General features: G+C 48.4%; 1 protein-coding gene across 3 annotated transcripts; it reads left to right on the top strand.

The window, feature by feature from the left end:
• The first annotated feature begins 3,262 nt into the window (after positions 1-3,262).
• Positions 3,263-240,720, top strand: LOC123831221 (BEN domain-containing protein 5). Of its 3 annotated transcripts, none has more exons than XM_045858033.1 (10): positions 3,263-3,588; positions 18,430-18,563; positions 20,590-20,974; positions 115,035-115,124; positions 125,438-125,552; positions 142,463-142,574; positions 182,711-182,863; positions 186,353-186,515; positions 225,791-225,887; positions 240,583-240,720. In XM_045858033.1, the coding sequence occupies exons 1-10, from the start codon at positions 3,363-3,365 to the stop codon at positions 240,689-240,691; spliced, it is 1,584 nt and encodes a 527-aa protein (XP_045713989.1). In that variant the 5' UTR covers positions 3,263-3,362; the 3' UTR covers positions 240,692-240,720. The 3 variants fall into 3 exon arrangements, with proteins under 3 accessions (XP_045713989.1, XP_045713980.1, XP_045713996.1); XM_045858024.1 differs by lacking the exon at positions 240,583-240,720 and adding an exon at positions 231,951-233,266; XM_045858040.1 differs by lacking the exons at positions 115,035-115,124; positions 125,438-125,552; positions 142,463-142,574; ... (2 more) ...; positions 225,791-225,887; positions 240,583-240,720 and adding exons at positions 37,112-37,260; positions 42,929-43,142; positions 50,417-50,593 and having other exon boundaries at positions 3,265-3,588.
• The last annotated feature ends 25,847 nt before the right edge of the window (positions 240,721-266,567 follow it).

Consider the following 266,567-nt stretch of genomic DNA (forward strand, 5'->3'; position numbering starts at 1 on the left):
CTTGATGTTTTTAACCACCACTGAAATCTGGACTTTTGAACTGCCTTTCCTTGCCAATCAATGAATCATCAACATCTTGAGTTCCCAGTATGTGTAAAGCCTGGGGCCATGGTCTCTGATCAATGAGGTACTCTGCCAGTTTCCACTAGAGCAGAAGCACTTAGTAGGTTCTCCATGAAGCTCTGTTCAAATACTGTAAGAGTCACACAGGAAGCAGAAACTCTGGGTGTCTTTTGGTTGCCCTGAGGTTGCTGAAGAGTTTCTTTGAGTATCCTGTACCTGTCATTCCTTCCCAAAAATCCATTCTGCGAACCTCCCTGCAAAATGTATTGAGTCTGTGTTTACTCTGTTGGCATTCGTTTCATTGTTTGTTCTTTTCTTCTTTCTGGGTTCTTGGGAAATGGAACTGCCCTCTTATAAGAATTATTTACAGTGACTTGGGTGGGGAATTTGTTTGAACTTCAGGACGCATGGTATTTATTACATTCACGAATGTGTGTCTGTCTTACAAGGAGTAGTCAGCATTCTGCCCTTTGGCCCCTGGGAGTGGGAAAGACAGAGTTGGTATTCAGCTCAACCCTGAAAAGAAAAAGCAGAGTTTTGGGGGCAGGGGGAAGCATGCAAAAAGGTTTGCTGTTTATGCTTTCTGTGTCTTTCTTTAATGCATCTGGTCTATAAGCCTCTACTCCCCCCAGTCCTGTGCTAGGAACCTGGGATGTTGAAGTTACTCAGCCTTTATGTCATCCCTCAAAGAGCTCATTCTAATAAGGGAAGATAAAAGGTTTGGGGACAAAATAGTAGAAAGAGACTGCCTGTGCTTGAGGAGAGTTGGTTGTTAAAGAAGACTTCACAAAGGAGATGGCATTTAAGCTGGTCTTCAGGGAAAGTTGAGGTCACCATGCACCCCAGGAGGAAATACTTCCCAAGATGAGGACAGAGCAAACACAAAGGCTTGGGACCTCATAAAACATGCTATCTTGGGAAATATCAAATAGTTTAATGCATCTGAAGTGTACAGTGTCCAGGAAGGTGGTAAGAGACGGGTAACATAGTATATTTTAGGTTCACCCTCATTTAGATGGGATAGGTGGTTGGTGCCATTTCAAGATGGTGCTACTTGAAATTATTTTGCAAACATAGTTTTGAGCTTCTTGGACTTACGTTAAATATGGCCAACTCTGCATACTCACATCCTTCTTGTGAGTTATCAGAAGTCTTGCTACACATTACTTTCCCTTAATGACCACAGCAATGTATCCTTAAAATAAACTCACTTAAGATCAGTCCAAAGAAACCATAATTATGAAGGTAAATCTGCTGGAACAACAGAGTGGTTCCTCTTTTTTCCACAAGTATGTGGGGCAATGTAGGACCCGTACCTGCATCAGGACAACTCATGGTCATGTCCGACTGTCACTGCATCTATACCAGAGGCCTGGTTTAAGGGGACTTGACCTGACCTGTACATTTAGATCAGGGAGGTGTATGTTGATGTGGTTCATCTGTATAACTCATTTCCTAAAGCACAGTAAAATAACTTGGGGGTTTTGGTTTATCTACTTCATCATTAGTGTAGCTGATCTGAAATGTAAGCCTAGTGCTTTTAAAAGAGAATAATGTGTAATGCTTTCTGATTATAAAGTCATACCTGCTTACTGTGGAAAATAGTTACATATAAATCTATAAATATAAAACACAATGGTAAACAAAATCACCCACCACTCTTACTATTAATGAACAACATTTTGGTGCATTTATTTTGATTTTTCTTACAGATTGAGTTCATTAACATGAATTAAAAAATATAAATAACACTTAGTTGAGACTGCCACTTCCATTAAGCATTCCTGTATGAGAATATTTTCTCACTATTACATAAATACTTTTTTAATATTCCAAGACCAGATTACAAGGGTTTTTAGGGCAGGGAAGGTGTATTATTCATATAGTGACCTAATTTTGGTGCAGAGATCCAACATGGAAGCTCGGGTTCTGCCACAGTAACATTTGAAGGAATCCATGTGCTTGTCCTGTCCATTGGCACTACTAGCACCTACCCCAGACTCTGGCGTGTGGTACACATCCAGTGAATCTTGGTTGCCTGAATAAATGAGTGAATGACTGGATGGCTGGATGAATGTGGAATTTTATTTATTATTCTTCACCTAAAATTTATTGATTCTCTTAAGTGCCAGGTCGGAGCTAGGCACTCCTTATTTCTGGGGATATAAGTAGCCATATTTGAATCAAAGTCTACCCACCCTCCCAGAGGCGTCCCTGTGAAGGTGCTGCCCCCCCCCCCCCCGTGATGTGAGGTGGCCTTCCCACGAATGTGGCGCCCAGTCGCCCTCTTTCTGGGAACACCTAAATCCTTCCCGGACCTCTCCTGTCTGTGATGTTAGGAACAGAGCAAAGATTGCTATTTCACAGTCTCACTCTTGAACTCTCTAAGGGGCTCCAGAAATGGCCAGCTAGTCCCGGTCTTGCCTTCTACGGAACACTCCTCCAACTTCCCATTTCATTCCAAGTGATCCCAATTCAGAGACAGAAAGGTTGTGGAGGGATACTCACTCCAGGACAGAGGGGCGCCACTGCTGCCCTGGCGGCGAGCAGCCCTCCACTATCCTTCCGCCACCCCAGCCACCTGGTCCAACTGGAAATCCCAGATAAGCCCCAGTACTGGTCAGAACTAGTTTGGCAGTTCTGTGGAAACAGCCCCCAGAACTGGCAGCGGGAGCTGGCAGTTTTGCAGAAGACGGGGGAAAAAAAGAACTGTAAGGGCCGACAGGAGTGGCTAAAATATTTGAAACACTCCAAAATTCTGCTCCCTTGCAAGTACAAGTTTAAAGTTAGGGATCGAAACAAGATTGCCTCCCCCCACACACATCATTTTCCCACAGTGCCTCTTCTCCTTTGCAATGCCCTTTTCTGTTGCAATGCAATTTGTTTTGCCATGCGATTGTTGAAGCAATATAATCCTGCCCGCAGCGACTTTCAGTCAAAGTACTCTTTTCAGCAATGCTATTATTATTAGTAGTATTAGTATTGCAATTCAATCTCTCTGCCCTCTCCCCTCCCTACTCAAAATGCGCTCCGGCTGTGATTGCTCGGGTCTGACTTTGCGAGTGGCAGTGCGCTTCCAAACCCCCCTCGTCTGCCCCCCACCCCCCATTCCCCTCCCTCTCTTTTCCGCGCCCAGGCCAGAGCAGCCGATTGGCAGAGCGGCGCTTTCGGGAACAATAACAGTGGGGGGACTCGGGGGTTGGGGAGCCGCCCCCCCCCCCCGGCCCGGCGGCGCAGCTCGTGTCCCCAGCCGTGTCCCCACCTCAGTGCCCGCCCCGGGCCCGCCCCCGGCGCCCACCATGTACGCCTTTGTGCGGTTCCTGGAGGACAACGTCTGCTACGCGCTGCCCGTGTCGTGCGTGCGCGACTTCAGCCCCCGCTCACGGCTGGATTTTGACAACCAGAAGGTGTACGCCGTGTACCGGGGCCCAGAGGAGCTGGGTGCCGGGCCCGAGAGCCCCCCGCGCGCCCCACGCGACTGGGGTGCACTGCTGCTCCACAAGGCCCAGATCCTGGCGCTGGCAGGTGAGCGAATGGGCCGGGAGGGATGGTGGGACCGGGCGGGGGCCAGGACCCAGGGAGGGGGCCGGGCGCTGGGGCGGAGGGGCGGAGGGGGCCGGCGTGAGCCACTGCTTGCTCAGGCCTCCTCCTCCCGCCCCCTAGGCTTTTCTTTGGGGTACTGGGTGTCTCTGAAAGGCCAGACCAGTTAAAAATACCGGATGGTCCCCTTTGTCTTCCCTGCCTCCTGACACAGCGCTGTCAGTCTGTCTTCCTCTCTCTGTGTGTCTGTCTACTCTTCTGTCTCTGTTCCTGGGGCTCTTTACCTTTCTCTCTCTGCCTGTTTGTACCTTCATTTCTCTGGCTCCCACCTCTCTCAGTTCCTTCTCTCCCGGCTCCTTTGGTCCCCTTAAGTTTCTCTAGTTAGCTGTCTCTCTCAGGTTAAGGCCCTTGGTACTTCCTGGGAGTGAGGAAGCAAGGTGGATATTGTCAGACTCATCAAGGTGGGAGTTCCTCTCAACAGGGGACAGCTGTGACATCCTTGTCCCGTCCAGGCCATCACTGGACGGGATGAAGAGGCCTTGAACCACTGGGCACCACTCCCTCCCGCCTCTCCTTGGCCAGGTGGTGGAGGTAAGGAGGTGGTGGCTCTCAGCTTCCCTCAGCCTCCACACCCCTCTTGAATCTCCCAGAAGGCTCCCTAATGAGAGTCCAGGGCCCAGAAAGGGTTGTTTCTAGATCACAGACCTCCCATGCCTGCTTTCTCAGGGCCCTGAAAAATAGACAATGCAGGTGGTCTCAGATGAGAATACTGAGATTCAGTAGGGATAGGACAAGCAACTGCCCCATCAACCTCCTACAGCAAGTTATTTCTGCCATGCTGAGCAACCTTTTCTTTTGTGAAGAGAAAGCAGTGGACCCTCTTCCCCAGCTAGTTGTAGGAGGCTTGGGTATAGACGGGAGAGGAAGAGGGAAGTAGCACTTCCGTTTTGGGGTACAACCATTTAGTTGCTGGTGGTAAGGAGGGTGTACCTTAGAGTGGGCAGAGACAGTAAGCCACCCTGCCCCCCACCTTGGAGGGGAAAACAAGGCGTTAGGAACTGAATGAAGGTATTGCTAGTATTGTGTAGTTTTGAGACCTTTCCTATGTTTTCCAACTTCCTTTGCCTTCTCACATTTAGCCTATCAGATGAACCCAGCATGTATTATATTTAAATTTGGCAGATAAGGAAACTGTGGCTCAAAATTAAGAAGTGACTTGTTCAGGGTCCCATGGCAAAATAGCAGTAGATTCGAGCTCTGGGTCATGAGTTGTTCCTTTCCACCACCTCCTGTTGCCTCTGGAAAGCAGGTTTGCGGGTGTTGAGGGGTGGCAGCAGCACTGGCACCTGGAGCCCTTTTTGTATCCTCACGACCTCTCACACAAACCTGGGGTCAGGGGTGTAGATCTGCTCACAACACCTGGGCCACCTGGGGCCACCTGGGGCCACCTGTGGCCAGAAAAGCAGAATGAGGGAAAGTCTGTAGAAAAGGGAAACCTTTGTGGCTGATTAGGTTTTATTTTGTTTGCTTGCTTGCTTTTAATTACCTGAGGGAAGGGATTAGGAGTTAATTCCCCAGGAATACAAACCCCAGGAAGTTTTAAGTGGATTGTAACCTTAGCTTCCCTTTGGCTAAAAGAAAAGAAAGTTTGCTTCTTGAGGATTGCATTAGACTCCTATACCTGGAAGAGTCTTAGAAGAGGGGAAGTGATGTGGGTCAGGAGTCCGTGGTATGTGTGCGTCTTCGAGTGAAATAGCTGTTTTCCTCTTTCAGAGAACGATCATTCATCCATTTATTCATTCAGCAAGTGTAAACACTGCACTTGGCTCTTGAAGAACTGCTCAGAGGCTTGCTTAGGCCAAGGGCAGCCCCACAGACTGATTTTAAAAATCAGTGGAAGTCCACATAAGTAAGACACATGTAGTCATTGGTCTGAGGACTATGAATCTTGAATCTATAGACAATTCACTCTCCAAGTTGGAACGCTGATGAATCTCTGGGTTTCTTCAAACAAACAAACCTAGGCAACACCTGGAAATTGTCAGAGTAGGTCCAGAGAAGAAGTGTGGCGCCAGTCTGAGCAAAATGAGTCACAAAGCCTTTCCCCGGCCTCGCTTCGATTTTCTCCTTGAGAGGAGAAAGGGGAAAGAGAAGAAGAGAAGAAACAAACAAACAACTGGAGGCTGGCAGGCCACATTTCGAATTCCAAACAGCTGGTTAATTTTTACATGGGAGCCGCTGCCCTGGCTGCAGACCCGATCGGAAGAGCCAGGGTGGGTGTAGGGGTTCGCTCATCCAGGAGGTACGCTCCCGTGTGTCTTGAGAGCCCATCTCCACTCGAAAGGGGTGGCTCTGAGAACTGCTTGCAGGGACATCATCTTAGAGAGCTCATCTTCTGCCATCTCCTAGTTGTGAATACCTCTGTGTTGTGGCACCAGATGCGAGGAGGGGAGCCCTCAAGGGGACGCAGAGATGGCTTTGGTTTGAGTTAGCCAGGAGCAATTAAACCCTGTCTGGCACCTACAGCATGGCTTTAGAGCCAGGTTCAGAGCCACTTTATAGCCTTTCGTGAGAAGTGTGTTACTTTCCTGAGTATTTGCCCAGGCCAACCCAGAGCTACCTGCAAACGTACCTCTTCTTGTTCTCAGGAAATGTCAAAGCCAACTGCCATGGAACTTTGCATTTTTCCAGCTCATGGCAGTTTACACTGTGGTTTTGGTGTGTGTCAGACCCTGGGGTATAATCCCTCTCCCACTATGTCTGTTCAAGAGAAAAAAAAAAAAACACCTTGATTGACAGTCTTACTGTGTCGCTGTTCATTATCCCTGTTAGTTCTCCCCGTGACCCTGTGGGTAGAGATGGCTATTGCTATTATTTCCATTTTATGGGAGGGGACACTGAGGATCAGAGGCTTGCCTGTAGCATGAAGTTAATAAATGATAAAGCCGGGCTTGGTGGCCAGGTCTTCCAGTGCCAGGCCCCCACATGGCAGTCTCCTGGGTAGAATACCTGATGTTCCCATTCGCCACAGCAGGCAGAAAAGAATGAAAGGAAATGGAAGAACTCTCCATGAAGCTTGCAGTTCAAGACAGGTTTTGAGCCAGAGGAACTTTACTTTCTGAGCTTTCAAGTCCAATCTGCTCTTCCTCTTCTCCTCTTACCCGCCTCCCTCCTACAGCTCACACACACCTGGCCCTCCCCCTCTAGTCGCATTTTCTTGAGGAAATCTCAAAGGAGCTCTCGTTCTCCATGGAGGGTCCACATAGCTCAAGACTTGGCTTACCCTTGGACTGTGGTCTCTCCTGACTCACTCTCATTTATTTGCCAAACAGGTTGTGAAAGTGAGTGCTGCCCATTTGGAGAGCACACCATTATCTACCTGCAGTTTAGCCTGCTACTGGGGCTGAGGGTATTGAATTCTGTGTTTTTTATGGGGCCAAAACTGGTTTCTCCAGACCCAGAATCTTAAAATTTGATGCTGTTCTGTCCAGGCACCTGTGCTGTGCTGTTGTTGTTTGGGTGTGCTCAACTCCTCTTGCTGTAGAGTTCCCCCCATTTCTTCCTGTCTGGGCCCAGGGATGTTATAAGCTGATGCACCACCCTGTCTGAGGTACTGGGGTTGAACTGAAAGTTTGATGGAGGGGAAACAAAAGCCAACTTTTCTGGGCCTGCTCTGTAGGGTTCTGTCGGGGCAGAGGGATGAAGAAGAAATGGGCACCACCTGCAGGGAGCGTGCAGTCTGAGGTCGAGCCAGGCACTCGGGAAGCCATGCTCCATGGGCTTTGCAGTTTATCTTTTAGGTCTTTGCTTTACAGCTGCACTCCCACTGCCTGCGTTCAGGCCTGTGCCGGCTTTTACTCATCTAAACCAGTGTAGCCGCCTTCAGTTGATCGCTCTGGCTCCAGTGTGTTTTCTAAATTGCTGTCAGAATAATGTAAAACACATTCTTAGTCCATTCATGGGTCTCCCTAGAACCCCCTGCAGCTCCCTGTTGCCTACTGAGTACAACTTCAGCTTCCTGCCCTGGCCTTCACAGCGCCCAGCCTCACCGCACTGCTCCAGCTCTGCCTACCCGTCCCACTTCCCCTAGATCCGCAGTATTCTGTGCCACCTTGAGAACATACCTGCAGGCACTCCTCTGAGCCAACCGGGATGGATTAATCATTGTCTGACATGGGGCCTCTGCCCGTGGAGCTCACCTTCCAGTGAGGAGGGCAGGTATGTGACGTGTTTCTGGTCCAGTGAGTTGAGGGCTGTGATAGAGGAATGGACAAAACACTTTGCTCAGGGTGTTTCCTGCTCTATCCTGTGCCCCAGGGAGGCTCTCGCTCCTCCTTGAAGTGCTCCTTTTACTTTACTTGTTCCTCGCTTGTGGATCTTAGCATTTTGTGTCTTATTTTGGTTGGTCATGAATGTGCCTGTCTTCCTACCAAACAGTGACCTCCTGCAGGACTGGGGCCTGCCTGCCTTGTCTCCGTATCCGCAGTGCCCGGCACGTTGCACACACATGTCACCCCACGTCGGAATCATGGACTTTGGGAAGACAGGTGCAATTTTTATGCTTGGGAAGAGGAAGTAGGGGGGACAGAAACCTCTGTAGCAGCAACATGTTTTTCAGAACGGAAACTTGCAGTGGGATTTTGAGGTTTCATTCAACTTCGTTCATCTGGAAAAAGTCAACATTCTTTATCACTCCCTTGCCTAGAAGAAACCCCACGCTTGGGGAAAATAGCTTCCAAAGCCACGTTCTTCTTGATTTGGTAGTTTTAGCTCATTCAGGGCTCAGGTCCCAGCTTGGCATCGTTGGTCCAAATAGATCACTTGCTCCAGAAATGCTTTGGAACATCTACAAAGTTAGCAGCGAAGCAGGGGATGAGCCGATTTCATATGCAAAGATTGTTGCATGTCATCAGTGGGAGACTGCCAGCAAAAGGATTTATTTCTTTTTTTAAAAAAAAGCAAGTGAAACTTTTAATTTAGGTTTTGACATGTTCTACTGATGTATATTGGAGCAAAGATTGGAACTTGCCTGCTGTCATCTGTTGCAGATTCTCTGAAATGTTAACCGTTGAAGGTTCAGTCTGATGTGATTTATCCTATTCGAAAACTACATATTTTTTACAATTAAATAGTATGTGTTACAGAGTACTTCAGAGCTCTGGTTCACAGGAGGAAAGAAAAAAAATGCCCTAGGCAAGTTGAGGTCTTGCTCTTTTTCTTTTTTTGGGGGGGGTGGGGGGGGTGGGGAGGGTGTTTTGTTGTTCAAAAGCACACTAGTTTTTATTTTTAAAGACACACCAGAAAAGGGGAATTCAAATTTAGATCTTTGACTCCAAGATTAATTCCCTTTCCACTGTGCCTGCCTGCTTTGTCTTATGAGCTCCTTGGCGAGAGATGTTTATACTTTTCATTTTCCAGTGCTTACCAGAACAGCACACCTAACCCTGAAGAGGTTCTCTCTGGTTCCTTTAAGTCACCTTTGTACCGAATAGAAGCACCGGAGGGAAAGTAGGCCTTGGTTTTCACCTTCAGTGACTAATTTACCATATATTTGTTACCTGCTCACCAGGTTCTGGGTTCAGTGCTGGGAGTTCCCACCAGCTCTGTCTACATCCATGTGGGATGGAGCTTCCTGCTATCCCTAGAGAAGAGAGCTACTCAAACAAGTGTTCAGTGGGCGCTATAGGTTCCAGGCAGCGGGCTAAGTCTTCCCACATTCGTAAGGCCTGTGGAGAGGTGTGAGCCAGTTGAGTTAGAAAGGATGATACCTAAACCAAGGTGGCCGTGGCTGTGGTGGGTCTGTGACATATTAAGGAAGGTGAATCCATGGGACTTGGGAACTGACCAGTTGTGGTGATGTGTGTGTTGACAACATAGCGATTTGGGCTGCCCTCTCTCTGTGGGGAGCTCTAGAAGAGTAGTCATTTAGAAGGGGGTGTGATGAGTTTGGTTGGAGACATGAATCTTAGGGACCCACAAGACATCTGGGCAGATACTCTAGGAGAGCACTTCGGCGTGTGGGAAGGTTCAGGACAGCACCGTGAAACTGGGCTGAGATCCCAGGGTGGAAGCCGTTAGCCACGGACGGTGAGGTCACAGCTGAAGAGGGTGCAGAGAGAGAAGCGCACAGGGCAGAATGCTTAAGAACACCAGCCTTTAAGAGCTCAGCAAAGAGGAGCTCAGAGAAGGTGACAGGGCATCAGGTGATGATAAACAAACGAGATGGGTGTCCTGGAAATCAAATGAAGAGGGAGGCCTTTGGGTCCCAGATCTAGGCTTGTTTTCATTTCTTTTTACTATACAACAACTACTTTTTCCTCTGAGTTCACTGGTGAGACATAGGATAGGACATCTACACATCTAAACAAGACAATAAAAGATTTGCATGGGATTATATTTTGGGAGGTTTTGATATCTGAGTTTTGCCCCAATGGAGGAATGATAAGAATCTCTCTTCAAGGAGTTCTTCAGGAAAGCAAAGTTAGGTCGAGAGAATGGAATTCATAGGGATCAGTGGAAACAATATAATAACAGCAGAGACAGGGCAGATGGGCAAGGGAAGGGAGTCCAGCATGGTGATGAGCTCCCTGTCCCCAGGGGCAGCCAGCAAGTCAGGCATGTCCTGGAGTAGAATCCTGCTCTATGAGAGGCTTTGGTTATATGACCTCTAGGTCACTTCCTTACATGTCAAGGAGGAAGTGTTAGAGAGCTGAAATAAGATAGGCTTTGGAGTCAGACATCTGGGTTCAAATCGTGACTTTACTTTTTATAAGTTGCTGTGTGACTGTTGGGAAATCACTTCTCTGAGTTTCAGGTGCTTGTCTGTATCATGGAGATAGTACTCACCTTGCCCACTGTGTTATTTAGCAAGCTAGTATGGAAAAGTGCCTAGTACATAGTAGGCACTCATTAAACATTGGCAGCTGTTAAGGAGAACAGTGGCTAAGAGTTGCCAAGAGAACAGCTTGCTTAGTTGTGGGTGACCACCCTTTGTGGAAAGGAGTGGTCTGGAGGGACAAGCACATGTACAGAGCAGACAAGTTTAAAGTTTAACTTCTGTGTATTTTCATGAAAGACTTACCATCTCCCCCCATGTTTTGCCTCTCTGAGATTCTGTGCTGGCACCACTTACTACCCTGGCAACAGCCTGGTGAAGCACATGATGGGAGCTAGAAAAAGTGAGCCAGCCGGATGAGGCTCCTAGTTTCGTCTGTGCCCCAGCCCCGTGCCAGGGCCAGTGAGGCCGGGCGAGTGAGAGCAAGGTGACCTGCTGAAACCTGGTCAGCATTTCCTTCGTTCCCTTTCTGGACGGCTCAGCAGGGCAGTTCTTCTTCAGAGGTGCCTACCTGGAGGGATTAGATCATTTAGATCTTACCCTGTACTGCGCAGAAGAGAGAGAGACCCGGAAGTCCCTGTGGCTGGCCAGTGGTCACACAGCTCGGAGGACTTGCTGAGGTTCTAGTCTAGTCCTTGTGTCTTACAGAAACGGAGACAGAGACATGCTCGGTCACCCAGAGTAGCAGAGCCAGTCCTCGAGTCAGTGTCTCCTGCGTTCTTTCTGCCACGCCACAGCAGGGGACTCTTCTTTTTGTTGTCCTGGCAGGATACAGTCCTTGAGACTTGAGAATTTGGTCTGCCTTGCATTTCAAAAAAAGCAAACAATATAGGCCAGATAATGCAATGTGCATGCCTTCTCTGTGGCTTGTCTGTTTTTAATGCAAACATGAGACTTTACAGAATTTTTGAACAGATGAAACACTTTAAACTCGCATCTAGATATTTTTAAAACAAGACTAAACCTTTGTAAAATATGGCATGTTTAGCCTTTCAGAATTTCATCCTAACTAACCCACACCACATTAAACTGTCTGCTGCTGGACTCTTTTAATTATCCAGCATGATTATATGTAAAATGGGAGTCAAGACAGTGACTCTTCCGTTTTAACTGTACACTGCAGATTCTTTAGGGCTGCCTTCAATAGTAAAGACAGGCTTGCACAGGGCTTTTCATTCACCAGCCTGTTTTGTAAAACACTATTTGCTTATTACCATGTCTTCTTTCTTCCCCCCACCCAATGTAATGGGGTGTTTGTCCCTCTCAGGTCGATAACAAACACCAAGTTCTTCTCTATTTTTGAAGAGCAGCTTTTACCATATTTTATGGCTTCGAATAGGGACTCCCTTGGGCTTATTGAGAGCTTAGTGGCCTTGATCAGCTTGTGTAGTTCAGGAGTTTGGCATCAAGTCATATTTGTATAGTGCTTAGTTCAATCTGGGAATATATCACGGCATTCTAGAATATAGGCAAGGTCTTAGAAGAAAGGCAGGCACTTTGGAAGTTATGTTGACGTACTCACCATTATCTATTGCCTTTTACTTCAGTTGAGGAAGTTACAGCAACTTGGTAATTTTTCTCCTGCGCCTGTAGGACAATTAGCTGATAAGAACAGGGCCTGAGTGTCGTGCAGATGTGACTTGAAATTCTGGCTCTGCTAATTAATAGCTTCATGTCTTCGATTAGCCACCCTACTTTCTGAGCCTTGATTTCTTCATCAATAGAATTGTTATAGGGATTAAAATACTGATGTTAATAAAGAATTTGGCACAGGGCCTGGACACATAGTAGGTACTTACTTAATATTTGTTGAATGGATGAATGCAGTTAGCTGACTCCTTGGTAGCTCAAAAGGAGGAGAAAACTGATGCCCAAATCCTTGGTGGTTTTCTTTGCCTTGGCACAAAACAATTGGAAAGTCAGAACTAGTGAAGACTCACTCTTCAGAGGCCACACCTTTATTTCTGTTTACAGCGAAATATTAGTTGGTCTTAAGCTTGGAGCAATTGCAAAGGCATGTTGACTAGAGAGTTTTCCTCATCCTTCTGAGCCAACTGCTAGTTTCTTGTGTGGTTTCCTGGAATTCAAAGCCGGGACCACACTCCAAAGCCACATTGAGATGCTACATGAAGCCACTTGCTGTCTTAGGTGATCCACACCATCATTCACCTTCATTAATATGACCAGTTAAGAGTTATAGCTTCTTGTCACCCTATGTTCAGTCTCCTCCTAACACCTCATCCATCTCGCTTACCACTGCCACATGAATCTCCCTGTAACATCTCTTTCATCAAGTCTCAGTGTGTCAGATACCCTCAGTGGTTCTCTCTGCCATGGGATGAGAGCCAGGCACGTAGCCCACAGGGGCAGCCTGACGGCCGCTATTTATCAAACACTTACAACAAGAGACTTTACAGATAATGAGACTGAGATTCGGACAGGTTAAGTAGCTTGCCCATATCCCCACAGTTAGTATGAAGCACAGCTAGAATTCCAAACCAGAACCCCCTGGATCCAAAGACTGTGCTGTTTTTATCAGGTCCTGGGCCTTTCTCTCCCAATCACTTCTTTCACTTTTTATGATGATTCTGAATGAGCAGTCATCTTCTGTGGACTCGATATGGATGTGAGGCATCACCTTCAACTCAGGAATAGTTAGGAAGGCCTGGAGGCTAGGGATTAGCCCCACGTGAGCCAGTGTCCCTCAGGAACTCGAAGTTTGCATTCTGGCAAAGGTTCCTAGTACATACTGGTTGTCGTGGACCAAAAGACAAGGACCTCTTGCCATAGTGCTCAACCTGGAACAGGGGCTCAGTAAGTGCACTGAATGCAGAAAAGGATGAATGGAGGCCCCAGGTCTTCCTGAGCCCTCATCCAGGGAGCCCTGGGCAGGGAGGAGACCGGTGAGCAGTGGGATGGAGCCAGGGGCTAGTGAGCTCTAGAGGAGCCTCAAGATCCCCTGGTCAAGTGTTGGGCAGCCAGGATCCAGGCCAGGAGGTGTGTGATGAGAGGTACCATCTGCTTCTGCTCCTTTCTGGATCTTACTCCTGTCACTTGAGACTTTCTGTACAACGCAGCCTACCTTTTCAAGGATCCATTCAAGCCCCAGGACCTGGCTATAGTCCGTTTCTGTTGTGCCTGGGGGTGGTTACTGCTGTGTGGCTGCTTCCCCGGGGCAGCCGTGCCTGGCAGGAATGCTAGGGTAGAGTGCTCTTCTGCTTTGAACTTTAGTCTGGGGGTTTGGATGTCCTTATCTATAGCCTCCATTCATTCATTCAGCATTTTTGCTGACTCGACTATGTTCCAGGCATGTGTTTAGAGAGAGTAGAGCTTAGGCTGGGAAGGCAGAGAGACCTAGAGCAAATCGTGACTCTGTACCTTTCCATCGGGGTGGCTGAAAGGCCTTATGGAAAAAAAAAAACAAAACAGCAAAAAACTCTGGCTAGTAATACTTAATGGCAGGGTTGGTGTGAGGTGTAATAACATGTGAAGAGCCTTATGGTGGTGTCTGCTAGGTAGCAGACATTTCACCAGTGGTAGCCTATTGTTTAATTAAAATATGATTCATGTAATATAAAATCCACCATTTTAAAGAACGTACAATCCATCGGTTCTTAGTGTATTCACACCATTCTGCAGCCATCTTCACTGTGTAATCCAGAACTGTCAACTGCTTCCCACAGTGGCTGCCCTGTTTTACAGTCCCACCAGGAATATGTGAGAGTTCCAATTTCTTCTCATGTCCCCAACACTTGTCATTTTTTCTCTTCCTTTCTTTTCACTTTTCTGATTGTAGCCATCCAAGGTGAGTGTGAAAGGGGTATCTCATTTCACTTTTGATTTGCATTTCCTTGATGCCTGATGATTTGAACATCTTTTTATGAGTATTGGTGCAGCCTCTTTTTTATTATTGTTCCCTAATATTTTTGTTTGATGAGTCCCTCTTGTATGGCCAAGCCTCTGATATGGGCCTTGCCCTGAGGTTACTCACAATCCATTGCGGACTGTAAAACAGGGCAGCCACTGTGGGAAGCAGTTGACAGTTCTGGATTACACAGTGAAGATGGCTGCAGAATGGTGTGAATACGCTAAGAACCGATGGATTGTACGTTCTTTAAAATGGTGGATTTTATATTACATGAATCATATTTTAATTAAACAATAGGCTACTACTGGTGAAATGTCTGCTACCTAGCAGACACCACCATTGGGGAAGGTACACACCAAAGCAGATAGTTGCAACATAATTAAAAAAAAAAAGGCTACAGAGAAGATACTTATAGTAAGTCCTCACTTAATATCCTTGACAGGGTCTTGGAACTGTGGTGAAATAGTATATAACAAAACCAATTTTACCAGGGACTAATTGATATAAACAAGAGTTAAGTTCTTATGGCATCTCATCAACGTTATAAGGAAACTTGTATGAAATGACATTAGTGAAGGACCTGCTGTATAATGTGCAGTGGGACCTTTGAGGAGGAAGGAGAAGAGTGGAGTTTGTCAAGCACACAAGGAAGGAGGGAGGCTTTCCAGTTAGGTGGAAGAGCAGGCAGCCTTGGGTACAGCCGGTAGGAGGGGGGCCTCCTGTGATCAGGTGGGGAGTGCTGCCCTGCCCGAGTGGTGCCTTTCCCGAACCAGGACGCTGGGCAGGTCACCCCCTCAAGAAGCAAGTTTCATGCAGCAGGCCCTGCTGAGCTTCGTTATCCACCCTCGGCTTGTCTGCACAGGCTCTCGTGTTTTCAATGCGCATTAACTCAGCTGGTTTGATCTTCACTTGAGGCAAATGTATCTCCTTTTCCAAGAAAAGGAGAAATGACACTCACTGCCCCCGCAGCTTGCCTGACTTCTCTCCCACCTAGTGGCAGACCTGGGCTTGGAATCCAGGCTGCCTGGCTCCTAGTTTTTCCATACCTGCCGGTCGAACCTCAGCTCTTCCTATCTTGGCCTTCAAGGCCTTTTTCTATACACTCCGACTTCCTTCCTCACCTCTCTTTCCTGCTTATAACGGAACCATCTTTTGTAACCATTCCAGTTGAAGTGTCTTCCCAACTTTCCCCTTTTTGGCTTTAGTTCTCTGCCCCTGCTGTGTGGTCCAGATACTCACTGTCTTTAATGGCTGTTCTTTAGTGAGCACTGACTGTCCAAGCGCCATTCACTCCGCTCAAGTCCTTAACATAGAGATTTGATCATCTTCCCAGCATTCTGGCACTATGAATAGAAAGGATTTGCATCAAGTCACAGATGAGGAAACAGGCTCAGAGAAGTAATGTAACTTACCCACGATCACCCAGCAAGTGAGGAGGCTGCCTGAAAGGCTGCCTCTTCTCAAAAGCCTGCCGTGGTTGCACTGACAGAAGTGACCTCCTCCCTTGCCCCCAAGGGCCTATAGTAGTTACTGTCCCCTTGTTCCTGCTCAGTATTTGAGATCCTAGATTATCTCTTCCATGGCTTTTTATCCTGTGTCCCCCATCTGGATGCTTACTCTCCGTGTCCCCAGGCACCAAGCTAGATCCTGCAAGTGTAAATCTTCAGTAAGTGTTAAGCTTAGGCATAGGAGGAAGAGCTCCAGACCCTGGTTATAGGGTCCTGGTTCGTGGTCACACTGTTCATGTGCACTATGACCATGCCCAGTGCTGAGCTCCTCAAGATGGGAACCCTGCCTGTCCTGCTCCGCCTGTATTTCTGGGCTGATTGCTGCGTGGACGTATTCATGGACTTCACCATTTGGAAGCCCAGCTTCCTCATCTGCATTTGAAAGGGTCAAATGGGACACTCCAAGGACCGTCCTCAGTTTAGAGATTAGTTTTGTGAGTTGGACTGATTGCTTCTGTCTGCATCAGCATGATCCTGAGCAACAGAGTTTCCGCTCAGGGACACAGCGCAGCTCATCATTTCCAGTTTGGTGGCTGCATCTCAAAAATTGCCCTTGAACTTGTCAAACTGAAAACTAGCCCAGGAGCTTTGCCTGGGCTAAGAACACATTCAGAAATCCTAACACCATCCTCTCATCTCTTCTCTCTCTCTCTCTTTATCTTTTTTTCATCTGTGAAAACATCTACCCAACCCATTTCAGGATAGCTTCATTTGCGGTACCTTCTTTAGGTTTTACATTTTAGTAGCTTCTTGGCTTAGGAAGAGTCACAATGATCTGTTGTAAGGAAGCTCTTACTCTTTTAGAAAGACCATCTATCTAATGGGTTGTTGTTCGTGTCTAACCCCTTGGATATATTTTATGGACACAAAGAGAACAAGAACAGGCTTTGCCCGTGAAAGTAGAACCCAGGCTCACCCAGGCGGTGGGAAGGGCTGTTTTCGTCTCTGATCAGGAGGAAGTTGTTAACGTAGACCACTTCTTTGTTTTCTTGGGCAGGCCCCTTATACTCTGTTTCTTTCATAAGCCATTCCTTTGTTTTTTAAACTGTATCTTTATTAACCTTATGCTTAGGGAATTAAAAGATTCCTAGCATGTTGATAATAGCAATTACAACATCCCATTCATTGGGCGCCTGCTGCGCACCAGGCACTGTGCAGTAAGTTCTGTGAATTATTGCTGTGATCCACCCATGACAGAGGAGACACCTGAGCTCTGTCAGACTAAGGCCATGCCCTTCCTTCCTCACTCTGTCGCAGAAGAGCTGAGGGTCACACCGAGGTTCCTCTTCTACCAGAGTCCCATCTCTGATCAGCTGGGGTTGCATTCCTAAGGCCATTTAGAAAGATTTGGCATTTGGCTGTATTCTGGAATAGATAGGAGCTTATAAGCTTCCTTCTCAGCTTTACTAACAAGTTGTGAGGAGAGAAGCCTGTCTCGGGGAAAGTGTAAGCGCATGTTTAGCACAATCACATATGTGTGCACACACACTCACACATAAAGACCCTCAGAGATTCGATTTAACCACCTCCATGTGCCACCTCCAGCACTGGACAACATGCCGGCAGCAGCATTTAGGATACTACAGTGGGAGCCTTGGAAGAACGTAAGGAACAGTAATTCTCAGAGTCTCAGTTCAGTCCCAGTAAACAGACACCAGTGTTTTTACCATAAGCGGCCAGTTCTGGAGCATTTTCAAGGTCTTACCTGTGGAACTCTCCTGTTTGAACTTTTCCTTTTGACAGGCGCTGTGAGAGACAGATTTGGAAAGTCAGGTTTGAAATCAGGGCAGGAGAAAAAAAATCCTTTTAGATTATGTGAAGTTATATGGGAAAGTAGAGAGAAAAAGTGCTCCCCTGGAGTTGTGCAGCACTTCCCAGTGTGCAGCGCCCTTCGGGGTGTGCTCTCTCTGCACACAGTCCTGGGCGAGACCCCAGAGGCCTGTTTCCCGTTCCTGGGCCTGAGTTCCCTCCTCTGCAGAATGAGAGAGTTGGACCAGTCGGTCGCTAGAGCCCATAAAACTCTGTCCTATGATCTGATACCAGTAAAAAGGCAGTAAATGTTACTCGTTGCTCTTTTTATATCTGTCTTACCTCAGCCTGTCCTCTAGCTGGGAGGTCCCTGTCCTTCCAGCTCTGGCTTTACCTCCATAGGAGCTGTCATCCCCTTCATGGCTCTTGGTACCTGAACTGGTGGAAACCCACCAACTTCTTCTGGGAAGTCACTTGGCTTAGAAAGATCTCTGTTGTTGAGAGATTCATGTGCTAGTTAAGTTCAGACCAGATAGCAATCTGAGGACCACTTTAGTTCCCAGATTCTAGAATTCCATAAAAGGCCACCCTTCAAGAGGCACTTAGAGAAACCTGTAAGCGAATTCATTGGACACCATTTCAATGCTTTGTAAGGCAGTGCTTTTAGCAGCTACTCCAGATCCTAGAGTTCACTGTGCGCTGCTGCTGTGGGGCCCCTACAGGCAGGAGGGGACAGGCCCCCCCAGGTTGGTTTGCTTTTCCTTTTTAACTGGTCTGGCCTCTGTCATTCTCCAGCTTTTAAGGATATGGGCATCTTTTAGCATTTTGAGTCATAATGAACCTTGTTCTCTTGATATACATTTTAGAAGACAAATCTGACCTTGAAAACAGTGTGATGCAGAAGAAAATAAAAATCCCCAAACTTTCTCTCAATCACGTAGAAGAAGATGGGGAGGTTAAAGATTATGGGGAAGAAGATTTACAGCTTAGACACATCAAGGTAACAAAGTCTTTCCTTTTGTTGGAAGTATGTGGGAGCGCTTTCAGATTTTGGTAGCTAAAGGATTCTAGCCTGGCCTCCTCTCACCATATAAGTGTCCCCTGATGTCACAGGTTAGGAGAGGGCTGGGACAGCCAGCATGCTTGCTGGCCAACCTTCCAGGGAGCCTTGGCTCACGCTGTGCCGCAAGCACAGTCCTGTTTGCACCGTGTACCCAGAGTCATGGCCCCTGAAGGTTTGGAAAGTGTGTTGCTGTCTGGCCCACAGTCCTGGAGAGATCTCTGCTGAGCTCCAGGATGATTAAGCAAGCTGTCCTTGGACAGCAGTTCTAAGCCAGTCGCTGTCCTCTTGCCCCAAACAGCTAAGGGTGGAATCCCTAGGAAAGGGGTGAGCCAGGTTCACAGAAGAGGGCTTATGGGCTAGAAGAGAACTTTTACATGAGGTTACATTTCCTTTGGTGGGCACCCCAGTTGGTCTATCCAGTTTGGTGGGTTGGTTGGTTGGCTGGTTTTTGTGTGTGTGCATTGGGTACCACAGAGGAAAGGAGGAAAAAGAAGGGTGCCTTCTGCATTGACCATGGTCTGACTTTGGACACAAGGTCAAGAATATTCCCAAGGTATAATCCAAACATTCCAGTTGAGTTTATTAGTCCATGCATCCATTGCACCCTTTCTATGGGTCTGGCCCTGCGCCAGTCCTTGTGGTCATGGAGATTAGGCAGATATGGTCACGCCCTTGGTGGTCTCACAGTGTTGTGGTGCGGACAGATATCTAAAGTGATCATTACAATTTTAGCTGATGAGTTCATCTAGACTAGCAGCACCTATCACAGTGAATAAAATGACAGGATAGGATTTTGTTATGGAACTCAATTTCAGAGTCATGTTTTTTTCTTCTTTAAATTTACAGAAACTTAGTGAGAAATTCAGGCAGGCTTGAACTGACACAGTTAAGTTGTTTGGAATCTTGTGTCCTCGGCAGTCTGTGCCTCCCACAAGTGCCCCCAGTCAGGAGAGCCCCTGGCCCTCCTGCCCTGGGTGAAGAATTCCACTGGTCCTATCACTCCCATGCCCCCTCAATGGAAGCTTTGTCCACTGGAGCTGGAATTTCCTCCAGCTGCTAAAGCCCCTGGGTAGTCCTGGATAATTTCTCTTCTCAATGAACTATCTTCTCTGTATCCGCTGTCTTGCCGAGCTTCAGCTTGGCCAGTGTCCAAGGAGAGGCTGACAGACATGGGAGAAGGAGCCTAGAGTTGGAAGTCAGCCTCCAAGCTCAGGGTCTCGCTCTGTCTGTAGCTCACCACATGACTCTGAATATAGTCCTTCCCCTCCCTGAGCCCTGATTTTCTTGCCCATAAAATGAGGGAGTTAAACTGCAGAACCTTTCAACACTAGCATATTCTTTGAACTTTTCATTAACATTTATCAAGCCCCTGCCAAGTGCCAGTCTGGGTAGGAGTGGAGACACAGAGAAAATAAGACAGGGTTGCCGCCCTAGATGAGAGTGGAGGAGAGTTCTTTGCATCCTTCCCAACTAAAGCATAGCCTTTTTACTCACTTTTATGTTTGTGTTGAAGAGATTTTCATGCTAACTCCCTTAGGATGACTTGGGTTGCCCTGATTTCTCCCTTATTCTTCGCAAATACACGTTGAGTGCCCCCTGTGAGGAAGTCCCTGTCTGGGTACTAGGGGTGGGGCCGTGGCCAGGGAGTTGGGGAGGACCGTTACAGTGTGAGTGGCATGGAAGAGGCAGAGTGGTGGAATGGAAAAAGTGCTGGCCTGGGAAACCAGAGTCCGGGTTCTGCCACCACCTGACTGTGTGACTTTGGGCAGGACCCGTCCCTACTCTGTGCCTCTGTTTCCCCATTTGTAAAATGAAGGGCTTTGATTAAGTGTTCGCACAGGTTCCTCTAAGCACTGATGTTCTGTGGTTCTGTGATTCTAGGATTGTCTGGGGAAATATTGAGCCGCAGCCCAAGGAAAGTCCCAGCTGCCCTTGCTGAATTGATTCTCGTTGTCCTACACAGAGACCCGAGGGGCGGAAGCCGAGCGAAGTGGCGCACAAGAGCATCGAGGCCGTGGTGGCCCGACTAGAGAAGCAGAACGGCCTGAGCCTGGGCCACAGCACGTGTCCAGAAGAGGTCTTTGTGGCGGCCTCACCGGGCACAGAGGACATGGACAGTCTGGAGGAGGCCGCTGTGCCCCGGGCTCTGTATGAGGAGCTGCTGCGCACCTACCAGCAGCAGCAGGAGGAGATGCGCCACCTGCAGCAGGAGCTGGAGCGGACGCGGAGGCAGCTAGTGCAACAGGCCAAGAAGCTCAAGGAGTGCGGGGCGCTTGTGTCCGAGATGAAGGAGCTCCGTGACCTCAACCGCAGGCTGCAGGACGTGCTGCTCCTAAGGCTCGGCAGCGGTGAGTGCCCCGCGGGCTGCCCGCCACTGCATACAGGTGGGATGTGTGGGGCAGCCCCTCCGCCAGGAGGGCACAGGGGAGAGCAGGCCAGGTGCCACTGAGGCCAGGGAAGGGCAGAGGCTCGGCTCAGCAATTACCTTAAGGAAAAGCCGCTCCCCGCCCAGTAAACCTGACAGGAGCTCATGAATGCAGCAGCCTCAGCAATCTAGAGAATCTGCAACATGATGGGAAACACTGAGAAGTGTGGCTCAGAGAACAAGAGCTCAGAGAGTGTTTGCCACCACTCACTTAGGCATACAGTCAGCAAGACGCAATGCCAGGGCTTACAGGAAACCTCTCCAAGGTGGTTTTAGGATACAGTAAAGAGATCTAGATGTGGTCCTAAAAAAGTCATTTCTTTAAGTCAGAAAGTGATAAATGCCATGGGAGTGATGAAGATAAAATGTTAGGAGAGTTCAAAGGATAGGGAGGGGTTATTTTTAACTGAGGGAGTCTGCAGGAAGAAGGGAGGCCTTGAACTGGGCCTTGAAGGCGGGGGGTTGTTTTAAGGCACCAGAGGAGGCCGCGGACTCGGTCCCGGAGTACGGGAAACACCTGGAGCGCACTGAGAAGCTAGACTGCGAACGTGGTCTGAGGGCAGATAACTGAAGGCTTTGAAAAGAGCACCCGCCTGTGGTGTCTGGACTTGTTTTGGTAGGAATGAGAAGCATTAAAAAGCTTTTGAGTAGAGAGGCACATGACCTGAGGAAGATTACTATAAAGAAGTATAAAACTCCTTTGGTTTGCTCATAGAACTCAGACTGCACCCAGTTTTAACAAACAAGGTTTTTATGTTTTCTCCTCTAACATAGTTTTGAAGCAGAAATAAGGGGAATTCTGAAAGACATCGAGCTTGACAGCAGGAAGAAATGACTGTTTACCGTAGACAAAAGACAGAAACACTTTCAGAACACAGGAGCTCAGAATTATAGAAGGTAGAGGCCAGTCAGTTTTGAGGAAATCAGTATAACACACGTCTATAGCCTCCACAGCCCTGAAGACAGTCACAGATAACCCTGCATCAGTGTGCCTTGCTTAAAAAAGGGAGTCATCTAGTGTAGAAACACAAGCTCTGTCCCTAGAGTTTAAATCAAATACAATCTTGTATTCAAGAAGGAAGTTTCCATTATCTCAATCACAGATTTATACATAAAGCCCCATTCCTCTTTGAAGTTTAGATACATGTGCTCTTACCCTACCTTACTTACATTTATAGGTGCCCTTTACTTTTTTTTAAATCCTCACCTGAGGATATGTTTATTGGTTTTAAAGAAAAAGAAAGAGAGAGAAACATCAATGTGAGAGAGAAACACCAATCAGTTGCCTCCTGTACCTACCCCAACTGGGGGTTGAACCTGCAACCTAGGTGTGTGCCCTGACCGGGAATCAAATCCACAGCTGTTTGGTGTTTGAGACAACGCTCCAACCAACTGAACCACCCGGCCAGGGCAAGGCGCCCTTTACTCCTTTAAGTATATCCCAAGGAAGTAGGTTCTCAGTAGATCATCAGGATGGCCCAGGGAGTCAGCCAAGAGGCCTTTCCATGCCCCCCTCACAGAGAAGGAACCTGAGGTCGGGTCGCACCCAGAGTCCCTAGGGAGGCAGACGCTGGAGCAGGAGCGCGTCTCAAACCAAGTCTCCTGATTCCTACTCGGGTAGTTTCCTCACTCCCCGACTCTGCCTTGGCTGTGGTCGTTCTCCCAGATCAGAGCCTTTCAGAGGTGCACAGTGACACTAAAGGTCACATGTGGCATTCGACTTAAGAGGTTATTAAAACTCTTTATCAAAATGAAATCCCAGAGAGAAACCCTAACTGCAAATTTGTGAAAGCTGTGTCAGTCTTGGAGTGGGAGTGGCGGGTGAGGACAGAGCTGGAATTTTCAAAGAGAAAAAGTGTGTCCTGGTCTTTAGGTGAATAACTCGTTTTCACTGCATTATGTATACCATGCCTGTTGTAAACTCCTTGAGAGGAAGCACGGTAAACCAGCTCCCCACAGTGTTCTTCCCACTCCCAGGGAGACCGCCTGTCTTACCCTCTTTTGTCTTAAAACACTTAGACAGACTTGACCTTGATGTTTCCGTGCTCTCCCATCCACAGGCCTTGAGTGCCGTCATGAGAGCCAGTGGCTGGCTCGTCCCTGCCCTGAGTCACTGTCATCACCACAGTGGGATGGACTGATTGAAATCAGCTCAAACCACAGGTGTGCACGCAGTGCCCATCATTTGCAGTGTCTGTGTTGGGGGCTGCACAGCACCCCAGAAAATCACACCCTGTCCTGACCTGTGAAAGCTTACAGTCCATCGATTCACACTTACAGCTAATTGGAGACTGAGGATGTGCTGAGTTCTAAAACAAATCTGCAAAAATATAATGAAAGGGTCTCTACTGTAGGGGAAGGTCATTGTCCATGGAACTAGTCTAGTCCCTGGGACCAGGCTTGATTCAAACCCCAGCTTCCTCACTTTCCAATTCTGCGGCTTTGGGAGCCTTCTTTTCTTTCTTCCACAAATATTTACTAATCTGCTGCTGTGTGCCAGGCTTTTTGCCTGAAGTTAAAATTTCAATTTAAGATTCAGCCCTTGGCCTCTGCCCTTGAAGGGCTCAAAGTGTCACACATGTAATCCATGGTGGCACAGTGCATGAATGTCAACATAGGACAGACGCACATGGGGCTGTGGGACAGCAGAAGAGGGCACCTGCTGAATGTGGGGGGTCAGGGAAGAAAAGCTTCCAGAAGGAAATGACTTCTGAGCTGGATCCTGAGGGAAGAGTGGGCAGGAAGCGTGAGGAGCAATCTAGGCAGAGAACACCTCTCTGAGCCTTGATGTTCTCATCTGTAAAATGGAAATAATAATGCCCTTCTCACAGCCTTGTGACACACTGCACAGGGAGTGCCTGGCATTCTGTCAGTGCTTCATGGCTGTTAGCTCCTTTTCCATACTATTTAGTGAAGGGGCAAAGACAGTTTGGTTTTTAACTCTGGTTCTCTAACCAGTAATTGGCTATATGACTTTGAACGAGTTAACTAACTTCTCTGTCTCTGGATCTTTTATTATAGAAGGCAAAAGGAACAATTCTTCTAATATAGAAGACAATGAACAAATATATATGAACCTGCATATATATATGCAGTTCACTCACTCAGTTCATTCAGTCTCAGCCTAGAAACTTGGGGGTATAAAAAGAAGACTAAGACATTGGAAGTTGGGCAGGGGGTAGTGATGTAAACACATAAGTAAAATTCTAGGGGTGGGACTAGCATTTGAAGTAGATCTATCTTTTGGTGAGTTTGGAAAGAAACCCCCCTGTTGTAACAGCTCCTGATCCATACATAACAATGGGAAACCTAGAATAAGGTAAAGAACAGCCAGAAAGTGGCTGAAAGACCATCTCTGATTCTGGGCTTGACGTGCCCTCTAAGGGGCACATTCTGGCCTGGGGTTGATGTGTGGCCTGGGCTGTGCTGTGCTCTGTCTCCTGGGCCTGGCTTGAGTGTTGTTCTTGGAGGCCTGTGCTTGTGTATTTTTACATGTTCATCCTGCCCATGGACTTAGTTTGACGGCCTTTGTCTACCTTGAGTGCTGAATCATTCCTACTGCGACAGGCATTCAGAGATAAGGAAGCCCGCCAGAAGGTCAGGAGATGCTCAGTTTTAAAAGGAAGGCTCCCCACTGAAAAGAATTGCTGCTGACTCTGCTAGGAGTTGGAGCCCTTCAGGCAGTGGGTGGGAGGGGGCAGAGCGCAGGAGCCTTGCCTCTTGAGCCTAAGGGGACTTCAGGGTGGCAAGCAGGTCGCCTCGCAACCAGGAGTACCTGGTGGGGATGGCAGCAAAATGGTATAAGATGTTTTAGAGATGTCACTGGATGGCACCCTTTCGTTTGTGCATTTATTCACTCTCATTCATTCCACAAATAAACTCAAAATGAATTTAACAGGAAAAGATTCTCTAGAATATGGCATCATGGAGTTGTGGAAAACCGTAGAGAGGATATAGGCTATTACCCTCCTCTTGCTGATGAGGAAACAAGCCCAGAAAGTGTCATGGGCCTATTTTCAGGGGTCTCCTAACACCTGGTCCTGTGTCCTCTCTCTCTGGGCCCTCATCCCACCTGGCCTTCTTTTGTTCTTGGGACATCATTATCCCTGACATGGAGGTGACCCCTCTGCACCACCCTCCACCCCCAAGGACATCTCTCTGGAAAACAGAGCTTCCCTTTTCTGCACTCTTAGCATGGAAAGCAGCCCTCTCCCATGGAAGGAACCTCATTCTCCTGCCCTTTGCTCAGACCTCTGTGGCAGTGTTAAAATTAAGTGAGGAAGCATATGTAAAGAACACAGCAGTCCCTCCCCATCTGTAGCTTTGCTTTCTTCGGTTTCAGTTACCTGCAGTCAACTGAGGTCCAAAATTATTACCTGGAAAATTTCATAAATAATTCATAACTTTATACCGCATGCCATTCTGAGTAGCAAGATGAACTCTGGCTCTATTCTGCCCTGTCCCACCCTGGAGGGGATCAGCCCTGAGTCCAGAGCGTCCACGCTGCACGCAATACCACCCACTAGTTACTCAGCTGTCTCAGCTATTAGGCTGCTGCAGTAGCACAGCACTGTGTTAGTAACCCTTACTTTACTTAATAATGGCCCCAAAATGCAAGGGTTAGTGATGCTGGCAAAAGCCACGCAGTGCTTCCTTAAGAGAAGACGTGTACATGCAGGGAAAAATCATAGTATACATAGGGTTTGGTACCATCTGCAGTTTTAAGCATCCACCGGGATCTTGGAACGTGCCCCTGTGCGTAAGAGGACACCACAGTACAGCCCTGGGACCAGCGTGTTGTAGATGTTCAGTAAGTGTCAGTCCCTTCCTCTCCCCTCCCCCGCCTCCCCTCCCTTCTCCTCAGAAGTAAGTACTGGGGATGCAAAAAACATGGAGATATTCTAATTTATAAAGTACAGATTTACTTGTGTATATATCCACTTCTTCATTCACTCGTTCATTCATTCATTCAACTGACATTTATTGAGGATATGCTTTATGCCAGGACTATGTTAGTTCCTGAATATAGGCATGAATAAGACAGTCTTTTTAAAAATTCCCCAGCTTGGGGTAGGTAGACTAGTGTTTATTAAACTGGGGCTTGGCAGACTACCCAGAATTCCAAGGGAATGAGGGGAAAAAGAACAGTGGAGAGCCTGTTGCAAGGGTGAGCTCTGGTGTATGTGAAGGATTAAACTCCTGGGTCTCTCTCGGTTTCTCCTCAGCTAGATTCTTTGTTCTTAGAGGTCAAAAACAAGGCTTAGATATCCTTCTCTGTTTTTAGCACTGTATGTACCTCTTAGGTGGTTAAATTTATTTTGGTGTAATTCAGGTACTATTAGTTCAACAAAGGCTCAAAAGGGCTGTGTGAGGAATATAGGGAGGAGGAGATAAAATACATGCCTTTAAGATGCTCATACGGCCTGGCCAGGTACACAGATTGTGAGAGCATCGTCCCGATATACCAGGGTTGCAGGTTCCATCCCTGGTCGGGGCACATACAAGAATCAACCAATGAGTGCATAACTAAGTGTAACAACAAATCGATATTACTCTCTCTGTCTCTCTTTCCCTCAAAAAATTAATTTAAAAAAAAAACAGATGCACACACGGTCCAGTGGGCAGCACAGACATGCACACAACAGGAGCTCGGCAGAACAAAGCAGGTGGAACTGAGGAGGGGCATGTGATGGTTCGGAGTGTGTGCGCTTTGTCCGGGACGGCAGGTGGAAACGATGAATTCTCACCAGAAGCGGCAGAGACCATAATAATAACGGTGATGCACACACCCACGGCACTTTACAGGTTTCAAAGCACCTTGATATTTTTATATCATTGGACTGTTCCGATAACCTCATTGCAAGGCCAGGTATAAATTATTTTCTCCATCTGAGAGAAGAGAATGCAAAAAGAAAAGACAATATCCCTGTTGGCCAGATCACAAGCTGGTGGAAATTTTTGAAGAAGGAGAAAGCCACTGTGGCGTGCAAATCTGTCTTGGCTCTTTGGAGCTGGCTTTCTATCACCTCTGTTCCCCTCTGGGCTCTTGCCTTGTGTTCTGCCCAAGGTCTGTGAAAATACCAGCTTTGATCTTTAAAATCCTTTGTGGTCTAAGCTGGATTCTTTAAGCACAGGTCTCTGATGGTGTCTTTGAAAAGACAACTAACATCAGCCAAATGCCTCCTGTTGGCTGCCCCTGTACTGGAGGCGACCAGGGCTTTGGCAACAGATATTGCTCGGGTTTGAATCCCAGCCCTTTAATGCATTGCCTGTGTAACTTCAAGCAAATGGTTCAACCCTTCTCAGCCTCCACGTTCTCCTCTGTAAAATGGATATCTTCATGTCTTCGTGGTACGGGCAGGGGAGCCCGCTCAGAGATGAAGAGCCTGCATGGGTCCTGAGATCAGAAATACTGGAGCTCTGAATCCCGGCTTCTTCACAAGCTAATCTTGTTACTTTGGGAAAGTTACTTACCTTCCTGGGCCTTAGTTTCCTTATCCTTGGAGCAAAGTCAATGACTGCACCAACTTATGGTTCGTAAGAGATTTAAATGAGCAAATGCTTATAAAGACCTCTGCCCAGGGGCCGGCACACACAGTGAGTGCTCTGCGGGTCCCACATTAATGATGTGAGATCATTTGAGGATGCACATGGAAGTGTGAGTGCAGTGCTTGGCACATCAGAAGCACTCATTGTCCTATATAAGAGCACGGGTGTGGTTGTCCGGCGTATCTTAATCTTTGGTCGAATCCTGTGTCTGCTGGAGATTGTCGCCTTCCCTTATAAGTTCTCAGAAATCATATTTGAGTAGTCTACTTTACAGCTATGCCTAGACTTGATTTCAAGTTCACTGGTCTGCAGTTCATAGACTGCTTCCCCAGGCCCACATTCCCTGGGCATGTTTTCATCTTCCCAGCTCAGGTCCTGGGCCACTCCTTTGAGCCCCTTGATTCTTCAGACATCACTTGTTATGGCTCAGCTTCCCATAGCCCTGTCCTGTTTATCTCAGAGCTCTTTTCCATCTGCTTCATCCTTCAGTTCATTCTCACCAACAAGCAGGAGTGCTCACAAAAGCTGGGCTTTGAGAGAGAGCTGAAAAGGGTGGGTGAGACATCCAGTCAGGTCAGGTTTTCTTATCCCCCTTAGCGAGGGGAGCCCAGGAGGCCCCCAGCCTGCACCCGCCTCCATCAGTGGTGGAACCGGGCCAGAAACCACAGTGCCCTGCACCTCCTTCACTTTCCTGGGTCCAGGGCAGGAAAAGATCTAGCGGGGAGTCCCGGGATTGTTTCTCTTAAACATATGGGTCATCTTCCACTTGCAAGGACTCATTGCCCTGTGGACTGAATCAGGAGTAGCCACAGTCCATACCAGACTATTTTAAGAACTGCTTTCAGAGTGCAGGGCAGTGTAAGACTCTTCTTGCTCCCTAGAGCTCCTTGTTCCGGGGCAGTGGGGCTAAGGGACAACCCTGCACTGCCCCTTTGCTACCCGCTCAGGCAGCAGGAACAGGCAGGGGAGTGTTTCAGCACTGCCCACATAGGAATGTGCCTGCGGGTCTTCGGCTGGGGCATGGCCGTGTAACAGGCCTGTTTGCTGCTGGATTGGCCAGTCAGAGGGACTGAAGTGGGAAAGGTGGGCAAGTGTGCCTTCTGGGCAAGGACTGGCCTCTTTGAACACCTGCTTGGGGCCTGAGGGTAGGTGCTTTTCATACATAAAACAACCTTAGCAGTAGATAGATCATCAGATAAAGCTCAGAGGTTATCTTGCCTGAGGCCCCACTGCCGGGACTGGTAGAGCCAGGTTTCAGCCTGATCGGGTCTCACTTTTCCAGGCATCAGGTGGGCCCATCACACAGGCTCTCGTACCCTGTGCTTGGGCGGCAGCCTGTCTCCTGCCCGCCCTCTTGATTACACCCCCTTCATATATTGTACTGCATTCTGGGGTGGCTGGACTGTGGAGCCATTCGATAGGATGTTTCCTGCCTAATCTAAGAGCCCACCACTTCTTCACAGTTTTAACCTTGCCAAGTTCTGTGTCCTCAAGATGCCAACCAGAACATTCCAATTTTTTTAATAGAAATTATCTCTTTGAAGAGAACCTAATCCCACCTCTCATCCCCATCTTTTAGATGGGACCACTGAGGACCAGAGAGGAAATAGGACATGCTTATGCCATGTGGACTCTGAACAAATCAGTCATCAAGAATCAGTGAAGATTAATGTTCACCCGGGATGGATGGATGGAATCAGTCTAGCCACCAGGGTTCAGCAAGTCCCAGAGGACCCTCTCTTGCTGTTCCAGGTGGCTCTGAGTTTGTTTGGAGGTAATTCTTAGAGTCCCAGCACCTTAGTCCTGTAAGGAGGCCCAAAGTCCCAGAGTCCGCACAGTCCAGCCTCCTACACAGGACAGAAAGCGGCTCCCTGCCAAGTGATCACACAACCTCCGGTAACATTCCCCTAGAGGCAGGAAGTTCACTCACTGCCTTCCAGTGTAGCCCATTCCACTATTGATGCCTCTGCCTTTAGGGAAATGTTCTGATGCAGTAGCATTTATTGGACTCTCCACTGTTCCAGGCCCTGTGCTGGGCACAGGGAAATCAAATCATTAAGACCCGCTTCCTGCCTCAAAGAAGTCACAACTTCGTCAGCTGACAGTGGGGACATAGTGTGAGCCTTGCTGTGCGCCTGGGCTCTCAGGGAGTAGGGAGAGGAGCTACAGGAAGGCTCCTTACTTGGTGGGCAGGTGTGCTGAAGGTGGCTAGAAAAGGCACCCAAATGAGGAACTAGTCAGATTTATCCCAATAAAGAGGAAGTGAAGGGTATCTCAGGCAACAGGAGACCCTGAACAGACTTGGAACAGTGAGAGAGGCTGGCGTATTCAGGCACTTAAGGTCATTTCTGGGAGGACTGCGCAGTGGAGAGGTAGGTGGAAGGGAGAGACAAGGCTGCAGTGGTAGATGGCAGCACAAGAAACTGTGCTAGCCCCTCCTGCAGGTGGTGCACAGGGGATCCTACCCACTGGAGTGACCTGGTGTAGGGTCCCTCAACCACTCCGTGTTAGCATTGCTTCTGAATCAGGCAAGTCAGTCAACGACCACTAAGCAAAGATGAATCCCAGAAGATCCCTGCTCTGGAAAGGTTCATGGCCTAAAGGGTAGATTAAATAAGGCCAGTGTCAGGGATTGATTTGGTTGGCAGCCATCAGCCACTCAGTGGAACTGCCTCTCCACAACTTCTGTCCTCAGGCACTCCCTGTGCCTCACAGCAGCCCCTCAGCGATCAGTCTTCCTCCCCCTTATTCCCACCACAGCCCCTCAGCCACCCAGCCCAGCCTGTTCCGGTCCAGGACCGAAGGCCAATCCTCATGAGTTCAGTGCCTGGGCAGGGCCTTCAGGGCTCAGGGCAGGGCAGACCCGTGCTGATCGGCATGTCCCTACTGTTTAGACTCAGTCTGGGCCCAGATTGTTGGGTGGGGAGGGGGTAGAAGAGCCAGAGTTGAAAAACCAGCCCCATTTTCTCTGGTCACCAGCTGGCAAAGGACAGGCTCAGAGCTCCTAGAGCTGAGATGAATCCTAGTGATACTCCCTCCTCCTTGCCACCGCCCTGCACCATTATGGAGTTCTTCATGGACTCCCTGGGAAGGTCAGGGAAGATTAGAGGTGAGCTGAGGGCCCACAGGTTGGACGTTATGTGAAAGGTGGTGAGAGCTGAAAATTGCAGTTAGCTAAGGAGGTATAGGGTAGTGGAAAGAGCAAGTCTTTGGAATGCAATCTACACCCCTCAATTTGAGAGCTCACCATCTGTCTGACTTTAAACAAATTTCTTTACCTCTCTGAGCCTCTACAGAGATTATAAGATCTATTTTGCAGGACATCCATGAGGATTAACTTCTTTCATTCAGCATGTTAAACGAGTGTTGATGTGCGCCAGGAACATTGTGCTGGGTGCTGGGGATAGAGCAGTGAACCAGACCATGACTGCCCTTGGAGTTTCACTTCCAGCCAGGGGGATGTTAAATAATCTCAGGACAGTGGGGTGAAAAGACCTACAAAGATAAAAGGTATTTTGATGGAAGATACCGAACAAAGATGTTTAATCAGTGCCAGTCACCTGTCCTTCTCAGGGAAAAGCACATATGTCATTTTAAATGGGCATCTGTAATTCCTCAAAGTTGGGAAATTACCTTGACGCCCCCACCATGACTGGGGACCTGGGCCCACTTCCATCACCCCTTTCTGCTGTTCTGTGGTTCTGAGTCTCCAAGGGTCTGGCCGCACTGTGGGGGCACCTACCAAGCCCAGGACCTCAGGCTAAAACTATTTCTCATGCCTCTGCCCAGCCAAGCCTACTCCAGCCCTCTCTGACGAGGGCGCTCAGAGAATGGACAGGGAAGGGAGAAGGTCCTGAAGAGTCACTGCTTACTGATCCCACCCCCCTGCCTGCCTGACCACCCCTCTACCTCCCCCAGATCTTACTCACCCTTCAAAGCTCCTATAAGAGTTCACCTCTCCCCTGAAGCCTTCCAGGATCACTGATGCAGTGGTGATCTCTCCCTCCCCAAGTCTGGGCAGATCATCATATTGCTCACTTCCTGGTCAGTGAGGGTCAGTTACGTGCCACTTGCTTTAACTCCATGATGATAGCTACCCCAGCCCTGCCCTTCACACCCAACAAGCTCCTGCCCATCCATCCATCCTTGTGAAGACTTCCTAGTCTCCTCCAGATGTAGTACCTCCTCCTTTGCTTCTGCTCCCAAGTCCGTATCCTCACCCTTGTTAGCAACACAGGGTGGTGATGACCTGTTGCCTGTCTCTTTCCACTGCTGGACTGTGAATCAAGGCCTAGCCCAGGACTGGCACTTAGTAGACTTTCACTGAAGGAATGAGACCACGTTTGTCCCCACCCTCACTGGGAGCATAATGGGACTGAGAAGCAGGTATGTAGCTATAGCAGCAGGTGAGAGTGGCTGCTGCCTTTTGAGAACGGGGGTGGGGTTCACAGAGGGAGGTCTGAGCCAGCTCCTGTCTCTTCCCAAGACCCTGGTGTGCCTCCTTCACTGTTATGTAGCTGTCCCCAGGCTCAGGTCCTTCTCAATGAAGGGGAATCACCTTTTCTTTTTTTCTTTTTTACCATCTCTGGGGTACCTCTGCTGCACAGTAGGTATTCTATGTGCATTTAAGAATTTTGACTTAATTCATTTTGCATTTATAAAGAAACTAGAATTACACTGATAGCATAGAAATTTCCTACTCCCAGAAGTAAATGGCAGGATTTGGTACTTCTTTAGAAAAGTATAGTATTATTATCTTTTCTATTTCAGCAGAAATCAGAAATGGTATTCAATGTCCAAACATATCTACTTTGAAGACGATTGATTTCTAAACATTCTGGAAGTAACACAAGCATTAACTTACAAGGAAGGTTTTCAGAAAGAATAACATTAGTCCAATTGAAGATAAACAAGAACAAAGAAAGGTGTAACTTATTTATTTGTTGTGCCAACAAGCATTTGCCAAGCCCCTTACTCTGTGCCGTGATTCCCATTCTTTGAAAGAAGCCACTGCGGCTTGAGGTGGTGAAATAAATAACGGAGCCAGGATTTGCACCCTGTAGTCTCACAAGCCCAGCACCTGTCCACCAATCCCCACTCTCTGTATGCGACATAACAGTGCATCACGTGTGCACTTCCTGTCTTCCCCAGGACTGAGCTGTGCCTCGTTTGTCCCTGGGTCCCCGGTGCCTCTTCCAGGGCCTAGATCTCCATGTGCGGTGGGGGACTGCGCGATCACCGGCGTCGGGAGTGACTGAATGGAAAGACAAGCACTACCTTTTGTGCTTTTATAAAGAGCTTCCTTCATCCAGCTGAGAGATTTCTTTCCATGGGAGCTATATTGCCCCCAAAATAAACCTGAAGTGGATCAAAAGGCTCTTTTTTTATATTCCTACTCTTTCCACAAGTGAAAAAAGTGCCTTTGTTACTTAAAATATCTGCACCAGATCGTACGATGCTGTCTCCTAGTGCAAGTGCTTATTATTGTGGCTAATTTGGTCACATGTGTTTGAAGAAGAACAATGCCTCAGAAATTTTTAAAAGCAAAACAGCAATCTGCAGCGTTTGTTGTAATGAGATGTAAATTGCCAACATCGGGAGTAGAGCCGACCAAAATTTGCAATGAAGTGTTTTTCTCCCCCTCTTAAATTAAAAGCACTAGAGGCCCTTCCCTCTCTCCCCAAAGAAACCATGTGCTTTTTTGCTCCATTGCTTTCTGTAATACCGAACATGCAGCTTTTCCGACTGGTTCATTCCTTTATTTCTCTGCCATTTCTGAGCGTCTCTCTGCCTGAGCCTCTGTTCCGTGCCTGCCTCAGCGCTAGGCTCCTCCAGAGGCATTATCCGCCTGCAGGGTGGCTATTGGTATCCCCGTTTTGCAGGCAGCAAAATGAGGCACGGAGAGGTCAGGCAGCTGGGATTCACACCCAAGTCTCCTGACAAACCCCTTCCAAGATGTGCCTGTGGCTGGCCCCCCTCCTTGCTGGAGCTGAGGCTCCAGGCACCTTCTGTACAATGCCAGAGAAGGAGGCAGGTGCAGAGAGCAGTGCTAACACTTGTGCTAAACTGTACTGAGCAAGAGTGTTAGGAAGAAGTTTTCCTTCCGAGCCAGAAGATCCCAGTACAATAGCCTCAATATTTGACAGAACTTCTCCAGCTCCTGGGGAGACCAGTGTGAGCACAGGGGAGCGTGGGTTTGCTGGGAGCATAAGGACCTGCACTGAGCTGGACCTTGTGCGGGGCACTCAGGGCAAAAGAAGACCAGCAGGCCCCTGGCTCACAGCAGCTGCAGTGGGGCACTGGCCTAACTAGAGCCCTCAAGTATAATGCGTGTGCTGGGGGCAGGTGGGGGCTGAGCCACAGTTTACAAAGCAGCCACTCTGCCTGATTCTGGATTAATCATTTCATATTTTCGGTTAAGTCATTTAATCTTCAGTCTTGACAAGTTGGTGTTGTCATCCCTTCTTCCAGGTGGGGCAACAGGGTCAAAGAGGTTAATTATTCGTGTGTAAAATACCTGTTGAGGATAGAATTTGAACTGGGCTCTGTGCTCAGCCCTGGACTTGGACAGAAAAAGACAGAGTCCCTGCCTACCCTCGGGCCTCGCAGTCTAGCCAGGGAGACGGGCACAGAAACAAATGGGTGCATCTGATTATCACGGGGAGGATAAAGCTTGGCTACCTGAGGAAGCTCACCACTCGCCTTAGCAGTAGGTGGCAAATCCAGAATTTAAACTCCAAAATCCAAGCCCCAGGGGTGGAGAGATTGACTTATCTCTATTTGAAGGGATGGGGCAGCCTCATGGAAGAGGTAGCAGTTGAATCAGGCCTTGAATCCCTGGTGGAGTTTGGAGAAGGGGAAATTATTGGGGGTGGAATGATCCAGACAGAGGGAATGGCACAAGCTAAGACTGGGAAGCAAGAAGAAAAGGGGTGTGTGTGTGTGTGTGTGTGTGTGTGTGTGTGTGTGTGCGCGCGCACACGTGCAGAGGGTTGGGAAGGCCACTGCGAGTGGAGCCTGACTATGGGGAGGGGCCTGCAGTGGGTGGAATTCACTCCTCCTGATGCCCCATGGATGTCCCTCCACAGGCATCTGAGTTGTCCCTTCTCCTGGCTCCAGGATTCCAATTCCCACCTAACAACCTAATTTCTACTCCGTTGGTTACAGAAGAGGTTACAGACATTTGAGAACAGCGTTCCACCCATCCCTACTTCCACCCCCAAGTCCCTCACCTCAGCAGCAGGCTTTATTTTGGAATCTTTGCCCTGGCCCACTTGAACCCTTTCCTCCCCCACAACTCTCTCCCTGTTTTCATGTCATGAAGAATTTGCTGAGAGCCTACAGTGTGCTGGGCACTGTCCTAGAGGCCTAAATTGCAAAGAGACAAACACCTTTGCCTTGAAGAGCTTCATAGTCTGACCTGGACAATGGATTGGCCAGTGACTGCAAACATAATTAGCTGTGAGTATTTGTAATGCAAAGACCTCCGACCTGGCAGTAATAAGAGTGAGAGGTCTCACAAAGGAAGCATCTAAGCTTCACTCTGAAGTCTGGCCGGGGGCTTGGTAGGCAGGTAAGGTGGCATTCAAGGCTGAGACAGGAATATAGCCAGAGGTGCAGAGGCCTGGGACAGCACAGCATGGCAGTCGTGGTGGAGACAGATGGGAAAAAACCAGGCTGAAGGCAGAACTGAACTGGATTCATTCTCTTGTCCCACATCTTCCTCTCATAGAAGGAAAAGGAGACTTTAGGGAAAGGATGTGATCTTGCCAAAGATGACCTGTGAGTCAGCGGCTGCGTGAACCTCCCCCTCAGCCTATTTCTTTTTCCTGTGACTGAATGTCAAAGCAGGAAGAGACCTAAGATGCCAGCTCAGCCATGCCTTTTAGGGGAAACGGAAGCAATTACTTCTTCCTTGCTCTAAGAAAAGAACAAACAGCAACTCAACCTGAGATCTCTCCCAGAGAGGGGATAAACTTTGGCATCTGCTTCTGAAACGTTGGAATTATTCATTCATTCTTTTATCCATTTAGCAAACATTCAGAGAGCACCTACTCAGTGCCAGGTGTTGGGGGCAAAGAAAAGAATAAGACGGAGGCCCAGCCCTTGAATAGGGAGTCCACTGTTGGGAGATGCTACCAGAACTATTAGGATGCTGCCAGCCCTTCGCTCTGCCAGCTTCAGTCTGCATATACAATTCACTCACCTGGGGGTGCACAATTAAGATGGCAGAGACAGGAATGGGGTCTAAATTCTATCAAGATGAGCCATGCTTTGTTCTCCCCAGCCATCTTGCACTGAGCTTTGTGCATGGCTCACGCTTAAATCGTGGAGACTACAGAATTCTGTCTTGCGGATGGCAGCTGCCCGCAATTCAGGAATGAATTCTTGTTATGGGAAACCCTGTCATGAGGAATATTGGTAATAAAATTACCAGTGCCTTCCTACCACCAGCCAAAGTCTAGGATGTGGCGATTGAACTTGGAACCACCACCAGATTGTTGGTCAGGTCTTTAGTATATAAAGAGCTCTGTACGAAGTTGTCCCCCTGGTTAGGGTAAGATGAGGTTGGACCATGAAATCATCTGTTACTGAAGTTATATGCACAGCATGGGACTTGCTGTGGAAGTAGCTAATCTCTGACCCCAGTCCACTCCTGAAATTTTTGCATAGGGTGAATTTCCAGGATGCTCAGCTCTCTGTCAGCCTTCGGAGTTGCTCTCCTGCAAAAGTTAATCAACTCATTTGGCCTTATTTACTCATTTTCCTCCTGTTTCTCTGCCCTTTGGTAATCAAGACACAATAGGTGATTTAAAAAATAGTCCATCATTTTTACAAACTAATGGAGGAAAAATTATCCCCCATAGAAACCACCACCATTTATCTAGCTTTCTTTCACTGTTTAATCTGCACATAATTTGTGTTGATTGCATTAAAATAAGAATCAAGGTAGCTGCTGGATCAGGCAATCAGAGGCCTAGTCTGTATTGTGCTGTAATTTCTTGGTTGAAATGCTTCTGTCTAGATACTAGGTCTTGGGGAATGGGAGACCTTTGCATTTTGGCATTTTCCTTAACCTCTGTTTATCTGTTGTGGTCTGTTCGTTCCACTGTAGGCTGAAGCGGGGTGGGGTGGCAAATACACAATTTGCATATCACAGTTATCGCACGTCTTCTCCACCCAGTCTTCACAGGACCTCTTTCCTGTGCAGGAAGCTGAGTCCCCAGCATTTCCATTCAGACAGTGACACCCTAGAAGAGAGCTTCTTGTTCATACTTAGAGTCTCGTCCATTCTTGTCTTCCAGTTTTCCTGCTTTTTGCTTGTGACATTCACACTTCACCTTATTTCCAGGCCTGGGGTTAAGTGTAATCCAATGGACACAAATAAGTCAGTATATATATATATATATATAATTTTTGTGCCACTATGTATTGATAGATGCATAGTTTAAAATATTTGCATTTTATTTTCCTTGGAGTTCTAGACAGATCTCTTTTCTTAACTGCCTAGGTCCCGCCATTGACTTGGAAAAAGTAAAGTCAGAATGTCTCGAGCCCGAGCCGGAGTTGCGGAGCACTTTCAGTGAGGAAGCAAATACGTCGTCCTATTACCCTGCTCCTGCACCTGTCATGGACAAGTATATCCTAGACAATGGCAAGGTAGTGTTTCAAGCTCAATGTCGATTCCCTGCAAGTATTTTTAGTCAGAGTAAAGATGCAGAGTATGGTGGGGCTTCCGAGACACAGCTTGACGGGGCGGCCTCCTGGCCCGGCCCTAGGCGACTATTTCCGGAATCCGCGTATTGTAACTAGTGGACCTTTACTGGGACTTTTTCTTTGTCTCTCTCTCTTTTTTTTGCTATTGGGCCAAAACAACTGTAAAACTCAACTGACATTTAAAAATAGTTTATTATTGAGAAAAATTTAAAAAATGATGTTTTGATGAAAACTGCCCTACCCATCTGAAAGCAGATGCATAAAATTTCTAAGGTGAGCGACAGAGGAGCTGATTACAGATAGCAAGTCAATGCGTATCCGCTCACCACGTATGAGTTATCTGTGTGTTCTAAGCCCTGTGTTACCTACCAGGGAAACAGAGGGTAATGAGACTTTCTCCTTGTTCCACGGGCACATTCAAGCTGAATATGCAGCGGTGGTTGGCCCACAGTTCCAGGGCTACATATAACTTTTCTTTTAGACTCTTGTTGGGGGTTGGGGGGAACATCATGAAAGAAAACCCAAGCACTATTAGTAATTAAAAGCAATGGAATAGCCTTTGGAAGTCTCAAAGTCACATGATGAGATAGCAGCAGGGCCAGAAGAAGACTGTCCACCATCCAGATGCTTCGTCTTGGAAGCAGTATGCTGGACCGCTTGGTCTAGGCACTGCTCAAGTTCAGTGTTAGCGTTCTATTCCCTGCCACCATAGTGTGCATTCCAGACATCCCCCGTCCTTCTCCCCAAAGAATCATCTGAGTCAGGGCATTTTTCTTGCCTAATGCTTCAGAAGGTCTCTCTTTATCCACTTTTGTTTCCCAGTGGGTTGATGAGAAAGAAAAGGTTATATATTTGGGTTCGTCCAGAGATATCCCTGGAACTGGCCAGAGTGAGCCAGAGTAAATATTGTCAAGCCGAGGAAATGAAGCCCGTTGGTCTTCAGGGCTCTCTTGGGTATGCTGCCATTCCCTCATCTCCCGCCGGGCGCTCCTCCCCTGCAGAGGCAGAACTGATGGGCCAGGCCTGTAGGCCCCTTCTGTGTTGCCCTCTTTCAGCCAATAGCCTTTAAAAGTCTGCTTTGCAGGGGAGAGGTAGCATGACAGAGGGGCCGCAGGAAGCCTGGAGCCTGACATCTAAGCATAGCTCTGTCTCTGACCTATTTGTGTGGCCGTGGGTAGGTTCCTCCCTTCTCTAGGCCTCAGCTCCCCCGCCTGGAAGTGGCCAATGCTCCCTTAGGACATTAGTGACTCCATTACGTTTGGTAAACCCTTCCCAACTAAAGGTGAATGAAACAAAGGACTATTCTTTCTTCCTTGATTTCTTTTTCATCTTGATCATGTGGTGGAATGACTAGAGGCATTTTCCTAAAGTAGCTTCCAAGAGAAATCTGTCTGTGTCTTGCTTCAAAAACTGGATAATTTCTGAGAATTACAGGGGCTTCTTTTGCAAAGGTGTCGCTTTCCCTCAAAAAAAAAAAAACGCGTCTCTTAAATCTCATTTAATTTTTTCAAACATCACTTGCACAACAAATCTGCAGAATGCCAATTTTGTTTTTTCTTTGGTTGTTGCCAGTGTATTACTAACCTGACTTTTGTTTGCAACTAATCCGTAGTCAGGCAGGGAAAAGTGCTAAGGGAGAGCAAAGGAAGAGAACTTACTGGAAATGGATGGCAGCTTCCCAGAGCAGCGTCCCCCTGTCCCACAAGTGGCCCTCATTGTTCTCGGCTCGGCTGTCATTTCTGACTCTTCCCTCTCTTGCCTGCAAGAGCAAAAGCCCTAATCTCTGCAAAGCCTGTGGCATTGGAATGGGGTCTGTTTCCTGGTAGGAAACTACTTTTGTCCTACAAAACATTTTACAAAGACATTTTTTGATCAAGCCCCATCCTACCACATGTCATGTTTTTAATAACCTCTCTTGACACATCTTGGTCCAAAAGCGAATTGCGGTTTATGTGAATAGGGCTTGCCACAAAAGTTACTTTCTGATTTTGATGAAGTACATTGCTTTCCTTTTTCTAACATATTTTATTTCAAAAACTCATTGACTCATAAAGCCACAAAGACCAATAAAGTTTAAATAGTCTAATTTATACATAGTACGCACGGGGAAACACATCCAGAGAAGAGATTTGTATACAGTTGTACAGCAGGTTAGAGACAAGCAAGCGGGAACCGGAAGCCAGGCATTTTGGTCCCCCAGTGCTCTTCCCAGTCTATTCTGTGGCTCCCCTGCAGACTGGGCATTGCTCTAGGTGACCCTGAGCTTTGCTGGCCTTGGGAGCCCTTGCCCCAAATGCCCAGCGTATACCTGTGATTTGTCTTCCCTAGGATGCTTTCTGTGCTATAAAGTTGGCCTTGTACTTGAGAGAATGGCAGAAAAGATTTTCTTCTCCAAGACACAGCAGCTCATCAGAACTGAAAGCCAGTGCCCTTAGAGCATATTAAATATACCATCGCTTTCTTACTTTGTGTCCAGACTAGTCCTGATCACTTTGTAGGGGACGGGAGAGGCAAAGCCTTGACCCCTCCCCAAGGACACAAACCTTGAAGGCCTGGTTTAGGTAAAGGGTTTCGTTAAGCTAGAAGTTTGGAGGAGATAGAACTTAGCCCTGGAGTTGTTAGGAGTGTTTTCTGGACTTTGGACTGGGGCTGGAAGGATCAGCAGTTTGAAGAAGACATACTCCTTTCATTCATTCCTGGACAGGGGAGAGGCAAGAGGAGAGACATGGGCGGGGAAAGACGGCAAAGAAAGTAACAGTTATTGGAAGTGTGCTGTCCTGATGTTCTACTTAAGCTATCTCGTTGAATTCTTAAAACACCTCCACAGATCAGGTGATGTTTGGCCTATACAGCTGAGAAAAGGAAGGCTCGGAGAGGGGGAGTGACTTGCCCAAGATACTCAACCAGTGAAGTGGAAGAGCCAGGATTCACACCCAGGCATGAAGATTCCAGAGCCCATCCTCTTTCTGTTTCCACACACTGGAAATAGGAATGGAAGCATTCAGGAGCTTCCTGGAGTGGTGGACATACTAGAGAAAGGAAAGTTAGTCGGCTGGTTGGAAACAGGATTCTCAAGGGCCTTTCAAGCCAGCGGAGGAGGTGGGATTTGACGTGACAGGAAATGGAGTCGTTCAGGATTCCAGGGGTCAACATGAAACTCTGTGTCTTTTTCACAGACCACCGGGTTCATCCAGTCAAAGAAGGGGGGCCGTGTTTCAGGGAAATCAGCCTGGCACTTCACAGGGTGGGTTGGAGGCTGCGGGGTCTGGAGGCAGGAAAGCTAGCATGTGGCTTTTTTCCTGGGGTCCCTGTCTGCAGGGGTGAACCCCCCCAGTGCTGGCCAGGGAGGTGACCCGGCAGGTACAGAGGAAAACTGCCTGGATGGATCTGCCGTGACACTGGCCACAGCAGGAAGGTGGGAGGGCGTGGGTTTTGCGGGCATCCAGATTTGGGTTGGAACCTTGATTCGAAACTTTAGTGATAGTATGTCTTAGGAAAAATCATTTAGTCCCTGAATCTCTGTCCATGCCTATGAAATGGGAACAAATGTTACCTATCTTTGTCTCTCAAGTTCATTATGAGGATAAGTAACTGAAGCTACAATACCTGGTTAATTATAGGTGCTCAAAAAATATTAGTGCCCCCCTTCTCTGGTAGAACTTTGTCTAAAATGACTCATCTTTGTTTTAACAACAACAAATTTTTAAATTATAAGAAAGCAAAGCCTGGGGTAGAACAGAACAGAGACCTTTGAAAAACCGAAGTTATCTTCCATCGCTACGGTTTTCTGATTCTGAATTTAATCTGGTTCACATCCCTTGTTTACCCCCTGTCTCTGGAGGCTTGTGTGGGTAGCTGCAGCATATATCACCAGGGGAACAGGGAGCAGCAGGGAACTTGTCCTCAGCATGCCTGATCTGGCACACAGACTGCCCACCTGCAGCTTAGACTGCAGAGAAAAGGCCAGACTTGACCTTGGGCTGGTGTTGCCCAGGCAGCACATCTCACTCCAGGGCTGTGCATCTTCCTGAGCCATACAAACAGGTCTGCAGTCCTGCCGTTTGCCACACAGGCGCAGGGAGGCCGGCAGGTCTGGTTATCTGATAGCAGGCCTGCAGGGGTCTGAGCATCTTTGAGTAAAAAGGAAGTCAGAGGTGGCAGGTGGATTGTTTACTTACTGACAGCCATGGGCGAGTGTGTTCCTTTTGTGTTTTTTTTTAATGGTTGAAAAACCTCAGTAATTGGTAAAGGAAGAAGTATTGTTGGCTGACCTGTCTGCTCACCGTGTAGTGCCCACCTTCCTTTCCAAGCCAAGCTTCAGTAGAAAGGTCTTTAATCATCTTTGAACACTGGGCGTGTGTATGTGTGTCTGTCAGACCAGAACTTCTCCCGAGACACCTCCTGGCCCTCCGTGCTGACGGCCTCGGGTCTTTCTGAAGACAAGGACCTTTGGCAGAGCCTTTCCATTCCTCTTAGAAAGTTTAGCTTATTAGCAGCTGTCTCGCCTCCACCCCCACAGAGGCCTTTTCGCCCTCCATAGACTCAGCAGAAACATGATGTAAGTGACAATGTCAGAGTCAAACTCTATTTTTTGATGATTAATGTTAGCATATGTTTTCCGAGTTGTCGAAAGAGCCAGGAAGGAGAAAAAGTTTCGGAGCTTGTAGCTCCCTGCTCGAGCATGCTGGGCCTCCAGCACTTACTGACCCCGCACCGAGACTTTGAGTGCTGCCTCAGCCGGAAGCCTAAGACCGTGTCTGTTCTCTGTGCCCAGAATCGGACCGGGACACTGTGGTTGCATTTAATTTAGAATCCTTGGTGTTCTGAGCCAGAGGGAAGTTAAAAATGAAATCTAACTCTTCCAGTTCAAGTTCACAGAAAACTGAAGCCAGAGATGGGAGAGGACCTGCACAAATATGTTCCAGTTAGTGGCAGAGCCTGGCCAGCTGTCCTCCCCGCCCCAACTGGCAGGGTTTTCAACTTGGCTGTGCACTGGGATCCACTAGGGAGCTTTCAACCATCCTGGTGCCTGGCCCTACCCAGATGAAACAGATGAGACTCCCAGGGAGCGGGGTCCTGGCACCAGGCATTTTTATAGCCAGCCAGGTGATCCTGTGTGCAACCATGTAGAGAGCCATTGCACTAGGAGGGTATTCGTCCCAGGGTTTTTGCATGAAAAGCAGAGAGGTCTCTTTGAAGTATAGCAGAGAAGAGACTCACACAGATGTGCTCCTGCCATTTGGTCAGGCTCTGAGCGGCCTGTGACGACATGAGTGGAGTGTAGAGTTCAGGGTCTGCCACTTCATAGCTGAGTGACTTCTGACAAGTTGCTTCCCCTTTCTCAGCCTGATTTTTCCATCTGAAATGGAAATAGTGTCCTAATACCTTCCTCCAGGGTTGCCACGGAGATTTGAGGAAGTGGGTATAAAACACTAGAATAAGACCTAGTTTTCAGTAAATGAGTGTTATTATTTCCCTTAAAGAAAGTTAATTCAGCATTTATGGAAGAAATCTTGTATAGTTATGCAGGTGTGTCTTTTAAAGGACAAGAAGGGTTTCTAGCTGCCATCCTGTCCGACTAAACAGGTGCCCGCATCCTTACCCCTTTCAGGTCCATCTGGGAAGCGGGATTTGGGTTGATGAGGAGAAGTGGCACCAGCTACAAGTAACCCAAGGAGATTCCAAGTACACAAAGAACTTGGCAGTCATGATCTGGGGGACAGATGTTCTGAAGAACAGAAGTGTTACAGGAGTTGCCACAAAAAAAAAGAAAGACGCCGTCCCCAAGCCACCCCTCTCGCCTCACAAACTAAGCATCGTCAGAGGTATGTCACTGCAGCGGAAACACAAGGGCTGAGCTGCTGTCCCTAACCCCGGAAGGATGCATCAGGCACAATTCAGCTCAGCAAACCCTACTGAGGCCTGTTTACACCAGGCTCCAGGCTGGGCACAGGGACAGTTCACCTTTAACAGAGACAATGAGCTGTGGACATAAGACAGTGCAGGGAGCTAGCATGGGAGAGGGACATTGTGTCAAGGGAGTTAGTTCTCGGGGGAGGAGACCCCTAGCTGGAAAATCGGGGAAGGATTCCTGGCAAAGAGGTCACTGAATTGGGCCTTGAAGGATGCATCAGACATGGAGATACACGTGTGTAAAGAGAGATTCCTCCCGAGGCAGAAGCACCTGGAACAAAGGCATGGGGATGGGGAAGGAGCACTGCTGTGTCCAGAGAGAGCAGAGGTCAAGACGGGGTGACGCAGTTTGTGGAGCCCCAGCATCCTGCCCGCAGCAGTTAACGAGACAAAGACCCACTGAGGGGCACTGTTCTCAGTGTCTGTTCTGGTGTTTGGGGGAGGCTGTGGGGAGGCAAAGAGACATGGTATCATTCATCTCCCTAAAGACATGGCTACATCCTGGACGCTTTGATTTTCTTTTCCTTCCTTCCTTCCTCCCTTCCTTCCTTTCTCCCTCCTTCCATCCCTCCCTCCCCTATCTTCCCTTTTTTTTTTGTCTCTCCCACCCTCTCTCCCTTCAGTCACTGAGCTCATATCCTTTGCCAGGCCCTCTACTGGGTATTGAGGACACAAAGAGGGATAAGGCACAGCTTCCATCTGTAGGGAGCTCCCAGTCTCATGGGGAAGATGAGCACGCGAACAGCTAGTTACTGTACAGATAGTTCAACATGCAGAGGCGGGCAGGGAGTACCCAGGAGCAGAGAGGATCCTGTGGTACTTGCTGAGTTTTCTGAGCACTCACTATGTTTCAGGTTCTGGGTTTTGTTCTTACGGTTCTGTTTTAAAAATACTTTTACATGTGTTAACTCATTTAATCCTCATAATAGTAGCCCACAGTAGGAGTCTCCTACTGTGGGCTACTATTGTGATCCATTTTACAGATGAGGAAACGGAGACACAGAGATATTAAGTGACTTGCCTAGATCGTATGGCTTGTAGGGGTAGAGCCGGGGTCCCAGCCAGAAAGGCCGGCTGCAGAAGCTGTGTTTCTAGCCGCCTGTCTCTAAGTGTCCAGTTTTGATGAAGAAAGTAAGGCACAATCAGTCACAACATGGATTTTGAGCAGGCCCTGTGCCAGGTTTTGGGACCGATGACAAATATGTCCAGGAACAAGTCAGGTGATTTCAGGTACTGATGAGGGCTGTGGAGATCATCCCATGACATGGAAGGACGCAGAGGCCTGTGTCAGTGGGGCAGCTGGGCGAAGGCCCGTTTGAGGAGGTGCATGCGAGCTGGGTGTGGAGGAGGCAGCCCCGGGAAGGCCTGAAGGTCGCTGAGCAAGCGGGACAAACAGCAGGTGCAAAGGTGCCCTGAAGGGATGCAGAAGCCCAGCGACTACAGTCATGAGTGAGGGGAGAGTGAGGTCAGGGCGGTGGGCGAGAGCCAGTCTGGGAGGCCTATGCGGGACGCAGAAAGCAGCCTGCATTTTCTCCACTTGCAGGAGAAAGGCAGTGGAGGTCTTCCCATCAGGCAGTAGCCAAATGGGAGATCAGTTAGGAGGCTGGTGCGGTGGCTTTGGGGAGAGATGGTGGTACTGTGGACCAAGATTATAGCAGAGGGAGAAGGGGGGTCAGATCTGGGTGTATTTTGGAGGTCAAGGTGGCAGGACACAGAAGATTAGCTGACCAGCCTGAGGCCACAGCTACAAGGTTTAGAGCCTGGATTCTAACCCACACCCTAGATGCTGGTCTGGGGCTTGTGCCACTGTAACAAGCTGCCTCCCTTGCCTGGCTGACTCATGGTTAATTGATTTAGGCAGCCACTTATTTTTTAGACAATCAGAGGTAACCTTTAGTTGGTCTGCTGCCTGAACTGGTAGAGCTTAATTTGGCAGGTCACCCTGAGATAAAGGCTCTCTGGGAGGGGTAGCCCTGGCCCGCCTGGTAGGTGGCTGACCTCTGACTCTGTGATATAAGTCGGACTGTGACTCAGCAGGACCCAGGTGCCCTCGAGTGACTGGCTGCCCTTCCACTGCCATGTGGTGTGAGTCATCTGCGGTGTGTCTGCCTCGGGGGCCAGTCTGGCCGGGTGGGATTCATCTGCACGTCCTCGTGGCCTCGCACCGGGCCTGGTCACAGGAGGAGCTCAGCAAACGAGGACTGAACAAGTGACTCTGAGACCTGCCCACACGCTGATCCCCCGACAGACCCTTGGTGTGATTTTCTTGTAAATCTCTTTCCCTCCGTGTCTCAGTTTTCTCAGCTGAACACTTGCCTCTTAAAACAGTTGAGAGGGCTGTCTCAGATTATGGTTTGCCAATGGTTGTTCGAGGTGTGAAAAGAAGTTATCAACCTTTTTGACAGGTGAGCTGACTCTGTGGAGCCAGTGTGACCGCTGGGTGGTCACAGCACTGAAGTTCATGGTTGTTCAGTGCTTTTCAGCTTCCAGGCCCTCCCCTGTCAGCTCCCAGTGCAGTGTGATGGAAAATAGGAAGTGGAACCAGGTGTCCAGCGCCTGGTGTTGAGCCCCGGCTCTGCACTGGTTTAACTTTGAGCTTACCCTGGGTCGTGTCATGGTTTCGTTTCCCCCAGCCCAGTGCAGCGTCAGCACCCAGTAGATGCCTGGTGTCCCCATCACACTCCCAGTTCTGGCTTCCCAGTGGACCAAATAGGCATCTTTACTGTTCTGCAAACCCCATGCAGATGATGTTCTATGCGGCTAACCTAGTCCCCAGTGCTACAGAACAATATGGAAGAAAACACCCCAGCTTTGTGGCTTGGGGCCATTGCAGATTCGCTGTCTTCAAGCCTTCAAGCTCCTCCAGGTTTCCCTCACTGGTCCGCCCTGCCACTTTCCAAGCTCTTTCCAAGCCTTCTCTACTTGCCTCAAACACAGCCGTCCACGCCTCTCTCGAAAGATGGCCTTGTCTCTTCCTTCACCAGGAAAAGAAATGGAACTCCCACAGCTTTGAACCCCCACATCCACAGACCTAACTGTGTCCCCCATTCTTCTGCCTCGTGCCTCCAAAGGAGTGTCCTCGTTTGGGGCTGGCTGTTCTTTTCCTCGGGATCCCCGCCCACCTGCCTTCCCGAGGACCTGTTCCTCCAGTGACATTCCTGTTCTCCTGTTCCTTCCCGGCCTCACTGAAATGTGTTCTGACTACTCATTCCTTAAAAAACAAAGCCACTAGAGGCCACCGCCACCCCCCAGTTGCTGCCGTGTCTCTCTTTTCCTTTTCATCTCTGGGTTTCTTGCAAAAGTCACCCACACTCATCGCCTCTGTTCACAGGTAACTGCCCAGCCCTCCACTTAACCTGTTCTCACCTCCCTACATCCAGGGCCCGTCTCACCTCCTGCCCGTCACGGGGGGACATGACTACTGCTCCTTCACTGAGAAGCCCGTGCTGCACACTCTGGATTTCCTCCTGCCCGCCTGGCCTCCTGTCCACCAGTGGGCTCCTCTTCCACTGCCCTCTGCTCTGTCTCCAGCCCTCTTCTCTGCAAAGCTTTCCTCAGCTGACCTCGTGGCCCATGGTCCCCATTGCCCTTAGTGTGCCCATGGCCCTGGGGTGAAACCCACGCTTCCCGTACTGGCTGATGTCTGGTGACCTGGCCTCTGGTGACCCCTCTGACCTTGTCTCTCACCACCCGTCCCATTTCTTTCTGGGCATGAACCGTAGAGGCTTTCTTCCAGGTCCTTCCTGATCCTGCTGCCTCGAGAACCTCCCTTCAGAAAGCCTCCCCTGCCCTCTTAGCCCCGAGTGCCTTGTGCCTCTGTTCTCTTCTCACTGCGTCTTTGTCTCCTGGAGGCCCAGTCCAGCTGCAGCCTTTGAGCACGCACGTGCTTGGCTGCCATGCAAGTGAAGGAGAAGGAAACTGACTTGCCCAAGGCCTTACAACTGGCGAGATCAGAGCCAGCGGGAGTGAGCTGGCAGGTGCCCCTGGTCTCCAGAGGTCCCCTGTCGTGCAGTGTTTATTTACTTATTCACTACAGCCACTCTGGCTTGAAGTCTGTCTCCCACCCCCCAGAAACCCCCATTTGGGGCTTCATTATTTGAGCTCTCCCAGATTGCGTTTGACTGGCTTTTCCCATGCAAGCCGTCTGCTGGGTTGAGACTGTTTGTATTTATTTTGTACGATTTTATCACATTCAGCCACATTTGCCGTGTACAAATGGCAGAAGCCTTGATGCTCGCAGGGCTGGTGAGAATTTTCTGTTCTCTGATTTTAAAATCGCAGCTTACCGGCTAGCAGGGGGGTGGGGTGAACATGGACGCTGCTGGAGGAGGGAACGCAGGAGGGCTGGCGGACAGGCTCGCTTTGGTGTCGGGCTCCAGAATGACAGCTAAACCTTATTAAAGGTCAGATGACCTTTTGCAACGTGTCTGAGTTTTCCAAATGAGCCCCAACGTTGAGTTCTGGTTAATTTTAATAACTTTTTTTAATAGGACACATTAGCGCCATTATAAACCTTGTTAATTAAGCAATAATCTCAAATGCTCCCTCACAGAGGGAGACATTCCTGGCAACTGCAGATGATTGATATCTAGAGTGTCACGAAAGCCTCTTCATCACCCCGAGGCGCCGCTCGGCGCCCTCACCCCGGGAGGGGAGTGACTGGAGTGCCGGGGAGGCCTCTCTGGAAACCGCCCTCCACACGCTGCTTTCTCTTCCCGCGTCTTCTCCAACTCACACCAGGGGCTCTGGGGGCCATGCACCCACTCCCCTCCCTCCCCCGTCCCTCTCCTCTGCCTCTTTACCACATCACTACCTTCCGGGGACTCAGAGCTGGAGGAAGGTCCCTAGGGTGTCTGGTTTGACATCCTGCTTTCCTAGCTCACGAAACTGAGACCCAGGGAGGTTCCCAGGAGCAGTGGCGCAGCCGCTAGGTTTAGAGCCAGACACCTGAACTTCAGAACAGGTCTCAGCACAGGTGTCTCCCTCGTGTGCTTCGGGTTCGAGCAAGGTCACTGTGAGTGTTCACCTTCTTCTTGTCCTGGGCTGGAGGGGCCGGGGGTGCCCAAGTGTTCCATTCCGTAGGGAAGACAGCGTGGTTGCAGTTTTATTAGACTCTGACGAGTGCTTTGACAGAGAAAGAGCCAGGCAAGTGTGCGAGCACAGAGCTGTAAGCAGAGTGGTGTCTCCTAACTCAGTCCGGTAGGTTCCAAGAAGGTGGTGTGGGGAAGAATGACTAGGAGTCAGGCAGGTGGAGGATGGGGCCAGGGTAATCTGAGAAGAGAAGAGCAAAGGCCCTGACTTGTGGGACAGTCTGGAATGAGGAGGTGGATAAAGCTGGTGGATGAAAGCAGAGTGACTGGGGATAGACAGAGCTCCTCCCTTCTTGTCTGGGTCCCTATGGAAAGGCCAAGACACGTGAAGATTAGTGGGGCTTGGGAGTGGTCAGGAAGTAGTGGAGTCAATAAAGGCTTTCAAGGCTTCTCTGTGCAAAAGCCCTCTGGGTGGGGAGGAGAGGGTGGGTGCCTTGGAGAAAGAATGCCTGTAGCACGCCCCCTTGCAGCAGGAATGGCCCCAGGAGGCAGGCTGGCCACATGCCCGGGGAAAGGTTCAGAGTAAGGGGAAGCCACAGTGGATTCTGCCCGTACCCCCTCCCTCTGTCCAGGCCTCAGGCTCCTCGCATGTAAGTGCGGGTTAGCTCAAGTCAGTCGCTGAGATCCCCTCTAGCGCTGATGTTCTGCCTCTGTCGGAGGATTACCTGCCACGGGCTGGCCTGGTACACCGGATTTTGTTCATCTTCTGTAGCAATTCCTTAAGACTGGGTTGTCATTCCTTTTTCACAGGTGAGGAAGCTTAGGTTCCAGGAAGTTAAAAGTCTTGCTGGTGAAGACGAACCCTCGTGGTGCATTCCCAGCCCTCTTAAGTCCAGGATGTTTATGTCCCCTCAGGTTTTGCTGGAAAAACGTTAATGGATTCATTCATTTAACAGATATTTATTTAACTTGCCCTCTTCCCCGCACTATTCTGGGTGCTGGGAGTGAACCGTTGTATATACATTAAAGAATCGTAAAACCCATTTAGGTGTAGTGTTCCTCTCAGTTTCAAGAAGGCTTGCAGAAAGTTTACCTCAGATGCCTCAGGCAGCCTTAAAAAGATGCACTTTGATTTGTCATCCCCATTCCTGGGGTGAGGAATCGGGGTAACGATGTGCCCCAGGTCCCAGGCCAGGGAGTGGGCTGCAGCCGGGCCCCGGCTCCGGGCAGGCCCGCATCCCAGCATGCGGCAGACTCCGTGCAAGCGACTGTCCTCTGCCTCATCAGCAGTCGCCACAACAGGGCCCCACTTCACACCCACCAAGCGGATTGTCAGAGTCTTGCTTACCTGATAAGGCCGAGCACTGTCCTTGAGGACCCTGCTCTCGGGAACGCCAGGCAGCAGGACCACTTTGTGAAGTGGTTCTAGGCCCCACCTCATGAAGTCGAACATGCACCTACCCTGACATCAGCAGCACCCCTCCTGGGCCAGTGCTGGGGCATTGCCTGACCAGGTGCCCAGGGGACATACGCCCAGGTGCTTGTGATCACAGAACACTGGCAGTGACCCAGGTGTCCATTGACAGTACAATGGACCAGCAGATTGTGGAACAGACTTACAATAAAACACTGCCTGCCGGTGAAAATGAATGACATGCAGCTATACACTTGAACATGGGTAAATTTCAAAACTGTAATATTGAGTGAAAAAAAAGAAAGAGATGTATATACAATATGGGCACACTTATAAAAAAGTAAAAAAAATACAGGGAAAAACACAGATGTATGCATCTGTGTTATCATTAAAAGGGATAGAAAAGCAAAACTTGAGGAGAGTGGTTACTTCCAGTGAGGGTGAGGAGAGGGTGGAGCGGGGGTGGGGCAGCCTGGGGCTCCAGAGCCACCATCAGTGTCTTGTTAAGCTGGGTGGTGGGCACATGGCTGTTTTATCATTATTTGAAGGGGTAAACTCACAGTATACATGTATTCTTTTCTATGTACATTCTGTGATGAAAATTTGAAAATACCATGCCAGATAAGTGAATTGGTACTTGGGAAGTGTGTCGGGAGGCACACTTTCTACCCACCCCCGAAAAAACGATTTGTACTCCACTGACCATTAATCCCTGGCCTTCTTGTTTCTCTTCCCTGTCCAGAGTGTTTATATGACAGAATAGCACAAGAAACTGTGGACGAAACTGAAATTGCACAGAGACTCTCCAAAGTCAACAAGTACATCTGTGAAAAAATCATGGATATCAATAAATCTTGTAAAAATGAAGAACGAAGGGAAGCAAAATACAATTTGCAATAAACTTTGGATTTTTCATAAAGCCGTCTCGTTTTCCTTGCGCGGTGTGTGGTTTGTGGGTGAGGGTGCCGTCTGGCTCAGACCGAGCATGCATGGTGGGGAACGGGCCGTGAGCCGTAGGACGCCTGGGTCGGCGGCGTGCTCTGAACTTGGACTTCCCACTGCAAAGAATGCAGGTGGATCTGCTGAGACGCAAGCAGCAGCCCGGCACCCGTGTCGTTCTGGGGACGGGGAAAGCGTGATCACTATGGCGGGGCGTAAAGTGTCTCTGCCTCCCCTGTCACTTGGCCCAGAATTTGAACTGACATTTTTACCACTCAAGGACTTCTCTCTCTGTTCCTCTATTTTGTTCTACAATAAAGCTCCATTAATTCTTTGATATAGGCAATCATTTTCCTCATTTATTTAAGGGTATTAAGTGCACAGTGGAGGTGGCCAGTGTCCTTTGAGGGGCGGAACATTCAGGCTGAAGGAGGCAAAATTCCTACGTGACGTGGTTGCTGACTGCAGATGTGAAGGGCTGTCTCGGCAGCAGGTCGCTTTCTCCTACTTCACAGGACGGATCTAGGACCAGTCGCCCTTCTCACTCAAGGCGATCGGAGATTCAACTTCCCGGATAATTCGAGTCGATCTTTGTGCAGGGGTGGGTGGGGGCCGGGGATGTTAGATGTGGCCCAGGGTTACCGTCAGGAAGCTGGGGGCAGGCCACCTGCTGTCAGCTTGTTCCCTTATCTTGTAGTATCTCAGATGATCTTTCGAGTTACGCGATTTTTTATCTCATTCAGTAACTGAGTCTCAAAGTGCCTGGTGTGCAGCCTGGCAAACCACATGTGATCTTCCTGTTGATTTGCACTTTCTTTTCCGTAATGCCTGTGAAGTAGCATGGTATATTGGAAATAGCAAGGGTACGGGGCTGAGCACCTGGGTTTCAGGCCTTGCTGCCCTGCTTGCCCTGGGCTTAACCTAAGATTTTCCGTTCCGTAAGAAGGAGATAATATCTACCTTTCAGAGTTGCCGTAAGGATGGATATGTATATATGTATATGTGTATACACACACACACATACACACACACATATATATATGGCTCAATAAATGTTGACAATCATTATTTTCTTAATTTCTGGTTATCAGCCTTCAGGCATTGACTGGAAGACGCTGGCCTCTCGTTTCTCTGATGGGTTACCTCTAGACCATGAAACCGTTGGTGGCCTGTAAGCCACAGCTCTGGGTCACGGGGGCAGGGCAGGGAGGCAGCTGCCTCTGTGAGGAATTTTATCCTAGTAAATTAAATGATTCTCTATAGTGTGAAATACTATATGCTCACTAATAAGTTGTGTAGATGTGAATTTCCTTTTATGGTATTTTCCCAGCTCTTCTCCAAACTAGCGGTGTGATCTTGGACCAATCACTTAACTTCTCAGAGTCCCTATCAGTGTAATGAGGAGAATAATGCCTGTGGCATGGGCTGTGTGGGTGATTAAATGATGACAGTGGCTGCAACAACAGATACTTAAAATGTGCCAGGGCTTTTCTAAGTGTTTAACATGGGTTAGCCCACTTCATGAGGTCAGTAAGGTCAGTGACACTGGTGCTCAGTCAGTTCTTGTTGTTGAGGTGTGTTCCCTGTAGTAGTGTGGTGGTGTGGGGCAGCGAGGGCCTGGGCAGGATGGAAGGCAGGAGAGACTAGGAAGAAGGATGGACCTCATCTCTACTCCCTGAGCATGGCAAAAATACAGACACCCAGAGGCAGGAAAATCTCTACTTAAAAAATGCTGTGACATGTGCAGTATATAAGGCGTATGTTAGGGAAAAAATGGAGTTGTGACAGATGTTGAGATCTGAGTTCAAATTCTGACATTATCACTTCTGGGAAGGTTCCCTGGGCTCTCTGGGACTCATTTCTTCTAAATTGGAAACAGTGAACCATAGCTTGGGGTTGTGGAGAAGAATCCAGCCAGGCGACACCTGGAGAAAGGGCTCTGTAAGTCTCGAAGAGCCACAGGTCTGTTAGTTATCCTTAGCTTACAAGGCAGAGTAAAGTCAGAAGTGGGTGTGACAAGGGAGGACCTAAGAGCTGATTCTGATGGGGAATTTTGCACACTAATTAGACTGAGAGGTTTTTTAACACCTGCTGTGTACCTGGTGCCCCGTTCCTGTTATACAAGGGCAAGGCCACCATTCTTATACCCACACAAATGAGGACAAGGGCCCAGAAAAGGCTAAATAACTTCTTGGCCAAGGTCCCAAGAGTTGTCAGCATAGGAGCAGGGGTAGAATTCAAGTCTGTGCAAAATCTGCCCTTTTTGCTCTTCCTGACACAACCACTGGCCTGCAGTGACTGAGGAACGCTTTGGATGGCTCGTCAAAACACGAGAAAAACATACACAGAGACAGCCAGGTCCTGTGGGGAAATAAGGACGGAACAGCCACTGTCTCTAGTGGGCAGTGCCTCGGCCACCATCCCTGGGGGAGAGTGCCTCATTCTCCTGCCTGAGCAGGCTTTTATTGGGTTCGTTTACACAGGAACTCAGGTAAAGCTCATTACTCATTGCCAGGAAGTAAGGATCAAATAACAAGGAAGTCTGAGGGCCTATTTTGAGTCAGGGTCAGATAGCTAAAGAGCTGTAAAAGACTTTAAGGAACAAACTTACTTCTTCCTTGGACCCTTATCATCTAATTGAGAGCATTCTAAACAAAGCAGGTTTCACAGGATTTTACATATTCTTTCTTAGACCTGATCACCTGGGGAACCCGCCCTTTCCAGCACAGGGTGGCACCACCCTCTGCCATTGTTTCAGGCTTAGGTGGAACAAGGGAACTAAGGCAGCCAAGAGATTAGGAGATTTTCTCACAGACAATGAGGACTCAGGCTTTGTCAAAGCCAAGGGATGGGGGTCCATCACCCCCTTTTGCTGTAGCCCACAAAGTCCTTCCTTGGGGGCCTCCCATGTGATCATACCTGTCTTAGGTAGTTCCCCCCTTGGGGAATCTTACCCATCATTGGCTAACCGACCGAGCATTGGGGACCAGCAGGGTGAAGTAAAAGGAGCAGAAGTGGTGCTCCTGCCAGGGAGATAAGTTTTTGTCTCCTTGGTGGCTTATGGTCCAAGGTCATTCCCTCAGCCTTAGCCTTGGTGGGGGTTACAGCTTCTGATACCAGGCATGGTGGTTCCCAACATCTTCCCAGGAAGATGAATGGGATATTGTGGTCTGGGCTGAGAACCTAGCCGTGTAATCTCAGGGTACATGAAGGAGAGACCCAACCTAAGAAATTAGTCAATGGAAATCATTCTCATTAACTGAAGCCATTTGGAGGCCCTGGGAATAATTGTACTATTTATGAGACTTCACAGTTTCATTACGTTCAAATATGCGCAAGTTCATTTTGTGTTAGAAGAAGATTTTCTAAACCTGTCCAATCCTAAAAATGTGCTGAGGTACTTGAAATACAGATTCCTGGGCTTTGGCTTGAAGAGCTCAATTCAGTAGGTCTGAGACAGATCCAGGAACATGTATTTTAACAATAGTGCCACTTCTGGGTAATACCAGTCTAGTAGAAGTCCTGCTTCAATGAAGAAAAAAGAGTGTTTCTGAACTAAAAAAGTCCTGCTCCTTCTGAAGTGCCTGAGGATATTTGAAATTGAGAATACATTTTCTCTTAAGTAGCTGAGGATCCGCTCAAACCCCTTGTTTAGAGTTACTCTCCCATGCTCACCAAATGCTGTTTAGTTGGACATGAGATGCTGAAGCTGGCTGCAGTCTAGGTACCAATGATTTTCCCCTCCCGGTTACACATCAGTTCTTCCTTTCGATCCCTTTCCTTCGATGCCAGTGAGCTGTGTAGGACGGGTGGGTCAATACTGACTGGGCAGGGCCTGGACTCGTGAGGTTTGGGCACTGCCACCAGAGCTCTGGCGACACGTCCTTTGTGCCAGGCAAAATGCAAAAATGTGGCTTGTTTTTATTTTCTGGCTGAGGAAAGTGTGTTAGTGGCTGTTATATGCCCAAGGGTTTCTTGGCTGTATTTCTAAATTATGCCTTTTTTTAGTAATTATGAAGAAAAAACACTTTGTAGAAATTTTTGGGAAAGTAGGGGAATCATTCCAAATCACACTGCTGCAAGCATTGTGATCTCTCTCTCCTGGTCTTTTGCTCAAGGGCGCAGATATGTTTGACGTGCCTGTGATCATAGCATACGGCAGGTCTGTGCCCTTCCCTTTCTATTTAACATGGTTTCCTGTTGCTCTGTGAAACTCACAGCCATCAACTCTAACACCCGCCCGGTGGACGGACATCGCACTACAGTCTGGTAGACAACTGTCCAGCTGTGCACTGACCCTCAGAGCTGCCAGTTCATGAAAGTCCTGTGCTTTGGTCCAGCGCAGGTGGTACAGTGAGCTTGAATTTAGAAGTTCATTGCATTCGAGTCCATTTCCCAACTCTAGCACCCACTGCCTCACATAGGGTGAGTTCCTTTACCTTTCGGAACACCGGCTTCTTCACCTGCAGCACAGAGAAAATGCCATCTAGTTATGGGGGACTGCGAATGTGATTAAAGTGTCCCAGTGAGAGTGGGTAAATGGCCACCAATGTTAATGTTAGCATTCTTCCCCAGCCCTCCCTTCCATTCTCTTCATGCCTATTCAGTGTTCACCTGAGTGTGCTCCTATCTTGTCTCTGACCTGCTCTGACCTTGGCTTTCATACCTGCCTTTGGCCCTCCAGACACCCAGTGCTCATTGCTCAGCACCCAGTACTCATGGGTGTTCCCTGTACACCGACCTCAGCCCCCACCCTCCGCCACTCAGCTGGCCCATTTTTTCCTTCCTGGGATTTTTAGGTTGTTGATAAATATATTTTGTGTGCAGTTTTTTTTCTTTTATACTTTTATCATTTTCTTGGGGTCATTTTATTTGGGTCAAGAGGAATAACAAATTTAACAATGTTGATGCACATAATGGGTGTGACCATGACTTAAATTATTTTTCCAGTTTAGGTGAAAACCAGTACCTCATTATATTTTCTCTGATTATTTCTGAGACTGCACATCTCTCCAGGGTTTGGTTTCTTGGTAACAGAAAACAATAGCTTAACCTATAAGCATTTCCAGTAGAATCAATTTCATTTTCCATGTTTAGTTTTCTCGACCAATGTGCTTACTAGGGGCATAGAATTTTTATTCTTATATCTGCAAATACACACACCAACAGATATTGTCGTTACTTCTTTCAGTGGGTTGATCAGTTTCTGCCAAGCAGCTTCATAGGCTCATGGAAGTTAAGGGTCAAAAGCGAACTTCCATGTCCTCTGCCCCGATCTCCTCCCCACTGGGAGCAATGCCCTGCCGCACCATGCTTGTGTAACTTCCGGGTGTGGGATTCATCTTCCTACCTAAGAGCCCACCAGCGTCTGCCATCACTGAGATGTTTTCTTGTTGAGCTAAAAATTCACAGCGCTGAGACTTCTTAAGTCACTCAGATGCTCTCCCCTGAAGTCACGTAGAATGCTTCTACATAGAGCTCTTTGCACAGTTGAAGGCGACACTCAGGTCTCTTCACAGACTAACCAGTAGCTCAAATTCTCTCCCACCGTTTCTCACATGAGGGGCGCTGCCCAGGAGAGAATGGAGACTCTGGATTTAGACAGCTATGTGTTTCAGTGCCGTGGCCACTTACTAATGTGTGACTTTGAACAAGTTCTTAACCGCTCAGCTTTATTTTTCTCATTTTAAAAGGAGGAATATATTACTTCCTCACAGGGTAGCATCAAGAGCTATAGAAGATACAGTGGGTAGGGCACCTAGGCATTCGGTATGTCTTAATCCCCTGACCCTAAGACTCTTACTACCCTGGTTGCTCTTTTACAGCTGCGTCTCTAAAAGCTGGAGTTCGGGACTGGACGCTGCTCCGGGAAGGGCCTGATCAGAGAGGCCGTTACCTCTTACTCCTGGGCAGCATGTCTCTATCAATGTAGCCTGGCCTTTAATTAGCATCTTTTGCGGCAGAATTGTCTCATGTTGAGCTTGTCGTCACCAAAGCTCCAAGGTCTCATATGGAGCTTGTGGTCCTTGCTCCCTCTTTTTGGCTAACAATACTTGTCCCTTTAGTTCACTATGCTTTAAGAAAACGAGCCTAGATTTTGAAGCCAGAGAATTCACACCCAATTCAACTCCTGACGTCACTGTTTGCTAGGGGAGAGGAAACGTTCGCAGCCCCAGGCCCCTCGTCCGTCAGGCGGCGACCTGGTGGCCTTGCTGGCCGGCCTCTGAGCCAGGCCCACAGCCAGTACCACTCCAGGTCCAGGCTTCAGAAAATGTGTTTCTCTGCTCCCTTTTCCTTCCCTGTTCCATCCTAACAGCTCTTCCCACCCCTTCGCACCTCGGCGCTGTGTTCTTAAATACATTCTTAAATGAAACACAGAACTTCTCATTTCTCTCTGTTCCATTTCATCGGATTGGTTTCAGCCCAACATTCCAGCTGGTTGAGATCTTCTTTTCCATTTGTGTTTAAAATATAAAACAAAACTTGAGGAAAGCCAAAAAAGAAAACCCAGCCATAATCCCGAGAGCCAGCCTAGCGCACGTTCCCTCCCGGGATCCCCGCCTGTCTGTCCGGGGGTCTGTCCGTCCCTCAGGCCTTTGTTCATGGCAGCCGGCCAGCCTCCCCCACCACGCTCGCTCGCTCCTTTAACGTCACAGGGCACACACGCCCCCTCCGCCGCCTGACTTACATAGCTGCTACCTTGTTCACGGCCTCCCCAACAGGGGCCGTGGTTACCTTCTTGGCTCTTCTCTGTGTGTTTGTCTCCAATGTCCTGCTATGAGAGATTATGAAGCCGTGACCCTTTATGGCTGTTTGTTTCTTAGAGAAAATTCTCAGTGGTGAGCTAATTGGGTTGCAGGGCAAGAACATTTTTAGAGCCCTTTACGTGCCACACTGCGTTCAAAAAGTTAATTCATATCCCAAGCAGGGCAGACATGCTTGTGCCGTTTCCCCGAGACGTTCCCAGCGTTTGGGATTCTTAAAGACGTTTGGCAAATTAGCTTTCAGTTCAGGTGCACTTTCAACTTCTTCCTGTGTGGATTGTCTGTGTTGGCATTTGGGTATTTGAGATGCTTATGGAATTGTATATCATGATATATCCTCCCTCTCAGTTTTATAGTGTATAAATATGGTCTTTTGTGTCTTTACCAAGTCACTGATCATGATGTTTATAGTTCAGTGCAAGGGGAAGAGCCAGGTGGCCGTGCACTGAAGACCCCACCTCCACTCACCGGGTGGCCGTCTCCAAGCTGCATCGGTCTAGGAGCTTGGCCTCCACCATCGCAGTGTGGTCAGGGAAGGGCACTGAGACAGGGCGGTTGAGCTTGTGCCTGAATGAGAAGTGGCTGTGAGTTGACAGTCTGTCTGTCAGTCTCCTCCCTCTGTCCCCTTCACTCATCGTTGCAGCGTGTCCGTCCTGTGCCCCGCACTCTAACCTCAGTGTGGCTCCAAACCCCGTTCTCTTCCTGCCGCTCCTGAATGCGCCCCTGCAGCCACATCCCACCTGGTGCTACCACACGTCAGTCACTGGTCCAAATGCCCGGGACGTGTCAGTAAAGAAAAACACAAAGAGCTTACACTCTAGTGGGGGTGGAATGAGATGGGGAGAAAGATAAACAGGAAATGTAATAATTAAGAAGATTGTAGAAAAAAAGGAAAAAGGAGAGCGGCCAGGGAGTCAGCATGGGGCCGGAAGCCCTGCCAGCGGGCCGTCCCAGGGTCTGGAGGTGTCTAAGGGTTGTGGGAAGTGTGAGACAGTCAGTTCAGCCTGTCTACCTGGAGCCTCAGTTTTACTCCAAGATGGGCAGGGGGAGTAGGGGGAGCGACGAAGGAAGGGCTCATTTAACTAGTACTTTAAGACCCTTTATGTAACACAAGTAAGGATGGATTATAGCATAGAAGAATCATTTTCATGAAGATTAAAAGATTGACACTCACAGGAGGTGGGGGTGAAAGGCTGATCCTGCCTAAAGTCTCCCCCGACTCCCTGCAGAGGAGACCTCTCCCCCTAGAGGCCCTCCGGGGAAGAGCCTGCGGAGCCCAGGCCGTGGACCACGGGGGACCCTGAGTCAGGCTGTCCGAGGCCTGAATCCAGCCTCCATCTCCTTCTAGGCAGTCACGCCCTTCCTTCCCTGAGCCTCCAGTTCCTCATCAGATAAGTGGGGATAGTTTCTCACCTTGTAGTGCTGGCAGGAAGGTAGGAAGTATAGGAGAAAGCCACCTGGGGAGGTGCTCGGTTCCCGGCATCCTGGCTCCACACAGACACCTTCCTGCCACTGACGCACCCCTTTCGTCAGACTTGGTGATACCCAGCCCTGGACATCCTGACCAGCTCCGAGCCTTGCGATGTTCCTCTCTGGGCCCCTTTTCCTGCTCTGCAGTACAGCACCAATAACACTGAAATCCCAAGGGGAAAACGTGTAAACAAGGGGCCTGGCCTGGAATAGGTCCTGGTCAAGTTCAAGTCCTTTTGCTAGGGTATCACCTCAGGTCCCCAGCAGGGTGTGTACCTGTCCTCACCCCGCAGGTGCAGCCCCACCCCCACCTTTGCAGGTTAACATTTAAAGAACCATAGTGGAGGATTGTCTGCATTATAGACCATAGGTACTCACTCTGTCTCCTCCAGCTGAACTGCTGGCACCAGTCTTAGCCCCGTGTTTTCTGAAAAGATAACAAATAGGTGCTCCCAGCATGGTGGCTTGAATCTGGCAGACCAGGTGCTCAAAAAATGTTTGTTGAATGAATGCATGAATGAATGAATATGAATAGCGTTATTACTGAAAAGACTTTCACAGATATTATTTCCTATGATTTCTCAGCAATTTCTATGATATGTCTTATTTTGAAGATAAGGAAACAGGCTATAAAGAAGGGTCATTTGCAGTTCCTGAGTCACATTGTAAAAGGATGATACAAACCCCAGTCCCCCAAGGCAAAACCCAGTGCTCTTTTCTCTGCACCAGTGGCTCTGAGCCCTTAGCCTGCATCAGAGTCACCTGCAGGGTGTGCGAAAACCCAAATCACTTTCTCATCCAGCAGTCTGGTGTGATGCTCACAAATTTACATTTTCAACAGATTCTCAGGTGATGCTGACGCTGCTGGTCTGGGGACCACTTTGAAAACCACTGTCCTAAGCAACGCTGCTTTTCCATGTAGTAATTAGGACAAGCGGCATGTAAACACTCCTGGTGATTCCAGACTAATGGGTCCTGACCAGCAGCAGCTGAGGGTAGGAAGGAAGAAGGATGGACAGAGGGCCACGCCCCAAAGCCAGCTCTGCAGCCAGACGCTGAGTGACTTCGGAGGTGAGTCCCACCACGTTGGGACTCACCTTCCCACATGTAGAATGGGATTAGCCATCCGCCTCCTGGGGATGGTGGTAGCTTCATTGAGATAAAGGAAAAGGGGCTATTTCAAGTAAATTTTAAAATCTCAGGAATCACTTAGGTGAAGTATCCCTGTTTATAATTTTCTGTGTCCATTTCCAGTGGCTAGGACATGAAGGAGAAGAACGAGAGATCACACCCCCACCCACCCCAAACAAACAATAACCAGAATTGTTGATAAGTACCTATATTTGAGTTGTCATTTTTTTCTCTCTGTTCCTATGTTGGAATATTCACAAATTCTATTACAAGTACACTTGCCATCCGCTTCAGCATCTTGATTCTGTTCAGCATCTTGATTCCTGTTTCTGTTCTCAGCACCTGGCACATAGTGTGTGGCCATTTTAAAACTTTGGAGTGAATCCATGACAATATCAAAGACTTATAGGGAGACTGTGGCCCCAGTCCTCAGACCCCAGTGGTGAAGGGAGAGGAAGGGAGTGGAGACAAACCCTGGGGCCACTGCGGCTTCATCCCGGTGCTGGGAAGACAGACCTTAGTTAGCTCCTGTCCAGGGACAGGCCATTTTGAGGGGAGGGTCCTGATCAGGCCAGTGGTGTTCTGAGAGGAGGGAGGTAAGAAATGTCCTGGACCTGGGCCACTCCCACATGGATTGTTCTGTGGGAAGTATCTGTGCAAGGGACCTACCTCACACCTGGCATGGGCACCTGGAATCTACCCAGAAACCTATAACAAGCCCAGCTTGCCAGCAGTCACACTGCACCCCTTATCCCGGACTTGCAGCCGCCATCGGAGAAGCCACACCGGGAACAAACCCCGAGGTGGCTTTTCCTACAGCGATGGCCTTGGTTCCTGACCACCGGCTCCTCGGCATCCTCAGCAGTTCTCACTCTTGGGTTCCCACAGCCCTGCCGAGAGCTCAGCAGCGGTGGAGAGGGCCGGGTTGGGATCAGTCTGGAGGCTTCGGGTATGAACTGCAGTGATCACAGGGGCTGTGGGGTCTGCTCACACTGGCCCAGCCCCCCTTGCCTGTGCCTCACCCTGCTCACCCCTGAGACACAGTGGGTCAACCGAAACGCTTTCCTGAAACCAGCAGTGTTGGCACAGTTATAAATGACCTTGGGCCATCCTGTGGGTGTCCATGGATGCCGCCCTTCCCCCACCATAGACGGCAGACAGTGAGGTGCACCCTCAAGCTTGAAACATTCACCCGGTTCTGCTGTCCTTCTAAGGCTCCTTCTGCTGCCTCTGCCTTCAGCTCCTCAGGCCTGGCCAGGCTGGGGCCGCCCCGGCCCCTCTCCTGGGTCATTCACTACGGAAAACCGAGGGTCCCCAGGCTCGAAGCCTCAGCTCAAACACCATTTCCTCGAAGGGCCTGTTTCCACCTCTCCCTAGTGGGACTCCCCCTTTTCTTTAGTTTTCTGAATCTCCTCCTAGCCCTCCCGCTCTCCCTCTCTCCCAGCCTCAACTGTTGCTGTATCTTAATGCCCAGAGCACAGTGTTGTAATGTCTGTTTAGTTGTCTCTTCCCTGGGGCTGTTAGCAAACTGGGGGCAGGACCGGGTGAATGTGTCTATATACCCATTACATCTTACCCCTTTGCTGAGCCCCTACTGTGTGCTGGGTGCAGGAGATGTAGATGTGGATGTTATTTTTAATTAACTAATATTCATTAAACACTTACTATGTACTAGGCACTCTTTATTATTTTATTTCTCACACAACCCTGCAAAGCAGATTTCTGCTCCCATTCCCAGTTCACAGACAAGGAAACCGACCTAAAGATGTTGAGTAACTGCCCCAGGTGGCACAGCCGTGCTGGGCAGGAGCCAGGACCTGCACCAAAACCCCAGTGGCGCCAGGGTCCTTGACTCAGGTGTTTCTTCTACCTGAACCTACCCTGCCATCTCCTCTCTGTAACTTGTACTTCTCCCTTCTTTCTGAGGTCTGCAGTGCTCCCTGCCAGCCTGGGCTGGGGACCCCTCACCCTGCTCCGGAGCACCTTGTCCTGACCTCAGCTGGCCTTGTCAGCCTGTGTTGTCACCGTGTGCCATCTTTCTCACTGACCTGGAAGCCCCTGAGGGCAGGTCCCCTGTGTGCTCACCTCTGCGCCCGGGCCCAGCTCGCAGCCTGGTGCTGATGAAATGGAGTTCTCCCTAGAATCCTGCCCCGGTGACCTCAGATTGTGGGAAACCAGGGGCAGAAGCCGGTCTTTCTGCCTAGGGCTTTCAGGCCCCGAGGAACCAAGACAGCCCTTCATGAGGGTGTGATGAGGCCTCTCTGCCCTTGCCCCCAGGTTAGGCCGTCACCAGGTCAAGCAAGGAGGAAGAGATTTGGCAGAGGTTACGTTTGAGGGATCTGACCTCGCACTGCCTGGGTCAGCCTCTGGGATCCGCCGCTCCCCGGCTCTGACCTTGGGCCAGTGATTTAATTGGTTTGGGTCTCCGTTTCCTCCTCCATTGAATGCAGGCCCCAGGCTCCTGTGTGCATTATGTTCATTTCTGTAAAGCACTAGAACTGTACCGGACACACAGTAAACACAGTGTGAATGTTCACTGCCGTTGTGAGCAAGGGGCAAGAGGTGGAAGAGGACTGACGTTTCGAGTAGAGGTGACGTCGGTATTGGGGAAGGAGGCTGGTGAGGTGGGTTGGGGCGGGATCGGGGAGGGCCATGGCCCCAGGTTGAAGGGCTGGACTCCAAAGACCATGGGCAGCTGCTGAAAGATCGTGTTGGCATCAGTGTGCTGGGTGGTTTTGAAATAACCCAGGTGTGAGAGATGATGAGGGACAGGTGCCACTTACTTTCCTCTAAGACAGGCATTGGCACTGCCAGGTGGGAACCGGGCTGTGGGCACCACAGTGCAGCAGTCCAGACGGGGAGTGCCCAGGGAAACTGGGTCTGGAGCAGCATCTCTGTCATGCAGCCCCATGCCCTGGGCCCACCCTGTGGGGGTGCGGGGATTCAGCCCACAGACGAGCGGCAGAGACAGGGCGAGAGAGAACATTAACAAGTGGGGGGCAGATTGCAGGCTGGACGCGTCTCTGGGTCTGGTCTTCCCTGAGCATGTCCCGAGGCCGAGGAAACAGCGTGGTGTGGAGTCAGAGAGTGTGGGTTTGAAACGTTCCTGCTCCACTTTTCAGCAGCATGACCTTGGCCAAGTTACCCAACCTTCCGAGTGCCCAGAGTTACCAGCCACACGGCAGGAACGACGGCGTTGACGTTGAGGGCTGTCGCGTGAAGCGCTGCACACGGCAGGCACGAGGCAGCACCACCTGACAGGCCTGGCTGCCCTGGTTGCCTGTGGACAGCGGGAGTGCTGAGCACTTCGCCGGGAGCATCCTGCTGCACCCGTGAGGACTTTGGGCCCGCCACGCTCTTTCTAGAGCTTCGGCTCTCTCAGTTCTAATTCACAGGCGACTGCCCCTGCTCCACTGGCCTCTGAAGGTTGGCGTGGCCCTGACCGCTTCATCAGGGCCAAGGCAGGGCTTGGAGCCCACAAGGCACCCCAGGTGGGGAGGCGGATCCCTGCAGGCCCACTGCTCCCCGTACCCCTCCCTCTGGTACGGGAGCGGATTTCAGCCTCTGACACATTCCTTCCCCAAACTGGTGGGAAGCCCCTGGCCCTGGGTATGAAAAATAGGAGCCACTACTGAGAGGCTATCATTGCAGGCAGGAGGAGGAGGACTGAAGTTCCTCATTCCAATGGCTCTCTAAATTATTTTTATTTTGCTGACTTGTGCACTTTTCTGAGCTAAGGAGCTTGCTTCTGGGAGATGGTTATAGGCCATTTAAGCAAAAAGCCTCATTGGCTTCAATATCTTGAAGGAGGAAGAGGTTTAACCCTTTGTAGCCCAGCCTGCTGCTGCCTCCCCCAGGGCCGAGGAGGGCAGATGAGCTTTGCAGGGTGGGCTGCCCTTCAGGGGGCCTGGCCCAAGACCAAGTACACTCTCCCAGGTGTTCAGTGTTGGCCAAAGGCACAGATGGGAAAGAAACCACAGCCAGACTGGAAGGAGGGATGAGCTCCCCTGGGCTTTCCTTTATGCTTATGAAGTGGCTTGTTTTCTTTTCTTCCCTTTTAATTTCATTTGTTTTCTTTTTCTTTAGTTTTTAAGATTGACCTTTTGATCCAGACTTCTTTATGCAGAGTGAAAAGGGCAGCCAGCTGGAGGTGTGGATGCCTCCCCACAGCCCCCTACCCCCCCAGTGCCCTTTCTCCTGCTCGGGGGCAGGGGGCCTTTCCACTAGCCTTGTTGTGCTCCCCCTGTTTGCCAGGGTCCATGCTGAAGGCTTCATACCCTCATCATCACAGCAAGAGTAGTTAGGAGTTGGTGTTCTTGTTTTTTATTTCTTCCTACAAGGGTCCTGCAGACCAGAGTGGTTAGGTCATTTGCACAGATTCACGCAGCTAATAAGAGGGTGAGTCAAGATTCAAACCTTAGCTCTTCCAAGACCGGCCCCACCCACCACTCTTTCATCACATCCCCAGCGCCTCATCAAAGCCAGAGCCTCCTGGGAGCCAGCCAGGAGCCGGACTCCACACTATGTGACGAGGTCAGAGCAGTCAGTACTCCTCTTCCCTGGTTGCAGTCTAGCCATGTTCAAGGTTCATATTCACGTACACGGTTCCCTTGTAAAGCACAGTGGGATGGTAGGAGGAGTGCAGCACATGGCCAACAACAGGATAATTGTGCATGTGCACACACATACACTGACTTCCTTGTAGAGCAAAATACCATACAGCAAAAACAAAAACAAAAACTAACCCCTGAGAACCATGTGCATCAGCATAAATAAATCTCAACGGCTTAATATGGAGTCCGAAAAGCAAGTGGTGGAATGGAATGTAGAGTGTGAGGCTATGTGTGTAAAATCTTAAAATATGCAAAACACAGTGGGCTGTAGACATGCAGACATGCAAAGATGAAAACATGGGCAGGCAGGTTAGGTCCCGTCATTGGGAGGGTCCTTATCAGCGGTAGGATGGGGAAGAGTGCAAAGCAGACATCTGTACTTTTTTTAGCTATTTAAAACAAACAAAGAAACAAAACATGTAGAGAAAAAGCAGAAAGCAAATAGGTTTTGATACATGTCACGGGCATAGGTTCGTGAAATAGTCTTTCCTATCAGTCAGCCAGGCAACTGCTCGGCACCAAGGAATGGACAAGAGTCACACCCAGTAGCTATGCTGCTCACTCAGCGTTTATTGAGTGCAGGTTCACTCAAAGCTGAACATCAACATACATTAATGTCCTACTCCTACTCTAACAATCTAAGAGAATTATAACACACACACAGAGCAATAATAAACCTGAGTCCCAGAGTCTCAGTCTGCAGGTCCAGGTGGGCAAGGGAGTTGTCAGCATCCTGCAAGGAAGGATCTCGGGAGCCAAGTGGGCAGCAGGACAGACGAAGTCCTCAGCCCAGCAGGGCAGAGCCTCTGGCGGCTGACACCAAGGGAGATCAGCATGGCATGGGGCAGCACTCTGGTGTGGGGGTCTCAGGTGTCTCAGCAGTGGTCTGGAGCCTGCCTCAGTTATACCTGGAAAGTGGTGTATGCCACCCTTCTGGGTCTTTTGATAAATGAATGTCTTGACACCCCTGATGGCAAGTGTGGAATTTCCCCAGAAGCCCATCTGTGGGTGGTTCCACTCGGCAGACATGGCTGTCCTGATCACGTGTGCAGATATCTTAGGTGTGTCTCTCTGCTGGATGTGTCTGCTCTGACTTCGGTAGTTTTCCTCCTGAACCAAAGTGTCATGGCTGACTGGCCGCCATCTTGGCTGACATGAGTGACCATTTTTTTTATATGCTTTGCGCTATGTTGACTGGACCAAGGCCATTTTATTGGTCCCACTCTCCACACTGCATTATGACTGGGAGGGTAACGGGTGGTGGGGTCCCATGTACCTGAATGCAGACCTGGGCCTGCAGCTCAGTCACGTGAGGTTGGCGCGAACTCCTCCCCCTCAGGCTCGTGCGTGGGAGGGTTCAGGGAGAGAGCTGCTGAGGGCTGTAAAATGTCATAGGAATGTAGATTGACATCACACACTTCTCTGCTGTTTTCCTGTCTTCCTGACTAGATCGTGAATGCTCAAGGGCAGGGACAGTTCTGAGATTGTCTCTTGACCCCAGTCCGAGCTCAGGAAGTACTGGGGCCTCTGGGACAGAACTCTGGGTCTATCAAGACTCCCCTCATCACCTTCTCCCCAGCCCTTCCACTGCCTTTGCTTCTGGGGACTGATTGGGTTAAGGGAGGAAACAGCTAGTCCCAGGTTTCCAACCCTGTGGACTCATAAAATTGATTGTTCATTATAGTGTCAGATCCTTAAGGAGAAAAAGACCGAGAAGAATCCTGTCCTGGGTCCCTTGAGCACAGTGAGGGTATAATAGTAAGAGCCCACCTTTCCCCCGCCCTCTCTCCCCCAGGAAGTTTCCCTCCTGAGCTGTGTGGTCTGGGCTGGGAGCGAAGGCCGTGAGAATGACTTCCCCAAACCAGGTCTCCAGAAAGCCCTTCCTCAGTCCTTTGTGGACCCGTCAGGTGATTGTCACCACTCCCAGGAGGGGGATGAGAGCGCCGAGGCTGGGATGGTAACAACAGGCACAGTCGGGATTCAGATCTGGGTCTGCTGAGTCCCCAAACCTGTGCTCTTCTCCGCGGACTGAGACGTCTCCGCCGACGTGGAAGGCAGAGCTGTCCCCGGAGAGTCCACGTGTGGCGGGAAGATGCACCCCCTCCCGTAGTTCAGCTGACAGACGCGTGGCTGAGGCAGGGACTGGAGTGGGATAATCACACTTCTGAGCCGACCAGGGTGGCTGCCACTCATCGTTCCCTTTGCGTTTTGAATACGTAGTCTCTAATTAGACTTGGCCTTAATTGCAAGATTTCCATACGCCTGTGACTGCCATGCACTCTGTCTGCAGATAAACACGTCCATCAAGCGAGAAGCAAATTGTGGCTGTGGCCTTGGCCCCTCATCCCGCTCGCTCGTCCCACCGCAGTTCCTCTGGCAACGCAGCTAAACCTTCCCCGTGAAAGTGCTCTGGGGCCCACAGTTTAATCAAAAGTGTGCTTACCTCCAGGGAAAAGAGCAGGGCACAGCTCAGAAGTGATTACATTTAATAACCAAAAGACCAGAAAAAGTCTATTTTGCAATGCACAGTTTCACTACATATTTATTTATTTCATCACAGGGCCACATTCTATATGCTATATGGGGTCACTTTATTAAAAATGCCATTTATTTCAACAGCAGCAATAAGGGAAACATACTTTTCTTTCTTCTCCCCTCCCCACTGTGTTAAAGGCACTTGTGATTATTAAATTACTCTTCAGTAGAGGAATGCCTGTCTCCAAACTTACTCTGAAGTATTACAATAAAATGATCTCAAATGTTTATTCGCTCAGCCAATACTCACCGGAAGCCACTCCGGGCCAGGTGCTGGGCTAGCTCGAGGTTAGGGATGGAGCAGCAGTGGCCCTCCCTGCCTCCTAGGAGCTCATGGGCCATGGGACAGGGGAGGCAACAGAGTCATCCCAAAGTAGAGCACGGGGTCTGGCCGCCAGGGGCCATTCAAGCAGTTTTTGTTCAAGAAACGAATGAATGAATGAGTGAATGAATGAATGAATATAGAAAGGCTGAGTGCCTCAGTATTGCAGAGCTGGGCCTGAAACCATGCAGGGTGCTGCAGAGACATAAAAGGATCGGTTGATCTTCCTTGCATGGCCCTCAGGAGGTGACTGTGGAGCTCGTGCTCAGGTGACAGCTGTCTCCGGGGGCACAGGCATTACAAGCAGAGGGAGAGGGCTGAGTGAGGCCTGTCCCTGCAAACACCCACAGGGCTGCCTCCTCTTCCTTCAGGCCCTTGCCCACGTCTCCCTCATCAGAAGCTCTCCTCTCATCCACCTTGTCAGAGAGAGTCGCTCCCCACTCCGGGGCACTTCCTGCCCCTCTCCTGCTGCCTTGTTCTCTCCCGTTCTCATACATTTATTGGAATATTGTCTCATAACACCCACCAGCAGCTAAAAGGCACGTTTTGTAAGTGCAGTGACTAGAAGAGTGCCTAGCGGGCACTAGGGACTCACCAGATGGATAAATGGTTGGGGAAGTAAGTGGGTGAGTGACTAAAAAAGCCATCGGTTTCTCGGGACCATAGGACGTTCAGTTTGGAGTGTGGAGTGCAGAGACTGAATGAGGGCTGAGAGACAAGGCCGAGGGAGGCTGGGGCCAGGCCCCGGGTGAGCAGGCCTCCCGTGCCCAGCTGACGAGTTGGACTTTGCTTTGAAGTGGCAACAACAGGGAGTCCTTGAAGAACGTGGTGCTCAGGCGTGGCATGGTCAGATTGCGGTTTCAGAAGAACCACACTGGTGGAATTGTAGATACGGATGGAAGGGGGTGAGACTGGAATTGAGGAAAATAGACAGGAGGCCAATTGCATGGTCCCTGCAAGGAGTGTGGGGACCAGAGCAAGTCCTGGGGGGTTGGAAATGAAGGTGTGGGCGTGGTGACTCAAAGCAGAAAAAAGTCTGTGGGGTAAAGCCACTGTGACGTGCTGATCCGAGGGGGAGAGGGGACTTGGCAATGACGCCCCTGTTTCTGGTTTGGCTGAGCAGGTGAGCGGCGCTGTCATTCAACGGGAGGGGACTAGGGATTTGTTCTCCCTGGGGTCACTGTGGTGCTTGTTCTAATAGAAATCCTTGGCTGAACATGAATCATTTTGCTTAAAGACAACATCCAAATGTGAGTTTCATACATTGGGGACCCTGCTGAGCCCTAGAAATGCAGTTGGCAGGATTATCTCTTGATCAAACAAGGCGGGTGGTGGCGAGTGGAGTTAGGAGCTACCTAGAAGCTGCCCGCCTCTAGCCACTGCGCAAGCCAAGGTGTCCAGGGTCAGTCCCTCCTTCCCTTACAGACAGGTGCGTGGCGATGGGATGAGCATGGGGTTTCAGGCCGGAGTAGGCACAAGCCCCACCTTTATTAGGAAGGCGCCTGAGGCAGGGATAGTTGGTTGCCCTGCCCTGGGCCTCAGTTTCATCACCTGTGAAGTGGGAGTGATGACGCCGTCCAGCTGGCAGTGCTGTAGTGAGGGCTGGGTGTTGCAGGGACAGAGCAGTCTCGGTAAACTGAAAGGGCCGCTCATCTGGAAGAACACAGGCAGCGTCTCAGATGAGAGGGGGACGGCAGGCAGCCCGGCCCGGGGCTAAAGGATGTTGCAGGGGCAGAGGAGGGAGCAGCTCCATGCCCAGCCTCTCCCTCGGGCTCTTTCTGAGAAGCTTGAAGTCAGTCAAGCTGCAACTGACACCATGGATCCTTCCAGTGTCCACCCCATCCAGGCCCTGCCTGGGCCTTCCAGGGAGGACGGGGCTCTCCTACCGGCAGAGGACTGTTGGGGCTCAGTCCTTGGAAAGCCATGCTCCTGAAGAAGCTGTGCCCCATGCCCCTCATCTGTGACCCCCACAGCCTCTCCTCTCCAGGCACCCTGGCTGCTCTGGCTTTCCCTGTGCTGGCCCACCCCCCACACCCCACCCAGTCCCCTCGCCACCTAGTCATTCCATCCTGAGCAGACTCCTGCACAGCCCTGGCTGCTTTGCAGAACGGTCCTCTCCCCACAGTCCTCTCGTCTGAAACCTGGCTGTCCCCTGGGGCTGGGACTGTCCCCTTGCACTCTGCCCATCTCTCTCTTCTGGGCCACGGCTCACCTCCAGTGCCATCTGTTCCAGGAAACTCCTGGACTCTGGGTTGGTCTCAGTGTGCCCTGTCTGGGTTGCTGTCTCTCAGGGCACTGCTCACATTGGGTGAATTCTGTCTGTTTCTGTTTCTGCTCCATCCGCCAGACCACGACTCCTCAAGGACAGTGACTATTCTTGCTCACCACGTGTCCCATGTCCAGCAGGCAGCATGGCCTGACTGGGCATCAGTGAGAGGGCCGAGGCCCCTACATGGTGGAGGTTGGATGCTCAGCTGCAGTCCCTCCAGAGTGAGAGGACACTGTGTGTGCCCTGAAAGTGACCTGCAGTTCTCAGCCAGCCGGGGACGCGTGGGCCAGGCTGCAGGAAGGACTGTGCGGCAGGGCTTCCTGGGAGCGCCGTCTTCCAGGGCCGCCATCCTAGTGTCTCTTGTGTGTGCTCCTGTTTTAACCCCACTCACAGGGGCCACAGCCATGTAATTGGATTGAGCAGACCCTGAGAAGGTCAATTTGACAATTTCATTAATCTTATATTAAACATGGGCCCTGAGCGCCAGCCAGGCTCGTCTGTGTCCTGGCCCCAGACCGTGCCTGGCATACCCCCATCTCACTCGCCTCCCCCCGCTCCCCCCGGGCCCGCTGTGACTGTCCCAGCGATGCCAGCAGGCACTGGGTGCTTCCCAGGGCCAGGCCTGCTGCCGAGCAGCCCCTGCCCGTGGGGGACTTAGAACAGAGCCTGGCCTGCATCTAGCACTCTGCGTTGTTGTCATTACTGTCACTACTACTCTTAGCGGTAACTTGCAACACCTTCAAGGGTAGGGATTAAAACCTCATTTTGCTAAAAAGGAAACTGAGTCCCAGAAAAGGGAAATGACATGCTCGGGAACTACTTCATGGGCCAAGAGCAGCGAAGAGCGGGACTGGGCTGTTAGAAGAGGCCCAGGTCCTGAGAGCCTGAGCCCCTGACCCCTGGGCCGGCTTCCGGATGGCTGGTGGTGACAGATGTGGGTGACTCTGCCGTGCCTGGCACACGGCGCACACTCAGCCCAGGCTTGTGGGATGGAAGAAGGAAAACACGTGTGTGGAAAGCCTATACAAGCCGAGAGGCTTACTGCAGAATCTCAGGGAAGGGGGTCACCTTCCTGGGGGAGAAGGGACCTTGAGGACCTTCCTGGAGCTCTTAGGACACAGAGAGAGGTGGGGAGATGGAAGAAGGGGGCACACAGATGGAAGCTGGGGCGGGTGTGCCGGAGAGGGAGGGGGTCCAGGAAGAGGAGGCTGCAGCCAGGTGCTAAGGACCTTGGGGAGCCGCAGAGGGCATCCCAGTAAGGGGTCTTGTCACCCAATTTGAGTTTTAGAGCCTTCGCTCTGGCGTCAGCATGGAGGACTAGAGCAGGACAGATTCGAGACAGGGATGTCCAGAGCAGGCTGTTTCAGGATCCCAGGCAAGAGGAAACAGGGACCCTTAGAAACTGTGGGGGTGGGGGGCCAGGGGAGGGTCAGAGAGGGAGGCCAGGGCAGAGGGCCATAGGACTCGGTTGAGGCTTGCTGCGGGGCGGGGGCAGCTGGGGAGTGGGTTCTCTGCCAGGTCTGGGTGGCCAGCACCGGGAGGGGGGGACAGTCACTGGAAAAAGCTCATCTCTGTGCTATCTGGGCCTGTTAATTAGTGGGGATGGACAGAATGTCAAATGAGACCTTCCTGACACCACCATGCCTGGTGCCTGTCTCCATGACACTAATCAGACAAGTTGCCTTCAACATCAAAGGTTAATGGATTCCCTGGTGAGGCGGGGACGCTGGGACCCACAGACTCACACACTCGGGGACCGGAAGACACCCCCCTGGAGGCGCCAGAGGCCATCGGAGCACTTGGCTGGCTTCCTGATGTCACTCAAGGTCTGAGCCTGTCTCACCTGCAACACGAGGCCTTTCCTGAATCTGAACCTCAGGGCTCCCCCCGTTTACTGACCCCTGCCTACCCACAGCTCCCCAGGGGGGCGGCTCAGCCTTGGCCACCCTCTTGTCAGTGGACACTGGGGATGCCAGCAGTGGGTCAGGTCCGTGCTGGGCCCTGGGACCAGGAGGTGGATCAGCCAGGGTCGCCAGGCCTGGAGGGCCTTCAGTCAGGGGAGCAGCAGGAGCGGCAGACCAACAAGGACACACAGTCCCAAAGGGGAGGGACAGAAGAATCTGCGTGTGCGGTTGCTCATCAGGGACGCCTTCCCAGAGGAGGTGAGGTTGGTGGTGGATCTTAAAGGATGCACAGGGGCTCTGTAGGTTGACCGGTGAGGTGGTGAATTTTGCGCATCTCTTGAAGAACTGCCTTGTGTCCTAATATTGGCCTTATCTCTGGTTGTATGATTCCGAAGTGGTGGGAGAACCCCATCTTACTTGTTTTTACATCCTCTCCCCTCCCCTGCCCCCACCTGCACCCGGGGCTCAGAGCCTGGAACACTGTGGGTAAGGTGTGAAAGTGTGTTGAGTGAAAGTCTCCTGGGCTCCCTGCTCCACACTGAAAAGAGCAGGGATGGCGAGAGAATGTATGGGAGTTCCCAGGAAAGATCCTTGCACCCCCACCTGACCAGTGTCTCCCCTGCTGGGAAAGCTTCCGTGGCTCCTTGCCACCGTAGGACCAAGCCCAGCTTCTTAGCTCCACGAGCAGAACTCGTTATCTGGCCTCCCAGCAACCTCCCCCAGCCCGTTCCCTCATGCTCACCTCCCTCCCCAAAGTCAGTGCCCCCCTACCTTTGGGTCCTGCATTTCCTGGGATTTCCCACCTTCAGTTCCCACCTTCAGGCCCCAGCCTGTCTGCTTTCTCTGCCGGGAGGGCCTCTTTCATCAGGCGAACATATCCTGCATGTCGCTGTCAACTACAGTAAAAAGTCTCTCGGAGTCCACAGCCCTGCACAGCCCCTGCCACACCCCAGGTAGAGCCTCGGTGCTTCCCCCGTGTTTATAAGTGGGTCTCGGCATTTCCCCTCCCTCTGACGCAGGGCCACCACTTATCATGGTGGCATTTGTTGCTTACCAGGGGCCGTGTGGTGAAGGGGTAAAGGTGCGGACTCTCCAGTTGGATTTCTGCCATTGGAGACTAAAATCTTGGCTTTGCTATCTATAGCTGTGTGCCCTTGGGAGAGTTATTTAACCTCTCTGTGCCTCTGGTTCCTCATCTGTAAAATGGGAAATTAATAGGACCTACTTCATGGAGTTGTTACAAAAATTAAATTAGTTAATTATGCAAAGCTGTTAGAAGAATGCCTGGCAGTTAGCAAGCACTACTAAAGGATAGCCACCAAGATTGATTTCTTTTTCATTTCAAAAAGTAGTACAATGCAATGCCAAAAAATTGGAGGAAAGCCCCCAAAGTTTAAAAGAAATACCACCACCACTCAAATAACAGATTGGTAGGTGTCTTTCCAGTTTTCCCTTCAGTGGGTTGGTGCACCTGTTACTCACACGCCCACAAAATTCACACACAAATATGGCACCCTCTTCCGGAACTTGCGTTCCTGACTTAACAACATGTACCAGTGCTTAGTAAACAGGTAATATCTTTATCCGTCTTTGCACCCGGGAAGACTTGCCCCGAGCCTAGCACAGAAGAGCCGTTTTATGGAACTCTGTGGAAGGAAAGGAGGAGGGACAGCAGACAGGCAGGCCTTGAGCTGCGGCTCTGGGCCCCTTCCAGTCTGTCAGCAATAGCATAGCCCTTGTCACTGCGTCTCCCCTCACCTCAGTGACAGAGAGCCTGAAGCCAGAGAGGGAAGGGGCCTCCCTGAGCTCATCCAGTGAGAGGGAGATGGGGGACAGCCTGGTGCCTTTTCCTTAGGGTGACCTGCGGCCACCCTACTCCACCCCCAACCCCCCAGAGTCTCCCAGCCTCAGGCCGAGTTCCCTTTCCGATGTGTAGCCTGGGCAAGGGCAGCCTTCTCGCCGTCCCGCTGGGCTTTGCGGCCTCCTCCTGGCCTGAGTTTGCTGCAGAGGCTGGAGAAACTGCCCCCAGACTGGGTCTCTAACAGGGAGGCCGAGGGAGGTGCAGTGGGGAGAAGGCACCTGTGTCCCCAGGTGGTGGCAGTTACCTCTCAAGGACAGAGGGTGCTGGAGGCTTGTCTAGAAGGCTTGTCTAGGAGGCTTCCCTAGAGGAAGGGAGCAGGTTTCAGGTTCACTCTTCCTGCCTGTCCCACACCCAGGGCCATGATCATCTCCTGGAAGTAGGGCTCTGAGCAGGGCGCCCCCCCACCGGCAGAATGAAGTGCCCCCGTGGCAGGACAAGGGTCCTCTTTTGGGACCCTCCCCACCATTGCCCTCTCTGCTCCCCCATTGTGCCTCCGGGTCTCTGCCCTCTGCGCCAGATGTCCTTGCCCATGTCAGACCACTGTGGTTTCTCCAGGACCACGGGCTCCTCTCACCCAGAGCGGCCCTCCCCTCTGTGGGGCACTGCAGCCCTTCGCTCACAGCCCACCTCCACGTAGCGCCTGGCTCACAGCCCACATCCACGTAGTGCCTGGCAAAACACACCCGCCCAGGGCAGTACTCGGCCCGTGCACAGAAGAGGCAGCTTATATGGGAGATGCCTCGGTGTGGCTGGAGGATCCAGGCAGTTTTCCCACAGCAGCCACCACTGAGCCGATGTGCACTCATCATCCAGACTCTGGAACATCTGTACTCGCCAGAAAAGTGTTTTGCCTACCTCTGAGCCTCAGTTTCCACATCTGGAAAATGGCCGTGGCACTGCCCACATCCCAGAGCAAACGTGCAGCGCGTGTCTGATACTCAGCGGGCGCCACCGGTGCTTTCCTGCCCCCTTCCTGTCTGAGACCCACAGGCCCAGAGCCGGGAAGTGAAGTCTTCACCACGGCCAAAGAGTGACCCTAAGCTCAAAGTGGAACAAACTCAAAACCCAGCTGGATGTGTGAGGGCCCAGACCCATTCTTAAACACCAGCTGGGTGTCCCCCTGCCAGACTCTGGTTCGCCACCCCCTGCCAGCACCCACTGCCAGCACCCGCGGGCAGCTGCCCAGAAACGCCCAGTGGAGCGTGGGCCTCCGCTGGGATGGGCCCAACTGTGAGAAGCACCCCAAGCACGGAGGAGTTTCTGCCGAGGAAGATTAGCCTTTGTCACCTGCTGCTGTGTAATTAAAGAGGCTATTTCAGCAGAGTGCTGGGATGTCCACCAGCAGCCCCGAAAGTGCTTTCTGGAGGATGATGCCCAAGCGAGTGTTGAATGGCCCAGTCACAGCAGTCTCGCCAAGCTCGTGCTCTCTGTCTCTGTCTCTCTGTCTCTCTGTCTCTCTGTCTCTCTCTCCCCGCCTGGGTGATGCTGGTCCAGCTGTAATCAGGGCTGAGCTGAAGACCCCCACATCCGCTCCAGGCTGACTAAGTTCTTCTTACCAGGCCAGGGGCTGTGTCTTCAGGCAAGTTCAGGCAGGAAAGAGAGTGGGGACAAGATGACACTCACAGACAGCCTCAGCCCTGTGGCCACGTGGCTGCAACTGTCTTCCCTAAGTGACTGTTCCGGATGACCAAGGCTGACCGTCTGGAGGGTAGCCAGCGTGGGTCCAGTTCCCCTGGTGCTTCCCTGTGGCTGCCGGGAGGGGACTGTATTTGAGTCCAGACCTCTGGACTCAGAGGCGAGAGACCTTGGATGCAGTCCCGTCATTTGTTCACCGGCTCTTCCGTTTACTCATACGTACTCTCCTCATTTATTTAACAAATATTTATGGAGTGGCTACAGTGTTCCTGCCCTATTCTGAATGCTTAGTATTTAAAAGACAGTGTAGTGTAAGGGCCAACGTCCCTGTCCTCATTGACCTTACAGTCTAGTGGAGGGAGACCAACGAAAAAACCCACGGACAAGCAAATCTGTGAAGGTAGACAGTGACTAGCACTTGGAAGGGAAGTAAAGTCGGGAACAGGACCCACGGCGGAGGATGCTACCTTAGGAAGGCGACTAGAAACCCCTTCTCTAAGGACCCGGACTTGCGCACAGGCGTGCATGGCGTGAGAAAGCCATCCTGGGGGCACGTGGGAGATGGCACTGACGCTAAACCAGGGGCCCGGGGGGCAGAGGCCCCGGGGCAGGGGTGCTGGGGTGTCCTGGGAGGAGCAGGGCTCTGGGGATGCAGGGGCTGCTGCAGGGGAGAAGCAGCGCTGGAGGAGGGGAGGGGAGGGAGATGAGATCCACTGCACAGCCAGGACCAGACCTGGGGCCAGGGACAGGGTTTCGTACTCATGCCACGTGTGGGGGGAAACCGCTGAAGGGTTCGGGGCAGGAAAATGACATGATCACATTTAGGTCCTGGGACAATCATTCTAGTTCCTGTGTGGGAAAGACAGTATACAGGGGGGAGGGTGGAAGCAGGAAGACCAGCTAGGAGGGTCCTGCAGTCACCAGCAAGGAGGACAGTCTTGGACTCGAGGGTGACAGTGGAGGTGCTGAGAGGTGGTTGCCCTGGAGACCTGCTCTGAAGGAAGAGGGGTTTGCCGGTGGATGGGCTGGGCAGCTATGAGCGCATGAGGAGGGGCCTCCATGGTTTCAGCCTGAGCAACTGGGCGAATGGAGTTGCCCCTGGTTGTGCAGGAGAGTAATAAGGTAGATGGAGGTTTTGGAGGAAAGAACAGGGACTCTCTCAGGCAGGTGTGGGGGTCCACCAGACACTGAAGGCAGATGTTGGGCACACCATTGCCTGTTTAAGTCTAGGGACCAGAGAAGAGATTGGGACCGAAGATACACCCTTGGGCGTCGTTGATGGGTGGATGGCATCCACACCCATGAGACGGCTGAGAATCACAGGGGGGTGCATGTAGTTAGAGAACAGAAGAGAAGAGGTGCCAGGACTAATCCCTCAGGCCTGTGTGACCTTGGACACGACCTGCCACCTGTCCCCAGTTCACCTCGGTGAAGGCGGCAGCAACTCACAGAGCTGCTGAGGGACACGAGAGCAAGAAGGAGCTCCCTGAGCTGCAGGGGTGTGTCCCCGGTACAACAGACCGAGCTGCCCCTAAATGCTCGGCCCCTCCCTGGGGTGGCGTTCTTCTCTCCACTCCCATCTCTTCCCCCCACCCCAGCTGCAAGTCTAAACCAAGCCTCCAGGTCTGGCGTTCTAGTTCATTCAGGGCCTGCTCTCCCGTCCACAGGGACAGCCTTAACGGTCCATAAAGCCACCCCTGTCTAGGCCCCACTCCATCATCACAGTGACCTCCAGGGCAGATACTTTTATCCCCATTTTCCAGATGAGGAAACAGAGGCTCAGAGAGGCTGCATGGTTTGTCCAAGGTCACACAGCCAGGGAGTGACTTAGCTGCTACTCAGATTCACCTGCAGCATCTTACTCGTGTCCTGGCATCATGCGCATCCCTGCTTGGGCTGCTCGGGCAGAACTGCCCACTTGGCAGAAAACCTCTGAGGCTTCACGGTCCCCAGGTGGGCTCTGAGGGTGTTTTGCCGTGACCGGCTGCTTAGGGTTCCAGGCTAGCCCCTGGGACCCACTGCGCAGGTCGGGTGGGCCTAACAGCGGTCCTCACGTGTGTGCCTCATGGGTGCTGATGCCAGGTAGGGTGCTGTGGGCCCTGCTGGGGCTGCAGACGCCACGTCCAGGAGGTGGCCTCTGCTTTCCCACCCAGCCAAGCACAGCAGGGAGGGAGCGCACCTTCTGTTCCTCTGGACCCTCACAGCCACAGTTTGGCCTCCTTCCCTGCCTGGAGGCCTCAGGCCAGGAGCTTGCAGGGGTGTGTATGTCAGTGGTCCGGGAGAGTGGGCGAGGAGCCCTCCAAGGGTGAGGACTCGGAGGTGGGAGGCACAGGTCTCCCAGCCATGCCAGTGCCTGCTCTGCCCCCGGCTTCCCCCGGCTCCCTGTCCGGGGGCCCTGCGGCCTGGCCCCTGAGCCCAGAATCCCCATAAGCCTCCAGCACAGACGTCCTCGCAGAAAATTCAGGATGACCCACCAAGTCTCTTTGCGCTTCCATGTCTCCTTTCTCTCCAATGCAGTAAACAACTAACCACTCCTTGGCAGGAGGCTCAGTTCAAAATGACAATTATGTGAATATTGTATTTGCTTTTCAGAAATTTATTGCTGACAAAGTACTTTCATGTTATTGATACTTATGAGACTTTATCCAGATCATCTGGAATCCCCGCAGTCCCCCACCCCCACCAGGCCTTGGGTGGGCATTTTTATCCCTGGTTTTCAGTTGAGGATGAAAGCACAGAGAGGTTCATCTGCATGTTTGAGGACACACAGCTGGTTAGTGGCAGTCGGAATCTGAGTTCAAGCCCACCTGGCTGCAAACCCTGTGATCCTCCCACTCCTGCCCGGGGAGAATACTGCCTCGTGGACACACGAAAAAATCATCAAGAAGACAGCCAAGCCTGGGCTGACTTCTGTCTCTCTCCTTGCCCCCCACCCTCAATGCCTGCTGAGATTCTCTGTAACGTGCTTGGTGTTTGCGTATTGATGGTGGTGTGGGGGGGGCGGGGGCAGCTGCACCCTGGGTTGCTGACCCGGAAGGTGAGAGGCAGTCTGCTCCTGCACCTGTCTGCTCCACAAGCAGCCCAGCGCTCAGCCCCACTGTGCGCCCCGGTTTGATCTCCATTCGAGATCCTGATCTGTAATTGAACAGGAGTCTGCTGTCTTTGGGTCACAAAATGGGATGAATGTGCAAATCTCTTTGTCTTTATTATTTTATTTGTCATCATGTGATTTCCCTAGAATCATGTCCTCAGCAGCAGAAAAAAATGCCACCCCTTCTCTCCACATGTCATTTAGATATGTTACTCTAGTAATGCGCAGGCTGCAGGCATTGTAGGTTATTAAGATACCAATGCACCTTTTGGATGGTACTGGGGATGAAACCTCTTCTGCTGTGTGAGTGTGTGTGGGAGGTGGGGGTGGGGGCACATCAAGGCACTGGAAATAAAGAGAGCTGGACTCACAGCCCGGTTTGAAGAACATTTATGGAGCCCCTATTTGTGCCCAGCACTTGGCCAGGAGCTGGAAATACAAAAGGAATCCAGGCCCCTTCCCTCAAAGAGCTCACAGTGGCTCAGAATGCACATGCATGAGTGTGCTCACGTGTCAGAGGTGTTGGGATAGAGGATGTACAAGGGCTTTGAGGAGAGGGGGCCAAGTCTTCTCAAATAAGGTTATGATCCTTATCCTTATGAACCTCCAGGAAGGCTTTATGGAGGAGGTGACTCTTTCAGAGGCTTGAAACAAAAGTTCACCAGACATTCAGGGCAGGAAGGGCATACCTGACAAAGGGACCTGCATGACCAAAATCAGACTGGTGTCCTTCATGTAAGCCACAGTGGTCAGTTCAAGGAATTCGAAATAGCCGGCCTTGTGGGAGCAGAGGAGCGAGGGTGACATGTCCTTTTACAGAGAAAACTACTTGGCAAGGCGCAGAGGCCAGACCACTGAGGGTGAGTGCTGGCTTCATCCTGCCACTTTGGGAAAGCTGCCTCACCTCTGTGTGCCCATTTCTCAACCTGCAAAAAGAAGATAATGATATTTACCTCCATTGCTATTGTTAGGACTAATGAGATAATGATTATAACATGCCTAGTAGGTGGCTCTCAGACTGGAAACTGTATTTGGCCTGGGCCAAGTCTGATGTCAAGGAAGGCGCCCCCAATGAGCAGGTGGGCATAAAAATGACAGGCAGGTAGAGCCAGGCTTCCTGGGGCCCAGGAATGCCAGTGAGCCCTGGGGGCGAGGAGCTCACCTCTGCTGGTCTGGATTCTGGGCTCAGGCTGGGTTTTCCCCTGCCACTCCTGTCCATGGTACCACATACTGGCTTTTCAGGGGTGGGAAGGTGCAGTAGGTGCTTTGACTACGGAGAGTGAGTACAAGATGAGGAGGGCAGGCAGTGGAGCCCACAGGGGGCTGTCTCCAGGCAGGTGCAGCCCTTCCTCAGTGTGGTCCCTCCCAGGAGACGAAAGACCCTTCCTGACACAGCAAGGAAACCAGCTCTGCTTGGAGCTCTGCTCACACCTGAGGGCGTCTGAGGATCACCCGCTGGGCCCCAGATGCTGGTGAACAGGTTGGGACAGTGAAGGTGTGCTCTTTCTTCCCACCCTGGGCGGTAATTCTTCTTTTGCCTGGGGCGGGGCTGGGGTGTGTCTCCGTCCAGGTAAATGTAGGCTGACTTGTTGTGGATGTTGCCCTTGATAAGGGTCTCTCCTCTCTGGGAGGAGAGTTTCCTCGTTTGAAAAATGGGGTACAGATGTAAAAACAACATGCTCTTCAGGCCCTGCTTCTGTTACAAATATAATTGGATCCAGCGTGACCCAGCTCCAACACATCAAGGTCGTTTTGCTGAGGCTGACATTCAGAGCCCGGTGCAGCTTCCCTCAGCCTCCTGTGACTCGTCCCGCAGACAGTCCGTGAGGACCGACCACGCGGCACGCACCGACCTAGGGCTGGGAGGAGGGCGAGAGGCCCCGCCGGCCTGGGGTTTGTGTTCTAGTGGGGGAGACAGGACGAAAGTGAGCACACACATGTAAACATGCCTGCAGGCAGCGCTGAGTGTTACCAAGACAGTACAGCTGAGCAAAGAGAACGGAGAGCCGATGAATTCAGCAAACACGTATGAAGTCCTTCTGTGTGCCAGGTCTCCTGCGGGGCCCCCACACGGATGCTCTCGGGCTGACCTGCTCTCCAACCAGCCCCCACACTCCTCCGTGCTACCAACCACACAGGCGCTGCCTTCCTCTGGCCCTCCCCCTGCCTGCCCTCCCTCGCTCCCTTCCATCTTTCTTTTCTCCTTCCTGCCTTCTCCCTTTCCTTCAGTCATCAAACTCATCTTGAAATGTTCCCCAGGAATTGCCTTCATCATTCACCGCCCGCCCCACTTTTCACACCCCAGGGAGCCCTACCTGACCCAAGGGGGACCTGGCCACCCCTGAGTTCACGTGGCCCCGTGGCTTCCCCTCCTTACTTTGCTCTCAGACACACCCTGTCTTGTGTTGAGCTAACACGTGAATGCACACTGGGGACTCGTGTGTGGATATACGTAGGCATGTGTGTGTGAATGTACACTCCCACGGAACCACGTGGTGAGGTGCACTCAGCTCTGCGCCTCTGGGTGTGCACTTCGCCCTGAGTGAGTGTGCGTGTTGGACCTGGTTTGAAAGCGGCCTATTTACCTACTTGGAGATGACCGTGTTTATGTTAGGATTGTAGCTTTGTCATATGTTTTAATATCTCAGAGGTTAAAGATGTCCTTTTCTCGTAGAATACATCTCACCATTTATTCTTTCAGATAAACTTCAGAAGGATTTTTTTCAGGATTAATTCTGAATAAAATCTATACATTAGTTTGGGAATTAACACCTTTATACTATCCAGCCTTCCTATATAAAAATATGGCACATATTTCCAGTTACTCAAGTCATTTATGCTCAGTCAAATTTTGTACTCTTGTTCTCATTGGTCCCAAACAGTTCTTGTTAAAATTATTCCTAAGATTTTATATTTGTTGTTAATGTGACTGAAATATTTTTAAATTTCTATTTCAATCTTAATTCTTGTTGGTATTTAGAAAATCTATTAATTTATTTTATATTTATTTATATTGAGTCTACCAATGAAACTCATTTGTTTAGGAGTTTTTTTCAGTAGATAATTTTAGGGTTTTCTAGCTAAATAGTCATATCTTTTACAGGGCTAGTTTGTCTCTTCCTTTCCAATATTTGCAATTCTAATATATATTTACCATCATATTTAGATCCACTAGTTCTTATACACCAGTCTGAGATAATGGTGACTGTTGTCTTGTTCCTGAGGTTCAATCAGAAGTCCTGCAGCGTCTCACCATTCACTATGAAATAGGCACCCATTTTAAGATAAATATTCTTTAGCGTGTTGAGGAAGACCTTCCATTTTTAGTTTACTCATTTTTTTAGAAACTATCGAGTGTTTTTGTCTAATCAAATGCCTGTGAGTTTCCTGATTGGACCCGTTTCCTCTCACTGTTGTGCTTCATTATCCCACCTTTGCCTTCCTGGTGTGAGCCTCTCTACCTTGGTGACTTTGATGTGCAGGTATTTTATTTAGGCCTTTGGCTTTTGTAAGCACAAAAGAAATTTGCTTATAGTTTTGATACTAACCTTGTGTTACCTTAATAAAATGTTTTGGGTAGCTTCCCATCTTTTCATGTACTTTAGAACAGATACTTAGTTCAAGAACTGTCTCACCTCAAATGGTTGGGAAAAAATTCTCATAAAGCCATTTGGGCCAACAGGCTTTTGAAATTGCTCCTTTTCTTCTATGGTTACTCAGGGATTTTTTGTTTTGTTCTGTTTTGGTTTTTACTTCTCAAGTCAATTTGGTGACACTCAGAAACTTATCCTTCTCATCTTGACAGCCTTGTCTCTTACAGTTTAAAAAAACCTCCATTTTATTTTGTTGGTTTGTATTTTGTTGGTTAATTTTGTTTTCCAGGGGTTTGTCACGTTTATTGGTTTTGTAAAAAAAATTAGCTCTTGAATTTCTTTATTAAATCTACTATTTTTCTGTTGGCTAAGTTATTCATTCACATCTCTACTAATTTTTTTCCTACTACTTTCCATAAGTTTCTTTTTTGTTCTCTTTCCAAATTACACAGTTGCTGCCTCAATTACTTACTTTAGTTTTTCCTATTTAGTTAAGAATGCATTTGGGTCTAATAATTTCTCTCTGAGCATAGCTTTGGCAGCATTCCATTAGTTTTATAAATTATTTTAAGATTTTCATTATTTTTTAGTTATTTTGTATTTTTTTCTTCTTATTCTACAGCATAGTATTTTTATAAAGGTGATTTTATTCTCCATGTGGCAGTTAGTTGCTATGGGGCTGTTATTACTAATTTCTGGTTTTAGTGGTCATGGTCACAGAATGAAAATTGTATGCATTTATAGAGCTATTTAGAATTCCTCAAATTATTCTGTTATCGAGTAAAAAGATTATTATATGTTATTAACTTGGTTGATTATTTTATTTAACTCTCTTTTCCTTATTTATTTTTCCTTCTAGCAGTTTTCTTTACCTTTTTAATACTCAGTGCACATAGACTAGTATAACTACATGTATAAATTATAGCAGATACTCCTCTAACGAGCAGCTAGGAACACACCACCCAACCGAAGAACCGGAACATCTCAGTGACGCACACTCCTCCTGTTTCGTCACTTCGCTTACGCTCAGAATGAACCACGTCATCAGTTTCGCAGTTCCCATATCCTTGCCTTTTAAATACACTTTCTAATCACTTATGTATGAATGTCTGAAATCACAAACAACGTAACCCACTATTTTTTTTTCTGTTCATGCTCTCTAGTCTCCTGTTAAATTTCCGTGTCTTCCTCCTTGAATTCTAGCATCCGTTGCTTTCACTATCTGAGTAATTTTGTTGGTTGCAGTACGTTCACGGATCTTAAATCCTCAATGTCGATTTTGCTTTTTAACGTGACCAACAGCTGAATTCTGCTGCATTATTAATATTTTCACCTCTGCTTTCTTTTTAACTGAAATATTTTGGAAGCTTAATTTTTAACTTTCCTGTGCAGTTTCGCCTGAGGTGCAGTAGATGGTAATGTTTAAGAAGTTGTTGTCAGAGCTCAGATTGGTTTTAAATCCCAGCTCTACTGCATGTTAGCTGCCGCCTCGGGGCAGGCTGCTCAGGCGCAGCGTCTCTGCCTCCCAGGGAGGGTGGTTGGGCGGACTGGGCGAGATAATGCAGTGCAGCTCACGTGGCACGTATGCAATAAATGTTAATTATTTTAATTAGATTTTTCTCTTGTAAATTGCATATAACTTAATGTTTGCATTTTAGCTTGAGAATTTTTATCCTCCATTAGAATAATTTAAACTGTTTGCAATCATTTCACATCTGATCTGTAGGACCTTAATCTGTCAGCCAATTTTCCATTTTCTTTATTTATATATATTTCCTCTTAACAGTATTTTCTCTTTCTTTGCATACTATTTCCTTTGTTTATATCTTTTGTATTAATTTAAAATTTTTAAGTCCTCTTTGTAACCTAATTCTCTAATGTATGCCTTAAAATAACATGTGTGACATACACAATTACACCCATATTTCTTTAATTGTCAGTTAAGAACAAAGCAATGATTTTTTGCTTTATACAACATAGAGCCTCGCATGCTTTTATTTCCCTTGCCATCTTTGTCAACACTAAATAACTCTTTTTCTTTTTTCCTAACCTTAGCTATCAACCTGTTTTCTTTCCTGGATGTTAATGCAATATTTTCTTTACCCTTGAAGTTTATTTGTTCAAGACCTTGTGAATTATGGTTTTTCTTTCCATTCACATGGCCTAGATCACTGATGTCTTCTGTTTTTGTTTTTTTTTAATCAAGTGGATATTGTTTTGTTCGGCTTTTTTTTGTTTGTTTGTTTTCCCTATTATGTTTTTGTTACTTTTATTTTTATTATATTCCCCCTGAGGATACTGAAAATTCTTAGACTCTGTTCCTGTGTTCTGCACCTATCATTTTGTTTTGTTTTTTTCTCATCATTTTCATTGCTGACATTTTTCTCCCCGTTCTTTGAGAGGTGCTCAAGTTAGTCCTCATAACTGATTCCCTTTTTTGCAGGATCAGTTCTGCTCTTTCCTCACCTCATTGGAGTTTTAGTTTGGTATTTTATTTTCTGTAAGCTTGCCTGCCATGTTATCCTAGTTCGTTCAGCTTCCTCGAGTCTCTGCCTTTACCCGTGGAACCTCCCACTCTTCTTAGAAACCAAGTCCTCCCGCATTTTCTGAAGGGTACCAAGTACAAGCAGATGGGCTCTGAATGGTCTTCATTTCTTTTCAGACTTTCCGTCAGGGCCCCATATTTTTGTTTCATGGGAGGTTTCATTTGGTTTTGTTTCATTTTTTAATAGGGCGAGGTCTGCACAGACCTGGCGTTTGTCACCAAGGGGTACGGTTGACCCTGGTCTGCACTGATTTAGACAAAGCAGAAGTGCCCGTGCCCCACACCCGGCCTGCCCCCGTTCCACGTGTGAGTTTTGTGACTGCGTGCCTTTACCTTCTGGAAGTGGCTCTTCCCTGGGGCCCACTTCTGGATTTTCTGACCACAAGGTTAAACTAATTGCTCAGAGTAGTACCTAAAAGACCTTCCTTTCTCCCAGCAGGCTTTTTCCCACTTGCTTTTACAAGGCTTCTTCTGAGCATCTAAGCCGCAGGAGTGTCCGACCTGAGGCCGGTGGCCGAATGCAGCTATGAATGCAGCCCAACACAAAATTGTAAACTTACTTAAAACATTATGAGATTTTTTTTTGTCATTACATGTCGCAGTGTATTTAATGTGTGGCCCAGGACAACTCTTCTTCTTCCAGTGTGGCCCAGAGACTACAAAAGGTCTGACAAGCCCTGGGCAGCTCTCCCTCTATTCCAGTTTCGCTGTACTCAGAGTCCCCTTTCTGAGTACATATCCGGAAAAGAGAAGGAAGAAAATGGTGAGAGGACCAGAGAGGGCCCAGGGGAGGGCAGTGCAGGGTGTGGGCCCCGGTGGGCTCGGGAGCCAGGCCCTCTGACCTGGTGGGTGACAGTTTTCCTGGTCAGCGTGTCCCAGATGTGGGCCCAGGAAGTGCAGGGAGCAAGGCCTTTTCCCTCCATTTGTAGGGGGTGATATGCAGAGGGTGGAGCCCTGAAATTACTCTCCCCCCCCAAAAAATGTGACGTAATTTACAGTACTATTGTCAATTTTTGTTTTTTTGCATATCTTCGTGAGACTTTTAAGACAGAAGGTGCTATGCTAAGTATTACTAGTCGGCTACCATGTTAAGAGTCAAACATTTCACTGATGGGTAATTTTATGGATTTCATTCATTCATTTACTTTTTTATATGTACTTCCTCCACTAGACTAGAAGTTCAGAAAACTATGGATTTTTATACTTTTACTCCCAACTCAGCACAGGAGCTGGCATCTAATGAGGGCTCAATAACTCTTCGGTGGACGTGTGTAATTACCCAGCACAAACAGCGCAGACCTTCAAAATCCTATTGTGAAGTGTCAGAACTGTAAATCATCATCCAGCATACTACATAGTCATGATTTGAAAGCAGTCTAATTTCTGTCATCTAATTTGATGCTGAAAGCAACCCAGGATCAGGCAAGGCAGGTATTACTCTCTCCAGTTTAGAGATGAAGAAACTAAGACCCAAAATGGGGCAGACACCTGGCCACAGTCCCACAGAGAGTCACAGGCGGGACCAAGAGCCACAGTCCCCCTCTCAGGGGTGCCAGTCCCAGTGCCTGTGTCCCAGCTGAGGTCTCCTCAAACCTGGGCCCAGCTGTGGGTGCAGAGGCAGAGGCCCTAGGTTGCAGGGGAGGGAGCACATGGACCAGAGCCAGGCTGCTCTGGGTTCACTCGGGCCTCAGGAGTCCTTCTGTGACCGGGACCTTTGGTAGGAGCCTCAGCGAGTGGTCTGGAGTCAGGCCCAGGGGGTAAGAAGGGTCAGGCTCCAACTGTGACTGAGGCTCAGCAGACGGACACACCTGTCCTTTCTCTGACATTCAGCCATCCTTTCCAACAGACGGGCAGGGTTTTAGCCTCAGCCCAGGCCTCAGGGCACTCGTCCACACTTGGTACAATGGCCTCAAGCTCCACGTGTGGAGGGGTTTCTGTGGTTGCTCTTTCTGCTGCGTCACTCGGGGTGTATCTCAAGGACCAGGGGAATGATTACCTTACACGGTGAGATTTCAGGGATACCAAGGAGGCTGCCAGAGACCCCCACATGCTCCTCCCATCTGTCTTGTCAATACTGAAATCCCTCAGTTAGAGATTCGTCTATTTGGATTAGTTTCTGGAGCAGTGAAAAAATCCCTGGCCCCGGCATCAGCAGATATTACCACCTTTCTCTGAGCCTCAATTTCCTGACCTATAAAATGGGTATGATAATGTTTGCCTTCCGGTGTTGTTGTCAAGAAGCAATGAGACACAGTGTGTAAAGCGCTGGCCTCCTGCTGGGGTCTCGGAATCCACCTTTCCATTGCCATTTGGTAGGAAGAACAAGGTGGATTTGGAGGACGCCATGCTGGAAGTCACCACCAGGTGGCAGCATGAGGTATTGGTCCCTTAGCTTCACTCCTCAGGAGGAGGGATTTGAGTGACCTTTAGGAAGAACCCCTGCTGTGGTGAGCTCCCTGACATTGCAGGGTAGTTGGTGGTCAAGGCTGGATGGCTTCCTCCATCGCTTGTGAAGAGCAGCTGAGTCTTCTGTTGGTGAGGTATGGCACCTACAGAGTATGACCCAGTTCCCCCAGGGACACAGAGGAATGTCAGCCTCACCCCTGTCCTCAAGGAGTCTGCAGTCTGAGGAGGGGAGAGGCTGAAGCGCCTGTAGACTGCAATAGAGGTGAGATGCGCTTGTACAGAGTGGGGTACAGAGGCTGTGGGAGCACCGTGAGGGACACCCAGCCCCACAGGGTGACCAGCAAGGGCTTCTCAGGGAGAGGTTCCAGCACAGGGACCTCAGGAACCCCTGGAGGTGGCTAAGGCTTCTCAAGGGGCTTTTGGGAGCTTTGGCGCATGACCCGGGCCCTATTCACTACTGGCCAGGCTGGTCTCCTAACACTGACACTGAGCAACACCCATCCCGGGAACATCTCCATCACCTCCACCCTGTCCCCAGCTTCCCAAGTGAGTGGATGTAAGTGTGCTGCGCTTTTCCTGTGGTGGGCATGCCATGACCACAGGTTCTTGTGTGGAGGAGAAGACCCTGGGCGTGGAATCTAAGCCCCTGCCGCCAAATCCTCAGCCCTGTCCTGGCACTGTCCTGCTTGACCCTGGGCCCATTTCCCACTTTGCACAGTAAGGTTGACCTAGAAGGTCCTCAGAAAGCTTCCCGTTACTTCTAACACCCACAGATTCCTCCTGGTCCTGGAGCCACCTTGGGAAGGTCACCAGCTTGACACTGTGGGGGGATGGTGTGACGGATGCTTACAGGACCACAGGAGGTGACAAAGGGAATAGTGCTTTGGAAATTTGGTGCTACCTCCTGAGTATGTTCACACTGAGCTCTTGGGAAGCAGGCGGCACCTGGATCTGTGAGGGAGAGGGATGCACAGGAAGAGATGAAAGGCATTCTCCATGTCCTCAGCTGTCCTGGGGCAGAAGCACCCTTCTCTGCGGGGCTTCAGCGCAGGACCCGGCCAGTGTGGGCTGCCTGCGGGAGCCCGTCTCCCGTCCGCAGGGGCAGGCCCTTAGGCCAGGGACCTTTCATGATGAGCCCAGGTGGTGGGTGGTTCCTGGAGAGCAGGCTCCTCTACTGGCAGCCGTGGATCCCAGCAGTGGTCCAGGGCAGTCCTTCCAAACCCGGCTACCCATGATCCTGTTCGGAAACAGAACCCAGAAGGTCTGCCTCTGAAGCCCCTTGGGGATGCATTTAAAACTTGGTCTTCTCATAAATTGAGGTACCTTAAAAAGGGGTCCACCTGCATAGTTTGGCTGTGCTCCCAAGTCTCATGGGACCAGAGCTCAAAAACTCAGATCCAGTGCTCCTCCCCATCGCCAGGTGCCTTGCTGATGCCCTGATGAATCGGTAACCGGCCAGCCTGCCGGGGAGCGGGGGTGCCCACACCTCTTTCCATTCCAAAACACAATTTGTTAAAGGGAAGGGTTAGGGAAAGGTGTGAGTCAGATGTGTTTGAAGGAAAGCAGCTTTGAAGTCCTGAGGCCATTATGTTAATGGCATTACTCAATTTCTGGAAGCAATCCTGATTAAATATTCATTGGCTTTGATTATACTGAAATTAGGGCTAAAGCGTGAAGTCCAATTGAGGGGAATAATGGCAGTGTAAATAATGCATGGCCTCTAAATTGAAAACACCAGCTTGTGCAGCCCCTGCTCTCCCCCACCCTGCTCGTCACCACGCCATTTGTTTAGGAGGTGATTATCCTACCAGCTGTGGGACCCGGACTGGACAGGCTCCGCAGCAGCAGCAGCAGCAGCAGCAGCAGCAGCAGCAGCAGCAGTGTTCTGTGTGTCCCTGGGAATGCAGGCGACTGAAGCTGGCGCCTTGCTGCAGGGGGTTCCTAGAAAGTGGGGAATCTTGGTAAAGCCCCACAGGAGCCCTGCATGCTCTGAGTGACACTGCCACAGACTCTGAGGACAGTAGAATTTCCAGATGCAGCGGAATCTTCCACAGTGTGAACTTTTAACAGAAAAGAGCAAGTGGGGCAGGGGAGGGCCGCAGCAGGAGAGAGAGGGCAAGAACCAGCTGAGATGTGTACTCCAGTGGGTGAGGTAGAGAGACAGGTAAATGGAGGATTATAAAATTACGGGATAGGTGTTCTACAAAGGTGTGTACAGGAAGCTGTTGTGGCCCCAGGGGAGAAGGGGAACTCTCGGAAGCTTATCCAGCGGACTCTTGTGGGACGGACAGTGGGACTCCATGGGAACTAGAGGGCTGCATGTGCTGACTCAGGGGCAACACTGGGTTTGGGCGGGCCGGTGGTAGGGCCTTGCCTCTGCTGATGCATGGACTCAAGCACACGGAGGCAACATTAGCAATGTCACTCTTCCCATCCTGGTGGCAGAGGAAGTCCAGTTGGTGCCCTGCCCATCACCTGCTCCTCCCCTTAAAAAGAAGAAAAAAAGGAGGAGGAGGAGATAGTCAGGAAGAGGAAGAGGAAGGAGGAGGAAGTGGAAGAGGAGGAGGAGAAGAAGAAAGAGGAGCAGGAAGAGGGGAAAAGGGAGGAGGAGGAGAAAGAGGAGGAAGAGGAGAAGGAGGAGAAGAAGAAGCTGTTTGGGGCATTCCAGGAAGAACTTTCACAGGGTAGCGAAGATGGTTATTGGGGGTGGGGTGGCCGAGGCAGGAGAGAGCAGTCAGCAACATTCACGGAAAGGGGCTTCATGGTGCCTGATTCTCCCCTGGCCCAGGGCCGGCCCAGGGTGGAGGCTGATGATGTTAGGACACCAGAATGAATGTGGGTGGATGAATGCCTAGGCATGGCAATGGGAGGGGGGTGGCGACTCCCCTCACTTCCTACAGGAAAACTGTCACTCTCAGGAACACAGAGGGGCAATCCCAATGCCCCTGTCACTGCACACGCACTATGTGCGGGCACTGTGCAAAGTGCCAGGATTATGTGAATCATATAGGATTTTTCTCTCCCAACAACAATCTTCTGAGGAAGGTACAATCATTATCCTCATTTCCGGATCAAGAAAAGCAACACTTAAGAAGTTAATTTGCACCCACCACTAGTTAAGGAAGTTAAATGCACAGCTAGTAAAGTGAAGCCAAAATCCAAACTCATGTTTATTTCTGAAGGCTTTTTAAAAAACCTCCTCAGTGTTTCTGAGTCTCCAGTGATAGGTACTGGTATACAGGTATTCATGTTCTCCCTCTCCCCCCACTCCATGCTGTCCCAGCCTTGCTCCTTCCTGGCTGAGTTAGGCCCTGAGAGGCCGGTGTGCTCACACGTGTGTGGGGGCAGGCGCATCCCCGCCTGTGCTTCAGCACCTGATGAATCGCCAAGGCCGCGAAGGCCGTGCAGGTGTGAGCAGCCACACTCCAAGCTGCAGGCTCTTTCATTTACACATTTATTTTAGTTGAATAGGAGTTCTAGGCCTGGGGATAAAAGTAGGTTGAGGCAGAGCAGGTACAAAGGAGCAGGTGCCCAAGGGCAGGTCACAGGTGAGTCAGAAAGGAAGCAGAGCCCAATCCTGGTGACCTTGAGGACTCGGTAACCCAAGGACTCGGTAACCCGCGGACTCGGGAGGGGGTTTCTGTTGTGTGTTGTGGAGCCGGTGGCTGGTCTGTAGAGTGAAGGAGGCACGGGTCTCACCAGGCTCATTCTCCTCGGCAGCCCGCTGGGGAGATTAAGCAAGAACAGCCAGCCTGGCGTTAGCATCAGTGCCTTAAGACAGGAACAAAGAGACAGGAACACGAAACGAAACGAGTGTGTAGGTGCCTCTGCTGGGTTCCGAGGCCATACGGCCTTGGGTTGGGTACTGCCTAGATCTTTCCTTTGAGCGACCCCGTGACCTTGGACCAGTTTGTGAGAGTTCCTAACCCGCAGACTTGTTGCAGTCACCCAGTGAGGTGACCCAAGCAGGAGGCCACTCCAGGGCGGGGCACACGGCCCCTCTCAACAAACCTCAGCTGCTGCTAGGGTTGGGGGCTTCTAATGGGGAGCACGGCCATGCCCTCCCATCCCACTGCCCGGTGCTCGAAGGAGAGAGGGGGAAGGAGGAAGACAGAAGAAGGCCAGGACAGGTGGCGACTAGCCTGTGGCTTGTGCCTACACTGCACCAGGCACCCTGACATACAGCAGCGCACCTGACTTCGAGAACCACCCCACGAGGTGAGCCTCGGCCCTGCAGCCCTGACCTGCTGAGGGCCGCATCCTCACCAGGGTGGAGCCAGGACTGGGGCCAGTCCTGCCTGAACGGGGAACAGGGTGGTCGTGTGTTTGCAAACACAGCGTTCGCCCCGCTGTGGTTCCGTGGGGGGTGTCCCGCCCACGCTCCCTCAACAGACAGCTCAAGAAGCCTGTCCAGCTCCCCCAGAGTTACCTGCGGGCCCCATGGGAGGCTGGGACGGCAGACTCCAGGGCGCCCCAGCACACCACCCCAGTCCTGGTGCTGGAGTCTGTCGGGGTCTCCTTAGAGCTCAGCTAGCCCGACTGCTGGCCGGGTTCTGTTGGTTCCGCTCTTTCCGAAATCACCCTTCCTTGCCATTAGCTGCTGCTGTGCTGTCGCATCAGGAACTTGGGGACTGGTCTCTCACCCCCTCCCCGTCTGTGTACCCCTCTCTTCTTCCCCACTTAGACTTTCCTTAGAAACAACTGGTTTTACAATAAAACTCCAGATTCTTCTAGAAATTCATAGAAGGGAGAAATCGACTCTGATGGGGCAAGGGTCAGAGAAAGCTTCCCAGAGGAGGAAAGGCCCAGGCTAAGCAGGTGGGAGGGCCAGGCCAAGTGGAGGGCGAGGTCCAGCACGAGACACACGGAGAAAGCCAAGGCCCACCGGGGGGTCGGGGAGCAAGGCCCGCTGCACTTGGCCTCCAGGAGGCAGGGAGGGTGTTCTGGAAGCAGCAGGGGCGGTGGAGGCTGCTGGTTCCAGTGCTACCTCAGGCAGCGGCCCTCTGCTCTGGGTCTGTTTCACCTGGGTGACGTGGAGGTACGAATGCACGTGAGTGCGAGGGTGCTTCTTAGACCACCCAGTGCCGTGTGGGATGTAAAGACGGCGAGGCTGTTGGAGGGGCGCTGTGTGGAGCAAGGCAGGGGCAACACAGCGGCCTCACCCTCCCCTGCCCCCGAGTGGCCCTCGACTCCAGCCAGGCCTGTCCTCTGTGAGAAGGGCACTCGCCTCCTCTGCACTGTCCTGCCTCTGTGCGTGATGTGACTTCCACCCGCGGTGCTTCTCCTGCTGTCTGCCTCGCGGCGTGCTCTCCCTCTCCCCAGGACGCCTCCCGAGAGCCCACCCTGGTCCCTCTAGTCCTGCTCCGTCTGACTCCGAGCCGCTCATCACACACGACACGAGAACCGTAGCCAGTTGACTGAGAAGTGTAAACTACACTGGGTTTTGGACTTAGTATAAAAGTGGCATAAATATCTTACTAGTAAAGTTTGTCGTATTGATTGCATGCTGAAATGGTGTTTTAGATACTTGGGTAAAATGAAATGTATCATTGCAATGAATTTCACCTGTTTCTTTTACTTTACAACATGGCCCGTAGAGAATTCAGACTTCTGTGTGTGGCTCACACTTGTGGCGTGCGTTGTATTTCTATCCATTAGGCCCAGCCTGGCTTTACCCTCCCTGCTCGCTCTCCTATCTGAACGGAGGAGATTTCAACTCTTGATAAGGTTCAAGCGATACTTTGCTTTTTATTGCCCTGTCCTATTTTATGTGTATGGAGTGACTTCTTACATGTGATTTGCCACTAATTGTCAGCGTCACCCCCAGCAAAACCTGTGCGACCCTCTCTGGCCATTTTCTCACCCGGACAGAAGGGCTTGAACTTGTTGGTCTCTGATGGTCCTTCTTACTCTGACATCTGATGACTTATTAATGAATCCCGACCTTTCCCCTGTTTCAATGTGAAAACCGGGACAGTGCGGGTCACCATGTTTGCATCTACTATGTTAATGAGCTGAGACTCTCTGAGCACCCTCTTCCCCTTTCACCAAAGTGGTCCTGGAATCAAAGGCATCCTCGGCCAAGCTCGGTCCCCTGGATCAGCATGCAGCTGGTGCTCGTGACCCTGAACTCCAGGAGGCAGAGCAGGGTTTCCAAGGCTGGGGCCCAGGTGGGCCCTGACCTGCTCCATCCATTCAGCAAACACTCACTGAGCCCTGGGCCTGGACCAGGGGTGGAATCCGTAACACAGGACAGACTTGCTGCCCTGCTTGCCCCCGAGGTGTTGATGGTGTCATGGGGACCCCCAAGTAACAGCAGAGAGTTGTGACAGTGCAGCCTGCGCAGCCACAGCAGGTGGGAGGGTGGGGGAGCTCAGGGGCTCCCAGACCTGGGCTTGCCTCTACCCCACAGCAGGAGTGTCTTCGCAGTAGGAAAACCTGACCAGCTTCCCGCCAGTTGGGGCACTGGCAGCCCCTGCCAACACACAGGGTAGCTTTAGGGTGAAGAGAGAACTTATCCACAGACGGTGATGGATTCTCTCTGTCAGACAGGGGTGCTCATTTCCCAGCTGCTGTGGGTTTGGGCTGCCCTCTTCATTGGAGACTGCCTCAAGCCTAGTACCTGAGAAATATTTGTTAAAAATAAAAGAGAAGAAGGAAAGGAAAGAGGAAGGGGGGAGTGGTTCGGGACTAAGGTGAATGGGATGGGCTCCCCGGGAGTGGTTCGTGGACCAGCAGTCTGGCCCTCTTCCTTTAACACACGTCGGCAGCTCCCCTGTGCAAGGACTCCAGGCCTGGCGGGGGAGTCCCATGCGTCTGAGGGGATTCTGCCTTGATGTCGTAGATCCCAATGGGCCCTGCACATCTGCTGCTTGACGGGACAAAGCTGCACCTGAGGCACAAAAGCAGAAACTTCATCCTGACCCCAGTCCCTCCCATTCCTGGCCCCTGCCTCCCTGCTGATGCCCAGACGGTTCCCTCCCCATGTGTCTCTGTCCCTTAAAAATACTGTAGCAGTGTCTCTGACATCTCTTGCTTGCATCTGTACACTCCTGGCTGTCCACTGCAGGGCTTCTTGGATCCGACTGTCCCCACCCTAGGACCTCCTTTCTCCCTTTTGGTCCAAAGATGAGGTGACTTCCTGAATCCCAGGACTGCACAGTGCCTGTTTGAGGTGACGGCAGCTTCTCAGCAACGCTCTGGTCTCTCCCGCAGTGTAAGCAAAGGGGACTCTGGGCCCTGGCGGCCACAGGCTCCTTACCATCACAGCCTCATTTCTCAGTCGGCAGAATCTGTTCTGATTGCAGAAAGCATTACCCTTAGCAACAAACACTCAGTGGTGAGTGTTTGAATGAACAGATGCAAAGTGAATGAATGAAACAGAACTGGAGCTGCACCTCGCAGGCAGGCGGGACAAGGAAGAGTAGAGCAAAGGAAGGGATTCTGAGCCCCGGATGGTGCACAAGGGGTGGACGCAGGGAGAGGGCCACGGAGGGCTGGAGCATGGGAAGCAGGTGGGCGTGTGGGGAGGGCAGAAGGCTTGGATGGGCCTGAGAGTGGACAGAACTTCAAGGCCACACAGCAGTAGGGCCAGCCCAGGCTAGTGGAGTGAGGGGTCCTCCTCTCCATCGCCTTTTCCAAACATGTGGACTTAACATACGACCCTCTGAGCCACCCTCTGAATACAGTGGCATGAATGTCTCTCCCCTCCTGCCCTTCTTGCCCTGCTTTCTTCCACTAATGTTTACTCAGTAGCTGCTGGTTTGGTGTCGGGGGTAGAGCCACGAACAAAATGGCGAAGTTGCCATCTTCATAGAGCCTGTATTCTAGTGGGGGTGGGGGTGGTAGATACAGACACACTGGGGGTGGTAAGTGCTGTGCAAAGAAATGCAGCAGAGGGAACAGGGTCCGCAGAGGGGGGCAGGAAGACTCCCCTGTGAGGTGACACTTGGGGAACCCTCCAGCCGTGGCGGGGCGTGGGGTCAGCAGGAGCAGGGGAGTTGCCGGGCCGGGCTGGGCATGGCCGCGTGCCACTGACTCAGCGTCAGAAACTCTGTGAGGACCGAGGCAGCATAGCGCATTCGCACCAGGACATTTCACATCAGGACAGTGGGGCTCAGAGAGGTGGGGAAACAGACACAAGGTCACAAGCCACAGATGGACACATCCGTGGATTTTTCCCACTGCAGCCTGGCCACCCCTGCCCGACATCACAGGACCAGACCAGGGATGTCGGTGGCACGGTCAGCCCCACCCCGCTGCCTCCCCCATCAAGACTGGGGCGGTGCTGACGCCTCACCTGCTGACGGGCGGGTGCTGCGGGGGACCTTTCTCCCCCACCTCTCCTCTCCACTAAGCAGCGCTGCCCTGTCCCAAGTCTTGACAGTCTCTGGACATCCTTTAAGTTTTTAACTGAAGCCCGTGGTTTGGCAGCTCACCTGGCCTTCCCTCTGCTCATGCCCTCCTCTGTCCGCCCTCTGCCTCCTCCCTCCCTCCCTCACGTCCTCGCTGCCTTTGGTGCGCGTCTCTCGCCGTCCGCTTCGCCGCCTCGGCCCCATCTGCCTATGTGCCTGTCCCTGCCTCCCTGGGGAGTCTTCCAACCGCTGTTTGTCCATCACCTGATCTGCTGCCATGGCCCACATTTCCCTGTTTCCTCTGCTTGGTCCCTGCCCTCCGTGAATTTCAGTCACTTCCCCCCAACCCCCCAGTATTGCTTAATGCTGACATGAGATCCATGCCTAGTGTGAACATCCCCACGTGAGTGCACACACACACACACACACACACACACCCCTTTGGTTGGGCTGGCCAACCAAATGCAGGTGAGGGACTGCCCTTTATCCTCGTGGAAGTGTTTTCATGACCACACAGGGCAAAGCTACTCAGGGTGGCCTTGCAGCAGAGCCTGAGCACCCTTGGAATTGGACTCCCTTATGAGGGCAATAAAGCTTAGAGGGGAGAGGAGCTCCCCCAAGGTCAAGCAACCGCTCCATGGCAGAGCTGGGGTCCACCAGATGGTGTGTACCTGCAAGTGCCCACCTATGACAGAGCTCCACGGGGGCTCCGTGCAAGGCCAGGGGTGAGTCCTCTTAGTTTCCACCTCCTGGTAATAGGAGGTACCTGCATCCTACATCCTACACCCAGTGAGTGGGAGCTGCTGAGGGGAGGGCTCAGCGTGCCACAGCCTGCACCACAACCCGTCTCCGGCATGTGTCTGCTTCAGCTGTTTGTGGACCTGCCCAGCCTCCATGGGCACCTGCACACAGGACCCCTCATTTGCAGGGTCTTCACAGACATTAGCAATGCAGGCAGGATGGGACCAGCCCTGGTTTCCCGTGCTTTCCAGCAGGCCATGTCTCTCCCTGCAAAGAGAACATCCAGAGAGAAGTCGAGGTTCATTCTGCTCCAGTTAGATTTCCTACCACTTAGTACCGAGGACTTTTTCTTTAACATCCTTCTTGTTATACTTTTTACCTCAGCCCAAATGTGTTCCCTTGTCCTGGTTCTGCGTCAGGTTGGATGTTGGGGGCAGCTGTGATTTAGGAGGAACCCGTGCAGGGACAGCACATGTGGGGTGGCAGAAAGTGGTGCTCTGGGTCTGCTGGTGACCCTGGCCGAAGGCTGGGGGTCCAGCGTCCAGGCCCCGTGTGCAGCGTCTGTATCAGAGTGGATTCAGGTGGGAAAGAAGTAGGGCTTATCTCCATTGTCCTCTGGCACTGCCTTCACACAAGGGAAAACCCATTGAGTTGGACGAGCACATGGGATCGCTTGGCGCTCGGTGGATGCTGGAGTGGAAAGTGTTAGCGCCTGCCACCACGGCTGTCCCCACCCGGGCCCACAGGCAGGGCACTGACGCTGAGTGACGTGGCCGAGGTTTTGCTGAAATGGCAGAACTGGGGGTTGGACCCGGCATCTGTGTGTCTAAACCCACTGCCCTTCCTCCTGCTCTGTACTTCAGATCTCGGTTTAAGAGCAAATCTTCGGAGGGTGACGCCCTGCTTTGCATGGACACAGAGGTTCCTCCCACCTGTAAAATGAGTATACTTTCTCCAACCTTGCCGCGTGTTATCTTGCTGATCTCCCAGCACCTCAGTGAAGTGAGGCAGACAGGGTTGTCGTCCCCATGCCCTAGGCAATAAAATCGAGGTTCAGAGGGGTTGCAGGACTGGCCCAGCTTTGCACAGGTAAGGGAGGTAAGGGAGGAAAGGGAGGTAACCTGGATCGTGCACTTGGTATGCGTCAGGCACGCCTTGCGCACTTCTCTCCTTTGAGCTATGCCTACGCTAACAGCCTGTGAGCCAAACGTCCTGTTTTCCTCTTTCACAGACAAGAAAATTGAGGGAGACTTTCCCAGAGAAGCCAGCACCAGAGCCCGAGCCCTCTGTCTCATTCCCTCGGGCAGCTGCTCAATCTCACACCCCAGAGTCTGACACAACAGAGATTTTTCTCACCATTCTGGAGTCCAGAAGTCTGAGACTGGGGGATTAGCCTGGTTGTTTTCCCAAGGCCTCTCTCCTTGCCCTGTAGATGGCCGTCTTCTCCTGTATCCTTGCGTGGTCTTCCCTGTAGCTCGTCTGCGTCCCAACCCCTCTTCCTGTAAGGACACCAGTCATGTTGGAGTGAGCCCCGCTCATATGACCTCATTTTCCCTCAATGTCCTCTTTAAAAATACCATCTCCAGAGACAGTCCCCTTCTGAGAGTCCTGGGAGTTAGGGCTTCAACATGCAGATTTGGGAGAGGGGACACAATTCAGTCCATAATAGCACCCTCCATGGCCTTGCAGCTCTTCACCCAGGCCTGCTAGCCACTAATCCTTACCCCTCTGCCTGCCCCCCAACCCCGACCAGTTTCTCCTATCCGTCGGGGCCTTGCTGGAGGGAACTCCTCCTCAAGCCCCACCCCTAGCCCAGAGCCCTATCGCCCCTGGGCCTCCTGTTTGTGATCTCAAGAGCCCTGGCAGGAGCCACAGAAGTGGGGAGGGGGAGATTAGGAGATAAGTTCTCAGCCTGGGCTGATTCCCTCAAAGACAGGTGGCCTCTACCCAGTGGCGTGGGCTCCTTGGGTGGGGCAGAGCCCCCACAATGCCCTCTGGTGGGCAGGAGCTTTTGAGGCTGAAGTTCAGTGGCTGTGAACCAAGCACTACCAAGAATAGGAAGAGGGACTCAAGGTGGCTTTGGGGGCGCTGGTTGGGGGGCAGCAGCCTCCCCACACCTTCAAGGGCAGGACTTCACACACTGCACACCTCCTAGGTGCCAGCGCCGCCTGCACACCTGCCACACTCATCTCATTTCTTCCTCAAATCCAGTGCACCCCCGAGAGGCAGGGATGCTCATCCCCATTGGACAGGATTGGACAGGTGTGGAAATAGAAGCTCAGAGAAGGGCTGTGACTTGCCCAAGGCCAAGTATTTTCCAGGGAATCCAGTTAGGAAAGCGTTGGTGCTCTGAACCAGTATTTCCAAAACTGCGTGGTCATAAGAAGCATCCAGATGCCAGTTTAAACAATTTAGATAGATTCCCAGGCCCTTTGCTGGAGATTCTAATCTGGGGTGGGGCCCAGGAGCCTGTCGTTTTAACAAGTACCTGCCAACTGGGGAGCCACTGGGGTGGAGGACAGCACCCACCCCTTGCCCCCCCAAGCAGGAGTGGGGAAACCTCTGCCCCAGCTTGTGTGCATGCTCTTTGTTCAAAGTCAGTTTGCGTTCCCAGCTGGTACCTTGTCTCCTGCATCAGCATTTTAGAGCCTTGGCTGCCCAAACCCCAGAATGGCCTTGCCAAGGCTCCGAGAGTTAAGTGGCTGTGCCTGCTCAGGAAGGGGGGATGCAGGGTGTCTCCTCTCTGCCTCCCCTTTCAGCGAGTGCCCCTGCATCCTGTCCTTCGATTCTAGCTTCCCGGGGCTAGGCTGCTACCCTCCGGGACCCGGTGGGCGAGTGATTGCATTGAAGTTTGTTTTGTTGTATGTTCGTTTGTGCAAGGTCAGCTTCTAGCAATTTTTTTTTCCTAGTCACCTGGGATTGCTCTCATCTATGGACCTATACCACTGGAAACACAGTACGTCCCAGAAAAGACAAACACACGAACCAGTGGACATGTGAACAAAAAGCTCCCTCCTGAGCTCAGCTCCGATTGCAAGGCAGCAGGCACCATCCTACCGACCCCCTTGCAGCCCTGGGGACTGTGCTGCACATTAATTAGAAATCCAGAGCCCTGCAACACGGGAAATGATTTTGTGTTTCAATTTAATTTGTTCTCCTTTTTTGACAGGGTCAAGGTTTACCTTCCCAGTTAGAATCTAGAGGCAAATTATAGCTGTGTCATTTTTACATTGACATGTCCAGGCTAAAGATCTTTGGCAACCGTCTTCTTCTGGAGATTGGTGTGGTTCATATTTTATCTCAATCTATTTAGTGAACACGGACCGCAACCTTATGTGTGCCAGGAGCTGTGTGAGTTGCTGGGAGGGAACAGAAAGGAGGAGGTGGCGGTGGCACAGGAAGTGTGGCTCTTGGGAGGACAGCACTGTGCAGGACCCTCTGGCCAGAGCCAGGGGGCAGGTGGAGGGAGCTTAGTGAAGGGGAGACTAGGGAGCTGGGCTTACGAGACATCCCAGCAACCATGGCAGCTGATGCCTGAGTGTCCGAACTAGCAGCGCTGTGCTTAGCACCGCTGATGCACCGCCCCCTCTAACACTCACACCCCCTGGGCAGTGAGCAGCAGGGGAACTTGGCACTTGGGATCAAATCCTGACCCATCTACTGGGCGACTATGTGATCTGGCGAGAGTGGTGAAACTTTGCTGATTCTTAGCCTCTTGCTCTGTGACATGCAGGTAACAGAAAATTACCCCAAAGGGTAGTTGTGAGAAGTTAAAGGAAATCACCCACACTGGTGTGTGCAGATGTGGGGTGAGAGGGACGGTGGAGGAAGTGGGTAAGATCAGGTCCCACAGCTGCGGCCACCCAGGGAGGTCACCCCTCAAAGGCTGCCTTCTCCCTAAAACTCAGAAAAAGTTAAAAAAAACTGTTCACGATGCTTTATTGCCACACAGCAGGGGTGCCAGAGCTGGGGCTGGAACCCAGGCTGTTTGACTCAATTGCCAAGATGACTAAAAGTAACCAAAAGGGCCAGTGTGCAAGCACAGGTCTTATTCGCTCACGTCCTTCCCACTGTCTTCAAAAACGCTCCCTGGTGTGCGAAGCCCAACTCTGACAGCCCTGACTCAACCATCCTGGCTGTGCCCCGGTCGGCTCTGGCCCCTGCGCCCCGCACTTCCCTCAGCCTCACAGCCGCCACCTAGAATCCTCTCTCTCTGCTGACACGGGCGTCTCGCCCTTGAGTTCCCGAGGGCAGGACTGGAGAGCAAAATGTGAACAAAAGTTGAGATATTGGAATATTTCTCAAATACAAAGCTTCCTTTTAACAGCAGTAGGTAGGAAATGTATGTTAATAAACCGCGGTGCTGGCAGTTTTAAAATATTAATGATTTCTAGAATTGAAAATGCAAATAGCGGCCTGGAACTCTTCCACTTGGCATTAAGGAGAAGGGCTTTGAAAGGACACGTGGGACACTCGGGTGGGAGAATAGGCCTTGCTAGGGGACACGAAGACAGACAGACATTTGCCACCTTGTTATTGCCACATTAGCACCATTTAAAAAGAGAGCCCCAGGTCCTCCCAAGAAGCCCAGTTAATCACGTGGGTGTGATTCGAAAGTGTAGCTTTAAATGAGCACACACGGCTTGTCCATTGAGTGCACGCATGAGGTACCTACTGTATGTCAGCAGGGAGAGGGTGGAAGCCCTGCTACATAGGACCTCACTCTACTCTGTGAACCAGAAAAAGTAGGGGAATGTGGTGGAAGAGAGCGAAGAAATCCCAGGCCAGTCCTGGGTCAGCTCGGTCTAGAGCTGGGCCACGATCAGGGCTCTGAACTTGACCAAAGTGAGGATGCTGGTTTGGGGGAAGCTTTCACGGCGAACGGCTCACCCCCGAGCAGCCGAGTGCTCACTGGGTTGGGAACATCTCACCTCTCCAGCACTGGCACCCATCTTTATTCAGCGCTCCAGACTGCTGGAGCCCCAGATCTCCAAAACACATTTGCTTAATTTTTTCTTTAATGTTGCCTGGTTACAAGGTGGTAAGTTTGTGGGGAGCCCCACTGCGACTATGTCATCTCATCCTCTCATGCTCGGGGTCACATGCGGAAGGCAGGGGACCAGTGTGAGGGGACTGGAACAGGGCTTATCTCACTGTGCTGTTCTCTCAGACCCTGAGTGAAGAGAGGGGCGCTGGGGTCTGTCTGTCCTGAGCATGAGCCCAGGCCCTCACCGGCTGTGCAGGGGGACAGGGAGAGCCAGGGGGAAGCTGAATGGTATCCAGAAGGCAGCTGGCTGAGTGCAGAGGTGGGGAGGAGGGAGGGTGCAGGGGATGGACAGGTGAGGGCAGGTCTCACCACTGCAGCCACCCCTTGTGACAACCCCACCATGAGGTAACCTCCACCGCGGCACCGGCTGTACTCAGTGCCAAAATGCTGCCCTCTTCTTGACAGACAGCCTGGGCCTGTCACTGGCCAGTTACTGCCCCCAAGGAGCCTCGGTCTACTGCCAACTGACACCTGCTTCCTTTTGAAGTGTTCGTGTATCAGGCACTCAAGAACCCGTACTGGGAGGGAACCACGTCCCAGTCTCTATGGAAACTTTGCCAGGTTCCATCCTGTGTCTTTCTGTGCTTCTGGGCTAGCTCTCAGCAGGTGAGCTGTTCTCCTTCTTTCTGGAAAGAGGTATCTCCTGGTCACCCCAGGGCCACCAACAGGTTCTCCTGAGACTTGAAAGGTCCTTTTTGTGGGGACTGTGAGTCTGGGTTTGGGTCGTTCTCAGCTCTCTTCTCTTTCCTTCTGGCTCCTCGCTGTGAATGGGGTGTGTGAGGTTATAAGGACAGGAAGCTCTGGGTAAAAGAACCACTGAGCTAGGAGGAAGCATGGCATTTTGGGGTCCAAATGACCTGGTCCCATCCTGGCATGGCTGCTCACCACCTGTGGGGTCTGCAGGTGGGCGTCAGAACACCTGCCCTCCGGGAGGCTGCGGGATAGAATGAGGCTCAATTCCCTTCAGTGCTTTCCCTTCCCTTCCCTCCCCTTCCCCCACCCTCCCAGGACCCTGGCTCTGTATCCTGGCATGCTGGTGTTTGGGCCCCTCTCTGTCCATGATTGCAAATACATTAATCCTCATCCTTTATCCTTTCAGAAATGCCTTTTCTCGTGCATGTGGCTTCCATTTCCATTATACATCCAATCTGTTTGCTCTAAGCTTTGTGAGTTCCTGGAAACGCTGCACCTCTATTATCTTAGTACCTCTTGTCCTGTTCACAGGCAGGGACTGTCTGTGAGAAATTATCTGCTTGATGTATATATGTTTTCTTGTCCACGCCATCCACGCACCCTCCCCCAGGCCTGTCCCTGTTGTTCATGATCAGTGTGGTCTAATCAGAGCCCACCCAAGCCAGCCCCTGGTCACAGTATTTTAGACCTAGAGGGGGCCGAGAGACCACCCAGCCCTGCCCCATCTTGCTACAGATGGTGCAGTAAGGAGACCCAGATCCAGAGAGCATGCTCGTGCTGGACCGGTACTTCTCAGTAGTAACTGCACATTAGAAGAAAAATTTGTGTGAGCCCTTTCCCAGAACCCTGGTCGGGGCTAGGAGGGAGTGGGCTTGTGCATGAAGATTTCTCAAAAGCTCCAGGTGGTTCTAATATGAAGCTGGGGCTGAGAACCAGAGAGTAAAATGCTTCTTGCCAATGCACTTCCCTCACGTATCTGGAAAAAAGCATCAAACAATTATCCACAGGAAATTACGTCTGGCTGGGGGGGGTGGGACCGTTACAGAGGAGGGCCCCAAGATGAACACCACCCTCTGTAGGCAGGGAGCATCTGCATGGGTGTCCTTAACCAGTACTTATTACATTTGACAAACACATTTATGTAAGATTTTCTAGGTGCCAGACACTGTTCTCAGTGCTTTACAACAGCAGTCCCCAACTTTTTGGCACCAGGGACTTGTTTCGTGGAAGACAATTTTTCCACAGACCGAAGTGGGGGAGGATGGTCTGGGGACGTTTCAAGTGCACTACATTAGAGCTCACCTCCGCTGTGCAGCCCGGTTCCCAACAGGGCGGGGCGGGTACTGGTCCATGGGCTGGAGGTTGGGGAGCCCTGCTTTGCAATTCCAACTTACATACTCTCCAGAGCATGGCTATGAGAGACATCCCCATTTTACAGATGAGAAGACTGAGGCACAGGGAGGTGAAGTCATTTGCCCAAGGTCACACACACATGTGTGCACACCCACACCCACACACCCCCCAGAGAGTGGTGGAGTCCCTGCTCTGGTGCCTGGGCCCCTGCTTGTAATTGTTATGCTGAGCCACCCTTCGAGTTCTCAGCCCACACTTGTGCGTCTCACAGCATCTCCAGGCCCCGGGGCTTCCTGTATGAAAGGGCTCTGCCAGAGGTGCGGTGAAGCCTTCTGAAATCAATAAGCCCAGAGGCTACCGTTGTGAAGAACCCTGAGGCCCTGGTCAGGTCACTTTCTCTCTCGGCGCCTTGGCTGTAAAATGGAAGGGATTAATTAGACCATTAATTAATGGTCTAACCGTCTCTGTTCTGTGACCCCCTGCATGACATCAGGCAGCATCCTTATCTTCCCTGATCCTCACGGTGGTGGAATCATCCGCTCAAGAACAAACAGGAATTACCACAAGGAGCGTGGGCGTTAAGTCTGAGTTGGTTGCTGTCAATCCACTTGCAGTGGTGGATGTTGTGAGATCCATTCTCAAGGACTGCTGCCTGCCAGGTGGCTGCTTTGCAGAGTCCCTATCTTCTCGACACAGTCCTTTTGTTCTGGCCACATCGGTGCAGCTGCTCTGACACAACTGTTTTGCTGAGGACATTTTGACATAGCTAAGAAAACAAACCATTACACCTTTAGCTTTTTAAAAAACAATACCAAGTTATGTGCCAAAGACACATTTCAGGCTACCTTGCTTCACCCCAGAACTCCCTCCATCCTTCATCTTCACTTCTGGCAAGGGGGCTCCGGGAAATGAGGAAGGGGAGGGCACGGGCTCAGGGGTGGGCTCCAGGGCCAGGCTGGTGGTGAGGGAGGCAGGGGCAGTGGGGACTGGAGCGAGTGAAGGACAGTGAAAACCAGACAGGCGTGGGTACGGGCGGGGGGCTCTGTTTCACACAGTACCTGGTAATCTTCAAAAGCAATTTTACATTTAGATGCAGACATTTCAAAACTCTTACATCAAAACAACCGTGTCAAAATGTCCTTCTCTTTCTCAGACGAAGGAAATGAATGCCAGAAAGAGATGAGCAAGACAAGGCTTCTGCCCCCCAAAAAGCTCCGAGTCACCAGAAGGGAAAGGCAGAGACTGAAAGAAAAACAAATTACTATTAAACCACTGGGCAATTGCTGTAATAGGAGAGGCTGGGAGGGAACAGGGCAGAGAGGGCCTGACTCTGCCTGGGGGCAGAGAAGTCTTCCCAGGAGAAGGGCGTGAGGAGGGGCGGAAGGAGTGTTTGTTGAATTACTAAGAAGAGCAAATGTTAAGTTGGGCTTACCATGTGACCAGCTCTGTTATTGGTGCTTTATTTTAACTGATTCATTCCTTACAACTACCCGGTATTATGAATATCATCATTATTCCCATTTTATGGATGAGGACACTGAGGCACCCAGAGACTCAGTGACTTTCCCAGACCACGCAGAGAGCAGGTGGCAGAGCCAGAGCTAGAAGTCAGGCAGTTACATCTAAGGACCTGCTCGCACTGCTCGGGCGCTATGGCCTCTCTGTGAGGGAAGGGAGCCCCAGTGGGTCGGGGGGGGAGGATCACGGGCTTCGGTGTTCATCAGACTGGGATCCATTCTGTTCTCACAGCTTACGTGGCCTCGGACCATCAGCTGACCCCAACCTCTTCTTTAGTCTTATTCCTGTGACCCGCCCCACCCCCCGACCTTTCCCAGCACACATCACTCAATACCTGCTCACTGTATTTACTGACTCTCTGAATATGCCATCGGCATGTGCATCTGCCAGGTGCAATGTCAGACCTGGGTCCAAAGCATTTAATCAGACAAAGTCGCTGTTGCCATGGAGCTGCTGCTACTCTGGTGGGAGGAGCCCTGAGGGGTGAGGAGCCAGCCACACCAGACCCAGGCGGGTCCTGCAACAGAGGGCAGAGACACTAGAACAAAGCAGGTGTGAGGCAGGGCGAGCAGGTGAGAGTGGTACGAGGTGAGGGTACAGGGTGCACAGGGGCCAGTGGGCCAGCCTAAGTAGCTTGGAATTGCTTCTAGCGCAGCCCAGGGAAGCCACTGTAGAGCTGGAAGCAGGACAGTGATCGCCTCACCTGAGAAGGAGTGGGCAGGAGGGGCTGGGACCCTGTCACCACTCAGATGACACCCCTGGGCGCTGGGCTGAGGCGGTGGCGGCCACAGAAACGTCTCCCTCCTGTGCGCCAAAGTGCCTCATAAACAGTCAAGTCATGGGAGTTTATTTATTGTAATGACTCTTACTTCCCCTCATCACTGACCCTTCCTTGCCTTTCTTGGTTGTCCCTGTCCCACAGTTTGGCCAGGCATGTGGGTGGTTTGATTGGTCAGACCCCAGAACAATCTGGCTTCCCTGGGTCCTCTGAAGATGTTGCGCTGAGAGAGAAAAAAAATTACTCTTTAATAGAAATACTTTTCCTTCATTAAATGAACTCTCCAAAGCCCAGTAGCATTTTCAGTGCTTATATAAAGATGCCAGTGGGGATTTGAGATTGAAAGTGGTATTTTTATACAAGTCAATGAAGATCTCAATAGGGAGGGGAGCACACTGTTCAAACCTAAATTCCTCCAGCATCGGGCGAGGCCGGCCTGGGCCCAGGGCCCCGATCCCATCACTCCCAGCCCTACCAAGACACGCTTTTTCTGAAGGTGTTTGGGCGCTCATAAATATCGGTTCTCTGTTTGGGGAAATGGTATTAACAGTGTCTTTCCAAGAGCGTGAACAATTCAACTTGAATTTCTGTGTGCACCTTGGTTCTGATAACTTTGTACACAAACTCAAGAACTGGCAGGAATCTGAGTAGAAGCAGCTGCGTGCTCCTGCCCACACATGTGGGCTTACAGAACGGTTTTTTATCCTGTGAAGCTGGGAATAAACTTTGCCCTTTAGAGATGTCAGAAGAAAGACGGGGTTCAAATTCCAGCTGCCACTCTCGCACCCGGAGTCGGGTTGGCCCTGGGCCACCCACTCGCCCGCAGACTGCCTGTCTGCCACACGAGGAAAACCATGCGGGTCTCACCGGGTGTGGTGGACCGAGGTCATGTTGTAAGAAAAATACCGGCACACGGGAAAGGCTCAAAGCCTGTTCCTCTTCTGCCACTTCTCCTCTGACTGTTGAATTAGAACCCATTAGAATCATCAATGTTATAGCAGTTATTCTGGTTATCTCCCGCTCAGTACTAACCTCCTCCACCCCCCACCCCACCTCAAATTCAGTGCTTACAGTGACAATTGTCTTGTCCTTTGCAGGGAACTACAGTCTGACAGCTCCTTTCTGCTCCCTGGCTGACCGAGGGCTTGCTCCACAGGGGCCCCGGAGGAGGGCAGGCACAGGGAAGGGGGCCCTCTGGAGCCACATGGCAAGTTAAAGGACAGATCTTTTGTGAACCCCACCACCATGCCAGCTCCAGTAGGGGAGAAAGAAACTGCAAAGACTGTACGGCAGGATTAAAAAAAGAAAAACAACTAAAAGCAGTGACTGTTGAGTTTGTAAGCAATCCTCCCCCCTACTACACAGAGGGCAATAAAAGCACTGGAGGGACTGATGTTCCTCAAAAGCTGGTTACTCTGGCCCCTCAGCAACACCAGGCTCTGCAGTCTGTGAATCTGGCCCTTACTAGCCTTTACCTGGGCTCTCTTATCCATGCGACAGGGACTGTCTCCTTTCACAGAGCTGATGGAGGCTGAGGCTAGCAGCTAGCAGATGCTCAGTAAATAGCACCTATTAAAAGAAGAATTAGTTCTCTGCCACCTCCCAGCATCCCACGCACTGCCTGGGAGGCAGGAGAGGGCTCTCCTGTGACTCAGGCGGGCTGAACTCTCCCCTTTCACTGTGGAAAATCCATTACTGAGAAGTCATTTGTCAAAGCCAACTGTTTAGCTGCTTTAATTTCCATATTTATCAAGTTTGATTGGAATGCATTGTCTTCGACTTTCATCCCAGCTTTCACCTCTTCCCTCCCTCTTTTCCTGGGGAAACTGTTTTTGTTGTCCTTGTTTCCAAAGGTCGTGGCATAATTTGATTTGCATTTGCTAATAAGCCTGAAACTGAGCCTGGTGAGCTGTTTCCAGGGGCAGGAAGACAACTCAAAAGGCACAGTGTGTAGTAGGGAAAGCCTGGGCACCCGTTCTAGCCTGATGCACTCAACCAAGAGCAACAGGCGCTCACTCTACAACTATTACATGAGTATTTATTGAGCACCTGCAGTATGTGAGGCATCAGGAATACAAATTGAAGAAAGATGGGCAAAGTCATGGCCGTAGTGTTGTGTAGAGTCTAGTGACCTCAGTGTCTGCATTTGCAAGAACAGGCAGTTGGACCAAGTGACGTACAAGTTGCCATTCTGTAGTACATACCATTTGGAACACATTTGGTCTAATACATGGGCCTGATGCATTAGCTCAGTTCATTCTTACATGATCCCTATGAGGTTGGTATTATTATCCTCATTGGGCAGGTAAGGAAATAAATAATCTCAGATCTCAAGGACATGCCTGTCAGGACTTGGATTTAACCCTCCTTCTATCTGCCTCTAGAATTCAAGTTTATAACCACACAGCCACCCTTCATCTGTCTTCTCCACTATTCTGAGCTCCTGGGTCAATGTCTCACTCCCCTCTCCCCATGTCCCCAGGGACCAGACGGAAGTTTGGCATGTGGTCAGTGTTATAGAATATGCATTAAATTGAAATTAAAAGAAGGAAGTCCTTTGTCCTTGGCCTCTTGTCTTTTGCTGCCCTGCTCTCTTAGGCTGCCTCAGCGAAGGCTGGGGCAGCAAACACTGTGTGTGCCGCCTTTATCCCCCTTCAGGACCCACTCCCCCAGCTCCGGGGAGTGCCGGTGGCTGGCAGCTCACAGCTGAGGGCCTCCCGGGAAATCCTACACAGCCCCAGGAAGCAGCCTTGCCTGAAGTTACCACCCTGCTCTGGGGAGGCCCACTCCCAGTATCCAGTCAGTGTAGGACACGGAGCCAGCCCTAGAGCCTCCTGGGACAGCTGTGAAGGGCCCTTCTGGCCCTGAGCTTCCCTGCAGGATTCATCAAAGTCACTGTTGAGACTGTCTCAATCCTGCTTAATTCACACCTCTCACAGGTGTTCCTGAGAGCAATCCCCACAGAGGCTCCCGACCAGCTCTCAGAGTTCCTCAGTCTGTTTCCCAGGAGACCCGACCTCAGAAGCTGCTGAGTAGATAGCTGTGGTTCCGATACTCTGGGGGTGAGTGGAGGGTGCTGGGACAAGATAGACTTTGGCAGGAAGAGCCCTGCTGCCACTGGCTGGACCCCCAGAAGACCACCTTCTACCTGCCCCCAGGCCTGGAGTGCTTGTCTGGCAGCAAGGAGGCTTAATCAACTGCTGAGGCCAGTGGGGGCGACCTGTCTGAGGAGGGGAGGAAAAGAGAGGCTCTGTTCCTGTATTGGTCAAGGTGACAGTGATGGCCTCTGGCCCTAGCTCTCTGCGTCTCAGGCTTGTTGCTTTCTGGCTTTCCGGCTTTCCTTCACATGACTGGCAGGCATCCACTGGGCGCTTCCCAGGCATCAGCCTGCAGGAATGTTGCCCGAGGCAGCCCCGTGCCAGGGGAGGAGGCCGCTTGGACTTTGGAGCTCTGCGTCCTGCATTCCAGATCTGGTTGAACACTCTGTGTGGCCCAAAACAAGCCACTGTCCTTTCTGGGTATCTCCCCTCATCTCCACAAAGAGGATGTTCTACTCAGCAACTCCCCATGCTTTGTAGTTCTGATGGCCTCTATGGATCTCCTGTAAGCCAGAGGCCTCTTTGCTGCTTTCTAAAGCCAAAAGAGGGTTTTAATATGTGGTAGACAAGTGAAGGTTACCAGAAAGGCTCCTTGTCCCAAAGGCCTGAAATTCCAGAATTCCTGCTTCACTTCTCCGTATGAGCATATGCTTGTCGATGGAAATCCCCATTTTCTTCTCCTGTCTCAGCCAGTGTAGAGCATCCAATCCCTAACCCTGGAGCACCTAGATATGAGATTTAAGGCCATGGGAGATGTGAACTTAGGTGAGAGAAGGGGGCCCAGAGAAGCAGTGCTAGGGAGAACCGAAAATAAACTTTGCCAGCACGACTGTTTTCTCAAGAAGACCAGATGCTGGGCAGTGAGCAGAGCAGAGCTGCAGCTTCCGGTCCTTCCTGAGCAAGGCAGCAAATGATCTACAACCAGATGAGGGGTCCAGACGAGCTCTGTGGGTTCAGAGGAGGGTGAAGCCACTGTGGTCTGGAGCTGTCTGGAAAGGCTTTTTGGAGGACTTGGGGCAAAGGTATAAAATCTAAGAAATTGAAGTTTTCTTCATAAGCTAATGACAAGGCCAATTCGAATAAAGTAAAATATTCTTATAGGAGACTGATTCTTAACAAGGGGCTATTTTGTCTCCAAGGAGACAGGGGACATTTAGTGAGGTCTGAAGCTATTTTTGATAGTCATAACTGGGTGGAGGGGTGTTCCTGGCATCGAGTGGGTAAAGGCTGAAGATACTGCTAGATGTCCTCCATACTCAGCACCTCTGCCCAGTTACCCAGGCCCAGACATCAGTGGTGCTGAGAAACCATCTTCCTGGGGATTGTCGCTCAGTACCCAGGGCAGGGGCTTAAAGTCTCTTGCTCTAAGGTTTATCTTGTGAGCTGGGAATTATTGTTCTCATTTTACAGGGAACTGAGGCTCAGAATGTGTAAGTAGCTTGCCCAAGACCTCACAGTCAATAATCTGTGTGGGGCCTGGGTATGATTCCTGGTCCAGCTGCCAGGAAGCCAGCTGGCTTTCCATTTGGCCCTCTCAGGGGACAGAAGACACACGGGAGCCAGTGATCTGCTCAGTATCCCTTACTCAGCTCCTGCTGCTGTGGGATTCCCCCTCTTCAACGCGGCTGAGCCAACGCTCATCTCTGTTCAGCCACATTCACTGGTTCTCCACTGCCCCCCAAAAGCTCTCCTGATACCTCCTACATTTTCTCATAAAATTATATACAAGAAATTCTGCGCCTTCAGCATGTTCTCACTAAAATTCAAATCTCCAATCTCCCTTCATTGTCAGTATCAAACCACAGAAGGATATCCTTAGGTGACCTTCAACATGACGAAGTTTGTAGGGGGAAGCACAGAATTACTGTGCTGATGGAATCACATACAACATTAACACCAAGGTTGGCCAAGGACAAGTCCTGGATGAGTGTTTGTTTCTCCCCTCCCTTCTCAGAAAAGGTACATCAGAGCAGAGTCTGGAAGGCTGAGTAGGAGTGAGCCAGACAGACAAGATGGGGCCAGCATTCCGGGAGAGAGAGGAAAACACAGAGGCGTGGAGCTGCGGGAGAGCGCGGCCTGCTCAGGGGGCTGCCGAGGGGAGCTGCAGCTCGGGTCTGTGCAGGGGCCACCAGAGACGGGGGATGCCAGGGGAAGGGGGCTGGACTTGCCTGGAGGATGGCAGAGTCCCGCTGAAGGGCTATAAGCAGGGGGAGGGGTATGCTACCATGTGTGTTTTAGAAGTTCCACCTTGGTGGCCAGGTGAGAGATGGACTAACAGGATGGTGTTGACACGGTGCACCAGTGACAAGGCTGTTCTAGTCTTGAGTGGGCCCTTAAAGTGACACCAGGTAGCCATGCTGTTACTGGTATCAGGATTTCTTTTTCTCCAGTTTGGTAGTTGTGCAGACTTTTTGGGGCCCTGGGGTATTGGAGAAAAGGCTGTAACTGGTCTGGTTTAGAAATAGTTATGAAGGAATTCTCTTAGAAAATGAAAAAGGCTTAGATGTAAGAAACTGCACATAACACCTCACTCTTCATGACAAGTTATTGTTAGGAGAACTAGGGAAACCAAACTGATAATGAGAAATTTTAGAAGATTGAAGATTTCTGTCCTTAGAGGGCCCAGATAGTGTGCTTTGGGGCCCCTTGGCATCTTCTAGTACCTTCACCACCCACAGATCCACCGATAATTGACCAGAGCATTTGAGGCTCTTCATCTTGGCACAGGGTTTGGCTCTGGTCCTCACTCAGGCTGGCATCAATAGATAAGATTAATTAGTTATCTATTGCTACTTAACAAATTACTCTAGAATTCAGCATCTAAAAATATTTAACATTTACCATCTCTCCATTTCTGTGGATCAGGAATGCAATGGGTCTTTCATGAGGTTGCAGTAAGCTGTCAGCCAGGGCTCAGTCATCTGGGACTGGAGGCCCCTTCCGAGCTCACTCCTGTGGTTTTGGCTGGTTGCAGGGCCTCCCCACGTGAGCCTCCCCATGTGGGCCTCCTCACAGGCTGCCTCAGTGTCCTTATGTCATGGTATCTGGGTTCCCCCAGAGCAAGTGACTCCTGAGAGAGATAGTGCACACAGGACAGAAGCCACAGCCTTTTTATACCCTAATCTCAAAAGTGAGCACCACCCCTTCTAGAGGATCCTTTCTGTTAAAGCACATCTCTAAGTCCAGCCCTCAGTGAATGGGAGGGAATGGGAGGGGCCAGAGTTCATTTCTACCTTTTGAAGGGAGGAGGCAAACAAAGAATTTGTGGGTGTATTTTTAAGACCACACCAATGACCCTATTTTAATCTTCAAGAGATGATATGACATAGTGGTTAAGAATGTAAATTTGAGATTCATAAAGAACATAGGAGAGCTGGCTCCCACATTTGCAACTCATGCAGGTTCAGACAAGCCAGTTAACCTTTCCAGATCTCAATTTCCTAATCTCTATACTATAGGGGTAAAAATAGTAGATGTTTCACTGGTTGTCATGAAAATTAAATAAGATCATGCATGTAAAATGCTTGGCACAGAATAAGTGCTGAACAAACATTATTTAATTACTATTACAACTGGATAATATTTTCATCCTCCTCCACAGGAGGTGGAATGACTTAGAGGGTAAGAACACAGGTTGTCGTGTGAGACTGCCTGGGTGGGGACTCAGGCTCTGCCAGCTATTAGCTGGAAGAGCTGGGACAAGTCACTGATTGTCTCCCACCCTGGTTTTCTGCGAAATGAAGATACTAATAGCTAGTGCCTGGACACTGAAGAGGTAGGTGTTCAATAAATATTTTACAAATAAGGACGTAGTAGATGATGACAGAGGGATATAATGACAAACCAGTGTGTGTGTGTTGAAATGCTACATAAGCACACCTCACTTCAAACATCTTCTGTTAACTAAGGAGCCTGGTAGGGCTGTCCTGGTTCCACTCAAAGGGGGCCTTGTACCCTTGAGTGACACCCTCCCTGTGTTTCCAGGTCTACCATCCCTGATGAATTGTCCTTGTCCTCATTGTTCAGCTTCTTTTCCACTCTGGCTTTGTTCAAGCACACTTCCTTCATCCTCCCTGCTCCCTCCTCCAAGAATATGTGTAATTGGCTTTGCACTAGTCTGGGGATTTGGTGACAGGAGGCGGTGGGGGGGGCGTCCCATGTCACACCACCTCGGAGCAGTGACATTACCTTAAATTGATTTTGCAAATGAAAGCTAAAAGCTAAGCAAAGGCGACCCATCCATTTTGCCTAAAGATGATTATTATGCTCTTTTACGGCTTCCTAAATGACAAAGCAGTTTGTTACCTGCCTGCATCAACATTTGCTTATATTAGCATCCGAGATGCTTGATTTTTTATTAGCCCCACGTTATCATTTTATGAAGACGCTGGAGCTCAGTAAAATTAGTGTGCAAATAGAATGCCCGTTTTGCATTTTCCTGAGGTCAGCAGAAATGCTGAATTCAATTGAGTTGATACTGGGTCAGGGGAGACATCCATAAAGGTAGCCTTCACCGAGGGCCCCGGAAATGCTGTTACTCATTTCTGAACTGCCACGATAGATGGGGTCAATGTTCAGCGGTGTTTTTTAAAAAGGCTTCGTGGCGTTTTATTTTAAAGGATGAAGCAATATAAATACTAAGATAATATTTCAACTTCTACCTGGAATAATGGATAAATCCAAACTCTTTTGTGTACATTATAGATGGAAATGCAGAGGATGTAGAATCCCTTTGTTAGTGGATCCGGGAGGAGACAGATAAGGTGGTGAGAGGGGCACTGGGCTGGGAGCCAAGGCCTGACCACCTCAGCTAGCTGTATGACCTTGGGTATGTCTCTTCCATCCACGAGCCTTGGTTCTCCCACTTGTGCATGGGGTCAATACTCTGCAGGTCACAGAAGCATGATGAAGAGTAAATAAGATAATGTGTATCTAAATTTGTTTATAAGCCATGATCTATGTGAGTATTTTTATTTATTAATTTGACAGTTTCTGAGCACCTACTCTATGCAGGGTCTTGGGAAAGACATTAAAAATACAGAATGAAAGTCACCATTTCTCCCTTGAGGAGCTTATATTCCATCTAGGAGAAGTTCAGGTGTCTAACTCTTCTTTTAAATCATAATCTTCTTTAGAAAAGGTGAGTCTTGTTTCTCTGTTTGTTCCTAAAGGTGCCTAATGTAGAGCTGAGTACACAGTGAGTTCTCAAAAGCATACTGACTCCATTATATGTCTTATTAAGGAAGCAGTGACTGCAACCTCTCCTGGTTACCTCAAAGGACCAAGAAAGTTCCAAGCCCTTAGAACTAGGCATAATAGTTACTAGTTTTTATTTTAGTCTCTGACATCAGTACATCAAAAGTTGGGATCATAAAGAGCATTCAACATAACCTACCTCTAGCATTCCAGAAGCTGAAATCCTATTCATTATTTCTAACTGCACCCCTCCCTCCAGCTCATCCTGTAACATAAACAGAATCCTTTAATCCAACTTCTCTCAGTGTTCATTCCTGAATTCACTACAGGTCACCGTTCTGTTCTGGGTCAATCAGCCCTTCCTCTGTCCATGGATGTGTACCCTCCTCCTGCCCCTTCTTTCTGGGAAGGCCACTCCTGGCTGCTGCTCTTGTCTCATAGTATCTGCACAACAGCTAATCTTTTTTTTTTTTTTATGCAAGTGAGACTGCTGTAGATGCAGCAAGAGCTTGGACCCTGATTCAGAGCCACATTTTCCTACTTCTCTGCATGTCTAATAATTTCTCTCTTGGAGCTGGATTTTGTGGATTATACATGGTTGAACATTTGGATTCTGTTATCTTCCCTTAAAGAGAGTTGGACTTTACATAGCAGGCAATTAAGTTTCTTTTGTTCAGTTTTGATCCTTTTAAGATTGATTTTTAAACTTCGGCAGTCTAGAGTAGTCTAGAAGGACCACTAAGGCACGATCCTTCTGGGTTCTCTACTGATTGCCTGAAGTAATGAACAATCAATGGAGTAATTCCAAATGATGGGAATTCAAATGATTCCTAGCCCTCTGTGAGTTCGCAGCCCCTTCGTTGTCTTTTATTCTCTCCCACCTGTTATCTGCGTGTTCTTGAACAAGTTATAGAACCTCTCTGAGACTCAGTCTCTGCCTCTATGAAAAGGAGTATTAATGCACATGTTTCGGTAAGGATTATAAATAATGTGTATAATGTGTCTGATACAAAAGGAGCTAATTAAAGGCCAGCTGCTATTATTACTAATACAAGAACTACCTTCTTTACTTCATTATTTACTGACTATTTACTGTGTACTAGGCAATATGTTAGCTTGTTTAATCATTACTACAACCTTATGAAGTAAATGTTATTATTCACATTTACAGATCAGCAAATTAAACTCAGAATGGATACACAGCTTGCCCAGGGTAATAGTCAGTGGGTCTGGGATTTATTCCTCATATGACCTCTTCAGATGACTTTAATATTAATATAATCATGTGCATCAATGAACAGGACATAGTCTCTTAATATTGGGTAGCCGGAGACATAATTACATTAGTCGGCAATGGCTGGACGTTAATGGTTCTAACCCAATGATTTTAGAGATAAGTATAAAGCACCTAGCCCATTTCCTGCTCTCCCCCTTCCTACATACCAACCTCTCATCTCAGCTTTCCTTGCCTTCCTTAGCAACCTTCTTTTACCTTGCCTTACAGACAATCTTCAGGAAGGAGCAGAGCAGAAGGTGGTGTTCATCACGGGACGCGTCCACCCCGGGGAGACGCCCTCCTCATTTGTGTGCCAAGGTGAGCAGCAGGCTCCCGCGGGCATCCCGCGCTTGCGCCCAGGTCCGCTGGGGGCGCCGTGGTGGTCTCTGGGACAGCGTGGTAACACAGAATCCTTTTCTTGGAGGAGAATCTACTTCACTTCTGAAGAGATTACACTTGACCTTCACTAGGATTTACTGTCAATGACTGTTGACTACATGTATGGATGGACGAGCAGATGAATGAACGGACGGATGACGCACGAACGAGAGGGTAGGACTGACTGCCGTCCTCTAGCGTGTGCTCTGCCGAGGATGAGCCGTGCAGAGTCCTCTCCACTCCCAAGCGCCCTGTCGCTTGTTTCCCGTGGCGTGCACACCAACAGCACCTCTGGCCCCAGCCCAGTGTGGTGGGAGGGCGGGCAGTGAACTGGGGAATTCCTCACTAAAAATTTTTACTTAGTTATTTATTCAATTATTCACTTAACAAACAACCTTTTAAATACCTACCATGAGCAAGGAAGCATCCCTGGTATCAGACAACCAGAGATAAATAAGATGTAATTTCTCTTCTCAAGTATATCTCTTAATAATAACATTTTATTATTAAATATTTCATTAAAATGCACTTATTCAGCAATGTAAAGCATATATGTGCATGCATGTATATGTATCAGTCAGCAATCTATACTCAGTAAATAGTATATCAATGTAAATAACAATTTAATGAATGCCCAGCTTAAGAAGCAGAATATTGTCAATTCCTTTTACATCCTTGTCCTCCTTCCCAGCTTCCCCCTCGCACGAATAACCATCAGCTTGCATCTTGTATTGATTTTTCTTAACAGTTCTAGTGAACATGGACGCTTCCCTAAACAATGTATGTTTTAGTTTTACATGGTTTTGAACTTCATAAAACTGGTATCGTTCTGTATGTGCTGACACTGGTTTTCACCCGACATCCCTGCCAGTGAAGGTAGCTGTTGCTCACGTGTTTTCACCGTGTATCTGCTCCATGTCTGTCTGTGCCTCAGCTTACCCAGCTGCTCTCCTGAGGCAGACACCCGAGCTGTTTACTGTGTGTTTTCTGGCAAACCACGCTGATACAAATGTTCCCACACGCGCCACCTGTGCACAAGTGCAAATCCTTTCTAGGGGAGTGAACCAGGGCCTGGGATTGCTGGGCCACGAGACAGGGGCATCTCATCGTACTGGGCGTTTCTCCGCCGCAGCGGTGTGCGTGAGAGTTCCCAGTGCCCCACGTTCCCGACTGTGCTTTTGCATTTCTGCTTCTCTAGTGGGTGCATTATATGTGAAGCACACGGTACTCTACATGTGCCAAGCACTGTGATATGTAAAATGAAATACAGATTTTATTTTAGTTTTATTAATTTGATTTAATTTATTTTCATTATAGGAGTGTTTCAATGTCGGAGAAACTGATACAAACTATATTTTTACATATAAGCAAACCAAAGATTAGAGAAGTTAAGTAATTTATCTCATTTTAGTCTTGAAGTGACCATGAGGCCAAAGGGGCAGGGAAAGACAGGTTGTGGAGTTTGAGGCGGGAGCACGCTGCCGTGGAAGTGTCTGGTGAATTGCCGTCAGACAACCTTGGGGTCAGATACTGGCTCTGCCACATTTTCGCAGTGCAGCTTCAGTTTCTCCAAATGTAAAACGAATTAGGAAAACAATTCCTGTCTGAAGGCTGTGATGGAGCTGGCATGAGACGAGTGTAAACAAACACCTAGTCCTGTACTTGGCACACAGCAGACACTCAGCAGATGTCCCTCCTTCCTCGTGGGAATCTGAGAAGATGAAGCAGATAATCTGCTTTGTACTGTAAGGCACTGTGCAAATAAACATGGGGTTTATTTTCCCCACTCACATTCTTCCGGTGCTGGGATTGGGCACGACTGCCTCCACCCGTGTTTCAGGCAAGGAGACGGTTTCAGGGAGAGGAACTGACCGCCCAGAGCCCAGCAGCTCAGGAGAGGCACAGCTGGGGGGTCCCAGCTCCTGGCTCCAGTCTCCTTAGCTCACTCCCTGGCATCCGCACTTGCAGCCTCTCCCCCTTCCAGCTCTGTCCTTGCAACAACCTCTCCCAGGTCCCTCCTGGCTTTACCAACCCCTTCACTGCAACCATCTGTCTGTTACTAAACTTGGCAGCAGACCTGTTCCCCCAGCTGATCGGATGCAACTGTTTTGTCCTTGTTTGTAAAAAGGCAGTAGCCTTATCATCAATACTGTCAACTCGGGGAGCTTCAACTCCCACGCCCACCTCCTCTGTGCGCAGCAGACAGAGGGCAGGGTCACCGCCCCATTTTACAGGCGAGGCCTGAGGCACAGAGTCGAGTAGAGCTTGGGTGCTGTCTCTGTTCACCCTGCTCTTCCGAAAAGGAACCCGCTCGGGGCCAAGGTGATGGAATCAGTGCTGCCCGGCAGGCTTTCAGTCAGCATCTACTCCGTGGCAGAGCCTGTCAGCGCCTCCCCTCCAGCTCCTCGACATGAACTCCAAACTCCTCAGTGGGACACTCACGACCCATCGTGATCTGGCTCTTGCCACTTTCTCGGGCCTCAGCCTCATTATTGGGTTGGCCCAGAAGTCCATATGGGTTTTTTTCCGTAAAATAAAAGACATGTTTTTCATTTTCACCAATAACGAACTTTATTGATTTGGATATTTTTAGTATGTGGGCAATCTCCCACATGGTATAACATTGATTGTTCTCAATGAATGTCTTGATTTGATCGCTATCAACTCCAACTGGTCTACCGGACCGTGGAGCAGCATCATCCAACAAGAAATCTCCAGGGCAAAACTTGGCAAACCGCTTTTGACACGTTGGATCAGTCACAGCACCTTCTCCATACACTGCACAAATCTATTTTTTGTGTTTTTACCTTTCTTAAAATAAAAAAGCATAATAGGCCAAAATGTTGTGCATTTTCTTCCATCTTCATTTTTAAATTGGTTACACAAAAATTCAATTTTGATTTTTTAATGCATGCTGATATGACAGCTGTCACAATACAATCTAACAAAATTTTTCTGAATGAAGTTAAAGACAACTAAGTGCTACTAGAGCCACCTTACCAAAAAAAAAAAAAAAAAAAAAAGAGAGAGACAAAATTTTTGGCCTACCCAATGTATCCCAGCCCCACACAGCTTAATCCCTGAATGGACAATCCTCTCTCCACCCCTGGGCCTTTGCACCCACTGCTCCTTGGCCTGCCGCTCCTCGCCACCTGGCAGACACCTCCTATCTCCCAAGGTTTATTTCAGATGTTCTGTGGGTCTCTGGCCTACTTCCTGCAGCCCTCTCCTTCATTGCTGCATTGTGGGTTACCTGATAATCACCTTTATTACCTGATTTGTTATATTTTTGAGTTATATTTGTTTTTTCCCCTTTAAACCATGAGCTATTTGAGGCCTAGCTCTGGGTCTGCCAGTGCCCTTTTCTACATCTGTAAAGTGGGCATTATTTTGCTTATCTCAGGGGCTGTTGTGAGGAACACATGCTGTGTTGGCTTTGGGATGCTAAATCTGAGCTCAGAAAGAGGAGCCTCGTAGTCATAAAGCCAGAGAGGCAGAGGGGTCTTTAAATCTGGTCTCACAAGTCTATGCACACCCTACTCAGCAATAAGAAATGCTAGAAGGCCAAGCTGGTGCTTAGAAAAACACAGCACTCTGGACTCCCCACAATAATCAATGTGTGTTTTACAGAAGAGATGTGGAGGCCCTGAGAAGTAAAGTGGCTTACCCCAGGCCACACGGCTGATTCGCAGCAGATGCCACGTAGGACCATCCCCCCAGTCCTGCCTTTGTCTTTCCCTGTCTCCGGCTGACCTCTGAGACACACGATTCCTCCCGCTTCAGGCGGCTGGGGCCAGGCATCATTCTCCCCCTTTGCCAAAGACAGACTAAGGCACAGTCTTTCCCAAGCGTCTCTCAGCCCCCTGGGGACAGCCCCGAGCACAGCCCCACTGGACTCAGCTGAACTTTCTTCCTCAGGCTCAGCTTTCTCCTGGGTCCCCTCCCCTGCCCACCTGTTTGACGGGAGGGCAGGATGGCCCCAGACCCGGCAGGATGATGTCTGAGATACCTTCGGCTCTGTTAACTTCTTCCTCATTAACTGGCTCGGTGACCTTGAGCAGGGCAACCGACATGTGGGGCCTGGCCATCCCATCTGGCTGGGACCAAGGTTCTTGCCGCCGAGCTGCTGGCACACCTGCTGCTGGGAGCAGAGTGAAGTCCTGTCACCGCAGAGCTCGGGGAGCCGGTGGAGGTGAGGGAGGCAGGGCTGTGAGTTCCTCGAGGCTCTGCCTGGTGGCGGGGTGGATGGTTCTCGCCACCCTGCTGCTGCCCCGAACCCTCCTCCTGGCCTCTGCGAAGCCAGACTGTCCTTGTTCATCAGCTGCAACAAGGAGCTCAGCGTTGCCTCCCTCATGGCAGAGTGGGTGCAGCACCGACTCAGGAGCCGCACTGCCTGGAGTTGGATCCCAGCCCCTGCCCTCAGTGCAGGGTGACCTTGCATGTCCCCTCACCTCCCGTGCCTCCATGCCTCTATCTCAAAAGGGAAATTATCATAGAAATCCTGCCTCAGAGAGCTGTTGTGAGGATTAAAGAGTTAATATTCACACAACATTCAGAACAGTATCTGGAGTTCAGTAAGAACTAAATACATGTTACTGGGTACGGGAAGAGGCAGCACTAATTGAACGCTTTGCCGGCCAGGCACGGTTCCTCCAACCTTTACTGGGCAGCAAACCCAAGCATGTGACTTCTCTACTGGTAGCCTCCCCTGCTTCCTCGCACCTCCCTGAGAGAGCCGTCGGCAGAACCCTCCCTGTCTCCGTGCCCCGAAGACCGTAGTGCACGTCCAAGGTTTTGCCAGGACTAGACTCCAGGTCTCTCTCCTGGTCCCTTGACTGCTCTTTCACTGAAGCCTCCTCCACAATTCAGATTTTTCATGATTGAATTAATTAAACCTCCATTTATGGAATGACACTGTGGGCAAGGCACACCCCCTTCTGGGGGGCAGCACGGGGCAGCGTGTAGCGGAGGCCGTGGACTCGGGCCGGCCCTAGTTTGAGTCCTGCCACGTCCACCTCCTTGCTGGGGTCTTTCAGCAAGTCCTCAACTCTCAGGGCCTCTGTTGCTTCATAGGCATAATAGGGGCCACCGTGTGGTGCCGGTGGAGCTGCTGGGAGGGCTCAGCAAGGTCACGCATGTCAGTGCTCCGCGTGACAGCGGCAGGAACTCTCCCCTCCTCTCGCTCCTCCTCGGTGACCCCTCCAGGTCTTGGGGCAGCTCTCAGCCCTGCTCTTCAGGATAGCTGCAGGATTCACTAAAAGTCATCTGGTAGAGTGGGAACTAGACGCAGGGCTCCTGGCCCCCGGCCTGTGCCCTGCTGTCATGGGCCACGGTGTCCACCAGACCCTAGGCTGTGGTGATAGAGCAGGTCTTCCCTCAGGGAGGTCACACTGCAGGTCATCCTGTGTGGGTGAGGGAAGGAGGAAGGAGACCCCACAGAAACACACACCCCCCCATGCACTAACAACCGCCAAGACCACCAACCAGGACAGCACAATCTAATATTTCCCGCATGTTGCAGTAAGCTTTGCCCCTGCCTCCTTCCCTCCCCCCCGCCCCCGCCGCTTTCCTCCCTCACCTGTTCTCCCTCTTCTCTCCCAATCCCAAACGGCCTCACATAAGCACAGCACTAGGTCCTCTAAGGGGCTCTCTTGGGGCCTTTCATGTCCCTAAGCCTCTGTCTTTTCAGCTGTAAAATGGGCAGCCCTAAGGTTAGGAGGGTAAGACTGAGACTCGTGAACCTCAGGCCCCTCAGGTCCAGACTCCCTGTGACTCCGAAGTGTGGAGCCCATGGGCTTGGCTGTGGGCAGACAGGAGCCTGGTGCCTGCTCAGTGGAGAGCCTTGAATGGCTGCTGTCATGTGACCTCCCCAACTTTGGGCCTAGCAGAGACCCCCAACTGTCTTGCTTCAAGCCTGGGCTCCTGCACTGCAGTACCCTGACTGTTAGCAGAGAGCAGCAACAATAACCCTCATACAGAACTCTCTGGAGAGACAATCATGCAGGCACACGTGCGAATCACGTGCAAACAGACTCCTGGCTCTTCCCATCTTGGCTTCACGGGGAGAGCCCCGGTTTGAAGTCAGGAGATCCCAGTCTGAATCCCACTGTGTTCCCAGAGAAACAGCACCCCGACTGTTTTTCTATCTGTAAAATGGAGTCAATGGCATTGCAGGTCGGTCCAGTTCCTATCACTGGTTCTGCTTTCTTTATGCCTGTCACTCATGCCTATTGAGGACGCCCCTGTGGTCGGCATTGAATTCGGCACTGAGAAAATAGTGGCAAAGAGGTAGAGCTGTCCCTGTGCCCCTGGGGCTCATGGCCTGGAGGGGAAAGACTGAAAGAGCAGGTGCAAGCCTCAGTCCCCAAATCTCAGAGGAACAGGAAAGGTTCCTTTCCTTATTTTCCTATAACCGAACCAATTTCCATGTGCAGGCCCCATTCTGCCAGGAGACAGAGACTTAAACTGAGGTTTTGGGGTCCCCTTTCCCCCAAATTGCATGATTTCAGCAAAGAGTTCTGATCCTCTTGGGCGTGGTGGAAAAATAAGCTTGTCCTGGGTATCAACAGCTACTCACATTGCTTCCCTCACACCTGCCACAGCCTCCTGACTCTGGGCCCTGATCCCTGCAGAGCCTCTGCAGGTCACCGCTGGGCCAGATGGACCCTGGTTCCTGGCTGCAGCCTCTTTATTTCTGCTGGCTCTCTGCCTTGTCTGCCCCCGACCCCACCCCACCCCACCCCTTCCATCCTGCCCTCCAGTAGCATTACTTACTGCAAACCACATTCCAGCTGCCTCCAGGGGGCGCTCCCCAGAGCAAGGTTCTGCCCCCTATGCTCTGTCACGGCCTTCAAATCCTTCAGCCAGACCAACAAGTCCCTGTTTTCCTCCCCTGCTTCTGTCTCATCATCCTCCCAGCCCCACACCTTCAGCCAAACCAAGTAAGAGCAGTGACTAAAACAACACACGAATGCACGCCCCGTGTGCCAGACACATCACTTCTGTTGATTTACTGAGATCCTCACAATAATCCACAAGGTAATTATTATTATTCTCTCCTTCTGAACTGAGGAGGAAACTGAGGAACTGAGAACTAAGGCCACACAGGCAGTCAAACATAGAGTCCACTTCAGAGTCTGTGCCCATTAAACACAGAGCTGTGCCCCCTGCAACGGAAGAGCCGTCTGCCAGCAAACAGGCCATCTGCTTTCTCACCACCGGACCTTTGTGTAGGAACCCCCCTACCTGGGACCCCTTCTCCTGGCACCCCTTTCACCTGGCTCCCTGAGCTCATCCTTTGTGTCTCCATCCTCCGAGTCCCTCCTGGAGCCCTGGCTGGGGTCTAATGGCTCCCTGGGCTGTTCCCACCGGAGCCCTCGCCTGTGGGCCCATGGGGGTTGCTTCCCTACCACACACCCTCTGAGGCAGGAGCTCTTCTGCATCTCAGAATGTCAAGATTATGATGTGGACCTTGCCATGAGTGTTTGTGGAATGAGTGATTATCAGTTCACCTAACCCTATGCTTTATCAAGGTCAAATGGATTCCTGGGGCCAGTCTACCAATGGGCATTCATCAGGCACCTGGAGAAATACTAACAACAGTGTTCAGCTGTGGTCTGCTGGCAGGGTCCACCGTGGCCAGGCCGGTGTCACCACGGGACAGTGCTCTCCGACTCTGCTCTCAGACCCTCCACCACGTTTCCTCTTCCCCTCCAGGCTCCGCAGCCTCCAGTCTTCCTGCCACCCTGCTTCCTCCCACTTCCAAACATGTTTACCGAAGGGGCAGAGGCTGATCTTAGGGGTTGATAGCTTCTCCCGGCAGGAGGGAGATTATTCTCTTCACTTGACAGATGAGGATTCTTCTGCTTTGGGAGAAAGAAATAAAATAGATGGAATCCCAGACTGTCAGCGTGGGATGCATCCTGGAGAGTTACTGAGTTCTTTCTCCTAATTTTAAACACAAGAGAAGACCGAGAGACTTTCTGACAGTCTCTGGGGCCCAGGTTCTCTGTCTGCTGGCTTTTTCAATTCAGTACCTTTGTCCCCTAACCTCATAATTAGTAAATGTCCCAGTCCAGGACTCCTAGTTCTAAAATCCATTCTGTTTGTCACTGCCCTCCATGTCTTTCAACCTTTTATCTATAGGAGTTTATTGAAGCACATTATAATTTTCAGGTTCTAAGTTAGGCTGTTAGAATAGGGAGTTCTAACCCAGTCACGTTCCAAACCAGGTATTATTATCCATATATCAATATGAGGAGACTGGTCAGAGAAAGCTAGCAACTTCTCTAGCTAAGAACCACTTAGAATTCAAATACAGCTCCCAAGTCCTCACTCTTCCTGCTTCCCAGGCCCATGCAATGCTTTTGGCCCATGGCCAGGGATGGAATTTCCTCTCTACTCTTACTTTCTCCGACATTTTCCTGTATTTCCTCTCCATTTACCACCATCCCCCAAAAGCAGAGTGAAAGGTCTCCTCCCAATTTCCTGATCGATGGAAACGATGCCTGCTGAACCGTGTCTGTCCTCAAGCCAAGAACTGAGCCTAAAACCTCTCCTTTCTGTGCCCACCCTCACACTGGGAGTGGGAGCTCTGGGTGGCTGCAGCCTCTGGTCTGGCTTTGTTTTCTCTCATCCTTTTATTAGCTGCCTAATTGGCAGGCCAATTAATCTGTTCATCTGTGAAGGAGGATGGATCATAATGAGCCACTCCGTTTTCAGAAGCCAATCTCTGAGGCTGTGTGGCCAGGCCCTGAGTGCAGGCTGGCTTCTTAATGAAGGGCTGCCCGGGAGCTGGGGTCAATTAGTGGACAGATTAAGCAATTATGAGCCCCTAACAAGGGTGCCTGGCATCATTACCCTGCCTGTTTACTGACAAACTGCAGCTTTAATATGAAGACCAACAAATAAATTAGGGCATCTGGTCTACTGCCACATCGGACGAGAAGTGAATGATGTCCAAGTGGCTTTTGGGCTGTCCATGGATTCTCAGCCTGGGCCTATGAAAAGCCTGAGCTATCCCTCACCGGCCACAGCAGCTCTGGAATGTGCTCTGGAGCCGTTTATCATTCCAAGAGCTAAGTGCCTGCTGCTGGGCATGGGATTGTTCTTCATTACCCCGCTGCCCTCCTCCTGTCCGTCTGTCAACACCTCCTTATGCTGCAGGACCCAACTCAAAGCTTCTTTCTCCCTGATGCCTTTTCTGCTCTCTCCAGCAGGCATGGAGCCCCGCTTCTGATTTTTGGGAGGGTTTTGTACTCTCCTGTTACTTTGCAACATCACAGTCATCTTGTGGGATGCCAGAGTGCCATTTTGCCCATTTTTTTAAGGTCTTAGACAAAGAAGCAGAAGCATGGAGAAAAGGAGGGACAAGGCAAGGGCTCTGAGTTGTTTGTTTTTTACCCCCTCTCCTGTCGATGTGTACAAGCCATTGCCGGGAGGGTAGCCACAAGGGGAATGGCAGAGTCAGACCGGCGCTTTAGGGAGAAGCTTCTGGCTACAGTGCTGAGGGCACATTTCAGAGCTGGTTGCTGTTGTCCAGGCCAGATGTGACGGTGGCGCAGAGTAGAAGAGAGGCAGAGGGATGGGGCAGGGGCAGCCTTGCTAGATTCAAAGAAGAGACTTGGGACTGCCTGACTGTGGGAGGGAGGGAGTCAGGGAGAATTCCACCTTCCTAAATTCATGGCGGCAAGGGGGACTCCGGGAACAGAGGACCCTCCCAGCGGGGGAAGGGGCAGTTGGGGAACACTGAAGAAGCCTCTCTCCTCATGTGACTTGAACTGGATCCCGTCTCTCGGCTCCCTGGTGTGCCCATCGGCGGCCTGCGGATGTCGATCTCTAAGGTCCCTGACTCCGTTGTCATCGATTCGATGTCGGTATTCGGCTGCCTTAATTCACTGTGCAACTTATCCTGCCCCTCCCCCATCTCTGCCTGTCAAAACCCTGGGGGGCCTCCAAGGCACAGCTCAAGTTCAATCTTTTCTTGGAAGTCCCCCCTGTGATCCCTCACAGGAAATGCTCTCTCCATCCTGCCCAGGGGCTTTAATATTACGGCTTGAACTATCTCTTGGAAACAGAGAGAGATTTATAAAATTCATTGGCAGCACGTAATTCATAGCCATACACCCACAGTGGCTTAACAACAAAGACCCCAAATCAAATAGCGAGCTCTCACTGTTTTCTGAGCTGAGGAAACTGTGTTCCCTCCTTCTTAAAACATGGTGGGGTTAACCCAGATGCTTCTCTTTCCCTAGGGATCATTGACTTCCTCATAAGCCAGCACCCAGTCGCCCGTGCCCTGCGGGAACACCTGGTCTTCAAGATTGCACCAATGCTCAACCCTGATGGAGTCTACCTGGGCAATTACAGGTGGGTGACAGGAGAGGGTGCTTGGAAGCTGGTAGTCATAGGATGATGGTGTGGAAGCAAGAAGAAAAAGGGGCCGTATTTTTGAGGAAGGATATTCAGACTCCCCCTGAGTTCGTAGGAGGAAGTTTCACCCTGGCTCTTGAGAGTGCGGCTAATGAACCTTGGCTGTTTCTTACGCAGCTGCCTGAGATCACTTGCTGGCATTTTCTGGACAGCTTTCTGGACCAGGGATCTGGGGGCCCACTATCAGTTTTGGCACCTCCTTCCTATGTAGCCTTGGGGAATTTGCTTGCCCTCTGATGCTCAGTTTCTCTTGCATAATGGACACAATAGTTGTCAAGCACTTACCTGCCAGGGCACTTACGAGCATCAGAAGAAATGGTGAGGATAAATGTGCTCCGCAGAATACCATGTGGAGGTTCTCATGATCACTATTTCATATCTGCGTTTCTTCTCGGAGATCATTCATGATGGGCGGCATTCCAGATCACCTGAGCAGCAATTCTTTGTGTGGGGCATACCAGCCAGCCCCACACTCACTCATGCACTCACGTCTTCAGTTCTCTTTCTCCTGGTAGCACCATAAATTACAACCTAAATTCCAGTGCTCAGCGGTCGTCTGCCGAAAGAACACTGGGTCCTCTCAGATCAGGTTACTGTAGTACCCTTATTTCACAGTTGAGGATACTGATTTGCCCAAAGTCACACACCCAGTAAATCACTGACTGACTAACTTCACTGCCCAAATTATACAGCTTTGTTGCTGATTAGTCCAGCAACAACCCTGTAGAAAACATCCAAACTTCTGAGCTCAGCGTGCAAGGCTCTGTATGCCCTGGTGCCTGTCTGTCCCCCATGCTGCCTCACCTCCCGCCCTCTACTCTTAGAACAGTTGCTGCAGCCACACTAAGTAAAGCCGAGTTCTCTAGACATGTCCTGTTGGTCTCTGACACCTTCCTCTCTGCCCAGGGCCTCCTCATCCCCTCTTCATCCCACTAGCCCTCTTCACAACTCAGCTGTGCCCCTTCTGGAAAACATTCCCCAGCCCCACAAACAGAGCTGGTCACTGCCGTCTCTGAGCTCCCAGTGGCCTGGTTATTGAGCAAGTTTTATCCTATCACATGGACCCCACTGAGCCTGCAGCCACCAGAGAGCAGAGACTGAGCCTTCATAATGTGTGTGTATACCCCAGGGCCTAGCAGCAAGGATCAGCACATAGCAGATGCTCAAAAAGTGTTTGATGGGTGTGAGTGAGGGGAGCCATGAGTTCACCGGTGAAGAAACTGAGGCCCAGAGATGAGACAGGACCTGCCCAAAGTCGGTGGCAGAGCTCAGACCAGAGTGCAGACTGTCTGATACCCGGCTGGCTTCATTTTAAACAGAGTTGGTTTACTACTTTCTGGGAGCATGGCAACTGGGTCCCGAGGGGTCCCCTAGTCCCCCTGGGTATGAGTTAGAGAGAGCTCATGGGATGCATGATGCCTTAATTAAAGACAATTTTGCTTCCTCTCTTAATTGGCTTGAGAGATGGTTCATTAGCACTGGCAGGTTTTACGGCTTGCTGCAGGCCCGAGAGCAACGCCTTCCTACCGTCCCTAGATAGAATGTACTGTTAGAGATAACAGTGGCAGAATGACCGCTTGATTTATGTTAACATTTCTGCTTAATTACAAGAGCGGCAGTGGTCAGAGGGAGGTCAACGCTGTCCATTCCACACACATATTTATGTCATCATCTGCTGTCTGGGGATGATGAGTGGAAAGAGGTCTGTGACCTTGGCCAAAACGCCTCCCGCTCTGGGTTTTGGATGGCCAGTGGGGCAGTGATGAGGACCCAGATACTCTAATGCATCTTCAAGCTCCAGATTTTTTGCTTTGGGATTTCAGGATGAAAGAGCTCCAACCCTCAGAATCCGTTCTGTACTGGTTTAAAGCCCCCGATGTTCTCCTACTGAGAATATGGGATTCTCATTATGAGAGTCAGAGAAAACCTCTGACCACAGGCATTAATCCTAGTGCTAAGCGGCTCTGCATAGCAACAGAGGAGCCTATCCATCATGAAAATTCACTACTGCAGATTGGGAGAATGTGGAAAATAATAATGAAGGCTCAGAGATGGAAGCTTCAAGGTGCCTTAGAGGCCCTCTGGGCCAGCCCCTCCCGAGCCTCCTCCTGTTGCAACAGCAGCCCCACAGCTCGGTGGGGCTTCCCATGGCATTATGGGGAACGGCAGGGAACAATCCAGCATTCAAGTAAGTTTGGGAAACACAGAGCTAAGGGAAGTTAAATATGTTCTTTTATGAAAAGATTTTTTTCAGTTTTGAAAATGCTAATAAACAGGAATCTAAAGGGGAGAATATAGCATTTAGTGTTTTCCAAATGTAAGTATTAGGGAACTTTTTCATATAGAGCAGGGGTGTCAAACTCATTTTCACCAGGGGTCACATGAGCCTCGTGGTTGCTTTCAAAGGGCCGAAATAATTTTAGGACTGTATAAGTGTAACTAGTCCTTGACTGTTAAGGGGTTGAAATTACATTTGGCCCTTTGAAGGCAACTGTGAGGCTAATGTGGCCCCCGGTGAAAATAAGTTGACACCGCTGATCTAGAGCTTGTTTTGCTCACCTAGTCCCTCCCTTGGCCCCCACAGGCATTAGGGTTTATAAACACATTGCAGGAAATGCCACTCCAAGAATTCTATTTGCTCCCCCAGCACCACATTAAGCACTCCCACATTTATCTCATTTAATCCTTGCAACCACCATGTGAAGGGAGGGTAGTCTTTGCTAAGGCTTTTGTGTTTGCAAAGAATAAAAATCTCAAATTTGCTTGAGTACAGAAGGAAAGTCAGGAAGGAGAGGGCGGGTAAGAGAGGAAAGAAAGAAGAAAGGGAGGGAAGGAAGGAGGGAGGGAGGTCACTTGTCAGGGCTCTTGGACAGCATGCAGAGCCAGAACTGATCACATGGCTGGAAACAGGCCGGCATGCATGCGGCCTTGTGGGCCACGTCGAGGCTGGCTCTCTCTCTCGTGCTCTCTGACTGTCACTTTCTCAGCGTCACCTCGGGACATTGTTGGAAGCCTCTCAGGCCTCAGTGCAGTGGAATCACCTGCCTTAGGTTGTGTGGCCGTGAGGAGCAGGCAGGGATGTTGGTCCATCCAGCCTGATCAGGCCCATGCTCCCTGCAGCCCCACGCTCCCTGCGGCCCACATCAGGCATTGCAGGCCTGAGTGAAAACAAGACACAGGCCTGCCCGCGAAGCACCTCTGCTCTCCTCCTCTCCCCACCCCCTGTTGCGTGGGTCACCGGCCAGCAGTGATCACGGAACACTGTGGATGGCTCGACGAAAAACACGTGAGAAAAAACACATGCACAGAGACAAACTAGTTTCTGTGGGGAAGTAGGGACGAAATGGCAACCCCCCCTAGTGGGGAGCGCGCTGGTTTACCGTCCATATCTGCTTTTATTGGGCTCATTTTGCATAATAATTCAGGTAAAGTACAGTACTCATTAGGGGAAAGTAAGGAACCATAGAAAACAAAGAACTCTGCCGGTCTATTGAGTCGGGGTCAAAGAGCTGTAAGACTGAGGAACAAACTAACTTCCTCCTAAGACCCTTCTCATTCAACTGAGAGCATTCTAAACAAACAAGGTTTCACAGTAATTTACATGTTCTTTCTTAGGCCTGATCACCCGGGGAATCCGCCCTTTTCAGCACAGAGCTGCACCACCCTGTCATTGTTTCAGGCTTAGGTGGAGCACAGGAACTAAGGCAACCGAGAGACAAGGAGGTTTTCTCCCAGACAATGAGAACTCAGGCTATGTCAAAGCCGAGGAGTGAGGATCCATCACCCCCTTTTGCTGCAGCCCCCCAAGTCCTTCTTTTGGGGGGGGCCTCCCAAAAGTGATCGTGCCTGTCTTAGGTCATTCCCCCTGTGGGGAAGCTTACCCGTCTTTGGCTAACCGACCAAGCTTTTTGGGGTTCAGTTATGAATAAAGCAGCAGAAGCAGCATTCCTGCCAGGGAGATAAGCTTTTGTCTCCTTGCTGGCTTACAGTTCCAAGGGCGTTCCCTTAGCCTTAGCCTAGGCGGGGGTTTCAGCTCCTGATACCAGTCAGGGCGGTTCCCAACAACCCCCCACACTTCTCTGCTTCTCCTTCCCCTTGCCTTCTTCTGCATTAAAGGAACATGGAATGCAATCCAGGAAGGACAGTCAGATTTGATCACGCACAGTTGACATCCAAAAATACAAGTATCTACACCATCGTGTTTATAGTGAGCTAGACAAGGTACACCCTAGCATTTAATTGCAAAAGGTGGCAGCTGTATCACAGTAGACAGTGCTCCTTATGTTAAAGAGCAAGTATTATTTACTAACTAGACTACTATATACGCTAGCAAAGGTCAGCTGGGAGTGCTATGCAGGGCCCATACCAAAGCCCACAGCAACTAAACCACACACTGCAGTAGCCCTCTGTAATAGGTAGATGATGTAACAGCAGGTAACAATGACGTTACAGCATAAATAAAGACACAGGTCAACTGTACACTCTGTGTTCCTTCCTACACTCCAATTGCACTGGCCTTTTTTACAGTTTGTGTCTGAGGTTTAATGCAAATTCACCGAAGGCCTTCCCTGAGCCTCCAGTGTAAAGCCTCCAGTGTACTCTTCAGGGGCATTTTGTTCTGTCCTTTCACAGCCCTTAGCCCAATAAGTGACCCTGCATTTATTTATGTGACTATTAGTTTGATGGCTCTCTCCATCTGTAGACTGTAAACTCCATGAAGTCAGGACTTGGTTTATCTGTCCCCCCAAAGCCTGGTATGGTGCCTAGCACAGAATGGGACACACACACACACACACACACACACACACACACGCACACGTAATCTGAATGAATCAATAAACTAAGCAGTGCTTAGTAGCTGTGCTGTGGCACAGAGCTACAACCCCCAGTGCAGAGTCAGGATCATAGAGACAGAGAGCAGGATGGTGGGGCTTGCGGGGCAGAGAGGGAAGCAGGAATGGGGAGTTACTGCTTAGTGGGTACAGTGTTTCCGTTTTACAAGATGAAAAGAGTTTTGAAGTCAGAGGGTGGTAATGGCAGCACAACAATGTGAAGGAACTTAATACTACTGAACTGCACACGGAGAAATGACTAAGATGATACATTTGATGCTATGTGTATTTTACCGCAGTAAAAAAAAAAAAAAGAAGAAGAAGAATGATGGTGATTGATACACTGTGAACATTCTGTAGAGTTCTGGGAGGATCTGGGCCCTGGAGGTCTTGAGGGATGAATACTGTGCCTTCAAGTATTATGAAGCCAAGAAGCTACAAGGCAACTCCTAGCTGGAAGGCCATTGGGTAGGGGGGATGGCCGAGTCAGTCTATAATCAGCTGGTACTTCGCAGCGTCCATCAGTGTATGTGGCTGCCCACACACATTGCAGCGTTTGCACTGTCTCTCTCTCTGCTGCCTCCTCCTCCCCATCACTTCCTCTGCAGAAAAGACAGCCTCTACCTCCACCTGTACCCCACTGAGTGTTCTCCTGAGCGTGTGTAGCGTACAAGTTGCCTTGCATTTGAAAAACAGACCCTCCATCTCCACATGACAATAGGAAACTGTGTTGGGTTTGCATTTCCTAATTAGGTGCTTGTCATTGTGTATTCCATTGAGCCACATATAAGTAAACAGTCATAGACCTTTGAATAAATTTATTAGTTTTATTTATGTTTCTGGGCATAAAAATCTATAATTACCAGGTACAGCCTCTGTATAACTGGTATTTAATGACAATTACTTTTTGTTACCATAGAAATGAGTCCAAAGTAGTTACCCATAATTTCTCATTTCCCAAACCTCACACATGCTGGATTGCAATATTACCATAGTAATTGCCTATTAGTCATCATAAAATATGTAGTTACCCAAAAGATAGCAAGATGCCGTGAAATTCCTCATCTTCAGAAAAGCTCAGTGCTCCTCGGGAGTGTGGAGGTGGAGGTGGGAGAGGAACGGCGCTCCACGGGTGGTGCAGGGATGATTCAGTGCTGGACGGATGCTGCTGCAACCCGCAGACCCGCACCTCATTATGTCTCTTGGCCCTGGCCCTCCTCACGTCGCAGAGAATGCTCGCGTGCAGTAAATCCAATTTAACTCAGGTTTGCTGAGGGCCTGCTGAGAGTCAGGCCCTGGGTCAGGCCCCAGGGAGGCAGATGGAAATCAGAGGCAGCCCTCCGTAAGAAGCCCTGTGTTTGTGCTAGAGGGGTGTGCATGTGTGTGTGTGTGTGTGTGTGTACGCACGCGCACACACATGTGTGATGCTATGGAGGCCTAGACAGAACACAAGCTAGTGTCTGGGTGCCTATAAACTGCACGTCATATGCATCATCCCATGTAACCTTCACAGTAGCCCTATGCTGGAGGTAGTTTTATAGTCCCACTTTAAATGGAGAAGGTAACTGAAGCACGGAGGTCCCCAGGTCCCTCAGCAGGAAGGGTCAGAGCTGGGTGAGGAACTCAGGCAGGCCAATCTAGCCTGCCACGGATTTAACCCCCTGCCACGTATTTAACCCCTTGCCATACCACTCCCACACACAGTGAGTGCTTCCCTCTCACCAAGAGACAAGGGAAGGGTTTTGAAAGATGGAGGATGTGTAGGGGCTCACCAGACATAAAAGGGAAACAAAGAGAGATGTGCACAACAAAACAGCATTGAGGATGGCAGAGGGCGAAACGCCAGGGGAGGTGTTCCCGGCACATGCGTGTGTACCCACAGACATGGCAACTAGCTGACGTTGCCCGCTCAGCATCCAGAACAGGAGACATTTTGAACTGTCCAAAATAGAATAGGACATAAAATTAGTTATGTAAAATACATGTCAATATTCTATTTGTTCTCTGACAGCATAAAAACTGCACTTTATTTTCCAATAAGCTAGAAATGGAAAACAGAGATCTACTGCAAGTGTTGCCTCCCAGAAAGATCTGCTGGCCCCTGACTCTGTCTCAGGATCATTAGCCTCGGAGTGGGAAGGGAGCTCAGACACAGCTAGTCCAGTGCCCTGCCGGGGGCAGGGAGCCCCTCACAGTGTCTCTGGGTGACAGCCGTGCCCCTCTGCTCGTCCACCACCAGCTGTGTCTGGGTGGTTGTCTCCCCCCACAAAGCATTGTCTTGTATGGATGCTAGCAGTTTAGAGAGGGTTTATCTTCAGACTAAACCTGCCATCCCATCACTTCTGCTTCTTCCCCCTGAAGGAAGCAGGTGTAGTCCACCATGTACACAGTAGCCCTTCAGCTGTTTGAAGATGATGTACCCCACTGCTCCCCACCCCACTCTCACCCACCACTGCCTGCTCCTGTCTCAAGGATGAAGGTCCCCAAAGCCTTCAAACTTTCCATATGGAATTGAAATCCATTCCTCTGTTTGTCCTTCCGGCTGTCCTCTGAACATACTCCAGATGTTGGTCATTGTCTGCCTTTGAGGCATGGTGTCCAGGGCTGAACAGTGATGGTAGTGATGGTGATGATGGCAGTGTTGATGGTAATGATGAGTAGCTAAGATCTAAGGAGCCTCCTGGGCCTGACACTATTCTAGGTACTTTGCAGGTATTGTTTTGCTTAATTCTGATAACAACTCCATTACAATTCACATGTTCCAGATGAGAACACTGAGGCACAGGTAGGTAAGGTAACACCCTCAACTTGTTGAACTAGCTAGTGGGATAGAAGTAGGAAGAGACCGTCACAAGCCTAATTCTGAGGACTTTGTGCACACTGCTTGCTGACCCTGAGCTCTTTCCAACCTAAATCTTTCCACTTGCATTTCTGCTAAGTCACAACGCCCCCATCTTCTCTGAGAGCCTTACAGGAAGCCTGTGGCACAGCAGGGCAGGAATCACTCCCCCTCTTTGAGCAAAGAAGAAACCAAGCCACAGAGAGGCTAAGGAACTTGCTCAAGGTCACACAGTGAGTGAGCCCCACATTCCAGATGATGTGTGAGTGACAGCAGGGGCCAGTCAGAGTCCTGCCTCCTGGAGACTCTCTCCCGCTTTATGTAACCTGAGTGATGTTTCTGTGGAGGCTGCGAGGACATTGGGGCTGGCAGTGTAATCAGGTGTCTAACCCACAAGTGCACACCGCCAAAACCAATTATTCAAATGAGCCTCCCAGCCAGGTTCCACAGAAATGGCCAGATGGCCAGATGTCTGTGGTGGCAGCTCCCCATCTCTGTCCCTGCAAGCAGCTGAATAGCATTTCAAAGTTAGTGTTGATAAAGTTGATTTTAGTAATTGACTCTACGGTGAAGACAGGCCTCTGAGGAGACAGTGACCCAGAATTTGTGGCTGGAGAGTCTGGAGGAGCAGAACATAGTGATAGAATCAAGAACTGAGTCATTTCTGGTCTTAGTTCCTAAACCACCGCTTGAATAGGGTGAGTTTGCTACCTAAGTCCTTCCGTGGCTCCCCATCGACCACCAGAAGGGCCCTAAACTCAGTAGCTTGGTATCAAGGCATGTGCAGTGTCCTGGAAGTTCCTTCTCCACTCCATCCCCCACTGTCCAGCAGGCCCCATCTGGCACCACCACCCTCTGTCGGCCCCCTTGCCTTCCTGGGCCCTCTCCAGGGCTCCTCCAGCTCATACCTGGGCCTTTGCTGACACTCTGCCTCTGCTTAAGAAGCCTTTGAACCAAGCTGTTCCTTCCCCCTCTTCTTTTTTCCTCTCCCTCCCTTCTTTCCTTCCCTCAAAGGTTCACCAGGCACCTACTTTTTGCCATGTCCTGGGTACCTGAGTGGGGCTTTGCCCCCTGGAGGAGGTGCTGTGTGATAGAAGCCTTGGGGGATGAGAGGGAGTTAGCCAGGGGAAAAGCATGGCAATACAGGCTAGATCCAAGGAGTCATAACGTTAAATAATGATGTGATGCTAATAACACAAACTTGCATTGAACTTGTACCAGCTCCCAGATCCTGCCCTAAATGTGATGTGTATGATTTCCACTGGAAATGTAAGGGCCATAACTCATCATGCTCCTGTTCCCATCCTACTCCTGCCAATTTCAGAGGAGATACAGGGGTCAGAAAGACAGAGGCCAAAGTATAGCTTTACTACTGGTGAAAAGTGGGATTTGGAAGACATTGCTTATATCTGTGGCTAAAATTGGCCTCCTTTTACCTCACCCCAAAATTCGACTTCCCCACCAGCCACAGGCAGAGCAGGAAGTGGGCTGCCTCCCAGAGGCCCACCGTGTGCCAAGAAGAGAGGCAGGACGCACACTCCCTACAGATCTAAACACTTCCTGGGGGGCTTGGCCCACAGGCTCTGCCTCTTTACTCATGCCGACTAATCAGAGAAGTTCCGTCCCCTCCCTTGGAAAGAGTAAGCAAGTGGATGGAGGTGAAGAGCCATTCTCTCCATATATTACAGACAAGCAAATTGTAGCACAAAAGGAGGTTAAATCAATTGGTCCAGGTCCTGTCTTCACAAGAGATCCAGGTATCGAAACCCGAGAGCTAACTCTGAGCCCAAGTGCTCAGTCTCTGAGCCTTGCCGCCTGCATCCCAAGTGAGCAGCGAGCCTTTGGGAGTGTCAGGTGGTCTGGCGTGGCTGGTGCGTGTGGCTAGGGCTGCAGTCCACACTGTGGGTTTGTGCACGGCACAAAGTCACCAGCTAATGGGACAGGTGGAGGATGCCTTGCAGCCCCGGCCTGACAAGCCTTGAGACTGGGAGGAATGCATCAGCCCACAGAAGGGGGAGCCTCTTTTCAATTAGCTCATGGGACTTAATATGAGATTTGCATTGAGTACAGACTGGAAACATGGTGCAAGAAGCTGGAGGAATAAGTGGGGACCAGGTTGTAGTGGACCCCGCAGGTTATACCAACCAAGATTAAACGTTACAGCCAGCCAACATGCGTGTAGCACTTACCTCAAACTCAGCAGTGTTCCCAGCATTTTGCAAGGCTGATCTCACTGGATCCTCAAAGCAACCCTCGGAGGCAGGCAAAATCTGCATTTTGCAGATCAGTGTAGAGGCACAGTGAGGTTAAGCCACACAGCTGCTACATGGCCAAGCAGGGGCTTATGCAGGCAGAGTGGCTCCTGAGTCCACAAGCATAGTCTCAGCCACTTCTCAGCCTCAGGCAGGGGGGCATCCATCTTGCTGGCTCCCAGTTCTTGGGCAGAACTAAAGGGCTTCTCTTCCTTTTTGTGTTTCCTTTGCCCTTTTCCACCTAAGAGATTGAAATAGCCAACTCCTAGTCCCAAGGGCCAGTTCATGCCTTTACTAAATGTGTTCCCTCAGGCTTGTCAAAGTGGTTCTTTTTGTTCCTACAACGAGAAAAATAATTCATTGGTTCTAGAATGGACTTCCAACTCTACTCTTACATAGCAGTGTCTCTTTGGCCTCAGTTTCTCCATCTCTGAAATGTGTGAATTGGGTTTTATGAAGTCTTGGGTGCCCTCGGGCTGGTGATTGTACACAACTGTAGAGTGGTAAGCACTGTGGAAACCCGCAAGCCTGGTGTGTGTTGCCATCAAGCAGGAGACAGGAAGGAGGGAGGTTGACTCCCCAGACCCGACACTTCCCACCAGAAGGGACAAGGCACCCCAACAAAACTGCTCCTTGTCCGCTAGGAATAAGTTTAGGGAGAAAGGGCTCCAGGCAGTTTAGGGTTGGGGCTGGTCCCTCTTCCAGGTGTGGTATGAGCACCCCTTCCCCCAGGACAGGGGAAAGACCTGGCTGACCCTTGGAGGTAGGAAACCCAAGCACTGAGTGTGGCTCTGCTGTGAACCAGGGCCACCTCACAAAGACATGCAGTTTGCGTGTACTGCATGGAGGCTCCCAGTCAAGGGGGGAAATGTGGGCCGCAACTCTGCTCCCACCCCCATGTCTGGCCAGAGCAAGCGGCATTTTTTTGTACTTCAGTCACCCAGAAGGGGAACCTATTTAAAAGTCGCCAGCCTGGAGGGGGGCCCTTTTGTTAATGTGTGTAAAGGTTTCCTTCATGCTAGCCCCCATTGAAGACATAGTTTCCTCATTTAAAAAATAAGGGTGTTGGGTACACCCCTCACCTCACATGAATCCCTCTACCAGGTGCTGGCCTGACTCCTAGGGCTGCTGAGAGAGAATAGAGTGATGACTAAGAACACTGGCTTTAGAGCCTGGCACACGGAGTTCAAGTCCTGCCTCTGCCACTTGTCCTTGCTGGCTGCGGACGAACCGCTTCACCTCCCTGAGCCTTTATTTATCTCCTTGTTGTGATAATCTAAGAAGGGACATGAGGGAAATGCTTTAAATATCCCGGTGATGGTGACGAGGAGCGGATGTGTTATAATTATCCCTTGTGTTTGGGACAAAGGACGCTGCCTGTTGTCCTCCATCTCCACCACAGCAGAGCCACCACCCCTTCCCCCAGCTGCTCGGCAGTTTGCAGGAGCTGTTGATGACAGATTGTCTGGCATTCTGACACTGGCCAATCAATACAGCTGGAAGGTGCCTCGGGCCAAGGGCAATTGAATCCCAACCTTTTAGCGGTATTAAATAAAGCAATATTTATTTTGCTTTTGGTGCAAATATACTTAATCCAATCCAGTTCATTGGTAATGCTGAAAAACGGCTGCGTTCGAGGGACCCTGCACGCGAGCCCATACATCTCTGCTTGTCGATGCCGCCCTCTGAGGCGCGGGCAGCCCCCGGTGCTCAGAACAAGATTGATCCGGAGCCACCGAGCTGCCTTCTCCTCCATCCGTTACAGGAGATGAAAAGGAAATCATAAAGAGGGGAATTAAAATCATTGCTCTCATTCTAGCTGCCATTATTGCAACAGGGATGAGGCACAATGCCCTTCACTGGATGGGGCTATTTATTTGCCATTTGAATAATGGTCTCTGGAACCATTGTGTCTCTGCCACTGGGCAGAGGAGAGGCCGGGACAGAATGGGGAGAGCAAAGGAGCAGCCCAGTGTCTGTTTCATGGATCACACAGCCTCTCCGTTAGCTGGTGGGACTTCAAAGGGTCACTGTAGACCACCTGGCATCAATACAACCTGGGTTCAAATCCCAGCTCTGTATCCTAGACACTGTCAAGTGACCTTGCCAAGGTCAAATCTCACCTTTATTGTATTCACTCTTTTATAAAATGGGATAAATAATACCTACCTCACTTGGTTATTACAAAAGTGTCTAGCGTGTAACAGATACTTAAATATTTTTCAAACTATGTCCTCAAGTAACTAGGTAAACCTTGTTTGCAGACCTTCAGGACATCTATTTATGCATTTTTTTTTAAGATTTTATTTATTTTATTTTTAGAGGGGGAGAGGGGGAGAGAGAGAGAGAGAGAGAGAGAGAGAGAGAGAGAGAGAGAGAGAGGAACATTAATGTGCGGTTGCTGGGGGTTATGGCCTGCAACCCAGGAATGTACCCTGGCTGGGAATCGAACCTGGGACACTTTGGCTCCCAGCCCGCGCTCAATCCACTGAGCTACGCCAGCCAGGGCCTATTTATGCATTTGTGCATCTGCTCATTCATGCATTCACTCAACATTGTGCTGAACGTTCTCCCCACCCGGGTCTGTAGTAGGTGAGTTGGAGTGGAGGTGGGTGAGATGGCTCAGACATAGTCCCTGCCCTCACTGGGCACACAGTTTGGAAGGAGAAAGAAAAGATACTCAACAGTATCTCTGACTCAAGAGAAAGAAATCATATTATTCAGCTATATATACATTTGACTTCCATAAATTTGGATTTTCTAAAATGGTCCTAATGTCAAGTATTCTGACTCATTGATACCATCAATAGCTCCCCTTATGTCAGGACACAGGTCCTGATTTTGAGCTCATGCAGATATTTCATCTTTAAAAATAGATAACAGACAAGAAGAGCAATAAGGAGACAGAGACCCTGAGCAGGGACCCAGGATTTCACACCCAGTGACAGACTGGCATCTGGAGGTCACCTTGTCCATTCCCACCATGGCCACTGTCATCACTGGCTACCCTTTATTCAATATTCACTCTCCTGAGGATTCTGCCGGGCCATTAACAGACATTAGTTCAGGTACGCAGTCCAGAAGGTCAAGGTCGTTATCCTCATTATACATATGATAAAACAGAAGCCCAGAGAAGTTTTTTTAAGACGAAATTTTCTAAAGGTCACACAGCGGATACAGAGAACAGCCCGACTCAAACCTGACTGACTCCCAGAGCCTCTGGCTTTCACATGGCAGCCTCACTGTTCTGTGTGACTGCGCGGGCTCAGGGCTCAGGCTGATGGAGTCACTGGAAGACAGACTTTCCCAGGAGAGCTGTCCAGGAATGAGATAAGTGGACAGTGGGGAGGTGGTCACAGAAGTGTCATGGAACAGGCTGGTGACTGAGCCAAGACATTGCAGAGGGCATTTCTACTTGGAGGCGAAGGAGAGGTAGGTACGCTGACCATCTCTAAGGATACAGCTGTTAAGAATTAAGTCGTATTATTAAAGACAATGTTCCTTTCCAAAATCTAGATGCTCCGTAGGGGCTGAAAGAGCTCTGTGGGCACATCACCCAGACCAAAGGTCCCATCTGCTGGGTGATGAGCCATTGGAAAGAGGATGGTATAGGGACCTGATGGAGTCATTGATGAATCAGCCCACACAGCCATACAGTTAAGGATGCTTTCAGTTAAAAAAAGCAAGAACTGACCCGAACCACTGAAGCACCAAGGGAATGAATAGGAAGGGATTTGCAGAATAAAGCCAAAGCTGGAGAGCCAGACTTGGAAAACAATTAACAGGGTAGCCCTGGAGGGCAGAAAAGCAGCTGCTGGCAGGCAGGCTCCACCCCTGTTCCACAGCAGCACCGCCATGCGACCTGCTCCCAGCCCTGCATCACCCAGTCCAAGTTTAAGTCCTGAGTTGCTGCCTGAGGCTGGGTTTCCTGCCGCTGCCCTGGCTGCCAGGTCCCAGAGAGGGAGCACCTGGCCCGTGTGCCTTCTGTGGTGGGAGAAGACTCATCATCTTGGAATGATGGAGGAACAAACTCTCCCTCCCTCCCCACCCTCTTGCTCCATCTAATCACAGGGTTAGATGCTGGGCATTCCCCAAAGAACATGGACCAGTGGCTGCTGCATCAGGAGGGGACAGATCATGGACACGAACACAGCTCCCAGACAGGGGGAAAAGACAGGATGTCATCCCTGACCACTGCTGTCTGCTGTTTACTCCGGCCGTCTGGGGACTGCAAACTTATTAGGCCATGTCACTCACATAGGATGTAGCATAAAACAACCATAAGGTACAATAAAACAACAGCGTGACATTTCTGAGCTGCTATCATGTGCCAGAACCTGTGCTCAATTCACTTGGTTACGTGTTCTGTCATTTAACCCTCACAGCACTGTCCCGCATTGTAAGCAGACAGAAGCCCGAGAGCACACCCTCTGTCTCCCGAGGGATGAGGCACTCTGAGGCCAGGGGTGGCAGGCGCCTGTGCACCAGTCCTGACAGCTCCCCTTTCTCAGGCAAGTTGTCCCTAACCTTCCTGTGCCTCAGTTTCCACCCCTGCAAAGTGGAATGATGATAGAGCCTGCCTCGTAGGGTCAACGGAGAGGAAGCATTTCTTACCCAGTAAAGTACTTAACTGCTGGGGCGAAGCAATGTCAGTAAATGCTCGATTGTGTTCCCTCGATGGTGATGCTGAGGTTGCTGTAACCTGCATGCACGGCTGTCTCTGTTCTCACTGCCGTCCACGAGAAGCCAACAGCAGCACTCGGCTGATCTAAGCACAGCAGCACAAAGGTGAAATAACACGACTCCTTGACAAGCATTCCGGGCCCTCACCTCCCTCTCCCTCCACAGCTTCACCGTCACCACCCACTCGCCACACGCTCCATGATCCAGTCAAACCAAATGGCCCACCTTTCTCCCAACATCCTAGGTGGGTTTCCCAGTTCTTTTCTTCGCTTACACTGTTTCTTCTGCCCCCAATGCCTGGAAAAATTGTATGCATTCAGCAAGGCCCAACACAAACGGCTTCTCCTCAATGCAGCCTTACCCCATGGGTCCCCACAAAACATTAGTTATTCTCCCATGAGGTAATTTTAAATAATAGGAGGAAATCATCATTATTTACCCACCATGCTTCCACCATCCCCACCCCAACCATCTTGAAGCACAGGTGGGCCCCTGGTAGAGCCCTTTATTTTTCTGAGTAGGGCAATAGTTGGGGATGCAAATTTAGTAAACTGAGGGGATAAGATTGTATTGCTTAGGGAACTAGAGGAGCTCGGAAGATAGGATAGAAGGGATGAAACAGTGGAACAGAAGGACAGAGTAGACAAAGGAGGACAATTTGGACAGAAAAAGAAATCATGGCCATTATCTGTTTGAATGTGGCTAAAAATCTGCAAAGAACAGAATTTTATCCCATAGGTGATGAAGAGCCATAGGTGAATCTTGCCCCGGAAAGCAAGATGGATCAGGGTGGGAGACATTCTGGGGAGAGGAAGAGGACAGATTGGAGAGAAGGAGAGCAGTACCTTGATTGGGGAGCAGGCACAGGTTTCTGGAGGCTGTGCCACAGCCTATGCTGGCCTGGAGACTGTCAATGGTGCGTGTAAGCCCAGCAGACTGGGAGGCCCTGGAACAGAGACCTGGAGGAGGCGCCTCCCCCGCAGGACCAGCAGGGCTTTGGGCAGATCTGAAGTGAGAAAAGGAAGGGGAGGGAGAGAAGGAGAACCAGCAGTCCTGATCACATCTGCCCTAGTGAAGGTCTTTAGCGTGCCCGAGGGAGGGTGTGGGGAAGGTGGGCAGGGGAGCCTTCACTGAGCAGGTGACATTCGATCAAAGATTTGAAACAAGGGAGGATGAGTCACTCAGCCCTCTGGAGGAAGAGAATAGCAGGCAGAAGGACAGCCTGTATGACAGCCCTGAGGCAGGAAGAGCCCGGTGGGTATGTCAGAGGAACAGGGAGGAGGCCATATCTGGCACTGCAAGAGGGGCTGTGGTAGGAGCTGAGGTCAGAGAGATCAGCAGCAGCTGGATCGGCCACTGGGGGCTTGTATCTTGTTGTAAGGACTTCAGCTTTTGTTCTGACCCTAACAGGGGACAATTTGAGCAGAGAAGGGACACAATCTGACATTTTAAGAGGATTACGCTGGCTATTTGGAATATGACAGCGTGGGGGGGAAGGGGGGAGATAAGGTTAAAGGTGAAGTGGGAGAATGCAAGTGTGGAAGCAAGGAGACCAGATGAGAGATTATATTACAATACTCTGGACCTTGCTCCAAACTCAAAGTGATATCAGTGGAGGTGAAAAAAGGTTTTAGTTTCTGAACATATAGAGTTCAGCAGAAGTAATGCCTGCTTGAGTGTGGTTAGCAGGGTAATAATATGGGTATAATAACTTATACTTTTAATTTGAACATTTCGCCTAAAATGCCATATGGTGTGCTTGAGTGTGATATTGTTATGTTACAGAATTACATACTTATGATTTTATGATAAAGAGGGGGCGTTATTTGTGCCAGAGCCATATTTTGAAAGTAGAGACAGTGGGCCAGCTGGCACGAGCGAGGAATAAGGGGGCGCCAGTGGCTTTGGCCTGAGCATTTCCTTCTGCTGGCCGGTCCAGATGTGCACACATCTGCGGCCTCAGAGCGTGGACACGAGAGGGAAGACCACCACAGAAGTATTTGGGAACCCCTCTGTGACTCAGTTTCTTCTTATGTAATGTGGTAATTATAATTGTAGTGACTCCATACGGTCATAGAAGGCACTAGATGAATTAATATATGTGAAATGCTTAAAAATGTCTCTGGCAAAAAACAAATGCCAGGTGAGTGACATAATGACTACTCCTACTCCTAACTGTGTTTTGATAAGTAGAAGCTTGGCTTGTTCTGTTTATACTGACTGGCTTTGGGTGCTGCCCAGGTGCTCTCTGATGGGATTCGACCTGAACCGTCACTGGCTGGATCCCTCTCCGTGGGCCCACCCTACCCTGCATGGGGTGAAACAGCTCATCATCCAGATGCACAACGACCCTGTGAGTAACTGAACGCCTCAGTGGCTGCTGGTCTTTGGCTTGAGCTGGGAAAGAGCAGTGTCACCCTGGGCAAGTTCACTAGGCGCTGCAAATTAGGGATATGGGGTCGAAACCAGGGAGGGGCCAGAGCTGCTCATCTCTTCTCTGAAGTGGGCAGACCCAAGTGTCTCCCCGCACTGCTCACAAGTACTGGGCTCAGCTGTGGAGGTCTCAGGAGGAGAAGGAAACATTCTGGAGCAGAGCCACGTTGGTCAGGGCCCTTTGGTTAGAAGCAAAAGAAATAGAACTTAGGCTAGTTTAAGCAAAATTGGTAACTTATGAGACAAGTACCAGAGTATCTCATGTAATTGAAGACTGTAGACTGGCCTTCGCCTGTGGGGAACTCATGCCAAATGTCACCTCCGTGGCTCCTACCACTAGGGAGTGACTCACTCTCACTTTTTAGTTCTAGAAAAAAAGACTATGATGGGCCAAGCTTAGAGGACATGTCCACTGCTGGGCAAGTCAACCCCAGCCCAAGAGGCAAGGGTATGCAAGGACAGGGCAAGCCCACCAGAAGCACGTGGTTAGACGTGGGGCCGTGGTGGCCGTGGTCAAGCTGTTCCCAGAGTAGGGGGCCTGCTGTGCCCGAGAGAAGGGGGACAGGGGGTGTCCCCACTCAGTTGGCTCATAGGACCAAGATTTTGTGAGACATCAAAGACGCTGGGGTTTCCTAACTTAGAGAAAGGGGGCAGACCGTGATGGTCCTCTCTCCAAAGGACTGTTGGAGAGAACAGGACAGACAGTTTCAGGCAGAGGCCCAAGGCAGAAGTAAGGCCCTAAGAAGTAAGAAGTAAAGGAAAATGGAATGCTTAAGTAGTCAGAGCTGCCTGGGGACAATGTGGGCATGTGAGCTGTGAACTCTGCCTTACTACAAGTGCTCCACTTGAAGCTCAACAACATGGACAAAAATGGGGCACAGAGGGGACTCCATTGTATTGAGACTACATCTGAGTCTCTCCCAACTTTGATGACGGTGATTTTAGGACCCCCTGGCTGCCACCAGGTGACATGTAGTGACAGCTGAGGCAGCAAAGATCCCAGAGTTGCTGTATTTCAGAGTTGCATCAGTGTAACTCCTTGAAGATGCCAATAAAAGAGATCCTAAATTGAAGAGCAGCATTATATGACCACCCCTCACAGATACTGGGCTCAGTTGTGGAGGTCTCATGGGGTGAAGGAGACAAAAACGTGTACATAAAATAAATGCATATGTTAGCGCAAGGGTGAAGGAAAAAGTAACTTCTTACGTGCAATATTGTTAACTGTCTTCTGTCCTATGAACTTGGCTTTCCTAAATCTTTTTCAGCCCACCTGCCCTGTCAGAGCTTGTATAGCATAGCTTTAGGATACTTGCTTCCTTCTCCAACTCATCCTTCCTCTTCACAAAAGGTGTTAACTGGGCTTACCAAGCCCTTTTATTGCCCTGAACCCTTGAGGCCATCCTGATTCACCTCTCCTGGCAAAGACAAGCTGCTTCTGAATTTCTCAGAAAGGGTCTATTGACTGCTGGTTTCTGCCCTGCCTCCCCTCACCTCCATTCCCCAACACAACCTGACCTCTGTGTTAAGGGCTGCTTCCCTGAGAGAATCACAGTGTTTCTTTTTCTGTCACCTCTTTTTAAAGAGAACAGCTCCTACTTCTGTGTGTGTGTGTGTGTGTGTGTGCACGCGCGTGCGTGTGTGTACTGGCTGAAATAGATATTCAATTACTTTCTGTTGAGTTAAATTGGACAAAACATGGCAAATCCTGTTATGCCAAATGCATTATGGTTTATAGACACAAAATAATCGCAGGGAGGACAAAGAGGCATGATGAAAGAAAAGACATGGGCAGGAGAAGTGACAGAGTGGGAGCCACCGAACCAAGTGGTCGGTGTGTTAGGACTACTGCTGAGGGGATTGAGGGGTTGGGGGAAGGACCAAAGGAAGGGGCTTAGCTTTGCTCAGGAGAGGAGGCCGCAGCCTGCTGTCGCCATCATGAGTCAGCACCCATTGATCTTCTCACAAACAACCAGGCACTTGGCCCCGTCACAGAACACAAATGAGATGACACCGAGTCACAGAGATGTCAGATGTCAGGACACTCTTTGTGCCACAAACAGGTTGGCTGCCTGCCGGCTGGTCTTTGTAAACACACTTGGATGCTGAGCCAGTTGTCTAAGCTGTACCCTTCCTGCAAGTTCCCTCCTATAGCCCCTGCAAGGACATGAAACGCTAATCTGGGAGTCAAGCTGACCTGGAGCAGCACCCCTCCTCCCTCAGTCTCTTCCTCTGTCCCCTGGCCCCTGTCCAGTCTTTTACCCCATTCTTTCCTTCCTCCTTCCCACAAATATTTATCAAGTAGTTTCTACATATCAACCACTTGGTTCTAATAGTAGACAAAGCCCTAACCCTTGCAACCTAGGGGGATAATAGATATTAAATAAGTAAATATTGACAACTATAGATTTACAATTGTGTCTGGGGTTACAAAAAAAAAATCACCAAGTGTGACCTATGCATAAGATGGTTGTACATTCCAGCCTGCATGGGGGCAGTCCTGGCTTATGCTTGTGGTCCTAGAGTATTTGGTACTACCGCCCTCTTTCCTCTTGAAAGTGTCCCAGTTTGGGTGATAAATTATAGTCCCTCCACTTAAAAGCCATGGAAAGCACCTAGGCACCTAACACTGTACCTGATGTGTAGCAGATCCTCAACAAACATTATTTGGACCTGATTTGAATTCACATTTGACTTAAGAGTCATTGTGGCCAGTTGCAAACACTTCAGTGCCCCGCAGTGTCCATCCTAATAGCTTTAAGTGCATTTCTTCTTCTGACCTTGACTGTCACATAGCCATCATAATCGCACTAGCCAGAGCTATCTGAACTGCTAGGACAGCTTCTGGCCTTGTTATTGAATGCTCACAGCCTCCCTCCTTCTATCCCAGTGGGCTTCCACTCACAGAAGCAACACACAGAGAGTCAGCAAGACCTTCACTGATGGGCTAGGACTGTGACAATGTCTGTGACCATTGTCTTCTTCACTGTCCTCCTTTAGGCTTTGTGCTAGATGCTGGGAATAACCCCTAAGGAGGTGCAGCCTAATGGAGAAAGGAATTTACAGACAATTATTCTGGGTACATTTGTGGAGGGAGGCACAGGGGTGATGGGAACCCACAGAAGGAGCCCAACCCAGGAGGCCACACCTGAACCGATAGATGAAGGATGATCCAGGCAGGAAGTGCTTTCCAAGCAGCAGACACACCTGTGCATCTGCCTCATGAAGGAGGCACCACACAAGACTGCAAATTATTCATTGTGGCTGGTACTAGGGGCAGGTGGAGCAGCAGAGGTGGGTTATGATATAGGAAACTGTGTAGACTTCATTCTCGTGGGAATGGGGAGCCACTGGATGCTTTAAGCAGGGAAGTTGTAAGATGGATTTGGAGAGTGCTGGGGTAGAGTCTGGAGACCACTAGATCCTGCCGTAGGGAGGAGTCTGGAGCTTTCACAGAGGGAGAGATGAGTGACTTAGTGATTCCCGATGGGAGAGGAAAGGTCTTGCATGAGGCCCCTGTTTTGGCTTGGGTAGTGGAGTGGACATGGTGCCCTTCCTGAAGTGGGAACCTGGGAGGAACAGTAAATGTGGAGATAAGCTTTAGACATGAGGACTCTGAAGCTAGGCAGGTGTGATCAGTGTGACCTGCACTGTGAGTCTCCTGGAATGACCCCTCTGTCTGCAACCGGAGACCTACTGGCCAGTGTTAGTGATGGTTCTTGCTTCAAAGGCCACTTTCCTAGCCCATGCTCTCCACACCTTTCACACCTGTCAGGGACCTGGATGTTAATGACGGTCTTGATAAAGGAGTGTTTGCCCCAGAGGGCTGTACTGGATCTCAGGAAGTGTTTTATGTCCCATTCTCAGGAGGATTGTGTGGCCCTTGCTTGCCAGCTGTGATTGATGGTCCCCCAGGATAGGGTCTGGCTGATTCAACTCAGAGTCCCAGTGCCCAGTAGGGACCTGGCTCTGATCAGGTACTCAGCTGAGCAAATGGTGAAACAAACATAGATCCTCTGGACTTGGATTTTATAAGATTATCCTGATGAAAAGGAGCAGCTGAATTATAGGCTACTCCTCCACCTCCCCTTCCCCTCAGAGAGTCCTGGATTCTGTGGCCACTACTACTGTGCCCTTTTTACTTAAGGCTTTGGCCTGTCTGTGTACATAGACCCTCTCCTGGGTTCCCCTGCAGCCTGCTAAGATTGTCTCAAACTCACAGGACAGAAAGCTGATGGCACTGTCCACTCTCATTCCCGAGACACGGATTTCTGATCATCCTAATTTGTACCACCCCTAGCCTCAGTGGACCCCCCCCCCAATTCTACTCACCATGGACATTAGCTCCATTGTGTGTGGGGGGGGGTGGTTGGTGTCTGGGGGCATTGAAGGGAGTTTTTCAAGGAATTTGGACTGAGCCTTTACAGATTGGCAATGCTCCATCTGATAGCCATGGTCTGGGGGGTAAGGAAGGTTGTAGGGAAGAGGGAGAGGGCATTCCAGGGAAAGCTGAGCAATGGACTAGAGGTGGGAGACCCCAGCTGCTGAGGCTGGTGTGCAGGCTCTACGACAGGGAGCCTCAAGAGGGCAGGACTGGTGTGAAGAAGCTCATGGACAACTTTGATCACTGAGCCAAGGAATTTGGCTTCCATGACCAAGTGCTTCCTTCCTGTTAAAATCAAAGTGCTAGGCCTTATTTTAAGTTGAGTTTTAATTGAATTAAATATCATGACTATAAAAGAAAATCAAGGCAATGGAACAAAATACCACTTGTCAGGAATATTTTGGCACATACCCTCTCTCAGTCTTGGAATCAGTACAGTCAGTAAAGAACTGTCAAAAAGGAAAGATCAATGAATAGCATTTCCATTCATTCATTCTCCCCAATGAAGACACTCTAGCATCATTCTAAAATTTAAATCCAACTGAGTCTGTCTCCCATACTTAAAATCTTTCAATGCCTCCCCATTGCTTGTGAGATAAAGGCCAACATTCCTGACACATCATTCAAGGACATGGCCTATTCACATCCAGAACCTAGCATAGGATGTGGCACCATAGAGAATATTAGGTTGAATGATGAATGAACAGATGAATAAAGAATATGTGCTTTAGAAAATCACTAAGGCTGCAGCGTGGACAGTGGATCAAAGGAGCTGAGACGAGTAGGAGAAGAGAGACCCTTTTGGTGCTTATTGCATGGTCCAGGTAAAGAATGAGATCTGAAATGGAGAGTAGCCAAGACTGTTGCTAAGAAGGGCTGTTGCTAAGAAGGGCTGTTGCTAAGCAGGGCTGTTGCTAAGAAGACCCCATGAACTAACTGTGGGAGGTGAATTGTCCCCTCATGCCCTGCCTGTGCTCTCTGAGTCCCTCAAGGCCCAAGGGTTGCTTTTTTGAGAGGTTTCTGTGCTCTGTGGTGATGTCCCCCCTTTTCCTAGAGGAGAAAGGCCTGTGTTGCTATAACAACTTGGCTACAGTTCTTTTAGACAGATCCATTTTCTTAAATCATTTAAGGAAAATTAGCTGCCATAACAACATGGAGTAGTTTTTGAAATAGAGCAACACAGGGCTGGGTTTTGTTTTTTTTTCTTGCTTACCTCCTGTGGACCTCAAGGTAAACTGCTCTCTTTCTGTCCAATAAACAACTAAATTGTAACCCATTGACGTGACACAGCTGATGGTGACATGGGCACACAACACACGAAACCAGCACTCATTCCTACTACACGTGAAACACATACACACAACATAGAAACTTGCAGAAAATCCATACATTTACATACATAAAACAGAAAATGCATCAGCATGAAAACATAAACATGGTAAATTAGGGACAGACACACAGACAAGTATTAGTTATACATAACAACACAAAGGACACACACCGCCAGGTTCTGTTCCACCCTGTAATTAAAACAGAAGGAAGCAGCCCATGAAGCCTGTTTTTCATGTGAGCAGAGGTCTCACTGGGCCACCAGACGGGAAGGCCTTGAGGTGGCAGCTCCTCACCAGAAACCAAGGGGCACCTGTGTGTTCATACGCAACAACCTGAGAGTGGGGTGGGGGAGACCCTGCTGATGGAAAGGCAAACCTACCTTGGGAAGGATGGGGATAAAGGGTGAAGGTCAGGGGCACCCACATCCTTACTCCACATACACACTGGGAGGTAAGCAAGGAGAGCAGACAGCTGCAGCCATGGCCTTTGGGTGGGAAATGTCTTTGTCTTGTATGGCAGGGTGTTAATCACCTCTAGAGTAGACAGTGCCCCCTGGTGAAAACTACCCCTGGACCATTTGCAGACTGTCTCACTGAGGCCACAGGAACCTGGGCTGTGGGTTCTCAAACTTTTGTCCCATCCTCCTCATCCTTGACTTTTTTATCCTCAAAGTCCCCTTCAGGGAGCAGGTCAAACTGTGTGGGCTGGTCTTTGTGTCAGCAAGAGGAGCTGGTAACACTAATGCCCCACCCAGAGTGGCTAAACCGCCAATTAGTTTGCTGGGTGCTCTCAGGCAACTCTCCTCCCCTCCCTGGGCCTTTCATCCCCCCTTTTATACATTGTAGGGTTTGAAGGATGATCTCTACAGGGCCTTTCTGCCTTCAAGAATCTATGTCATCTTCTAGTTATCTGTTGGTTATAGCACACGGACCACAGAAAGGTAGGATTTCCATGACAAGGCACAAAAGTCCCGGCCATGGCCAGGGAAGGGCAGCCTGGAGTGAATGCCTGTGAAGGGACTCAGCACAAGCAGATGTCCCGTTGTTAGGTTTCCTGAGCCAAGGCGTGCCCATCTGCTAAAAGGGAAGAATAGTCCCTGACTTGTCCCCCTCACAAGTTGGAGAGAGAGACCCGACATATGTGACTGTGAAGCACTTAGGAAGACGAGGAAGGTTATGGCCCTGGGGTCGGGTGGAGAGAAATGCCCTTTTGAAATGGCCAGACTGCAGCCATCTGCTGGAGGTCCCATGTGGGATGGAAGAAATGTCCTCCCACCACCAGTGTATGTCCCTCACTTAGCTCCACTCCTACCAGCCTGGCTCAGGAAATCGGTAAATAGCCACTAGGGGAAGGTCCACCATGAGAATAAAGACTGGAAGTAAGTGCAATTGTATAGGGAGCTCTGTGAACAGAGGGTACATTGGGTTCATGAAATTTTTACAGTTTTTTCTATGATGGTTTGGTATGGTTTATGAAACTTTAAGGAATTTTAAGAGAAATCATTATTTTTCTAAAGGGCAACTTCTCCCACCTGTGATAAAAGACATGGATTTTCTAACTCACTCGTTTATAACTCTGACTCTGGCAGCAAGCAGGGTGCAGGGGATGGATCCCTCGTTTGAGAGTAATATTCCTGTCAAGTTGCTGTTGGGTTCAATTTCTCTGACATCTTTTCATCCCAAAAGGCCCTGGATACCTCTCGCCAGCTGACTGCATGGGGCTCAGCAAAGCTTCTGGAAGGTTCCCTTTGAGTTGGTTCAGTTAAACTCTGTGTTTTATTTTCCCTATCTGTAAATTCAGATTAAGAATTCCTATCTCTTGGGATTTCTCTCAAGATGAGATAACATGTGTATAGTAACCTTTAATAGTCGGTATATGAAAAATGGAGGTTTTAATAACTGAAGCACTTGGTCAGTATAGTACTCACCTCACTGTCCCCACCCATTCCCAACCCAGACTGCGATCCCACTGAGGGCTTTGACATCATCCTAGTCATTTGTGTTTTCCTGACACCCAGCACAGGGCACACCCCCCTGTGAATGGGTATCGGATGAGAGAGAGGGAAGACGGGCAGAATTCCATTCCTTAAGTTCTGGGATTAACATCCTAATGGAGTTCTGAAGAATGATAGAAATTTGCTGAGTAAAGAGGAGGAAAAGTATTCCAAGTGACTCTCCAAATTCTGCTCATTCTTCAGAGCCCACCTCCAGGCCCACCTTCTCTAAGATCTCCCTGAACACTTTGGCCCAAAGTGAACTCTTGTTTCTTTGCTATTCTATAACTATTAATAGATTTTTCTCCTTTCACCTGGTGGTTTATTCCTTAAGCAAGTATTCCATGAGCTTGGTGCCACAGTAGCGTCTCCTCTCCCCATAGGTTCCATTTGCTCAACTAAATTGCAGCCCCTCCCCCACCCTACTCCCATGCACCCCCAGTGCAGAGGATCTGCCCTCACCTCCCTGCTGCCCTGAGCAGGGTGGCCCCCTCACTGGTGACTCCATGAGAACCTCTTAAGCGTTGATGACAATGCTATCACTCCAAAAGAGGAGTGGTTTGGATTTCCACAGGGGTGCCACAGAGCTGGGTGCATCCCTGGGTTCAAGTGCATATCATGCAGTGCATTCAGTGGTAGATTTCGTGCCTCCTTTTGTCTGAGCTGGTCAAGGTCAGAAGCTGGGTCTCTTTCAGCACAGCCTCCATCGCCAGGCAGAGTTCCGCACTGGGTAGGCACTTGATGAGTGTTTGGGGAAATCTTGGTACTGCCTCCCCCACCCTATTGTTTCGCAGCAAGACAGCCCTGATTCATCCCAAAGAAAACCCGCTGTGCCCTCAACTTTCAAACCCCGCCCCCGCCCCCCCCCCCCAGTCCCTCACTGCACTGCACTTACATGGACTCATCTCCTTCCCTGCACGTTTTGTTCCTGCTGGTTCCTCATCTCAGAGAGCTCCCATGTAGGGAGTCTTTTCTCTAGCTCACAAATTCACAAATTCTAAAGTTCCTCTCTTCACTCCCTTTCTGCTACCAGTCAGTCTGTGCCACTTACTCAGGTTTCTAGGTCAGACCAAGCTAGCTTCCCCAGTTCCCCATCTCATGAGTGCCCTGTTGTCCAGACCACAGTGAGCTACAAAGGGATCTCTGTGGGCAGCCCCGCACTCCTCGAATAACTTCTTTTTACTTGCCCTACTACTCCAGTTTACCTCCAGGTCAACTCTTCCAGGGATTTTTCCAGTTAACCCACCTCATCCTTTTCCTACCCCTTCAGTAGGATCCTTCCCTCCTGAGCCCCTGGTTTGAGCAGGCTGGGATTTGTGCACAGCCTGCTACACACCTAGGCACTCAGCTGAGCTGGCTCATGACAGAGCACAGGTTACATTTCCGGGTGTTTTGTGTTCAGCATGCATGGAACTTTTCCGAGAGTTATTTTCAGTTGCTACTGTTGGGAGGCTCTGGAGCCCAGGATAAATTCACGCTGGTACATCAAATAGCATATTGCATTTCAGAAATTGGCCTTAGCCCTGGGAAATCAAGTAAGCCAGATGCCTAATTAGTCTATTATTTACCGTGGTGGAGAGATCTGAATTCTGATGAAAGGGACCAGACTAATCACTGCTTCCAGCAAAGACTGAACTGTTGAACCTTTCATCAAGAAATTGCTCCATCCTCCTGAAGTACCAGTGCCCACCTCCCAGGCCCAAACTGGTCCCTGGCATCTGGCTGTGAGGTTTTACAGCTTGGTCCCAGCTTCACCTTCTGTGCAATGAGCCTGGATGCTCTCCCTCCCAGCCAGTCCCTCTGGACTCACACTGCTGTTTTCACCTCAAAGCTCAGAAAGTGTGCAGATGAAGGAGTAACTTCCCCAGGAGAAGAAATCCCTCATTCATCCATTCACTCCATTTTCTGAGCCCAGACACTGGATGGACACTGGTATTAAGGAATAGCCCCTCCGCTGAAGAAGTTGATACGCCAGAATAGAGCAGTGGTTTTCAAACTGTTTTCAGAAAAACATTGTAAGAGGTCCATGGACTCTTCTCCATTTTAACCAGAGTGGTCTAATATAGTGATTAAAAGCTCAGGCTCAGGCCCTGATTAAAGTCTCATTTCAACACTTATTAGCATGGCTATCTTGGACAAGCTTCTTAACCTTTCTAAACTTTGGTTTCCTCCTTTGTAAGAGGTTGGTGTGAAGATTATGTGGAGTGACTCATGTGACCTGCTTAAGGTACTGTGCCAGGCACATATATTCTCAAAATGTTCACCTTTATTAGCATAAGAAATGTGTTTGAATAAAGGATTCCATGGCCATGGAACAGTCGTAAATCCCTGGGCTAGAGCTCCAGACTCAGCTGATCAATGAGTTCAGGACAGGGTGATAAGCATAGTGATAGACAAGGGGTCTCAGTGCCATGTTGGAAAAGCAGGTCATCACACCTGGACCTGGTCAGGCAAGGCTAACCAGGAAAGGTGACCTCTGGAGGTGAGTTTTGGAGGAAGAAGTTGTTTAGACTGAGACTGGGGGAAACATTATAAGCAGAAGGAGCAGAGTGTGTGAGGAGACAGGTGAACATACTCAGGGAATTCCACGGAGTTTGCTGCACTGAACTGGAGGGAGCGTGTGGGGAAGGGGCGGGTGGCGAGGCTGCGTGGTAGGCGGGGGCCAGTCATAGAGGGAGCCCTGTAGGCTCCCTCAGGAAGGAGGCTTGGGCTTGATCCTGAAAGCCATGGGAACTCTCCTGCTGTGAACAGGGAAGATGTGGAATTCATAGGAGAGAGAGAAAAAATGTTACTGTGACTTTCTGGGGTTTAAACTAACTGAGTTGGCCAAAAAGTATGTATATTTTTTTCTATAAAATAAGAGACACAGTTTTCACTTTCACCAATAACTTTATTGATTTAGATATTTTGAGTGTGTTGGCTATCTCCCACATGGTATAACATTGATTGTTCTCAATTAAAATCTCAATTTGATCGCTATCAACTTCAACTGGTCTCCCCGGCTGTGGAGCATCGCTCAGCGAGAAATCTCCAGCGTGAAACTTCGAAAACCACTTTTGACACGTTGGATCAGTCACAGCACTTTCTCCATGTGCTGCACAAATCTTTTTTTTTACTTTCAGTTGCATTTTTACCTTTCTTAAATAATAAAGCATAATATGCCAAAAATGTTGCATATTTTCTTACATCTTCAACATTAAAATGGCTACACAAAATTTCACCAATTTTGATAAATTTTTTCAATGCATGCTGATATGACAGCTATCACAATACAACTTAACAACATTGATTTGAATGAAATTAAAGACAACTAAGTGTTAGTAGAGCTATCTTGTGGAAAAAACCTAACGAACATTTTGGCCAACCCAATATATTGTTGCATTTGTAGCTTTCAGCCAGTAATTGCACTACTAGAAACCTAGACCTAAATAATCTGAAGTGTGTATGAGGATTTGTGGAAGGGGAAAGCCTATAGATCATTATTTATTAAAAAAATGAAAAACTGAGAAAAAACTAACTGCCTAGCAGTGGGAAACTGATTAAGTGAATCACAATATGCTCATATAATGGATGTTTATGGAGAGTTAATAATACTGTAAAGATGCTTAGGCCATAATTTTAACTGGGAAAACAGTGGAAGACAAAGTTGCGTGTGTATCGCATGTTAACACATGCATAACCATGAGGCTGGAAACAGGCACAAAAGCGGTGGGTGTGAACTAGGTGTTAACAGTGCTATTCTGGGTGCTTACATTGTGGTTTTCCTGCCTGCTTTTTTATATTTCCCAACAATTTTCCCACAAGTATATGTCCACTTTAAAACTGGGGCAGGGGGAGAAGCATGGAGGAGAAAGGGGACCTGGCCTCCCAGATAGGAGGAGGGGCCTTATTTTTATAAAACAAAACCAAGGTCATCAGGCTCAGCTGCATACTTCTGAGCCAGTCCCTAGGGTAAGGCCCTCATGAAGCTGCCAGGCCCACGTTACAGAAGGAAACTGGGATCTGTCAACACCCAGCTATGCATCCATGTTCTAACTAGTCATCCTTCTATTTTCCCATCCAACTAGCCATCCACTGTACCTCTTGCCCTCTCTGTTCAGAACTCCCACCCCAGAGGCACCCACGTCCAGGCTGCTAACACCCTAGGATGTCTGCCAACTCCTCACCCTCCTTGTAAGCCTAGCAGGGACTCTCCCCTCTTCTCCAGAGCAAACCTCAAATTGTGCCCTTTCTTCCTACACTGGTCCCTTCTCAGTCTGCTAAGTCTTTGACCTTTAAGCACTGCCCTGTTAGCTAGGACTGGAGGCAGACCCTTTATTCTCCCAGGGATTAAGAGCAAGGACTCTGCAGTCAAAAATTGCCTCCAGCCTCCAATTCTGGCTCTTCCTACCACCTCCCCTCTCAGAGCCTCTGTGGCCTGAGCTGTGAAATGGGGTAGCAGAGACATTGTGAGGATTGAAAATAACAATGGGTGAAAAGCACTTAGCACTTAGATTGTGTGATATTGTTTAAGGCTGGTAGATTGTAAGCACATAATGTTAGTATTTATTCTTATTGTAAACTCAAATCTAGTAATCTACAAGAGCTCATATTTCAATATTAATTTCACAAGGTGTCTTCAGAACATTATCACTATCTTTAAACTGTAGCATTAAAACAAACAAACAAAAAAGAGCAATAGCAGCTCTAGTTACTGATACAGCATTGCAAGTAACTGTAGTTCTTAGTGGGCTGGGAGCAGGTCCTAGGCTTTATCTCGGCTTTTCTGACCACACTCCCCAACCCCCATCTGTGACTCAGTCTTTCTTCAAATGAGCTGGGTGACAGATAGCTCAGTTCCAGGCATGAGAGCCTTTTTCTCTTGGACTTCCTGTATTTGTCTGTTCTAATCCTTTCTGGGTGGATTTTACAGTTTAAGCCGTGGAGAGCAAGCAGATTCTGTCACTCCTAGGATCTGGGTATATGTTGGGGCAGCTCTCTGTAACCCCTGAGCGTGGATGGTTCTAAAGTGAACACCAGTGAACGTGATCCTCCAGAACCCGGGGTGAGTCCTGGCCAGCTCTCAGAAGGCAGAGTCTGTGCGCTGATTGGCAGCTACGGCCACATGACATAAATGCTGGCTGTGCCTAGAGGGCACATCAAGGCCAGAGCTTTTCTTTAAACTCCTAGCACCACCAGTGCACACTCAGCAGTCAGAAACGTGGACTTACTCAGGCTCCCAGTTACAAAATAACAGTTTCTTTCTGTTAGAGTTAGTTCTAGGCCGTGACCTTGAAAAATCCCCCCACAGCTAAGACATGTTCTTTAATAGACATATTTGCTATGTGACTGGACCTTTGGACATGGATGGAGCAAGTGAAAGCAGCTCTTCAGGACCCCAGAGGGAGAGAGAGGTGCTGATGTTTATTGAGCTTCTAGTAAGTGCCAGGCATCATCTCACCTAATTCAAGCAACAGCTGTATGAAATGGGTGCCCTCCGTCCTCAGGTGAGGAAACTAAGGCTCAGAGCAAATGACACCCCCACACCCAGCCCAGCCAGAACCTGTCCTGGTGCACACACGCATGTATCCTCCGTATCATGCTGATTGGTTTACATGTTTGTTTTCTCTACTCAACTGTGAACTCCTTGGGGGATAAAACTACATTTCTGTCATCTCTGCCTTCTCTTGCCCAGAGTGTAGTGCCTAACACGTCTGTAAAATGTCAGTAGAAAAAAGAAACAAAAGAAAAGCTGTTAGAACCTGCAAGGTCACACAACTGGTGGTAGCAGAGCTGGAAGGGATCCTGAGGCTCGTTTTGCCAGCCCCGCCTGCACATCCCCCTGGGCAGAGCAGCCAGCAGGAGGTTCAGCATTTCTCAGGGGGTCTCCTCGTCTTATCTCTAAAAGACACACAGACAGCCAGCCTGGAAAAGGGGCATTCTGTTGATTTAGCTCTTTCTTGCATATGATGAGGCCTTTTATAGCAAATGTTCAGAATTCTCCCCATTATCTTTAGGTTCAGTTGGCATTATAAATGGATATACCAGGTGCATCCATCACTTTGGGTACCCTGCCTCGCCCCCCGCGCCACTGTAAGGAACACATGGTTTGAGAAGACCAGAATGAATTCTGTAGACTGACATGTTGGCGAATTAGATGCTGGGGTCTTACGTGCAGCCAGCTAACAGGATGTCTCCCCTTCATCCACAGATCGTGGGCAGCACCTGAGGATGTGCACACCCCTAACTTCTGATTTGGCCACTTTTGATCTTGAATCAGTAGGTTAATTCTGGCCTTCTGAGGTCTCAGAGTTCATTTTGCCATGTGTGGAACCAGAGAACTTCAGAGCTAGAAGAACATAAGAGGGCTCCAAGTTTACCTTTTCTAGAAAGAGAGCAGAGGAAGAGACCACTTAAGCACCGGGCAGGGAGCTGGCCACACGGTGAGACAGTGCTGTAGAGCTGGGACTCAGCTCAGGCCTGTGCCTCCCATCAGATCAGAGCACATGCACTCTGGGTCATATTCTTTGTCACCAGTTTGTCACAGAGATGTATAGGTTTCAGAGCACAGTCACATACAAGCATTCATTTGACCCTCACTGCCATGTTGTGAGATAGAGATTATTGTTTTTTTGTTTTTGTTTTTTTTTGCAGATGGGGAAATTAAGGCCTACAGTTATTCAGTAACTTTCCCAAGAGGCAGAGCCAGATTCACTCTTAGTTCTGACTCCAGGGGGCCCTTAATCCAGCCCAGGGCTGAGCACACAGACAGATGAATGAAAGGAGAGAGGGGCAGGAAGAGCAGGGAAGAGGGTCATCCCTATTTTCTTTCCCTCTTTCTCCCATTTAACAAAGCACCTGTATTCAGAGTGCCCTTCCAGACCACCAAGTCTTTCCTCAGTGCACCAGAGGGAATAAGGGCGGGGCAGAGCAAGGTGTGGGAAAGGAAAAGGGAATGCATGGTTCAAACCATGGTCAGGGCCAGCTCAAGGCTAACGGAGCAGAAGTGGCAGACTGAGGCCAGAACAAGTCAACTCCTGAGGAACAAGGGGCCAGCCAGTGGGTGGGATGGGTAGGGAAGAGGAAGGATGGAGACAATCCTTGTGGGATAAGTCAGAGAGATGGCAGGTCAGACAAGAGACCTCACATGAGCAAAGGCGTGGAGGAAGATGAGAATAGCAGTAAGGAGGAGGGTCAGGCTGGTGTAGAATGCCCCTTTGGAGGAAGGAAGGAATTTTTTTTTAAAAAGTGGTCAGGTTCTAAAGGGCCCCAGAATACCAGGCTGAGATATTTGAGCTTTGCCACTGGGGCCAAAGGGAGCTCGGCGGGCAGGGAGAGGGCAGGAGGGTGAGCGCTGGCTCTCGTTATGCAATCAGCACTGGCGTTTAGACCTCCCAGCAGCGACCCCTTTAATCTGACAGTCTGCTTTGGTATAATTTGTTAAAAATGACAAAATGTCTCATTTTTCTGCAGTTCATTTTGACCTTTCTTAATATTAGAAAGTTAATTTCAGAAGGGAAATAAATGTATTAGTGTTGTCACAGTCATAAAAAGATGAATTCTGTACTGTCAAGCTATTTCTTTGGATGAATCCATCATGCTGTACGATGGTTGCCTTCCAACACCCAGCATCCTCCCAGCTCCTTCCCTCCCTCCCTCCCACCCTTCCTCCCTGTTTCTTTCTTTCTCCCTTCTCTCTTCTGTCCCTCACTCCTTCCATCTGCCTGCACATCTACTAGGATGTGCTCTGGGAGGACAGAGATAAAAGACACTGTCCAGCCCCTGTTCTAAGGCAAGATGCACACTAGTAGGGAAGACAGATGGGAAAGCAGCCATTGTAGATGTGTCTAAATGCCATGAGGAGAGAGCCAAGAGCTGAGGGGGCACCCAGAAGGAACTGTCCATCCTGCAGAGAGGACTCCTGTTAAATTAGGAACCTATAGCCTACAGTATGACTTGGAGAGTAGGACTCTGTGAGTAGGAGAAAACACAGTAGGTGGGGTTCTGAAGGCTTGGGTTCTGGTCCCATCTCTGAACTATAGAAGTTACTAGACATTGAGCTCCCAGGCTATAGAAGCATTCCACATACACTATTGTACTTAACCTTCACATCCTTATCAAAATCTTTTTGTTCCTATTTGTTTTCAGAAGAGGAAAACAAGGCTCAGAGAAATGAAATAAATTGGCCCACTTGGGTTGTAACTCTCATACAAAGTTAACTCTGAAATCAGAGTGGCTCACCATCTACTGGGCTTCATCTCCAGCTAGCTACAGGGAATTATTTTTTATTATACTACATGGTATACTGTTATTAACTTTACCATTACCATACCAGTTATACTTACTGCTGTGTGACCTTGGAAAATCCAGTTCTTCCCTCTCTCTGGGTCTCAGTTCCTCCTTAGCGCAATGAAGAAGTTGGACCAGCTCTGACCTCCTCTGGTTGTAGAAAAAGAACTCCTGGGATCCCAGGCCTCTCAAGCCCTACTGTACAGGAGACACATGGTTATCTTATCAAAATTCCAGTTCTGGCCCTGGCTGGCATAGCTCAGTGGATTGAGCACAGGCTGCGAACCAAAGTGTTGCAGGTTCGATTCCCAGTCAGGGTACATGCCTGGGTTGCAGGCCATGACCCCCAGCAACCGCACATTGATGTTTCTCTCCCTCTCTCTCTATCTCCCTCCCTTCCCTCTCTAAAAATAAATAAATAAATAAGTAAAATCTTTAAAAAAAATAAAGGCTAGTTTAAGAAAAAATTCCAGTTCTGATCAGTCGGTCTGGAGTGGGATCTGAGAATCTGCATTTCTAACATGCTTCCAGGTGATGCTGATATCTCTACTTCAAGGACCCTCTTTTGAGTAGCAATGGCATGATCTATGGTAGGAACAAACTATGGGGTCGAGCACAGACCCACTGAAGATGTGGGTTTAGGATTGCTGAAAGAAGAGCAACCAATAAAAGCAATCCTACTAAAGACCCATTTACCTAATTTTGTTACCTGGGATTTTCACTGTTTTAGATTTAAAATTAGTGATATTCTCAAGAGATTAAAAGGAAGAAAATGGAACTTGTAAGGTCTTGAAGAAATGTTTTCTACCTTAAAGACATGTGTTTTAATTCAAGATGCATCTATCTGATATTCCCCTGAAGCTCAGCTTTCCAGCTCAGATGAGTACAGCTCAGCTCTCCTGTGGGAAGGTGACTATCTCTTTCCCTCCCCACATCTTGGTGTGAGTGGGGGGATGCAGCTCCTTTCCCAGGATGTACCAGCACACTCACACTGCCTAAAGCCCTTAAGGAACCCCCATTACCTACTGGGTTATGCCCCTCCAGCTTGGTAGTCAAAGCTTTAGATGCATTTCTCTATACACCCTTGTGTGACACTCTTATCCTAACTGCCTGTTCCTCTTTTCCCAAAAAGACATATGGCTCACCCACTTCACACTGCCAGCCTTGTTGCAGTCAGACCCATCCCTGCACCTTTATCCCCACACATTCCCTTTCATCGGGGCTGTTTCCCCTTCTTTCCCATTGTCCAGCCCTCCAATTTCTGCAGAGGATTTAGCTTTGTCTCCATGCCACCATTTCCAGGAAGACTGCTGTCCCCATCACAGCTGTAAACAGGACTTATCTGGGCCCATAAACTTTTTTTACCATCATTTAATTCTGAGAACAATAATGTTAGGTAAGTACCATCCCATTTTTTATATGAACAAAAAGAGACAGGAGGAGTCCAGCTTGGATCTGTTGAACTCTGAAGTCTGGATTTCTTCCCTCCCTCCTTTGCCCTCCCCCCTAGTCCATTATGTGTACATCTCTTACGGTGTCATCACCTACTCCTGTGGCTTAGAGCTACTTTTCTTTGTGATGAAAGGAAAAAAGGGTTTTCTTGTGTAAAGAAAGTGAGGTAGACAGAAGGGCCTACAAGATGCTGGATGTTAAAAGTAGCAGGGAGGCTGCGAGAGGAATGCAGGTTGGTGGACAAGGGGCATATTTGCCCACCTCTCTTCACTGACAAAGCGTACAACAGAGTACCCTTTATAGTATGCAAAGCACTTTCCCTGCAGTATCTCATTGGAGTCTCAAGATTACCTTCTTTGGGCTATGTTTTGATGGATTCCTGTGATTATCCTCAATACTACTGGGTCCCATTGAAGCCAGATGGGACTAATGAGTTAGAGGCAATCAAATTATAGAATGCCGGAGCTAGAAGGAAAGTAAGAGATTCTTGTTTACCCTCTTCATTTTACAAATGAAAAAACTGATGCCAAAAGGAAAATGACTTCCTCAAGGTCACACAGTGATTTGGTGGCATAGACTCATTTGGCTTTTATTGCATCTTTTTCCTTACCTTGTTCCATTTCAGAGCTAGGGGCTTACTGGAGAAAGTGTATGTTAGTGAATGCCAACAGTCCTTCATGTGGAAGAAATACAAGAAAGAAACTCCAGTTCTCTGATTCATCTTTGTGTCTCTGCCGACAGAGTAGACTTCCACTGCCATTTTTCCTTTTGTTTTGTGTTGTTTTGTTTTCATCAGATAGTGACCTTGGAAATCTAGACCTTTGAAACCTGGTTTTTCCTCCTATGCCTTATCCTTTTTAACTCTTTTTAAAATTATTTTTTATATATTCAGTACTTAAAAGGCTCACAAACAGCCTCATGGCCTGAATTCATGTATAACACAATTGGAGACAACTTCGAGCATGAGAAAAACAAAGAATACTTTCCTGCAAGAAAGTGTGCTATATCATTCAGCTCTTGCTGTAATAACAAATAATCCCAGTAGTTTGGAAGCTTATAACGCCAACATTTATTTCATACTCAGGTTGCATAAAGGCTGTGAGTGAGCCAGCCACAGCTCTGGTCGCATCTCCACATTTAGGGCCTCATTCAAAAGTGCGGCCTCTAGCTGGGATCTGCTGTTTTCAGGGAGGAGGGTGGGAATGCAACCCCATGTACAGTTTCCATGCAGAGTGGCAAATTTTATGACTATTCACATGCCAGTGGCCAAAGCATGTCCCAAAGCCAAAGCCAAAATCTCTTAGATGCTTGGGCAAACAAAATGACAATAGGAGACCCCTTACCGCAGAGAGAAGAGTCAGGAACAATGATTTGACCCACCAAGCTTACCTTGTTGGTGAATCAAAATAACAATGTTGTTTTCCCACTTTGGACCCCAGTTTCTGATCTCTAAAATGAGGGATCTGGCTTTGGGAAGTAAATTTACATAATGGAAAGAGTCAGATTACCCGAGTTCCAGTTCTAGTTGTACCACAGACTAGCTGTGTGTGTGGCCTTAGGTGAGTTACTCAACCTGCGTTTCCTCGTCTATTTCTTCTAAAATACAAACCTGTAGTTTTATAAAAACCAGAATGGCTTTATTCTCTTAATGTTTCTCATAATTTTTTTTAACCTTAGAAATATCTTTTAGAGAATAATGTTTCTTGTGGGGGACATTTTTTTGGAGACATAATCCTTTTAAGTTATGTTAAATTTAAGAAATATTGAATTTAATACTGTTTTAAATAGAAATATTTATAGCATATCCTGTTTTTATAAAAACATTTTTATTTAGTTATCTGTTTGACCAGCCAACTGTACTTTAATTTGTCTGTATGGGAGGGAAGTTGTTAATGGCCGTTATTTCTGCATTGTAGGATTGCAGGTGATGTATTTAATTTTCATCTTGACCTGAGACAATGTCCAGGCTGACTCTGAGCTTCCCAGGGATGGCCACCCCTGCCTTTCCCCACCTTCATCCACACAACTCAGTGAATCCTGAACTCTCCATGCAGACCTGACTCTTTCAGGACGCCGCCTCTGCCGCAGCTGTCCCCAGGCATTAGGTTCCCTTCCCCTGCACCGCCACACACCCATGTGCTTGGCTTCTTCCCCTGTTTTCCTTGAGAACACAAAGTCCTCCTGATGCAGAAACTGGGGCTTGTTTATTCCTTTAGTCCCAGCACTCACACTGGGTCTGACACACAGATAGGCATCCGTGACTATTTGCTGAAGGAACTCGTGGACTTGGTTCCGTTCTGTCCGAGCTGGTAGTTGACTCCCACAAAGCAGGGAGCCTGCAGCCCATCAGCAGGCCCTCCGCCCGCTGGCTGTGGGTGGGGCCAGTGGCCGTTCCTCAATGCTGCTTTTGCCTGTGGGACTCTCTGCTGCTCCCTGTCCTCTTCCTTCCCTGCCTCCCAGGGCTCAGAGAGCTCCATGCCCTGTCTCTGAGCCCAACTGTTTATTTATTTTGACCCACTGTAAGAAAAAAGGTGTTGCAGCATGTAAACTTTAAAAGTAAAGGGATTGATTTTTATCCTGAGTCTTTGTTTCTTTCCTTCTTTCTGATGGGGGATTTAAACAAAGATCTTATTTCCTTGACATCAATAAAAATAGTCTTGTGTAATAGACACAAAGAGGCACACAAGATACTCATCTACAGCAGGGCTTAGCAGTTAACGGCATATACTTTATAGTCATGCAGTTGGATTTGAATCCTTTCTCTCTCTTACTCAGCTCTGTGACTTTCAGCAAGTGAAGCACCCTCTCTGCAACTTTCTTTATCTTTAAAAGGAGGATAACATCTAAAGCTCTGGCTTATGTGAAAACTAAACGGGGTAATGCATGAGAAGCAGCACAATGCCTGGCATCCTCATTAAATGGTAATGATTGCTAGGTGTGACAGCTAGCCATAACACTTGGCAGCACGAGGCAGTTTTCAAAAGTTCTTCATTTGTGTTAACTCTATTACTTCTCAGCACTGCAAGATAGGTGTTTGCCCAGCTCTAGGGATGAAGACACAAATTAATCATCCCCACCATCCTACAGACAGTACTGGCCCCCAGGGAGGAGGAGCAGGGAGTGTGCTCTTAGTCCCCACAGCAGTCTGCCCGGGGGCTGAGATGGGCATTGAGGCCCCAAGTCTGGAACCTGCCCCCCAAGTTCTCTCCCCCTCCCCTGCTCTCTCTTGCTCTCTATGCTCCCCACCTTGGAAGTCAGGCCACCTGGCAGGAGAATCCCTTCTCTTCCATCCTTCACGGAAGCCCGAGCCCTGGGCCTCTGCCAGGGAGCCTCAGGCCTGCTTCTAAGCCATTAGTCAGGCTGCCAGAGGGCTGGGCGGCCTGTCCATTTTTCACACACAGATAGCAGGGCAGCTGACAGAGCTGGGCAGGCTTGGCAATGGCTTTCGCTGTGAACAGAATCTCAATGAAGTCTCTGGCCCAACCTACCACGGACGATCGTGACCCAGGCCTGCCCTGGCAGCCAGGGGGAGTCAGGCTGCTGGCTCAGGGCCCAGCTGCCAGCCCCTGCCCCTCTGCTGCGGGATGGTTTTTCTGTCCTCAACCATGTTGAGGGCTGGTCAGTTGCATTTGATACCACTTTCTTCCAGGGTGTGTGTGCGCACATGTGCATGTGTGTGAGCACACACAGGGAAGGAGAACGGCTCCTCATTCACCTTGAAGCTGGTTTCCTGGAGTGGAGAATGGGCCCAGCATACAGGTAGTGTTGGAGGGGGAAGAGAGTGTAAGGAGGAAAATTACAAGGATTCTGAATCCATTGGGAAAATAAACATCAGGGGGAAATGAAGGAGCCTTGCAAGATGAAAGAAAGTGTGTAGACTATCTTAGACCACCTCATCTTACACGTTCCCACTTAACCACGCTTAATGCCAACCAAACCTGAACACAGGAGTTCTGTTGGTTTTAAAGTGGGGTGGGTGGGACAAAGCAGATCCTTGAAAATTTTACTTAAATATTATCTTTTATCTTCAAAATTCAAACACCCAAAACATAAACATATAATATAAATCTAAGAGAGGTTTCAGTCATCCACTTCTTCATTCTCACCTTCAGGGTTGCACCCCCTACCCTACTTCTCCAGGCCTCCCCCCACCTCATGATTCTGTGAGAAGACTAGAAGTCGTGCCCTCTGGTGCCTAGAAACGCGTCCCTGCCAATGGGCTCAGTGTGGGCAGGAAGGATCCAGCAAGCCCAGCCGTGTGCGTGGCACTGAGCTCTGGGGATGCAGCCATGAGCCAGCTTCCACCCTCAGGCAGCCCGCATCCAATGGGAAAAGCAGTGTCGGATTATTATGTGCAGCATAGTCAGGTGGGAGCAGCAGCAATGCCTTCCATGTGTGGGACACATACTCCACATCAGACTTCTTTTACGCTATCCCCAGTCCCAACACAGTGGGGTGGGTGGGGGAAGGCAGGCATTGTCAGGTTCATTGTAGATCTGAGGAAACCGAGGCTAAGAAGGTACATGACCGGCCCCAAGTCATGCAGCTGATACGTGGGGCACGCAGGACTTTAATCCAGGCCTCTGTTGTTTCAAAGTTTAGGTTCTTCCTACTCTGTTGACTCCTGTAATAAAGAACAGCTTGACCTAGGGGGACAGAAAATAAGCCCAGCCTGGGAGAGTAGGCGGGGAATGTTTCCTAAAGGAAACAACGCTGATACCGAGTCTTAGAGGATACGTAAGAGTTGGCCAGGCATCCGCAGGCAGGGAGAAGAGAGGTTAGCTCTGGGGCAGATCAAGTAATAAACGTGGAGGAGTGAAATGGCATGACTTTTGTGGGAGGTGACTAGAGTGAATAATGCTAGAGAAAAGTGGTAAGATATTAGGCAGGAGAAATGGAGAGGGCCAGATTGTAAAGGCTTTTCCGGTAGTCTTTGGGGAAGCAATAGAGGGTTACTAAGTGGAGGAGTGACATGGTCAGATTTGTGTTTAGCAAAGTCACTATCTCCAGCCGGATGTAGAGGATGAATTGAAACAGGAGAAATTGGAGGCTGTCTCAGCATCTATCCATCCATCTCCATTTGTCTCCATCATTTATCCATGTCCTAAACTCCTCTGTCTTGTCTCTATTTGCCTGTGTTTGTCTAGTTATCAGTCTCTACCTGTATCTGACTTGCCTATATATCTGGTCCCTCAGACTCCCTCTGTAACTCTAGGCAAGACACTTCACCACTCATACAAAGGTCCCTCATCCATAAAATGAGGATCATAATGCCAGCCTCAAAAGGTTAGATTAGGGACTAAGTGTGATATTGCATGTTAAATCTTTTTATATATTATATAGTACCATACAAAGGTGAAGAATTATTATCTAGCTATCACTGTTTCAGGTGTCAGGTCTTTTTTTTTTAACAAAAGTTAATTGAATATCTAGCCTAGACTGGGTGCCTTGCTATATATCTGATGAAACAAAGGGTTATATAACAAATCAGAAGTGATTCCAGACTTCTAGAGACTGCAATATAGTAGAAGTATACAAAAAGCTAGAATAGAAGCCTCTGTTATTTGTTACTTACTAATTTGCTACCTATCTGTCTGGTTGCCTGTCTACCCATCCGTCCATCCACCCATCCACCCACCCACCCATCCATCCATCCATCCATGCATCCATCTTTCTCTCTCTGTCTAGTTGTGCTTACATCTGTATTCACAGGCCGTCACTCACTCAGAACAATCCAAGCCACATGGGCTTTCACGTGAAATCCCCTTTCCACTGGGGACCACCTTTCACCATGCAATTTTTGAGAACCTATGCCTTTAAAATAAGAGAGAAGAATAAACTGCAAAACAACCACTGCTGTAGATGACATAGAAAGGGATTTTTTTCCTTTCAAGTCTTAGGACTCTCTCAGCCCCTTCCTACTCATGTAGCTTGCAGGAATTTCCTGAAGATTTGAGTTGGTCCCACATAGATCTGACACTGCCACATTCCATAAGTCAAGAAAGCTAGGCTGAGAGCCCTGAGGAGCTGAGCCCATTGAATTCTAGTCTCTGTGGCTAACCCAGAACTTCAGATAGGCTCCAGGCAGTTCCAAACATCTACATCTTTCACAAACATTGTGAAGGGTTTGCCTTATAAATCCCCACCTCTGAGATGTCCTTTAAGAAGCACTATTGTATAGTAAGGAGCAAGTTCTGCTCTGCTGCCCATAAGCTCTGTGACTTCAATCAAGTTACTCAGTCCCTCTGGGCCTCAATGTCAGAATCAACCAGATGAAGATAATAGTTCTGATTAGGGTTGTTGTAAGGATTTAGTGATATGATGTCCAACGTGAAATGTTTAGCACGGAACCTGACATTTCGTATGCTCCCTGAATAGAATCAAAGTTGGGACTCAGATTTATTTTTTCTTAGTAATGAAACATATTGTCACTGACCTAAACACCCTGTTTTTGTGGTTGTGTGTGTGTGAACACAGATGTGTCTGTGCAGGTGGAGTTGTAGAAGGATACATGTTTTAAACTTCAGTGCTCCACTCGTGAGCACTAAGATACTAGCCCAGTGCCATCCGTGGATGTTTCCATAGTGGTTGTGCTGCTCTGCACTCTCCACGAACAGTAATTACCTGCACCCCACCCCCCCGCCATGGGCTATGGAAAACTTGCAGTGTGGCTAGTGCCACTGAGGAACTGAATTTTTCTTAAGCTAATTTTAATTTAATTTAAATAGTCACAAGTGTTAGGGCAGCCGTAGTTTATGCCCTTCTTTTAAATGACACTTGCAATAATTATTGTGGTATGAAAAAAAATTACTGAACATCTACTATGTTTCAGGCATGTGGACATGTTTTTGCTCACTTGTCAGGTAGCTTCATGAAAGACATGGTGCTGTTGTCACTTCCTATCTACTGACAAGGAAACTGAGACTCAGAGAAATAAAATGACTCCTTCAATGTCACAAAGCCAGTTCAGGGTTTGAACCTGGATCTCCAGTCTCAAAGCCCTACTCTTTTCATGATCTGTGGGCATCACATGCTGCCTTACAGCTGTGTCCCCTGTCTGCAAACATCAGCTGTATTCCCACTGCCTCAGGAAGCGCTCAGATTGTATCTGGAGGTGGTGATGTCCTGTCAATGAGCTGTGAGGCCCCCGTGATCTGGCCCTCCATTGCCTCTCTGAACCCCCTTCCCTGACTCTGCCTCACTCCCTCCACTCTCGGTCCATTGCCTTCCTTGCTTTTCAAAGCTCCTGCCCCAGGTCATCTTGCTGGCCCTTACCTCAGCTTGGCTCCACGGTGTATGTATAGTTTCCTCTTGTTATAAATTGATCACTCTGAGTGTAGAAGGAAGAGTGGATTTGGGTGATGAGAGAGGGAAGAAGGTGTTTTGAGTGGAAGCAGAGAGGTCAGATCAGTGGCTGCTACAAGAGTCCAGAACCATAACAGCCAATGTCAAAAGCCAAGCCCAGGCCTCCTTGCCCAGAGCCTTACAGAGTGTGATGTGTCAGAGCAGGAGTGACCTTCAGAGGTCAGCTAGTGCAGGGTCCTACTGGAAGGGTGATGAAACTGGGTCACAGAGGCACGAAGGTGATTTTCCCAAAGTTGGCCAAGTTGGTGCCAGAGCTCTCATTTTCTCCTTTCCTAATTTGACTTTTCACCTGCTGTGATCTTTCTCCCACATCACAAGTCCTCATAAAAATGGAGGTTTTACTGTTACCCACCTTCTACCTCCATTCCAATCCTTTTTGTAAAAGAAATTTTCAGAGAGTCCCTGTTTTCTTAAAGGCTCTGAGTCACTTAAAAGGCAGGAATTCAGTTCTCCCTAAACAAATCAATTTTTACAAAGAATGAGCACATCTTCCCCTAGAAGTCTGAGCATGTCCTCCAGAGAATACAGAAATTCATACAAAATGTCTTGGAAGAAGATAGGAAAATCTTATTCCATTTTTTAGAGACAGAGGGAAAAACCCACAAAAGCCCAAGCATAACTTTTCTGATGCCTGATAATATTCCTCTCTCATCTCTCCTTCCCCCACAACTACTTTGTCTTAGGCCCTGGGAGCCTGTGGGAAGCTGCTCTGTGATGTTTATCTCTATGATTAAAGCGTTACACTTTATTGAGTTCTTTACATCAGCAGCACAATCTGCAATGCAGGACTTTACATAAGACCTCATCTTCTTCTCCCACCATTACTGTTACTAACCTGGTGGCAATAAACAGGAAATACATCTTTGCCTATGATGTACTCTTTGTTTGTGTCCCAATAGCAAGAAAAAAGGGGGGGCAGGGAGAACCCAGAGAGAATAGGGAAGAATTTTTACTCATTATACCCCTTTGATGTCTGCCCTTCTCTCTCCCAACATTTCTCACAGAAGATCAAGGATGAAGGTTATCTCTGCTCAGGGATGTTTTCTTCTCCCTCCTTAACTCATCCATTTATTTATCCCGTAGGATTTCCTCAGCACCTTCCATGTGCCAGGCACTGTGCTAGGTGTTGGAGATGCAAACAGTTTAGGTCTTGGCCAGCGGGGGCTACAGACACACAGCAACAATCATGGAGCTGTGAGGTGAGGATAATGGAAGTGGAAGGCTGAGTGACAATGTAAATGAGATAGGGCATGGCCAACCATACGTGGGTGCTTTAAGGAATTCTTCACAGAGAAAGAGATGCTTGTGTCAGGCCCTGGAGGAGGACTTCCGAGAGAAAGGCCTCATTGGCTGCAGGAACAGCATAAGTGAGGGCGTGGCAGGCACCGAAGAGCATTGCCCTTCCTCTGTGGGTGTGGCATGACAAAAGCCTTGGATCCTGTTGGCAGATGCTAGGAAAGGAGGTTGCAGAGGGAGACAGGTAGTCAAGAACCTCATGTCCATCTACGGGAAATAGCTCCCATGCCTGCTGTTAATCTGCTCCCTTGGCTCCCTTGGGACTAGGCCTAAAGCAGAAGATCAAAACAGAATGACACAGGAAGAACTCGTACTGTGGATAGAAGGACCTAGATTTATCTCTGACTCTGCCGCTCCTTAGCTGTGTGGTCTGGAGCCATTTTCATCTGTGAAATGGGTGTGGTGAGAGTGAGACAATGATTATAGTTGTATAGGTTGTTGATAGTATTTCATGTGTCAAAGGAAAGGGGGTGGGGAGAAAATTCCAGATAATTCAAAGAGCCAAAGAAGCCACAAACTTATTCTATGTGATTTTGATAATGGTTTTCATATGGATTTAGAGGAAGGAGACTGTACCATTTCCTTCAAACCAAGAGATAAAGCCTGGTGTGTCCTTACACTGCCTGGTGGTCCTACCATTGCTCACCTCGCACAGGTGCCCCCTCACTCCTCACTGCCTCCTGGCTGAGTGGTGCAGTCCCTGACAATCGATTTCTTCTCCTCAGAGGCAGTGAAAGCCTGGAGCAAAGTAATAGCTTGACAAAACCCCTGCCTCGTCCCATTTACATTCCAGTTGGGGACCCAGGTGTATGAGTATATATATTTTAAAGTCTTGTTCTGATTCTATATTCTATCGAAAGTGTGCAATACTTATGCCTTTCTATATTCATAAAGAGCTCTATTGTTTTTCAGAAACATATGATTACATGGGAAACATAGTTTTTTCATTCAAATTTTCATGTTTAGGAGGCAACTGATTTCTTTGTATCAAAATGACATAACCTAATACCATAGACCATCTGATAGCATCCCACTCTAACTGAGGACAAGCACCTAGGGGAAAATACCCAACTCAAACTTATAAGATGGTGACATTCCCAGTTTCAGTGAATGGTTCAACCACCCAGCCACCCAAGCCAGACACCTGGAAATTAATCCAAATTTAGGTCCCACATCCAGCCCTGTCAACCTTACTTTATAATAGGTCTCATATCTGTAGCCTTCTTCTCATTCTCCTGCTCCTGCTTTCATTCCTCACCTTATCAATTACTTCTCACTTGGACTATAACAAAAAGGGCTAACTACTCTACGTGACTTTGAGTCTTATAACCTCCAATTCTTCCTCATTACTGCTCCCAGAACAATCTTTCTAAAATGTAAACATAACCATGTTATACTTTCATAAAATCCTTTTCTGTATTTTTTACTCTATAGAAAAAGTACTGACCTTACAGTGTCTTGCAGGGCCTTCCATGAGTGCACCCATGGATGCCTCTCCAGTCCCTTCCCTCACCCCACGCCACTCATGGCCTTCAATCATACCAGACACCTTAGAGTTCCCTTAGTGGGCCCAGTCCTTTTGGTCTTGGGGTTTTTGCTCTCACAGATCCTTTTGCCTAAAACATATTTCTCTCCTCTGGGGGCTCCGTTCCTTATCATCCACTATATGAACACCTTCTTGTCTTTCAACACCTGTTCAACAGTCTCCTGCTCTACAGAGTCTTTCTGAACCACCCAGTAAATCAATGGTTCCTACAGCTGTATCTTTACTCAGGGCACCTGGAAGGCTTATCCACTTGTTTCTTTGTCTGTCTTTCTTACCACACTGTGAAAAGAGAGAGAGGTAGGAAAGGGGGAATAGAATGAGCAAAGGAATGAAGAAAGAGAAGAGAGGAGGGACCAGATGAGAGAGGATAGCAGGAAGGGGAGAAAGAGTAAAGGAACAGACATCAGATCCCTGCCTGCACCTTTCTTGTCTCCGCCTCCTCTCCCCTAGCCACCTACAAAGCAGATAGGAACCTTCTTACTTTTCTCCAGGATGAAGTAGATATTTTCAGCATGAATGTTGGCACCCCTGAACACTTCTTTGAAAAACAGTGATACCGACTCTACCAAAAGGGAAGCCTGTGTTAGCATGGGGAAAATGTTGAATGGCTGCCTTGTAGCAGGCTCTCACCACAGGGCTATGCCAAGGAAAAGGGTGTGCACTCAGGTCCCGAATGGGGTGAGGGGGGAAAGGCTGGCAGGAGTTGCCTTCAGAGGCCAAAGGAAGGAGAAAAAACAAACAAAACAGCACAAAGCAGGAAGATGAGATGATTGAATGATATAAGAATCTCCAGGCATAATGGGCCCCAAGAAATCACCAAATCCATTCTCTAATTGGGGAAATGGAAGGGAGGAAATGGACTCTTCCAGAGTCACAGAGCATGTTAGTAGGAGAGCCAAGAGGAGTTTCCTGGGAAGAAAGGAACTAACATTTACTGAGGACCTACCATCCCCCTCAGATCCTTGGTTAGATGTATGTTATTACCTTTCTTGATCAGCTAACACACTCCTGTAGGAGATGTCTCCAAATATTCAGGCCACAGATATTTATTGAGTTCCTAATATGTTCCTGGGGGTGCCCTAGTTTCATCAGCCTTTGATTTATAATGAAGTAACATTAACTTTTAATTATGAAATTAAAATGTCCCTTGGCTCTCACAGGCTTAAATATTATATCTCAGTCCTCTTAGTTTGTCTCATCTTCCTGTTCAGACTGGGGCTTTAAGGGAGAGTCTGGCTCCTCCACTGGCATGTAGGTCCACTCTTGATGCAGGAGTGGGCACCTGAGTGACCCCCAAGGGTGAGGATCAAGCAGAAGCTTTGGAGGAGGTGAGATGTAAGTTAGAATTCCAGTTCAGGCCCTAAGTTGGTAGGAGAGCTTGACAAGCCAGCCTCTGAGCTTCTTCTGAGAAATAAGATCATGGTCCCCTTTACCTCAGTGGATTATTGAGAGAATTAAATGAGTTAATTTTGTGTGGCAATGGTTTATAAACTCCAAAAATATGCAAGATGATGATTATTGTCAGTAGAGGTCCTATTGAAAAAGGAAGGAACTTACATTGATATAAGCTGGGTCTCCCAGCCCCTCTCCTATGTTACAACAGCTCCTTCACCTCGCCTCAAACCTTTCATTGTGCATGCAATTACTTTCAAAACACTCATTTCCCTGCAAGGTTTTGAGCTCAAAGAGGTCTGTATTCCTGGTGCCAAGCACAGCACCCACACTTAGTATCGCCATGTGATTGGAAAGAATGTATTGAGAGTGCATACAGGCTGCCAGACAGTTTGCTAGGTGCAATACCAGTTACCTTATTTAAGTTCATGACACTCCTGTGAGGTTGGGATTATTTACCCCCATTTTTAGGTGAGAAAACTGAGGCTCAGAAAAGGAAAGCAACTCCTACAGGCCATAAAAGCTCACCCACGGCTAAGCTGACCCCTGAAGCCAAGTCCACCAGATCCCCGAACCACACTTGTCCCATGACTACCCTTCTTCTCTCATCATCAACTTTGTCATGGTCAATTTTGGGGTCACCACTCACTGCTATAGGGACAGGAGGCTGAGGTCAGGAGTTCTTCTTTTGTCCTGGAAAGGTCTGTTATGAACCCAAACCTCCCATGCTGAGCCTCTGGTCTTTTGTCTTTTTTCTGGGCCAAGGTGGAGGAGGTGGTAGAAACAGAGGAAGGCTCACTCCTGACAGGCCAGACCTTGTTCTTCCTGGGTCCTTACAGGGAGGAGATATAGAAATGCTTCTGTTTACAGGCAGATTTTACTGATCACTTTTAAGTAGAGCGGGTTGTAACAAACAAATTAGAAGTAGAAAAATGCTTTTACTCCTCATCCTGCTGCTATTGGTGCTTCCCCAACTCATACCTAAGCATTATTCTCACAGATTTCCTCTGGCATAAAGTTTATTCTGCTGAAGCCAAAGAGGCCACAGAAGCAGGGGCCGGGCCACTCTGAATAGTTTAGAGATGATAAGCTTAGCCTTCGTTCAGAAAGACTGGGGTTTGAAGCCCTGCCATATGCAAGCTCTTTGCCTCAGTTTCTGTATATGATCATAAAAGTACTTACCCCATAGGACTGTTGTAAGAACCATTATAAGCCTTACACAGGAAGTACTCAGGGGATGTCAGGAGCTTTCAGTGGAGTGCCATGGTTTGGTTAAGAACATGGACTTCAGGGCCAGGTTGTCGGGTTCTGCCAGTGACCACTATGTGATCTGCAGGTTCCCTGGTCAAGTTACCTACCCTTTCTATTTCTCAGTTTCCTTATTTGTAAATGACATTTCTATCTGATAGAGTTGCGGGAGGATCAATGAGTGCCTGGTGTAGCAGTAAGTGCTCTATTTTTACTATTATCCTCCCTCCAAAGCCCCTCTGGATAGAATCTAGGTCTTGAGACTCCTATTAACACACCCTTTTTCTGAGCCCAGGATTGCCGGTCCACTCATTCATTTGTTAATGTAGTCACTCTACAAATGTCTCCTGAGTACATTCTCTGTGCTATATGAGAAGCCCTGGGAATGCAGAGGGGGACCAGGTGTGATCTCAGCCTTCAGAGGGTTCACAGATCACTCCCTCCTTTTTTTCCTCTGTTGGTTTCCATGAATTTGTCCTTGTTTCATCCCACTTCCTCAGCCACTCCATTCTCCTTGTCTTTCTTCTCTACCTAAACTCTCAGTTGTAGAGGGCCCCACGCTCCAGGACCTCTTCTAAATCTACACTATCTCCTGGCAGTGATAACTAGCACCACTGTGCTGATGATGCCACCTTTACAGCTCCAGTCCTCTCCCCAGGGTTCTGTTTGCACATACGTAATTGCCTGCTGATACTTCCAGTGTGATATTCGGCATCAGGACTCTTGATTCCCTTACCACTGTCCAACTGGGCTTCATCCAAGTCGTCTCCACCTCTCTACATGGCATGACCATCTACTCAGTTGCTGAAGTCATAAACCCTTGATCTGTGTTTGATATTTCCTCCATATAATCCATGTGCAGGACCTCTGGAGGTATAGGCAAAATATTGATCAAATATGACCTGCCTTTTTTATGTCTACTGCCATCACTCCAGCTCAAGCTACTATGATCAGTTTTGGGGGAACTGTTCACCTGCCTCTACTCATGCCCCATGACAATTGATTACCTATGTGACAGACAAGTTAAGGCTTTACAGAACCCCCCTATTAAGATGGCTTTCTGCTGTCTGTAGGATAAACTCTGTACTCTGACCCAGCCTGCAAGGCCCTGTGTGAGCCTGACCCTAGGAACCTCTCTTCAGGCTCACCTCCAGGGTCCATCACAATCCAGCCACTGGTCTTCCCTCCGGTTATTGAAAATGCCACCCTCATCCTTGCTTCAGGGCCTTTATTTGCCCAGAACTGTCTTGCCAGCTTCTTTGAATGGCTCATTGTTGTCATCCTTCAAGGCTAAGCTCAAATGTCAGAGGCCTTTCCTAATTACGCTATCTAAAGTTGACCCATTCACCCAGTTAGTCAGCATCCTGTGGCTTACCTTAGGGCATGCCTAGCATGTATTACAATCTGCAGTCACCTTGCTTAGCTGCTGTTCATGGTCTGTTGTTCCCACTGAGCTAGCTACCAGGTCCTTACAGGTAGAAATCTCATCTGTTATTCACCCTCAGGTCCTGGAACATAGCAGGTTCACAGTAAATATTTGTCAAATGAATGAATGAATGAATGAATGAGCATCCTGGATGATGAACACTATAACAGAAAGCTATTTGAAGAATCTGTGGAGTCCAGATAAGAAAGCTGCAGTTTCTGGGAAAGTCAAAAAAGGCTTCTTGGACAGGGCCCATTGGGCCTGACTGAAATTTGAGCAAGATGTTTCATGGGTCGGGGAGAAGAGGATGCAGGGGAAGTAGGCATTCCTGCCTGCAGGAATCTCACACGCAGAAGCACAGAGTAGGAAAAACAGCCTGTGCTTAGGAAGTTGCAGGTGGCATTTAGGGCTGGAGTGTAGGATAGACAGAGGCAGGAACTGAAGTGTCCACAGCCCATCCCCTCATTTTCCTGGGCAGGCCCCATGGGTTTCTTATATGATTGCTCCTTTTTGTTCCCATATTTTTCTGTGGCTGAAGTTTCTCTCCAGACACATTCTGGGTATAGTAGAAGAGAGAAGTCTTAGTCGTGCCACTTCCAAGACCTGGACTCTGCACAATAAAAGACCTTTATGTGGTTTTGTTAGTTTGTTTTGCTGAGTTGTTTTTAAAGAAAGAATTCTCAACTTTTCTGAAAACTTTTTTTCTGCCTTAAGATAGCACCCTGACTTGCATAAATACCCACTTTAACTTAAGAGGGAGAAAAAAGCAGACATAGAGATACTTTAGTTGATTATGAAAAGAATATATTTGGGGCTTTATTTTGCCTGAGGCGCATGGGGAAACAGCTTTCTGGGACAAATCTCTGCAGGGGAGCTGTCTGGAAGGTCTCTACCACTCCTTGCTCCTCCCAGTCCCCACCTCATGGCTGTTGGGGAGGCTAAGCCTGACAGGGTCAGTCCCCAGGCCCCATAGGCCCCCAGCTCAGAAATGAATGATTCTCTCTAGAGCTTTCTTACTATGTATGATCCGTGAGGTTGCCTTACTAGGCACTGCAAGCTCCTGGGAGCACAGCAGGGTGCAGGACACCTGCTTGGAACTAGAGGCCTGGGTTTGAATCCCAGGTCTGCCACTTCCTGATGCAAAATCCTGGGAAAGTTACTGAAAGCTCTCAGAGCTTCAGTCCCTCCTCTGTAACGCTGGAATCAATAAAGCAGCTCTCGTCCTTCTCAACTTGCCGTCAGCCCTGCCAAGCTTTAGTTTCTCATCTCCAAACCCGAGATAAATGCCTCTGCCCTTCCTGGATTGCATTTCTCTTCCTTCATTGGATTGAATCTGAGATAAACCCTGAAGTGCTGCCCGAATGGGAAGGATTCAGCAGCACATCACAGCTTGAAGGCTCAGGTTCTGGGCCTGTGCCCAGTGAGGTGAGGCACGGCAGCAGCTCAGAATGTAGAAAGGAAAAAAAACTTCCTCCTCAGTGTCTGGGAAGAAGCAAACTCCGCACTAAATTATGTTGCAAATATGCCCTAAGGTAGTTTTAATTTTATTGGCACTGATTTTAATTTACTCTTCGGGCCCCTGATTGCAGGATGAGCTATTTGGCTGCTGGCAAGGGGACAGCCCTTCATCACTTGGTTTTAATTAAGGTTCTTAAGTTTAGAAGGAAGGAACAGAGGTGCTTTCCCCCACTTCCATTCTCAATCCCAAATTGTAATTAAGGGCCCTGCACTAGTGACACATGCCTTGCACTGACTTGGCCACAGAAAAGGACCTCATGTGACAGCTGAAAGAAACTTAAAATGTCCCTGCTCATCCATTTAATTCACTCTTCCATCAGTTCATTTTCTATTCATTCCTTTGCCAGATCTTAAATGGTAACCTATTACATATTAGGCCTGGCCCAGGTCCGATTTTAAAAAATTAACAATGCATGGTTCCTGTCCTGAAACAGCTCACACTCTAATGGGAGATGGAATAAGCAAAGCATTATTATGTCATGTGGTAAGTGCCATGAAAGAGATTTGTATCTTGAATTATCAGAGCACAGAGAAGGCTGTTAACTCATCCTGAGGGATAAAATAAGGCTATTAGAATTGAGATTTTGTACTAGTCAGATGAATAATGTTAGCTGCTGTAACAAGCAATCCCCAAATCTCAGTGGCTTAATACAGTAAAGGTTCATTACAGTCTGATCAAGTCAGGTAACTCTCCTGGCCACGTTCCTCCCAGTGTTGATTTGTACGATACCATTGTTTTTACACATATCTTCCATGCACAAGAATAAGAGAAAATGTGGGTGATACCATTGTTTTTAAACATAGCTTCCATGCACAAGAATAAGAGAAAATGTGGGTGATTGAATATGAGTTTTATGGCCAGGTCTGGAAGTGGCAGTTCTCATGACCACTCCCACCCCATTAGATCCCAAATGACAAGGGAGACTGTGAAATGTCTTCCATGGTCTAGGAAAAGGAAATGGGATTGGTGAACATATACTCAGTTTCTGCCTTATATTTTAAAGCTGCATCAGAGCCAAGTACAGAGAAAATGTGTTCTAGGCAGAGGAGATATTTACTATGTGTAAGTGTAGGAACCAAAGTCATGAGCACAGCAGTTCCAGGTGCTCTAGGTAGCTCAGCATGACTGGAGTGAAGAATATCAGACCAGAAGTGGCACAAACTGGGAGAAGATAGGAGACAAGGACCAGATCGTGTGGGGGCTTTAAATATACCTCAAGGGGCTTGGACTGTATCCTGTGAGCACCAAGGAGGTGCAGGACACTTTTAACTAGGGAAGTGACATGATTTGTTTACATTGAAAAAGATCACTCTGAAGTAGGAAGGAAACCAGAGAGGAATCTATTGTAGTAGAAAAAGTAGGAGGTAATGTGATGTGGTGCAGCCATGGTCCATGTCCTCAAAGAGCTCCTAGGCAGACAGACATTCTTATCAGCAGATTAGGTATACAGTAACAAGGACCAATATCAATATACAAGCAAGAAGCTGTTTGGAAAATAATGAAAGATTTCTTTTAATTGAGAATGAGGAAAAATCATGAAAAGTTTAAGGAAATCATATCTCCTGTATCTTATTTAACAACCATTTTTCAAGATGAGGAAACTGTCCTGGTCATTGTGGTTAAGTTTGTTGGAGTGTTATCCTGTAAACCAAAAGGTCGTGGGTTTCATTCCTGGTCAGGGCACCTGCCTAGATTAAAGGTTTGGTCCCAGGTCGGGGTGTGTATAAGGGGCAACTGTTTGATGTTTCTCTCTCTCATCGATGTTTCTCTCCCTCTTTCTTTCCTTCCCCTTCCCTTTCTCAAAAGTCAATAAGTATGTACTCAGGTGAGGCTAAAAATTTTTTTAATAAATAAATATGAGGAAACTGAGGCAAAGTGAAGAGTTGCTGCTTGTCCACAGTCCTGTTAACATTAAAACTAGAGGTAGGAACCCTGCATCTGCCTTCCATGCTGCAGTCTAATGGGGCCAATATGCATCTCTAAAACCAGTTTAGGCACAAAACATAATTAGTATATTGTTGGAATTAGTGTTTGTAGTCTTTGGCATTCCCAGAAATGTGCTAAATATGTGTAATAAAGAAGAAAAAGAACTTAGAACTCAAACTAAGATCCTAGTCAGGTAAATTTCTCATACCTTTTCCTACTATAATTTCAGTCCCTAGAATCTCACAGCAGGAAGGGATCATAGAAACTACTAATCTTTCAACATTGTTTTGGACGTATTACCTAATGCCATTAGACATGAAAAAAATTTGGAGCATAAAAACAGAAAAAGAAGAGGCAAACTTACTATGTACAGGTAATGAGATCACAAGCCCTGGACATCCTGCCCCCTTTATTCATCCTGCTCCCTGCTCCCAGGAGTCCTCACCTCCTTGCTGTTCCTCAAACAAGCCAAGTGCATCTGGCTTTTGCATTTATTTCTCCTTCTTCTGGGAACTCTTCCACTTGATATCCTCAAGAGTAACTCTCCTACTCCATTCAAGTTTCTGTTTCTCCAGAACCTCTATTACTTTTTATTCCCTTTCTGTTCCTTATTTGTCTCCATGGCATTAGTACCATGTACATTTGTACCATGGCAAATGTACTTTGTACATTTACCAACTGATTTATTTTCCTCCTCTTTTTTTAAATCATAGAACTTTTTAAAAGATTTTATTTATTTATTTTTAGAGAGGGAAGGGAGGGATAAAGAGAGAGAGAGAAACATCAATGTGCGGTTGCTGGGGGGCCGTGGCCTGCAACCCAGGTATGTGGCCTGACTGGGAATCGAACCTGCGACACTTTGGTTCGCACCCTGCGCTCAATCCACTGAGCTATGCCAGCCAGGGCTATTTTCCTTCTCTATAGAATGTAAAGTCTTTGAGATCATGAATTTCCTGTTGCATTTACTGCTTTATCTTTAGTGGCCAGAACATTCCCTGATGCATACCCCCAGTGCCTAGAACAATGACACACAGTAGGTACTCAGTGATTGTCTTTTGAATAAGAAAGCAAATGAAAATCACACAAGATCAAAAGAGTAATTATTACAAGTAATAATAGAATTAGTAAAGTATCTGGGTAAAACTTTAAGGTGTTAAAAACAAGAGGCAGGTTTATATTTATGGAGAACCATCAGTTAGAAGACTTAATGGAAGAAAACATCACATAATCAAAAATATAAACTGCCTTGGCATCCAAAGAACTGTTTAAGGTTTATATGGGAAAAAAAACTTTAAAAACTTCCTGTTGTACCCCATCCCCCCAAAAAACTTGAGTAAATGGAAAGTCACAACATATTCTTGGAAGTCTTAGTCATAAGAATCAATTCTTCCTACATTAATATGAAAATCTAATATGATTGCATTACAAATATTGAAATATTGACAGGATTTGGGGGAACAAGAAAAACTAAATAACTGTAAAGATTATACAAAAGTATGTAATAAAATATAGAAAAATTTAGGGAAAGAAGCATAATGAGGTGATACTAGCCCTCCAAATGTTAAAATACATTATAATCTTAATATAATTAAAACTGTAAAGTACTGATCCATGAATAGAAAAATGATTAGAACTGACCAAAAGTACAAAAGTAAACTCAGATACATACAAAAAATTATATGGTAAAGATGGCTTTTCAAAATAGTGTAAAAAATTAGTGAAAAAGTTAGTGTACAATTTAATAAGTAGTGTCAAGCAATAAAGTTTAATTCTTACCTCACACCCTATACTATGTAAATAAAATTTAAAAGGAAATATTTAAATATGAAAAACAAAGCAATAAAAGTAGTACAAAAAACAATGAAAATTTGATTCAGAAACCACAAAAGAAAAGATTGATAAATCTGTATTAAAAATTAGCATTTAAAAATTTCTGCATGGCAAAAAGTTCTTGCAGAAGGAAAGTCAAAAACAATGACAAACTGGGCAGAAACATTTTGAACAGCATGTAAAAGCTAATTCTCCTAATATCAAGTTTCCATAAATCAATAACAAATAAAGCCCAACAGTTCAGTTTTTAAAATAGACAAAGAATAAACAGACAATTCATAGAAAAGAAAATGCAAATAGTTCTTAATCATATGAAAAGCTACTTAGCCCTATAATAAAAGATAATTATACTAAGAGAAATTCAGGTTAAAACTAATCAGAGATGTCATTTTCACCCATCAAATTGGCCAATACCAAAATATTGATTTCACCCATCATGTCAAGGTAATTGACAATAAGACATTGTAATACATTGCTGGGAGTACAAATGATCCTTCTAAGGAGGTTAATCTGTCAATATTGATCAGAATTGCAAATGGACAGAGGACCCAAAAATTCTACTTCTAGAAATTTATCCTACACATAATTGTATGTGTGAAATATGGTGTCAATCACTAAGACATTGTTTGTAACAGGAAAAGGAAATAAGTGTCCAATAACAGAGGACTGGTTAAAGACTTCATATGTGGCTGTTAAAAAGAATGAGATACCCTTGCTGGTGTGGCTTAGTGGGTTGTGTGCCAGCCTATGAATCAAAAGGTCACAGGTTTGATTCCTGGTCAGGGCACATGCCTGGGTTACAGGCTAGGTCCCCCATTGGGGGCACTCTAGAGGCAGCTGATCAATGTTTCTCTCCCTCCCTTTCTCTCTCCCTTCTCCTCTCTTAATCTGAAAAAAAAAAGAATGAGGTAACTCTTTATGTACTGAGATATGTTAAGAGGGGAAAATAAGCAGCTCTGAGTTATGTGTTTAGTGTGCTACCATTTGTGTGTGTTGGGAGGAAGGGGGAGGAATGTTTACTTCTTTGTGTATAAACTATCTCTGGAAGGATGCATGAAACCTGGCAACAGGAGCTGCCTCTAGGGAGTGAAACTGGGTGTTCGGAGGACAGCAGTGAAAAAGGCGATTTTTCATTGTAAATACTTCCTTTTTTTTTCTTTTGACTCTGAACCATGTAAATCAATCAATATAATTCACCCGCTGATTATTTAAACCACATTAGGTGCCAGGTGTCAGGATAGGGCAGTGGAAGCCACTTTAGAGTAGTTATCAGAAGATCCAGTTTCTAATTCTTCTCCTTCACTAACTCACTGGCCAGCCTGAGGCCAGCAACCTGTCCACTCCAGGCTGGTCTGGGAAAGGTTAGAGAAACCGGTGTCAAGGCCCACTCTGGGTCTGACATCCAAAGATGTAAAATGCAGTTTTTCCTCCCTCATTTCTCAAGTCATCTCTCTACCTCCTCCTTTCCTCTGCAGCTCATCAAAAGCTCAGAGGAAAAGAGAGACAATTGAAGAAAATAAAATTGCAAAGACGACTTTTATAGGGCTCCTGTTGAATCATTGTATATTCCACCTCCAAAGCTGAAAATGATGAGTTTAATATCACACAGAGAAGTGCATCTTATATGTCTCAGAAGACAGCTTATGCCACCCAGAAAACTGGGAGCTCAGCAAGACGTAACACTTCACTCCAACTCTGAGGCAAATGAAATGAGAGCCATTAGGCTTACGTTCGAGAAACAACATGGTTTTCATTTGGTTTTAACTTGGTTTGAAAATGTCCCAAGGAGGAAGAATCTTTCTAAGCATGGACTTTTCTTCTTTCCCAGGACCACGTGCTAGAAACAGGGCAGATAGGTGGCCAGATTCTGCCTTGGCTATTTCCACCATAATTGATAATGAGGAGTTAACTGTGCTAGGTGTCTGGAGACCTGGGGTTCAGCCCATTATGCCATGAGCTTGGATAGGTCTCTTCCCCATTTGGGACCTCTGTCACTATGAGGAAGGATTAATAGGTACAACTTGGACTGATGTATAAGAAGACAAGGTTGGATTTGAGGGACATTGAGGCTCTAAGGACTTAAAAAATCCTCAGTTCCTACCATTCCATTACTGCATGTGGAGTAATCTCATTGGGGTTGTTTGTTCAGTCATTCTGCATGCGCTCCTGAGCATTCTCTGTGCACTGGCTCTGGGTTTTCTGCAGACAATCGCCCTATCTTCAGGGAGCTCATGGACCGGAATGTTAACAAATTATATCAGATCAAGCTAAGAAGTGCCTTACATATGTGTAAATAAAGAGCAGAGAAAGGCTAGTCACAATCATATTTACAGGTTACGAGGTGTTTTTTCCCCATGCAGTATTTATATATTCTTGGAGAGTAGGTGTGGCATCATGAAATGAGGTTAAATAATAGAATTAACTAGTATGTCATAGGTAAAGCTCCCAGAGTGAAGCCTGGCATGCACTAAATATGCAGTAAATGATAGTAATTATTATTGCAGTGTTTGATTTCCCCCTGTAACTCTCTGAGGTTGGAATTAAAATAACCACTTTTCAAATAAGAAAGCTGAGGCTCTAAGTAGGGCCATGATTTACTCCAGATCCCCTCAGCTAGAAATGGCCCAGGCAGGGCAAAACCACAAGCAGGAGCATAAATACAATCATGTTACCTGGAGGTATTTCTAATTAAGCAGAGAAACAAATGCTGCTAATGTGTTTAGTCATAAATGTATTAGCTGTTCAGGACTTAACCCAGCAAACACCTTACTTCTTTAAAAGAACTCTGAAGAAGGATGTGAATGGTTGTGCTCTCAGACCCTGAGGGCAGATAGTGTTAAAAATGAGGAAAAATGGATCCTCGCATGTCTCAACACCTCCAAGCGCATTGCCAATGGCTGCTGAATCGGCTGACAGATAGGGCCAGCTTGAAAGGAAGTGTGTGTGTGTGTGTGTGTGTGTGTGTGTGTGTGGTGTGTGCACCCACATGTGTGTGCATGTAGCATGTGATTTGTCTGGTCCCTTTAAGATAAAGCTCTGTGACCCCAGACTTCTCATTTGTTATCCTCTCTCTCAACAGAAAACAAGCCTGGAGTTTTATATTGACATCCACGCCCACTCCACCATGATGAATGGCTTCATGTACGGCAACATCTTTGAGGATGAAGAACGGTTCCAGAGGCAGGCCATTTTTCCCAAGCTCCTCTGCCAGAATGCTGAAGACTTCTCCTATGTACGTCAAGGGCTTCCTTTTGGCCTGGCCCAGCCCCCCTCCCAACCCCATCCCTGCCCCTCTCCCTCCCTTTGTCCCCCTCTCTGTCTCCTCACTCAGTTCAGTTCGGTTGAACACTTAGGGAACCCCAGCTCTGTGCCAAGTCTCGCGTGGATGATAAAGACAGAGGTAACAAGCTATGCCATGCTCACCAGCTGCTCATTACCAGTCAGGAGGGAGACTTTGAAATGGCAGGGAGCGTTTGGTTTGTCTGAGGAGTTGGCATTTGTTTAGTTGATAGGATTCCGGCAGTAACAAGAGAAGAAACTCACTGAGCAACTAGGCACTACCATGTGCCAGACCCTGCCCCCGGGTCCGTGTGCACCTACCTCAGTTCCTCTAGTAGGAGCCCGACATGACTGCCGAAGGGGGTTATACGCCCACCCTTCTCCTCCTCCGTGATGCTTTCTGTGCCTCAATTTCTTTGACAGTAATGTGTGGGTGAGAATTTCTTGCTCTGCTTGCACCATAGCTTCTCGGGAGGACAAATGTAGTAATAGATTGAAGAGTACGTTGTAGGCAGAAAAGACCTCATCACACCCCAGAAGCTGTTGTTACTACCCACCTCGCATGCTGAGGAGGACTGGAGAGGCTGTGGGCTGGCAGTCAGAATAATTTGCAGCAAAAAGAAGTATTGGAAAAGGACAGGGAGAGAAGATAAGGAGGGGAGTCAGCATGTGGTGTAGGGACATGGGAGAGAGTTTCTGCACATTTTCCTTTGTTTTGATACTTAACCTCTGAGGCCTGTTATTTCCGTGTGGCCAGAAGGCGAAAGGCCCACAAAGGTCAGAGCAATTTCTGAAGTTGATGAGCTGAAAATGGGCCTGCCCATTGCTTCAGGCCTGGACTTCAGTGGAGATGATAAATTTCTCTACGAGGAAAGATGCACATCAAATCTTAGAATCTTTGAATGCCAGGCCATGAGAGGAACTGGGCGGTTATTTAGCCCAGTTTCCTCTACATCTAAGAGACACATGTGGCCCAGAGAGGTTGAGTATCTGCAGCAAAGTTCCTCAGCATTTGGTGGTATAATCAAAACAGGTGGCTCTCCATTTTCAGTTCCAGGATAAAAAGAGCCATCCTGGTTTCTGTGGGAGTCTCTGCAGGATGGTCAGCCCTTGTATTTTTGAAACCACTCCAGTTCCAGAGCAGACTGGTCTCCTGAGTCCAGGTTCCCTGGGAGGCTGGGCCATAAGTACAGAGACCATCACAGGGGTAAATTTTCCCAAGGCTGACAAAAGAGGCATGGTCTAGGACACAGGTGTCAAACAAAAAGCCCGTGGGCCGAATCCCTCCCTCCACCTTGTTTTATCTGGCCTAGCACCTTGTGCCAGGTAAATTTTTACCTGGCGGCAGTGCCAAGCTCTCACTTAACTGTTAAAGAGTAGTTACATTTATACAGTCCTAAAATTACATTCAGCCCTTTGAAGGCAACTGTGAGGTTGATGTGGCCCCCAGTGAGAATGAGTTTGACACCCCTGGTCTAGGAGCTTTATTTCTGGCTTTGCCCGATTATGTTGTTCCTGCATTGCAGCCCCTTTAAGAGCTCAAGGTCAGGGTCAAGGTCATCTACCCAAGTCCAATCTCTGTTGCCCCTCTTCTCTGATCCTCAGTGCCCAACTCTAAAATGAGAGATGGATTTTGCTACATAGACTTAGATGGTCCTTTCAGATCTGATAGTATCTGATTCTCTGATCCTTTCCTTTACCTCAACACACACACACAGTTCTCTGCTTCTTTCCATGTCGTTGTCTTGTTTTGCTGTTTTCTTTCTAATCTTCCTTTCCCTCTTTTCCTTCTTCTCTTATATCCTGCTGAATAAGACAGACATCCTCTTATTAAGACCACAGTCTCTCCATTGACTTAGATTTCCCTGGGCTAGCATAGAATCCTTCTAACCTCAAGTGAGCTAACCTCACAACTCTGTGAAAGAGATATTGTTACCACCCCCACTTTACAGATGAGGAGACAAAGACTGAGACCAGCAAGACAAGCTGTCTAACATGCCACATATTTTGAACAGAGGACTTGAGACACTGGCCTGCTTGCTCCTTCTTCTGTCTAATGTGATGAGTGTGGTGCACACCCTAGTGAAGGAGTAGCCACAGTCCCTGCTCTCTGGCGATGCTGGGTGTGAGTGCAGCTGTTCCTGATGGACGGGCAGCTTTACGCGGGAGTGCTGAGGCTTCTGAAGTCACTTATCCCTGGATGCAGATTGGCACTGGATCACTCAGGTGCTCCATTTCCGAACCTGATTCCCCACCTGAGGGGGACAATTCTAACACCTACACCAAAGAGTTGTTTTTTGTTTTTTCCATTTTCCATTAAATTCATTGGGGAAAGCATTCTTTACTAACATTATATAAATTTCAAGTGTACAACTTTACGATACAATATCTGCATACTCTTGTGTGCCCATGACCCGAAGTCTGGTCCTCTTTCATCATCTTGTATTTAACCTTCTTCACCCTCTTTGTCCTCCCTGCCCTCCCTCCCCCCGGTAAACACCATGCTGTTGTCTGTACTAGGAGTTTGGGAGGCTTTTGTTTGTTTTGTTTGTTCACTTGTTGCTTTTCCTACTATTAGTGGAATCATACAGTTCTTGTCCTTTTGCATCTGACTTATTTCACTTAGTGCAATACTCTCAAGGTCTGTCCATGTTGTTGCAAATGGCAGTATTTCCTCTTTTTTATGGCTGAGTATGTACCACATGTTCTTTATCCAACCGTCTGTTGAAGGAACTTAGGTTATTTCCTCATCTTATCTATTGCAAATAATGCTGCAATGAACATAGGGGTACCTACATCTTTACAAATAAGTATTTTTAAATTTTTCAAGTAGATACCCAGAAGACAAATTATTGGATCATACAGTAGCTCTATTATCAATTTCTTGAGGAGCCTCTTTGTTACTGTCTGTGGTGGCTGCACTAATTTACAATCCCAAGGGATTGTAGGCTATTTTAGGCTATTTTGAAGCCTAAATGCAATACTACAGAGAAACAATATGATAAAGTTGAAAGCACTGCCCAAATTTGGGTTCTGATTATCATTACAGTGTAATGGCTTCTTGTTCTCTGTCCACTTTTCCTTGTCCCATCTGTCCCCATTCAAATTTCACAAACACAAGGGTGGGCAAAAGCAGTGTTTCACATATGCATAACTGTAAACCTATGTCTGCCCACTCCTGTATTTATTAAATGGTAGTTACTGTGCCCCAGGAGCTCTGCTGGATGCTTTCATTTTAATGATGTTTGTTTATTTAATCTGTCATCATAATAATCCTGTGATATGGGACTAATATCCCACTTTTCAGATGTGGATGCTGAGGCCCAAAGTTATTGTAAGATTTGCTCAAAATCTGATAGCCTGCCTGCGGGGGTCCTGCCAGGAGGGGTCCTGCTTGCAGGGGGTCCTGCCTCACTCTCCCCTCCCTTCTTGTCTTTCGCAGTCCAGCACATCCTTCAACCGGGATGCCGTGAAGGCAGGCACAGGCCGTCGCTTCCTCGGAGGGCTCCTGGACCACACCTCCTACTGCTACACCCTCGAGGTCTCCTTCTACAGCTACATCATCGGGGGCACCACGGCCGCTGTGCCCTACACCGAGGAAGCCTGTATCCTTGGCACATCCCCGTCCTGCCCTGGCAGGACTTACTAGGCAGGTCAGGAATTTCATCTCCAACTCAGGTGAGGACTGAGACTCTGGGGTGAGGGTGGAGGTGGCTGGCTCTGCTGGTAGCATGTTTGGATTGTCCTGTTTCCCCCTGGCCATCTAATGGACACCCTCCTCCCAACTGCCTCTGCTGTTCTTCAAGTCTTGGTCAGGCCCCTGGACCCATGGCCTTCCTTTGCTTTATGCTACTCCCATCTCTCTCTCCTGTCCACTCCCTCGTGAGGGAGTGAGTCTTCTGCCATCTATGGTATGTAAGTACACAGGCTGTATGACCATCCCAGAGCTGCTGAGGAAGACCCTGGTGGTCTTCCTTCTCACCCTGGATACATGAAACTATTTTTCTCTCTTTTATCTTCCATCTTTTTGTTCCCTTTCTTTCTTACTTTCTCTTCTTTCTGCTTTCTATTTTTTCTTTTACTGTTTTTCCCCCTTGTCCCCTCTCCTCTCTTGCCCTGCTGGCCTGTTTTGTGTGTTATTTCCCTAATTCTTATGTCCACTTTCCTCCTGCCCCTCCCTCTGTCTTCCCTCTTATTCCCAGCCTCCTTTCCTCTCTTTCTCTTTGCTTTGCCACCCTTCTGTCTTCCCTGTCTCCCCTCTCATCTCTGCAAATCTTTCTGCCTTTGCATTTCCTTTGCCAAATTGCTTTTCCTCATAAAATTTCTCCAAAAAACCCCAAGCATGTCATGATAAAATTAGAGGTTACTTTCTAGCTTGCTTGATTTTTTTTGTTTTTAGGGATTATTGGGCAATGCCAGCTTCCTGGGTGTTGACTTTGATGTCAAGGTCACAGCATAAGGGCTGTGACAGACTGCGACAGTTTCTCTTTTCTTTTACCCTTTCATTTTTGGATTGAACCATTTCTCCTTTCCTAACACTTAGTTGTCTTAGTGAAAGAATTATAGCTGAAGGAGGAGAAAGGAGAAAAATGAAATTAATTCTGTGTATATGCAAATTCTCTCTCCCCCAAAGTGGAAGTGTTCTTTTTAGCCTTTATTCAACCCATGGTGAATGTTTATGGAGTTCCTACCATACCCTGTGCAGGAAAACATCCTTTCTGTTTGCGATGTGTCTGAGGAGTAGTTACAGTCAGCCACAGCTTAGTGGTTCTTGGTGCAGGGGAGAGGAGTCCAATTACCTAGCTGGGATCACAGGAGGCAGGTGAGAGTCCCAGTGGGTGGGGTGAATAGTAGGTAGGGCAGGTGCTGGAGCAATGTCTCAGAGCCAGCAGAATACTGAAGAGATCAGAATAAGATCCAAGGACACCCTCCCTGTATACAGTCACCTAGACTGAGGCAGTCATCTTGAAGTCTGCTTTAATCACTCCATGGCTCAGTAAGGCCAAGGGACAGGGGAGCAGGCTCTGCTCTAAGCCAGAGGACCCTTGGTTTCCAAAGTCCTGGCCATCTGTTATGTACCACATTGTCTCCCACCCCCCAAACACACATACTTGATAATGTGTGGCCCATGGCATCACTAACTCCTGAAATACATGCATAGGTCGCATCCCACCCTGTACCTGCTTTGTTCTACCAAGATATTATGGCAAAGAAGGTGGAGGGAGTTGCCTGGCAGAAGATTTTGAACACATGCACCAAAAGGGATTCTACAACTGCTATTCACAGTGAGATGCACTTGTCCACAGGAGGCCTGCACTTAGTTTGTGGCTGGTTTCTGATATCACATCTGAGGGTTCTCCCATTCTTTCTCAGAACCTCTGACATGCTTTTGTGTTGGAAGTAAATGTATTTCTTAATAGAATGCCGTCCCCATAGCCCAGGCTACATTTCTCTTCCCCCAATGCCCAGTCTGTGTTCATCCCAAATGAACACATCATTAGTGCATGCAGGAATCACACTAGACACACAGGCTAAAACACTGGACAAGAAAGCTTGGTTCCTGACTCACAGAGCTTTCCACCTACTTGGGGAGACAGAAGGGGGAAGGGGAAATTATAGTATGTATAGTAAGCTCTGTGGTGGAAGAATTCCAGAGGGCCATGGGACACTCTCATTTAGTATGTATTGAGTATCATAAGCAAGGTAACATTCTAGGCACAGGGGATATAACAGTGAACATACTAAAACCAAAAATGTCTCTACATGACCTCCCAGAGAAGGCTTCCCAGCGGAAGTGATATCTAAGCTGAGTTTTTAAGATTGAGTAGAAATTAGCCAGGTTGGATTGAAGTGGGTTATCAGAGGGAGGACATCGAAGACAGAGAGGGGAGGGAGATGTGCTACAGGAGTTGTGAGTGGTTCAGTGTGGCTGAAGGACTTCAGATGCAAGAGATGAGACTGGAAGAGCAGGCTCTAAGGAATTTGAACTTGGACATGAAGTCAATGGAGAACAGTAGAAGGGTTTTAAATCATGGTGGAAAGACACTCTGGCTACAGTGGGAAGGACAGATTGGAGGGGGCCAAGACCGGTCAGGGACATGCATTAAGAAGCTGTTTTGATAATCCAGGTGGGAGATGATTCAGGCCTACATTCTAGAGGTGCCGTGGAGTGTTTAGGAGGTGGAAGTGAGAAGACTTGGTAAGCGATTTCTGGGGTTTCAGTGGGGAATAGGAACTAGTGACTGGAAGGAGTTGAGGGTGAATAGTGAGACACACACGAGCTGGGTAGGACACTATTAGAGCCACCCGCCTTGTTCTGTTATCCAGGGATGGGGATAGGAGCCAGGGGCTGCACCATGAAGGCTCAGCCAATGGAACACACACGAGTGTGAGTTAACCTGGTTCTTGTTTGAAATATACTTTTTAAAACCCTCATCTCACCACAGAGGGAGACTTCAGGCAGACAGATTGTGACCTTTGCTGGCTGCTGGCTCTGAGTCCCAATCAGAAAAAGAGATGACATGGTCTGGTGGGAATGGCAATATGGTCTGGGAGGAAGTGTCCTCCAGACTGGGAGTCAGGGGACCTGGATCCTGGTGATGCTGCCAGCGTCATCCCGGAGAGCGTCCTTCAGCAAGTCCTGTAACCCTGCTGAGGTGAACATCAGCACCTCCACGAAGGGGCCAAGGAACTTCCACTTGTCCAACTCCTGCTGTGGGAAGTAAACAGGGATACTGCTGAAAATGTGAGGAGTTATTCAAAGAGAACAGAGTGAATTCAGAAAAATCCTGGCTCAGCCACTAGGTACGGCACCTTGGACAGGTTATATAATCTCAGCAGGCCTCAGTGTCCTAACCTGTAACAGGTCATAAAAATACTTAACCTCACTGAGTTACAATGAGGTGAAATAAAATAATGTTTATGAGTGTGCATTGTACGTTTTAACTGTTTAGTGGCTATTAGTTGAAATGTTGAAAGGATTTATGTGACCGCGAACAAGGGCTTGTGTTTATGTTAAAGAAGGTAGTTAGGGCTGTTAGAACAAGAGGCGAGTGGCCTTGTTGGTAGGGTTCATGGGCAAAGGGCCTTGGTAAATAACCACAGTTAAGGGCCTTGACCTCAGAACACCAACTGGTTCACACAGTGTGGGGGATAGTTCAGTTCCTATGGTTTGTTTTTCATGTCTGTCATCCAGAGTACCCTCTTCCCAGCAGCAGGGTACATAGGGGCCAGGTTACTTATCCAGAGGGTGCTGGCTGCATGGAAGATTGGGGGAGGTCTGGGGAGGTAGGGAATCCTGAGGGATATTGCACCCAGGCCCCTGATAGTGTTCACCTCCCCACCCACCAGAACGGACGTGTCTGTCTATATAGTTTTTCTCCCTGGAAAAGCACCAGGGTCTTACTCTCTGAGTTCCCCTCTCCATGACATCGGGAAAATACAGCAATGGACACAGTCACTGCTGCTCCCCTAGCTGGCTGATCTTGGTGTTATCTCACCAGTCTGAGCCCATCTCCCATTTGTAAAATAAAAATAAAGTGCTTTGCAGGGTTGTTGGGAAAGTGAAATGATAGGTATTCAACCAGTGTTGCTCCTGCTCCATGCAGACCACGTGGCTTTCCTCCTATTGGTTGAGTCTTTATTCTGATCATCTGGCTTTGAAGCCAGCACCTGGCTGCACAACTGTTACCGGGGGCCTCGAGCAAGCCATGCCTCTCCTCCTAGCCTCGGGGTCTGATACTCCCTACCTATCCGAGTTGTTATGGAATGAAATTACACGTAGACTTGATCTCTACTCTGGTCCCTTCCAGCTCTAACATCCTAAGATTTTTCTGATTCTAAAATCTAAAATTATATAATTCATGCTTAGATGAATGTATGATATTGAGTCCACAATTCTTTCTTTAGTGAGTCTTAAGGTTGGGTGATTCTGTGAGCATAAGGATTTCCAATCGAATAGGGAAAGTCAGTACAAAAATGTCCAGACAAGCTGATCAGGCCAAGCTGACAGCCACTTTCATTCTGTTAGTGTAGGGGGGCTTAACTGAGGGATTCGGGGAAGGGCTTCAAGAAGATCCCTTGAACTGTCTAAAATTTATGCAAAACTGTGAGTAAAGGCATGGAGCTCACTTTCCTGGAGAAAGACTCATCATTGTAAACAGAGTCTGAAAGGAGAACACCGTTGGAGGCTTCTATCCTGGCTGGTAGTCTATGACCGTGCGGTGGCAGGAACACAGTTCCGGGTCAGAGCCCTGTGTGTGAGTTCTGCTTTGCATCCCAGAGCTTGGGGCCCTAATGCAATTACTTAACCACTTTGAACCTCAGTGTCTTCATTGGTAAAGGGAGAATAGTGATGTTTTACTTCACAGGGCTGTTTTGGGGGTTATGTGGGAAAACACAGATAAATCATGGGGCACACCCTCGGTGTCACTAAATATCCATCCCTTGCCCTTCCTTCCTGTTGCTTGTTGTTTTTGTTGTTGTGAAATGATAAATTCCTGAGAACTTTAGATCATTCTTCAGCAAATGGTATTTACATTTCACTGTCCTGCCAAGTAAGAAATATGCTCTGTTCAAATGATTTGAGAGAGAGAGAGGTGCTAAATTGTAATCATAAAATAACCCAGAGCGTGGCCTTTGTTTATGGTCTGGTCGCAATCTAAAAGAAAATAGCTCTTTGACATAATGGATGAAAAAAACACTGGGCACAGAGACCCTCAGTCCTGGTGGATTCGTTTCCACAGTCTTGTAGCTAGGGACAACTTAAAGTCAGAAAACGCTGGCTCTAGAAGAAGAGAATGACACATGTGGTTAAGAGAAGAAGCAGGAGTTCGATTCACTGGCTTTGAGCTCAAAGCTTATTCTATGCTCTGCGCTGGGTCCTCTGAAACATCCATTGGACATTGAAGATGTTTTTTTATTCATCCATCCAACAGAACTCACTAGACACTACAGAAAGGCAAGTGACTAAGGTGTGGTCCCTGCCTTCAACAAGAAGACAGTTTTGAGAGCAGAGAGAAAGGAAGAGACAGCAGCAGCTCAGAGGGGTAAACCCTCTGGCAGAGGAAAGCTTTACTGGTTGGGAAAGTGCATGGGAGTCCTATACGCCTGTAGGACCAGTGCGGAGAGAGAGGGAAGAAAGGCTTCCTGGAACAGGAGAACTAGGGCTCAGATCTCCAGGATGAATGGACTGCAGGCAGGAGGTGGCATAGAGCAGCCTTCCTGGCAGAGGGAGGCAGACGTACAGGACAGAGCCCAAATGCTAGAGAGAAGCTGTGTGTGCCCTTGGTGTGTGTGCCCTTGGTGTGTGTGCCCTTGGAGGGGGGCGTGGGGAGAAGGCTATGCCAGGAGCAGCAGGTGGAAGAGCCTGCCATGAAGAGAAGGAGAGCTGTAACCTGTGAAACAGGTGCTATTGAGCAAGCAGTACTTACTGGGCACAACTATAAAATATGCATTTTTTTTGTTTCCAGCAACTCTAAAAATAGATGGATATAGATTATAGAACTAAAGATATAAAAGTTCTGGCAGTCCCCATGACTTTCCAGTCACTCTCAGGAAATTAAAAATTCCTCAATTAATTCTGGGCACAAAATAGTCTCAGTTTTGCAATGAGTACATCTGTTCCAATCAAAACCATCGAACGTCTTCGCAGCGAAACCCCCCATCCTGCTCAGGCCTGTCTCACATAGGCTGCTCAAGGAGATTTCTGTTTGCCCGCCTGGCTCCCAGCTCTTTCCCCGGTCTGGCTAACCCCAGATGCTTTGCCCTCCAACGTGGAGCAGGATGAGGGAGAGGAAGAAAGAGGCAGAAAAGCTGTTAGGCAGCGGGAACTCTCATGAGATGGCACGGGCAGTCCCTCATAAGCTTACTCAGACACACCGCCCCAGTGCTGGAGAGCCGTCGATGTTGGCAAGGAACTCTGCTCAGACTGGTGGTGTCCAGTGTCTTCCTCAGCCCCTGGTGGCCTGACAGTTGACATCTGTTGGCCCTGACAGGGCCCCCTCCAATGGCCCTGTTGTCCGAGGGTGAGCTAATGGTTGCAAAACTGGTTGTCTGGTTTGGTTGTCCACGTCCTGCATGATGGCTTCATACTTCCTTTAAAACCTGGTATCTGTCTGCACAGGATCCCAGCTAACACCAAAGCCAAGCTAACACCCATTTTAATAGTGTGTTCCAATACCTAACAGGTAGGGTGAGTGTTGTTGGGGATTGCTTGGACGTGGGGGTATAGGAAGAGATCAAGGAAGATGCCCAGTTTTCTTAACTTGAGCAACATAGTGGGGCCAGTAACTTAAATACAGGCTATTGGAGAAAGACATTGAGGAGGGGGTATTTTGAGCTTTGTTTGGGACGTGTTGAGTATAGGGGGCTCATGTGATATACAACAGGAGAAGTTTGGCAGGCGGATGGCTCAATAGGTCTGAAGTTATGGAGAGAGCCTGGAGTTTGGGTGGGCGTATAATAAATTATTCTGCCAGGTACTGCAGAGTCCTGATGAAGGAAGTGGCCTTCTTGGCATGCACAGTCAAGGGAGGCTTCCCCTTGACAAGCTGGTGAAAAGAATGCTGGACTGGGAGTCAGGGGCCCAGCTCCAGAGTGGCCTTTTGCCCCCTGTCCTTGTTAGAAAACTGTGTGACCTTGGTTAAATCACTTCACTTCTCTGGTTAAAACCTAATACTAGGTAGGCCTCAGTGAATGCCAAGGAAGGAATGGAGAGAAGGAGGAAGGAAGGAAGGAAGGAAGGAAGGAAGGAAGGAAGGAAGGAAGGAAGGAAGGAAGGAAGGAAGGAAGGAAGGAAGGAAGGAAGCAGGCCTCACCAGCACCTGCTAGTTGGCTCACTAATAGGACCATGGGTGATGTGATCTATGTTGCTCAGAGGAATTATATGTGTACATGGAGGTACTGCCTGGATTTTCTTTCTTGAGGAGGGGGCTTCACTTTTTAGCCAGAAGTGTGGGAAGCAGTCAGGTCCGACCTATTGACTTGCACAGAATGAAACCTAGGCACTTCCCAGGTTGTTTGTCATGCCCCAGGTCAAGTCTTTGTTGAGGAGCAGGGAGCCTGCCCACCAGCCGGCTCCTGCTCCTCCCCTAGCCCTGCTCTCCATAACCCCCAGCCCTGGCCTTGACCTGTTTGTAGTCCCTACTCACCAGCTGCCACCAGGTGCCTCTCTGCAGGGCCCAGGCTGAGTTGCCTGCCCTTTGTGAGCCCTGTCTTGGCCTCACGGCCTCCCACCTCCAGACCACAGCGCAGCTCCTGCCCAGGCTTGGAAAGCCAGTGTCATTACCCTCCCCCCGCTGCCCTACTCCTCCCCCAAAATGAGGTTTCTAAGGGTTTTATCTGTTGTTGTCAAGTTTATAGCCATAATTCGAAATGCTGTTAATATTACTGACAGCAGAGAGCTACAAATTACAAAGTTGTAAAGTTACTTTATGGTGATAACTGTCAGCTTTCACTAGCAGCACTGCAAGGCTCCATGGAAACCAAATTGATGATAAAGAGAGTTGATGTTGTTTCAGGATTATGGCTGTTAGCTGCTGGTCAGAGGATTCCTGGCTGATTCTTAAGGAACTGGAACCTGTTTGTTTGTGTTCACGTTCACTTGCACAGCTATGCACACGGGTGCTTATGTTCCCCTCCTGTTGTTGTACAAATGTGGGGAGAGCCCTCACAGTGGAAGGACCTCAACCAAGATCAATGCCAACCAGTTGCAGACCCAGGATTGACTTTGGCCAGCCCAAGCGACATGACCGGCTGCCATGCTGTAGGCATTTGATAAATAATTGTTGAGCGGCTGAGTGCCTGGAACACCTGGAGGGCATAGACAATACCAAAAACAAAGGTGCTGAATGATTTCTACCTTTACAGTAAAACAAACAAAACAAAAGCAGCTTTCGAAGTACTAATTTGGGGAAATGAAATTTTCTGTGTTGTAACATGGTTTAGGCATCTTAATTGATACTATTAAGCTTGATTTGGGGCAGCAATGCAAATGTATCCACCCCCAAATCTACGACACACTGTTCTCCTGCCAATATTGAGGCTGATTGGCTACATTAACAGAAGCAGACGTTGGGAACGAGGGGGCCTGGCCTTTCTTTGCCCTGCTGTGGCATAGACCCCTGGAGCCCTGTGTTCATCTGTGGCCTCTACTCTGTGCAGGACGTTGAGAAGATGGTGCATGCCTCTGGAGGAGTCCTCCAGGGTGGGAAGGGAGCACAGCTGTTTTACCAGCCATCCCAGTTTGCCTGGGACCGAGGGGCATCCTGGGACAGGGAACTTCCAGGGCTAAAACCAGGACAGACCTCGGCAAACCAGGACAGTGGCCACTCTACCTAAAGCTATGACCTGTGAGGGAGTGGTCAATGTAGTGGAGATATTTTCCTTGGAATGAGCATATTTGGAGTTTACATATTTGCTTTGGCCAAATTTCTAAAGAGCCATCATGGGGCAGAGGGAGGTGACCCATTCTCTGGGGCCCTAGAGTCAGGCAAGGGGCAGTGGGAAGGGAGGCAGCTCCATGATGAACCTCTATGAGGGAGACAGTGGTGGGGCCACACTCACTCAACACCTGCCATGCCCCAGGACCTGGCTGGTTCCTGGGGACACAGAGAAGAGTGACTGTGGCCTCTGCCTGGAGAAGGTCCCAGTGTGGCGAGGGAGATGGGCAGGAGAGTGAGCACAGTGCAGTATTGTGACAGAGTGGGGCACAGGGGGTGGCAAGAGTGAGCATCAAACAAGCCCAGCCTTAGCGGGGGGTCCCAGGGGTGAGGGCAGGCACAGCAAGGAAAGCACCATGGGAGGGCCTCACAGGCAGAGAGAGCAGTGTGTGCAGAGGCCAGAGCACTCAGGGAGCTGTTTCCCTCCTTTGGACAAGTCTGGGCCTTGGAGTGTTAGTTAGGAGTGAGAGGTGATGAGCCTGGAGAGGCCCGTGGGAACCAGTCAGTAAAGGACTGGCGATCCACCTCCATGCAGCATTTCAGGGAGAGCGCCGTGGCAGCATGGGGCAGACAGGCTGGTGGGGTCAGCTGGAGATAAGCAAAGTGGCCCAGACAAGCATTGAGCCCCCTCACCAAGTGACACCCCTCCACCCACATTCTTCCCACTCTTTTTGCTGTTCTTTGAAAGGACCCAGGGAAACTGACTGTGAAAGTGAGTCAGAGGACCCCCTCCTTCCTGGTTCCTCTGGGGAACCACAAGTTCCAGTTTCTCAGACTGCCCCATCTGACCAGAGGGTTGGGGATAGCTCCCAGGGCATTGCTGGGTAATGGACAAGGTTCCAGTGAGAGGTTCATGAGCCCTGGACTTTGTTAATCTGGTCTCTGCCACCAACTGCTGCATGATCTTGAGCAAATCACGGGACTTTTGCTGAATCCCACCTTCCCATCTGTGAGATGAAGGGTTTGGACAAAGGTCCTCCATCCTCTAGGCCTCATTCAGAGTCCATTGAACTTGGACTGAGTCACATTCATTGAACAGCCTCTGTGTGCTGGACACAGTCGTCCCTGGGCTTTTCTCAAACCCGCGAGGGCACAGGCTGCTCTCCACAGGACCACCAGCCCACCCTTTCTTCCAGAAAGATCCAGAAGCAGCCCCTCAGATCTCACTTCCCAAGCGGCAGGCTGCATGCCCGGCGAGACACGCTGCCTGTCTGGGCTTTCTTATATGTCAATATTCTCCTCCGGATGATAAATGCCCTGCCAATCAGAGGAGGCAGCTGCCAACTGTCTGAGACAAGAGCCTTTAGCTGGGGCTGGGGCCGTGCCTGGCGTGCTGATGTGTCTTGAGAGGCAGGAGGTGGGAGTTGGAGCTGGAAGGAGGGAAGGAGGGAGAGGTTAGGACCACTGCTCTCAACTATGCAGATGTTGCCATGAGTCAGTGGAGTGGAGACAGGAGACAGAGGATAGTCACAGAGCTCCTGCAGAATGCTAAGTCCTGGGTGGACTGCCAGCGAGTGAGCAGCACTCTCCAGTGCACAAAGTGCACTTGGAGCCATCATCATGTTTGACCCCGCAATGAGCTAGGGCACTACTGTCTGCACAGACAAGGCAGGTGCATTTCGGGCCTATGCAAAGGCACGAGCTGTCCCCAGCTCCAGCAGTGCAGGCATTGGGAGTCGGGCGGGTGGTGCCTGTTCAGGGAACTCACTTGGTAGCTGTAGCCTCCCAGAGGCTTGAATTTCTTTCTTCTGATGTTGAACCCAAATCTGATCCCCACTCACCCCGCCAAAAGGACACTTTCTTTGGGAAAAAAAAATCCATGTAGTTGTGGAGCTAATAATAACCAAGGTGTGACTTAGAGATGCTGTTGTCCAAGAAGAGAGTGAAAAAGAGCATGTGTGGCCCCCGGAGCCAGGCTGACTTGGGTTCAGATCCCGACTCTTCTACTTAGCAGTTGTGTGACCCTGGGCAAGAGACCTAACCTCTCTGAGCCTCACTTTGCCCATCTGTGACAATGATGATTATGATACTTACCTCACAGGGTTGTCTTAAGTAGATGGAAACATAAAGTCTCAGGTGCCTAGCAGTGTGCCTGGAACATGGTAGGCACTCAGGACATGATAGCACCATTACTAGTCAGGAAGTGAGCTGGGTGAAATCTAATAAATTTCTGGGCCACCAAAAAGAGATGAAACCAAGGCAGTTTGGCAGTTTCATAGAATCTTCTGTGAAGGGATCATTTGGTTGTTAAGGAATCCCTTACAATTCTTAAATAGCAGTCCCCTTAAAAGTGTGAATTGAGTTCTCAGATATCCCAAGAGCATCAGGCTCCACTGTCTGTACTCATGTGGGTGATTCAAAACTTTTACCAGGACAAAGTCACTGATAGCCGGGCTCAGGGATCAGGGCTCAGTCTGTGGTTTAGATCTGAGACCGAGGCCGTGGCTCAGCCTGCAACAAGGTGCGTACTTGTTGCTCAGAGATAACATGTGTGAGCACTCCTAAATTCTGGTATTGCGGAAACACGTCACAGGAAAGAGTTTACGGATGTACTTGGGTTCTCACTGCAGAAAGTGAGAACTGGAAAACACACTGATTTTTATTTTTACTGTGAGCTCAGACAACCTACGCTCCATCTCATGCTTGTCTCCCATTCTCCTGCCGTGCCCACCTTGTGAATGGCCGTGCAATTCAAAGGGCCTAGTGTGTAAGAAATGGTTTTGAAACTGAGTGTCCCTGTACTCAGGAAGGGATGATTCTTGGTGGAGGGGAGAGTGAAGAGGAGCCACTGAGAGAAGGTGGAGGCATGCTGCCCTTCAGGACAGCACTCTGGAACAGGGCAGCACCAGGGCCCGAGGTAGCAGTCAGACCAGGGCCTTGCCCATCAGTGTGCACAGGGACCGTGCTCCACCGGGGAGGATGGGAACCCACCAACCTGAGCAAGAGACTGGCTCCTCCTGGCTCTCGGCCTCTCACTGCTTGCCTGGCAGGACCACCAGCTGCAGCTCTGTGGCTGTTGTCTGAGGTTGAAGTGCCCTCTCCTGGCCCCCATGGTGCATGGCTGCCTTTGAGAGTCTAGCTTCCTCGCCCGCAGAGGACTGGGAGGCTGCCCAGTCCTTTGTCTAGGCTGGGATCTGAGTCCTGGGGGGCCTGAGCCACCTGTAGAGGGCAGGGGGGTGGGGCACATCCCCTGCACCTCTCCCAGGTTTCTCTCCTGGATGGAATCTTTCCTCCTCACCTATTTCTTCCCCTCTCTCTCTCCACCTCCCTCCTTCCCTGTCTCTCATCTATACGTACACACACTTGTCTCTAGTATGCCCTTTCTTACCATCTCCACCTGCTATCTCTCCCCCACCCCATCGCTCCTCCCCTCTGTACCACTTTACTTTTCTCCCTTTCTCCTTAGCTACCTTCCTTTCTTAAGGCATATAGTGAACATGTTTTGCACCCAATTCTGTATTTACACAGTCTGGAATAGGCACTGTGCTTCGACACCTTCACTGACAGTGAGGTCTGAGGATTCAAGGAGGTGGTGGTGTGCAGGGCCAAGCAGCAGGCCAGCAGCCCAGGGCAGCCCCAGACCTGCCTCCCCTCCCCTCCCCTCCTTTCCCTCCCCTCCCCTTCCCATCCCATCTCCTCAAAGCCTCACTTTGGGGGCCCATCCTTTCTGTTCACCCTTCTCTTCCAATCCTTCCTCTCCTTTCTCCCCCTCCTTCTTCACCCTCCTCATGCCTCAGTTTAGATTCAGATTCAAATACCATTTATTGAGCTTTTTCAGAAAAGTGGTGACTTGACCTTCATCTTGAAGGAACTGTGTTTCAGTCCTCCCTGTCACTCTCTTCTGCCTCCCCAAGGGGCTCAGAGTGGCTTCTTGACAAAGGGTGTGATCTGGGCCTGTGAACTGAGCTAAGGGACAAGTAGAGGGCATAGGAATGTCACGGAGAGTCTCTCTTTCCAGTGTCCTGCAGGGAAGATCTGTGGTGAGGAAGGAGTCATCTCCTGAGGCCCCACGTGACATCCTGGTGTGTGTGTCCCTGGGCTGGTTATTTTAGGTTGCTTGCTCATTTATTTACCATTTGTGCTAATTACAACAAAAGCACATGCGTAATAAAGAAACACAAAGCATCTCCCAGCACTGGGCTCTTAAGGAAACATCTCACCCCACCCCTTGCTGGGAAGAGTAACCTCCTGCCTCTTAGGCATTCGTGTAGCAAGTGCAGGCACCAGTGTCAGGAGCTTGCCTCTCAGAGTACCCCCTGATGGGAGCCAAGGGCACAACCCCAAAACATGCTCCAAGGTCCCGGAGGTCTAGCTGGCTGTTACACTAGCACAGGGGGCACCTTCCTCAGCATCCTTGGGGAATGTCACATCTCCAGCTATGGTGAAGCCAGGGCAGTCAACCGGTCTAAGCTCAGGCAAGGGCCAGGACTCTGGACATTTGAGCCGGTGTGTTTCAGTGGTTAGGAGCCCAGATTCTGCCATCATACAGATCTGGTTTCAAATCCTAGCTCTGCCATTGCTAAATCCTGTGCAACTTTGGGCAAGTTGCTTCACCTCTCTGGACCCCAGAGTCAAATAGAGATAATGACACAAACTTCCCAGGGTTATTGGGAAGTTAAATGAGCATGTACGTATGTGCTTAACATACTGACTGGCTCCTAGTTCTATGTGATCACTTCGTGGAGATCCCAATAGGTCAGGGATCTGCTGAGTGGGTGGTCAGGAAGCCAGCTGGTTGGAGACTGGAATTACTGCCTGGGCGGAAAACCTTCTGCACCACCACAGAGACCCATGCATCCCGATGACTAGCACAAAAGCAAAGGGGATCCTTCTTTGTAGCCCTCTCACGAGAACACTGTGACCAACTTTGCAGTCTGCCCCTACTTATGTGTACTGGGGGCAGACTGGAGAACGCCAAGGTCACTTCCCTTTAGCTAAGCATATCAGTAATGATATGTGCCTGTGGATGTCCCTGGGATTCTAGGAATGCAGAGCATGAGGAAGACATCTGAGCCTTGGGACACTAGAAGCTCTTGAGAGAAGGAAAAGATTTACTGAGTGCTGACCATGTGCCAGGCACTGTGCTGAGGGCTCTGTCAGCTTATCAAATTCTCATAGCAGCCTTATGCAGGAACCACTGTTTCTTGTCTTACAAGTGAGAAATTGTCGACTGAAGACATTAACTCACCTGGGGTCACACGACTTGCAGGGGGCAGAGCCAGGGCCTCAGCCCGGAGCCCTGTGAGCCCACAGCCCCTGCTCTGCTCCTGTGTGTGCAGCCAGACTCCTGAGGTCCATTCCTCCCTGTCCCCACCCCCGCTCTCTGCAGAGGCAGCAGAGCAGGCAGGCCAGACCCCTGTCTCCGAGTCTGTTCCTATCGTCTCTCCACTGCTCTGTCTTTTTTTCCTGAGTGACTGAGAGCTTTCACGTGGCCTCAGTGCCTCCCCGGAAGGTAATTGTTGAGGGAAAGTTACTGGGCTCTGCTGCAAGTCATTTTTATATTCCGGATCAGGACAAGTAGGAACGGTGACTTCACAAGTCCATGACTAATTCAAAACACTTTTAATCTTCAAAATGTCAGACGTTATGGTCAGTGGCTGTTCCACAGTGAGCAGTGGCTCTGCGCATATTAAAATACCAGGATGGCAGGGCTTTGAGACATGGAGCCTTTGTGAGGGCGAGCATTCTCCAAAGGCGGTGGCCAGTGCCGCAGGCCAGCTCGGAAGTACAGTCTGAAAACGCAGTGTCATTATAGGTGATCGACCAACTAAGATCAGGATGTTCTCAGTAAATGGCACATGCAGCACGGCCTTTACTATAATCCTGAGAGACAGGCACTGTGGCCCCATGTGGAGCAGGAGTCCAGGGAAGGCCCTGATGCTCAGGGTAATTAGGGGCTGCGCCCAAGGCCCTGTAGTTAGGAAGTGCTTCTGCTGATTCTCGGACTCAGGTCTGTCCACCTCCAAATCCTGCTCTAGAGCTGCTACATAATTGCCTTTTGCCTTAAAGCAACAGAAATTCATCCATTTTAGATCACTCGTTAATGATCTAAGGTAAATTTGGAACAAGTAATTAAAGTTCTCCTTCATATAAACTTAGGTCTGTGTCAAGGAACAAGGCCTTAGAAAAGTCCGTTGGGTTCTGGCCTCCCAGAAGGCAAGGGAGCCAGGCTGGTATCCAGACTAGCAGAAACTTCCTGTGTGACTCAGAGACTTCGCTTTCCCCCTCTGGGCTTTCATTCCTCTGTCTACAAGAGTGTTAGAGGAATTCGCGCAACAACAAGTATTTACCCAGCACCCACCCTGTACCAGGCCCTATGCTGCACTTTGGAGGTCAAAGACAAGTAGACAAGTAGACTTCTTCCCTACGGGACAGTTGAACTGCGGAGTCTCTAATGTCCTTTCCTAGCCAGACATTCTATGAACTCAAATTGCACCCATAATTCTGGATGATATCTCGAGGGTCTTTGCCCTTATTCAGTGTGTCTTAGATCTACTGGAACCCAGACACTGGGTCTTGAGCTCTACCCCAGTGGGCCCAGGGTCAAGGCACATACAGACCAGCAGGTCCAGGTACAGAGGCAAGTGACCACATAGAAACCAAAAGGACACAGACACTAGCCATTTACATATTCAATTATTCACACATTTGTTTAGCAAGGAGTTTCTAAGCACTTCTGTGACGGGCCCCATACTAATGTCTAGAGACACAAATGTGGTCAGGCGAGGCCCCTCCCTTCCAAGAGTGCAATCTGATGCAGACGTCACAGTTAATGGACATTCTGGGCCAAGATCTAGAGACGAGGCACAAGGTGCTATGTTCAGGAGCTGGAAATGTCTAGAGCTTCCAGTGCTGGGAAGGGCTGTGGGAGGAGTGTTCTTCCTCGCCCCACTGCTGTTGGCATATCGAGGGGACTTGCTCGGGCGAACGGGAAGCTAATGAAACCGAGTGTGATGGAGGACTTGATGTGCTTGTGCAGTTTAGCTTGGCACTGGCTACTCGGGTGGTCCACCAGGAGAAGAGCAAGCTTGGCACAAGGAGCCACTGCTGCTTGAGCCCAGAAAGGACACTGGAGACCAGCCTGCAGCCAAGCCATCCTGGAGCCCTACCTCCTGGACCAAAGTGGCCACCAGCAGACTTGGGAGAGAGAGAATAGAAAAAAATGGATAGTGTTTTTTAAAATGGATAAAATTAGTCGGGGAAGCAGTGCTTAGAGATGGGGCTGAGCAGAGGGGCGGAGTCCTTGTTTTGTGTGCCCCCTTGAGGAGGGTAGGCACTGGGCATTGTGAGGGATGGTATGATCAGGTCTGCAGACTCTCCATCTATAGAAAGAGCAGCAGCCACAGACCCACTGGAGCTCAGGAGGACAAATAAGCTTCCTCAGCTGAGCTTTCCGTTGGCTGGCCCATGAGGACCACAGCATCTTTTGTGCTTCCAGCTGAGAGGGAAGAGTATCACAGAGATTCCCATGCCCAGTGCCCAGGTAGGTGACTGCCACGCCAAGTACTGATGCCTCAGCGCATGCCTGCCTCACAGGCCTGAAGCAGTGGGGCCCCCAGGCCAGGAACTTCCAGCCAAAGGCAGCCCCCACTTCTTCTTTCACTGGGCTAACAAATATCACCATTTTTCTCTGGATCATGGCATGCAAGATCGGGAAACACTGGCTTAGCGTGAGGGGTCCAGCCCTCCCTGCCCTGCCGAGGAGGCGACACCAGCTCTGACCTATTTCCCTCCCTGCAAAGTCTGTCTCCTTCAGGCCCCAGACATGTCTCCCTTCCCTCAGACGGTGGCAGACAGCAGAGAGCCAGGGCTGCACCTTTGCATCCATAATGCACTGTCTGAGGATGTTTATTACCCTGTCTAGACAAAGAGCAATGGGGTGCATTTAAATTCAGGACCCAGCCGCCTGCAAGTGCAGTGTCTGGATCCTGTGCAGCAGCCTCCGCTCGAACTTTGAGGGCTGTCCCCAGACTGGTTCTTGCTGGGCATCTCCACTGGGCCCCTGTTCCCACCCTCTCTATCTCCTCTCCTATGCCGGACATCACCCTGCTGAGAGGTTGAGAGAAAGGGAGAAAGGACAGAGTTGGGGTGTGGGGTGGGCCCAGACTGCTCTGGAGCTCAGATAGCCCTAGAACAAAGAGGGCTGGAGCATTGGGCACACCTTCCTGGAGGTGTGGGCCTTGATGATAAGATTTAGCAAGGCACCAGTAGCTCACGAGTTACAGGGTTTTTACTTGTACAGGCAGAGTCTCAACAATCCCAGGAAGGAGGACTGATTATCTCCTTTTTGTAGCTTAGAAAACAGAGGCTCAGTGAGGTAAGAAAACTTGACAGAAGGGCACAGCCAATAAGGGGTTTTATAAGTCAGGCTTCCCCAGAGAAACAGGACTGCCAGATGTATATGTGTCTCCCACCACGAAGGGGTTTCTCTTAAGGAATTGGCTCATATGATTTTGAAGGCTGGCAAGTCCAAAGTCCACAGAGTGGGCTGGAGACCCAGGGAGGAGCAGATGTTGCAGCTCAAGTCCACAGGCTCTTCATTGTAGAAATCCCTCTTGCTCAGGGGAAGTCAGTCTTTTGTTCTATTCAGGCCTACAGCTGATTGGATGAGGCCCACTCACATTATGAAGGATACTCTGCTTTACTCAAAGTTCACCAGTGTAAGTGATAATCTCATCCAAAATATCCTCCCAGAAACATCCAGAATAATGTGTGATCACTTAGCTGAGCATCATGCTCCAGCCGAGATGAGAGTAAAATGAGCCATCACAATGGCAGAGCTCAGACTTGACCCCCGGTCTGTTTGGCTTCATACCCTGAACTTGACTACTTCAGGGCACCCAAGGAGAAATGTTCTGGACTTTGAAAAAGGAGAGTTTGAAAGGGTGGCATGTAGTCTAGTTTAACAAATATTTATTGTGGGCCATCATTGTGTCTAGCTCTATTGATGAGATTCAAAATAAAACAAAACTAAATAGCACCCAGCCTCACAGTCTAGTGACGGGCCTACAGTCTCTTGGTGAGGGAGGGAAGGCATTCTGGGCAGGGGGTCCCAATGAATAGGGTCTCAGGGGGAGAGCTGAGCACGATAAGAAATTGGCCTGCCCGGTGCGGGAAGTTCGCACAAGGGAGACTTAGGAACTACGCTGGGGACATCTTTTGGGGACACATTATATAAAGCCTTGAGTGCCATAGCACTAATTTGGGGTTTTAGTTTATAAGCAATGGGCAGCCGGAGAAGGTTTTTGAGCAAGAGAATAGCATGAGGGAATTCCTGTATTAACAGGAGGAGTGGATGGTGTAAATAGGAGGAGATAGAGAGGGGAAGCCAGGCCATTTCACTGTAGGTTAATGGTCACATCTTTTTGGCATGATTTTGAGAGCATTGTGAAGTTCCTACTTCATTTATCAATCAAGAAAGAGACAACCAGCAACAGCCAAGAATTTGTCCCATCTATTGACTTCTCCGTGAAGATACAGAATTAAGGAAGGGGCTCGGTTAAGTGGTAGGTACTGCCCTGGGTTTTTTCCCCTAGTTTAATGTCAAAACAACCATATGAAGGGGAGAGGACAGGGATTTTTGTTCTCATCTTACTGACGAGGGCCCTGAAGATCAGAGAGATAAAGTAACTTTCCCAAGGTCACACAGAGGGTAGATGTGGTGGTTAAGAGTCTCGCCTAGCACTGAGATTCGGCAGCCTGCCCTGTTTACCACTAAACTGCAATGGAGGATGAGGTTGGGAGGGGCCCCGGGTGCTTGAGTGTTGTACAGAGAAAAGAGCTATGAATGGAGGTGCAAAGAGAAAAAAAAACAAAGAATTGAGAACCCAAAGACCATTTTTTGAAGATTATAATGCCTTACCAAGGCCTGACTCAGGGTAGAGGGTTGGAACAGAGACCCAATCAAATCTGGAAAGGCAGACTGTCAGCTGGGTGACCACAGAAGAAATGGTGACCTGCTTTCTGGAGCCTCTCTCCACCTAGAGGCCCAGCTCTGCCCACTGTCCAGTCTGTGTTTATGTTGGTTAGGGAGAGGGATCATTGCTTCCTGTTAGCAGGGCCCTCTACTGGACTCTTGCCACTTCTGCCACCCTGCCCTTCCAGACTTAACCTTCCCTTGCTACAATGGAGTGAACCCTGAGGAGAGGGCAGTGATTTCCTGGTTTGCTCCCATCTGTAACCACTGCCTTACCTGGTGGGAGGCATCCGCTGCGGTAATTAGATCTCATTAAAATGCTGATTAATAACATCTTGCCTGGGCCTGGTGTTTGATGGGATTGGCCTTGTCACTGTAAACGTTAGTGTTCTTTGCGGCTATTTACATAGAGTTAACACCCCTGCAGGGCCCAGAGGGGAGTAGATAGCAGAGGCTGTGAAAATGCCCCTGCGTAGGGAAACTAGGTGCAAGGAGGTGGCAAGGGTGGAAGTGGGTTCTGAACACAGAGGACCTTGTGGAGCCAGGCTGAACTCCAAGACCAGGTTACAGATCAGGCAACAGCAACTGGTGGCCCGTGGCCAACATCTTCCTGCAGGTGGAGGGTTTGGCCAGGAGGAGTGAGTGTTTGCTGGCTGGTGAGTTGCTTGGTTGATCAGTTTAATGTTGAGTCTGAGGGTCTTTGAGCATGGCACTCATGCCCACTTTGCCATGACTCCCCCTGTTGCTTCACACCTGTCACTGCACATATGTACATTATGAGCCCCTCCTCTGAAGACATTTGCATTTGTGACCCTTGTGCACCTGATGGGTAAGAGGTGAGGTGGTAAAAAGAACAAGTTAATAGGCAAGAAAAGTGTGTGAGTCAGCACAGAGTACAGAGCATGAGTTAGGTATTGCAGGGCCAGACAGCATGAGGAGCTCAGTGGTAAAGACGTATGGAGCACCCAGGGCCCCCATGTCTTCCGGTGTGGTTGGAGTGGGGAGCGGGGAATGAGAGTGATGGGTCAGGAGAAGGCTTCAGAGGAGACAGCAGGAGCCACAGCCCAGAGGGAGGTCCTGAAATCAGGTTTAATGAGCTTGGACTTGATCCAGAGATCAAAGTATGGGACCCACTAAAAAGGAATTCAAGTGAGGGAGAGACATAGTCACATCTCTACCTCAAAGTGTCACTCTCACAACTGTGATAAGAATGGATTGGGCAGCAGCAAGTAGAGACCAGAGGCCACTGCAGTAATCTAGAGATGCGGCTGTGGGCTCTGAACCATGGCAGTGACAGCGCCGGGAGAGGAGGAAAGGCATGAAGGTCATTTCTGAGGTGGATTCAGTGGGAGGTCCATTGGTTTCCTTCCTCCCAGGAGACAACAGCACTCCCGGGTGATCACAGGCCTGGCTCTTGGGCACTGGGATTCCAGGAGAAAGTGCACAAGTGGAGGAGTGCTGGCCTCGTACCTGCCCTTCTCAGGGGAAATCAAGTCTCACTGGGAGAAGGGAAAAGAAGGTCTCTGATTTGGGCCCCCTTGTCTCTCCTCTTTGGGATCTCACCATAGTGGTCCAACTTTGCCAGATTTTAACTTGAACCCCCACAGCTAAGCCTGATTTTATGGATTAGAATGCTAGGCTTCCCAATGATCAGCTGCCTTACCAAAGCTACTGGTGTTTTAAGTTTTTTGTTATATCTTTTCTATATTTAAGGAATTTATTTTTTCTCTTTGTTTATATAATTGCCATCTGTTTATCAGTCAGTCGCCTTCTCTCTCTCTCTCTCCCTCTCTCTCTCTCTTTGAGAGTCAATGTCTATGTGTTATTTCTCTTTGTGTCTCTCCCTCCCTGCATTTCTCTCTTTTTCTAACTTACTACTACTCCCCCAATTCTGTCTCTTGTTCTCCGTCTCCAGTTCTGATAAGACAAACAGCTCAGGGAAGAGGCCAGGCTCAGGGAAGAGGCCAGTCTCTCCCCCTGGCTAGGCTAATTGGTGGCTGCTATAGAATTGCCTAAGCAAGGAACTCTTGTCATTAGCAAGAGAGGGGTTGCCTTGGCCTACAACTAGGAAACCTTTGAAATCCTGCATCTGAATTGCCATTCCTTTGACTGCTGCTAGTGATGCTAATTAGCCGTGTTAATTGGATGTTTTGATATTTGAAGAGCAAAGCATTCCAACTTCTCTCTCCAGAAAGCCAAAATTATTAATGAACTTGGCAGCAGCCTTGGCTCTCTCTCTATCCACAGTGGGCACAGTCAGAGATTTTGGGGCAGGTGAAGGGGTTGTTCTGAAGAAGTGTCTTGCCTGATACTGGGGAGGGGGAAACTCTTGGTAGCTGACTGTGGAGCCTCCCAGCAGTGGAATCACATGGTGGGACATGATGCCCCTACTCATAGTGTCTACTAGACTATGAGCCCTGAAAAGGAGCTAATCATAACCAATTTATCTCTGTATCTCAAGACTAAGCATAGGGCCAGGGACACAGTACAGATTCAGAATTGTTGATTAAATAAAATTGAGGTGGCTAACCTGATACCACGAAGGGATATATGACTTGTTTAACCTCACTGTGAAACTCGGTGGCAAACTAGGCCAGGTATATTTCTAAATCATATATCCCTGGGCACTAAGTTATAGCCAATTTGGAGTTTTTAGGTTTGAGTGTATCCTGTATGACACAATCTAGGGTCAGAGCTAATTATCCCCAGATCTCCATCTATAATACCACGTCCTTTCTCTCAGAAAGTACAAGGACATCTGTGTTCAACCTCGAGAAGTTCATTGGTCTTCTGTAATCTCACAAGGGCCACTAAGGGCCCAGCCCAGATGTCCTCTTTTGGGCAACCCATCGCCATTATGAAATATTTAAGGATAACCTATCATGGCCCAAGGCCAAGGGTACAGAAAAATGAGTCAGACCAATTGCTGTGCTCAAAGACTTATCTGAGCCTGAGCACCTCAAGACACAGACCCAGCCAGATGCCTTTCCATATCCATGGTGCCCAACATACACCGGCTCAAGGAGATGGGTGAATGATTGAGTGAAGGAACCTGAGGAAATAGAGAAGACCCACATATCTTATATCACAAGGTAGGAAGCTGCAGGTATCATGAAATAGGAATTGGGTTCAGAGAAGAAGAGAGTACTTCAGAAACAGGCTTCAAAAATATCATGAAGGAGGTGGTGATACCAAGGTTAAGCCTGGAGGATGACCAGGGCTGAGGCCAAGATGGAGAGAGAGGAGGAGCAAAGGCACAGGCTCTGTCAAGAGTTATTCAACAAATGTCCACTCAGTGTCCACTGTGTGCAAGGGCCAGGGCCCTGAGGGTACTGAGGGTATAGGGTACTGAGTTGCCCTCCCAGAATTTACAATCCTAGGGAGGAAAGAGGCAAAAGGAGTGAGAGAGAGAGAGAGAGAGAAAGTGTGTATGGCAAGGGGGGTGTTGGGAGTAGATGGGGGAGGACACCTATAGGACTAAGGGGAGGGAGTCAGGAGGAGACTATCAAGCTGGTTAGGGTGAGTCCAGAATATTCAAGGATCTGAGCTCACTTAGGCCTTTCTTTACTATGAGCTATAAAAGATGTTTGATGTGGAAAGAAGGAAAGAGAACTAGCACTTACTGAGCTCCTGCTACATACCAATGAAAAGTGCTTCCCTACAATATTTTTATTTAATCTTCTAAACCACTTTGAAGTAGGTCTGTGTATTGTGGTTTTACAAATAAGGAGGCCAAGTTTAAGCAACTGTTTAGTGGTAGAACATCTGTGACTCCAAAGTCCTTGATTTTTTTTAATAGTACACCATGCTGAACAGACAGCATGCACGTTCCGTACCCTCTCCTTGCTCCCTGGTTGAGTGTGTGAGTGCATGTGCATGCACACCCATGCCTGCCCACACTGGCCTGCACACAGGTACCAACTGTGGGCTAAAGGAGATGCTGATTACTTCCGCCCAATTAATGCTCTGTTCATTCTTGCTGTCTCCTTGTGATTAAAATTAATCGCTGCTGATTACACTGTGTGGAAGGGAAAGGACGGTCATCAGCAGTTCTGCCTGGGGGATAAAAACATTATAATGCAAAACAAAACTGATTCCTCAGGACTTGAATCAAGAAATTCTCTGTCTTGGAGAAAGATTAGGCCTTCTGTCACCAAAAATCAATATTCTATGACCCTACCCAGGCAGAAGGGCAACCTGTCCTTGTCCCAGTCCTCAGTAAAGACAAAAGCAAGTGAGGCAATCTATTTATTTGAAAGACCAGTTGTGTATTAAAAAAAAATGTGTAATTTTGCAAACTCTTCCTCTGTAAAATTAGGGCATCTGATGAGGTAAACTCCAAAGTCTTCTATTAGTTAAAATTCCTCTGACTGCAAGTGTCAGAAAAGCCAACTCAAACTGACGTAGGTAAAAAGGGGAATTAATTAGATCTCAGAATTTTAAAGTCCAAAGGAATACTGGTGTTCGGCTCGGACCAAGAGAATGAAACTGTGTCATCAGGACTTCCTGAGTTTCGGCTCCGTTCTCCGGAGGTTCTCCCTGCGCCTCACCCTGCGGGAGCACAGGGGCTACCCGAAGCTCCCCAGGCTGGTGGATGTCCCATCCTCTCAGCTTTCCGGCTGATTCCCTCGCTCACAAGTCCCAGCACTGAGTTTCAGTGGGCTTAGGCCATATCTGGCTATTCACTGTGGCGAGGGGAATTCAGTGCCCCGATTGGCCAGGATGGGGTGGACTATTCCCACCTGTGTGGGGTCAGCTCCTCCTGAGCCTCAGGGACTGGGATGGGGGGTTCAATATGGGAAAAGTGGAGTGTTGTGAAAGGGGAATAGATTAAGAGCAGGAAAACAAAGCCAAATGGGTGTCCACTATTGGTGCCCCCTGGTCATGTATCTTGTGACTGTCTAATCACTACTGCTCTGTCAAGTTCAGCCTAGAAAATATGAAGGTCATTCAAATACACAGAGTACCTGAATTTAGAACGTGTGATTAAAGGGAAAAGAGCAGGTAAGTATTTTTGAGTGTCACTTACTTTATGTTGGGGCCCATGCCGGGTGCCTTCATGTTCATTACATCATTCAATCCTCACAATAGAGAGCAGGTTTTCTTATTCCCACTTTCTAGAAAAGAACATTGAGGATTAGATGGTGAACCACTTGTCTGAGGTTTATTTACTTATTCTTTCCACGAACATTCTTTGGTGGAATGATAGTCACTGTGGGTGAGCAAGGATGGGGAAGAGGCCAGCTCTGCCCTCCAGGGTCTCACAGGCTAGTGGAGAAGAGAGAGGCACAGGCCTCAGTCCCAGTCTAGTGGCACCCAGCTCAGGTCCGGCACCCATCTCGGCCTGCTGGCTCCCAGGCCATGCTCCTTTTTGTCCTCTGAAGGCCCTGGTCCAAGGCTCCCTGTTCTGCTAAGGTGAGGCATCGTTCCAAAGTCTATAGATCAAGAGGGACTTGTGTCCCTGGAGATCCAGCAGTACTCAGCTGGCTTCACTCTCTAGCTATAACTAACCAGATGCCACAGGAACATGACTCCTTTCCCTGCAGATCACCTGCATGGGAATAGAGGGTCATTATTGCCTCCACAAAGCCTTGTCATCTCTGCATCCCAGCAAGAGCAGCATCTTTGGCCTTACGTGGGCTCCTTGGAAATGTCTGAGACAGTGACATTCAAGGTCTTCTTCTCCTCTTCATCAGACAGCACCTCTTCCAGTGTCCCTAGTTCTGGACTTTCCCCCTTTCTGAGGCATGGCAGGAGTCCAAGGCCTCCTCACCTTCTGGAATCTGTGATGTTTGCTCCTAGCATTTCTCATCTTACAACCACATTGTCCATCAATGGAAGTGACCTCCATTTCTCCTCCAGTAAAGTCCTGAGATAACCTCAGCCCAGGAGGAAGGAAGGGCCAGATTTCCCTCCTGATCCTCACCATTAGCAGCAAAATATTTATTGAACACCTAAGGTGTCATACACTCATCTAGGCACAGGCAAAATTATGAACAAAGCAGACATAGTTCTTGTCATCATGGAACTTGATAGTCTAGAATAGAAAGATATTTATTTTAAAAAGCCCTCACATATACATGTAAAGTTGCCAACTGTGAAGGGGTTCCAGGAGGTGCCATGTAGGTGTACAACTGTGGGCACTGACTTGGCCAGGAGGTCAAGGAAGGCTTTCTTGAGGAAGCGGTGGTGGAGCTGAGGACTAAAGAATTAGCAGGGTTACCTAGAGGCAGTGAGGCTGGAGGTCTGGGACAGCCTTTCAGGCAGAGGCTCTGCCACAAGGGGAGCGTGAAGTGGCACATAATTGATTTAAAAAACCCTGTTGCTTAAGAGATAAATGAGAGCATGATATACAATATAACTTGTTGTCTTATGGTTACTAACACAGAGCTGGACTGAGCAGATCTGGGTTAGACTTTGCAACAGAGAAGGAGGCAGCCACACGGACAGACAGACCAGCTGCCCATAAGAGATGTGGGAGAGTGAGAATGGAAAAGAAAAGTTCCGGACAAAATATATTCTATCTGAAAGACTGGATAAGTGTGTTAGATTCAGTAGGAGCTTAAGCCCAGCTTTGTACCCATTCCACGAGTGGGATCACTTCAACTTGGCCTGACATGAAACCAAGATGTCCCCCAAAGAGCATCAGACACAAGGAGATGACAGTAGCTCAACATTATAGTGGAGTCTGTTTGCAGGAATCATAGGATTCATGTGGCACAGCTGTGCAGCAAAACACAACTAGCTTTCACTAAGCAGAGTGCCACCAAAGGTGCTCTAGGGGACGCAGATTGCCTGGTTTCTGGACTCACATTCAGACTTCGTATTCAGAGTTGATGGTGACACCAGCACCGGGGTCCCCAAGACTGAAAGCTGGTATGCTACCCTCAATGCTTTTCCTAGTCCAGCCACTCTGTGGCTGGTCCAGCACCCCATACCCAACACCCATGTCACACAAACGTTACTTGACAGATACTTCTAATTCCTTCCCCTTCACTCTACTGGTAGTGTTCTGGCTCAGGCCCCCACCGTTCTCCCTGCCTTCAGTCCCGGTCCCTTCCAAACTGATCCTCTGCCAGGGCCACAGGAGTGGTTGTCTCAAAGCCAAATCTGACATTCTCTCTCCCTCCCTTAAAACTCTACCACAGGTCCTCGTTACATGCAACATAAAATTCATGCTTATTATGTCATGCAAGGTGCTCATGACTTGTCTTTGTGTATTTCTCAAGTTTCCTTACTCATCTTGTCAAAGCTATTCCAGTCACACTGGAATATAAGTGTCTCAGAATCTCCAAAGGGATCACCGTGCCCCAGCATGCTCTTATGTGCCTCCGCCTTTGCCCGGGGTGCCTTTCCCAGCCATCATCCTGTCACCTGGCCAATTCCTAGTTTCCTTCCAGTCCCCAGATCTCAATCTTAGCTCCATTTGTTTGTTTACTGCCTATCTTCCCTGCTCTGATGTGAGTTCCATGAGAACAGAGACCTTGCTGTATTGTGTGCAGTTGCGTCTGAGCATTTAGAAAAGTACCTGGTACATAGTAGGTTTTCAGTAGTTTGTTGGCTAAGTTGATTAATGAAGACTCATCTCAAAAAAAGACACCCCCCCAATTCAGCTCAGGTGTTGCCCCCTCTGAAAAGTCTTCCAGGGTTCCCCCCAATGTTAAGTCTTACTTTCTGTGCCCCCACTTCCCTCCCTTCGGTCTGCGATAGTGATTATTGCCTTGCTTTGCAATTTTTATTTACATGGCTTCTTTTCACGTACAAGGCTGATCAAGGGCAGGGACGGAATTCACATCTTGGAATCCACGCCAACTGGCCCTGAGCCTTACACTACAGACAATAAATATTAAATAAAAGAACAAATTAAATTTAAGAAAGTTGAAATAATAAGTAATTATAACATAATCATGTATAAAAAGCCACGGGACTTGGAGCTGAGCAGATCTGAGTGTGAGTCCTGACCTCTGATTGCTGACTGAGAGATGTGAGGCAGGCACATCTAGGAACTGGGTTTTCTAGCCCGTAACATGGGGATGATAAGATCGACCTTGCTTGTGCACAGTAAATAGGACCAGCACAGTGCCTAGGGGAGGGTTAAGTGATCATAAACATTGATTCTGTCCCCTGGATTTCAAGTTCAAGACAGCAATTAACAAGAAAATAGCACAAGGGCAGGAAAGAAAGTCATGAAGTGTTACAGCCAGGAGGACATTAAAGATTGGAATTTAAACCCAACACCATATTTTTTCTAGGGATGGGATCATTTCTGTTTTGTTTGAGATGGAACAAGAATGCCCCAAAATGAGGATTAAGTGCAAGGAGGTGGCCAAGAATGAGGTATTGGGATGGAGTTTCACTATAGTTACAGCCATCTCTTGGCGAAACTGGGAAGTAAGCCCAATTCTGCCTAACTATACAAATGGGGGAATTCAAGTCCAGGGAGTTGTCAGTGACCTTCCCCAGATCATAGAGCAATTTGGTGAAAGCTAATGCTCAAATATGGGTCTCCTGACTCACAGAATGTTGCTCATCCATTAACCCACGTAGGTGTTTCAGATTCAGGCCTAATCAGGAGCAAAGCCACATGAGCAGGGGAGTGGGCTTTTTTTTTTTAAGATCAGGAACCCTATATCCTATCCTTTCAGCAAGCCCTTTAACGGACTTCCTCAGTTCTGTGACACCAGCTGAGTTTTGCATTTACCTCCTAAGGATCCCCTTTGCTGAGCTTTCTTATGATCCCACCCACAGATGGGATCACCAGACTCTGAGTGCTTCGCTGGTTAAGTGAGTGCAGACGCACTTGAGACAGATTCTACAACCTGTTCATTCCATTCCAAGTCTAGTTTGATGTCATTCCCAGCACTGCGAGATTCTCTCTGATCCTGGACAAGACAGAATATAAGAAACAAGAGTCAGGAAACGAGAAGAAGGAATATTACTGGGAAGGTGATGATACGCTCATGTAGGACCATCCACAGACCTGAAGCAGAGACCCTTCACATTTGGGAGGATGCCGACTCCTTTGAAAATTACAGAAAAGTATATACATATAAAAATTTGCCTGTAAGATCAGAGGGTTCAGGAGTCCCTAATGGCCCCAGGCAGGAACTCCTGATCTAGAGGCTGGAGGTTTCAGAACATCAGCAAGTTATCTACAGGAGCCTTGCCCAAAGCAAGGCCAAGGCCGAGCCGCTGCCTGAACCAAGCTGAGGCCAGAAGCCAGGAGCAGTTAGGGCTCTTCCTGCTCATTACTCCTCTCCACTCCCCACCTGCTCCAAGATGCTGCTGCACGAATATTTACTTTGGTCTTTGGTCTTGTTTTTATTTTGCATCAGTTGAAGCTTCTGAAATATCTATGAGGCAAACAGGAGCTGAGTATCTATCAGAGAGGCAGAGTCTCCTTTGGGGCCAAGCTTCATCCAAGTTCCAGCAATTGCTGAGCGGAGCCCAGCTGGGCAGGCACAGCAGATTTTGAGAGCCAATTTCCAGAGCCATGGCCACCCATCAGTGGGGGGGAAAAAGCGAGGCACTGCTTGGAAATTGCTGGTGCCTGAAGTGGAAGAGGAGAAGTGAGGGAACCACAAAGCAAGCAGTAATGTGGGAGCTGGAGGGCGAGGCTAATTTCCCTCTTGAGTGAGGAAGGAGGCTGAGATAGACAGCTGGGTTACAAATACCAGCAGTCCAGGGAAAATCAGGAGGGGAGAGGCGTCTGAGAGACTGAGGTTTGCCAGAGTCGACTGGGAGGGGGGCGGGTACTCTGCCTGCCAGAGTGTGGGAGGAAGGGGATAGACAACCATCCTAGGAGGTCAGCGCAGCCTGTGAGGCCAGGTTCCTTTCCCCTCCCCTGTCCCCAAGATCCATTCAGGGATTACTCTTTCCAGGTAGGGAAGCCGAGGCCCCTCTTAGTCAAGTTCTCACCTACCTCTCCTGATTCACCAGACACTGTGCATCCCCTAGACACTGGTTCTCACCCAGGGGCAAATGATTTCCCGCCCACCGCCAACCAGGGAATGTTTGGAAATGTCTGTAGACATATTTGGTTGTCACACAAGGTGGACGGCTGTGCTGGCATCTAGTGAAAGAAGCCAGGATGCTGCCAAACATCCCACAATGCACAGCACAGCTCCTTACAACAGTGTCATCCCGCTGAGAACGTCAATAGTGTCTGGGCCATCAGCAGCCTGAGGGCAATAACCCCACCCCCTGCAGTTCTTTCACTCTATAATCCCAGTGTATATACTCCTTACACCCACCACGTAGCCCAGCACATAGGAATTGCTTGCTAAGCATTTGTTGAATGAATAAATGAGTAACAAATAGTGAAGGAAGGACAACAACCTGCCTAATATGGTCTGGAGTCTAAACCGCCCCCCAAGGTCACACCCAGACATGGTACCTGAGGTCAGATCTCCATCTGTTCTCACCCAGCCAGCCCCTAGCCTGACTTCTCTCCCAAATACCCCGTCAGAGTGGCCACCACCTTCATGCCTGCTAAAGCTGGCCATCATCAGCATGCTGGAGAGGACAGGGAAACACTGCTCCCAGGGAAGAGCAGAGAGAGAGAGAGAATGAATTAGAACAAGAGATCATCTAGGTCGACCTCAACCAGTTTTACAGAAGAAGAAACTGAGGCACACAGCATGAAAGGGACCTGCAAGGTCTTAGTCCTGAGCCTCCAGAATACAGATTTTAAAACAATTTCATCACCCTTCCCTTCCCTCTGTCTCTCTGTCCTTTTTCTCCACCCCTTCCTTTTCTTGTTTTTTGGTTGGTTTGTTTGTTTTCTCCCTGCTTCTGTTCATAATCCTAACACATGCTAAATGGTGCTGGAAATAAGTTTGAACATGACATCTTTGTCCTTGAAGAGGTCACGTTTTGTTGGAAACAACAGGTTCATAAATAATAATGATAATAAAAAAGAGCTACTGCTCACCAGCCAGCATTGTGCTGGGTGCTCTGGATACATAATTTCTAATCAATGCAATAACTGAGGAACAAAATAGAAACACAGGCATGGACACAAGGAACAGACTGACAGCTGTCAGAGGGGAGGGGGAGGGAGATACAGGGTGAGAGAAGATGAAGGGATGAGCCAAGGAGTTTATATGCCTGACCTATGGACACAGACAGCAGTGTGGTGAGGGCCCGAGGAAGGCAGGGCCAGGGGTGGGTGGAGGTGGGCAAAGCGGGGGAAAGTGGGGACATCTGTAACAGCATCAACAATAAAAATGAAGTAAAAAATAAAAATAGTTAAAAAATAAAATAAAAAGAATGATACAGAAAAAAATCCTGTGAGATAGGTAACATTATCCATTTCAGTGATGAAAAAGCTGAGGCTCAGACGAGGTAAGTAGCTTGTCCAGGGTCACACAGCTGAATGAGTAGGAGCCAAGATTCAAACCCGTGCTTTTCAGACTTTAAACCCCACATTCTAAATAGATGCTCAGTGGGATACAGTGTCAGGGACAAGGCTTAGCCTAGCCATGAATGCCAGATTTAAGAGTTTCTATCTTACCCTGGAGGTGACAGGGAATCAATCGGTCTAGGGTTGTAAGTTAGGAACTGATTTACAGTTAGCAAATGTGAGAACTTTACTCTCAGCGACAATGGGGAGAAACTGAAGAAAACCAATTAGGAGGCTGAAGCAATAATTCAGATAAAAGATAAGACTCATAGTAATGAAAGAAGAGAAGGGGGCAGGTTCATGGTACGTTTAAGAGGTAAAATAAGCAGCACTGGGTCCAGCACAGGCATTCCCTGCCCTGGGGAGGCATCAAACAATGCTAATAAAAAAGGCTCTGGAGTTAGACATGTGTGGGTCTGAATCCTGTAAACCCACTTGCTGCATGTGTGGGAGGTATTGGGCATTCCCTAGTGATACTGAGGGTCAGATGGGTGGGTGAGCTGAGTATCCAACAAGGTATTCGGCACAGAGCTGGCTGGAACCCCACTCCTGACTCCCCCAGTGTCTTATCATTAGCAAAGCAGATGAACTCTGGGAGCTTGCAGAAGGTTGAGTGATGGCCCCCAACACTATCCACATCCTAATCCCTGGGGCCTGTAAATGTTACCTTAAATGGAAAGAAGCCTCTGCAGACGTTATTATTAAGGATCTTGAGGTGGGAGATTGCCCTGGATTTTCTGGGTGAGCCCAAAATGCAATCGCATGTACCCATACGAGAGGAAGGCAGAGGGAGATGTGACTGCAGAGACAGAGAGTGGAGTGATGTGGTCGCCGGCAAAGGACTGCTGGCAGCCTCAGAAGCTGGAAGAGGCCTGAAACAGTTTCTCCTGGGGAGCCTCCAGAGGGCGTGCAGCCCTGTTAACACCTTGATTCGGGCCCACTGAAACTGATCTGACTTGTGGCCTCCAGAACTGTGCGAGAAGAAAGCATCTGTTGTACTAAGCAACCAAGTTTGAGGTCATCATTACAGGGACAACAGGAAACTGACATAGAAACCCCCAGTTATCCCAAGTTTTAATTCGTCCTTGAATGGCTCCGTCACCCTCCCCACTGTTAGTGCATCTGCACTGGTCTCCGGGCCCCTCTCTGCTGCGGCTCTCACAGGAGGCTCCTAGCCTTTCAAGCCACGTTTCACACGCCAAAGAGGAAGCCACTCTCCCTGCCAGTCTGTCTCTCCTTTCCTGAGTCTGTCCCCTCGGCCTCCCTCACTGTTTCTGTCTCGGTTTTAGCCTGCTGCAGCTCGTTTACCGTCTGTCCTCTCTGCCTGTGTTTCTCTGCTTTTTTCCTTTTGTCTCACCCTCTGCCTTTCTCTCTTCCCCTCCCCCTCTCTCTCCCCCTGCCCATTGTCTACATTTGTATCTTTCTCTCCCACTAGCGGTTTGATCCTCTCCCTTTGCCATTCACTTCCTGTTTTTGTCTCTGCCCCTCAGTCCATTTCTCTCCAGTTTCCAAGTTGGAGTTCCCCTCACCCTTCTCATCATGTTTCTTCCCTTATCTCTCTGCTGCATCCTGAGCACGCTCCCCTCGTATCTGCCTGTCTGCATCTCTCTCTCTCCTTCCATGTCTGCCTCGGCCTGTCTCCCTTGGTCTCTTCCTCCCTCCTGCCGTGTCTGTCTGGTTGTCTGGCTGTCTCTCCCTCACGTCCTCATGTCCAGGGCACCTCGGGACTTGCCTGCAACTGGAAAGGGTTCTGCAGTTCCACCAGCAGCCCCCACGCCACCCTTGAGAGCAGGATTCATCTGTTTAGTCTTGTACCTGTCCGACACCGTGGGAGGGCGAGGGAGGGCGGCAGAGACAGAAGATATTTCACTGTCGCGTTGTTCTTCTGGCTTCACCTAGAGGCTCCTACACAGGTGCCTCTTAATATTCCAGCAGTGCTGTCAGCCTTACCAAAGAGAAATCACTTTTCCTTGGCCTACCCCTCTGCAGAATTAATCAATCTCCTTTAATGATGATCTTCTGTGGCTGGCTGGGATAGGAATGTGATCAGAGAAAGAATTCTAGGTGGGGGTTTCCCAACAGGGAGCAGGTAGGAGTTCTTTTTTTTTTTTTAATGGAGGCAGGATGATGGCAAGGCAAGACCCACCTGAGGACAGGGACTGTGTCTGTTTTCCTCTTCACCGTATCCCAGCTCTTAGAACAGTGTCTGGCATGTAGAAGACACTTAATAAGCATGTGAATGAATGAGTCAATTCAGCAAATGAATGAGTGAATGGATAAGCTTCAATCCTCCTTGTGCCCGTACTTGATGTGCCTCAGTACACAAGTCAGTTTTGATTTCTCATCTGCAAAATGGGGGCAGTCATTAGGCCTGCCCATGGCACGCACCTCAGGGAGAGAGGATGTGGAACACAGTGCCCGATGAGTAGGGCAAGACCTTAGCCTGCAGGGCCAGGCAAGCCAGGGGTGCACACTGGTGGTTCTGGAAGAGCTGGACAGAGTGAAAAATGTGTAACCAGCTTCAGAGACCAGGGCCATGAGGGAAGGAGTGGGATGGGCAAGGGCGGCTACAGGCCAGACAGGAGGGTGTGTGTGAGACGTGTCCCCTGTGGGCCCACCGGGGGAGGTGGGGAGGATCTTCACTCAGGAAAGCCACTCCCCATGAAGGTGTCCCTGACCCCACCAGGGAGAACTCATCCCCGAGGCTGACTGTTCTCCCCCACAGTGGGACCGTGCTGGAATTAACAAGTGCTCAGTTCTGAAAAGACCGGGGTAGGCCTTATCTCTCAGACAAGGGGAATCAGCTTACCTTTGGTGGCGGCCACCTCCAAGTCCTGAAGTCCCCTCTGTTCAACAAGGCCTCTCGTGACCACTCTACTTAATTCTGTGACCTGCTCCCTGACCCCCAGCACTGCCTGTACCCCATCTTTTACCTTTACTTCATCGCACTCATCACTCTCTGGAATTCTCGATCATTTACAGATGTGCTAGATGGACAGTTTGTGTCTCAGAGCTTGAAGGTAAGCTCCCCAAGGACAAGGGTCTTGGTCAGTTTGTTTCACTGTGTCACGTGCCAAGAACAGCTAAACACACAGCAGATTCTTGATAGACACTTGCTGAATGAAAGAATGGGGATGAGATTTTTGTAATCTCATCACATTGCAGGCTCTGCTTGAACATGCCCTGTTAACACTGGGAAGGACGTGAGAGACTGCATTTTACCCACAGAGGAGTTAGGTCCAAAGAAGGGAAAGGGCCAAGGTCACACGGCAAGTTACTGGCTGAAACCAGGCTGGTCTCCAGATCCCCACCCAGGTTCTCACTCTGTATCGCGGACCCGAGGCCCGGAGACAGAGAGCGGAGGGTGCCGCGGTCACTTCCACTGTCCTGCAGACCCTGACAGTGGGCGTTTCCCGAGGGCGGGGAGCATGAGGTGAAGAGCTGAGCAGAATGGAACATGCCGTGTAGTCACCTCTCAAGGGGAGGGAGGTTTGGGGGGCTGGGTGAGAAAGGTGAAGGGGCCAAGCAATGAAAAGCCAAACTCATAGATACAAAGGACACTAGGGTGATTACAAGAGGGAAAGGTGGGTGCAGGCAGGTAGTAGATGGTAAAGGGGGATAAATGGTGATGACAAGAGGCTTGACTTTGGATGGTGAACACACATGACAACATACAGACGGTGTGTTATAGAATTGTACACTTGGAACCTATATAATTTTATTAACCAATGTCGCCCCAATAAATTCAATAATTAAAAAAAGAGAATCTGTGACATGAATAATCCCAAAGAACCAATAGTTCTGAAACCACTTCCATTATCTGATTTTTTGTTCCTATTTCCTAGTTAAGGACCTGGATATGTAACATCTTACAGGCATCTAGGGCTCAGACTGAACTGGTTTCTGCCTGAACCTGTCTCTCCACCCCCAGCCACCACACTCCAGAGGGCGCATCCCAGCCAGCCCACTGCTCCGGAAAGCTAAATAAAGCAGGAGCCACCCCTCAGCCCTTCCTCTCCTGCAAGTCCATGTTCAGTCTGTCGGCAGATCCTGCTGCTTCTTCCCCCAAATCATTTCTTCCTGTCTCCATTGCCTTCCTCCTAGCTCAGAAAACCCTTGTCTTTCCCTTACCAGACCCTTGCAGTAGTCTCCTGGCTGATCTACCTGCTTCCGCTCTGCTTTTCTTATTTTAAGCACAGCAGTGACCTTTTAAAAACACAAATCAGACCATCGCACTTTCCTGCTTAAAGCTCTTTAGTAGCTTCCCATTGCCTCAGGGAATCCAGGCTCCTTAAGGTGGCCCAGAACAAGGTCCCTGTGACGAGCCCTTGCCAGTCTCTCCACGTCAGCCCTCTCTGTCCCCGTCTCCCACAAGGACCCTTCCCTCCTGCCGTCCTTCCTCCTTCGCAGAGGCCACCACGCCACTGTCCACTCCCAGTTCACGAGGGGCGTCTCCGCAGAGAGGCCTGCCCACGCCCCGCCCTGCCCCGCCCGCAGCTGCACTCTCATTGGCTCAGCCACAGGCCCCGTGCGTTCTTCACAACACTGCTACAGCCGCGGTCCTGCATTCACCTGGGCGTATGTTCCTTTGCTGTCTGTCTCCACTTCTAGACTTAAGAACCACTGTCCTAGTTGTTCCTTGTTTTGTTTCATTTTGTCAGTTTTTTTCCCACAGAATACCCCAAGCCCTCTGGAGAATCTGAACATCATCGTAGATGATTGATAAATGCCATGCCACAGATATAACCGTAGATATTTACTATTTTTTATTGCCTACAGAATAGAAGTTTAAATTCCATAATTTGGCAGTCAAAGCCCCGACGGCTCAGTCTCCAGCCTACTTGCTATTGCGAGCTCACCTCTCTCTGTGCGCTTCAGCTCCGTGGGCCCCGGGGCCTCCTCGGTCTTATTTCTGGCCCAAGGTCACTTCCCCCGCCCCACGCCACACTTCCTGCTTCTCCAGACTCCCGCCTGTCTCTTCCTCCCCTTGCAGACTCATCTTGGTCCCTCAAACCTTGCTCATACACCCACTTCCATGAAGCCTTTCACAAGTCCATCATTTGGAATTAAATCTCCTTTCACGTGTCCACAGAATTCAGTGTTTGAATTTATGATCACACTCACGAGAGGAAAAAAACCACAGGCGTGGTGTTGAAAGACACTGGTTCATATGCTACGTCTGTGATTTCCAAGCCGCGAGATTCTGGCTGACTATGCGAACTCGCCTGTCTTCAGTTTCCTCCTCTGTAACGCACGTGCAGAATCGCGCTCTGCCCTTGGCGACGGTGACTGCAGGGTACCATACGCAGAGTGAAGGTGCCGATGCGGCAGCCTGCTTGGTAATGTGGCTAATTTGGACTGGTTTATTTCTTCCTCTGCACTGTGAACCGTTTCGGTCTAATTCTTCCGTATCTAACCCCAGCCTCCGTCACCCTTTGAGCCGTATACACATGAGAATGAGCAGCAAATGTCCAACTCCCCCCCCCCCCCCACCGTACCTATTGAAGGGCCCCACGAACTAGGAGGCTGGGGATACTGACACCCACCCTTCAGTTCCAAACAGCTCCGGGAAGAAGTGGCTGAATCGGTGTGAGTTGCAGGCAGCCTCCGCAAAACCCTCCTGCCTCACGGACTGAAACGCCCTGATCCCGGCCGCAGTCTTTTCCGCCGGCTGCAGGAAACACACCTGCGGGCTCCATGAGACTCTGAGGGGGCTGACATTTCCCACTTGCAGCCCATCCTGAGATTTTTGTTGGCACTGAAGAGTTGGGAGTTTTCATCCCAGTTTTTCTCTCTCTGAATTCTGCAATACATCGAACAGGTTCCAGCCAAGAGAGTTACTGCCTCCGCCTTGCCTGGATCTTAAATCTTTGTTCAAAGGCAGCTTGTTTTAATTGAAAGTGTTCAATCACTCTCTCCCCATCTTCCACCCACGTCCCACTGCTTGACTGAGACAGGGCCATTGCAGTAAATAATCTAGAGTGAGGCTCTCGGAGTGTAAGGGCTATGTACTGTGGTTGGAGAGGGAGAGGGAAAGAGGGTTGTTCCCGACAACTCCCACCTTTGAAAGGGCCTTTTAAACAGAGCTTGTCTAAAATGATGAACACCTCACTGGGACACTGTACTGGAGCAGCCCAACTCCTTTGCCTTTCGGAACTCCAGAGGGTCGATTACCAGGGATATCCCCCAGGGTTGCTTCAGGTCTGTCTGTCACTGCAGGCTGGGGAGGAAGGGTCCAGGCTTCCCTCTTCCCCATTCATTTATCTATTCAGTCAACTCCTGTTCCTTCGTTGGTCACACACTTTGTCACGACAACCCTGGGAGGCAGGCGTCTTTGTTCACACTCACAGATCAGGAAACTAAGGCTCCGGAGACTGGATCACGTATAGGAGGTCACACAGTGCTCTAGTTCTCTATTACAACATAACAGATCTCCCCCAAACTTAGAGTGGAAAACAATACTTATTCTCCCGTGTTTCCTATAGGTCAGAAATTTGGGACAGGCTCAGCTGGGTGGTTCTAGCTTGGAGTCTTTGACAGAACTGCAGTTAGCTGATGTCTGGAGCTGGAAGAACAGAGTGCTGGAGGAGCTGTGGGAGGACTGGGAATCCCTCTGTCGTGGTCTCTCCACATGGTCTCAGGGCCTCTCCCTGCAGCGCTCCGTGGGCTACTTCGGGCTTCCTCACAGCACGGCAACTTCAGGACTGCTGGCATGGAGGTTCAGGACCCCAGCTGGAATATTCTACTAAGCAAGGGGCAAATGACATCACTTTTTCTGACCTTGCCTCACAAGTCCCACAGTGTCACTTTGACCACTTGTTTTAGTTACAAGTGAGTCACAAACCCACCCAGAGTCAAGAAGAGGGGACATAGACCCCATCTCTCAGTGGGAGGAGTGTCAAGGTCATGGTGTAGAATAACATGGGAGTTGGAGCTACTGTTGCAGAGATCTTTGGAAAATACAATCTGCAGTACACAGCATGTGGCAGAGCCAGGATTGAGAATAGATACATCTGATTCCAAAACTTCTGCTGCAACTTTGCAGCCCAGTCCACAGGGATCTCTCCTTTTCACGGTGCCCCTTACCGCTGGTACATACAACTGTGGTTTGGTCTCCTCCAGCTGATGAGAGCTGGCTGGGTCTGAGCAGCAGCTACTTCTGTGCACCTAGCAGTGAGGCTGCCTTCAGGGTCTGCTGGTCAGAAAGGTCATGCCCAATGTCAGCTTGTGAACTTTTTAAAGAAGAGGACAGAGAAGGTCGGTCAGATCCAGAGGAAGAAAGCAGGTGGCAGCCCCAGAGCACAGCGAGCCCACAGTGGAGCTCACTGTCATAAACAACTCATCTGGTGTTTTTCCTTCTCCCACCAGGCGCTGGCCTGGGATGACTCAGCCCTTGACAGAAAAGGTGCCTTCAAGTTGGGAAACAGTCCAGGGTTGTGGAAAGTTCATGGATCTGGAAGCAGACATTCCTGGTTTTAGTCCTGACCTTGAACGAGTTCCTTAACCTCCTGGAAAATGCCTTCCTCACTGGGTTGTTTTGATGATCAATATGCATGTGTAAACAAAGCACTCAGTGCAGGGTGGGGCACATGCCATGTGCTCCAGAAATGCTAGTTTTCATGTGCTAGGTCAGGCCCAACCCCAAGCTGGGGGCTTTTTGAAGAAGGCGCAGAGAACTCACTTGACTGTTCTGCAAGTGCTGGTCCAGTCCCAAGACCCCGGATGGCATGGTGGCTGAGACCTGTGTTGTGAAGGGACAACTACACGGAGGTTTCCGCAGGTGGAGAAGGAGTCGGCCCTGTGAGGCACATGGAGGGTGTGAGGGTCGTATGAGAAGACAGTCGGTTTAGGCGAAGTTCTGGAGGGAAAACAGTTCAGTATCGCTGGGTGTGAAGGGCAAGGACATGGGTAGAAGGTGGGAGGTAGCAAGCGCAAGCCGACAAACTAATCAGGGACCCTACTATGAAGGACTTTGTAAATCAAGTTCCAAGATTTGAAATTTAAAGGCAATTGGGATCCACTGAAAGGTTCTACCCAGTTGGGTAACATGGTCAAATCTGTGTTTTAAAACCTCCCTCCTGGCTGTGCAGGGTAGAGGCATGGAGTCCCACTGGGACAGAGGAACCGTAATCCAGGGGATGGGTGGCACTGGCCCTTTCTCAGACAGCAGGGACCTGCAGAGAGGTGGACACACACAAGAGACTGGAGGTCTCATGAGGAGGAATTGGTGACAGTTTGGGTGTTCAGAGCTGAGGGGTATCAGATAAGTGATGAGTGGTTGGAGTGAAGTCAGCGCAGAGGCCATGGAAGAATGGGGCAACGGGAGGGACGTACCGTGGAAGGCTTTACTAAAGGGATATCACCTGACTGGAGACTTGATAGGCATAAATTAGCAAAGGGAAGCGGGGAGGACTTCAGGTAGGGGAAACAGCTCCTGTGAAGGCCCAGAGCACTGAGACACAATGCACAGAGCATTCACTCCCTGTAGCTGAACAGATGACTGTGGGACGAATGTATGTATTAATGGTCACTATGGTTCCCAGGGAGCTCGTACTTCAGTGCGTCATGAGCCCTTAACCAAAGATCCGTTGTTAGTAGATTTCAAAGTGGAATGGGGACACGATTTGGGACGAGAGGCTTTTGCCGCGGTCCCTGGGGCAACCACAGTAGGTGACTGACCCCAGAGGGTCAAGCAGGCCCTGCACCGTGCACAGAAAAGGGTGTCTTGCTCTCTGGCCTTGCTCATTGGCCTCCATCCTGAGACCCCTGCAGCCAAAACACAGAAGCCCCGTGATTCCAAAGGTACGCAGTGCGGTCTGGACACTGCGGACACGGTCTGTGGGGGCAGGCTGCCTAGATGCACGCCCTGGGCCGCTCCTTCCCCGTTCTGTGGCCCTGGGCAGACCATGACTGGGTGCACCTGTTTCCTTGTCTGTTCAATGAGGAAAATAACAGTATCTACTACTTAAGGTTTTGTGAAAAATAGTATCTGCCACACAAAAACTTTGCGTTGTGAGAGGTGTGACTGCCTTTATTACTGTTATCATTTCTAATACTGCTCCTTTTTTCACTCTGCCTCAATCTCTTCTCCAAGTTGTTCCTTAACGCATACACTTGCAGATATGAAGCTAGGGCGGAACGTGGCCAGAACCTTTCTGGACTACTATCGGCTGAACCCCATGGCTGAGAAACTGGCGCTGCCCATGCCGAGGCTGCGGTAAGTGGCTGTGCAGAGCAGTGTGGGCTGGAGTCCTGCTCTACTGTATTTGTGTTCGGGGGCAGCTTTCCTCAGCCTCTCTCTGGCCCCCAGTTTCCCATCTGCGGCAGAAGAGTGTAACAGAGCATTTCCTGAGTATGAGGTACAATAGGGGTCAGGCAGTGAGGGGTCGCCACATTTCATGGGAGTCCACAGAGATGGGGGTTACTGGGAGCCGAGTGCAGTCATCACTCCAAGATAGTCTGGGTGGTACCCCATGCGACTTCATCTGAGAACTCATCCTCAGGGACTCCCACATCATCTCAGCTCATAAGACCTCTGATCCTTCCACGAACCTCATCCATCAAGAGGGGACAATAGCGTTGTTGGAAGATTATTGTGAGGTGGGCATTAATACACCGGGCACAGTGCCATATGGGCTATGTCCCCTCAGTGCATGCTAGACCCCTTCCCTCAAGATGCAAAGGTTCAGGGCTGGAGAGAACACACCCCTGAGAAGGTTCAGCTCCAGTGCTCTGCCAGGGCCAGTGAGGAGAGAAGATCAGGAGAAGAGCATCATTCCTAAGGGCTGGACCAGAGCCAAAAGCACTGGGCATCCCCATGGCTGCTGGAGGTGAGCCCAGTGAGCATTTGGGTACCTGGGTTGTGCTGACCCTGCCCTGCCTCTTGGCTGCACGTCCTACTCCCCCAGTGGCGCAGCCTTTAGTGAAGGACATGAAGGTGTCTAACTTACTGCTCCTGCCAGACCAGTCTTCCCCCTGTCCTTGCCAAAGACCTTGACCATGTGCTCTCTGCCTCAGGGCCTTTGCACCTTCCTCCCTGATGCACCTTCCTCCTTACCTTGTTGTTAACAAAAACTTTATTAACCACTGTTATTTATTGAGTGAAGTAATAGTTCTACCAGATTTTATTTATTTATTCCTTGTAGATATTATATTTTCCATATTATGAATGAGGAAAAGGGAGCTCAGAAAGGTGAAGAGAATTGCCTGAAATTTAAAAAAAAATTTTTTGTCAGAGCCAGGATTTCATCCTAGGCTGTTATGATTCCCAAGCTGGACTGAAGTCCAGTGAAGTTCTCCCTGGGAAGTGTGGGTTCAAATTCTTTCTCAAGCTCATGCTCACTGTGGAGTCTTAGGCAAGGTTCTTGGCCTCTTTGAAACCTTTCTCTATCTATCTGTAAAGTTGGGGTACTAACAACGGCCTCTAAAGATGATTTTAAAGATTAGGTACAAGTTCAGTCCAGTGCCTGGCAGCCAGCAGGTGCTCAATAGATGTTTCCATCTCCTCTGGTTTCTGGGTTGCAGTCCCAGATTCCCAACAGGCTCACTGCAGCCTAGGGCCAGTCCCCAGACCTCCCTGGATGGGCCGGAGGGTCTCGGGGCCCAGGCTAAACCGTGCTGTGAGTCACCTGTCTCTGAGCCCCAGCTCCAGGCGGAGTCCGCGTGACAATGCACTCTCACGCACGGTCTGTCTCGATTGTTCACCATCATGTGGGCTCTGCGTGGCCCCCAGTCCTTGGGGGAGGATCACGTTGACTTTCCCTCTGTGCCCCCACAGTGCCGGGACTGGACTGAGCTTGCACTCCTGTGCGCATTCGTTCACTGCCCCCTTCATCTGCTCATTCATTCATTCACCTGGGAAAACAACACTTCCTGCAGGGGCTGCGGGGGAAGGACGGAGCTGAATGTGTAAATGGTGAAGGCGTGACCCTGCCTTTGAGGGGCTCACCTCTAGAGAAAAGTACTCCGTGCATTCTTAGAAGTCATTCTTGATTGGTGAAAGCTCTTAAAAATTTAAAGCTTTATAAAACTCAAAAGAATCCTTAGAGTCTCATTGACAAGTTCATGTGGGGACTGTCACTTTCAGGCCCTCTGCCAGCCTGACTAACATTATCTCGACCTTGTACCACGTTTGTCCTGCCGGTTGCGCTGCCACAGACCAGTGAAAGGCTGCTGACCTTCAGGGACTTCAGCAACCATCTGGGACCCTCCCTCACGATGGGGATGAGGGGGTGGAGGTCCAGGGGGCAGATGGGACTGCTCAGACGCAGGGCTGGAGCCTGGGCCCTGAGATCCCCGGCCTGGTGTCCTCCGCGTCAGACAGTGAAGGGTTCTTTGGCACGGCGCGGGGGGAGGGACGCTGAAACGCGCTCTGAAGGACACACAGCAATTCTCAGCACCTTGACTTCACCTGGTCATGGAAGCCTGCTTGCCCTGTGCTTTGGAGCCATTGTTAGAAAACAGTGGGAAAGCTCATTTCTCAGAGTTCACAACCTTAAGGACTTAAAGTAAATGCACCCACCCTTAAATTAAGAAAAACAAAATTAACACCCTCTCTGACCCCACATTGCCGCCTCATCAAACTGTGAACACCACTTAGCTCTCAGTTGGTCTGGAGCTCTTTAAAAATGAATTCCCAGGAGGACACAAGAGTCTGATTTGGGATTTGAATATTTCCCTTTTCTTGTATTATTTTCCACTGAAGCATCAAATAGCATAAGTGAAAGAGCAGTTCTGGTTTTAAAGGAAAATTACATGTTTTGACTCAAAATTAATCGTTGTTTTCTCTCATCTCTGTGAATAATTATAATATGTCAGTTTCTACCCTTGTGCCGGAGGGAGCCTGTCAGCACCCCTGGTGCCGGGCCATCATTCGGCACCAGGGTGCCCAGGGAGAGCCAGCAATGTGAGCCTAGGAGCCCAGGCTCAGGGACAAGATGGGTGAAAACTGGACAGGAAAAGTGAACAGGCCCAGCAAGCCTCCATAAGGAGACAGAGCCTGAGTGTGGTGGGTGAGCCAGCCGCCATGTGGAGGTGGGCTCAGGCTCCGAGACAGGCTGGGTGGGCCGGCTCCACTGTGGGGCTTGGCTGTATGTGTGCTGGGGGGAGTAGGATCATCACTCAGCACCCTAGAGCCTGCCATGTGCCAGGCCCTGCACTGGGCGCTGGGAGGACACAGATAGCCCTTGCCCATCAGGAGCCAAATCTGTGGAGGAGAAAGGCATGTACACAGGCAAAGATAATAAACAATGTGGAACAGTGTCCCCAACTGCTCAGCTACATATGAACGTACTTTGAGAGATTACGCCCTCTCTCAAAAACCTGCCATAGCTCCCCACTACCTTCAGCATAATATTTCGATTCTTTTTATTGTTAATTCAGAGCCCTGGCCTACATCTACAACTTCACTGACCGCCTCTAACACACCCCTTCCCCTTGTGAGCACCTTCTCCGCACCCCCACCCAGCTCTCTACCACGTCATGCGCAGTGCTTTAGCGAGGACAAGTCAGCTATTTTCATCCTCCCTCCATGTCTTTGTTCCTCTTCCCCTTCCCTCTTCCTGGAACATTCTCCCTGTTTGTCACTGGATGGCGAACTCCTCCCTGTCTTTCAAAGCCCATTCCACATATCGCACCTGTTTTCATCCCCCATCTGAGACACAGCTGCCCCTCTCTGTGGGATTCCTCGCTGCATTTCACATATACCTGCAGCCTGGTATGTCCCACAGCATGTGGTCATGGAGTCTTTGCACATCCGGCTTCTCCACCAAACAGACTCTCCTTGCAGAACTCAGTCACTCCTGTGTCTTTGTGCACAGCATGGGTGCTGGCACAGAGTGAGTCCTGAACGTGTGAATCGCAAAATGATGGCACCAAAGAAGCCCCTAAGAACCATCTGTCTCAACCCCTTCATGTTTTAGGAGAGAAAAGTGAGGCCCAAACAGAAATTCCTCTCTGACAGCATCTGGTGCCAATGAGTGTCTCAAGAAGGCTTCAGGGAGGAAGTGGGGTTTGAACTTGGTTTTAAAAGATGAGCAGAATTCAAATGAATGGAATAGAAAGGAGAGAGAAGGTATTTCATGCTGGGGGATAGGCTGTGAAAGGTGGGCAGCAAGACCTAAAAAGAGGACATTCTAAGGCCATGACAAGGCCAGGGTGTTTAGGGCAACAGGGATGGCAAAGGTAAGACTGTTCATCAACCTCTGCTCAAGCACCTACTGCATACCAGGTCTGTGCTTTGCTCAGGAGTTATAGAGAAAAATCAAATGCATCAAACTCATAGTCTCATGAGAGAACAGACAGGCAAAGAACTGTGTACCCAGAAAATGATGTGCTGAGAGGTGAGTTACAAAGGGCAGCAGAAGCCTCGAGACAGGCTCATTTTCTGGGAAGTCAGTTTTCCAAAGGTGAGCCTGGAGAGGTAGGGGAGGGCACTGTAGGAAGAGGCACAGCCTGGGCAGGGGCTCAGAAGTACAAGATGTTGGCTCATCTAGTGCCGCATCTCTCTCTGGGCCCCCATATTTAGTCACAGAGGCTCTTTGCCTCTGTAAGGACCCCACCAGTCATTCTGCACATTCACACCCCTCCCTGGCCGCTGCATACCTTCTCCAAATGCCACCATCTACCTAGGGCCACCTTGGCTGTGACCATACTTCTATCAACATAAAAACACACCCATCTCATTTCTCATACTGCTCTTTGAGTGTTAAGAACCACATCCTTCAGTGACATACGAATAGCATTTTATATTTCAGAAAGCTCTTCTCCCAACCCTGATATACTAGAGTGTATGAGGCAGGAAAGACAATGGGCTCTTCTCAGTACTGTAGAAATAAAGAAACACAGGCTCAGAGAAGGGAAAGGACTTCTCCAATATCACCTTACCAATATACAACATTCCAAGCAGGTGCTCCAGGCTGTGGATGGGTCTAGCTGTATCTCACCCATGCTGGACAGGCTTGCCGTGTTAGCAAGGTGCTTCTGTGAGTGCAGAATTTCAGACAGTGAGGCTTCCTGGTCGGGGAGATATGTTGGAACAAGGTGTCCCTTTTGTGTGGTGTAACCTATTGTCTTTGCCTTACTCATGAGTCATCAACAACAAAGGAAAACAGATATTCCAAGGTCAAAGCATCGGGGGCTACAGGAAGTCACTTTTCAACCTTAATTCCAATAGTCCAAGAGATTTCCATATTCATGGCATTTACCACTTCCTGCCATGCACTATAGTTCTTTATTACTTTGTGTAGTTATTAGAGGTAATTGTTTCCTCTACTAAACTCATGCAGCCTGAGAACAGCATCAATGTCTGACTCACTGTTGTCACCTCCAGGACCATTAGACCATGCCTAGCACCTAGCATCATGCCTTTGTAAGTTACAGTAGGCAAGGACTGACACCAGGTACATCTACTCATGATATTTCATTTAACATCACAGTGCCCCTACAGAGTTGGAATATTTTATCCCAATTTTACAAACGAAGCTCAGAGAAGTTAAATAACTTGGCCAAGGTCACACTTCTTATATATAGCTTACCTGGAAATTCAGCTGCGTTCTTTCTGGCTCTAAGGCCCATTCATTCCAATGCCAATAAATCTTAGTCTGATGCATGGATAAATGTGACTTATCAGTCACAATGTAAGTATGAAAGAAAATGCAAAAGTGGATCAGACTTGGTCCCTGTCCACCAGGAGCTCATAGTCCAGTGTGTGAGCAAACAAGACAGTGGACAATTGCTGGAGAGTAGTGTTAAGGGTGTTGCCTTGGGTGCCAGTGCAGGGACACAGTGATGGACCAGGCACATCTCTGACCTCAGGAGCCCCCAAGCTCGTTCAGTAGACAGACCCTTCATGAAATGCCACAGTCAGGCTGCACTAAGGGGAATAGAAAGGACTCTGAAGCTCCGGTGGTTGAGAAGGCAATGAGGTCCTGGGCTCTCCAGAGCCACAGCTCTTCTCTGTCCCTGCCCCCATCTCATCTCGAACAGGCAGCACAAGTTAGAACCAAGGTGGAAACGTGGAAAAGTTGAGTGGTAGGGAAGTTAGGTTTTCTCCAGAACCAGAATGAGACAACATATCCACCCAGCCATCTAACGGCCCTTTGTTGAACCACCGTGCTTGCTCTGAACTGGGCCGTAGGCTGGGCTCCCTGGACAAGACAAGGTCGCTGTTCCTAGGAGGTCAGAGTTCAGTGGGGGATATGGACATGCACACAAATGCTTTCAGTACAGTGTGTATATGTGCTGTCTTTCTTTTCTCTTTCTGTTATCTCCCCCTTTGCAGGAAAGAAAAACCCCCTCCCCACAAGTCCCTACTCCCGCGGGGCCGGGCCAGCAACTACCCCAACGGCAAAAGGGACAAGAAGATCTCAGTGGACCACAAAGACCCTTCAGGCCCTTTTTGAGGATGTGAAGTCCGGGCGGTCTTGTGGAGGCAGGAGCGTGCGCTTTCTGCCAGGGCCTGGCATTGATCACCCTCTTAGTTTCCAAGACCAGGGCTGTGGGATGATGAGAAAGCTAGTGAAAGGAGAGGGAAAAAATGAAAAATTTCATCATTGATTCTCCCTCTGACCAACGGGAAATCAATTGTAAGGCTTCAGCTTATGTCTCAGGAACGAGATAGGAGAGGCAAACCAAGCGAGGACAGATGCCCTTGTCCACCACACAGACACCCGCACAGGAAGGGGAATTGGACACACCCCCTTTGAGAGGTTTGACACATCTCAGGTCAGTTTACCTGCTTCAGTTGTATATTCACTCCATACAGATGGCTACCTTTTAGAGGGAGCTAAGAATAAGTTTACGGTTTTAGAAAAGCTGTGTCCATATTTGCTGGCCCAAAATAACATCAACCACACTTACAACCCAAAGACAAATGTACTGTTGGAAACAGTGGGACAGCATTTTTGAAATCACAGCTTGTCTTAGACATTCAGCCACTTTATCTGTGAGTTGCATGCCCCCCTGACTCCCCCAAACCCCAGCATGCAGCATCAGAAAACTCTTCTGAGCTATTTCCCAATTTTAGCTCCAAAGACAGTAAGTATTGGTCACTCATGCTCCACATCCTGTGGTCACAGATCAAACCTGGCCACGGAAAAGGTGGGCATTTAGTCTGAAATGGGGCAAGGCTGGCTGCCAGGTAAAGAAGATACAAAAGACAAAAAGATGCACTCTGAGGCAGGTGGGGATGATACAATAAAACAACAGCAGTAGCAATCTCCAAGGTGGGGCAAGCTTAATATTGTGTATTTTTCTAAAGAGTAAAGTGCCTTTGTATGATGAATGGGTCCAGGAGAGTCTGCTCCCTCCCTGTCTGCGTTGCAATGCGGCAGGCTGAGTCACCGTGACAGCCTGCTAATTAAAATGACCTCCAGGAAATGAGGATTAGGGGATAGGGAGAGGAAGGGAGGCTCAAGGGAGATAGGGCCTTTAGCACAAAGCTCCAGTTAAGCACTTTTTTTTCCTTTGGGTTGAAGATTTTCTAAGTTTGTTGTGAAAATCAAGAGCAAAGCTTATTCTCCCTTTGCTTATTGGTTTTCAGCAATTATAACAAAGAACCATATGTTAGCTGGCTACAAATGTTCTGTTGTGTATACAGCTTCTCCCCTGTGTGCTTGTTGCCCAGAGGAACACAAATAAAGTGGTTTATGCAGCTCTTCTGTTCCTCTGAGTGTTCATGGTACCTTTTCCATTAGGTCTCCCACTCCTTCAGGAACCAAACAGCCAACCCAAATTTGGTATAACCCCGACTTTGCTGTCAGGGACTCTGTCAACAAGATAAGGCAGAACAGTCAAGACTTGACTTTCCAGCAGTTCCCATGTCAGAGTCCTGGGGATTTAGTTGACTGCAACCAGCTCAGCAGGAGCCAACAGTGAGACAGGTCTTTCAGAAAGGACAGCATCTCTTGAGATAGCATAAATAAACGCAGAAAGCATAAAATAAGAGAGATGACAGTCCTGGTCTATTTTTCTCTGGCATGATCATTCCCGTATGCTGGGAATATATTTAGGCCCCACTTTTAAAAACCTGCTTTGATTAATTGGCTCACAGGACTCACAAGCCTCACAAGCAGTGGGTATGCTAATAGTTTATAAGCAAAACCTTGGAGCCAGGCAACTCTGGGTTTTCATTCTGCATCCTGACCCTGGCCCTGTCTCTTGATAGCTGTATTATCTTGGGCAAATTACTTAACCTTTCTGAATCTTTGTTTTCTCACCCATAAGATGGTAATAATAATGTCTACCTCATTGTAGCAGTTATGGAAGTTTAATAATTTAGGTATGGGGAATATCAGAAAAGGAGCTCAATAAATGATGGCTCTGCTATTGGTAATGTTGCCAGCATGGCGAGTTGTCTGCCAATCATTTCCCAGTAGAAGTGGAAAAAGATAGTGAAGTTGTTTGTCTCTGAGATAAAAAAAAAATAATAAGGGGGAGTGGAAGTAGGAAAGCAATCTGTACAAAGTTAAAAAGATATCTTGGATATTCTTTTTGTCCAGAAGAAGCAAACTTTCTCTGTGTTGTCAAAAGTAAAAACTAACTCTAGGAAAATATTCTCAGTAAGATAGATTTTAGTTTAAAAATGAGGTGATTAGGGTTGCCAATCATTGAATGGGCTCCTGTGGAAACCGTGAACTCCCTGTCACTAGAGGTATGCAAGCAGAATCTGAGTAAACACTTGTCATGGAGGAAATGGGGGCTCCTTCTCTAGGGAGATGCTGGGTGCTCTGTGGCATCACCTTCTAATCTGTCAGTCTGGAGAGGAATGGCGTGAGGCAGGAGGTTACATAACTGCTGTCAGAGAATGGAGTATACAGCATGAAAAGTATATTTTAGTACTAAGCAGGTGCCATTCATTGTGTCTAAATTACAGCACATGGACTTTGCTAACATGTAGCATTCCTTTAGAGGAAAAAATGTATGGCTATAAAGCTGACTGTAGGATGTTTTTGCAATAGTACTCTCTGCTCTTCCACATTGTCAGAGCAGAGAGAGAAGGCCTGGCCATGAAAGGAAGAGTTTCCAGGGAACCTCCCTGTGACGTTGGCTGCTTAACAACTCCCTAGTTTTTTTTTGGACCAGATTATGCCCATGGTCTCAAGTTAGCAGGAAGGATTTCAGCACTGAGATAGAGGACAGCACCAACCCAACCTAAAAGGTAAACTCGCCCACCCAGACCCAGCAGAGGGCGCTCTAGCCTCTCTTCTTGCCTGCCCACTTTCTCCTCAGGATAGAGCCACAAGCAGGAAGGGGAGAGACAGCTAGCTGTACAAACAAACAGGTGGAGAAGGGATGAATATGCTGGGCCTCTACTTTACTCTCACACAACTCTTCATAAGTAATGGCAGTGTTTTTCTGCATCAGTCCAGAGGCTCAGAGACAGAAGTGAAGGTCTATTTAGCCTCAAAAACTGAGATCCACAAGTAGGAGGCCCCCAGTTTCTTGTGCTGAGGCCATAGCAGAGTCTGGGTCACCTGCCTTGATGATACTGTCAGTGCAGCAGCAGCAGCAGCAGCAGCAGCAGCAGCAGCAGCAGCAGGGAACCTTTAGCTGGGTTTTCCTATTGCCTTTGAATAGGAGAGGGGCACAGGATGAGCTGTGTCCTTTCACAGTAATTCAGTGACATGCCTGAGACTTGCCTAAGAGGACCACAACTCATTTTCCTAAGTTGTAAGAGCCGTGCCAACCATGGAAGTCTGGAGTGGTTTACGTTTGTTGAGCCTCAGTTCATACATTCACCCAAGCAAAGCGGCTTTATACATTGGGCCTCTGAGCAGATGGGGAGGCAGTGTGGAGCACAGTGTTCACCAAGCCTGAACTGAGGCAGAACTGACAAGACTAAAACAAGGTGGGGAGGGTATCAGTTCTCCAAGATACCATGTTTTATTAAAATAACAACAGACAAAGCTTAGCAGGATTTATAAGAGACTCTTTCTATGTTATTTTTGGTTGGCACACAGTTTCTCAGGAATAGTCTCTGTGAAGTTATCATACTGGTGGGTACGCTCTGCCCACTACAGCTCAGGACATTCCCTGAAGAACTGTCCCCTATATTGGTTCTTCCTACTCTCACCAAACCCAGGTGCATGCTGGACAGGGCTTGTGTTCCCCATTTCTCAGGTGAGGAAACTGAGATGAGTGTGATTAAATCCCTTGTCCATGGTCCACACCTGGAAAGTAATAAGGACAGGCCCTGGACACAAACCTGACTCTGCCACCCCTCATTGCTCAGGGGTTCAACCCCAGACCTCAACATGGAGCCTGGCCAGTGCAGAATGGTATCCCTATGTCTCCTGTTACAGCACTTACTGCTTAAATTTTACCTGTCCCTCAAAGACCTGAGATTTACTTTCTGCTGGCTCCGTATCAATCTCAAGTCCGAAGCTGCTTCTCTCCATGGCACTGGCTGTCTTGGTTAATGTCTCCTTTTGCTCAGGCTGGAAACCTTGCCATTGTCTCAACTCCCACCCCCACCACCCCACACAGCAAGTCACGATGCCCGCTTGTGTCTGCCTCTGTGACATTTCTGCCTTCGAGCAGCATAACGGAGCGAATCTGGAGTCAGATAGACCAGTGTTTTTATCTCAGCTCCCCTACTTGCTTTTTTTCCACCTTGTCTTGTGAATCATTTAAAGCAGAGTTTACTTTCCCCATCATTAAAATGGGCATGCGATACTTACTGGCTGGACTGCTGTGTATTTTCCTTCCTCCCTCTTTTCCATGTTTCCCTCCTTACCCACCCCCCATTGGCCCCTACCTCATACGCTGCCACAGCCCCTCGCTGACCCCCATGCCTCCAGTTCTCTGTCTCTCCAGAGAGCTCACTGGATCTCTCTAAAACCAGCCCCTGTGTTTACAGCATCTCTTTCAAATCAACTGCCCAGGCCAGGAGCCTGGGTAGCAGCCTGCTGTAGTGTCTTTCACAATCCTCTTCTGATCAGTTCCCACATCCTGCAGGTTCTGCCTGCTGGGTGTCTCTCATATCCACCCACCGTCTCTACTCTTCTTCACTAAAGGAAATCCCTTCATCCAAGGGTTGGCCCAGACGTGCCAACTCCATGACGTCCTCCCTAGTCATCTCTTCAGTCGTAATTAATTTCAACTTTTCTTGTATCCCCCAGCACTTTGCTTATTTATGTATTTACTTCACTAAGATGGTGGTCACCTCTCCCACTACCACTGAATTCCCAGAGAGCAGAGATGGGGCCTTATTCATCTCTGCACCTCTTACAGCACCTAACACAATTCCAGGCTCATCAGAGGTGCTCAGTGAGAATAGCAGAACAAAAAAAACAATGAAAGCATCTCAAATCCAAAATTTCACCCTGAGCTCATTTCAATAAATGAACCTTAATTTCAGACTTATCTCCCCAAAGCATTGATTACCACTGCTAGTACTACTAATACTACTGCTAGTACTACTAATGCTGCTGCTGCTGCTGCTGTTACTGCTACTGCTACCATTACTGCTCTTATTGTTAATCTGCTGCAGCCCCGGCACCTCTCTGCTGGACTGGGGTCCTGCTGGGCTGTGGACCCTGCACTGGTTGCTTTATCTCTCACAATCCTATATAATCCTCTCAATAGCCCTACAAAGCAGGAATTATTCTCCTCATTTCCCTAATAAGGAAACAGAAGCTTAAAGAAGTAAAGTAATCTGTCCAAAGTGACAGCTCCTAAGTGGAGCCTGGATGTCACCAGGCTCCAGTGCTTGCTTTCTTTCCATTCTCCTCTCTGCCTTTTTGTGGACAGTCCCAAGACTGATGGCACGGGACATATTTAACACTTGTTATAAAGAGCCTCTCCCTCAGGGAGCTCACTGGCTCACTTTTGTTCCTGTACATGACCTCACTGGGTCACGTGCCCCTGAGCCTGGCTCTAGGTTTTCTCCTTTGCAGCTTGATGTCCCTGCCTGTCCACCAGGCCCATGCCTCTTCCTTTGAAATAATGGTCAGAAATACTTGTCTTCACAGGCAGAAGACGGGAGAGTGTTTTGCCGGGGGATCAGGATGGGATAGTGCTGAGGAGGCCTGCACTAGAAAGTGGGCACTGGTCACCAGCTAGAGGGAGTTCTCCCACTAAATAGCCCAAAGCCTTCCTGTCCCTTCTCCCCAGTTACTTCCTGTCCTCACACCCTCAGGATTCCAGCTGTAAAGCCAGAAGTTATAAAGGCGAGGCCATTAGGAAACCAGGTTCTGCTGCCAGCTCTGGCACTCCCTGGCTGTGTGACATCAAGTAAATCTCGCTTTGTCTGGAGTTACCCCAGACCTCCAACGGGTTTCAGTTTCTTACTCTTCGATATGGTGGCATAACCCCCAGGCAACCCACTCCCACGAGTATTGCGAGGATATGATGAGAGAATGAATGGGAAAGTGCAGTGTGTTTGAAAAGTGCTTCCCAGTACTTTCTCCCCTTCTTCTAAGATGTCGTAAAAGTCCCCACTTGTCCATTCTTTGACTTTGGCCTGGACTGTCCTGTTATTATCACCCAACAAAATGTATTAAACATCTTGTGTTTGTCAAACGTTGCCATTCTTCTCTGTGGTCCTGATTTCTACCTCTCCTTTAAGGCCCCTCCTCCAGGAAGTCTTCCCTGACTTTCCAGCCCCCATAGATAACTCTCCCTCTGGGCTTCTAAAAGAACTCTTGTCTAAACATCTCATTTGGCACTTAGAAATGGCCTTGGTATGTCACTTTTCCTGTGCATCAGCTTTGTCTTTCCAACTCAGCTTTGCATTGGGGCAAGATGATTAGAGATGGCAAAACCCAGCATTACTCATTGCTCGGGTCCCAGGGCCCAGCAAAGGCCAGGCAGAGAGTATCCATTTAGTGGGAATTTGCAGGTATTGCTGCTGCTACTGCTGATGGGAATGAAGATGAGGATGGCTGCTCTGAGCAGAACATTTCTGTGAGCCTGATACCCCTCCTTCTCTTCCTGCCTCTAGAAGTTTATAAATAAGGGCAATGCCTTAAACTTCTGGGCAAAATGGAGCAAAGCTAGCTTGCACGCCTATATATGAAGTTGTTAAACTTTTTTTAAAGATTTAATTTATTTATTTTTAGAGAGGGGAAGAGTGGGAGAAAGACAGGGAGAGAAACATCAATGTGTGGTTGCCTCTGGAGCAGCCCCTACTGGGGGCCTGGCCTCCAAACCAGGCACATGCCCTGACTAGGAATCGAATTGATGACCCCCTTGGTTCACAGGCTGGCACTCAATCCACTGAGTCACACCAGCCAGGGCTGAAGTTGTTAAACTTTAAAAGTTATGAGCATCCATGGGAGAGAGACAAAGAAGAGAGAGGGAGGAGGAGAGACTGGGAGAGGGTGACAGATAACTGACTATGATGAATTTGAATGTGTATGTGAGTGGGTGTGTATATACACTAGTATATTTGCATTATGTATGAGGCTTTTATGAGTAACTTCTTTCTCTCTGAGGGTGGAAATGCATGAGTTTGTGTAGCTGTGAATGTTTTTGTGTGTGCATCGCTGAGTGTTAGATGACAGGCCATTGTCGATTCTAAGCACATTTTCACTTCAGCTCCTAGTCAGCAGTCCTAGGTTGAGTCTCTGTTTGAAATTCTATCTATTCTCTTGAACTTCCATCCATATTAATGGGCTTCCCTCCTGCCCAGCCTCCCTGGCCTGTGCCCAGCAGGGCATCAGGGCCACCTCTCCTCCTACCCAGTTCCCATGTAGACAGATGCTAACACCACCTAGGCCAGTCCTTCGGGTGGAAAGATCACCAAGAATCCTTTTTCCTGACTCTGTTAGTAGGTGATCGATCTTGTGTTTAGTTCCCTTTCCTGTATCTCAGCCTTTGTGTTCCAATCTATTTTTCTCTCTTTCTCCTTCTTCAGGCCTGTCTTGACTAAAAGTTAAAAAAATCCCCAACTGTGGTGTGGTGTTATGAAGGGAGAGACTGCTCTCCTTAACACCCCAATACCTCTCCTCACTGCTCCCAGAGAGGTAAATGCCCTGTTCATTTCTGTTTGATTTTAGAAGCACTGGATGAGGGTCTGCTCTACAGGAGGCTGAGTACTGGGTGGTGGTCAGAGTGGGGGTGTGCGATTGTGAGTAACACTTCATTGCTCCAAGACATAGAGCAGCTTCAGGCGGTTTGGCACTTTGACCGTGTTGAAATGCAAATACATAGGATGGAGACTTTCGGAAATGCAACCCTGTTCATCATGCATGCCTGAATGTGTCCCCCCTGAGTGAGTTCATTCCTTTACTCATTCGTTCTTTCTTTCTTTTGTTTATTTGTTCACTCACCCTTAGGCAGGCTGTGAGGTTTGTTGGAAAGAGTGCTAACCCAGAAGCCTGAATTTAAGCCTGATTCATTTGCTGTCAGCTTCCCTCTTTGAACCCCATTTCCTCAGCTCTAGGATGGGTTAAGAATGATTGCTTTTCCTCACTCATGTAATTGCTTTCAGGAACTTCAGTGGAAATGGGTACAATGGGGAGAAGGAACAAATATCCTCTGCATGCATCCATTCTACAGCACACAATAGGAGGGGGACAAGGGCAAGGGGGATAGGGACCTTAAAAGGATCCAATAGAAAGAACTTGAGCTGGAAGTGAAAATATTTGGAAGTTAATCCCAGTCTACTAGCATTTATATAACTTTAGAAATGTCACTCTCCCTTTCTAAGCCTGTTTGTTCAGCTATAAAATGAGCCTGTCCAGATAGGTAATCACTAAGGGCTCCTACAGTTGTGCCATTTTGGGGGTTCCAGGACCCCTCACTACCCAGTTGCCTCCTTGAAGGATGGTCTGATATCTATCTTGAAAATCATGTCAGGTTGCTAGACCCTAATGCTGTGGACAAGATATCTAGTTAGTAAGTGTTCTCATTCAGGTCAGCAACTCTGGTGGTGATGCCAGCTTCCCAAAGATTCTCTCTGTCCTCAGGCCCAATGGTGAACAAGAGACCACTGGAGAGATGAGACCAGAAGGTGACTCAGTGAACCTTGTATACAGAAGGCGCAGCGCTACGGACCTAATTAACATCACTATATAATAGACGCCATGGAGCACCCTTGAGCTGCCAGACAGAATAAATAAAGCAATGTTTTATCTTAAGTGTTGGTTAACAATAACAAATGGACTTGTGCATTATTGACCGTATTTTACTGCACAGACCTGCTATGGCTACCCTAGACCTTGAGAGAAGGCACACCCTGATGTCAAGGGTGTGCATTATATTATAAATTGCTTGCCAAGCAGCTGGAGAGTGAAGCCCCAGCCTGGATGCTGTAACAGACTCGGGTAGATAGATGGACACAGGAGTATGGACCCTGCTACCTGACAGACCCAGCTGAGATTCAGTTGTGCCGCCATGTGATCTTGAGCCACCTCTATAAACCTCAGTTTCCTCACTTATAAAATGGGATTAGTTAGTTCCTGGGTCACAGGAGGTTTGTGAAGAATAAATGACATGATGTGAATAAAGTCCCTACCAAATGGAAGTGTCCCTTCGAGGGAAACGATTATTGGTCATACCCACAGTACTCTTAGGCCCAGTATTTCTAAGGTAGTCAGTTCAACCAACATGCTGGTGTGCACACTGGAAAGCTATGGTCCTTCACTGTGAATAAATAACGAGGTAGGTAATAGGGTCTTTCTTCATACACAGCAGATGGTCATTTGCCCACCTTTGACAGTGTCCTTCACTCCTCTCATTATAATATCATCAGTTTTTCTTCATCCATTTATTCATTCATTCATTTATTCAGTCACTCCTAATGCCTGCCATGGATCTTAGCTTGGGTTCTTCCAAAAGCAGAGACTGGGATAAGGAAATGAGAGCAAGCTGTTTAGTTTCCAGGTGATACCTAGAAGCAGAAGTAAGGGAGAGTCAAAAGTGAGAAAGAGCAGAGAGAAAGTCCAGTGAAGGGTGTGTTAATGAGCTGATTACCTCTGAGAGGACAGGGATCTCAACCCATCTAGGAACTTCCTTAGAAATGATGTAAAAACACTCCTCAGAGTTGACCCCCCATAGGACAGGGAGGCAGATGAAAGTTGCCTTTTGGGGCATAAATTCCCCTTCACTTCCTGATTGCTCTTCTGCAAGGCTGATCCCCAAGGCAGCCAAGCTCCATCTGATAAGGGATGCTGGCCAAGCACATGGACCTGCCCACTAGGCCGTGCCCAAGTCAGGTGAGCTGAGGAGATGTGTGGCAGGCAGCACAGTGTCCACTACACGGGGGCACAGGACAGTCAAGTGAGGCATGAGTGCCATGGCTGGGGAGTTTGGTAGGAACAGCATCTGAGTCAACTCTGCACCCCAAGAATCTAGAATAGTGCATGCACAGAATTGCACACCCAGTGATTGTTGAGTGGAAGGATGGATGGATGGATGGTTGGATGGACAGCTGGGCACATGGATGGATAGATGGGCTTTTTCCTTTGTAACAACAATTTTCACCTACAGGTGTAGGGGATAAATGGAGGTTGGGGGAGGTTGGATGCAGATAGATTTTGATGTACAGGGGTGATCAACACGGGGCAGGGACAGGTTAGTCATGGAATTTTCCAGAGAAACTAATCCAGAGCTGGATCAGGTGAGCTGGGCCAAGTGCGCCATTGATGCTGGGGCTGTCGACAAGTTGCCCCAAGCTGGAACTCCAGCTCGGAATCAAGCCCATGTGGGAGCCAGAGGTGCAGCTGCACTGAAATCGTGAAGAAAGAGGGTGAGTAGCCTGAAGCTTGGACCTAAGAACCGCAGACTTCAACACTCTTCAGGCCTTTGCACAGCCCTGCCCTTACCCACTGCCCACTCTGACGCTGTGTGAAAGCTGAACTCGTGTTCGACAGTGCATTCGACCAGGGAAAAGGAAAACAAAATCAAAGTGTTCGAGATTTTATACATTTTTAAGCATCTTTACTTTTTATTATAGTTGAGATCTTAAAGTCAATATCACTTTCTTTAAGTAACATTTCCTTCATAAACATAGTACTGTTAGGAAAATTTTGAAATTTTAAAAATAGAAAAAAGTATAAAGAAAATAACTCACTCTATCAAGAGATAAATAACTTTTAATGTATTTTTAATACATTTTAAATGAAATTGAGGTAATTTATATTTATATTTTTTAATGTTTCCCCCATTTAGCTCCCCAGATGGATTGTATAATATTATATAATTTTCATGTATAATTTTCCATGTCTTTGAATCTTCTTTGGAAACATTAGTTTTAATGATTATTTAATATTCTACCATACAGAAAAAACTAATTTATTTTCCCTTTCCCTCTTGTTGGACATTTCGGTCATCTCCCATTGTTCGCTATAAATTGTGCTGGTATGGACAGAACTGTGCAAAACTCTTCACGTGCAATATGTCCTTTAAACTTCTCTACAAACCCGTGAGGTGAGTACTGTATAGATTCTCTTTTTACACATGAGGAAACTGAGGATCAGAGAGGAGTTAAATGATTTGTCAAAGGTCACTGTCGTAGTGTAGGTCCTTAAGAAGTAGACCCTGAGACAAGGACCCAAGGACAAGGGATTTGTTTAAGAAGAACTCTCGAGAAAAAAACAGGGAAATGGAAAAATAAGCCAAGGAAATGCTTGTTATTCAGCGAGTTGTCACATGGGTAACTTGAGCTTCATCCTGGGGGGAAACTCGGGAAGCCAGTGGACTCACGTCTGGGAATCATCCCAGGGAGGGATGCAGGAGCTGATATTTTTTGCCAGCTCCAATCAGTCTTGATTAAGGCTACTCCTGAAAATCCTTAATTCCCTGTCTCTTCTGGACTGCTGTAGGGGAGGGGACAAGGCAGGCTCTGGCAGCCACTTAGACACAGGTGCTGACTGTCAGTGTCAGAAGTTGGGCAGCATTCCCTGCATTGAGGCGGACGAGGGGATAAGAGTGGGCAGTGACCAGGGCCTCTAAGGTCAGTCACATAGCAAGTAACTGTCAGAATTGGGATTTGACTGTAGACGTGCCCAGTGCCAGAGTCCTTACCTTCAATGACCTGGCTTTGTAGAGAAACAAATACTCCTGTGACCTTGGGCAAGTCCCCTCATCTCTCTGAGCTCTGGGGTCTCATGGGGATTATGCTGTCTGCCACATCCAACTCAGAGCTCTGTCAGGAGATGACAGCATGGATGTGTCAGCACTTTGAGTATCAGCAAGGACGTCACTGGTTCAGCATCACTGACCATTCCCTTCAGGTGGGCAGGAGTCACATCAGGCAGACATTCGGAGCTTTCCTGATGATAATTAAAAGAAATTAATAGAAGATGGGCTGGTTCCCTTGGTTTATTAGGTGAGTAGTTTTCTAGGTTAATTACATAGTATGCGATGTACACACAGCTCATTGAAATATAGCATAAGTCCTCGATGAACTTTGGAGTGTTCCATTTTTCTGGCATGAGGGAGACAAATGCAGTTGATCATCTCTGTGCACTGACAGTCTCCAGGTCCAGAGTCTCCCAGGAGGGAGCTTAATTGCTCCATAAGCTTCAAGCTCAAGGGCTCCTCAATGCTAAGCTCCTGACGAGCTGCATTAAAGGAAAAATTACAAAGATGCCAGTTGACATATTTATTAACTATGCAGATCCTGAAGGAGCTGATGTGGGCTGCTCATACCAATGAGGTAGCAGCTGGGAAGTCAGCGTTGCAACAGCCCTCCCATGAACTGAAGTTCATGCTTCAGTAAGGTCAAGGTAAGGTCAAGGGTAAGGTCAAGGTGAACTGGAGATTTGAATCCTGGCCTGGCTGACCTCAAGCCATGTTCAAAACAATGAAGATGTTTTACAGCTTTACTAACCACTGGAAAAGCAAATGTGAATGAGTAGCACAGAACCATACTGTGGCAGAAACCTGCAGCAAGATTTCTATTCCCTACTCCAACCCTAGCCCAGGCCTATATAAACATTTATCTAGATTTCTTTATATGGAACATGAGTTAAATAATTGGATTAGTAGAATTAGCATGTTTACCACTAAGCACTAAAACTGCAATTCAAGTAGTTTTCCCCAGGTAGGTGATGGTGCCAATTTCTCCAACACCGACTACTACTAATGCCAGGAGACTGACGAATGTTATCAATCACCCCAAGAACCCTGAAAGAAGGTCCTGTGGTCCCCATTTTGTAGATGAGGCATTGGAGACACAATGGATGACATGCCCAGGATCAGCCACATCACTAGTAAGTAGGAGACAGAGGATTCAAACTCACTTCAGACTGGATTCAAAGCCCAAGCAATCTGGGACACCACCAGCAACTGTCTAAATGTTTCCCAGCCTCAAAAATGCAGCTTTACAGCTCACAAACTGTGCCAACAATTCCAGATCGGTGTCTCTAGCCTAGCACCATCCCAGAAATTCATATTCATATGGTGTGTTGACTACCAGGCATCTCAAACTTAAACAGAATTTTTGATTTTCACATTTTTTAAATCCTTGCTCCAAACATCTTCCTCTTATCCATGTAAAAGGTACTATCATCTTGTTGCTTGGACCAAACATTTTGTTGCTATTCCTGATGCCTCTTTTCTTATCCTTCATATCTAATACATTTATTGATCTACAAAATCCACCCCAAATCTACCCACCTCTCTCCATCTCCACTGTAGCCACTTTAAACGAGCCATCACCACCTCCAGCCAGTCTGAATGGGAAACCTTCCTAAGGATCCTGTTTTCACCTCTACTCCCCTGCTGTCCATTCTCCACACAAACCAAAATGTATTTTTAAAACAAGCTGCAGATTGAATGTCTGTGTTCCACCGAAGTTCATATGATGAAACCTAATGCCCAAAGGGATGGTATTAGGAGATGCAGTCTTTGGGAGGTGATGAGTTCACGAGGGTGGAGCCCCCCATGAATGGCATTAGTGCTCTTGTGAAAGTGACCCCATAGTGCTCCCTAGTCTCTTTCCACTGTGGGGACACAGCTGTCAAGTAGGAAGTGCTCACCAGACACCAAATGTGCTAACATCCTGAACCTTGACTTCCCAGCTGTAGGAACTATGAGAAATAAATGTTTCTAAGCTCACACAGTTTAAGGAATTTTGTTGTAGCAGCTGGGATGGACTGAGACATCATTCCCCTGCAGAGAGCACTTCATTTTGTCCTCACCACACTTAAATTAAAAAAAAAAATGTTTCAAATGGGCCAATTTACATTTGCACCTCTTAGCTTGGCACCCACAACCCTGCATAATGTGGCTCTTCAACACCTCTCAAACCTCCGCTCTCACCACACTTGCCCTTTTCCTCTATTCTCCTGACGCATTGGCCTTTTTCCTGTGTCTCAAACAGGCCACGTTTATTTGGATTTAGGGCTGTAACACCGCTGTTCCCTCCCCTGGTAGCTGCTTCCACGTGTGCTCCTTTTCCTGAGCACCCACCACCACCGCGCCGACTGGCTGCCAGTCGGCTCCAGCACACAGGTCTTCCAGAGCATTGGGGCTGCTCGACACGTTCCGTGCATAGGGTGCGTTTGCTGTGATATCGCAAACACGTGGGCCTGTGTGACTCTGTACACTGGTCAAACAACCAAGGCCCCTCCAGACCATACTTCTTTTAGCCCTTTTTAATACTTTGCCAAGGCAGTTCTAGCACCTCCCTCATTAACTGCAGGCCATCCTCTGTGTGTGTGTGTGTGTGTGTGTGTGTGTGTGTGTGTGTGTATTTGAGATTAAAGGAACCATAAGGCAGCATGTTGGGACAGGCTTCAGGTGTGTTTTCAGGACCCTAAGTCCTCAGTCACAGGTTCATACCCCATTTGGTAAAATCTCCCTTAGACAGTCTTGTGTTCCTCCCCCAGTCCCCACTGCACTAGTACCTTGGGATGCATTCCTGGATGTGTGCTTTCAGTTTGTGGTGTGCCTAGGAACCAGGTGCATAATCCTTCTGTCCTCTAAAGCTGTAAGCTGTTTTTTTTGTTTGTTTGTTTATTTGTTTTTAAGAATCAATAAATCAGTAAACCTCTGGCTAGGCTCATCAGTAAAAAGTGAGAAGATACAAATTATTTATGTCAGAAATGAAAGAGAGGATATGAGTACAGATTCTAGAAATAATGAGGAATAATAAAAAATATTATGACCTACTTTATGACAATAAATTTGACAAATTATATGAAATCCAAAAACTTTATGGACACGCAAACTACCAAAGGTAGCTCAAGAAAAAAATATGATTATACAAATAGTTCTATATCTAGTAAAGAAATTGAATTTATAGTTCAAAACCTTGCCACAAAAACATTTCAGGCTGGGATAGTCTCACTGGTGAATTCTATCAAACACCAAACAAAGAAATAATGTGAAATCTCTGCCAAGTCCTCCAGAAAATAGAAGTGGAGGCGAAACATGCCAGTTTACTGTGTGTGGCTACATTCCCTAACTTAGAGGGGGAAAGACATTTTTAAAAAGAAAATGACAGACCAATATCTTTTACAAACACAGATATAAATATCCTTAATAAGACTGTAGCCAAATATACCAATTTATAAAAAGGATGAGGCAGTTTGACCAAGTCAGGTATATTCCTGGGAGGCAAGCTTATTTTTTAGCATTTGAAATCAGTATAATTCACTATTTTAGTGTAATAAAAAAAAGTAAAGTTAAAACCAAAAAATAAAAACCTCTTGGCAAACTCTCAGCAAACCTGATCAAGGGCATCTGTTGTGGATTTCTCCACCAAACGGCCTGGAAACAATGACAGACCTTCTGTGGGCATGGGCAAGCCCCACTCTCTGTGAGCTCCTATAGGAGCACCCACCCTGTTCGCTGCTCCGTCCCTTGCCCAGTTTTTGCGTGAGGTAGGAGCTCAGTAGTATCTGTTAAGTGAATGAGTGGACGGTGGGTGGATGAATGTTTTCAGATGTCCTGTCTTGATGAAAACCATCTGTGTCTCACTTTCCCGAACGCGGTAGGTGTGAGGGAAGCTTTTAGGTTCCCCAGACTTTGAGGGGATTTGCAGACCTGGCTGAGGTCAGTCTGCCTGCGGATGAATGGGTTTCTGAGGTCACGGGAAGGGATTATACTCATACAAATCTTGCCAGGCCTCACACCCATATCCTCGGGGCTAAGTAAACCTCTCTGTCTGCTTCTGCTAATACTTGTGTAAACCGATCACTTAGCTGCAAAATAGCAAACCTTCTTTCCAGCAAGGATGATCACACCCACTTAACCGAGGAGGACTCGGAGGGGCATGGTGTGTTCTCCCTCCATCCGTTCCACGTGTCTTGTGGCGGTCAGGCTGATGGATGAGGTCATCCCAATTTCAGCTCAAGAGGTGAGAGACTTCATTAGTCCAGAGCAGCGGCTGGCAAACTATTTTTCAAGGAGAATCGGTTGGTAAACATTTTAGGCTTTGCCAGTCGTAGTCTCAGTCGCACTAAACTCTGCCGACGTAGCGTGAAAGCAGGTACAGGCAGCCCATATGCAGATGAACAAGCCGCGCTCCAGATCAGCTTCGTTTGCAGGCCCGTGTGGTAGGGGCGGATTTGGTCTGCGTCCCATAGTTTACTGGCCCCTCGCCTGGAGCAGCGTTTCTCACCCAGGCTCCCGTTTGAACTACCCAGCACAGAAAGGGACTTGAATAAGATGCTCTCACTCCTCCCGAGCCTGGCAAAGACCTGGAGCACTGGCTCTCAAAGGGGGGTCCTCAGCCCCACGTCATCTGGACGCTGAATAGAAATGTAGTCTCAGGCCCACCCCTGAATCCGAAACTCTGGGAGTGAGGCTCAGCAGCCTGGATTTTTAAAAGCTTTCTGAGTAATTCTGATGCACATTCAAGTTTGAGAGTCTAGAGTAATCAAGAAAAATTCTTCCCATTGTCATGTTGTAAATTCAGGTGTGTTGCCAATCAGTAGATGGAATTTCCCTAATCACAGAGATTTGTTTAGGAGTGATTCAATATGGGAACATTTTTCAAAATATTTAAGAACCAGCCTAGCAAGGGCACCAGCCGATCAGAATAGGTACCAGCCATGGCACCAGAGCAAGATTCTGAAGGCCCCCTCTTAAGTCAGGCACTAAGACTTTCTTTGCTGAATTTTGAACTGATCTGCAGGGTTCTGGGGGGCCAGGATAAAGGAGATGCATTTAAGGGGGAAGCAGCTTTTTTAGGGGGAGGAGTAGCTATTTAACAACGGTATGAATGTCTTTCACTATTTTAACAACTGGTACAGCTGTACCAGTGCATACCAGCTGCAAAGCTGCCTTGGTTCAATTGGCACAAGCCTCAGTTTTCCCTTCAGTGACTGTAGAAACAACAGCCAACCAACCCCACTGCATATGATATGTATCCACGAAGATACCAACCTGAAGATGAAGCCAACTCAGGCTGGAGTGCACAGTTGATGGAGCCAGTGAGAAATGGAGAAGCCCCTCTGAAAGCCCCTACTTCTGGACCTAGCTTGAGTCAAATTTTCTAGCTTTTGCATCTGAAAGCATCTTATCTGCTGAAACCACTAAAAAGAGGCCCTGAAAGGTATCACAAGGGAACCATGTTTCTGAGGATCTACCTGAACTGATCCCCTTCCTTCCTGAAGATTTGGGTAGTGTAGCCCCTCCCTTCTTCATCTCAAGGTCTGGAGAGGGAACAGCTCAGGCACCCTTCGCCCCAGCTGTGTGTTGGGACGGCTGCAATGCTTATTTATTAGTGAAATGCATCTGATCAGAGAGGCCCGCCTGACAAGTTCATTACATATCAATTTAATTAGCTGATTTACATTTAATTTACATTTCAATTAATGTCTTTAGTGACAAAATGCCGCCTTAATAGGGTAATTGCCTGTTAGGCAATATGTAAAAGAATAAATAGTAACATTCTAAGGAAGAATTCCTATTTTCAATTTTTTATTACCATAAATAACTGAAATAATTATTGCTTTTAAGGGCCACGTCCTCGTTTCCTTCTGGGCCTAATTATAAAGACTTAGTACCTCATTAAACAAAATGGTTTTGGAGTCACAGAAAAACATTACTCGAATCGTGACTCATTAGTTTCGACAGAAGGGGAAAACTGTTATAGCAGTCACATTTGGGGGGCTGCAGTCTGTCTCACAGGCAAGGCTTGTCCTCTCTGAGCTGCAACGTCAGCGTGGTGGCGGAAGGCGGCTCTGTTCTGCGCATGTCCGAGATATCGGTCCAGGGGTTGCTCAAATAGCCTCTTTTAAATATTTCTGGAGATGAGCTCACCACCTCCCGAGGCAGACCTTACAGAGCCCTGGATTTTAAGATCTCCTTCTCAGATTAAAATCTGCGCGCCCTCCCCCGCCCCCCACTGAAGCCATTGGGATAGGTGCCTGCTACGTAAATTTTGGCTAGGGGCATGCTATGAGATTACCTTCATTGTGCAATAAGAGACACTGACCACCCCGAATAGGCAGGAATAGAAATGAGTTGAGAACTTGGAAAGGAGGGCAAATGATCTGAGAAAATGAGAGAATGAAACTGCATGTTGAGAGTTCAGGAGGAGAAGCTGCCATTCAGCCAGGGAGAATACTAGAGGAGAGTAAGGGACAGAGGTTGGGTTCTGAAGAGTCAGAGTCACAGTGCAAACGTGGCTAGCTTGCTCCTTGAAAGGTGGCTGGGTGTTTAAGCTGAAAAACTTAAAATTGAAAATTTTAAGCTGAAAAACTTAAAACTGAGACTTGAAAACTTTAGGGGCAAAGTATAGGGTTCCTTTAAGATGGAGTCATTCTTCCTTCAAGAACCGTGGCAACCATTGCTGTCAACTCCCCAGCCGGCAGCAGCATCTTTGTACTCCGTCAGGCTGTCTGTCTCCAACAGTGCCACCACGTGGGAGCAAGACGCAACAGCAGGAGTGGAATACCCGGAGCTTAATTCTGTGTCAATTTGTCTCTGAGGCCCTGGTTTGGATTTGATTCTTATACAAGCAAAAAAATGAAGACAGGACTCAGGAGAGATATATGGGACTTCCAGAAAATAACTCATCTAAGGAGTGAAGAAAGGGAGAATTTGATTATTTAATTAGAAAAAAGTGAGCATATTTGCACCCTAATATTTTGTCTGTGTTTATTCTATTGCAGTTAGATGACCACTGGTCTTAGCTTTCTCCTCTCTGCCACTCGGAACCAGTTTGCTCTGTGTTGGCTCGCAGCAATTAAGTGACAGGATTTAGGTCCCTCATTCTACCTTTGCTCAATGGTGAATCACATTTCCAAGGTAATTACTTCTAATCCTCCAATCCCTCTTAACTGCTTTTTTGGGGGGGAGTGGGGAGCAGTTAAGGTTTTTAAGATCCCTTGGTGCCTTAGCCACTCAGGTCTGGCTGTTACCAGATTTGTCGATAGCCTTTGTAAAACCGATACCAAAATCTGAAGGCAAACTTCAGAATTAGTCCACATGACACAGAGTGAAGGCGGCTGCCAGGACGGCAGCAGCGGGTCCTCACCATCCTGGGGAGACTGGAGCTACCTCTGCTCTTCCTGGAACTTCCCTGTTAAATTCAGAGCAGGCTGAGTCCAGTCCTACCAGACCCAATGCTCCTATTTTTCCCCCAATAAAAAATTATGTAACACTTTTTAATAAGAATTGCACAGAAAATGTAACTTGCATGCATGTACAACTTTTAAAAATGCATGTATTATTCTAAAAGGAGAAATAAAAGAGAAGTAACATATAATAGAATAACATGTCTTGCTGTATGGAAATGCTCTGGCACAACTACATAAAAAGATATAATGAAGCAGCACATGCTTTCATTCTTCATAAAGTTACCTAAATGTGAGAACTGCAAGTGCAAACTGACTCAGCCAGGTATTTTGAATTGTGATTCAAATACTGCACTAGCTGAGAGCAATGTGTTTTTCTAAACTCTTGTAGGGTTCTGAACAAAATATATTTTTTCCTGGAATTAATAAGAAGTTGCATTATTCCTGAAAAAAACTGCTTTGTATTAAAATTATGCAAAAAAGGCTTTGAGTTTATATGTGAAATGAAGTTAGCCTGCAAATTCAGATATTTATAAATAAGTTTTTCACCTATAAGAATATGTAAAGGAATAGGATTTGGGATGCTGAACAATTCATTGTGTGGGACTGCCTGGCATTTTTTAATATTTCCCAGTAAGTGCCAGGAGTACCTGCCCCCCAATTATTGTGACGGTCATTTTTAGAAGACCCAAATATTTCTGAAACACCTATGAGATAATGTCATTCTCGTGGAGAACCATTTATCTACAGCAATGCAGATTTATGCCTCAGTTTCCCTTCCTTTCAAACTCAATTCCTTTTTGAACTAAGATTTCTATTCTAAACCCCAGCTCCCTGCCTTACTCTTATTAGTGCCTAGCGGCCCAGAGATGGGACTGGTCCAGTTCCTATATTCTCAGTTGCTCCTTACTAGTTTCTCCTTACCTGAGACTTCCATACAGACTATCATCACACTCTGGAGATCATCCAAACTACCTTTCCTTGGTTGTGGCCTTCTTTATGGATTATGAGAGGGTCCTGCTTGTCCACCTTGGGAACGGCAGCCTCCCACGTCAGTGTCCCGTGCCTGTCATCTTAGATGCACCGTGTTGGTGCTCACTGGCCAGACTTCCAGGTGCCCGCACCTGGGATTCTCTGCGTTCTGCAGCTTCGGAGCCCACTCTGCCCGCATGGCCAGCCAAGAAGGGCTGGAATCAACCCTCACCCAGTGGCTTATGGGATTATATGGATAAAGACACCAGATTCATCACCCCTTGGATGGGATAATTCTAAGGTGTGTATTCTACACTGGCTCTCAGTGGGATTAAGCTCCAATTGCCCACAGTGGTGGCCTGCTTGAAAAGATACCTTTTATTGGCCTCCTTCCTTCTCTGATTAGCTTCCTGGGACCACCACCTCAATAAATGACTTGTACTCTAATAATTGTCTGAGGGTTCCGTGGAACCCAAACTAAGACAGGAACTCTGGGAGAGCAAAGTTTCCAGAGAATCTGTTTGTATAGGAACTCCCAGCTCTCCTGGGGAGAGTAGTGAGAGCACTTGAATCTGATGGCTGAGCCCAGACTCCTGGCACTTGAATCCTCAAGTCCATCCACAGGTTTTCAAGGAACTCTTCCTACACTAGGAGGCCTGTGATGCCTGTCTTGGAATTTCTGTAGGTTTGGGGGTTGACAGGAAAGAATCAAGTTTTGCTCTAGATCCCAGATGTTGTCATTTAACTGCCTTCCAACTCAGCCCTGAGCAGCATGATCCACGCATGTCAGGCATGGATATGAGAATCAGAAAGGATGTTTACCCTTGGTGAGCTTTGTAAGTGACTGTTTTCAGTAGGTTACCGGACCCTCTGAAGTCTGACTGAGGGGGTGTGTTTCACTGCCTAGAGAAGCTCCCCCTTCAAGGACCGTGATAGGGAAAGCTGAGAAGCGAGGGTGCACGTGAAGAAACAGCTCTAAAGAATGACAATGACCGCAGCGGAGGGTCGGGTCTCTCTACCGGAGGGTGGTAGCACCAGTTGACAAAGCCACAGAGAGGTGATGTGGAAAATGACCATGGCACCCATGGCCGGACAGCTTCAGGGGTTCCTGAGGCACCCGGCACCCCCCACCCCTACCCCCATGGGGAAGAGAGGGCTCTGGGGCAGGCCATGAAATCCCAGTGGCTTTGCTGAGTGGGGGCGTAGGTCAGAGGCCTGCGGTGCTGATAACTACACTGGTATTCATAGCAGGGCTGGGACCGACTAATCGCTTTGGTCAGCACATTCCAAAGCTTCTCTGTAACTTCACACTAGACAGGGGCTTTCTTCTCTTCACAGTTTACTGGCAAAGTGTCAAGTGTTTTATAAGGCAAATGCTGCCATCCGCCCAGCTGTGCTCAGTGGTTACTGCCAGCGAGGATGTTTCAGTTGGGACTCACACTAGGGTAACTTTAGGTTTAAAAGCCTGCCTCTGAATGCAGCTCTTCATGCCCTTTAAACGTTGCAAATCAAAGGCACCCAGGGAGGGTTGGTGATTGGCAAACTTCCTTCCACAGCAATGAGAATATAGCCCTTTGTGTGGCTAGAACAGCTGGGGTGAAGAGGAGGGAGAACAGAGGCAGCCCCCCAGGAGGTCAGAAGTCCCAGCGGACAAGCAAAGCTGGTTTCCCTGGCTCGGGTCAGGCTGGGGTACCGCTGATATCCCACTAACAACAGGCAGTGCCTAGCAACTCCTTTTTAGGTGTCAGCACTATTTTTCCCGCTTCCTCCCCTCCTTCCTTCTTTCCCTCCCTTTCATATCTGTTCACTCTTTGTGTGTCTGCAGTGTGACAGACCTTCAGATTTGTGGTACATCCAAGAGGCTGCAGGGCCCCTGACTCGCAACGGCATGCTCCCCAGTACTGTCTTCATTTATCCTACTTTTCTGTAAATTGCACAAGGAAGATTATAACAGCAGTCTGCTATGACCCTTGTCTCTGTCCACTCTAATTTCTCCTCCACCTCCATTGCCTTCACACATGGCAGCAATCAAATAGACATGGCAATCTGGGGATCCAGCTGAAGAGGAGCCCAGTTGAAGTATGGGGTTAGCAGGTTATGTTGATGTGCTTCACAGTCACTTCCCATGTACAATTCAGCCATTGCCAGCTGCCCCAGGTATAGGAATGGCTTTCAGGAACTCTGCTATTTCCCACTGTACTGACTCACCCAATGTGGCCACCCAAGGGTGCGGGGCCTCTGCAGGAGAGACATCCATCGGCAACACAGCATTGAGTGCTGTCGATTCAGAGAGTGCAGGATTAGGAGATGCAAGGAGATGCAAAATGCCTTGAAGTCCTGTAGCACTCAGTACAAGAGACTTGGCAGAGGTTGCCAAAGTAACAGTCTGAGAAATAGACACAATAAGGAGTTGTGAAGCTAAAATAAACTTTTTTGAATTCTGGAAACTAAATACCCACTTTTAATCAATCATGCTAGAAGAACGACTGAATTATCTTTCTGCCCTCTGAAAAGAAAATAACCTTATGAAAATTGTATGTGGTCATATGAAGAGGTGATGAAAAAAATCAGGCTGTGCAGGAAAAAATACTATAGATGCATATATCAGGGAGTTAATTAACAAAAATACCACGTGATTTTTCTAGATTTTGAGACTTTTAAAAATTTAAGTTGTGATTTGTTCTTTCATTTTAAATAAATTTTAACTTTCTTAATTTTCCATCTTTGTGTTCTTTTTTTTAAAGGGGACTTGCAAATGACACATGTAAGCTTCAGGGTCCATAAAACCTACAACTGCTGAGGCACAGGGATAGCTGCTGGGTATGGAATAGCCAAGACCTGGCCCTTGGCTTCAAGGGTCTCACAGGCTGCTGGGCCAGCCCAGCTCAGAAAGCAGCAGTGACCCAGAATGTCACAAGGAAGTTCAGGGCCTCAGCCTCCCTTCCTATTGCCAACTCACCTTGTTTTCTATTCAGATATGGATTACTAGGGGCTCGTGGCGTTTCTAGCCCTTCCTGCACCCTCTCACACCTGGGGCATTCCTGGACTCCCTCCTCCCACCCAGTCAGAACTCATCCCACTTCACCGGACAAAGCATGACTGCGCTGCATGATCCCCATATGTCCTCTGGGTTCCCCTGTTCACACCTGTAGAAAAGTCTTGAAATTATTTTTCCAAACAAACACAGTTCTTTCCAGGAGAGAATTAGGCCATCCATCTGTCTTGGGGTAATTTATTTCTTCCTTACTTGGTCTATCCCAACTTTTTTTTCTCTTCCCTCCCCAGCCCATTGGTGAGCTGTGTCTCCTATTCAGCTTTGACAAGATGATTAGAAATGTGAGACCATCTAGAAAGGTTTAAAGGAAACAGGACATTGTGTGCTGTGAGGGAAGAGCTCTCTCCAGTCCGTGGCCTACACCTGCTGCTGGCCTGGGTCCTGTTGGTGGTGGAGAGTGATGGGTGAGGGCCAGGGCCACCTCCATCCAGCCCAGGGGCACTGCAAGGACAAAGGCTTTGTCTTGTTCTTTTCTGTGTCCAAAGTGCTGAGTGGCAGGGACTCCATAAACACCCAGTGAAGGGAGGAGAGAGAGGGACAGTGGGACGTATTAGCACTGAGATTGCTTCATTTTATAAAAGGCACCTCCCCAAACCTTTCTGCATTTGAATTTCAAAGGAGTCTTCCAGTTTTCTATGTACACATTACCCCTCCTTCCCTCAGACTCCAAGGAAGATGTGTTGACCTACCTGTTCAGACCAATAAACTATGCCCTTGACCCCAGACTCTCCTGAGTCCTCCAGAACACAGCTCCTATAATCATCTTCTTGCTTCCCGACTGCAGCCCTTCCCAAACTCTCTACTGCCTCCCATTGCTTAGCCCATAACCATACTGAAACTTCTCTATCATTAAGCGTGCATGCTCACATACACACACACACACTGCCCTCCATCCACCCTCTGAACTATGCCCCCCATAACAGCTGTCTATGAGCTTTCCATTCTTCTGTAGTTGCTGTCGGTACTGCTTTATTTGGCATTTATCCATGAACTGAAGCTAATCTAATAGAGGTCACCAATGACCACATTTCAAATCCATTAAGCACTTTCAGTACTTATCTTACCAAACTCCAACAGCGTGGGGCACTGTCATCACCCCACTCCTGAAACTCTGTCCTCTTTGGCTTCCATGACAATTCTGCTGCATGTTCTTGTGCTTCCCCATGTCTCTCCCCTTCGTGGCCGGCAGCAAGGTGATTTCTGTGAATGAAGGCTTTTATTTTCCACATCCTCATTCTCCCCTTCAGGGACAACAAATCTCTGGGCAGACCTTCCCTATTAGAGTGCTGAGGTGCTGTGACTTAAGTGGGCCACCAATCACTCAGCAATGAACCCCAAGAAGACTGAGGGGGAATGATGAAGGGCATTTGAGCCAAGCTGAAGCAGAAAGGCTGAAGGAACCAGGGCTCAGCAACTTGGGGGATAAAAGGTGTCACGGGGACTGGATAGGAGGGAGAAAATGTGCTCTCAGCAGTTCCAAACCATTGAATGAGTTATTGAGTGGAATCTTTGAGGAAGTAGATTTTGCCTCATTGTAAAGGAGAACTTGTAACAGTCACAGCCATGCATCAGTAGAAAGGATAGCTTCATAATACCAGGGTCCCTGCTAGCCTATAGGGCATTTTCATGTGAATTAAAAAAAAAAAAGGTGCTTCTTTTTCTATATGGTTAAAGCCTGAAACAATGGCCCCCAGCCCTCACATGCTGCTTAGGGCAGGTGCCCTAGTACAGATCTGCTGTCACACTGTCTAGTGAAGTGACTACGGACGGTAGTACGTTCTCTGTCACTGGAAGCATTCAGCCAGTGATTGGGTTATCTGTTTTGGTTCTGTGGGGAATACTTCTTATAAAGATCTAACCTTGGTTATGAAAATGTGCTAGAGGTAGGGAAAGGAAGATGAAGAGAAAAAGTGGAGTGAGAAGGGGAGAGTTTGATAGAAAAAGTAGAGGGGAAGGGAGGTAAAAAGGAAGGGTGGTAGAGGAAAAAGGAAGAAAGCAGAGGCAGAGATTGATTGATCCTTTAAATCTTATACCCAAATATGCACAAATCCAGAGGCATTGCCCTAGTTTTATGAGCAAATAATGTCTAACTGTGTCTGCCACGAGGTGTTAATCCATAGCCTACTATTTTCCTCCCCTGCTGGCTAGTTGAGTCCCAGTTTTGTTCGAGGTGGTACCATGAGTGAACCATAATTGGTGTACACCAGTGGTTTTCAGCGTGCTCGCACAATGGAATCACCCATAGAGCTTATTTATATAATCTGCCCCTTTGGGACTGAAGCCCAGGTACCCACTGTTTTTTAACTTCTACAGGGGATTCCAGTCAGGATTGGGAACCACTTGTCCTCAGTCACAAACATCCTTTTCTCAGTTGTGAGATATTTCACTTCTAGCCTCCCCTACAGTGCAGGAGGCACGGTGACCCAGCAAAGGAGGTCTGCTGGGAAGCTTCTTAAAAAGTCTGTATTTCCCTACAAAAGGGGACAAGCATGGCTCCCTCATTAGTTGATGCTTCCCTTCCTGTGTTCCTTTCCTGGTGTGTATTGGACAACCAACCTGAAGACAAAACACACACACACAAATATGTAAAAATACCAAGTGAAATGCGAAGATAGGCCTGGGCTTTCAAACCAGGTGAGCTCCAGTAGCTTCCCTCTCCTGACCACCTCCAGGCTTCTTGTTATGAGAGATAATTAAATGTCTTTATTTTTTAAGCCCGTGATAATTGAGTTTTCTGTCATTTGCAAGTAAAAGCTATTTAGCCAAGCATTTGTTATTTTCCTGTAAGGTGGAAGCTTATGGCAGAAAAAAGGAGAAGCACGGCCCACGCTAATGTTCGGAGTTCAGAGGATGAGTCTTTCTAAGACAAAAACGTAAAATGGATTTGAGTTCTTTTTTTTTTTTACAAGTTGTGTTAGGTTGACTGTTGTGGTGTAAACAGCAGAAATTTATTTTTGCACAGTTCTGGAGGATCAAGGCTCAGGATCAAGGTGCTGGCAGGGTTGGTCTCTTCTGAGGCATCTCTCCTTGGTTTATAGGTGACCGTTTTCTCTCTATTTCTTTGCATGATCTTTCCTTTGTGTGAGTCTGTGTCTTAATCTCCTCTTCTTATGAGGATTTAGAGCCCAGCCAATAACCTCATTACATTTTAATTGCTTTTTAAAAAATTCTATCTCCAAATAGTCACATTTTAAGGTAATGGGGGGACACAATTCAGCTTATAATACTGGTGATTAAAATTTGGCCAGGAATAGGATGTTCACAGCTGGCTTAGACCAGTGGTTCTCAATCCTGACTATACCTAAAGAAATTTATATAATATAGATGACTAGACCTCTCACCCAAAGGTACTGATTTATTTTTAATATATTTTGTTAATTATGCTTTCACAGTTGTCCCAACTTTTCCCCTTCACCCCCCTCCACTGGTACCCTCCATGCCCTCCAGCAATATCCCTCATTAGTTCTTCTCCATGGATCATGCATATAAGTTCTTTGGCTTCTCCCTTTCCTATGTTGTTCTTCACACCACCCTGTCTATTCTGTACTTACCAATTTGTACTTCCTAATCCTTGCACCTTTTCCCCTTTCTGCTTCCCAATTGATAACCCTCCAAAAGATCTGCACATCTATGATTCAGTGTCTGTTCTGCTTGTTTGCTTAGTTTATTTTTTAGATTCAGTTGTTGATAGTTGTGTATTTATTGCCATTTTAGTGTTCATAATTGTGATATTCTTCTTCTTAAATAAGTCCCTTTAATATTTCATATAATAATGGGTTGGTGATGATGAACTCCTTTAACTTTACCTTCTCTGGGAAGCACTTTATCTGCTCTTTGATTATAAATGACAGCTTTGCTGGATAGAGTAATCTAGGTTGTAGGTCCTTGCCTTTCATGACTTTGAATACTTCTTGCCAGTCCCTTCTAGCCTACAAAAATTTTATTTTGATAAATCAGCTGATGGTCTGATGAGAACTCCTTTATATGTAACTGTCTCCTTTTCTCTTGCTGCTTTTAATATTTTCCATTTATCTTAATCTTTGGCATTTTAATTATGATGTATCTTGGTGTGGCCTCTTTGCATCCATCTTGTTTGGGACTCACTGTGCATCCTGGACTTCTATGTCTGTTTCCTTCACCAAATTAAGGAAGTTTTCTTTCATTATTTTTTCAAGTAAGCTTTCAATTTCTTGCTCGTCCTCTTCTCCTTCTGGCACTCCTCATGATTTGAATGTTGGTACTTTTGAAGTTGTCCCAGAGGCTCTTTAGCTTATGCTTGTTTTTTCTTTTATTCCTTTTTCTTCTTGATATTCTGATTGAATATTTTTTTTCTTCCTTATGTTCCAAATCATTGATTTGATTCTTGGTTTCATTGACTCCACTCTTGGTTCCCTGTGAATTTTTCTTTAGTTCTCTTAGTGTAATCTTCATTTCTGCCTGGGTCTTTTTATGATGTTGAAGTACTCAATGTATTCCTTGAGCATCCTAATAACCAGTGTTAAACTTTGCCTCTGATCAATTGCTTATCTCCATTTTGTTTAGTTTTTTTTCTGGAGTTTTGTTCTGTTCTTTCATATGGCCCATATTTCTTTGTCTCCTCATTTTGGCCACATCCTTGTGTTTGTTTCTGTGTATTAGGTAGAGCTGCTTTGACTCTCTATCTCAGTAATGTGGCCTATTATAGAAAAGTGCACCAGTAAATTGAATGGGGCAGAGCCTTAGGTAATTGCTTGGGGGGAGGGGCAACCAGGTTGATGGAGTCTCAAATATGGTGTCACCACTCTGTGGCTCTGTGTGGGGGAGGGCTCAAAAAGGGGCAATGTGACTGCCTGGTCTTTAGAGTTTTGTCCAGGAGAAAGCTGTCTCTCAGCACTCTCCCTGAGGCCAGACACTTCAGTTTCTCCCCATATGTCATTGATGCCCTTCTAGCTGCTGCTCTGGTGCTAGAGCTCAGAGGAAGTGAGTCTGCATAAGTCCTAAGTACACCGTAGGCCCTTTAAGAGAAGATACCTGAGAATCCCACAGTTTCTTCTGCCATCCCAACCCCCACTGGTTTTTTCAGCCAGAAGTTATGGGGACTTACCATCTTCCTGGCACTGGAACCCTGGGCTGGTTGGTCTGGTGTGAGGCTGGGATCCCTTGTTCCTGAGGTATCCCTCCCAATTTTTATCTACCACATGTTGGTGTGGGACCACCTGTTCTGCATCTCAGCTCCTCCACATATGTCTACCCCTCCTACCCCTCTGGGTGAATGTGACTTCTATAACTCCTTGGTTGTTGAACTTCCATATAGCTTGATTTTCTGATGATTATGGGTGATATTTGTTTTGTAGTTTAGTTGTAATTTTTGCTGTGGTTGTGCGAGAAGATGAATTGTGTTTATCTATGCCTCCATCTTGACTGGAAGTCCAAGTAATCTGAAGGTACTGATTTAATTGATCTGGATGGGACCAGATATATAATTTTAGGTATTGTCAATAATTAGTCATCTGAAAGTTAGTTAAACCAATTACAGAAAAGCTTCTTACTTTATTATTATTATTTTTAACTAAAAAAGAATCTCAGAACTTTGAGGGAGAGGTGAGAACCAGTCTTGTTCTGATGAATAGATGCCCAGAGAGGAACAATGTAAAAGGGAGTCTTCAGTGCGGAGGTCAGGCTGCGTATCTGTTTCAGAAAATGGGAAGAGACCCAACTCATTTCCATTCTTCTTTCCTATAAGAACAAGGAGAAATGAAGACTGGCAGTGGCATTGGCAGCCATATCCACTTGAGGAAGAAGACCCAGAATGGAATAGTAAGAGGTACGTGGGGAGGAAGGGCAGTCACTTGGTGCCAGTGTGGCCTCATGCTTTTTGTTCATGCCCTCAATTAATAGGCCTGATTGCTTTTCAAGGACTGTTATTAGAATTTAATTTTGTTGAAAGTGACAGGTGGCCTGGGAAGGACTGAAAGGGGCTGTTTATCACTTAGCATGCTAAGTAGCCATCCCCAGGAGACCCTGTGGAGATGCTTTTTGTTTCCTGACAGCATGACTTAAAAAGTCCTCTATTTGTGCCATGATTTTTAAATTTGCCACTGTTGTTGCAAAATTAACTCTAGACTAGTTTAAGAAATTTGCACTCAGCCTGTTTAACTTCTAACCCACATGCAGTTTTTGACCAAATCAAGATTAGTTTCCTATTGCAGCCACCAACTCAGTGGCTTAAAACAACACAAATTCATTATCTTACATTTCTGGAGGCCAGGAGTCTGGAGTGAGTCTTACAGGTCTAAAATCAAAGTGTTGGCCGGGCTGCCTCCTCTGGAGTCTCTAGGGGAGAATCCATTCCCTGTCTTTTCCAGTTTCTAAAGGCTGCTCTCATTTCTCTGTGCATGGCGCCTTATCACATCCCCTTTGTTCCCTCCGCCTCCAGGATCACATCGCACTGTTTTCTGACTCCGACTCCTGCCGGCCACCTTGTGATCACATAAGCTCACCTGGATAAAATAAAGGAGGATAATCTCTGCATCTCAAGATCAATACGTTGAGCACATCTACAAAGTCCTTCTTGCCATAGAATGTAATATTTGCAGGTTTTGGGGATTAGGACATCGCCATCTTTGTGAGGCTATCACTCAGTTTACCTCAAGTATTCAGTGTCCCAGGTGCTTAGAGCTTGGTGGTTGTGGATAAAAGAAACGTTATTTACATTAGAATCCCTCTTTTTTTCCCAACAGCTCTATAGTGTCAACACCAAAAGAGGACCCTCCCCCATTCAGAAATTCTTCCCTAGGGTGGGTGCAGTTTACCGTCAATGCAACGCTACTGGCTGGTGCCCAGATCCTAATCCTTCCTGATATGAGGCCGCGGGGTGGAGTCTCAGGGGGCCTCCCGCTGGAAGGAAGTAGTGCCCATTTCCAGCAGACCCAGGGTGTGACTAGGGTTCATAACCTCACAGTGCGTCTTCCCACACCCACCTCTTGTTTTTCAAAAGCAAGCTGGGCTAGTACTTGTTCATTTCCCCCCAGGCTGTTATGTGAGAAATTGAAAGTGATTCCTCATTGCATATTTCTTTCTAAAACGCAGTCAGAGGAATGGCAATTTAGTTATTATTGACTGAACTAGCATTTCTTGCACAGAGAGACAATATTAATAAAACAAAACATTCTCCTGGGTATTTATTATTATAGTTGCATAATACATTTTAATCCAAAACACCCTTTCCCCCCCTAAGGGGCACAATTCATGCTGTTCTATGCAAGAACATTCTTACAGTAGGGTGATGTTTGCTTCATCTTTTCATTCCAAACTACATCAGAAGTTTTACATCTTGTTTTTCTTAAGTCTTTGACACCATTCTCAGTGATAAACACACCTACAGTCTAGTGTTAGAGGTTTACAAATAGTTCTACTTTAAAATATATAGACTCATTCTGAGAATCAAATTAAGTGAGAGAAGAAATTTATATTCAAATGCAAGATCATAATGACATATTATATATAACATCTGTCCTATTAATATAGCAGTTACTGTTGTCATCATGATTATTCAGTTGTATTGTATCTTAAACTAATTGGTATGTTTGTTATTAACAGCATTAAAATAATAAATAATAAGAGGCAGCATTTTATAGCAGAGAGAAGGCTGCCTTTGGAGTAAGACAGATTTAGGTTCAAATTCCTGCTGGGCCAGGTACTCTGGGAGCGTGTGCAAGTTGAGTTACTCTGAGCTCGCTTCCTCATTTGTTAAATGGAATATAAACATTTACCTTGCAGAGATGTGTGAGATACATAATTATGTATGTAAAGTGCCTGGTACAATCTCTGATACATAGTGTAGTGTTACTGAATGGTTACTATGGTTACCATTATTGTTAATCATCTTATAACTAATGAAGACACTGGCTGTTAGAAATCAATTCCTTTATGGAGACTGAACATGAATGAAAAACAACAGAGGTCTTTAAAAATGCCTCTGTCCACCTGACCATTTGGCTAGAGACTCAGAGTGCCCATCCTCACTTCATAAATGCAAAGTAGACTGTATAAAAATTCTCTAATTTATTCCTTCAAAATATTCATCAAATGAGGTAGGAGTTCTGGGGAAGGTTAAGAGCTAACATTTTTTATTGGACTATTTCCCATAAAATGTTATAGAGGATAGAAAGAGGGGAAGTGCAGAAGCTACCCGTGATCATAAATCTCCCCAAGACAGCACTAATTATAGTGGTGCCATTACAATGCTGCTACTCACGCATATGAGAATTTGTACCAAAATTCAATGTCTAGAAATTGGCAGCTGGATTTTTGTATGAGGCTGAAACTTGAAGGCTATGACAGAGGGAACACCAGTCTGTAGTTGCTATGGACTGAATGTGTTCCCTGAATTCCTGTGTTGAAATCCGAACCCCCACGTGATGGTATTTGTAGGTGGGGCCTCTGAGAGGTAATTAGGTCCTTAGCATGGAGCCCTCACAAATGGGATTGTGCTTTTATAAAATAGACCCCAGAGAGTTGCCTTCCTCACTTCTCCATGTGAAGACACAAAGAGAAAACTGCCACCTGAAACCCAGGACAGGGCTCTCACCAGAACCCAATATGCTGGCATCCTGATCCCAACTTCTAGCCTGCAGAACTGTGAGAAATTAATATCTATTGTTTATAAGCTACCTACTCTATGGTGTTTTGTTATAGTAGCCACCCAAGGTGATGAGGCAGGAGCTATGCCAAGAGAGCCTAGAAACCTATGAGCAGTTTCCCCACAAGTTCAAGGCTGAGGGATGAGCTTTATAAGCACAGGGTAAGATCACCTGAAGCTTTCCAGGTAGCAAGTGCCACAGGGTTGGGAGAAGAACAGAGTTTCTTGAGATCAGGTACTGCTGGGAAACATTAGAGTTGTGAATGCTATATTATGAAGCAATCTTTTTTTTTTTAACACTTTGTTAATACTCCTGGATTCCAGCTGATAGGCCAGAAAGTCTGCATGTTACCAGAAAGGACTATGTCCTACAGTAAGGCCTGCACTAGAGTTGCCTTAGCAACATCTATAACCAAGACTAACAAAACCTATAGGGGAGACAGAGTTTGGGGGCTGAGTCCTATCAAGTTAGAGGTGCTTTAAAAACATCTAGGGTTTTACACATATCTTTACTAACAAATGTCTCATTGTCTGCATATGTTTATGCAACCAGGGTCTTAAAATGCGTTCTTCAGAATATCCAGTATTCAATAATAAAATGACTAGACATACAAAGCAACAGGGAATGTGATCCATAGTGGTGAAAACATGAGGTTAGTAGAAACACAACTTGATAGGGCACAGATGTTGAATAGAGGATACAAAGACTTTAAAGCAGCTACTGTAAAGTGTTCAAGAATTAAAGGAAAATATATTCAAAGAGTAAAGGAAAATTGGTCCTAATGAGTAAGCAAATATGGAATCTCAGAAGACATGTGGAACTGAAAAAAAAAAAGGCCAAATAGAAATTTTGGAACTGATTAACACATTAACTCAAATGAAAAATTCACTGGATGAGCTTAATAGCAGATCAGGGGTGGTAGAAAAAGAGTCCAGTGCCTTGAAGACAGATCCATAGAAAATATACAAACAAAAGAGTCTGAGAAAAAAAGATTGAAGACAAAGGAAGAGAACATTGGAGACCTGTGGACAGGAATAAGCAAATGGTCTAATACATACTCTCATTTCATGAGGATGGTGGAATCCAGATTCCAAAACTGGGGAAGGACAGTGAAGAACAGAAAGTTACAGGTCCAATTATCTTATGAACATAGATGCGAAAACCTAAAGAAAATATTGGTTAACATAATACAGAAGCACATTTGAAAACAACGGTATGGGACTCAAGGACAGCAGATGGCACAGCAGCAGACACATCTATCAGTGTCATTCACTTCACAAATAGGCTAAAGTTTGTACGGCTCATATAATGTTCTCAGTAATCAGAAAAAGCATTTGACACTGTTTAGCACCTATTACTTTTGTATAAATTTATGTGGAACTAAACATATACGAAAGTAGTCATGATAGTGTAATGAACTCCAGCCTACGTGTCATCAAACTTCAAGAATTACATGGCTGACTTGTTTCATCCTCTTCCCATCTCTTCCGCCTCTCACCTCCACTGGAGTTTCTGAAGCAAATCCAAGACATCATATAATTCCACAAATATATCAATGTGTATGACCTTTTAAAATATAAGGGCTCTAATTTTAAAGAACAAGACCCCAATACCATTTCTATTTCCAAAAATATTTTAATGAAAGTTCCTTAAGATTATCATATGTCCAGTCAGCATTTGAATTTCCCCTATGGTCTCAAATACTTTATATTAGGTTACATCTGTTTAGACTTTTTTTTAATACATAGGGTCTCCCTTCTTGTGTTTTTTTCTTTGCATTTATGTATTGAAAAAATCACATTGCCTTTCTTTTGCTGCTTGCATCACCATAGTTTTGTTTACAGCAGGTTAGTCTAGTTTGAATATTGGATTCCAGCACATTGGTGATGGATTTGGATCCTTGGCCAGATTTAACTTTGACTTTTGGAATGAAAGGTGGTGTTGTGTACTCCTAACTGCCTTACGTCACAAGGGACACAATGTCTTTTTGTCTCTCTTTTTGTGATGTTAAGACTGATCAATGTGTTTGAGTGTTATCAGGCTGACCTACCTATTATTAAAATTCCTCATCAGCTTTTCACTGATGGTTTTAGCAGCCACATATGTTCTAATTCTTCATTCCTGTTCATTTATACCTGAAAGTTTTCTGTAAAAAAAAACTCATCAACTCTTTGGTTACCCAGAGGTATAGTTCAAACAAGAAGTTCAGGGTAAATGCTGGATTCTTCATTTTCACTTGTAAGTTTTCAGAATAAGTTGGTTCTTAAATCATCCACAGCTGACTATTGCTTTATTGCCCCTTGAGTTAACAACTCATGGATTTTTAACATATTTGATTTGTTTTAGTGCAACATATTATCATTCTTTTTGGTACCTGTGATAGGTGTAATGACCCCCCAAAGATATTCATATCCTAATCCCTGATTCTGTGAATATGTTGTCTCAAGTGGCAAAGAGAGAATGAAGGGTACAGATGGAATTTTTGTCGCTAATCAGCTGACCTTCAGAAAAGGAGATTGCCTTGTAGACCCAATGTAATCACAAGCATCCTTAATAATGGAAGAGGGAGGTAGGAGAGTAGGTCAGAGTGATGCAATGTGAGAAAAACTCGATAAGCCACTGTTGGCTTTGAAGATTGAAGAAGGGGACCATGAGCCAAGGAATGCTAGTGGCCTCTGGAAAAGGCAAGGAAATGGATCCTCCCCTAGAGTCTCAAGAAAGGAACCCAGATGATCCCTTGATTTTAGCCCAACAAGACCTGAGTTGAACTTCTGACCTACAGAACTGTAAGATAATAAGTTTGTGTTGTTTTAAGCCTCCAAGTTTTT

This window comes from Phyllostomus hastatus, unplaced genomic scaffold (assembly GCF_019186645.2).
Source record: "Phyllostomus hastatus isolate PE091 unplaced genomic scaffold, TTU_PhHast_1.1 phas_contig_147, whole genome shotgun sequence".
NCBI lineage: Eukaryota > Metazoa > Chordata > Mammalia > Chiroptera > Phyllostomidae > Phyllostomus > Phyllostomus hastatus.

Coding starts and splice junctions, on each gene's coding strand:
- LOC123831221 (XM_045858024.1), top strand. CDS start 3,363: ATGTACGCCTTTGTGCGGTTCCTGGAGGACAACGTCTGCTACGCGCTG. Junction 142,575..182,710: donor TCCAGATGCACAACGACCCT/GTGAGTAACTGA, acceptor CTCTCTCAACAG/AAAACAAGCCTGGAGTTTTA. Junction 186,516..225,790: donor GCCCTACACCGAGGAAGCCT/GTATCCTTGGCA, acceptor ATACACTTGCAG/ATATGAAGCTAGGGCGGAAC.